Source organism: Entelurus aequoreus, linkage group LG15 (genome assembly GCF_033978785.1).
Source record: "Entelurus aequoreus isolate RoL-2023_Sb linkage group LG15, RoL_Eaeq_v1.1, whole genome shotgun sequence".
Taxonomy (NCBI): domain Eukaryota; kingdom Metazoa; phylum Chordata; class Actinopteri; order Syngnathiformes; family Syngnathidae; genus Entelurus; species Entelurus aequoreus.
In genome coordinates, this window is record NC_084745.1 from 29,775,397 (window position 1) to 30,045,396 (window position 270,000).

At 40.1% G+C, this 270,000-nt stretch overlaps 4 protein-coding genes and 1 long non-coding RNA gene across 12 annotated transcripts; 4 read left to right on the top strand and 1 right to left on the bottom strand.

Annotated features, from left to right (window-relative positions):
- The first annotated feature begins 2,757 nt into the window (after window positions 1-2,757).
- Window positions 2,758-17,947, top strand: LOC133629997 (retinol dehydrogenase 12-like). Its single transcript, XM_062021187.1, has 7 exons — window positions 2,758-2,836; window positions 7,091-7,206; window positions 7,362-7,517; window positions 7,594-7,698; window positions 13,052-13,261; window positions 17,478-17,670; window positions 17,735-17,947. Exons 1-7 carry the CDS (start codon window positions 2,823-2,825, stop codon window positions 17,835-17,837), a joined length of 897 nt encoding a protein of 298 aa, XP_061877171.1. The 5' UTR covers window positions 2,758-2,822; the 3' UTR covers window positions 17,838-17,947.
- Window positions 17,948-24,680: 6,733 nt separating this feature from the next.
- On the top strand, window positions 24,681-37,982 carry LOC133629996 (retinol dehydrogenase 12-like). Of its 2 annotated transcripts, none has more exons than XM_062021185.1 (7): window positions 24,681-24,835; window positions 25,052-25,167; window positions 32,028-32,183; window positions 32,265-32,369; window positions 33,844-34,053; window positions 36,030-36,222; window positions 36,313-37,982. In XM_062021185.1, the coding sequence occupies exons 1-7, from the start codon at window positions 24,696-24,698 to the stop codon at window positions 36,413-36,415; spliced, it is 1,023 nt and encodes a 340-aa protein (XP_061877169.1). In that variant the 5' UTR covers window positions 24,681-24,695; the 3' UTR covers window positions 36,416-37,982. The 2 variants fall into 2 exon arrangements, with proteins under 2 accessions (XP_061877169.1, XP_061877170.1); XM_062021186.1 differs by having other exon boundaries at window positions 24,818-24,834; window positions 25,043-25,167.
- Window positions 37,983-47,521: 9,539 nt separating this feature from the next.
- Window positions 47,522-52,961, top strand: sec61g (SEC61 translocon subunit gamma). Of its 3 annotated transcripts, none has more exons than XM_062022020.1 (4): window positions 47,522-47,634; window positions 51,176-51,286; window positions 52,482-52,584; window positions 52,799-52,961. In XM_062022020.1, the coding sequence occupies exons 2-4, from the start codon at window positions 51,193-51,195 to the stop codon at window positions 52,806-52,808; spliced, it is 207 nt and encodes a 68-aa protein (XP_061878004.1). In that variant the 5' UTR covers window positions 47,522-47,634; window positions 51,176-51,192; the 3' UTR covers window positions 52,809-52,961. The 3 variants fall into 3 exon arrangements, with proteins under 3 accessions (XP_061878004.1, XP_061878002.1, XP_061878003.1); XM_062022018.1 differs by having other exon boundaries at window positions 47,609-47,755; XM_062022019.1 differs by lacking the exon at window positions 47,522-47,634 and adding an exon at window positions 50,199-50,353.
- A 3,914-nt stretch (window positions 52,962-56,875) lies between these two features.
- tpk1 (thiamin pyrophosphokinase 1) lies at window positions 56,876-203,693 on the bottom strand. Of its 5 annotated transcripts, XM_062021189.1 has the most exons (10): window positions 203,645-203,673; window positions 203,091-203,148; window positions 202,804-202,887; window positions 180,995-181,069; window positions 156,342-156,411; window positions 125,677-125,749; window positions 118,332-118,427; window positions 111,089-111,235; window positions 101,489-101,597; window positions 56,876-57,480 (listed from the first exon to the last, which is right to left on the bottom strand). In XM_062021189.1, the coding sequence occupies exons 3-10, from the start codon at window positions 202,844-202,846 to the stop codon at window positions 57,332-57,334; spliced, it is 762 nt and encodes a 253-aa protein (XP_061877173.1). In that variant the 5' UTR covers window positions 202,847-202,887; window positions 203,091-203,148; window positions 203,645-203,673; the 3' UTR covers window positions 56,876-57,331. The 5 variants fall into 5 exon arrangements, with proteins under 5 accessions (XP_061877173.1, XP_061877172.1, XP_061877175.1 ...); XM_062021188.1 differs by lacking the exon at window positions 203,091-203,148 and having other exon boundaries at window positions 203,645-203,693; XM_062021191.1 differs by lacking the exons at window positions 203,091-203,148; window positions 203,645-203,673 and adding an exon at window positions 170,724-170,826 and having other exon boundaries at window positions 202,804-202,844.
- A 24,226-nt stretch (window positions 203,694-227,919) lies between these two features.
- LOC133630433 (uncharacterized) lies at window positions 227,920-230,033 on the top strand. Its single transcript, XR_009821254.1, has 4 exons — window positions 227,920-227,993; window positions 228,226-228,384; window positions 228,669-228,764; window positions 229,938-230,033. It is a non-coding gene; the product is annotated as an uncharacterized LOC133630433 (long non-coding RNA).
- The last annotated feature ends 39,967 nt before the right edge of the window (window positions 230,034-270,000 follow it).

A 270,000-nucleotide genomic window follows, 5' to 3' on the forward strand; every position in this document is an offset into this window, starting at 1 on the left:
TTTATATATTCTTAAATGGATGACTTGTATATAGATACATATCCCAAGATATCTATAAAATAGTTAATATGTGTATTATGAAAACATTAAGATCTTCGCTGCGATGAGGTGGCGACTTGTCCAGGGTGTACCCTGCCTTCCGCCCGTGTGCAGCGGAGATAGGCTCCAGCACCCCCACGAACCCCGTAAGGGATAAGCGGTAGCAAATGGATGGATGGATGTATTGTTGAAGAAATTAGGCAGAAACGAGGATGAGGACAAGATACATGACTTGTATATAGATACAGATGCCAAGATACTTATAAATAATAATTATTTGCATTAATATTTGCAGCCCTACATAAAAATAAAAATAAATCATAAAAAAAATCTATTGAACGAAACCTTTAACTTAAATAAAAGTCATTAGTCAGTTAAAAAAAATAGTTTTAGAAAATTAGTGAATTGTGAGTCACTGCCAAAACCTTTGTACATGATGCTGTATAAGTGCAAAATATTCCATAGGTCCGGGGTCCCCAAACTATTTGACTTGGGGGCTGCATTGGGTTAAAACAATTTGGCCGATATATTCATAAAAGAACCAAACTTCATGAATGTTTTTTGTGACCAACAAGTATGTGCTACAATCACTCTATCACAAAAAAATGAGTTGTAGTAAGTATTGGAAACTCAAGACAGCCATGACATTACGTTCTTTACAAGTGAATGTAAACTTTTGCCCACGACTGTATATATATATATATATATATATATATATATATATATATATATATATATATATATATATATATATATATATATATATATATATATATATAAATATATATATAAATATACACTACCGTTCAAAAGTAAACAATTTTGTGGAATAGCCTTCATTTCTAAGAGTTTCAGTTGAAAGTTCTCTTATAAATAAACATTGATTGATTGATTGATTGATTTATCTGGCCATTTTGAGTGTTTAATTGACCCCACAAATGTGATGCTCCAGAAACTCAATCTGCTCAAAGGAAGGTCAGTTTTGTAGCTTTTGTAACGAGCTAAACTGTTTTCAGATGTGTGAACATGATTGCACAAGGGTTTTCTAATCATCAATTAGCCTTCTGAGCCAATGAGCAAACACATTGTACCATTAGAACACTGGAGTGATAGTTGCTGGAAATGGGCCCCTATACACCTATGTAGATATTGCACCAAAAACCAGACATTTGCAGCTAGAATAGTTTTTACCACATTAGCAATGTATAGAGTGTATTTCTTTAAAGTTAAGACTAGTTTAAAGTTATCTTCATTGAAAAGTACAGTGCTTTTCCTTCAAAAATAAGGACATTTCAATGTGACCCCAAACTTTTGAACGGTAGTGTATAAACTTTCTACAACTCTTATTTTTTTGTGATAGAGTGATTGGAGCACATACTTGTTGGTCACAAAAAAACTTTCATGAAGTTTGGTTCTTTTATGAATTTATTATGGGTCTACTGAAAATGTGAGCAAATCTGCTGGGTCAGAAGTATACATACAGCAATGTTAATATTTGGTTCCATGTCCCTTGGCAAGTTTCACTGCAATAAGGCGCTTTTGGTAGCCATCCACAAGCCTCTGGCAAGCTTGTGGATGGCAAAATTGGTGCAGTTCAGCTAAATGTGTTGGTTTTCTGACATGGACTTGTTTCTTCAGCATTGTCCACACGTTTAAATCAGGACTTTGGGAAGGCCATTCTAAAACCTTAATTCCAGCCTGAATTAGCCATTCCTTTACCCCTTTTGACGTGTGTTTGGGGTCATTGTCCTGTTGGAACACCCAACTGCACCCAAGACCCAACCTCCGGGCTGATGATTTTAAGTTGTCCTGAATAATTTCGAGGTAATCCTCCTTTTTCATTGTCCCATTTAATCTCTGTAAAGCACCAGTTCCATTGGCAGCAAAACAGGCCCAAAGCATAATACTACCACAACCATGCTTGACGGTAGGAATGGTGTTCCTGGTATTAAAGGCCTCACCTTTTCTCCTCCAAACATACTGTGGCCAAACAGCAAAATTTTTGTTTCATCTGACCACAGAACTTTCCTCCAAAAGGTCTTATCTTTGTCCATGTGATGTATTTTGGACGCTGGCGGGCCGTAGCTTGGAGACGCCTGCCGTAGGTAAATACACAGTCATTGTTTTGTCAAAAAACAACCAGCAAATGTATTTGAACATACTCCTGTCAGCTGAAACATGAAGTTACTTGAGTGTTTCTAACATGAATCCTTCAATATGCACAGTATACATTTTGGCGATCTTAAACAGACATGTTACTTTAAGAATATGCAGAGACTGGCGCTGCAGTACATCAATGCAAAACAACATCAAAAGTCTCCTTCCTCACTGAGGTATCTGGCCACCATCCTGCCACAGCTTCACATGTGCCAGCGTAGACTCCCCCAACGTCCTGGAACTCCATGCATGCCTTTCTATTCTGCAGAAAGATTTATCCCACATTTTTGGAGTCTTCAAGACTGGTGGAGAAGCCCTTCCAACACTACATGGTCTGTTCTACTCATCAACATAACCTCTGCATTCATTTTGCGCTGAGGTTTCATCTCTTGCAAATTGGGGGGTTTAGGCACGTTGGACTGAAATATGAATAGTCCTCTGTTAGTTTGGCTTTTTATTAAAAGAGCAGCTCACGTCATGAGATCTTTTTCGATGCCCTTATTTGAATTGATTGGTTCCAATCACAATAGAGAGGCTGTTTGTGTCTCTGAATAAGTCTCATTTCTGTGCCTGTGTCTGCCTCATAACTCTGCAGCACATCACCGCCGTGTGTCAGGAGCGCAAAAATGCAAACCATACGGTAAGGAATATCTTATTTTGTCAAAATATGGTTCATTAAAGCATCTTTAAGGGGGGGCAAGTCCATGAATGATCCATAGTGGGTACATTAAGGTACCCGCCTTTCTCACAGTATTGTTTATTTGAACTTTATGGTTTAATTTGAAGTTCAACCTAAATTTTGTGAGAAAAATATGCCTTAACGTGAGTTCAAACAAACATAGTGCAAAATCTTATGAGACTTTAAGTCATCGGGTGTTTCGTTTTTGTTTTTTAGTGGTGTTTTTTGGTTGTTTTTTTTGCTTTGTTACGCTACTGCAGAAGCCTTCCCATAGATCATAGATAGAACCGGAATTAGAAATCCATTCTGTAAGAAAGAGTGACCAGAGAAAATTAACAACAAATTATTTTTAGACTGTATTTTAATGTAATTTAATTTAATTTATATATTTTTTTAATTATTATTTTATTGTGCTTGTCGTGTGGCGATGTCGGCTGTTGGTGTGATCCCGGGGTGCAGAAAAGGCAGGAGTCGTGCAGGCACAAGGTTGGTTAATTAGGAACCAGGCAGAAGAAAGGTAACACAGGTCTAGCAGGAATCCAGCACTGAAAGAAGGAACAAGGTGGGACTGTGACAGTTTCGTGCTGTTGTGCGGGTTCCACGGACTACCAAGGAAGGACATGTTGCGGGCAGGTTTAGACTTCTTTATTTTTCGACAAGAAAGTCTCTAACGGGTTGCTTTTCAGCCTTTCCGTTTTTCTCCTGCTCGCTTCTCAGCTGCGTGCGTCGTCGTCTTCCGTGCACTCTTTTCCGCTCTCGCTCGGCATCCGCTTCTCTCTGGCTCCTTCTCCTCACTCCGCTTCTCTCCCTGACGTTTACGGCTCCCGCCCTTTTATACAGTGCGAGAGGATAATGAAATTGTCCCCAGCTGAGCGATCCAAGCACCTTGTAATGATTGTGGCGTCGCTCCCGGCGCGCCTCGCTGCTCGCTCACCGTCCACACCTCCTCGCCGCCATCTTGGAGCGGTGTGCCCTGCCTCGCTGTCGGACTGCCGGCCCCGCCTCTCCACAGGGACTAAATAGAAATAATTAACAGTGGGAGACAGGTGTGCTGGCAGGACAAGGAACTGTAAGTAAAGGTGCTGCAAAACACAGAGACCAAACAGGAAGTACTGACAAAATAAGAGCAACAGGGCAGGGATTGAGACTAAACAAGTGCAAACTGCCTTGTGGGATCATAACAGAACCCCCTGCCTCACATATTGGAATACAGACGTTATAAGGCAGACGTAACAGAAAAAGTCCAATATTAAGGGCGGGAGGACTCGTGGAGGGTTGCCAAACTGCAGTCCAGGCGATGTATCTCCGCAGCCACCGGGGGAGAGCCAGGTGTCGGTGGCAGGTGGCAGGTGGCAGGCGAGAAGCAAATGATGAACGTCCCAGCAGCAGCGGATGTCCACGCCCTGGTCCCGGGTGTTGCTGTTAAGCATGGCGTTGCTATCTTTGGCATCTTTGCATGTTTTTGTTGCCGCTAAGATAATTCAATTTTCAATTTTACCTGCACTTTGTGTCGTGTCTCTGCATCTTGGGGTCAAATCCACTGCCGACATGCGAGTTTCTGACATTTTGCATCAGAATGTGTACCCAGTACAAATGAAAAAAGACAGAAACTCTTCATGCTATTGACTCACTGTGGCAACTCCAGATGGGGAAAAAGACTAAATCAAAATCATTTATTTTGACTGTTTGTTTTTTAAAATTCAAATCTACATTGTAAAAGTGTTGAGCCTGGAATAAAATAAGGTATTTGCAATCAGATATTTGTTTTGAAGTTTGTACATCTCAGAAGTCCGGACTGGGTTGGACTTTAGAGTTTTCACTGTATTGTATGAGGCGGGGCTTCCTTGGAAGGCGCCAACAGCGAGACAAAAACATTTTAAACATTTTTTTAATGAACTTTTGACATATACAGTCCAGAAGTACAACTAAACACATGTGAAATGTTCTTTTTCTCTCCCCTAAACAAGTAACCCACAAACATTATATATAAAATAGAATACAAATAATAAACTATTTTAAAAAATGCATCAGTCAAATAGGTGCATGAAAACAAGGACATGAACATCCCCAACACGGTGCAACAGTACACAAAAGCAGACAAAAGGCTCATCAATTATCTACCTTTCAACTACTTTTGAATCAGGATTAAATTTCAGATCATTTCTCTTTTAGATATTTTAGAAAATCACCCCATACTTTCTGAAACTGTTCAATGTCGGCCTAATTTTCTCCAGTTTGATCAAATACAGAATATCTCTAATCCGGGGTGTGTGGCAAGGAGGCGCTGTTGCCTTCCAATTTAACACAATAAGTCTTCTAGCCAACAAAGTATTGAATGCTACAAGATTATTTTTGGATTTGCTAAGGGTAGATGACTGAGGTGCTACCCCAAATAGTCCACTTAGAGGATTCGGTTTGATCTTTTAGCCAACTACCTAAGACAAAGTATTAAAAATGACAGTCCAATAACTGCACATGGATGGGCAAAGCCAAAACATATGTATTAAGTTATTAAGTTAGCTGGGGACTGTTGACACCGATCCCATAATACCGTTATTCCGTCATCTTAGCTAGTCGGACCGTGGTATAATAAGTACGTTGCATTAGCTTGCATTAAATAAGGCTGTGTCTAGCACAAATGAACTCTCCTCAGATAGGGCCACTCCTAAATCACCCTACCAAAGGGATTTCATTGAATTCAGAGACTCAGGGTGTAAATAAAATGTTTTATTGTAAATACATGTAATTGATCCTTTTAAAATCGGAGGTGGTGTCAAAAAATCATCAAAAACTGTGTCAGAGTCAGCCAGTTTACAAACCTGGGGAAAGTATTACGAACATAACTGCGGATATGTTATATCTAAAAAAAAATTTTGATTAGGGAGTGAAAATGTATCACATAAGTTGCTGGAAAGGAGCAAAAGTGTTGTCAAAATATACAAAACCCAAAACCAGTGAAGTTGGCACATTGTATAAATCGTAAATAAAAACAGAATACAATGATTTGCTAATCCTTTTCAACCTATATTCAATTGAATAGACTGCAAAGACAAAATACTTAAGATTCGAATTAAAAAACTTTATTTTTTGCAAATATTAGCTTATTTGTAATTTGATGCATGCAACATGTTTAAAAAAAGCTGGCACAAGTGGCAAAAAAGACTGAGAAGGTTTAGGAATGCTCATCAAACACATTTTTAGAACATACCACAGGTGAACAGGCTATTTGGGAACAGGCGGGTGCCATGATTGGGTATAAAAGCATATTGCATGAAATGCTCAGTCATTCACAAACCACGATGGGGCGAGGGTCACCACTTTGTGAAAAAATTCGTGAGCAAATTGTCGAACAGTTTAAGAACAACATTTCTCAACAAGCTATTGCAAGGAATTTAGGGATTTCACCATCTACGGTCCGTAATATCATCAAAAGGTTCAACGAATCTGGAGAAATCACTGCACGTAAGCGGCTAAGCGTGTTACCTTCGTTCCCTCAGGCGGTACTGCACACTGTCCCAGTGTGTAAAGGATATCACCACATGGGCTCAGGAACACTTCAGAAAACCACAGTAACTACAGTTCATCGCTAAATCTGTAAGTGCAAGTTAAAACTGTACTATGCAAAGCGAAAGCCATTTATCAACAACACCCAGAAACGGCGCCGGCTTCGCTGGGCCCGAGCTCATCTAAGATGGACTGATGCAAAGTGGAAAAGTGTTCTGTGGTCTGACGAGTCCACATTTCAAATAGTTTTTGGAAACTGTGGATGTCGTGTCCTCCGGACCAAAGAGGAAAAGAACCATCCGGATTGTCATAGGCACAAAGTTCTAAAGCCAGAATCTGTGATGGTATGGGGGTGTATTAGTGCCCAAGGCATGGGTAACTTCTATTTTTGCAATTGTATTTACAAATCATTGTATTTTGTTTTTATTTACGAATTACACCACTTGCCAACTTCACTGGTTTTGGGTTTTGTACATCTTTAATGTTATTGATCCCCAGACTTGACCATCTTAGAAAGAGACTATTAAAAGGAGAGGGAAGGAAAGTATGATTATTGGTGATGGAAGCCAGACTAGAAGTAGTCTGTAAACCAAAATAGCGCTTGAACAGAACCAAAGAAAAAACATTTCTAAACCCAGGTCAGCTAACTTAAGTTTTATTTCAAGGCAAATTAAATTAATTCTTATTCTGACACTGTTTTTTACTCGTCAGGTCATTTTTTATCCCCAACTGGTCGTCTGATGTACGCCTGGATGGGAAGACGGCTGTCATCACGGGGGCCAACACGGGAATCGGCAAAGAGACGGCTAAAGACCTCGCTGCCAGAGGCAAGCTGCACAACACTGACATTGTCATGGTGGTTTTTTTTCCAGGAATGTCTCTTATGTGACCAAACCCCACTCGTCTTCCATGGGTATCCATGTGTAACCGCCCTGATAGCATTGCAATATCGACAGAATATAATTGGGGAACTTCTCCCCAGGTGCACGAGTGATTCTGGCGTGCAGAGACATGGCCAAGGCGGAGCAGGCAGCCAAAGAAATCATGAGGGAGGTGCCGTGCCCCAAAGTCGTTGTCAGGCATCTGGATTTGTCTGACACTAAATCTATCTGCCAGTTTGCTGAGAGTATCTACAACAGTGGGTAGCACTCGTGCGCATCAACGTAGTGATAGAAGTGGGGTGACCTGTTAATGGGATACTCTGTGTTTTGCAGGCGAGAAGGCCCTGCACTACTTGATCAACAACGCCGGTGTGGCGATTTGTCCTCACGCCACCACCGTGGACGGATTTGAGATGCAGTTTGGAGTCAATCACTTGGGTAGGAGGCTTAAGGTCTTAGGGTTAAGGTTTGGGTTGTCGCTAGATTTAATAGAAATCACTTCAGGGTTTCCCTAGATCGGGGGTCGGCAACCCGCGGCTCTAGAGCCGCATGCGGCTCTTTAGCGCCGCCCTAGTGGCTCTCTGGAGATTTTTCAAAAATGTATGAAGAATGGAAAAAGATGAGGGGGGAAAAAAAATCAATTTTTTTGTTTTAGTATGGTTTCTGTAGGAGGACAAACATGACACAAACCTCCGTAATTGTTATAAATCACACTGTTTATATTAAATATGCTTCACTGATTCAAGTATTTGGCGAGCGCCGTTTTGTCCTACTTATTTTGGCGGTCTTTGAACTCACCGTATAGTCTGTTTACATGCATAACTTTCTCCGACTTTCTAGGACGTGTTTTATGCCACTTCTTTTTCTGTCTCATTTTGTCCACCACACTTTTAACGTTGTACTTGAGTGCACAAAGGTGAGTTTTGTTGATGTTATTGACTTGTGTGAAGTGTTAATCAGACATATTTGGTCACTGCATGACTGCAAGCTAATCGATGCAAACATGCTATTTAGGCTAGCTATATGTACATATTGCATCATTATGCCTAATTTGTAGCTATATTTGAGCTAATTTAGTTTCCTTTAAGTCCTCTTAATTAAATGTATATCTCATGACACATGTAATATGGCTTTTAATTTTTTGCGGCTCCATACAGATTTGTTTTTGTTTTTTTTGGTCCAATATGGCTCTTTCAACATTTTGGGTTGCCGACCCCTGCCCTAGATTGCTGAGATACTTTTGGTAGCGGCGACGTGGCTAGGGGCGTGGTCAATTTGACATTGTCATATCATTTGCATAATTTGCTAGGAATCATATAATTTTTTTAAAAGGCAAAACAAATATTTTATGCCTACATTTAATAACAATCTGTTATTATTAATAGGCAATAGCATATATATCTTTTTAATTGTCGCTAGTTATTGCACAATGTACTTTGTTGAGAACTTTTTTAAGTTTTGAGAGATTTCTCCAATATTTTCAGTGACTTTTTCTTCATTAAAACGACTAGCAACAAATCTAGCATCTTTTTCTGGTGTTATTGTAGACTGTACTCGTGTTTAGAGACTCGTCTGTCCCTCCATGTCCCCGACGAAAAGCGAGCTGCAGCGAGTCCTACTGTCCCAAAACTAACGTCACACTTGTTTCGTGCTGCTGCGAGCCTTGTTCTCCTTAAAATCCACCACTGTCCTCAAGAGATGGGATATATATATATAGTACAAGCCAAAGGTTTGGACACATCTTCTCATTCAATGCGTTTTCTTTATTTTCATGACTATTTACATTGTAGATTGTCACTGAAGGCATCAAAACTATGAATGGAGTTAATGGCTTACTGGTTGTATAATAAGGCCATGAAGAATAAGGCATTAATAAGTACTTAATAATGACTCATTAAGAGCCAATATGTTACTAATTTGCATGTTAATAAGCAACTAATTAATGGTGAATATGTTCCCCATACTAAAGTGTTACCATATATATATACACTACCGTTCAAAAGTTTGGGGTCACCCAAACAATTTTGTGGAATAGCCTTCATTTCTAAGAACAAGAATAGACTGTCGAGTTTCAGATGAAAGTTCTCTTTTTCTGGCCATTTTGAGCGTTTAATTGACCCCACAAATGTGATGCTCCAGAAACTCAATCTCCTCAAAGGAAGGTCAGTTTTGTAGCTTCTTTAACGAGCTAAACTGTTTTCAGATGTGTGAACATGATTGCACAAGGGTTTTCTAATCATCAATTAGCCTTCTGAGCCAATGAGCAAACACATTGTACCATTAGAACACTGGAGTGATAGTTGCTGGAAATGGGCCTCTATACACCTATGCAGATATTGCACCAAAAACCAGACATGTGCGCCTAGAATAGTCATTTACCACATTAGCAATGTATAGAGTGTATTTCTTTAAAGTTAAGACTAGTTTAAAGTTATCTTCATTGAAAAGTACAGTGCTTTTCCTTCAAAAATAAGGACATTTCAATGTGACCCCAAACTTTTGAACGGTAGTGTATATATATATATATATATATATATATATATATATATATATATATATATATATATATATATATATATATATATATATGTATATGTATATGTATATATATATATATATATATATATATATATATATATATATATATATATATATACAAACATGCCAGTCATGAAAATAAAGAAAACACATTGAATGAGAAGGTGTGTGCAAACTTTGGGCCTGTACTGTGTATATATATATATTTTTATTTTTTTATTTTTTAAGTACCGTATTTTTCGGACTATAAGTCGCAGTTTTTTTCATAGTTTGGCCGGGGTTGTGACTTATACTCAGGAGCGACTTATGTGTGACATTATTAACACATTACCGTAAAATATCAAATAATATTATTTAGCTCATTCACGTAAGAGACTAGACGTATAAGATTTCATCGGATTTAGCGATTAGGAGTGACAGATTGTTTGGTAAACGTATAGCATGTTCTATATGTTATAGTTATTTGAATGACTCTTACCATAATATGTTACGTTAACATACCAGGCACGTTCTCAGTTGGTTATTTATGCGTCATATAACGTACACTTACTTATTCAGCCTGTTGTTGACTATTCTTTATTTATTTTAAATTGCCTTTCAAATGTCTATTCTTGGTGTTGGGTTTTATCAAATACATTTCCCCAAAAAATGGGACTTATACTCCAGTGCGACTTATATATGTTTTTTTCCTTCTTTATTATGCATTTTCGGCCGGTGCGAATTATACTCCGGAGCGACTTATACTCCGAAAAATACGGTAACTTGTTTCTTCAAGGGAGCAATCACTCGTGGCAGTAAATAAGACAAAAGTTTGGTCAATAAATCAAAATGTATACATTACATCTATAGAAACATATAGGAGAGAATTATTTTGGCTTTTGTTTGGCATTGTTAGCATTTTTAAAGATGGTGTCATTTTTCCATTATTTGACAGTAATGTCACAAAGTATTGCTGTACCTTGCTTGTCATAACCCTCCGCGAATTGTGCAGAAGTGATTCCAAATGCTACATTTCCTTTGACTTTTGTTCATTTGGTTTTCTTTTCCAGCTGCTAACAACTCTTTCTAATTACAAATACTGCGGCCAAAAGGCTGGAGTAGGTTCAGGCGCCTATTAAACTCCTGCCCTAAGTTAACTGAGTGCGTGCGCATGACAGCTTTCATGTGAGTGTAGAGCCTTCTAGGACGTCTCCAACTCGGTGATCTCATTACTCATTCAATAAATAAAGTGGATGAAGCTGATTTTGATTTTGATTCTGAAGTTGTTTCTGAGCCGGCAGCATGCGCAATTTGCAGGAAGCACGGCTCTTTAACGAAATACAACCACGAATCAGTTCTCATCGTTGAATTCTAAGAGCCATTCGAAAGACTCGACTAGTTTGTGGAAGTCACATCTCCACTGTCCTCTTATTATCGCACATTTTGTGGATTGCTGTCCGCGAGTATATCACAGATATAATAAAGTACGTCCACATTGCAGACATGCTGCCTCAGCTCCTACATCATCGCAACTTCCAGTTTTGGCAGTGATGTTCCAATGCTCAAAGTCTTTTTTCGGCGGCCACATTTTCGGTGCATCACTAATCAATAGTGGTCAAATAATAGGCTGTATACAGTCGTGGTCAAAAGTTTACATACACTTGTGAAGGACATAATGTCATGGCTGTTTTGAGTTTCCAATACTTTCTACAACTCTTATTGATTGGAGCACATACTTGTTTGTGACAAAAAACATTCATGAAGTTTGGTTCTTTTATGAATTTATTATGGGTCTACTGAAAATGTGACCAAATCTGCCGGGTCAAAAGTATACAAACAGCAATGTTAATATTTGGTTACATGTCCCTTGGCAAGTTTCACTGCAATGAGGCGCTTTTGGTAGCTTCTGGCAAGCTTCTGGTTGAATTTTTGACCGCTCCTCTTGACAAAATTGGTGCAGTTCAGCTAAATGTGTTGGTTTTTTTACATGGACTTGTTTCTTCAGCATTGTCCACACGTTTAAGTCAGGACTCTGGGAAGGCCATTCTAAAACCTTAATTCTAGCCTGATTTAGCCATTCCTTTACCACTTTTGACGTGTGTTTGGGGTCATTGTCCTGTTGGAACACCCAACTGCGCCCAAGACCCAACCTACGGGCTGATGATTTTAGGTTGTCCGAAATAATTCGGAGGTAATCCTCCTTTTTCATTGTCCCATTTGCTCTATGTAAAGCACCAGTTCCATTGGCAGCAAAACAGGCGCAGATCATAATACTACCACCACCATGCTTGACGGTAGGTGTGGTGTTCCTTTTCTCCTCCAAACATATTGCTGGGTATTGTGGCCAAACAGCTCAATTTTTGGTTCATCTGACCACAAAACTTTCCTCCAGAAGGTCTTATCTTTGTCCATGTGATGTCAGATGAAACAAAAATTGGGTTGTTTGTTACAAACAAGTATGTGCTCCAATCACTCTTTCACAAAAAAATAAGAGTTGTAGAAATGATTGGAAACTCAAGACAGCCATGACATTATGTTATTTACCTTTTGACCACGACTGTATATCCATACATACTGTATCGACCTGTTATATTAAAGTTACGTTTGTGTATTATTAATGGTCATTGTTCCCATGATCGTGAATACACCATGTTGAGGAAGTGTTGTGTGTCTGGGAGTGAAGCACGGAGACGGACGTGTTGGAATTGGGCCCGTTAGCATAAGATTGGCATTAAAAATTAAAAAGAGCGTCAGACTTTGTATGACTTCTTCTGGAGGTTACAATACATTATATTACTTTCATTTGTTCTCACCTAAAACCCATCTTTTTAAAGTGTGAGTGCATTTATTTTGGCGTGGTGGTGCGCCACGATCAAAAACATTAAGGGATAACGCTACAGTTAGTCCATTTTTGTCACCGGGGCCGGTTACAGTTTGCAATAAATTAATTGAGTCTAGCAAGCACAAAAACCAAGACCAAAATGGAGGTCTCAGGGTTGGGGTTTGGACATTCGCATGGTTATTTAGTCATCAGAAAGTTAGTTAGATTACACAAAAAATACTACTCAAAACTATGCTCATAAAATATTTGAGTCAAAACGAAAGGTGTAGGAAAGGACCAACAATTATTCAGCCTTTGTCCCTTCAGGGTGAAACTTGTGTTTGCATGAGCTCAAATAAGTTGTTTACACTTGAAAATAAAACCGTTCCAATCCAGAATCAAACTAGCGCCACCCACCTGTCATCTTTAGTATCAGTGTCCTTTCTTTCCCAGGTCATTTTTTCCTCACCTTCCTGCTGTTGGACTTGCTTAAGTACTCAGCTCCTTCCCGGGTCATCAACCTGTCCTCCATTGCTCACACCATGGGCAGGATCCGCTTTGACGACCTGGCTGGGGAGAAAAACTACCATCCTGTGAGAGCCTACGCTCAGAGCAAGCTGGCCAACGTCTTGTTTACCAGAGAGTTGGCGAAAAGGACAGAGGGTATGATGATCTCGATAAGTCTCGTTCTGTCCACTCTTTAATGTGAGACTCTCATGTGTTAACCACAATACCTCCTGGAGACCAAGTAAGCACTATCAGGCTACATGCTCAGCTAACGGGTACGTTTGTTTTAAGTACCATGACAGGAAAGAGTGTTTGATAAAATGTTTACAGCAGGGATTCAACAACTGCTAGTATTGTAATAATAAAATGTGGTATTTTTTTCCCTAAGGAAATAGTGTGCAAAAGATGGGACATATTATATTACAAAACCTAAAACCAGTGAAGTCGGTACGTTGTGTAAATCGTAAATAAAAACAGAATACAATGATTTTCAAATCATTTTCAACTTATATTCAATTGAATGGACTGCAAATACAAGATATTTATTGTTCAAACTGAGAAACTTTTTTTTTTTTTTTGCAAAACATCATTAATTATTCATTTATTTAATGGAAGCAACACATTGTGAAAAAGTTGGCACAGGGGCATTTTTATCACTGTGTTACATGGCCTTTCCTTTTAACAACACTCAGTAAACGTTTGGGAACTGAGGAGACACATTTTTGAAGCATTTCAGGTGGAATTCTTTCCCATTCTTGCTTGATGTACAGCTTAAGTTGTACAACAGTCCCTGTTGTCGTATTTTACGCTTCATAATGCGCCACACATTTTCAATGGGAGACAGGTCTGGACTACAGGCAGGCCAGTCTAGTACCCGCACTCTTTTACTACAAAGCCACGCTGTTCTAACAAATGCAGAATGTGGCTTGGCATTGTCTTGCTGAAATAAGCAGGGGCGTCCATGAAAAAGACGTTGCTTGGATGGCAACATATGTTGCTCCAAAACCTGTATGGACCTTTCAGCATTAATGGTGCCTTCACAGATGTGTAAGTTACCCATGCCTTAGGCACTAATACACTCTCATACTTTTACAGATGCTGGCTTTTGAACTTTGCGCCTAGAACAGTCCGGATGATTCTTTTCCTCTTTGGTTAGGAGGACACGACGTCCACAGTTTCAAAAAACTATTTGAAATGTGGACTCGTCAGACCACGGAACACTTTTCCACTTTGCATCAGTCCATCTTAGATGAGCTCGGGCCTAGCAAAGCCGGCAGCGTTTCTGGGTGTTGTTGATAAATGGCTTTCGCTTTGCATAGCAGAGTTTGAACTTGCACTTACAGATGTAGCGACAAACTGTAGTTACTGACAGTGGTTTTCTGAAGTGTTCCTGAGCCCATGTGGTGATATCCTTTACACACTGATGTCGGTTTTTGATGTAGTACCGCCTGACGGATCGAAGGTCCGTAATGTCATCGCTTACATGCAGTGATTTCTCCAGATTCTCTGAACCTTTTGATGATATTACGGACCGTAGATGGTGAAATCCCTAAATTCCTTGCAATAGCTTGTTGACAAATTTTGTTTTTAAACTGCTCGACAATTTGCTCACGCATTTGTTCACAAAGTGGTGACCCTCGCCCCATCCTTGTTTGTGAATGACTGAGCATTTCATGGAAGCTGCTTTTATACCCAATCATGGCACCCACCTGTTCCTAATTAGCCTGTTCACCTGTGGGATGTTGCAAATAAGTGTTTGATGAGCATTCCTCAACTTTCTCGGTCTTTTTTGCCACTCGTGCCAGCTTTTTTTTGCAGGTATCAAATTCCAAATGAGCTAATATTTGGAAAAAATAACAAAGTTTACCAGTTCGAACGTTAAGCATCTTGTCTTTGCTGTCTATTCAATTGAATATAGGTTGAAAATGATTTGCAAATTATTGTATTCTGTTTTTATTTACCATTTACACAACGTGCCAACTTCACGGGTTTTGGGTTTTGTATATTTGGGGCCTTTTGGCATTATTATATTCATACCTAAGCCAATCAGGCCTTTTCTCCCTTCACTCATATTTTTCCTAAACTGAGGTTGAAAAATAATAAAACCAAATCACCTCATCTTATAATTATTTAGGATTGTCTTATGGTCAGGTACTTTAATGATACAATTACTGCAACTACTACCATTAGTACTGCTGCTCATGCCCTTGGATATTGTTTCTTTAAGTGCTACCATTACATATTTTTTTTACTCATTTTGTACTAATAGTTACTACTCAATCAATCAATGTTTATTTATATAGCCCTAAATCACAAGTGTCTCAAAGGGCTGTACAAGCCACAACGACATCCTCTGTACAGAGCCCAAATACGACTACAAATAATACAGTCCAACAACTACTGTTAAATCAGCTGTGACTACTAGTACTACAAAAGCTATTACTAATGGCATAATCGTGCATTACTACTTTTAGTACAGTACTGCTTATGTTATTAATTTATGACGACTACTAATAGTTTTGTTGCTACTACTACTACCATTGCTACTACAACTACTTTAATTACTACTGTTTTCACCCCTACTACACTTACTGCTTGCACTAATGCTGCTGTTACATGTGCTACTACGACTAATGACACAATCATTCATTACAACTTTTTCTAAACACAAAACAGTACTGCTTATGTTAGTATTACAGGACTACTAATACACTTCTGCTGCTATTACTACTACTACTATTTCTGTTGCTACTTAAACCATCACTTTAACCACTACTGTTAGTACCACCCCTACCACATTTACTGCTACTTTATTAATAAAGTTACTGCAATGATGTTACTACTATGACTACAAATACTGCAACTTGTGCAATATTTACTACTAATGCTGCTGTTTAGTAGTACTGCTACTGTTGTATATTTGATGGCCGTGTGATGGGTGATGAGCCAAGGAGATGCCAAGAGGAATCGTTGAACAAAAAGCTTTATTTGTTTCAGCGAGCCTCGGACTAGAGCTGCAGCTCTCGGAGAAGAAGTGTGCCAAATGTCTTCATTCTGCTGTCCTGTCGGAACACTGTCCTTTAAATACCTTTCCTGTAGACCTCCTCTCCTTGTGGGTCTAATCTTGATGCTGGACAGTCTGGCCTGTCTATCTTCAAAGTTTCAATCAATCAAAGTTTATTTATATAGTCTTAAATCACAAATCTTTCCTTGCCATTATTCCTGTGATTAGTTTAAGTCGGGTGACCTCTGACCCCTTACCCCTGTCCCTATCTGTGGACCTTCTACCAGGTCTTTAATCTTCCTCCTAAACCTGACACCTACATTTTTGTGGGATTCCCAATCTCCTGTGGACACTCTCTACAGATGGACCTTTGCACTTTGACCTTAGTAGAAGAATACTTTTAAAAGATGATGTGGCCAAATACAAACACAGGCTACTTCCAATCCTATAAGATAATTATACATGATATAATTAACCACACTACAACTAGTGACGCAACCATTTATTTCGACTTTTAAATGCAATTGACTACAACAACAAAGAGTACTACTTATGCTATTATTACATGACTACTGCTAATAGTTCTGCTACTACTACAACTACTGCTTACTTCAACTACCGTATTTTTCAGACAATAAGTCGCTTTTTTTTTTCATAGTTTGGCCGGGGGTGGGACTTATACTCAGGAGGGACTTATGTGTGAAATTATTAACACATTACCGTAAAATATCAAATAATATTATTTAGCTCATTCACGTAAGAGACTAGACGTATAAGATTTCATCGGATTTAGGGATTAGGAGTGACAGATTGTTTGGTAAACGTATAGCATGTTCTATATGTTATAGTTATTTGAATGACTCTTACCATAATATGTTACGTTAACATACCAGGCACGTTCTCAGTTGGTTATTTATGCGTCATATAACGTACACTTATTCAGCCTGTTGTTCACTATTCTTTATTTATTTTAAATTGCCTTTCAAATGTCTATTCTTGGTGTTGGGTTTTATCAAATAAATTTCCCCAAAAAATGCGACTTATACTCCAGTGAGACTTATATATGTTTTTTTCCTTCTTTATTATGCATTTTCGGCCGGTGCGACTTATACTCCGGAGCGACTTATACTCCGAAAAATACGGTACTACTGTTACCACTGCGACTACATGTACTTCTACTGCTACTATCATTCATAATTTTACTGCGCTAACGTCACGATTATGATTACAAATGCTACTACTACCAACAATGCTGCTACAAATGTACTGCTACTTTTTGTAATAATATGACTGTACAAACGTTTCTTTTCAAACTATGCACTGCTACTACTTATCTTACTAATGGGACAATGTTTAAAACTCGTTCAGCTCTAGGAGTGACTGTGTATTCGGTGGACCCTGGTGCCGTGAACACGGAGATAACGAGACACGTCACTAAGCCTCTATCGACCGTCATCGGAATGGTTGCTTCAATGATCAAGACGTCGGCAGAAGGAGCCTACACCACCATCTACTGCGTGGTCACACCTGAGAGTCAGCTGCACAACGGCGGACACTACAAGTGAGCGCGTCGTGTTTTTCTTGAAATGTCCTGTCGCGACGGTGACGCTTATATTCTCCTGCAGGGACTGTGCTTACAACAAGAGCTGCAGAGCGGGTCAAGATGACGGCACTGCTTTAAAGCTGTGGGCGGCCAGCTGCCACCTGCTTAACATCCGCTGGAGATGATCACCCAAATATTGAAACTTGTACTTTTACTGCAAACGTCACGCTGAGAGAGTTTCTGTTGTACTCCAAGGCTGACTTTGCCAGTGACCTAACATTAAAAAGTATTATTGATGAACATTCTGGTGTTTGCAGTACTTTATAAATGTTTGGGTTACTTTTACTTACAGTGTAATACTTGTATTGAAGTATTTCAGCACCACACTTGGGATCACAGGTTAAATAGACTGTAGGCTAAACACTATTGTTAATACGTCGACTGCCGCTGCTACTACTCCTATTACAGTATTATTAAATGGTAAATGGTAAATGGTTATACTTGTGTAGCGCTTTTCTACCTTTTTTTTAAGGAACTCAAAGCGCTTTGACACTATTTCCACATTCACCCATTCACATACGCATTCACACAATGATGGCGGGAGCTGCCATACAAGGCGCTAACCAGGACCCATCAGGAGCAAGGGTGAGGTGTCTTTCTCAAGGACACAACGGCCGTGATTAGAATGGTAGAAGGTGGGGATTGAACCAGGAACCCTCAACTACTAATTACAAATGTTACTTTACTGATGTTACTACTATGACTACAACTGCTGCTCCTACTAATGCATTGTTGCAACTACTACAATTACAGCTTTTATTACTACTCAATTCTCTATTCAACCTCTACTGCCACTAATATTACTGCTATACCACCACTAATTTATGACAATGACTTCAACTACCATGAAGCAGCAGATATTACTCAAGCTATTACAACTATGAATGCAACAACTACTGCAAACTCTACCACTAATACTGTTGTTATTACTTCTGTTATTACAGATGCAAATTACTGCAAAAACTACTTGTATTAATACCACCAACAACAACTACCACTAATTCTAATATTAATTGTCCTATTATGTGTACTATTGTCCCAACTACTATTGCTCCTTCTACTACAAAACCAAAAATCAGTGAAGTTGGCACATTTTGTAAATTGTAAATAAAAACAGAATTCAATGCTTTGCAAATCCTTAAACTTACATTCAATTGAAAAGACTGCAAAGACAAGATATGTAATGTTGAAACTGAGAAACTTACTTTTTTTTGTTGCAAATAATCATTAACTTAGAATTTCATGGCAGAAACACATTGCAAAAAAGATGGCACAGGGGCATTTTTACCACTGTGTTACATGGCCTTTCCTTTTAACAACATTCAGTAAACGTTTAGGAACTGACAAGACCAATTTTTGAAGCTTGTCAGGTGGAATGCCTTCCCATTCTTGCTTGATGTACAGCTTAAGTTGTTCAACAGTCCGGGGGTCTCCGTTGTCATATTTTACGCTTCATAAAGCACCACACATTTTCAATGGGAGACAGATCTGGACTACAAGCAGGCCAGTCTAGTACCCGCACTCTTTTACTATGAAGCCCCGCTGTTATAACATGTGCAGAATGTGGCTTGGTATTGTCTTGCTGAAATAAGCAGGGGTGTCCATGTAACAACAACATATGTTGCTCCAAAACCTGTATGCACCTTTCAGCATTAATGGTGCCTTCACAGATGTGTAACTTACCCATGCCTTGGGCACTAATACACCCCCATACCATCACAGATGCTGGCTTTTGAACATTGCGCCTATAACAATCAGGATGGTTCTTTTCCTCTTTGGTCTGGAGGACACGACTTCCACAGTTGCAAGAACAATTGTGGACTTGTCAGACCACAGAACACTTTTCCACTTTGCATCAGTCCATCTTAGATGAGCTCGGGCGCAGCGAAGCCGGCTGCGATTCTGGGTGTTGTTGATAAATGGATTTCGCTTAGCATAGTAGAGTTTTAACTTGCACTTACAGATGTAGAGACAAACTGTAGTTACTGACAGTGGTTTTCTGAAGTGTTTCTGAGCCCATGTTGTGATATCCTTTACACACTGATGTCGCTTTTTGATGCAGTACCGCCTGAGGGATCGAAGGTCCGTAATATTGTCGCTTACGTGCAGTGATTTCTCCAAATTTTCTGAACTTTTTGATCATATTACGGACCGTAGATGGTGAAATCCCTAAATTCCTTGCAATAGATCGTTGAGAAATGTTGTTCTTAACTGTTTGACAATTTGCTCACGCATTTGAGCATTTCATGGAAGCTGCTTTTATACCCAATCATCAATCAATCAATCAATCAATGTTTATTTATATAGCCCTAAATCACAAAAGTCTCAAAGGGCTGCACAAGCCACAACGACATCCTCGGCACAGAGCCCACACAAGGGACGTCGATGTGAATGACAATGAGAAACCTTGGGGAGGATCGCATATGTGGGTAACCCCCCCTCTAAGTACAGTCCCTAGTGGATCCAACATAACAGTGAGAGTCCAGTCCATAGTGGGGCCAGGAGGAGACCATCCCGAGCGGAGACAGGTCAGTAGCGCAGAGACGTCCCCAACCGATGCACAGGCAAACGGTCCACCCCGGGTCTCAGCTCTGGACAGCCAGCACCTCATCCATGGTCACCGGAACCGGAATAACCCAGTGAGGGGGCAGAGGAGAAAAGAAAACGGCAGATCAACTGGTCTAAAAAGGGGGTCTATTTAAAGGCTAGAGTATACAAATGAGTTTTAAGATGGGACTGAAATGCTTCTATTGAGGTAGCATCTCTAACTTTTACCGGGAGGGCATTCCATAGTACTGGAGCCCGAACCCACCTGTTCCCAAATAGCCAGATCACCTGTGGAATGTTCCAAATAAGTGTTTGATGAGCATTCCTCAACCTTCTCAGTCTTATTTGCCACTTTTGCCAGCTTTTTTGAAACATGTTGCTGGCATCAAATTCCAAATGAGCAAATATTTGCAAAAAATAACAAAGTTTACCAGTTTGAACATTAAATATCTTGTCTTTGCAGTATATTCATTTGAATATAGGTTGAAAAGGATTTGCAAATCATTGTATTCTGTTGTTATTTACGATTTACACAACTTGCCAACTGCCCCGGTTTTGGGTAATGTACATTTACTGCTATGACATAACTTATTCTATTCATACTGATTACAAATACTGAAAATACCAATATTGCTGCTGCCACTAGGACTTTTGCTACAATTGGGGCAGCTACTACGACTCTTGCTATTATTAATACAGTACTTAATAATGCATACTAATACCCACACTTATTAACATCTATACTACTAATACGGCTGCTACCATCCTACAAATCTTAGTACTATGACTACTAATGCTGTAACTGTTACCACTGATGTTGTACCTATACTGCAATAATATTCCATATCACAGCAGGCACAAGACATTAAAACAACGTTGAGAACTTGTTGAATTAGGTCTTGACATTGAACAACACAAACATAACGTTGAAACAACATGCTTTTTGACAGCATTTAATCAATGTTAGGTTCGGACGTTGATTTGACCATTTAATTTTTGGTCATTTCAGAATCAGAATCAGAAATACTTTATTAATCTCCAAGGGGAAATTAAAATTTTCAGCACAATCCCAACCAATATTTTACAACACAAACACAAAGTTGAAACAACATGCTTGACGACGTTTAATCAATGTCAGATTGTGACGTTGATTTAATCTTTGAAATTTGGTCATTTCCCAACCAACAACGTGGATCCAACGTTAGACATCAGCGTTGTCTCAATTTACAAATACAACTATTTTGCAACATTGTTTCAAAGTCAGTTTTAAAGGACACGTATGTATAATACACGTTGTATCAATGTCTTGTTTCTGCTGGGATACTACTACGATGCTACTACTGCTGTTACTACTACAACTACAAATGGTACAACTTCTGTACTACACTACTGCTATTACTAAAGGTTGCTTTTATTACTACCATACTAATATCACTTCTACCACTATCAATCTATGTCATTGTTCATATCAATATTACAGCAGTTATATACCATCTCCTAAGTGATTGATCAAAAGGCACTCACATGAATACAGGGTGACTTGTTTGTGTCAGGTTTGTCACAGACAGTTTAGTTATGTTTTGAGTTTTTCCTCTGTTTGTCTTTATTTCCTGTCTGCGCTCTTATTTTGGTTATTTCCTACTTGTCTCCCTGAGTACTGTGTCCCCTCAGCTGTGGCTGATTGGCACCTGGCCACACCTGGTGTCAATCAGCCAGCTACTATTTAGACCTGCTTTTCCCTCCAGTCAGTGCTGGAGTATTGTCAATGTCGCTAATGATTGTCGAGGTCAGTGTCATTTATACTTGTCGATGTCATTTATACTTGTCGTTGTAGCTCTGTCTACTTCTGTTCACTCTGCTCATGTCATAGTTCATCCTGCTCGTTTCTTGCCACGTGAGTTTTGTTTATTCGTGTCACAGTAAGTGTTTTTGTTTCTAGTCCATAGTTTAGCCTTTGTGCTAGTTTCTGTTCATAGCCAAGTTTGTTCTCCGCCTTGTGCGCGCCTTTTGTTTATACCCTTTTGTTTGTACCCTTTTGTTTGTTCCTTGTTATAGAGTTAAATTAAATCATGTTTTCCTGCTCAATGCCTGCCGCCATCTCTGCATCTTGGGGTTCGTCATCAACACACCCTGACACAATACTCCAGCCTCCTAACACGAATCCCACAGAGATTTCTATGGCAGAGAGACTTAACATTACTTTATCATTGATGGCCGAATCAAAGAAAAGCTTTTGCCTCTTTTTGTGATCCCTCCCACCCATCCCTGTCCTGTGTTGGCTTCTCGTGGGACGCCTGGGATCCGTCCTTTGAGGGGGGGGCTATGAGTAGCTGTGCAGCTGAGGAGGCACAGCTACCCCCCACACAAGTGGGTCTGCAACAGACGCCACCATGCAGTCCGGTGGGCCGGCAGACGCCACCATGCAGTCCGGTGGGCCGGCAGACGCCACCATGCAGTCCGGTGGGCCAGCAACCTATGGCGCCATCATCTCCGGTGGGTCTGCAACCTATGGCGCCATCATCTCCGGTGGGTCTGCAACCTACGGCGCCATCATCTCCGATGGGTCTGCAACCTATGGCGCCATCATCTCCGGTGGGTCTGCAACCTACGGCGCCATCATCTCCGGTGGGTCTGCAATCTATGGCGCCATCATCTCCGGTGGGTCTGCAACAGACGGCGCAATCTTCCTCTCCCGTGGACCAGCAGGGGTCGCCACCATCCTCTCCGGTGGACCAGCAGGGGTCGCCACCATCCTCTCCAGTGGGCCAGCAGGGGGTGCCACCATCCTCTCCGGTGGGCCAGCAGGGGGCGCCACCATCCTCTCCGGTGGGCCAGCAGGGGGAACCACCATCATCTTCTCCGGTGGGCCAGCAGAGGGCGCCACCATCCTCTCGTCGGCCACGGATGTGGTTGTTCCATGGGCGACCGCCTCGCCAATTGCGGCGGCGTTCAACTCGCCGTCGCCACCTGACTCTTCCCCGCTGGTTGCGGGAACATTTGGCCTGGCGGCCCACTGCCTTGTCCTCCCTCCACCCTCCCGTGACTTTGGACTGTTTTTTTTGGGTGGGGTGGGTTCCTAGAACGTCTGGTATCCGTTGTGGGAATGGGGGCCACTGTCAGGTTTGTCACTGACAGTTTAGTTATGTTTTGAGTTTTTCCTCTGTTTGTCTTTATTTCCTGTCGGCACTCTTATTTTGGTTATTTCCTACTTGTCTCCCTGAGTACTGTGTCCCCTCAGCTGTGGCTGATTGGCACCTGGCCACACCTGGTGTCAATCAGCCAGCTACTATTTAGACCTGCTTTTCTCTCCAGTCAGTGCTGGAGTATTGTCAATGTCGCTAATGATTGTCGAGGTCAGTGTCATTTATACTTGTCGATGTCATTTATACTTGTCGTTGTAGCTCTGTCTCCTTCTGTTCACTCTGCTCATGTCATAGTTCATACTGCTCGTTTCTTGCCACGTGAGTTTTGTTTATTCGTGTCACAGTAAGTGTTTTTGTTTCTTGTCCATAGTTTAGCCTTTGTACTAGTTTCTGTTCATAGCCAAGTTTGTTCTCCGCCTTGTGCACGCCTTTTGTTTGTACCCTTTTGTTTGTTTCTTGTTATAGAGTTAAATTAAATCATGTTTTCCTGCTCAATGCCTGCCGCCATCTCTGCATCTTGGGGTTCGTCATCAACACACCCTGACAGTTTGCTTCCAACCTTGAGCTGGTTGAAAGAGTTACGCGTACACTGCACTTCTCTTTTAATTGAAACATGCATATCCATTCACAGTTGACATACTGCGCGACCCCAAAAGGGACAAGCGGTAGAAAATGGATGGATGGATGTTTTATTGAGTTTCATTATTACAATCATACATGCAAACAGTCAATTAATTTTGAAGATGACAAAAATCAAGTACAAAAATACACACACACACACACACACACATATTTATATACACAGTTGACATACTTCACCCAAAAATCACAATTTCTCTGTAATTGTTGGTCCAAAGCTAATGAGGATTTTGGCAAAATGAGCGTAATAAGTTTTTTTTTGATGTTCTCTGTATTTTTTTTTTTACATTTATTGCACTGTTGGTCACAAAACACTGCATGGATGTAGACAGCGGAGTGCATCAAATATGGCCAGAAAATTATATTTTGAGGAAATTAAAACATTTTTATTGTAATTGTATGAGCTGGAGTATATTTAAAACTATATTTAGACTTATTATGGTTTATTTTGTCAGGAAAACTAACATCAGAACGACGTCACAGCCGCACACGTGCTTGGTAGCAAAGGTGGCGCCTGTTTAGTTGGCTATACTCTCTCTATACACGACTCTGTGTTTGTTTGCTCCAGGACGCCCTCAAGCGGCTGTAAGGAAGTACTGCAAGAGGCTGCCAATCCTTACGTCTGCTTCCCAGTCTGGAACTGGCGAGTCAATTATGCACGAGCTCGCTCCCGATTGGCCGAACGCCGAAGTTGTCGCGACAAGATGGGCGGGGCCAGCGAGGAGCTATGATGGTGTGGATTATGATGATGTTCATTTCTTCCCTGCTGCTGAAGGTGTAACGATGTTCTGCAGGTATAGTAGGACGACATGTTGTCTACATGGCTCGTTAGGAAAATGAATGTTTGTCACGTTAGCTCGGTGTGCAAATGCTGCTAATATAACAACTCTCCAGTGCAGTACAGTACTTTTTTCTGGACTTTCTTAAAATGTTGTATCATGTAACTTGAATTGTGTCAGTGTTCGTTGACTTTGTAACACGTTTATGTACACTTCCGTGTTGTTGTTGAGGGCTGTGTGCTGTAACCGCTGGTCGTGTGAGGAGAGGCTGGATGGCCAAACAGTCATCATCACTGGAGCCAACACGGGCATTGGCAAAGAGACCGCCAGAGACCTGGCAGCTAGAGGTACTACTCACTTAATACTTATCTTAGTGCAGTATTACTCTCTTAATACTTCTCTTAGTGCAGTACTACTCACTTAATACTTCTCTTAGTACAGTACTACCCTCTTAATACTTCTCTTAGTGTAGTACTACTCTCTTAATACTTCTCTTAGTGCAGTGCTACTCTCTTAATACTTCTCTTAGTGCAGTGCTACTCATTTAATACTTCTCTTAGTGCAGTGCTACTCTCTTAATACTTCTCTTAGTGCAGTACTACTCACTTAATACTTCTCTTAGTACAGTACTACCCTCTTAATACTTCTGTTAGTGCAGTACTACTCTCTTAATACTTCTCTTAGTACAGTACTACCCTCTTAATACTTCTCTTAGTGTAGTACTACTCTCTTAATACTTCTCTTAGTGCAGTGCTACTCTCTTAATACTTCTCTTAGTGTAGTACTACTCACTTAATACTTCTCTTAGTACAGTACTACCCTCTTAATACTTCTCTTAGTGTAGTACTACTCTCTTAATACTTCTCTTAGTGCAGTACTACTCACTTAATACTTCTCTTAGTACAGTACTACCCTCTTAATACTTCTCTTAGTGTAGTACTACTCTCTTAATACTTCTCTTAGTGCAGTGCTACTCTCTTAATACTTCTCTTAGTGTAGTACTACTCTCTTAATACTTCTCTTAGTGCAGTGCTACTCTCTTAATACTTCTCTTAGTGCAGGGCTACTCATTTAATACTTCTCTTAGTGCAGTGCTACTCTCTTAATACTTCTCTTAGTGCAGTACTACTCTCTTAATACTTCTCTTAATACTTCTCTTAGTGCAGTGCTACTCTCTTAATACTTCTCTTAGTGCAGTACTACTCTCTTAATACTTCTCTTAGTGCAGTACTACTCTCTTAATACTTCTCTTAGTGCAGTACTACTCTCTTAATACTTCTCTTAGTGCAGTACTACTCATTTAATACTTCTCTTAGTGCAGTACTACTCTCTTAATACTTCTCTTAGTGCAGTACTACTCTCTTAATACTTCTCTTAAGTACTACTCATTTAATACTTCTCTTCGTGCAATACTACTCTCTTAATAATTCTCTTAGTGCAGTACTACTTTCTTAATACGTCTGTTAGTGCAGTAATACTCACTTAATACTTCTCTTAGTGCAGTGCTACTCATTTAATACTTCTCTTAGTGCAGTACTACTCACTTAATACTTCTCTTAGTGCAGTACTACTCTTTTAACTCTACTCTTAATACTCTTAGTTCTACTTGTACTACTACTCACTTACTTATTAATTCTCTTAGTGCAGTACTACTCTTTTAATTCTACTCTTATTACTACTTGTAGTACTACTCACTTAACACTTCTCTTAGTGCAGTACTACTCTTTTAACTCTACTGTTAGTACTCATAGCACTACTTGTAGTACTACTCACTTATTACTTCTTAGTGCAGTACTACTCTTTTAACTCTACTCTTAATACTCTTAGTTCTACTTGTACTACTACTCACTATTACTTCTCTTAGTGCAGTACTACTTTTTTAACTCTACTCTTAGTACTCTTAGTACTACTTGTAGTACTACTTACTTAATACTTCTCTTAGTGCAGTACTACTCTTTTAATTCTACTCTTAGTACTACTTGTAGTACTACTCACTTAATACTTCTCTTAGTGCAGTACTACACTTTTAACCCTACTCTTAGTACTACTTGTAGTACTACTCACTTAATACTTCTCTTAGTGCAGTACTACTCTTTTAATTCTACTCTTAGTACTACTTGTAGTACTACTCACTTAATACTTCTCTTAGTGCAGTACTACACTTTTAACCCTACTCTTAGTACTACTTGTAGTACTACTCACCTAATACTTCTCTTAGTGCAGTACTACTCTCATACTCTTATTGATAGTACTAATATCAAAACAACTGTGCTACCATCTAACCTTTCACTTAAATGAGTCAGAGTACTATACTTATTTTACTGCTATTACTATGAATAATACTATTAAAACAACTACTACTTCTAGTACTTAAAGTATTTGCAACTTTTATTACAACTATTTGTAACTATTATTACAACTACTTGTACCGTTGCTACTGCTCCTATCAACACTAATTTACTAGTGCTGGTACATTTAGGACAATACAACTATCCTACTACTATTGTTACGTACACAGGAGGAGTAGACGGCACAGACAACAAGGGGGCGTAGTTAGCTCTATGTATTTATTATATATATTTACAATATATATATATAATAACAAACAATAATGTAAATATACTATCGAAATGAGTGTGACTAGATCCAAGAGTCTGTATGGTGCGCGACTTTGTGTGAATTAACTGTTGTGTGTTACCGGGAGTGTTGAGCGAGAGGCGAAAATCCCGGAGGGTAAAAGCAGGCTGGAATGTCAGTGAGACAGGCAGGTAGTCGGGGGATATAGCGAGGCGTCAACAGGTTCGTGTCCAGGCGAGAGGTTGAGATCCAAGAGTAGCAACCAGAGAATCAGAGGGGAACAACAAGGAAGATGAGACGCACAGCTCGTCACATAGAACGAAGGCAGACTGCAGGAAGGATGACAAGGAAGACACGAGACCAATCAAACATGACGGTTGCGAACACACATAGAGAGAGCAAGGTTGCATAGAGCTGGATGATTGCTTACGGTACTCGAACAGATGATTACGTTCTGGCCTTAACGCAGGTCTGCACTGGCTTAAGCCCAGGAAGATCCTCAACGACAGGTGTGCTGAGTGCTGATTGATTGCATCTGCTTGCTGCCGCCGGAGTGATGCGTACAGGAGATGAGCGGCCATGGGCGTGTCCCGAGGTGCGCTCGGCAGGGCTCATTGATGAGTGCGCATTGGCATGCGCCCGGGCCGTGACAACTACAGTATAACTACTACTACTGTACTACTGTGCCATTGTTACTATTACAACTACTGCTCCCCTTCCTCCTCCTCCTCCTCTTTCTTGTACTATTTATTTTAATACCACTGCTAAAACTACTATTTATACCACCACTACTAAGACCACTACTGTATGACAACTATTGGGCTAATACCGCTGCTACTACTGCTGCAAAATTATTACTTAAGTAAAATATTGTATACAACTACTACTACTACTAATGCTGCTGCCACTGTAGCTAATACAACTGCTGCTTTAACTATTACAACTATTTGTAGTAATAACATTAAGTATACTACTCATACTCGACTACCTTTACTTACTACGATTATTGCGACTACTACAACTGCTGCTTGCTTCATGAACTATTTTTAGTAGTATTCAATGTTAACAAGTACCTTTTACATACTGTACCTACTACTACTATTACAGCTGCTAATGCTACTTCAACTACTTCTGGTAGTATTCAATTATAACAAGTAGCTTTACTTACTGCAACTATTATTACTACATCTATTACAACTACTTTTAATAGTACTCAATTATAACACGTACCTTTACTACTGCTACTGCTACTACTACAGCTACAGTTGCTACTTCATCTACTTTTAGTAGTACAGTATTCTATTATAACAATCGCCTTTACTCAATGCAACTATGACTACTTACGCCTACTACAAAGGGATGTCAATCATCTTACAACAACTCACGTTTCAATTCAATTCAGATTCTTGCGGTGACGATTAGATCCAGGTTTGATTCTCAATTGAAACCGATTCTCGCAATATTTTATTCAGTGTATAAATTATACCCAAAACAGGTTACAAAAAGCTGCTCATGGCCGCTGATGTATAAGGAGATTACCTAAAAAACTAATTTAAAAAAATTGATGCCTGAAACATTTTAATTGATTCAAAATTGTTATGAATAACAATTGGGATTTCCAACACCCCTGCTACTAAAGTTGCATCTAATACTCCAAGTATTTCTACTGCTAATAAGAATATTAATCACAAATACAAACACAGCTACTACAAATTCTAACTCTACAATGCAGCTACTACTACTGAAAGGACCAATACTACTATGAGTACTTTTGTCGATCTGCAAACTTTCCATGTGTGACCTAAACATTCCATGAAATAAGGAGCTAAGGAGGAAAGTTAAGCAGATTTAAAGTGAAAAAACATGACCCCCCCAGCAAAGAATCAAGTTTAATCCCCCCGCGGTCTTTCTTTGAGAATGGTGCATTTTTGCAGCGTAAGAAGGTGATGTTAACGTGTGAATGTGCGGGCTTAACACTCCACCAGTCAAGTGATGGAAGACAGACGAGGCATCAAAAAATGGGGACAGAGGGAGCATTGTGAGGGGCTGCTCCACTCCCGAGCCAGACGTTCAACAAAAGAAAGATGGGAGAATGCACCCAACACAAACACACACAGACAGACACACATAACCACACACACAAAGCAAGGCTTATAAAAAATATCATATATAATCAAATCTGCACTCATCATTAATATCCCTCCTTAAAATGCAACAGGAAGTCTTTCAATATTGAGCCTTTACCATGTGTTGTCTGCTTTATTTTAATGAAGTTTACTTGGCCTCTGAGGCAACGTGGGAGTGACTGAGCTTTCCCACATAGGACCAGCGGGACAGAAACAAAGCTGCCACTGAGTAATCACTCTCCTCTTCCATAATTGCTGGCCACTGCAGCTATTATGTTTGTGTACGACGGGGGCCTGTTTGTGCGCGTACGTACACATGAGTGTGTGTGGAGCAACAGTACATCCTCAGAGAAGCTCATTCATGAGAGAGTGTCGTCATTAATGCAGTGCTTGAATGACAATGAGGGTTAAAAGACATTATGGGATGTTGAAAAGCATGCTGTGTCATTAGGGTCTTTTAATTGACTGCTTAATTGACTGCTATTTGTCTAGTATTGGTCAAAGTTCCAATGTCCAATGTACAAAACCGAAAACCAGTGGAGTTGGCACGTTGTGTAGATCGTAAATAAAAACAGAATGCAGTGATTTGCAAATACGTTTAAACCTATATTCAATTGAATACACTGCAAAGACAAGATATTTAATGTTCAAACTGAGAAACTAAATTTTTTTTGGAAAATAATCATTAGTATTTAGAACTTAGAATTAGTGTTCGAACTGGTAAACTTTGTTATTTTTTGCAAATATTAGCTCATTTGGAATTTGATGCCTGCAACATGTTTCAAAAAAGACTGAGAACGTTGAGGAATTCTCATCAAACACTTATTGTGAACATCCCACAGGTGAACAGGCTAATTGGGAACAGGTGGGTGCCATGATTGGGTATAAAAGCAGCTTCCATGAAATGCTCAGTCATTCACAAACAAGGATGGGGCGAGGGTCACCAATTTGTGAACCAATGTGTGAGCAATTTGTTGAAAAGTTTAAGAACAATATTTCTCAACGAGCTATTGCAAGGAATTTAGGGCAGTGGTCCCCAACCACCGGGTCGTGGCCCGGTACCGGTCCGTGGATCGATTGGTACCGGGCCGCACAAGAAATTTAAAAAAATAAATAAATAAATATTTTTTATTAAATCAACATAAAAAACACAAGATACACTTACAATTAGTGCACCAACCCAATAAACCTCCCTCCCCCATTTACACTAATTCACACTCATTCGCACAAAAGGGTTGTTTCTTTCTGTTATTAATATTTCAGGTTCCTACATTATATATCAATATAGATCAATACAGTCTGCAGGGATACAGTCCGTAAGCACACATGATTGTATTTTTTTATGACAAAAAAAATAAAAATAAAAACCTTTGTAGTAAAAGAGTGTGGGTAATAGACTGGCCTGCCTGTAGTCCAGACCTGTCTCCATTGAAAATGTGTGGCACATTATGAAGTGTCAAATACCACAACGGAGACCCCGGACTGTTGAACAACTTAAGCTGTATGTCAAGCAAGAATAGGAAAAATGTCCACCTGAAAAGCTTCAAAAATTGGTCTCGTCAGTTCCCAAACGTTTACTGAGTGTTGTTAAAAGGAAAGGCCATGTAACACAGTGGTAAAAATGCCCCTGTGCCAACTTTTTTCCAAGGAATTGCTGCCATTTAATTCTAAGTTAATGATTATTTGCACAAAAAAAACAAGTTTCTCAGTTTGAACATTAAATATCTTGTTTTTGCAGTGTATTCAATTGAATATAAGTTGAAAAGGATTTGCAAATCATTGTATTCTGTTTTTATTTACGATTTACACAACATGCCAACTTCACTAGTTTTGGGTTTTGTTCACATATAGGGTCTACTGGTCTATTATCTATTAATTATTTGCTGGATGACTTAAAGGCTTGATTTAAATGAATTAAATTGAGTCGTATGGGTATCTGATCATGTTTTATAAATGGTATTATTTTTTTTATATAGGAAAAATATATATATCAAAAAACTTCTTACAACATGCATTTGCTTGCAATTGGATCATACCAGACGCACCATCACAACACCGCAGTGTCTCCCAGAGCGCACCTTCAGCGTGCTAAAAGAAGGTTCTGTTGTCTCGATCATACTTCAATATAGCCTAGAAAAGGTGGTTCATGACAAAACGCCCCAGGTTGAAAGCATATGATGCCATAAATCAGGAGATAAACACGTTATACACGGAAAAACCTCATTTAACAGATTGTTGCACTTGTTATCAATTGTACACGCTGTCGTAGTAGATTGATGCAACATGTCAAATAGTACATGCAATATTAACACGCGTCATTTGAATCTTTGTAGATCAGACCCGATGTGTTTATATTTATTGCTGTAGTTAGTTTAGCAAGTAAAAAAAAAAGTATTTGTTTTTATCAGGCTGCTACGTCCACCCCACACATCCTGCGGTAGGAAATGCTGGAAATATGTAATTTTGACTTTTGTCATCTTCTGTTTTTCTCTTCTTTCCTTAAGGCGCCCGCATCATCATGGCATGCAGAGACCTGGAAAGGGCAGAAGAGGCGAGATTGGAGATATTGGAGGACACTGGCAATGACAACGTGGTCATTAGGAAGCTGGATCTCTCTGACAGCAGGTCCATTAGAGCCTTTGCAGAGCTCATCAACAAAGGTAGTTTATATGGAGCATCTATTTATAAAAACGATTTTTGGAGCATGTTGCACTGTAACTGAACTCTGACATTCTTTTTAGAGGAGAAACAAGTGAATATTTTGATAAACAACGCAGGCATCATGATGTGCCCGTACTCCAACACAGCTGACGGCTTTGAAATGCAGCTTGGAGTCAATCATTTGGGTGAGTCACCACGGAACATCCAGAACATTAATTTGGCCTCATTCACCTGAGGCTGTATCGCTGGAGGAAGCTGGTAAAGGAAATTTAGTTAAAGTGGTTACATAATTGAGCAATCGCAAGGATGATTATGTTTGTGTCTGTGTATCAGATATTGTACAGTGTGTCTTTACTGGGATCCTTCATAGGTGGTATTTTTAGCGGCAAGAACATGCTGTGCTGAAACAACAAGCCCACACACATATGCACACGCAAACATACATTACACTTTTGTACTACCAGGAACTTACTTCAGGGAGGAAAGCAAATCAAGAACAATAGTGCAGAGAGGAAATGAAGAAAGGCTTAATGCACACATTTCCTTGTGACTTGTCCTTCAGTATTTTGCAGTAATAATACTACAGGACATCTTGGCCACTTGCACGATCTAATGCAAACGCTTTGATTGACGCCAATGCATTTATTTCATTAATCTTTTAAATTTGTCTTTGAATGTTTACTTTTTTGATGTGTTAATTTTCTGTGACCATTTTAAAATGTCCTATTTTTATGATATTCTTTCAATTTAATTAAATATTTCTTTGTTTTTATTTAATTTCAATAGTTTGTCGTGAGCCTCCATGACAGCTTTGGACTTGTGTTTATCTGCCTGTGCTTGGTGTGATTTCTGTTCGAGTGCGCTTGTTTTTTTGTTTACTTTCCCTGTGTGTTTTCTTTTCCTGCCACTTTCATCCATGGCCTGAGCGCTGCTTTGCTCACCTGTGCCTGATTGGCAATCAGGACACACCCGTCCCTGGTTCCCAATCAGGCTGCCTCTGGACAGGGCTGAATCATTGTTTGTTGCTACCTGAACAAGTATAGACCTTTTCTCTGCATTTGCTTTCGTTAAGTATTTTTTTTACCTGTGCTACGTCTGCCGTCTCTGCATCCTGAGGTCACGCTTAACGTTTTTTATTAAACATCTCTCACGACCAACATAGTAAAGAATGTTATTTGTGTATTTATTTAAATGATAAATGGGTTGTACTTGTATAGCGCTTTTCTACCTTCAAGGTACTCAAAGCGCTTTGACACTATTTCCACATTTACCCATTCACACAAACATTCACACACTGATGGCGGGAGCTGCCATGCAAGGCGCTAACCAGCAGCCATCAGAGGCAAAGGGTGAAGTGTCTTGCCCAAGGACACAACGGACGTGACTAGGAAGGTAGAAGGTGGGAATTGAACCCCAGTAACCAGCAACACTCCGATTGCTGGCACAGCCACTCTACCAACTTCGCCACGCCGTCCACGTGTATTTATATTTGATAGTGTCAATCAAAATGGCATTATGGTTTGTGTAGTATGTCATATTAAGTGTGTAGCATTAGTTTGTGGACTACGCTAACCTAGTGAAGCTCATTTTAACAAAGGTAGCAATATTATAATGCATTTAGGACATTACAGTATGTGTGTAATGTATGTGAAATAACAGGTCACTTCCTGTTGACTTACCTGCTGCTGGATTTGATCAAGTGGTCCGCTCCTGCTCGTGTCGTAGTGGTGGCATCAGTGGCTCACACCTGGACCAGCATCAGACTGGAGGACCTCAACAGCGAGAGAAGCTACGACACCATGAAAGCCTACGGACAGAGCAAGCTGGCCAACGTCCTGTTTGCACGAGCCTTGGCCAAAAAGCTTAAAGGTTTGGATTTTTACATGAGAATTTTTGTCTGTTATAATTCAATTATTGGTCAGTAATATCATATCAATATATCAACAGTTGTGGATCAGTTTATTGGTATTTTACCTTTGCTAAACATGTATTGTGATGTTTGCGTTATATGGACAACACTTTTCTAACTATTGGTACCTATCACCTAACTTCCAAAAGTTACATTTTTAAAACTCTTTGAATAAGAAAAGGAATAGTAAACCAAAAATGTATAATATAAATAATTAAGTACAATTAAGCTATAGCAATGGAATAATAACAGGATTTAATACAAATAATATCCATCCATCCTTTTTCTACCGCTTGTCCCTCTCAGGGTCACGGGGAGATGGAGCCTATCCCAGCTGCACTTGGATTAGAAAAAAATGAACATTAAAATCCAGAAAATAAATAACAAATATACGTAATAAATTATAAAAGCCTGTTTCTAAACTGAAAAAAGTAACACCTTGGTGAGTCATAATTATGAGATAAAAAGTTGGAATTATGAGATAAAAAGTCAAAATTGTGATAAGAGTCAAAACTATGAGATAACAAATGGAAATTTTGAGATAAAATCTTGAAATGATGAGATAAAATGGTGATAATTAGGACATAAAAAGTCAGAATTATGAGATGAAAGTCGAAATTATGAGATAAAAAGTAAAAATTATAAGATAAAACGTCATAATGAAATATAAAGTCATAATTATGAGATTAAAGTTAAAAGTATGAGATGAGAAAGTCAAAATTCTGAGGTGAATTGAAATTATGACATAAAAAATTTAAATTATGATCCAGAATAATAGAAAGTCATAAATTTAGGATTAAAACTGATAAAAATGTAAATGATGAATCGAAATTATGACATAAGTCATTATTATATAAACAATCATAAAAATTAGAAAAATGGTCTCTAATTGCATAAAAAGTCACAAATATGAAATAAAAAAGTCAAAATTATGACATAAAAAGTTAAATTCATAGGTTTAAAAAGTCTATATAATAAGATAAAAAGTCGAAATTATGAAATAAAATGTCAAAAGTATGAAATAAGAAGTCAAAATTATGAGATAAAAAGTAAAAATTATAAGATAAAACGTCATAATGAAATATAAAGTCATAATTATGAGATTAAAGTTAAAAGTATGAGATGAGAAAGTCAAAATTCTGAGATGAATTGAAATTATGACATAAAAAATTGATATTATGATCCAGAATAATAGAAAGTCATAAATTTAGGATTAAAACTGATAAAAATTTAAATGATGAATCGAAATTATGACATAAGTCATTATTATATAAACAATCATAAAAATTAGAAAAATGGTCTCTAATTGCATAAAAAGTCACAAATATGAAATAAGAAAGTCAAAATTATAACATAAAAAGTTAAATTCATAGGTTTAAAAAGTCTATATAATAAGATAAAAAGTCGAAATTATGAAATAAAATGTCAAAAATATGAAATAAGAAGTCAAAATTATGAGATTAAAAGTCAAAATGATTGATATAAATAGTCAAAATTACCATAATTATTAGATAAATATGAAAAACAAAATTGAGAATGTGATAAATGAACAGTAAGTAACTTCCACTTATAAATGTCTGGCTCATTCAATTAAAAAAAAAAGAAACAATAAATGATTTGCACATTTCAAAAATGTTTTGTTGTTTTTATTGTATTTATTATTTATTTATAATTATATGTATATGCTAAAAGATTAAACAGTAGTATATATTGTGCACATAATTCCAATGCATTATTTGTATAAGTACATGTTGTGCTGAATGTCATCTTAAAATAAATACAATAGCATAGAACACAAACTGACTTTCCCTTTCTTGAGGGATTGTAATAGATCTAAAATTAAAAGAAGAATTAATGAAAACAAATCAAATATATTTACTAAAGTACAGTATATTGTCACATATGAGTATGTATAGATGCTTGATACATGTTGCAGGAACCGGGGTGAGCGTGTTCTCGCTACACCCGGGTGTGGTGCAGTCCGACCTGTGGAGGCACCAGCATCAGTGCATCCAGGTGGCTGTGAAGATCTTCAGGATTTTCACCAAGACAACTGTAGAAGGGGCTCAGACCACCATTTACTGCGCCGTGCAGCCCGGCCTAGAGAGTCAGAGTGGAGGTTACTTCAGGTACATTTGTTTTTCTTCTTTACGATCACCCTTTGAGACAGGACGTTCACTCTTACGTTGTGCGTGACCTTGGTTTCTATGTGCTTTCAGTGACTGCGCCCCTGCAAGGTGCTCCGCGGCAGCCTCTGATGATGATTTGGCCCAGAAGCTTTGGGAGAGCAGCTGCAGCATGCTTGGCATCACCTGGCAGTGAACAGTTGGGACCAAATAAAGGACTTTCTGTAATATTAATTAAAAGAAAACAGCACTACTTGGTAAGCACTTTGATGCAGGCGTTCATGTTACTTCATATCGTACTTTGTTTTGTACCGATCACACCTGTTGAAGTCTTTAATTATTCTCCTCTTCACATAATTTCTCATTGTTGAGTATTTGTTGCGGTGAACAATGAATTGAGAAGGGGAAAACTAATCTAAATCACATGCGTGATTGTTTAAGACCAGTGGAATGTGGCACTGGCAAATTGAAAGGTCACAGGCACTGCTACTTTGTTATCATTTGTTCAAAACTTGCTAACAGTTTCATCTAAAGTAAACAATGTTAATCACGCGATTAATCTGCGTTAATACATATGTTACCAGAACGAGAATCAAGTATGATTAGCACATAAGGAATTTGACTTGGTAGACTGTGCTCTCTTTGTTCAATGCAAGAAACACAGAAAAATGCTCTCTAAACTAAAGCATCATATACTAGGTTGGAATCAAAGACCAAAGAAAACATTTGAATTGGGGGCTTGGTAAGAGCTCTTTACTGGCTGGATTAAAAGACTTTCGATGAAGATTGGCTGACGATTCAGGAGGTAGCTGTCAAGCGTCAGATTTGATGTTAAAGAAAGCAGTGATCAAAACAATGGGGAAATCAAGGAAGAAGTCAACGGCGGGTTGGCACAGCTGTGTTGTGAATGGACTAGAGTGGGGAGATGAAGGTTCAAGTGGGAGTGAAGAAAGAATGGATGTAAATCATGATGAGGGTAGAGGGAAAGAGAAAAGGTAGGCCTGTGGGGTTGAAGAAGGAAGGCATGTAAAGAAGATCAAAGCTAGCGAACAACATAATACAGAAAGGGTAGTAATAAAAGAGAGGAATCAAAGTATAAAATTGCAGCAAGATTTAAAGAGCAGGGAGGCGTCTCGGCACTAAACACAGTTAGGCTCTCAACGGTGTTGAAAGGTCAGGTGGGAGATATTTCAATGGCAAAAGTGTTAAAAGATGGAAACATGTTAGTAGTATGCAAAGACAGCGAGCTTACTGACTTAAAGCAATTGAGCAGCACAAGTGAGCGCTAGCTATGTGGGGCAGAGTAACAAGTGGAGTAAAAGAGTTATCTGGCCTGTACCATTGGACATGGCAGCGGAGGAGTTTAAGGCAAATCTGGGGTAAACTGAAAGAGATTGCCGATAACCCGACATGGGGAGCGGAAAGACAAAGGACTGTTGGCGTTTGAGGATGAAACACTGCTAAATAAGGTTTTTGTTGATGTCATGAGCTACAGTGTTAGAGAATATGTAGAGGGGCCAATTAGATGCTACAACTGTCAGGGGTTTGGCCACACAGCTAACATATGCAAAGGAAAGTGCAAATGTGCAAGTTGTGGTAAGGATAATGAATATTCAGAGTGTACTGAGGTTCAACCCAGATGCTATGGTTGTAGAGGGGATCATAGTGTGGCTTATAGGGGGTGGGAGAAAATGAAAAAGCTAAATTAAGTGCAGCAGGTTAGAGTACAGCAGGAAGTTATGGAGGCAGAAGCTTTGAAAGTGGTTAACAGTAAAAAAGGGAGGGTGGGGCGGGGGGTGAGGAGGTGAATCTAAGGCCCAGTTTACATTAAGGTTATCAAGGGTAAATCAAGGAATGATGGGGGAAGAGGTAGTGAGTCCTAGGAATAGGGGAAAACCGGAAAAGGGAACTCGAGCGGTGATCGTGGTGGATGTGAAAAAGTTAGTCACCTTTATATCAGGAGTGATGAATGCTACAATGCTGATCAGGTCTAAAACCGATAGTATACAAATAATTATTACAGCTGCCGCACATCATTTGGGGTTAATTGGACTCACATGGGAAGAGATGATAAATGACTTGAGGGCTCAGGCTAGCCAAGAGTTTAAGTGTGGGATAATATTTAATGGTTTTACTGTTGCAATGGAATGCTAGAAGTTTATTGGCTAATGGCTTTGAGTTAAAAAGGTATATTGATGATTTGCACGACAAGCCGGATATACCATGTATTGTATCTAGGAGACATGTTTGAGACCAAATTTAGATTTTAGGATAAGAGGATTTGTGACTGTTAGACGTGGTTGGGTAGACGGTGTGGGAGGTGGGTGTGCAACCTTTATATGACAAGATGTGTCTTTTAGACAGGTAGGAGTAGGGAAGGACCAAGACTATGTGTTGGTTGAAATATGGACAAGGGAAGGCAAGGTGGTTATGATAAATTATTAGAATGCAGGTAAAAAGTTAGATCTTTATAAGCTTGGACAAATCGAAGGTATTGAGGGGAGTTAAGTGTGTGGGGATTTTAATGCACACAGTACTTTCTGGGTAGGTGTGAGGAATTATTTAAATTGGGAAGTAATTGAGCATATTTTCCAAGAGAAGAGAATGGTTTTCTTGAGTGATGGAAGAGGGACTCGTATTGATGTGCACACGGCGAGGACTTCAGCACAGGATCTGGAACTTGTTACCAGAAATCTGACAGACATCTGTGAGTGGGACACAGTAGAGGACACAAATAGGGGCGGTGATCATTTTCTTGTAGAATGTAGGATATTACTACAAAGAGGCATGATGCAGAGACAGGTAGCTGGGAATGGGTCTTTAGAAATATGTGTGAGACAAAAATGGAGGATATAGACTTAGAAGAGGGATGTTCATTTAATCAATAAGAAGGTACAGACAAGTGTTGTTAGAGGCAGCAATGCAGACCATTCCCAATAGTAAAGGGACAAAGAAAGAAAGGCTGTTCTGTGGTGGACAGAAGAAAGTAGTAGGGCAATCAATGAAAGAAACTCTGCAGTGGAGAAGTTGCAAAATACATTAAATTATGATAGTCTGATTGAATATAACAAGGCTCAAGCTTGGGTTAAGAAGGGGGTAAGTGGAGCAAAAATAAATAGTTGGTAACATTTTTGCAATTAAATTGGTAGGGCTACTCCAACAGGAGAGAGAGAATGATAAAGAGCATGAGCGGTATTAGGAGGGATACACAGTACACAGTGATCAAAGAGCAGAATGTGATAGCAGTGTCTAACAAGGAAAAGGCAGAAAGGATAGCAAAAGCATTAGTGAGAATACACAGCTCGGAAGATTTGACCGAAAGAAGTAAATGTGGTCAGGAGGAAAAAAAGCAGATTACCCAACTGGTCTGGGTAGTAGAGAATATATTTGAAGTATAATGGATGCTCTGTTAACATTAGACTAAATGAGAAGGGCAATATGACGAGCATCACCTTAAACTCCAGGTAAAGACAATATGTATTACAGCATGCCTAAGCACATGGGGCGTATGGCTGCCATGAAAGTTATATGATGTTACATTAACGTATGGGAGGTTGAAACTTTGCCTCAAAGTTGGAGGGAGGCAGTGATTGTATTTATTTAATATACTAACAGCATTTCATGATTATTATTATTATTCCTAATAAATGACACTAGAATAAGCACACATTTGATTGGTAAATCATAGTGTAACGACCGGGAATTACACTTTATGTGTGGTGTTGGAGTTGTCCAACTTTTTGTGTGGCTGTAAACGCATCACTGGCTAAGTGCCATATGTGCATGTGTTGTGCAAGTGAGAAAGAGCGAGCGGCTGCTGTTGATATAACAAAGTTGGTTTTAAAGATTAAGAATAAAGTACCAATGATTGTCACACACACACTTAGATGTGGTGAAATTTGCGGGAATCATTTTGGTGATTTAACCCCCAACTCCAACCCTTTGTTGCTGAGTGCCAAGCAGGGAGGTTATGGGTCCCATTTTTATAGTCTTTGGTATGACTCGGCTGGGATTTGAACTCCAACCTACCGATCTCTTGGTCTGGTTTGTACTGCAGAAAATGACCAGTTTTGCTAGATACAATTTTTTTTACTAATGTTTTGGTGATGTGTTTATGGCCGACAATAAAGAGTTTTGCTCAGTAAAGTGATCGATGTCCTCAAAGCATCTCGACAGACGTTACAATATTTGAACAATGATGACGAAAACTGTTTTCTCTGTCGTGTCCGTGTCATGTCGAAAATTGTTATGCGCTTATTTTTTTATTTGATTTTGTGAGTGGCATAGATTTGCCGTGCGCAGAGGACGCTTGAGCAGTGCGCAATTGCACAGGCGTGCACCTAAGAGGGAACATTGGTTGATGGGTATCTCGGCCTTCTCGGGTCAAACTTGGAGATGGGTTAGAGATTTTTTACTAAACAGTAGGGGTGTGGGAAAAAATCGATTGCAATTCGAATCGCGATTCTCACGTTGTGCGATTCAGAATCGATTCTCATTTTTTAAAAATCGATAATTTTTTTTTTTTTATTGTTTTTAATTTTTTTTTTTTAATTAGTCAATCCAACAAAACAATACACAGCAATACCATAACAATGCAATCCAATTCCAAAACCAAACCCGACCTGGCAACACTCAGAACTGCAATAAACAGAGCAATTGAGAGGAGACACAAACACGACACAGAACAAACCAAAAGTAGTGAATCAAAAATGAATATTATCAACAACTGTATCAATATTAGTTACAATTTCTACATAGCAGTGACTAAAAATCCCTCAATAACTTTATCATTAGACATTTATAACAAAAATTTAAAAAGAACAATAGTGTCACAGTGGCTTACACTTGCATCACATATCATAAGCTTGACAACACACTGTGTCCAATATTTTCACAAAGATAAAATACGTCATATTTTTGGTTCATTTAATAGTTAAAACAAATTTACATTATTGCAATCAGTTGATAAAACATTGTCCTTTACAATTATAAAAGCTTTTTACAAAGGTCTACTACTCTGCTTGCATGTCAGCAGACTGGGGTAGATCCTGCTGAAATCCTATGTATTGAATGAATAGAGAATCCTTTTGAATCGGGAAAAAATCGTTTTTGAATCGAGAATCGTGTTGAATTGAAAAAAAAAAATCGATTTTGAATCGAATCGTGACCCCAAGAATCGATATTGAATCGTATCGTGGGACACCCAACGATTCACAGCCCTACTAAACAGGTATATAGGGTTAGAGTTGGATCTGAGTTGTTGAGAATGTACCAAGTGGAAAATTGTACTCCCCAAGGGAGTGTGATTAGCTCAATCTCATTTTATTTTATGATCAATGATATCTTTGAACATGCTGAAGGCAGTAATGGAACGTGTTAGAAATGTTGGTCACGTCACTAATACAATTTAAAAGGCAGTAAGTGTTGTGGAAGGATGGGCTTATCGGTGGGGGTTTTAAATTGTCATTAGGGAAGACAAAAACAATAGTGTTCATGCGAAAAAATTGTCTTTGCTCCTGGTACATTGTATGGCCAAGTAAGAGAACAAGTAAATACATTTAGGTTTTGGGGTATGTGGATGGATGATAGGCTAACATGAAATGCACATGTTGCCAGGATTGTTTCCAGATGTAAAACAATATTAAATGTGGTGAGATGTCTGGCAGGAGTAGAGTGGGGCGCCAGCAGAGCAGCCATGAAAATGTTTTATATAGCTATGGTAAGGGCGATTTTAGATTTTGGATGTGTTGTATATGGGTCAGCAGCCAAAAGTGTGTTAAAGAAATTGGAAGCAGTTCAGTCACAAGCATTGAGACTGTGTTGTAGAGCTTTCAGGACAACCCTTCTTTCTGTACTACAGGCAGAGATGTGGACGATGCCATTGCAATTTAGAAATAAGCAATTGACTACATAGTACAGGGTTCAGAATCAGAATCAGAATCAAAAATACTTTATTAATCCCTGAGGGGAAATTAAGATTTTCAGCACAATCCTATTCAAGAGCAATCAAACATTACAGGGAGACAGAACAGGATCGCTGATGGGTCTGCTAACTTCCGGCGCCCCTTACAAAAAAGGTGAGAAACAGGTAATATTCAGTCCAGACTGAGGCCAAAGGAAAAAAAAATAAAAAAATAAAATTAAATAAAAACATGGGGGGGGGGAATCATAGCCATAGCACACATAAGCATGTGTGTAAGAGGGAAACATCAAAGAACACAAAGGACATTAAAGATATTAAAAGAGCATAGCTGATGCAACCAGCCATTTCTACATGCAGCTACAAAAAAAAAAAAAACATATACACTGTGGTGGCCTCTGTGGTGTTCCACGCCATCGTCTGCTGGGGTGGGGGGAGCATGGCCAGAGACAGGAGCAGACCCAACAAAGCAACCAAGAAAACCGAATCCACCCTCGGCCGCCCACTAACTCTCGGCGAGTGTCCAGTCTGCATGGATGAGCGAGGATGCGTCTAAGGAGACCGAGGTGTCCGATACCTGCTCATTTAGCCAAGACACTGTGAAGCCCGTCCGTCCCGGCGCTCAGCGGTTAGTCTCAAAGGTCACTCTAAAATGCAGCACCCCACAAGAAGGGTGATGCTACCGTGCTAGGAGAGTGAGGGAGCTAAATATGATTTTTGTGCATGGAGGAGCAGGAGAATAGCAGAAGACATGAGCTTAACACATAAGTAGTTTACTTTATCAAGACCTTTAACAGTTACTCCTCCACGGTTGTTCCCTGTGGCATCATTTGGCCTTAGCAAAAGGTTAAGGGCTGAGTGGAAGTGTAGCAGTGATGGTTGAAGACCGTTTGAATACAAAATACAGATTGTTTACGCCTATATTTACGGAGGGATCGAAAGATCCAATCACAGGAAATACAGGCTTTGCTTTTGTAGTTCCAAGACTCCGGATTATAATTAAAGACCAACAAACCATTTGGCAGTGTTTAAAGTCACGCTATTGGTAGTAACAGTAGCACTACAGCGGGTAGAAGTCACAGCTAAAAAAGGTGGTGGTCTGCTCTAACTGAAGGTCAGCGTTAATCACTATTAAAAATTTTAGATTGCAAAGCAGACAAGATATTGTTAATGACTTATATTAAAATTCTGTTCAGGCTTCAGAGGATGAATACCAGTGTAATATTTCTATGGGTTCCAGTTCTCACAGGCATAAAGGGCAACAAATTGGCAGATCAGCTGGCAAAGCAGACACTAATAGCGTAACTCTGAGAGATATATCTCAGTAATCCAAAGGCAAAATCAATAATTAAAGGAAATCTTTTGAAAGAGTGGCAATCACATTGGGACATGAGTACAACAGGAAGTAGGAGCGGAAAGAACTGTAAGGGGGAACACAAAAGAGGAAGGAATCATATCACATATTCGATTAGGACACACCAGATTGAAAAAGATATTGCACCTTACCTAACATACATTTTGGAAAATACAGTAGAGTAAGGAGAAAACTAAGAGAGGAAGTCAGAAGACATGAACAGAAAGAGGTGACTCTCTGAGCAGCTACCAATTGTTTAGCGAAATATCTAGAAGAGACATGTTGATGAAATAGAATTTAGTATGGGACAGTATACTGTATGTATGTATGCGAGGGAAGGAGAAGGTAGGGAACTCTGGTTGACACTCCAATACACTGGATGGTGGTAATGCACCTTTAACGTTGAGTGCCCCGCCATAAAACAAGAAGAGAGCGCAGTACCGTACCATCCGCTGCGCCATCTTGGTATGAAAAAGGACATAAAAGACATTTAAAAAAGCACAGAGCTGGTGCAACCAGAGGTGCACAACGACACAACGAAAAACAAAAAAATATGATCAATAAATAACATGTTACGCAAATACGCCTGCACCATGCAGATTAACAAAACAAAACAAATATACAATTTCAACACCCACATACAGTGCAGTGGCCGCTGTCGTGCACCACACCATCATCTGCTGGGGGAGAAACACGGCCAGAGACAGGGACAGACCCAACAAACCAACCAAGAGTACTTTGTCCAAGGCTGCCCATTAGCTCCCAACCAATGTTCAGTCAATTGAGAAGCTATACAGGCAGACCGAAAGTAATGTTTTGTCATTACTCGCATGAGTTAAAGCGTTACATTTCACATCCCTAAGTAAATATTACATGATTTGACCCAATGTATTTAGAAATGTATAATAATAATTTAAAATAGATGCCTTGAAGAAGCAAGATGGTGAAAAGGATCACAATATGTTGCAAATGATGAATTATTTTGATGATTATGACTAGGCTGACAACAACAAGAGCAACAGGTGGCCCACTTTCCGCAATCAAAGGGGCTGGATGTGGACGTCAAAAAACTTAAAACATGCCTTTCAATATCTGGCATGAATAACACAGCTGTCATCATCATGAAGTTCACCAACAAAAAAACAAGGTGGCAATGCTGACACAGAAAAGCAAGTTGAAAGTTACAAAAAAAGTGCGGCCGGGGGCAAGTTTTTGATTTTTTTAACAGCCTGCACTAAAAAATTGTTTTAAAACACATTCAAAGTCAAATAAAAGCGCCAACAAGTGTATGTAATTAGAAAAGATTAAATGTTGATGCTAATAACACCAAGCTGACATGCAGGCTCTTTTCTTTTTACATTTTATATTGGCTTTGAAAATGAAAAAAACCCAAATGGCCGCCACTTTCTTTGATTTTGCGGCCTTCAGTGGAAAAAGTTTGGACACCCTTGGTCTACATCAACATGCATCTGACACAACGCAAGGACTTAGCATGAGACAGGAAATGCATTGTGGGATAAATAGTAGGGGTGTGGGAAAAAATCGATTCGAATTCGTATCACGATTCTCACGTGCGATTCAGAATCGATTCTCTTTTTTTTTTTTTTATTATTTTTTCCTTTTTTTCAATTTATTTTTTTCCCTTTTTTTTATTTTTATTTTTTTTTTAAATTAATCAATCCAACAAAACAATACACAGCAATACCATAACAATGCAATCCAATTCCAAAACCAAACCCGACCCAGCAACACTCAGAACTGCAATAAACAGAGCAATTGAGAGGAGACACAAACACGACACAGAACAATCCAAAAGTAGTGAAACAAAAATGAATATTATCAACAACAGTATCAATATTAGTTACAATTTCAACATAGCAGTGATTCAAAATCCCTCATTGACATTTTTATTAGACATTTATAAAAAAATGAACAATCGTGTCACAGTGGCTTACACTTGCATCACATCTCATAAGCTTGACAACACACTGTGTCCAATATTTTCACAAAGATAAAATAAGTCATATTTTTTGTTCATTTAATATTTAAAACAAATTTACATAATTGCAATCAGTTCATAAAACATTGTCCTTTACAATTATAAAAGCTTTTTACAAAAATCTACTACTCTGCTTGCATGTCAGCAGACTGTGGTAGATCCTGCTGAAATCCAATGTATTGAATGAATAGAGAATCGTTTCGAATCGGGAAAATATCGTTTTTGAATCGAATCGTGTCCCCAAGAATCGATATTGAATCGAATCGTGGGACACCCAAAGATTCGCAGCCCTAACAAATAGTCCATCCATCCAAAGCACTCGGAGCGCCAACTGTAAAATCTACACCAAGTTAAACAGAGTTAAAGACCTACTGAAACCCACTACTACAGACCACACAGTCTGATAGTTTATATATCAATGATGCAATCTTAACATTGCAACACATGCCAATACAGCCGGGTTAACTTATAAAGTGCAATTTTAAATTTCCCGCTAAACTTCCGGTTGAAAACGTCTTTGGATGATGACGTATGTGCGTGACATAACCAGTGAAACAGAAGTATTGGTACACCTTTGAATCCAATACAAAAAAGCTCTGTTTTCATCTCAAAATTCCACAGTATTCTGGACATCTCTGTTGGTGAATCTTTTGCAATTTGTTTAATGAACAATGAAGACTGCAAAGAAGAAAGTTGTAGGTGGGATCGGTGTATTAGCGGCTGGCTGTAGCAACACAACCAGGAGGACTTTGACTTGGATAGCAGACGCGCTAGCCGACACTAGCCGCCGACCGCATGGATGATCGGGTGAAGTCCTTCGTCCTTCCGTCGATCGCTGGAACGCAGGTGAGCACGGGTGTTGATGAGCAGATGAGGGCTGGCTGGCGTAGGTGGAGCGCTAATGTTTTTATCATAGCTTTGTGAGGTCCCGTTGCTAAGTTAGCTTCAATGGCGTCGTTAGCAACAGCATTGTTAAGCTTCACCAAGCTGGAAAGCATTAACCGTGTATTTACATGTCCAGGGTTTAATAGTATTGTTGATTTTCTGTCTATCCTTCCAGTCAGGGGTTTATTTCTTTTGTTTATATCTGCATTTGAGCCCGATGCTATCACGTTAACTCCGTAGCTAAAGTGTTTCGCCGATGTATTGTCGTGGAGATAAAAGTCACTGTGAATGTCCATTTCGCGTTCTCGACTCTCATTTTCAAGAGGATATAGTATCCGAGGTGGTTTAAAATACAAATCCGTGATCCACAATAGAAAAAGGAGAAAGTGTAGAATCCAATGAACCCTTGTAACCTAAGTTACGGTCAGAGCGAGAAAAAAAGATACGTCCTGCACTGCACTCTAGTCCTTCACTCTCACTTTCCTCATCCACAAATCTTTCATCCTCGCTCAAATTAATGGGGTAATCGTCGCTTTCTCTGTCCGAATCTCTCTCGCTGCTGGTGTAAACAATAGGGAAATGTGAGCAGCACTCCAGCTTGTGACGTCACGCTACTTCCGGTAGGGGCAAGGCTTTTTTTTATCAGCGACCAAAAGTTGCGAACTTTATCGTCGCTGTTCTGTACTAAATCCTTTCAGCAAAAATATGGCAATATCGCGAAATGATCAAGTATGACACATTTAAACATTTAAACATTTAAATCCCATATAAATTGAGGGATTCAGTCAATAGTATTTCTAAATTTAACCTCAATGTTTTTTATTTACTTTTGACAAAAAGTTATACATACCTATACTTTACTTTTGCTTTTTATATTATTTCATGTTCCTAACACTCACTTTTTATTAACCGCAAACTAAAATGGACTTTCTTTTTTAGAAGTTTATTGCACAAGTGGAACACTGCTCTGTACTTCCATTATTTTTCCATTTTAATGTTCATCCCACAAGAGAACATCTGATTATGCATCCAGTCAAATGTGACAATGAAACAAAATGCATGTCAATGAAGTCCAAATAAAAACATGCGTTGGTTATGTTAATTAACAAATAATTAAAGCAAGGAGGCGGGGCTCAGTCGTCACAATCAGTTAAGAGACGTCAAAGATCGTGTATTATTTTAAGAGGGCTGCCTCGTGTCCTTTCAAACGTGCTCAGGGAACCATCGAGAAACTCCAGTGTTAGTCCGAGTTTCAAGGTGTGTGGTTTTTTTTTTGCATCTTCTTTGAGAATGAGGTGGATATTTTTTTCAGTTGAGGAACATAAACCGTCTGACCAGCAGGATACAGAAAACAAGCAGCGTCCGAAATGGTATAAAGGTAATTGGTTATAAGGGGGCGTCAAACAAAGCCTAAAAGGTTTCGGGGAGATATGAGAGTTAAATCCTGATTGAAGTGTTTTGAAGATGTGTGACCAGCATGTGTCTTTATGTGGCAATGGTCAGCTGGGGATTGTTACCGCGTCGGTTATATTATTAAGTAACACCAAGACGGCAAGACATTTTTTATTTTATTTTATAAACATTTATTTATAAATTGCAACATTTACAACAAATTGAGAAATAATAATCTAAATAAGTACAAAAACAGCACAGAACAGCACCAGGGGATTGTAAACTCAATAAAGTAACTAAAAAAGAATGCAAAAAATATATATATAACAAAAAGTGCAAATAGCCATAGGCTCGGCAAGACATATTCCACAATGCAAGGCTATTCAAAACCGACAAACGCGCACTTCCGGTCCTTTCGATCACAAGAACCTTCCCTGTCGCCGACAGTTTGACTTTCAAAATAAAAGCACGTCGGTAATATAAAACGTCACCACACCACGGTAGGCAAAGTCGAGTAAACTTAAAAAAAGGGGGGGGGGGGGAAAATTTGCCCGTTTAAGTTAGGGGATTGTAAACTCAATAAAGTAACTAAAAAAGAATGCAAAAAATATATATAACAAAAAGTGCAAATAGCCATAGGCTCGGCAAGACATATTCCACAATGCAAGGCTATTCAAAACCGACAAACGCGCACTTCCGGTCCTTTCGATCACAAGAACCTTCCCTGTCGCCCACAGTTTGACTTTCAAAATAAAAGCACGTCGGTAATATAAAACGTCACCACACCACGGTAGGCAAAGTCGAGTAAACTTAAAAAGGGGGGGGGGGGGCAAAATTTGCCCGTTTAAGTTGGATAATTTACCCAATTTCCATTTACATCAACAATATGATTTGCCTGAGCTTGTACAGGACAAAAAAAGATAATTTACCCAATTTGTGCTATTTGCTTGTTAAAACTCTTCTGGAAAATACAAATTAAAAATGTCCAACTCGTACATACATTGAAGTACTCAGAATAATGGTACGTACTATCTCAGAAACGTTTTGGACATATTTCTATTGCTACAGGAGTGAGATTTTTTTCTTTTTAGCAATAAAACAAACAAACAAAAACGCAGCCAAAACACAAATACTTTCATGCTATAATAGCATGTGGACAACATAATTAAGTTAATGTATTATATTTCATGTGAAAGTATTTTAGGAAGCAGTTATAGGCAACATTGAGCTAAATAAATTAGTTCCAAAAGTGTGTTGTACTTTAAAAAAATCAACTGAAACGGAATAATCTAGTTTTATATTGATGACGTTAAAAACATACATCAGTGTATTCAAACTAAAAATAGGGGCCCGGGGCACACATTTTTTTCAGGTTTAATACAAACATAAATCTGTTGGACAAATTATTTATTGTCTTTCACTGTCAAATATTTTGTTATATGACCTTGTTTTTTTACAGTCTCGAATTTTCAAAGATTTGGATCTAAAAAAGAAAGATCTGACACTGAAAAAATGAATTGCAAAACAAAAGCTTTAAATCGAAAATAAAAACAAGCTCAAGCATCAAATATATTATCAAATATATATATTACACATTTCAAATATATATTTTTCACTTTAATATGTATTAAAGTGAAAACTGAACATTCACAATTTTTTTTCAACAAATTGATTTAAATTTTTCCCTTTCATGTATTTTGATATTTGAGCTTTTTTCCCCCAGATTAAGATACTTTTTACATGTTCAAAGATATGAATGCGACCTGTCCAGGGTGTGTGTGCCCGAGTGCAGCTAGGATAGGCATGCCCCCCGTGACCCCCAAAGGGACACGTGGGAGAGCAATGGATGGATGGATGGGATCTAAAAAAAGATCTGGCACTGAAAACATTTGAATTGTGTGAAACAAAAGCTTTGAATTTGAAAAAACAACAACCTCAAATATCAAATATATTAAAGTGACAACTGAAAATAAATAATTAATTCAAAAGAACTATATGAGTGAATCATAAAAATATATTTTAAAAACATTACTTGAAAAAGGCGTTATTTTTACTTTAAATACAAGGTTATTTTTTAATTTAACATCAACCTTTTTTTTTAAAAAAAAGTTTTAAAGTTGTATTTTTTTCAAGTACAGAACTTTTGGCCATAATTATCTCCATAAACAAATGCAATTTTTTCAGTGTAAAATACATTAAATCCTTCAAATCGTATGTAATAAATACACGCGATTACATTGTGATGTGCAGGACACTCTCAACAACGCGAAAAAGCTAAACGTGGAAAGAAAACGTATAAAGGATGTGTAGTAATAAAGTTAATGTATATATTAATGAAATGAGTGAAAACTGACAGAGACATTGTATCATAAACAAAGAAATACCAAATATATAAATGCAGTATGTCATGCCTGATTTCTTCTTTACCGCTAGATGTCACTGTGGACCAAAGTTTGCGTTTAACGTGTGAGACGAGTAAGTATTTCCGCGCATGCGCGTATAAAGTATACGTCAGCTTTATGCCCTCTTTTAAACCCTCATCGCTACGTGGCTGTTACTCTTCCGACGCTCCTCGTTAAGCAAGGTAAGAACGACCCTGTTCTACATACATTTTAAAACTATATTGTTGTTATATTACCGCATGTACTCCCAAACAGATTCAAGTCACATTTTTTTGTTTTCTTTGTTATCAGTGTGTATTCTTTACACAGACCAGTCATTGGTTAGCATGGTCGTGAGTAACCATAGCTCTCCAGAAAACACCTCGTCATACTACTAGCATATATCGAAACAATTGTGTTGTACATTTCACACATTTATAATACGTAACGGTACGACGACGCTTTATTAATGCTACTGTCATTAGATGTTGGGGGTGTTTAAGGAATGCGACTAAAGCCACCCGTCAGCATATATATATATATATATATATATATATATATATATATATATATATATATATATATATATATATATATATATATATATATATATATATATATATCCTACCAAGTCAGTCATACACTGTTTCAATGTCCATTTCTCTGATGACGCAATTGTTGATGACTGAAGTGTTGATATCAACCAAACCTAACCCCCCCCCTCCTCATCCCACACCCCGGATTGTAAATAATGTAATTAATTCAATGTCTATACTCTGATGATTATCATGTGTGATGACTATATTATGATGATAGTATATATCTGTATCATGAATCAATTTAAGTGGACCACGACTTAAACAAGTTGAAAAACGTATCGGGTGTTACCATTTAGTGGTCAATTGTACGGAATATGTACTTCACTGTGCAATCTACTAAAAAAAAACTCAATCAATCAAAGCATAACCTCGCAGTGAGTTAGCATGTAGCTAACAGTTTGTGGTGCTACCGGGTTGTGTTTACAGGAAACATCAAGATCAACATGGACCAAGTAATGCAGTTTGTTGAGCCGAGCAGGCAGTTCGTCAAGGACTCCATCAGGCTTGTCAAGAGATGCACAAAACCCGACAGAAAAGGTATGACTCCTCAACCCAATTGGACAGGATTTATTCAACTAATCAGGCTATTATTTTATAATCTAAAATCAATGGTTACTATTGTCTACAATGACAAAGACAATAAATAAAACCACGTGACCCACTTTTTTCCAATTGGGGGGAAAGTAAATATTTATTGAAGTGCAAAAGTTGCTAACAAGTATTGAGAAACCTTTTATTTTTTATTGTTTACCCATTTGGGATAATTGAATTATAAATGTTTCAATTACAACAGTACACAATATTACAGCGATGAAAAATGTTTATTACATTTGCATTATTAGGTTATGATTAAATTAGTGCTTAATTTGGCGAGTTAATGTAAACTTGAACTATTCAACCATCCATCCATTTTCTACCGCATGTCCCTTTTTGGGGGCGCGGGGGGTGCTGGAGCCTATCTCGGCTTCATATGGGTGGTAGGCGGGGTACACCCTGGACAAGTCGCCGCCTCATCGCAGGGCCAACACAGATAGACAGACAACATTCACACACTAGGGCCAATTTAGTGTTGCCAAGCAACCCATCCCCAGGTGCATGTCTTTGGAGGTGGGAGGAAGCCGGAGTACCCGCAGGGAACCCACGCAGTCACGGGGAGAACATACCAACTCCACACAGAAAGATCCACCATACCATTGTCAAATGCTTACAATATTGTCCATACAGTACAGACAGTTGAGTCATTTTGACTGTATATAACAACGATTTAAAGCCGGACATGGGCATGACATTTGTTTTAATTCGCATTAAGAAACATTAAATTACATTTGCTGATACCTGCAGAAACCCTGTAATACTGGCACTAAATAACACTTTTTTAGTCCAAATTACTAATGTCCAATATTGATATATCTCTCCTTCTAAATAAAACTTGTACTACTTTTGAAGTATACATTTCTACACTTTTCAAAGAAGTTGGCACTGGAAAATGCATTTCCACCTATTGTTGTACTGAAAAAATGCAATTGTGGCATTTTAACACAAAACTATGAATAAGCTGAAATTTGTTTTTGGGCTAAACAAACGTCTGATCAACAAACAACAAACAAGGTTTTGGAGCATCTCTTTTTCATGTGACGTTTTTGCACTGCTTTGACTTATACTTGCGCCGTTACAGTATGTGGTATGTCGGGATTTAGTTTTTTTAACAAATATCTTGATCACTGTATACTAGAATTCCAGAAAATCGCAATGGCCACAGCAATTGGATTCGCCATCATGGGATTCATCGGTTTCTTCGTTAAACTGATCCACATCCCCATCAACAACATCATCGTGTAAGTAACTGCAAAACATTGTTTCAATTCTTGTAAGGGTACTTTAGCAGAGAGAAAAAAAGATATCGTCATATTTTAAACATTACAGTAATTGTATTAATATGCGGTTTGATTACTTTGTGGAAAAAAATATGGATGCTATTGTAGTAATGCAACATTTTCAATTAGCAAACAAATAAAAAAATGTGTAAAACATAATATTTTTGTCTTGCAGCGGTGGTTAAATTCCAACTAAGCAAGAAGACAAACGTCAGAATCCGGCTTTAGAAGACCGACATGCAACATTCTAAAGGGGGATTGAAGGGGTGACATTTTTTGACATTCTGTAATTAACATTTCTATTTTGCTGTGTAAATAAAAAGCAAAAACCAACAATAGGAACCCAACATTTTCCCTTTATTTCCAGTTTTTCTGGCAACATAAATTCAGTGCACTCAATTGGAATGGAGTTGTATTATTTTATCAATGCTTTCATTGTGATACAGTATGAAGTAGAACAGCAATATATTTGTAATAGTCTACTGTTGATGTATGCACTGCAGGGATGCGACAGTATTGCGGTTTCAAAATCCCCACAATAACGCCGTGATGGGGACTGTATCAAACAAAAACTTGGTAAGTGTAGTTTTTGGCCAGTCTGAAAATAAACTACATCTCCCCAAATCCTCGGCGCAGTGCGGGACCGGCAAGGTGGGGTGTGGAACACTAAGGGGGAGGAAATAGAGGAAGCATGCGAGAGAAGTGTGTTCATAGTAGACGAGAGGACATTTTTTGGGACAATTACTAAAAATCATATCAAATCAGTCAATAACTGAGTTATATTGTTGACAGACAAACCCTTGCAAAAACATTACCTTTTTGGTTGAGTTCATCAAGTCTCCGTACCGCAAAACGCGCCAAATTTGTCCCGAGCGTTTCCAAGGCGACAGAGCTGGCGACGGCGCACCGCGCGAAGGGAAAGCACCTGGTAGGGGTTTGGACACTGCACACCTCCAGGAATAAGTAATATGAGAAGCTACCTGATTGACCTTCAACCGGAAGATATATTTGAAACAAACAAGGGTTCCCGCACTATAGGTTGTATTCACCTGACGTCACATGCCGCTAATTAAACATGCGAGGTCGATGTGGTGGTCAAGTAAATGTCTTTTGTCAAAGTGTTCTGGGCGGCATTTTGCCTTTCTCCAAGATAAATCCCCCATGCTTGCGTTGTTTTGGCTGTGGGAAAGTTCAAATCGCAAAAAGGTTAGTTATTTCAGAGTTCCTTGAGAGGTAATCCAGAAGGGTGAAAGAGTGAAAGATTTTGAGTATCCCCAAAAGAATGTGGCACGTTATTGACATCTTATTTTTAACACTAATGGCTTTTTTCTGGCCACTCTTACATAAAACCCAGCTCTTTGTGTATAGCTTATTGTGGTCTTTTTCACTGACACTCCAGTCTTTGACATGGAACTCTGCAGCTCCTTCAGGGTTACCTTTGGTCTCTCTGTTGCCTCCGATTAATGCCGTCCTTTTTCGGTCTCTTGAGTTTTGGGTGGGCGGCCCTGTCTTGGCAGGTTTGCTGTGGTCCCATATTCTTTCAATTTGAAGGTAAAATAGATTTTATTGTGATCCCGGGGATCATCAAAGATGTGGATGTCTTTATCACCCAACCCTAACTATGTGACTTCTGGAGATAATAGATTGCACAAGAACATTTTAGCGGGCTTCATAACAAAGAGGGTGAATGCATGTGCACATGCCAATTTTAATTTTTGAAATGTAAATTAATTAAAAAATATATTTTTCTCATTTCACTTAACCAACTTAGGCTGTTTTGTGCAGATTCATCACACATTTTGGTTTAAAAACAAGTTACAGGTTGTAATTTAACAAAATAGGTAAAAAGCCAAGGGGGCTGAATACTTTTGCAAGGTGCTGTATACTTTTAGCCTTTAGTAATTCCCATTTAAGTATTATCTTGATATTATTTGTATTTTATATTGTTTCTGAGTTCTTAAAACAAATTTTTGCTATGAGTTTTGGAAAGCATCAATAAAGCAAATTTGAGCAAAACCCAAGTTAATCTTTTACTAAAGGCAGCAATCATAAATTAGCTTTCAGCACATACACAATTTTGACATCTCGGCGGGGAAAGCCATGCGTACTCGTGACGACATGTGCGACAAGGCAACATGCAGTTGCACACAGCTGTGATCACTTCTCCGTCTTCTTTCATAAGCAGCCAGGTCTTCAGTGGTGTCTTCGATTATCTTTGAGTGGTTAACATAATGTGAAAATAAAAAACAGTGAATCAAGGCCATCGAGTGCTACTTAGTTTGTTTACAAGGACGCGTCCTCCCAAGACGCAAGGTTAAATTATATTATAACTGTACCTGAGCATTAACGATGCATGATTTATCTGGGAGAATCTTAATACCAATTTTTCTTTGACCCAGCCACCAGGGATGATGCTCGAAACCGGTTTTCCCGGTTGTTTGATAAGAAAAGAACCGAGTCCTCGGACTCAAATCCCTTTTTGAGAACCGGTACCCGTTATCAAGACCACTATAGTAAAGAAAAAGAGTTGGTTCTTTATTCGAATCCCTGAGAACGAATCCCTTCCCACAGGAAATGCCCTGTGACGCAATGTTATGCCCATTTGATTGTAGACTTACTGACACCTTGTGCGATATGAAAATACTACGCGTCATTAGTTTGGACACGTCCGAGTTGGCGAGTCAGTTCAGTTCATGAGACAATTGAGAAGTAGACAAGTTTTGTTAGCTCCTACAAGCCTTGGAAAAGATAAGTCTGTAAATAAACAGTTTAACTTGTTTATATAACTCAATATTAAGGTGGAAAGTGTTTCAATTTGATAGTAAGATTTGTATTGAAAAACGATTTTTGTGCACTGTTTCAATGGATGTTTTGAGGACTTAAAATGACTGCCAGTCGTGTATTTCCACCATCGAAATAGTTTCAACACTCAGAAGTATTAGTTTGATAGTACTGTATATTTGTGTGAAGCTAATATTTACATATTGTGTATTACATTTCAGTATGTTAATTGAATCACATAGCTTATACATTTGTCATTGTGTGTATTTCAGTTAAAAAAAACAACAAAACAATAGCAGTCCAGTGCAAGACAAAAGTAAAGATAGGAAAAGACGAAGCAAGATTAACAACAATTAAGAGCCTAAATGGATTAATCTGCTTTGGAACTTCATTAGATGTGTTGGATTGTTTGTTAGCTGTCTGCCAAGCTGTATAACCTCAACACGTATAGTGAGGGCAGAACAGGCAATATGCAATTATTGCCAGGCTTCGCTCTCATGTAAGGGAAGAAGAATTGTTGATTGATGACTGTGGTGTTCTTAGTGTCATAATGTGTGTAGTTAGTATGTTCCAATAGCAGCAGAAGTGCAGTTTTTGGAGAGCTGTATTTTCAGTTTTGTGCCCAGGGGACTGATTTTATTTAACACTATATTATTATTTATACACCTATAGTGATCACAGAGACAGGTTGTTTTTGTGTTACTGTTATTTGTTTTTCTGAAAAATCCCACTTAATATAATTTGGGTAACAACAGTCAATATTTTTTTTTTTAGGGGTGTAACGGTCAATATTTATTTTATTTTATTTTTTTCTTATAAATTTAAAGTGAGCTTTTGTTAAACCAAATATTGTTTTTTTCCATATACAACAACCTATCTGGAATCGATAATAGGCTCGACCTATCGGTTCGATAAGAGGATTCGATAATGGGCTTAACCTCGATAATTTCTTATCAAACATCCCTACCAGCCACACACTAAGAAGTTGTTGGCCTCTGTGCTTTTCCAAGTTTTTATCTGTCGTGTAGAATGACGTCTGGAGTTCAATCTGTTGCGGATAATCCTTGATCACTCGACAAAAGTATAGCTAGATTCTATTGTAGTTAGATTTTTTTCTTGTATCTACAGGTACTTTAAGCGGTAAGATCTAGACCCGGGGTTTACTTAGTTATTAGCACACTGTTTGCTGCACAGTTGCCATATTGTGAATATCATATTTTTGCACTTAAAATACATGTTGGTATAGAAACAAACTAGTTATAGAGTATTTGAGTTTTGTTTGTGTCCAATTACAGCAAGTGTTTATCCTAAACATTCCTGCCACTTCATCAACAACATCGTACTGTGGCCTTATTACCGTGACAATATCTTACCATGGAGTCTTGATATTGTTACATCCCTGTTGCACTGTCCTAAAAAGTCCAGCAGTGTTTTGTGTAGCAAAATCTGTACAAGTTTCAACAGTTCAGAATCAGAATAGTTTTTATTGCCATTGTTTGAGAACGGGTTCACAAACTAGGAACTTTTCTTGGTGCAATTAATGTTCATGTGCCTGATGGCCGAGGGGAAACAACTGTTGAGGTGGTGGGAGGTGTGGGTCTGGATGGACTGTAGTTTCCTGCCTGAGGGGAGAGGAGAATAGTTTGTGTCCAGGGTGAGAAGAGTCAGCTGTGATCTGACCCACATGCCTCCTGGTCCTGGAGGAGAACAGGTCCTGGAGGGGTGGGAGCTTGCAGCCAATCACCTTCTCAGCAGCACGTACGATGCGCTGCAGTCGATGCTTATCCTGGACTGTGGCGCCGGGGAACCACACGGTGATGGAGGAGGTGAGGATGGACTCGATGATGGCTGAGTAAAACAGCTCCAGCATCTCGGTCGGCACCTTAAGTTTCCTCAACTGCCGCTGGGCCTTCTTGATGATGGTTGGTCAACATTCCAGCTCTCTGTGGATGCCCATACTCCAAAGCAAAGGCTGCTCTGTTGTCACAGTCACACACTTCCTGCCCTCTCCGGGGCACACAGGCTGGTAGGTGTTGGAGGTGCTCACCAGCTTCCCGAACTGAAGCACTTGGTTATCTGGATGGCGGGAACAGGAAAAAGTTAGCACATTTCAAACAAAGTACTATTGGGTGTGCAAATGAGAATGCAAATAACTGAAAATATTTAGATCCCTTGTCTTAAAAAGGTAAGTCACTTTTTCCAGCCACTGTGGACATTATACAATAACATTGCAAGCTTTGCATCTATTGTGGCTCTAAAATATTAGTGTCAGCTGGACATTTGCTTGTTTACATTTTATGTATGGCTACTTTAGGATTATTACTTGTAAATAAATGCAGGTGATCATAAATACTGTTTTAGTTTATTAGCAGTTGCATAAACGTGTTTATTTTTTAAATTTGTTTTGCAGGTGTTTAGCATATTAAATGTCACAGGTAATGACGCAGCAAGAAAAATTGAGTGACTGCCCTCAAGTGGCCGATAGGCAGTACTGCAGCAGATTGCCCATATTAAGATTAAAGTACCAATGATTGTCACACACACACACTAGATGTGGTGAAATTTGTCCTCTGCATTTGTCCCATCCCCTTGGGGAGCAGTGGGCAGCAGCAGCGGCGCCGCCGCGCCCGGGAATCATTTTGGTGATTTAACCCCCAACTCCAACCCTTTGTTGCTGAGTGCCAAGCAGGGAGGTTATGGGTCCCATTTTTATATGTGGCACCATACAGGCAAAGCAGCCTGGTCTTCCATCCATTTTTCTACCGCTTATTCCCTTCGGAGTCGCGGGGGGAGCTGGAGCCTATCTCAGCTACAATCGGGCGGAAGGCGGGGTACACCCTGGACAAGTCGCCACCTCATCGCAGGGCCAACACAGAGAGACAACATTCACTCACATTCACACACTAGGGCCAATTTAGTGTTGCCAATCAACCTATCCCCAGGTGCATGTATTTGGAGGTGGGAGGAAGCCGGAGCACCCGGAGGGAACCCACGCAGTCACGGGGAGAACATGCAAACTCCTGGTCTTAAAAGTTAAATCATACACACTCTTGCACTGTACATTAATCTAAAATTCTGAGTTCATATTATCACAAATGTTATTTTAGGAGGTTTAAAACAGTACGTGCGTCTGATGTCGAAAGTGAGAGTGACACAACAAAAGCTGGACAAAATGGTCAAACGGCGACCTCTTGTGGTCAAACTAGAACGCGCAGGAGTATCAAGGCGCGCCAACAGGACTAATTTAATTTATTCATCCAAAATCTAAAGACTGTTTCGAAATTTGCGTGTCACGATTCCATTTTGCATGGCTTTACAAAATTATTTCCCTCCCCGCCCCACAAAATTAGATTTGTTAAATAATGTAAATGCAATTTCCGACTCTTGCACTACGGAGTCATTTAAAAAGTTTTACACAGGCCTCCATTTGTAATTTACTGTACTATTGACTACCTGAAAACAGCTTTTAAAGCATTTCTGCATACGAGATTGTATTGTGTGTTTAAACTAATTGCATGCATTAAAAATATTACATCAAGCGGGCAATAAAAAAATTGAGTATTTGGCTTTTACCAAACCCCCAGATAACTCAAGTGGCTTTTTAAAAAAAAGTTTATTTTGCGCTTAGTTTTTGTTTTTAGCTGTAAAACCCATCATACACAAAGCGAGCACTCTAAACCACCTCTGGGACACAAGTCACATTAGAATACACAATTTAATCACAATGAAAAAGTTGCAAAGAAAAGGAAGACCAAAGAACAAAGTCAGCAGACAATGAAAACAAGCGCTTGTCCACAGGCGTAAAATGGCTACAAACAGCCTTTACCTGCTTCAAAGACTGTAAAACAATCATTGTGTTCAAGCTGGCCGATACCAAACACAATGCAGAAAAAGCTGCTTAATAATTGAGCTAGCACGGAGCCCAAAAAAGTGTAGGAAGACAAATATGAAAGAAATGTGTTGTCTGTGCAGGGAAACCTTCAGTGTTAAGTCTACTGAGACATTTAAATAGCTTCATTAGTAATCCTCTCCTCAGTTGATACCGATCAATAGCGGGGGTTCCAAATGAGCGTCACACTCCTCCAGCGATAACAATGAGGATGTTTGCTGCCTGTAATTGCATCTGGGCGACGTATTTACACAGCAAATTACCCAGAGGAGAAGAGTGTAAAGGTAGAGAAGGGGATTATGGGTATTTGGGGTCACCGTGAAGGAGCTACAGTAATCGAATGCAACAACGTTAGCAGACTAAAGTTAAGCTGTTAAATACGAAATAAGACTCAAGGTAATGCAACACCATGGAAGCAAATTGTCGTGACAGGAACATGATGATGACCATAGAGGCGTAAATACAACATAGCTGATCAGTATTCGTTACTGGAAGAGTTTTAGAAATCCTAATAAGACCCCACGAGATAACAATTCTTGAAGAACACTTTCCATAGAGTAAATCTTTTTTGATATATTTTATTTTTATTGTATAGCGATATTACCTTGTATTTAATAACACATTAACAGCAATAAACATGGGATTACTGTTTTACCAGAAGTAGATCTGGCTATGGGAGTATGTGCATGACAGACACAACCAACATAAATATAGCTCAAGTACGTAAAATTACATATAAAAAATGTATTAATATTTTACAAATGTGTAAATATTTTTATTTCGTACTATAATTACCTATGAACAATTTAAAAAGACTACAATTCAGTTCAATCCAATATGTTCAATAATCATGTGTTTATATTCCAGATAATGTCCAAATTTTATACGAAAAGGTAAATTGAAGGTGGATATGTCCATAGGGGAAAAAAAGTGTTGGATATTTCCTATTGCAGTGAAGCAATTCAAAACGGCAATGTAGTTTGAGCATTCATTGAAAAAGTAAACAAAACACAATAAATTGGCGAAAATCTATGAAAAAACAAATGTTCTTTAGACATTAAATTTTTAGGGATAATGTTTGGCTACAATAAAAAATTAAATGGCATGTTTGTTTTGAAAATACGGTCATAAATCTGCTACGATGACGGCGTTTGTCGTCGCTAAACCCCACTATAAGACTATTACAAGGGACATGTTGACTGACCGCTGAATAAAAGTTTAGCATAAACCAGGTCTGATTGTATCCATGGGGTGATTCAATCCATCAAACGTCGATTCAATCCATCGACGACCAAGTTGATGATCAGCTACAGCAGTGACTGGTCGCCATAATCATGTGGTTGTGGCCCTAAACAACCGCAAAGAGTGGCCCATGTTTAAATGTTTTTTCATGGTATCGGAAGGTCTACAACAAACATATTTTGATGTACTGCTGCATATGACACTAAATTAGTTCAGCCTTTAACAACTGGATTTAGTTATTGTATGAATAAAAAGTCTAAATTAAGAACCTCTGTGGTGAAGGAAGGAATGATAGACGTACAAAATAAACAGCAAATACGTGATAACACCTTGGCAAAAAAAGAATTCATTGGTATTAATGGGCTTTATTTTTATTAAGTTGACAAAATAAAATATGTGGACACATGTAATTTTTGACGTTAAATATCACATTTTGGCACATGTGCATGTACAAGTGATATTTCTCATAAACATGTGTCCTCCAAATGTAGCGTCTGTGCCGTCTGTATAAGTGACATCATTTGAAAGCTTATAAATCATAGAAACCAGATTTAACCTCCAAATGTTGCATTCATAAGTTTATCAAAAAATGTACCTGGAAGCTGTAATGGCAGGTAGACACAATGTTTAATTTCAGTGTATAAACCCAATCAAAGACAAGATTCATAATCATAAAAGGTTATTTTGGCTTCATATACAGGGAGTTTTTGCAAAAAAATGCTTGTGTTGGCATAAATCAAGGCAAAGTTTGTCATTATTTTGTACCATCACCAGCAAAAGTAACCTGGTTATAGCAGTGCAATTTCCCATCAGTGTCCTTACATATTTATATATAACCGTTATTTATGGGTCGTGACGTAAGTGGAAGGCTCGCATATTGCACTGTCAGCACCATCTGCTCGGCCATGATAGCCACTTCTATTAAATGTTTATGATGCCACGACTGGGTCGGTCGAAGTGCGTCAGGTGGAAAAATACTCGTTTGTGGCTTAAGTTGACAGAAGATGCAGGAAAATAAGTCTCTGGTGGGAAGGAGGCTTGTCTTTGGGTTTAGGGGACTTCTTGTGTTTGACTTGTTGCTTACAGGAGGACAAGCTAATAGGCGGCTCGAAGCAAAATATGACAACACCTTTCATACATCTCAACCATATTTCGTAGGACCATTTTAAAATCGGTTACTAAGGCTCCTAATTTAGCTGCTGACGTATGCGGTCACACAGCATTACCATATTTTCCGGGCTGATACTTATGTTGCACCCACCAAATTTTCGAAAAAAAACAAATGTTTACGTATATTTTATGACATATATATTGTTTATATATATTAAAGTGGAACCGAAGGGTGTGTTCCAACTATTGTGGGATCACACGCCTCAGCCTTCCCAGTAAGGTCTATTCAGGTGTACTGGAGAGGAGGCTACGTCGGATAGTCGAACCTCGGATTCAGGAGGAGCAGTGTGGTTTTCGTCCTAGTCGTGAAACTGTGGACCAACTCTATACTCTCGGCAGGATCCTTGAGAGTGCATGGGAGTTTGCCCAACCAGTCTACATGTGCTCTGTGGACTTGGAGAAGGCATTCGACCGTGTCCCTCAGGAAGTCCTGTGGAAACCATTCAGAGAGTATGGGGTATCAGACTGTGCTTGTGTCGGTCCGATCCCTCTATGGTCAGTGTCAGAGCTTGGACCGCATTGCCGCAGTAAGTCTGATTCATTTTCAGTGAGGGTTGGACTCCGCCAGAACTGCTCTTTATCACCGATTCTGTTTACAACTTTTATGAACAGAATTTCTAGGCGCAGTCCGGACGTTGAGTGGATCCGGTTTGGTGGCTGCAGGATTAGTTCTCTGCTTTTTGCAGATTATGTTCTGTTGGCTTCACCTGGCCAGGATCTTCAGCTCTCACTGGATCGGTTCGCAGCTGAGTGTGAAGTGACTGGAATGAAAATCAGCACTCCCAAGTCCAGTGTCCATGGTTCTCGCCCGGAAAAGGGTGGAGTGCCATTTGCGGGTTGGGGACGAGATTCTACCCCAGGTGGAGGAGTTCAATACCTCAGAGTCTTGTTCACGAGTGACTGAAGAGTGGATCGTGAGATCGACAGGCGGATCGGTGCAGCGTCTGCAGTGATGTGGACCCTCTATCGGTCTGTCGTGAAGAGCTGAGCCGAAAGACAAAGCTCTCAATTTACCGGTCGATCTACATTCCCATCCTCACCTATGGTCATGAGCTTTGGGTTATGACCGAAAGGACAAGATCACGGGTACAAGCTGCCGAAATGAATTTCCTCTGTCAGGTGGCGCAGCTCTCCCTTAAAGATAGGGTGAGACGCTCTTGTCATTCGGGGGGAGCTCAAAGTAAAGCCGCTGCTCCTCCACATCGAGAGGAGCCAGATGAGGTGGTTCGGACATCTGGTCAGAATGCCCCCCGAACGCCTGACTCTGGTAGGACACCACGGGGAAGACGCAGGACACGGTGGAGAGACTGTCAACCAGCTGGCTTGGGAACACCTTGGGAACCCCTGGGAAAAGTCGGACAAAGTAGCTGGGGAGAGGGAAGTCTGGGCTTCTGTGCTTAAGGTGCTGCCCCCGCGACCCGGATAAGGTGAAAAAGATGGATGAACGGATGGACATATTAGCTGCACCAGATTAACTGTAGATACAGTGTATATACCAGTACGAAAGATATTAGTAAATGTTTATTTACATATTATAATTGTTTCCAAACGATGCCTGTAACACGGCAGTATAACAGATGATCAAACAAAATAGAAGTCATCATCATAAACCCACTAGCCATGAAAGCTAGGTCCTGAATCAGCTAAACAGACTCAATAACTCCTAACTAACTCAGTTTTGGTGAATTTGTGACTCTGGAACAATACAAAAAGAATGCCATTGTAAGTTAATAATACTAACACAGACACTCGTAAATGTGTTAGCATATTAGCTAATGCTAATAAAGCTAACTTGATTACATTTTGATCACATGTACAAATATGCATGAAAACAGTAAGTGTGAATTGTTTTACTTATATTGTAAAACTTAAACGTTGCTTGGAGTGATGAATGAAGAATCCTTTCGTGCAGAAACGCTATGGACGAATACCTCATATTCAAGGACTGAAAGGGGAATTACATTTTCAACCCGCAGCAGTAAGCAAAATATTCAAAAAGATTGGGCCGTACCACAATCAATCACACACCTTTTCAGTGTCTGTCGGTGTAATATGAAATACAAAACATGGCCGTTAGCAAAGAAATATCCATAAATTTGCTGCACCGTTTTATAAGCCGCAGAGCTCAAACCGTGGGGAAAAATGTAGCGGCTTACAGTCCGAAAAATAAATTTTTAGTTTTTTGCCCTTAAAGCTGTCTTGTGTCCAGTGAATTATTTTCTGAGTTAAAAAACAAAAACAACCCAACAAATATTTGGTGGTGATTAAAAAACCCCCCGATCCAACCACCAGAGTATCGATACTATGCTTGGTACCGTTACTGTCGATATTTGTATTGATCCGCCCATATTCAAGAGCTCTAGCTGAGCGTTTAGCATGAATTCTTGTATCCTTCTACGGTGTGTAGCGTAGGATGTTTAGCTAGTCCTCGTTCTCCAGTGATAATGTTACTTGTAAGAAATGTAGTTTATTTGCCGCCATAGAGGCGAGGATTAGTGACTTAAAAGCGGCTTTGCACTGTGAAAGGACGTTAGCGAGGATTCTACATTGCTTTCGCATGAAATTTACAGCTAGAATGTGTCCTCATCATTCATTAATCACAATTACAGGTGAGTAACTTTCACATTTGAGCCGATACCGGTACTCAACGGTGCCAATTTGTGGTACTTTTTTGTGTTTTAGGAAATGTTAATTGTTTAATAAATCCTGACTTTTTAATGTAACATTAAAAAATTTGTGTCTTATAGTGACTGTGCTGTCCAGTTGTTATATCGTGTTTTCTTATTACATTTCTGAGTCTCATTTGCAAGTATTGTAGACTTTGCATGCAGTATATTGTTTATACCGCGCAAACCCAGGAAAATATTTATGTCCAGGCTGGATAAAAAAAAAGGCGCATGAAGAAGAGTTTTAGAAGAGGAGAACGTCAGGTGTGTTTGCATTTTTTTTTTTTTTAAAAGATCAGAAAAGTGGAGATGTCTGCCTGCGGCAGGGCTGTTGGCTAAAGACCTCACTGAGCCAAGCGTGTCACATGCGTCTAGCCGTTTGACAAGGAGATAAAACTTGCACATCACTTGCAATCATACAAAAATGCGACTGAACGTTGAACACGACGCCCCAGCTGCCGTGCTTCATCTCAGCATCAGTGGGTGTGGAGACAAGAAATTTCTAATTTATCGATCTGGAGTTGAACAAAATGCTTTTTCCTCCAGCTCGAGAAAAGGATCTGTGAACATGACTGCAGAAACACGTCAAAAAAGAGGAAATTCCCTGCTGCTTTAGGACAGAATGGTTGTGTTTACAAATCATGTGGTTGTACACTCATAGTTTGTTTCGTGAAGACAACACAAAACATCATTGAGATGCTTAATTAGCTTTGTAGGGATGTGCCGATTAATCAGCCACTGATATGTATCAGCCATTTTTTGTGAAAAAGTATGTGATCGCCATTGCAGATTAATGCCTTTTAGACTTTTCGGGTTGGCACAATTTTAGTCTCCCGACTGAGAAGCGGCTAGCAGCTAATCATATCTCTCCATACAGTGTGGAGCCAATCCCCTACTGTAAGCTAACAATAATCACCTCTATTAAAGCAAATAAACTGCCTAAAGGCCTACTGAAACCCACTACTACCGACCACACAGTCTGATCGTTTATATATCAATGATGAAATCTTAACATTGCAACACATGCCAATACGGCCGGGTTAGATAAGTAAAGTGCAATTTTAAATTTCCCGCAAAATATCCTGCTGAAAACGTCTCGGTATGATTACGTTTGCGCGTGACGTCACGGATTGTAGCGGACATTTTGGGACAGCATTGTGGCCAGCTATTAAGTCGTCTGTTTTCATCGCAAAATTCCACAGTATTCTGGACATCTGTGTTGGTGAATCTTTTGCAATTTGTTTAATGAACAATGGAGATAGCAAAGAAGAAAGCTGTAGGTGGGAAGCGGTGTATTAGCGGCCGGCTGCAGCAACACAAACACGTAGCGGCTACGTCGTAGCGGCTACGTCGTAGCTGGTGTTTCATTGTTTACATTCCCGAACGATGACAGTCAAGCTTTACCATTGGCCTGTGGAGAACTGGGACAACAGAGACTCTTACCAGGAAGACTTTGAGTTGGATACGCATGCTTGTGAAGATGGGACAACATAGACTCTTACCAGGAGGACATTGAGTTGGATATGCGCTACCGTGAGTACGCAGCTGCGGCTTCCAAACATTTGATCGCTTGCCCGTACGTGCGTGCCGCTATGTGCATGTCACGTACGTAACTTTGGGGAAATATATGTGCTGTATGAACTTTGCGGAGGTGAACGGTACTTTGGGCTGTGGGATTGAGTGTGTTGTGCGGGTGTTTGATTTGTATTGGCGGGTTATATGGACGGGAGGGGGGAGGTGTTTGTTATGCGGGATTAATTTGTGGCATATTAAATATAAGCCTGGTTGTGTTGTGGCTAATAGAGTATATATATGTCTTGTGTTTATTTACTGTTTTAGTCATTCCCAGCTGAATATCAGGTCCCACCTGCCTCTCACAGCATCTTCCCTATCTGAATCGCTTCCACTGCCCTCTAGTTCTTCACTCTCACTTTCCTCATTCACACATCTTTCATCCTCGCTCAAATTAATGGGGAAATCGTTGCTTTCTGGGTCCGAATCGCTCTCGCTGCTTGTGGCCATGATTGTAAACAATATGCAGATGTGAGGAGCTCCACAACCTGTGACGTCACGCTACTTCCGGTACAGGCAAGGCTTTTTTTATCAGCGACCAAAGTTGCGAACTTCATCGTCGATGTTCTCTACTAAATCCTTTCAGCAAAAATATGGCAATATCGCGAAATGATCAAGTATGACACATAGAATGGATCTGCTATCCCCGTTTAAATAAGAAAATCTCATTTCAGTAGGCCTCTAAGTATCTTAAGTATTATTATCAAACATTGTTCTCACCGAAGGACGAGGCTAAACATGCTGATAGCGAAGCTAAGGTAGCTTGAAACAATACCAAGAAATAAGTGCCAACAGCAATTGTGGTGTCACCATTGTCACAGTGAGTACAAAACATGTAAAAGGAGGGTGGATCAATCCATAAATTGGTGGTGTTGATACCAAGGGTAGTACCATTATAAGATCGATACAAGAGTGGTTAGGTTCATATTTTTCAAAATGTTTTTTTGTTGTTTTTGTTCATGTTTACAAACTCGGAATAATTCCCTGGACACAGGAGGACTTAAGGATTTAAATAAGTAGTGGATAATAGTTGTGCTTTTGTTTAGTTATTGTGTATTATTTACTTTGTTTTGATCCAACAATTGTACATAACAAAATAAAATCAGGAACTAGTTTCAATATTGTGTTGTTGTTAAACTGTCAGCAACACTCATCATACATACAGTACATTGGAAATGTTACAGGTCATACATGTGATCAGTATCGGAATTGATATCAGCCGATCTCAGTCCTGGATGATTGCTATCGGAATCTGCAGCATAAAACACTGACTTTGACCGAGTATGATTAATTTCAACATTGGATTTATGCCTGTCTGCCTTAAAAATGTGCTTGTTTAGTCAACAAACCATATTAACATCAACCGTACACAGATGTAATGTTTAGAGAAAAAAGTAGCCCACATTTGTTTTAAGAATAAATTATTCAATGCAACTGCACCCCCTGCTACCCCGAACGGGACAAGCGGTAGCAAAATGGATGGATGGATAGCTGGTTTTTGTGGTTTTAGATTAACAGTAGAAGTACCTCTTTTTCCTGTAATCTGTAAATCCAAATAGTCTTTCTAGACACTCAACAATATCAATACAAAACACATTATTGTAGTTTTTACATGCAGTACACAATGTGAAATACATACAATGGACATTTCATGATTACTGAAGACTCTTTTTGGCGAATGCGGCAATGAATTTCTCACCTTCTTTATCAAAGTGCTGGCACTTACAACTTTCATTGGCAAACAGGGGTACCGGTACTAGTTTGAGTGCAATGTTTGGTCGTACGGTTTATGAAAACAGGGGCCATATTTTAGCAAAATATTGAGTCAAATTTTGGCGTACGAGAACCCAGGTACCGCTGTCTAATTGTAAAATTAGTAACTTTTTTCCTTGGAATTTACTGAAAATAACATTAAAAGACCAAATTAACACCTAAAATGATTGAAAAAGTACTATTTGAACATGTTAAGTATGTCCTATGTTAAGTTTTTCATCACCCAATTTTGTATGTATTATAAACCAGTAGTACCATAAACTTAACCATAGAGCCTGGGATCATTGTTGGGCCATTCAAAAGTATGTTTCTATTTATCTGTATGGGCCACAGTGGTAGTCAGTTGTAATACACTTTTCCACCACTTGTGGCAGCAATGACAATATCAAACAAACTGAAGTCTGGTGCTAAAGTCATAGAGAAGTTTCTTAAGCACAAACATGATTAAAGTGGTGAAGCTGGATTTTCATTTGCCCTTTAATTTGATCTACAATTCAGTTTATTATTTCTTATTTATTTTAGCACAACATATATTGCTATATTTCTTGTCAGTTTTTACAAGTCCCTTCTTATGCAGGATATTTGGTTAGTACTTATTTTTCTATTCAGCCTGACATAAGCCGAAAGTTTGTGTTCAACAATAATCCTTTTTTTACACAATTTGACAAGGTTGTAAGTAGGTTAGATATAATTATTGAATATGAGCTCTCCCCGTGACTGCGTGGGTTCCCTCCGGGTGCTCCGGCTTCCTCCCACCTCCAAAGACATGCACCTGGGGATAGGTTGATTGGCAACACTAAATTGGCCCTAGTGTTTGAATGTGAGTGTGAATGTTGTCTGTCTATCTGTGTTGGCCCTGTGATGAGGTGGCGACTTGTCCATGGTGTACGACGCCTTCCGCCCGAATGCAGCTGAGATAGGCTCCAGCACCCCCCGCGACCCCGAGAGGGATAAGCGGTAGAAAATGGATGGATGGATGGATTAAAATCAACTAATTCAGTGTTAATATTTGAGTGTAGTGGAAAAAGTTGGGCCCTGAGGTCAAAAAGGTAAAGAACCCCTGCAATATACTATATAACTACTGTATATAAAATTGGAAGAATTTCAAAGTTTGATTCCCCATTCGTGATTGTCTTATAATTCACTGTGGATGTTGTTTTTGTGTACGCTGACACAATGAGCAGACATACACAACACTCTAATCATACTCATTTTTTTATTTACCTTTTTAAAAGAAACCAGATTATAATCTGAGAATATGCATAAACATCACAATCCTGTCCCTTCAAGAAACCTGTAATCCAACGTCAGTGTCCTCATGAGGATTTCACTTGTCGGAATACAAGGACTCACAATGCTTTTTTTATTTGTTTGGCAAAGGCGTTTTATTCAATTCAGCCCTCGTGAGAATAATAAATGGCTGGCATTGACGATCCTAAAATGTGCTCTTAAATTTCACCCCGGGGCCCACGCCGGCCGTTTCAACTGCAGCTGCCACGCTTTTGATTGAGCGGCACGCTGTTAGGAAGACACCAGAGACAGAACTGTGTGCACGTTAGTTTGGAATGAGTGATTGCACCTTTTTTGTCTGCCTCTCTCAAAAAGGGGCCATCAAGGATGAACGTAATCAGGAGCAGTCAGTGGTCACCTGTGGCTCCATTCTGACAACCCACGCTAACAGACACTGAAGCACATTCTTAAATAGTGCTTTCCATTTGCTATAGCACTTATTGGAAGGTAATATATTGTTCAGGTTGTAGAAGGACCTTCACAGAGATAGCTCCAGTATATTGCACTGTAACATAACCATGTTTAACATGGCAGTCTATTAAGTTATCCTATTTGACTACAACAACAGTCCATCAGCTTCTCACAGCCTCAGTTCAGTGCACACAATTAAAGCAATAAAAGCATAAACATCCCTTTCATCGCTTATAAAACTAATTTTGTCAAAAGGCGGGTGTAACAAAGCCTCTTTTTGTGTCGTTCTCGCCATTTCCGGGTCTAAATTGGTTGTCAGTGTACCAACTTGTCGGAATACATCCTCGTCTTTCTACCATTTCGGTGAGAGGCATGATTTATGATCTACAATAAACTTCTACGAGCGAGGAAGCAGCTTAGCAGTCGATGTCAACATTGGCACACATGCTATTAATCACGGCGCCACTATAAATAGTTTGTCTGCGTAAGTGCTTATAATAATATCACTAATACTTCAATCTACACTTCACAAACTTTACTAAGCACTTATTTCTTAGGGTTGCTTAAAGCTAGCTTAGCAGGCTTTATTATTATTATTATTAACTCTCCGTGTGTAACATGTTTAGCCTCCTCCTCCAGTGATACTATTACTTAAGATTAGAGATGTCCGATAATGGCTTTTTTACCGATATCCGATATTCCCCAACTCTTAATTACCGATACCGATATATACAGTCGTGGAATTAACACATTATTATGCCTAATTTTGTTGTGATGCCCCGCTGGATGCATTAAACAATGTAACAAGGTTTTCCAAAATAAATCAACTCAAGTTATGGGAAAAAATGCCAACATGGCACTGCCATATTTATTATTGAAGTCACAAAGTGCATTTTTTTTTTAACATGCCTCAAAACAATAACAGTACAATACTTTTTCACAACATGGTCACTACTGCCTAGTTTCTCTTGTTATATTCTTATTTTACTGTTATATTTTTATTCTCATTGTTGCTTTTTATTTTTATTCTTATTGTAATATTTTTCTATTCTGTTTCCATTTATACCCCCATTATTTACTTTTTAAATTCGATCTCAATTCTGTACACTGCTGCTGGAATTTAAATTTTCCTGAAGGAATCAATAAAGTACTATCCATCTATCTATTCAAACAGCAGCTTGGAATTTGGGACATGCTCTCCCTGAGAGAGACTATGAGGAGGTTGAGGTGGGCGGGGTTGGGGTGGGGAGAAGCGGGGGGTTTATATTGTAGCGTCCCGGAAGAGTTAGTACTGCAAGGGATTCTGGGTATTTGTTCTGTTGTGTTACGGTGCGGATGTTCTCCCGAAATGTGTTTGTCATTCTTGTTTGGTGTGGGTTCACAGTGTGGCACATATTTGTAACAGTGTTAAACTTGTTTATATGGCCACCCTCAGTGTGACCTGTATGGCTGTTGATCATGTATGCCTTGCATTAATTCATAATGAGAACAGCTGGTAGATATTATGTGACTCGGACGTAACGCACGCAAAGGAAATGCCTTTAAGGTTTATTGGCACTCTGTACCTCTCCCTACGTCCGTGTACACAGTGGCGTTTTAAAACGTCATACATTTTTCTTTTAGAAACTGATACCGATAATTATGAAACCGATACCGATAATTTCCGATATTAGATTTTAAAGCATTTATCGGCCGATAATATCGGCAGCCCGATATTATCGGGCATCCCTACTTAAGATACTCTGTTTATTTACAGTAATAGAGGTGAAGTGAATGATAATTATATAGCCCCTTTTCTCTAGCGACTCAAAGTGCTTAACATACTGAAAAGTGCTTGTGATTGTTATTAACTTAGGGGAGCTGCTCCTTACTGTGTATGGAGATACGCAATTAGCTGCCAGCTTGTCAGCCAGGGGACTAAAAATAAAAACAATATTGGCCAGAGGGGATCGGCATGGAAATGCAATAATCGGCAGTGGGGGTAACATACTTTACACCGTCCTTCATTTTTCACATGTTGATTTTATCCTTATCTTTTAATTATTTTATGTGTAGACTGTGAAGTGTCATTGGTTTTTTGAAAGGTACTTATAAATTAAATGTATGTTTTTTTTTTTTTCAAGAAAATCAACCGATACTGATCGGCGACCGCTCGTTCGGCACACCGCAATAATTTCCACTGCAGTAACGTTACCACAGAAATACATGAGATACATCCAGCAATATATTTTATACAGCTGATTTAGTGCAACAACTGTTAGTCCAAAGTGATAAAAACAGATATTATAGGAGCTTCTCTAATTATTTACACCCCTAGCAGCCATCGTTGAAAGCCAACTCGGGGGGGTAACAACAATTCAACTTTGCGCTTAGGAAATCCGAGGCATTCCATTTGAAACTTCCGACAAGAAACTCGAAAATTCCGATTTTCCAGTGCAAAGGGAACATAGCATAATGATATCTGCTTTCCTTCTTGGGGTTTTTGTGCGTCTCAGGGGGTCTGGCCCAGGTGATCATTAAAGCTAAAACTGTCACTAAATCTAGTTAGGTGTTTTACATCAACCAAAGTCATGTTTTGTTCAAAGTCATGTCAGTTTCTTAGTGCTGTAAATGTGATGTATTAGTCCAACTTAGCAAAAAATGGCAAAGAGGCAGAGGTGGGTAGTAACGCGCTACATTTAATCCGTTACATCTACTTGAGTAACTTTTGGGATAAATTGTACTTCTAAGATTAGTTTTAATGCAACATACTTTTACTTTTACTTGAGTATATTTATAGAGAAGAAACGCTACTTTTACTCCGCTCCATTTATCTACATTCAGCTCGCTACTAGCTACTGATTTTTATCGATCTGTTAATGCACGCTTTGTTTGTTTTGGTTTGTCAGACAGACCTTCAAAGTAGGATCTATGCATGCCTGCGTTTCACCAATCAGATGCAGTCACTGGTGACGTTGGACCAATCAAACAGAGCCAGGCGGTCACATGACCGTCACACGTGGACCCCGACTTAAACAAGTTGAAAAACGTATTCGGGTGTTACCATTTAGTGGTCAATTGTACGGAATATGTACTGTACTGTGCAATCTATTAATAAAAGTTTCAATCAATCAATCAAAAGTGTGAAGAAAAAAAGACACTTTTTTATTTCAACTGTACCTCCCGTCAAAAGCCTAAAGACTGACCGCACAGTTCCTGTCTTCACAATAAAAGTGCTGCTCCATCGCGCCTGCGCTAACAAAATAAGAGTCCGAAAGCCAGCGCAAACAAGCTAGCAAGCTATTGAGTTTGCCGCCAATGTATTTCTTGTAAAGTGTATAAAAACGAATATGGAAGCTGGACAAATAAGATGCCAAAAACCAACCACTTTCATGTGGTATTAGACAGAAAGGAGGAACTTTTTTTCTCCTCCATTTGAAAACGTGGACGTTATCAGCACTACTGTCTGATTCCAATCCATGCAAGTCATCAGAATCAGGTAATACACCAACTTATATTCCTGTCTTCATGAAAGAAAGGAATCTATATGTTAAACATGCATGTATATTCATTAAAACACCTTTAACATGTGAACAAAAACGACAAAATAAATAATATAAATGATATACTGTATATATAAATGCATATATATTAATGCATATATATATATATATGATATGTGTGTGTGTATGTATATGTATATATGAGGTAGATCACCTCGACTTGGTCATTTATTAAGTAATTGATTAACATATTGAGGTGTTACCATTTTGTGGTCAATTGTAAGGAATATGTACTGTACTGTGCAATCTACTAATACAAGTTTGAATCAATCAATGAATACCTACTGAGCCTATGGTGCCGTTAAGTTATTGTGGCTTAATTTGCCACAATAATTTTTTTTATTTTAATGTCCATCCATCCATCCATTTTCTATCGCTTATTCCCTTCGGGGTCGCGGGGGGCGCTGGAGCCTATCTCAGCTACAATCGGGCGGAAGGCGGCGTACACCCTGGACAAGTCGCCACCTCATCGCAGGGCCAACACAGATAGACAACATTCACACTCACATTCACACACTAGGGCCAATTTAGTGTTGCCAATCAACCTATCCCCAGGTGCATGTCTTTGGAGGTGGGAGGAAGCCGGAGTACCCGGAGGGAACCCACGCAGTCACGGGGAGAACATGCAAACTCCACACAGAAAGATCCAGAGGCCGGGATTGAACTCACGACTACTCAGGACCTTCGTATTGTGAGGCAGACGCACTAACCCCTCTGCCAATGTATTATTATTTAATATATATTATTGTTTCAGTTGCTTAAGAGATATTCCTGGCTCTGAATTTGCTCATTGCTATTTTTATGTATTTGTGCATTATTTGTTGCCGTCATCATTAAACAAACAGGTTACTCATCAGTTACTCAGTACTTGAGTAGTTTTTTCACAACATACTTTTTACTTTTACTCAAGTAAATATTTGGGTGACTACCTCCTTACTTTTACTTGAGTAATAAATCTCTAAAGTAACAGTACTCTTACTTGAGTACAATTTCTGGCTACTCTACCCACCTCTGCATATAATAACTTCAGATACAATCCTAAAGCCCAATTACTGTTGGTTTGTTGTTGGTCATTCGGATACTCTATGACGTGTTCTGTAGGGTACGGCAAGGGCAATGCAATTCAAAACAGGAATCTAAATGAGGCAGGGAAGGGCTCGTATTGCAAATAAATTGGCAGGGGTCTAAATGTGTTACTGTAGGCAGTGGCAATTAAACAACCACATGAGAGTGGCCTGCAAGAAGCTCGGTGTGGGTTCATGCGCACGGCTAATCAAGAGCAGAGAAAACTTTGCATAATCATTGGGATTTGCATCTTCAAAGTCATTGAATTAAGTCAGAGTCAGCTATTAAGTAAGACCTGCAGTACTGGTGTACGATACATTTGAGTCTTTTAACCCTTTTTCACAAACTACTCTAGTACATTACAAAGGAGAGTGAGGGCCATACTGAAAAGAAAGAAAAATAATACAATAATCCTACAATAATAAACTCTTAATGTTATGATTGTGAATGTATATCTGTGTTAGAACTGTTAAGTATTTGTGGAGGTTTCCCTCTTGTGTGGGTTCTCATGACCGACAGGTCTTCGGGAGCCCGGTATACAGTGTGAATAATGTATTTTTATTTGCATGCACGCCTCGAGCGATTGCTTTCCAGCAATATATGTTTTTACTTTTCAGTCCCGCGTGTCTCTCCCTGGCTCCAACTCCAACAACTTGTCTCGGTCCGGCTGCTGCTAATAAAGGCCACAGGTGATTAGATAACAAGGCCCAGCTAGGCAATCTACTCCTGTCGCTGTCTTCGAGGCCGGTCCTTGCACACACCGCTATGCGGCAGGCGCGCAAGCCACGCCCCCTCCACAGTATTTTATCAAGTTTAGTCACTTTTCTGTGATAATAAATAATGAATCACAAAGAAATATTTACAACTTTATAATTTCTTTCTTTTTTCCTAAAAAAAACGTTCCAATGTTTGCCTCGAAAAAAATAATTTTAGATAACAAAAACTAAAAATTAACTACTGTAAGAAAGTATTGCTTGCACCCCAATGTTTTTCCCATAAAAATGAAAATTAGTTTTTTCTGGAAAAAAACAATGTTAAAAATACGATTAGTTTTTCCTAAAAGAAAAATTATGATTTTGTTTTTCTTTCATTCTGACTTTTTCTCAGGAAAATAAATATTTTCCCCAAACCTTTTTGCCAAAATAAAAGTTTTTTCTTATAATTCATTCAAGGTCATTAAGTATGCATGCATGAAATCCCAACGGATTTATACAAATCTTTGAGAAGCGGAATAGCAATCCTTTTGACGCAAGATAAGGGATAGGCGATCTAAAATCTATATCAGGCCTGCGATAACGATATATAACGATATATTATTTGATATATCAGAATCCTTTTATTGTCAGTGAAGGTTCACAAACTAGGTTGTTTTTTGGCGCAATGGTGCTTCATGAAAGATTTCGAGCAAAACTGAGAACCAAAAAAAAAAATAGAATTAAAAAATACAAAATAAAGAAAATACGAATACTGTAGGATAACCTTATCTGGTCTCTGTGTATATTAGGGTTGCACAGTATATCGGTACTATCAAAGTAGCGCAGTGCTAATGAATTACAAAAGGTACTATACTGTGTTTAAAAAATACCGCATGCTGCGCTAACGTTGCAGAGCCGAGGCACGTGTTGAGTGTGTCAACGCGTACACACAAAGCACATGCAAGCAGAAACAGTGTGAAGAGGAAGCATGGCAAAAACGGCAATTCGACTGGCTAATGAAGAAGGTGCAAGAAGCGCAATAAGGAGGTATTTGGGCTTCAAAACTAACAATAAAGGTGACGTTTTAAACACGGAATAGCTGCCCTGCAACTCCTTTCTTTAAAACATGACTTGCCAATGGTTGCAATACTGTATTGCACTTAAACTTAGGTACACATTTAAATAACAAGCATCCAGATCTGCACAAGGAGTTTAAGGACTGACAGGTTAAGAATGTTGTTAACTAGCACTCCTGTTGAGCCTCGAGAGATATGTTTCAAAGTTTAATTATTTAAAATGGGGACTATACATATTAACGGATGTATACAAATGCAAATATGCAAAATGATAGCTAACGGCTAATTTCCATATTTAGTCCCTTCGGCAGGTTGATGTTTACATAGGATTAAAAAGACAACATTGACAAGTAGAACAATTAGTCTTAAAAGGTAAAAGTAGTAAAAGGTGCCCCAACAGTTGGCTAATATTAAACAAATATACACGTTAGGCAGGATTGTGGCAGCAGTGTTGTTCTTCCAATGGCCAAGCTTTGAGATGTTTGGTGATAGAGGTCAGGGTCGGGAGTTCATGTCTTGTATTTGGTTTTGAATTCCATGTGTGAGATGCACGGACGGACAAAGTGGCTTGACCAAAGGCACTCTCTCTACTGCTCGCTAGTGTTACCCTATCTGAGTTATTGTGTAGAAATATGGGGAAAAAACTACAAAAGTACACTTCATTCATTAAAGGCCTACTGAAATGAAATTGTTTTATTTAAACGGGGATAGCAGATCCTTTCTATGTGTCATACTTGATCATTTCGCGATATTGCCATATTTTTGCTGAAAGGATTTAGTAGAGAACATCAACGATAAAGTTCGCAACTTTTGGTCGCTGATAAAAAAAGCCTTGCCTGTACCGGAAGTAGCGTGACGTCGCAGGTTGAAGGGCTCCTCACATTTCCCCATTGTTTACACCAGTCGCGAGAGCGATTCGGACCGAGAAAGCGACGATTACCCCATTAATTTGAGCGAGGATGAAAGATTCGTGGATGAGTAACGTGCGAGTGAAGGACTAGAGTGCAGTGCAGGACGTATCTTTTTTCGCTCTGACCGTAACTTAGGTACAAGGGCTCATTGGATTCCACACTTTCTCCTTTTTCTATTGTGGATCACGGATTTGTATTTTAAACCACCTCGGATACTATATCCTCTTGAAAATGAGAGTCGAGAATGCAAAATGGACATTCACAGTGACTTTTATCTCCACGACAATACATCGGCGAAGCACTTTAGCTACGGAGCTAACGTGATAGCATCGGGCTTAACTGCAGATAGAAACAAAATAAATAAACCCCTGACTGGAAGGATAGACAGAAAATCAACAATACTATTAAACCATGGACCTGTAACTACACGGTTAATGCTTTCCAGCCTGGCGAAGCTTAACAATGCTGTTGCTAACGACGCCATTGAAGCTAACTTAGCTACGGGACCTCACAGAGCTATGCTAAAAACATTAGCTATCCACCTATGCCAGCCAGCCCTCATCTGCTCATCAACACCCGTGCTCACCTGCGTTCCAGCGATCGACGGAGCGACGAAGGACTTCCCCCGATCATCGATGCGGTTGGCGGCCAGCGGCGGCTAGCGTCGGATAGCGCGTCTGCTATCCAAGTCAAAGTCCTCCTGGTTGTGTTGCTGCAGCCAGCCGCTAATACACAGATCCCACCTACAGCTTTCTTCTTTGCAGTCTCCATTGTTCATTAAACAAATTGCAAAAGATTCACCAACACAGATGTCCAGAATACTGTGGAATTTTGCGATGAAAACAGAGGTTTTTGTATTGGATACAATGGTGTCCGAATACTTCAGTTTCAACCATTGACGTCACGCGCATACGTCATCATACATAGACGTTTTCAACCGGAAGTTTTGCGGGAAATTTAAAATTGCACTTTATCAGTTAACCCGGCCGTATTGGCATGTGTTGCAATGTTAAGATTTCATCATTGATATATAAACTCTCAGACTGCGTGGTCGGTAGTAGTGGGTTTCAGTAGGCCTTTAATGGTGTTACAAAAAAGATCAGTTAGAATTATACATAATGTTGGATATAGAGAACATACAAACCCCTTATTTATTGAATCAAACATACTGAAATTCCACGACATAGTTAATTTGCAAACAGCTAAAATTATACACAAAGCAAACTATAACCTGCTACCCAAGAATATACAACAATCCATCTAAAAAAAAGAGGAGAAATATAATCTTGGAGAAAAAGGTAATTTAAAACATTTGTATGCATGTACAACACTTAATACCTTCAGTATATCAGTATGTGGAATTAAATTATGGAATGGATTAACCAAAGCAATCAAACAATGTACTAATATGATCCACTTCAAGAAACTCTTCAAACTTAAAGTGTTTACAAAGTACAAAGAAGAAGAACCATGATAAACATTCTGAATTTATTTCATCCATCCATTCATTTTCAAAATAATCTTACTCATCTCACCATATGAAATGTAACTTACTTCACCGAGTATTATTTATTTATTTTTAGTGTGATTACTTATGGGGTATATTGTGAATACATTGAGAACAGGAAGTGAACAAAAGTTCTGTTATGTAAAAGAAAAGGGGTAGGATTAAATAAGCTCTGCTTCTTCCCACTCTTTTTCAAACATGTTGAAAAGAGAAACTGGAAATTGTGATGTATCAAGTTGTGTGCTTGCATGTTCTAAATAAACTCAAACTCAGACTCAAACTCTAAAGGGAACTACACAGTCAGGTCTAGTACCAGCTCTTGTTGATGTTTGTGTTTTTTTAACAAATTCAGCAGTGGGTACTTTGTTACGACAGATTTTGTAAATCAAGTGTCGATATTTTTAAGTGTTGTCCCAGTTTAAGCGCTTTCGTTTTTTTAACATCTGACGATGATACGTTTTTTCTTTTTTTATGTAAAACTTTCAGAGCTTGTTTATAAACTGTTTCAAACGGCTTCAATGTTGTCTTACAAGCTGATGCCCTACTTGTTACACAGTAGGACATGTGACATGATCATATCAAAATACAATTTTGCTGACTCAAGAGGTAAATTGTTTTGTAATAAACCTAAAGTTGGACAATTTAAACTTAATACTGTTCAGTATTTTTTATCTGTCGTTTAAAAATAAGTTGTGAATCCAAAGTAATTCAACGCGTGTACCACTTCAATTGTTTTACCTTGCACAGAAACATTTGGATTGCTGTCAGTATTTGCTCTTTATTAAAAGTATACACACACAGTTTTGGATATGTTTAGGTATAGCTGGGATTTCTCAAGCCATTCATACACATTTGTCGTAGCATCTGTCAGTTTTTGTGCAGTAGACGCGCACACTGGCTTGTTGCCAGTTAGCACAGTCAAAACTGTCCACGTAGCATAAACTAACTCAAGTGAAAATTTAATTGAATGAATTTTGTAACAAATTCCCATAATTTCATTTGTGTTTAACTTTTTAACTATGTGTGTTTACCTGCTGAATGTCTTATCTGTATCGTTTTAGCCATGGTATTGATTTTAGTCCATCCATCCATCCATCCATTTTCTACCGCTTATTCCCTTCGGGGTCGCGGGGGGTGCTGGAGCCTATCTCAGCTACAATTGGGCGGAAGGCGGGGTACACCCTGGACAAGTCGCCACCTCATCGCAGGGCCAACACAGATAGACAGACAACATTCACACACTAGGGCCAATTTAGCGTTGCCAATCAGCCTATCCCCAGGTGCATGTCTTTGGAGGTGGGAGGAAGCCGGAGTACCCGGAGGGAACCCACGCAGTCACGGGGAGAACATGCAAACTCCACACAGAAAGATCCCGAGGCCGGGATTGAACTCACGACTACTCAGGACCTTCGTATTGTGAGGCAGACGCACTAACCCCTCTACCACCGTGCTGTATTGATTTTAGTATTCCCTAATTATTGTATTTGTCCCAACGCACAGACAGAGTGGCAACCATAAATCATGAAGAATTTAATACAGCGTTAATAAAGCTTTCTGTTCTATTTTAATTCTATATCATGAAAGGATATATAAATATATAAATTGTTCTTTGAGTGCAATAAGAAAAGCTCAGTTTGTTTAATAACTTGTTGATTTGTATTTTAATCTTCTAAAATAGTTGTTTGAGTGCAATAAGAAACATATGTTTAATGTATCCTACGAGTTTCTGTTAAAATTAAGCCAATAATTAAATGTTTTGAGGTCCCCTTTATTTTGTAAAGGCTCAAAGTATCGATATACATTTTGGTACCGGCAGCAAAACATTGGTATCTGGACAACCCTAGTGCATACATATGCATGAGTGAAGTGGACAGTGAGCAATAGGTGAAAGTGAATTCAGTACAGAATGTAACAGTTCGAGTGATAGATCAGTTTGTGTTTATGAGCCTGATCGCAGAGGGAAAAAACTGTTCTTGTCCGAATTGACTTTAGTATCCTGCCTGACGGGAGAGGGTCAAATGGTTTGTGGCCAGGGTAAGAAGGGTCTGCTGCGATCCGGCCTGCACGTCCTGGAAGCATACAGGTCTTGGAGAGATGGGAGGTTGCAGTCGATTATCTTCTCATTATGATAAATGATAATACAGTAAAACCATTCCTAATTTGGCTGTGGACGTATGTGCAATGTGGACATTATGTGTAATTTCCAGTTGTATTTTCTCAAAACGTTTATTAATCTACTTACTATTTTACATTTACAAACCCCGTTTCCATATGAGTTGGGAAATTGTGTTAGATGTAAATATAAACGGAATACAATGATTTGCAAATCATTTTCAACCCATATTCAGTTGAATATGCTACAAAGACAACATATTTGATGTTCAAACTGATAAACATTTTTTTTTTTGTGCAAATAATCATTAACTTTAGAATTTGATGACAGCAACACGTGACAAAGAAGTTGGGAAAGGTGGCAATAAATACTGATAAAGTTGAGGAATGCTCATCAAACACTTATGAAGATGGCGGCGCTTCAGTGCAGCGGCTTCTTGCGAGCGCTCCTGGAAGTGTAGACCGATTTGGCAAAAATACCCCTCAATTCAGTCAATTTCATGGCTGGCTCACAGCGTGTTCACTCCGTGATCACTTACGACCGACTTACGATTCTGGATGTGGAGAGATCGGGCCATTTTGGGCTGAAAGATGCGTGTACGGTGGACCTACTCGCTAGCTTGGGAATTCTTCGCGAGCTACATCCAGCAGTGGCCTTTGAAGCAGCGGCGTCGACTACCAGCGGAGACCGTCAGCGAAAGAAACGTAAGCGATGCGCTCGGAAGCAGAAGCGGGGGTGTCGGGCGGGGCTAACAACAAAGCTAAATGCGTTGTTGTTAGCGGGGCTAACGAAAAAGCTAAATGCTAATCCACAAAGAAGCGCTAATAAGGAGTCTGTTAAGCTAGAACTAGCCAGCGCCAGGCTGGATAATCCCTGCACACATAGCAATTCTCTTAGAATAATATACAACTCACATAATGTTTTTTCTGCGTCAGAGGTGGACATGCATTTTACTGAGGTGGCAAACAATCTAAAAATTCCTGTCATATCAATTCCTAGATATGGTCGAAATTATTTAAAGTGCACTACGCATAATAAACGTAACATTATTAATATTGCTACTACGGATACTTTCAACAAAAACTCCTCAAAACAGCCCACTACCTATAATATGGGCTTTTTAAACATAAGGTCATTGTCTTCCAAAACGTTATTAGTTAATGAAGTCATCAGAGACAACAATCTTGATGTCGTTGGTCTAGCCGAGACCTGGCTCAAACCACACGAATTTTTTGCGCTGGGTGAGGCGTCTCCTCCTGGCTATACGGGAACGCATATTGCCCGCCCCATTAAAAGGGGTGGGGGTGTTGCACTAATATACAACAAAAACTTTAGCCTTACCTCGGACCTAAATAATAAATATAACTCGTTTGAGGTGCTTACTGTGAGGTTTGTCACACCGCTGCCTCTGCACCTGGCTGTCATCTACCGCCCCCCAGGGCCCTATTCGGACTTTATCAATGAATTTTCAGAGTTCATTGCTGATCTAGTGACGCACGCCGACAATATAATCATAATGGGAGACTTTAACATCCATATGAATACCCCATCGGACCCTCCATGCGTGGCGCTCCAGACTATAATTGATAGCTGTGGTCTTACACAAATAATAAATGAACCCACGCATCGCAACGGTAATACGATAGATCTAGTGCTTGTCAGGGGTGTCACCACCTCTAAGGTTACGATACTCCCGTACACTAAAGTAATGTCCGATCATTACCTTATAAAATTCGAAGTTCTGACTCATTGTCAACAAACTAATAATAATAATAATAACTACTATAGCAGCCGCAACATTAATACTGCCACAACGACGACTCTTACTGACCTACTGCCTTCGGTAATTGCACCATTCCCAAATTATGTGGGCTCTATTGATAACCTCACTAACAGCTTTAACGACGCCCTGCGCGACACCATTGATAGTGTAGCACCGCTAAAGCTAAAAAGGGCCCCTAAAAGGCGTACCCCATGGTTTACAGAAGAAACTAAAGCCCAGAAATTATCATGTAGAAAGCTGGAACGCAAATGGCGTGCGACTAAACTTGAGGTTTTCCATCAAGCATGGAGTGATAGTTTAATAACTTATAAACGCATGCTTACCTCAGCTAAAGCTAAATATTACTCAAATCTCATCCACCTCAACAAAAATGATCCTAAATTTTTGTTTAGTACAGTAGCATCGCTAACCCAACAAGGGACTCCTCCCAGTAGCTTCACCCACTCAGCAGATGACTTTATGAATTTCTTTAATAAGAAAATTGAACTCATTAGAAAAGAGATTAAAGACAATGCATCTCAGCTACAACTGGGTTCTATTAACACAAATACGACTGTATATACGACGGACACTGCCCTCCAAAATAGTTTCTCTCTCTTTGATGAAATAACATTGGAGGAATTGTTCAAATGTGTAAATGGGACAAAACAAACAACATGTTTACTTGACCCAATTCCTGGGAAACTTATCAAGGAGCTTTTTGTTTTATTAGGTCCATCAGTGTTAAATATTATAAACTTATCACTTTCCTCTGGTACTGTTCCCCTAGCATTCAAAAAAGCGGTTATTCATCCTCTACTCAAAAGACCTAACCTCGATCCTGACCTCATGGTGAACTACCGGCCGGTGTCCCACCTTCCGTTTATCTCGAAAATTCTGGAAAAAATTGTCGCACAGCAGCTAAATGAACACTTAGCGTCTAACAATCTCTGTGAACCTTTTCAATCCGGTTTCAGGGCAAATCACTCTACGGAGACAGCCCTCGCAAAAATGACTAATGATCTATTGCTAACGATGGATTCTGATGCGTCATCTATGTTGCTGCTTCTTGATCTTAGCGCCGCTTTCGATACTGTTGATCATAATATTTTATTAGAGCGTATCAAAACGCGTATTGGGATGTCAGACTTAGCCTTGTCTTGGTTTAACTCTTATCTTACTGACAGGATGCAGTGTGTCTCCCATAACAATGTGACCTCGGACTATGTTAAGGTAACGTGCGGAGTTCCCCAGGGTTCGGTTCTTGGCCCTGCACTCTTTAGTATTTACATGCTGCCGCTAGGTGACATCATACGCAAATACGGTGTTAGCTTTCACTGTTATGCTGATGACACCCAACTCTACATGCCCCTAAAGCTGACCAACACGCCGGATTGTAGTCAGCTGGAGGCGTGTCTTAATGAAATTAAACAATGGATGTCCGCTAACTTTTTGCAACTCAACGCTAAGAAAACGGAAATGCTGATTATCGGTCCTGCTCAACACTGACATCTATTTAATAATACCACCTTAACATTTGACAACCAAACAATTAAACAAGGCGACTCGGTAAAGAATCTGGGTATTATCTTTGACCCAACTCTCTCGTTTGAGTCAAACATTAAGAGTGTTACTAAAACGGCCTTCTTTCATCTCCGTAATATCGCTAAAATTCGTTCCATTTTGTCCACAAGCGACGCTGAGATCATTATCCATGCGTTCGTTACATCTCGTCTCGATTACTGTAACGTTTTATTTTCGGGTCTCCCTATGTCTAGCATTAAAAGATTACAGATGGTACAAAATGCGGCTGCTAGACTTTTGACAAAAACAAGAAAGTTTGATCATATTACGCCTATACTGGCTCACTAGCACTGGCTTCCTGTGCACCTAAGATGCGACTTTAAGGTTTTACTACTTACGTATAAAATACTACACGGTCAAGCTCCTGCCTATCTTGCCGATTGTATTGTACCATATGTCCCGGCAAGAAATCTGCGTTCAAAGAACTCCGGCTTATTAGTGATTCCCAGAGCCCAAAAAAAGTCTGCGGGCTATAGAGCGTTTTCTATTCGGGCTCCAATACTATGGAATGCCCTCCCGGTAAAAGTTAGAGATGCTACCTCAGTAGAAGCATTTAAGTCTCATCTTAAAACTAATTTGTATAATCTAGCCTTTAAATAGACTCCCTTTTTAGACCAGTTGATCTGCCGTTTCTTTTCTTTTCTTTTCTTTTCTACTCTGCTCCGGGGTGGACCGCTAGCCTGTTCATCGGATGGGGACATCTCTACGCTGCTGACCCGTCTCCGCTCGGGATGGTTCCTGCTGGCCCCACTATGGACTGGACTTTCGCTGATGTGTTGGACTTTCACAATATTATGTCAGACCCACTCGACATCCATTGCTTTCGGTCTCCCCTAGAGGGGGGGGGGGGGGGGGGGGGGTTACCCACATATGCGGTCCTCTCCAAGGTTTCTCATAGTCATTCACATTGACGTCCCACTGGGGTGAGTTTTCCTTGCCCGTATGTGGGCTCTGTACCGAGGATGTCGTTGTGGCTTGTACAGCCCTTTGAGACACTTGTGATTTAGGGCTATATAAATAAACATTGATTGATTGATTGATTGATTTGGAACATCCCACAGGTGAACAGGCAAATTGGGAACAGGTGGGTGCCATGATTGGGTATAAAAGTAGATTCCATGAAAAGCTCAGTCATTCACAAACAAGGATGGGGCGAGGGTCACCACTTTGTCAACAAATGCCTGAGCAAATTGTTGAACAGTTTAAGAAAAACCTTTCTCAACCAGCTATTGCAAGGAATTTAGGGATTTCACCATCTACGGTCCGTAATATCATGACAGGATTCAGAGAATCTGGAGAAATCACTGCACGTAAGCAGCTAAGCCCGTGACCTTCGATCCCTCAGGCTGTACTGCATCAACAAGCGACATAAGTGTGTAAAGGATATCACCACATGGGCTCAGGAACACTTCAGAAACCCACTGTCAGTAACTACAGTTGGTCGCTACATCTGTAAGTGCAAGTTAAAACTCTCCTATGCAAGGCGAAAACCGTTTATCAACAACACACAGAAACGCCGTCGACTTCGCTGGGCCTGAGCTCATCTAAGATGGACTGATACAAAGTGGAAAAGTGTTCTGTGGTCTGACGAGTCCACATTTCAAATTGTTTTTGGAAACTGTGGACGTCGTGTCCTCCGGACCAAAGAGGAAAATAACCATCCGGATTGTTATAGGCGCAAAGTTGAAAAGCCAGCATCTGTGATGGTATGGGGGTGTATTAGTGCCCAAGACATGGGTAACTTACACATCTGTGAAGGCGCCATTAATGCTGAAAGGTACATACAGGTTTTGGAGCAACATATGTTGCCATCCAAGCAACGTTACCATGGACGCCCCTGCTTATTTCAGCAAGACAATGCCAAGCCGCGTGTTACATCAACGTGGCTTCATAGTAAAAGAGTACGGGTACTAGACTGGCCTGCCTGTAGTCCAGACCTGTCTACCATTGAAAATGTGTGGCGCATTATGAAGCCTAAAATACCACAACGGAGACCCCCGGACTGTTGAACAACTTAAGCTGTACATCAAGCAAGAATGGGAAAGAATTCCACCTGAGAAGCTTAAAAAATGTGTCTCCTCAGTTCCCAAACGTTTACTGAGTGTTGTTAAAAGGAAAGGCCATGTAACACAGTGGTGAACATGCCCTTTCCCAACTACTTTGGCACATGTTGCAGCCATGAAATTCTAAGTTAATTATTATTTGCAAAAAAAAATAAAGTTTATGAGTTTGAACATACAATATCTTGTCCTTGTAGTGCATTCAATTGAATATGGGTTGAAAAGGATTTGCAAATCATTGTATTCCGTTTATATTTACATCTAACACTATTCCCAACTCATATGGAAACGGGGTTTGTAACAGCTGGTTACTTTCTGTTGTAACATGGTTCTATCTACACTCCTGTTAAATAATATTAGGCACTTATCCTTCTGTTGACTGGATACTTTACATTAGTTTTGGGTGATACTACAAATGTGGGTATCGATCCAATATCCAGTAGTTACAGGAGGTCATACCAATGCTGCTACTGATACATTTGCAATATCATTGAACAGGGCTACCAAGTATCAAAAAAAGAGAAGAGTGAGAATTTAGAGGCATGATCCATCCATCCATTTTCTACCGATTGTCTCTTTTGGAGTCGCGGGGGGCGCTGGAGCCTATCCCAGCTGCATTCGGGCGGAAGGCGGGGTACACCCTGGACAAGTCGCCAACTCATCACAGGGCCAACACAGTAGACAGACAACATTCACACTCACATTCACACACTAGGGCCAATTTAGTGTTGACAATCAACCTATCCCCAGGTGCATGTCTTTAGAGGTGGGAGGAAGCCGGAGTACCCGGAGGGATGCGTTTGAAAAAAATTGGGCCTTTTTCAACGTCGATTTACACCTTAAAACTGATGTCCTCCCCTCCAGCAGGTCTCCCGGAACAATGGCCTGCTAATGCTAATGCTAGTCTTAGTTAACCAGAAATTAAAAATGAAAATCAACTACACTGTTTTCTCTGCTGCCTCTTCTTTCTCATCCTCTGCATCTGTGTTCTCAATTTGTATCTCTTCTACATCTCCATCCTCACTGTCCTCAATATCTTCTGATCTTTCTTCATCTTCCAGTGTTGCCAACTCCTAGGAGTAAGGAAAAGTAGCTATTGACTGTAATAGAAGTTGCTACAAGTTGATAGATGACATCATTGCCTCATTTACATAATTGATTACAATGAACGCTGTAGGAGAGAAGAATAACTAAGTGGGGATGGATGGATGGAGACTTACAAAATGGGTTAAAAAATGCAAATTATGATTAAAACTGAAAATGTTTTTTTCTTCTGTTGATACTTAGTTTAATTGTACTTTTATTTTTTCTACATCGTTAAAATGATCAAATTTGATCAAAAGACTGAAGGGTTGTGATATTCATGACCAATCTATTGACTGTCTCATTAACATTAAAGATTGGTTTATTTGTATTTTTAGCATGAGAGTGATGAAACATTTACATCACTCTGTAAACCAATTAAGGCAGAAACAGCCGCAGCTTTGCTCAGAGTGGGTGTGTGTCTCCTCTCTGCTCTGACTGGAATAGAATGGGCTTTATTGTCATTGCACTTTAAAGTACAAATATTTTGTTTTACTACAAGCTGTCTAAGAGCAGACCTTCAGTAGACAGGGGGGCACCTGCGAGGAAAGGCTCACGGCAGCACCGTGTATACGTTGAGGACATTAGAGTGATACGCGCTTTCATGTCTCCAAAACGTGGCTAGATTTGTCCCAAGTAGCTTTTGAGAAAGAAAGTCACTAAGAGGAGGAGAAAATATTCTAGACTAAGCAACACAGTTGCCTTTTGGTTTGGTTCTGGGATTGGGTATTTCGTTCAGTCAATCAGAACTACTCGAACTACTGCAAGCCGCGAGGAAAAAAGTTTATTATTATGAAAAAAATAGAGTATTGTTTGGGAAAATATAAAGTGTGAGAAATGTCAAGTGTTTCGTGAGAATGGGTTAAATTGCGTGACTCACGCTCAAAGCGTGAGACTTGCCAGCTCTGCATTGAATGATGCAATTTTTTATCACAATTATAATCATACAAAAAGACATAATTAGTTTTGTAACAATATCAAATACATATTTAAATTACTTCCCACTATAAGCTCCAAAGACATGCACCTGGGGATAGGTTGATTGGCAACACTAAATGGTCCCTAGAGTGTGAATGTTGTCTGTCTATCTGTGTTGGCCCTGTGATGAGGTGGCGACTTGTCCAGGGTGTACCCCGCCTTCTGCCCGAATGCAGCTGAGATAGGCTCCAGCACCACCCGCTACCCCAAAAGGGACAAGCGGTAGAAAATGGATGGATGGATATAAGCTCTGATTTAAATCGTTTGGTTTTTGCCCTTCAAGCCATTCTGTGTCCAGGGACTTATTGGTCTGTTAACAATAACAAAAACGACAATATATTTTTTTGACAATAAAACATTTTTATGAAACCACTGTTGTGTCCTTCTGTTACCAGACCTGATACTATACTTGGTATTGTTACTGTCGATATATGTATCAAGAGCTCTAGCTTAGCGGTTAGCATATTTTCCTAGGGTGTGTAGTGTAGCATATTTCACTATTACTCGTCCTGCAGTGATGTACTTGTGAAAAAAAAACTGTTATTTGCTGCAATGGAGGCGAAGATGCAACACGCAGAGGGTGAGCACTGCCAAACCATCTCATAATGAGATAAAAAAGTATAGTGAGGATGACAATGATGGAAAATAAGAAAGCGAGGAAGAGTTCAGACTAAAAGACTAAATGATGAATCAGTCGAGCAGCACATCAGACCTTGAGCTACACTGCGGTGCAGTCACTTCATTATAAACTTGTAGTTGGCCTCCTACAATTGTTACCTTTGCCACACTGCAGTCGCTTCATTATTTAGTAGTACACTCTACCTCCTTTAGTATCATTACCGCAGTGCAGTCCTTTTATTAGACAGCGCTCTCGACAAAGACCCCTTTGAGCCGCGGTCATCCACAGGCTCTTTAAACGCCCGCTCTGCTTGGCAACACACTTGACTTGATGAAACAAGCCAGACATATTCTCCTATTCGTGGGAGGCGGGCCTTAGAGGCGCAGATATATTCGCTCTTTGTAACTGAACATGACAAACGCGCTGTCACGTCGTCTTTATGTTTGTCACATTTCTCGCCAGTGAGCAAGCAACAGGGGGGCAGACATTGCATGATAAGTCTTTTTTCAGAATCTCTCTGGTCTCCATACTCCATTATGTTATGAAGAACACATCTGGGACGTGACATGAACTGAAATGGGATGAGCTCTTTTGTTCTAAAAATAAATTTCCACAAGAAACGAGGGACTTGGCTTGCTGTACAGTACACTCGTTTGAGGATTGATCACTGCGCTGCTGTGCAACACAAAACAAAATAGTAAACAAAAGTGTTTAGATTAAGTCTGTCCGCATTGGTTTTTAAATTAGCACTAGAATGGAAAAACAAGTTGCCTCTCTATTGTGGCTATACATCTAATTTATAACATTAAAAAACTTGCAAAGTTTGCAAGTAAATAGATCAAAATAGTATCAATCTCGCAGAGGTTCCCTGAACCATTTTGAGAGATAATGAGCAAGCCAGTGACATAGAGATGGGAACCATAGATCCCTTCACTACCAACAACAATCCTAATCATGCAGACTTTGTGAGCACCAACAACGATTACTTTAGAAAAATTATTATCCAGAACCTTATATTTTTGATCCTGAATATAAGGAGGGTGAGCAACAAGTTTTAGAATCTGTGTAATAAACAGATCCAGCTTTAGTGAAACACTAAGCATCATGTAGCAGTATTTCTAAGTGCTAAACAGGAAATACAAATAAATAAATAAAACAATCACTTACTGTACAATGTCTGCTTTCACTGCGATGACCACTGATGGAATGTTCTTATCTTCCCGTTTAGATGAAGAATTAATCATAATCCACAAAAAAGGTTAAAAAGAAAAGTGGCTTTGGTTGTCGTGTCTTTGACATTCAATTTATACCCGGAGATTGAGACAGAGATGAACAACTTCTAGATTATGGCTGAATCCTCCTAAAATCCAGATGAGCGGCATGATCTATAATCTACAATAATTTGGACGAGCCAAGACGCGAGGCAGATTCTGCAGTAGCAAAAGGACAACGGCCGGCTCACAGTACAGCAGCAGATGGCTAGTAAGCTGTCTGTTAATGGTAGTAAACAATTAGATCATACTTGCCAACCTTGAGACCTCCGATATCGGGAGGTGGGGGGCAGGGGGCGGCGTGGTGGGGGGGGGGGAGTGTTTGGAGGCGGGGGCGTGGCTATGGGCGTGGTTAAGAGGAGAGTATATTTACAGCTAGAATTCACCAAATCAAGTATTTTATATATATACAGGTATATAATATACATATATATATATTATATATATGTATAAAATAGTTGACTTTCAGTGAATTCTAGCTATATATATATATATTTTTTTATTTTATTATACAGAGATATAAAGAAATACTTGAATTTCAGTGTTCTGCAGGCTATCCAGTAGATGGCAGTATTGTCCTGTTTAAGAGTGTCACAACATTGCTGTTTACGGCAGACAAACTGCTTTACGGTAGACTAAACGTGACTGCTGTTGTTGTCAATGTTGTGTGTTGTTACCGCGCTGGGAGGACGTTAATGAAACTGCCTAACAATAAACCCACATAAGAAACCAAGAACTCTCTCTCCTTGTTGTGCACTCTACTCTCTAAAAGCCGTATATGTTATAACGTGATTGGGCAGGCAAGCTGTTTATATTGTGGGAAAGCGGACGTGAGAACGGCTGTCCCCACTCAGGTCCGCATTGAGCTGGAGGGGGCGTGGCCTCCAGCTCCGGCTGAATACCGGGAGTTTGTCGGGAGAAAATCTCTGCCGGGAGGTTGTCGGGAGAGGCGCTGAATACCGGGATTCTCCCGCTAAAAACGGGAGGGTTGGCAAGTATGAATTAGATAGTAAAACGTTTGTCAGCGTTAGCGCTTATAATAACAACATCGCTAATATTTGGTTAAAATTAAGGTCACAATATGTAAATAGAGTATTGTTGGCGGGTTTTGGATAGTTATTTTGAAGGTTTTGTCGTGGGTGGAATAGACTACATTGTTTGCTGACTTTTTTTAAATTTACAACTTATGTTGCATTAAAAAAAAGAAAACATATGTGTTCATGTCTCACAGAAGGATTGTGAATGACAAACAGCACATCTCTTTGTAATTTGTGCATATTTCCAGTGTTACTAATCTGCTGATACGGAGTGTAGAAGCGTTCCCATCATGACGTCATTCCACTCCGAATCTACGGAAATTGCCAAAGACATTCGGAGTGGAATGAAATTGTGGCATTTTGTGATGTTTAGACAATATTTTCACATACTTTGCGGATTGTAAATACAATTGGATATTGTTTAATGGATAAAATGAAACACAATTCAGCATATCAAGGCAACTTGTTTTTCCATTCTACTGGTACTTTGAAGGAACACTTATTCTTTCGGCATCTCACAAACATATGTGTGTGTGGCTTCACAATTGCATGCTGGTATTTATGGAGGACAAATTCTACAGCAACTTTGATAACTACCAGATCCGACAAATGTTCCTCCCCCCATCTGCAAACACATCTTAGCTGTGTCATCATATATGCGTGCGGCGTCGAATCTAACGCTACAACAATATGAATTATTAAACCAACACATAAAATAGTGAATACACAATATGATCACTCTGGGCTAAAAGTATTTCAGCTCTTTCTGAACTTTACCCCGGAGGGTAATCTCTCTCGATAACTGACGACTCATCTCAAAACCCACTCAACACGACGTGATCTGATGCAGAACTTTTGCATCGCATATAAAGCAAACATTTTAATAAGCTCCTGATGCAAGCCGGCAAAACGTCTCCTCGGGCCTAGCGAGGCTGTGATGAGCAACCCAAAACTCTTTCTTTGTAAAAGAGCATGTATTTTTAATCATAGTTGCACTTTGAACACAAGTGAGGGAACATTTCAATGGACTTTTAAAGGCGGTGTGTCACGCGAAAGTGGCATAGAGCCTGACCGTGTCTCCTCTACCAAAAACTTTCATTCTAACCAATTGATTGATCGATCGTCTGGAATGGCTAAATGGGTCTTGCACTACTTTCTATCAGCCACCAGAGGCACAAGTTATACTAGCAAAACATGACCAACAGACATGGGAAATTGAGCTATATCTTGCTGAGAATCAGTGTCCACTGCAGTGGACATTTGTTTTTGGTCTTTTGTCAGTTTCCCATATGGGGAAAAAAAAGTAACGCTGTTAATGCAAAACACAAATGTCCACTGCAGAGTATGCTGGTTCTCAGGAAGATATACGTTTATGTATTAGTGTACCCTCGATTACCGTGGAGGTTTATGTTCCAGAACTCTCTGCGATAGGTGAATTTTTGTGAAGTAAGGATGCTATCATTTAGTTTTTTATGAATATTATATGCATTTTAAAGTTTTACAAGCTCTACAAAAACATAAAAACCCTTCATCAGGCTGCAACGATTCACTGATCAAATCACTTTCGAAAAGACAATTAAATTTGTATTTGTTTCGTCAAATACGCGGACGTTGTTTACGCAAGACTGCTCCAATAGAGCATACATGACAGCGGTGCACCTACGATGATGTAGATCGCGCTGCGGGTGATGTGGCCGTGCGTGCGTTTCAACAAAAGGAGAGTGCGGAGAGAAATAGCTCAAAGAAAAGGGAAAAAGAGAGCAAAGGGCTCAAAGAAGACGAGATAAGCTGTCAAAAGTTTTTGCAATAATTTAAAACTGAGAAAGACAGAAGTGGTGGTGAAATGTTTGGACAGGCATTTCACAATAGCACTGCATTGATGATGCAGCACATTACTAAAAAGCCTTCTACAAATTTAAGAAACCGAAAATAGGTAAACATGTTTTTTGATAGCTAACGGCATCTTACGTTTGACTTTTAGTCAAACACATGTTTGAATGAGGACATGTTACCATATGTTAATGCTAACAAGTTGTTTGTCCAAAAATCAAACACTACTCCTCCAATTAATACATTTTCAAATGTGCAGGGTTTCCCCTTAATGTAATTAAATGTGGTGCGCTGCCACGGCATTTTCGTTACCGCCACACCTTAAAAAGCCTGACGCTATTTTTAACTTATATTACCAATACTATGATAAGAAACGGCACAATTCCAACAGGTTTTACCTCCCGTGCAAACACTTCCGTCTCCATAAGTCCGCGCATCCCCGGAGACACAACAATCCTTCCTCATTCTCCGCCAATCACCTTTCAGGTGTGTTGGCAAATATGGGAAAAACTGACACTCAAATCCAAACCACACAAACATAAAACATTAACACCAGCTGGTCATTACAGTATGAAATAATATATATAGCCTATTATTTGCACACTATTGACAAGTGACTTACTGAAAACCCGACCACCAATAAGCAAGTTTGATTACCGAAAACCGGATGTAAAGAAAATGCACGCCATTGTCTGGAGCGTTCGTCAGCATGTCCACAATGTTGACGTAATTTTAATATATCGCAGATATATCCGTGGACAACTACAGATATTTGCGACTTATTTACATTTTTTTCGGGGTCGATAGTGCCATTTTTGGTTTGAATGAGTAGTCATCTTCTACTCAACCCACTGCTGCTTCATTGTGACAAATATGCCTCGCTGTTGCCCACTGCGGGGTGGCAGGAGTACTGCATACTTGAACAACCCTCGTTTGGTTTCATCATGCCTATTTTGGGGCATGTTCGGCGGGCCAAATAAAAAACTTGGGTGGGCCGGACGTGGACGTGGATATGTGCATATGACGTCATGTCCATTTTTCTTCTTCGCGGCTTCATTCACACGAAGGTCAGCCAGCTTGAGCGTAGCATTAAAGCAAGTGAAAGTGAGTGTAGAGTTTGATCAGAAAATGCCGTATTGCTGTTCTGTTATTCGTTCATGGAGTTCTGAAAGAAGTGGCTCGTAAAAGTAGTAAAGTCAGGGAAAAAAACAAACGCGTGTGGAAAGAAATGGCTCTTAAAAATATTGCTTTCATCATCTTGCGGAATACAATTGGACTGCTTGTGTCTGCAGTGATCACTTTGTAACATGTTTGTTTGAACATTTGATTTGTTTGAGAAACTTTCTGTGATGCAATCGAATTTATTCTCTACTATATTAGTAGTTTTTGATAGCAGAACTAAATGTAAGGAAAGGACAAGAGATCAAATTAGTTTGTGTTCTTTTGTGGTTGCTATGCCTAAATATAACTACGAAGACCTGGTTGTGCATTGTCAATTTTCAGAACTAACTAAAAGTTTTGTTGTTGTTGTGCAGGAAAGCCAAGTGCTTTAATCAACACGGACGACCGCATAGTGTCTTTGGTTATATTTGTTAGCATTAATAAAATATCCTTAATAGTATTAATAAACTAGATGTATAAATCTCTCGTAGGGTCACCAGCATGTACTGAATCTTGATATTGCTAGCAAACATTGCTGAACAACAGGGACATCTATAGCTAATGAGTCAAAACATGAACTTCACACTATGAAAACAACCACAGGCATGAATTGTAGATGAGACCAATATTTTTTGTAGGAAATAAATGCAAACCAAATTATCCTTTTTTTTATAACGATCACAGCAGCACGGCACTCGTTATGTCAATCAAATATGTTACTTAGCGCTGCACGAATGCTTAGTTTGTGGACCCCTCAGATGTAAAGACATGACGTGCCTCCAATCTTTTATTCTCTAAATCCGTGTGAGTTTCAAAGGACATGGGGTCGATGCGAGCAGTAACCTCTTGGTGATGATGAATGGTTTAAATCTTTCAAAATGTATTTTTTTTAATAGTGTATAAATTCACTCCATGCCATTTTAAATATTTTTTCATGAATGCTCATATATTTGCCTCTAAACCTTTCAAAATACGCCCGAATCTGCACTGATGCAGGTAAATAAAAAGCACCCTAATGGGATTCCAGACCATCGCCTGAAACCCAGAAGTGCATCTTGGTCACATGATTGCAACCCGGCAAAAGGCCTGCTCTAAAGTCTCCAACATGAGAACTTAAATGGGTACTCAAATCACAAAGTCGTCAATGATACTTTAAAATCTGTGATGCACTGAGACGGCAGTAAATGAACAGCGAAGTGGTGAAGGCACGCTGTATTATATTGTATATTGATGTTGTATTGTATTGCACCAACGTCTAATGTGAGGTACGTGTCTTCAGATCTTTTGTGTTTTCATACACAATTTTGACCTGTGTGAAGCTGGCCCCCCTTTGTCCTTGCAAATATTAAAATATCACTGCTTTTTTTGTGCTGTTTAGGTTTTCAAGTCATTGTAAAATATATTTTTTGACCAGTCACCAGCACTTAATTCGATCCAAAGATTTACAAAGTTGAATTCCTAATTGTGATGAATTACACATTTATGTCTTAATATCTTTTGTTAACTTACTAACATAAGCTAGTGAGTGGTGGTGTTATTTCTTTTAGTTTGCAACTTTCAAACAACCCTTGTAAAGTTAGTAACGTTTTATTATTCACACACAGTGATGGCAATATACCTAATAAGGCCTGACAGGAATTGACATGACAGTGTCATCCTAAGGTAAAATTGTAATTATTCAAAGACAATGCTTGACTGGTATAGACGGAACGTTTTGAGAGGTTTTAACTGTTTTGGTAGGTTTGGTGGTGTGTGATACCTCTGATTACCTTTTCGGTACAATACGAGGATCTCTTCTGTCCACCTGAAAAATGCCTCATTCTGTGTTTAATGTACAGTATTTGTTGCAGAAACACTGCATATTGATAAACATTTCTGTCAATGTGCCTGAGTTACCGAAATGGCTATTTTTCACCTGTAGTCCAGAGACTGATAACTGGCCCTAAAAGGATAAAAGTGCATATTTACATACACAATATAGCAATGAGAATACATTACTAAAAGTACAATACAAATAAAAATGAACCTTTCAGACAAAACAACTCAACAATCTGAACAAACTTCACATCTACAGTTTACAAAGACATACACAAGGCAAGCAGCAAGAGCAGTTCAAGTTGTAAGTTAATGATGACAGCTCTGGTGTAATTATCAATGAGCCATCTCTTTAACTGGATCTTAGACATATTACATGTGTTTACATTTCTGATGTCTTGAATGTTGAGGTTCCATGGAGTAGGAGCTTGAGTGAAAAATGTAGTTTGGCCCAATACTCAGTTTACCATCAGTCATCAGAGTACTTACGCATTTACGCATCACGCACTTGCGCGTTACGCACTTAACCGGGTGCAAGAAAAGTAGTTGCCACCAACCGTGTATCATTTAGACAAGCTCTCAATAATTTAGTTACTTTCCACAGTGTTCGTGTTATATTGATATACATGACCCCAAATGACTGTAGTATCAGAGGTATCGATATTTCAGTATCGATCCGCACATCAATACTCGTGACATGGGTGTCTGATGCTAATAATATTAAGATGATAAAATAATTAGTGTTCCCTCGCTCCATTGTAGTTTGACATTTTCCAATTCACTCTATCCCAGATTTTTTAAAGCATATACATATTTTTGGCCTAAATTAATAATTTTTTATTTCATTTATGGGTAAATGAACTAAAAATATCAACATTACAGTAAAGTATTAAAGCAAAAAAGTAAATTTGCTTAAAAGGTCTGTCAGGAAACAATGACTCGAGCACTTGCTTGGGGCACATCATTCATACTTTGATGTCCAGTCGTTGTTAAAAGTCCGATTTTTGCGATTTATCTAGATTGTTTTTCAGTTTGAATGAGTAGTCTACTTCCACTCACCCTACTGCTGCTTCATTGAGACACATGCCTCGCTGTTGACCCTGCGAGGTGGTCGTAGTACTGCATACATGAGCAACCCTTTTCAATGGTTTCATCAAACCTATTTTGGTGATGTTCGGCAGGCCAAACGGAAAGCTTTGGCGCGCCGCCAGTTGAATGGGTCTGCACTAAACCAATCCGAGTGCACTGTTCAGTATCGTGGCCACTGACTGGCTCAGCCTCAGACAGCATTACTACATTACTATTTAGGATTCAAAAAGTGTAAAGGTGACAAAGATGGCTCTCATTGTGTTAAAAAACACATTCAGAAAGTCAGGTGTTTTTTTAATGCTCTTAACTATTAAAATATAAGATTTATACTACAAGCAAGTGGTAACATAATAGGGATGAATGAAGCACGAGCATTATTTTTGCCCTCACAGTTGATCAAGGTAAAGTAGTCAAAATGTACCTACATTTTTACAGTGTATATTTTAAAGAAGGTCCTTTTTTATATTCTTTAACGTCCTCCACCTCCTGAAGAGACATTAGTAAATACACCATCATTAATTATGCATCTTTTCACCAGTACATCTACAGTGCATGCAACTTCAGAAGGCCAATCAATACACACGCGATGAGTAAATAGACAACAACTGGCTGATCAAACTACAAATATTAATAAACAAAATTAGAAGACTCCCCCGACACACACGCTCCAACTCAAACACAAACAAGCAAGAACACTCCAGTGTGCTTGCTCAAGTGTGCAGACTCTTCACAAACGTACACACAAGACTGAATGGATGGCCGAAAAAAATAAAAAAATAAGCAAACATGCAATCCCCCCTGACAGACGGTCCAGGTTTCCCTCGTGTGGGAGGAAGTTTAGTCGCTGCCAACTCATTAAGAACCCAGCTGGTTACAAAGCTTGGTTGGGGGATAAGACCTCCGCCGATTAACGCCTGATTGGATTTTTTTGTGTTCTAGAATATGTGGCAACCTGTTGTTGGTTTTGACTTTATCTCTCTTTGCATGCAGATGGAGCCAATTTACTTTTGTTAGGATCGACATGGTAGCTTATGGTTATGGGAGCAAGCTGGAGGACTGTATTACACATTCTCATGTTTGACAGCTGATGAAGTAAAATACTTGCACGCTCATGCACATCTGCCAAAACGAAGGCCCAAAAAAAGGTGGAACACAGTCATGATAACTTTACGGATATAATAATAGCCTGCAACTAGGTTCCGTGTTTTTGTTGAGAACTAGCCTAAAATGCCCTTTAACCTAACCAGAGTACAATATATTATTATTTTTGGCAATATAAAAGATAAATGATGCTTTTGTTAAAAGTGCAAGCATAAAAAGTGTTTGTGTAACTTCTGTATTACTTGCAGGACAGGCAGGGTCTGTCTTGCTTAGGGCTTTGTGTGGCCCTAAGCAAGATTATTTTGGTTGCTCCATTTTGGTGTTTAATATTACATATTTATTATTATTATTAGACTCCTAAAGGGCCCACACCCCACCATAAACCAAATGTCTCCGCCCCACATACACACACTCAGTTTGTTTAAATGGACAAATTAATGACTTAATTTGGTTAAAACTTATTTTTCTCCATACAGCTTGTAATGTCTCCAATAGATTTGGGGCGGGCGGGGGTGTTGTCTTTTTAGTTTTTTTTACAAAATGGTACATTACATTTAATATAAAATAGCCTAAATATGAGTTTTAATAATCATACAATATGTCATTATCAGTGTTGGGTTAGTTACTGAAAACCAGTAACTAGTTACAATTACTAGTTACTTAATTTCAAAAGTAACTCAGTTACTAACTCAGTTACTTACATCAAAAAGTAATGTGTTACTCTGAAAAGTAACTATTTAGTTACTTATTTTTTTCTTCTTTTTTTAAAAGCTCCCATTAATGCCCTTTTAGCCTTCATTTCAGTACTGTTATTGCACTGGAGAATAATACAATCTGTTGATCAACTTGACATGCATTTTTATTTTCATTTTAACATAATTAATGAAAAACAGTGCAACATAAAAAGGCATTTCTCCTTTCTTTAAACTTGGACCAATGACCATTAATAAAAAACAACTTAAAGTGCAACATAAGAAGGCACATCATCTTCCTTTAAACATAGGTAGTGAAATAAAGCCTGACATCTCGAGTGATGCTGCTGTCTTCCACACTTGGAGTCATGGATTGTAGAATCCTTGTTTTCAGTGGCAGGATCATTGACACAGATGGTGAAGTTTCAGTGCTCAGTGGGGATGTAACACTTTTAAGCACCTGGAGGACCTCCTCTGCCACTCTCACATCATCATCAGACAGGTTGATGATGTCTTTGACATTTTTCTTCAGGGTCTTGTGGGTCAATGCAGAGTATATAGCTGCCTGCTGCTCCAACATATCATAAGTGGAGTTCCACTTCGTTGGGACATCATGTATGAGTTTTATGAGTAGGCAGCTTTAGCATTTCTTGCTTTGTCTTAAGTACATGAGCAGCTGTTGTGCTAGGAAACCTCCTTCCTGATCCATCCTATTGACTGAGATTCCCTTCTGTGATGCCAAATTCACTACATGTGCAAAGCACCTATCTGTGGTCCCAGTCCTGCCTCATTCACTGCAATTATTTGATTTTTGGCATTATCACTTGTGACTGGGATATCTTTATCTTCCATTCCTCCACTGCTTGTGTCAGTACCTGCGCAATGTGACTCTCGTAGAGGGGGCGTGTCTTCTCATCTGCCAGTCTGCTGTGATGAAGTGAGCGCTTATCGTCACATAGTTTCCCTAGACGTCCACCAGTCTGTCGTGAGCGCAACAGATGATGCTCGGGATAGTTCATCCACAACTTTTTTCTTCTCCTGCTCATAAAGATCTGGCACAATCTTATCGCTGAAGTGGGTGCGCGACGGGATGTCGTAACGTGGCTCAAGCACGTTCAGCATGTGTTTAAAACCCTCGTTTTGCACAACCGAGTCTGCACCTATAAACACACCGATTAAATGGCGCGGGGCGTTGAAGCTCCTCCGTTACTCCGCTCGCCATGACCACGCTGTGTGTGGACTGAACGTGCATGCGAACAACCTTTTTGTTTTGTTTTATATATCAAACCGCGGATCACGTGTGTGCCTCCCCTTCCCATACCCACACCCAGACACACACACACGGCTCTTTTCTTCTCTCCACCTTGTGACAGGGGAAGATTTAGAAGAATGACACCGCAGCGCATCTGTTTCTAGCCGATACTACATAAAAAATAACGTAAAATAACGCAGTAACGCATCATGTAGTAACGGTAACTGAGTTACTGAATATACAAAAATAACACGTTAGATTACTAGTTACCGCCGAAACTAACGGCGTTACAGTAACGCGTTACAAAGTGGCTAATGTATGGATTTTTCTTCGCTGGCAGCCTTATTGCAAATAATGTAAAAAAAACACACGAAAAGACACTGACAAGGTGTGTTGTTTGTGGCATGGCGTCAACTTTTAAACTAGTTTGCTCACTGCAGGTACTGCAGAGTTTCAACTGGAAGTACAAGTGCTGTTCCGTCTTCAAGTCGTCCATAGCGTTGCTACTCGTATCGATTCTTTATCATTTCAAGCAACGTTAGTAAGTTTTACAATATAACTAAAACGATTCATACTAAACTAAATCCTCCATGTGTGATGTCTGTAGGAATGTTTTCATGCACATTTGTATGCGCTATCGTAATGAAGCTAGCGTTGTTAGCATTACTTAAGATGCTAACACATTTATGAGTGTCAGTGTTAGAATTAACTTACAATGCCATTCTTTTTGTAATGTTTCGGTTTCATAAAATCACCAAAATGTCACCGTAGACTTATTGAGTCTGTTTAGCTGATTGGAGAGCTAGCTTCTGCAGCTAGTAGGTCCATGACAATGACCTCTGTTTTGCTCAGCCACTTTACTGCTGTGTTACAGACGTTTGAAAACAATTAAGGGATGTAAATAATTAATTTCACAACGTATATATCTGCGGCTAATTAATGGAAAAATCTGTTTTTACACTGGTGCGCTCTATAGTCTGAAAAATACTGTATTGTGACTATAAATCTCTCGAATTTCTCTTTACTTCATTCATAGTGTAAGGTAGACATTAGCTGAGCCATGTCGAATTATCCATCCATCCATTTACTACCGCTTGTCCCTTTTGGGGTCATTGCTGGATAATAAATATTCATTATTATGACGATCATAAGTATGATTAGTATTATTAGTGCACTTACTAGGAGTTAAGCCTCCCCTTTCTTTAAAAACTAGTGACAACTTTGTTTTTGTAACTTAAATCAACGCACCATAGTTATATGCTATGAGATACAAAAGTGAAACTTAAACATAACTTTGTCCAGTGCTGCCGCAAATAGATGTATTTATGTATATGTTTTTCTTCCTTCTATCACTTCATCTTTGTTCCCAAATGTTGGCAGTGTGTGTCAATGCATAAAAGTGAGCTTCGATGACGTTATAATGTCTGTGTTGAGTGAGCAGTGAAGTGTTCTATGCTGGGTGTCGTGCTGCAAAAGGAATGAACCGTTTTGTAACTTTCAAAAGGGAGTGTAGGTACATCCATCCATCCATTTAGTGTTACATATTCTAATGTGATTTAAACAACTTTATTATTGAACTTTGACAGCAAAAGGTATATTAAAGCGATAGATTTCAATGAAAAAAAAAAAAATCTTCAAACCTTAACAAAAGCCAAGGCTATAATCTTGTGGGGCCCATAATGGTCGTGGCCCAAAACTACTGTTTATGTGACAGGCCGGCCCTAAGGACGTGTCACCTACCGTCAATTGGAAAAGTGTGTAAGGATTGGCATTGAGTATTTTAGCCCACTATATGTCACTAAAAAGGGAGGAGTTAAAGGTGACTCACCGAGGTTCCATTTGAGACCACTGGTGGTGGTTAAGCATGGTCCCCCCACAGGAATAAGGCTGCACCAGTCCCCCTCCAGGCCTGTGTTTACCGCCAGTCTGTGGCTGCCCTGTAGACAAACAGCATACACTGTACTGTATATTATTATGCAGATTTGTCGACAGACTATAAAGAGGATGGGATAGTCAGTGGAACTGGTGGAAAGCAGAATACATACAAATAATCCTAGGGGTGTCAAAAATAAGTTAACTCATGTGATGAATCATAAAATGTTATCGCATTAATCATGTTTATATACAGATTAACCAATTAATTAATTTGTGGAACTGAAACAATACAAAAAGAATGCCGTTGTAAGTTATTAATAATTAGCATATTAGCTAATGCTAACGACCCTCGCGTCATTACATTACGATAGCACATACAAATATGCATGAAAACACGCCTGCAGACATCACACATGAGACGGTTAATCAATCAATCAAAGTTTACTTATATAGCCCTAAATCACAAGTGTCTCAAAGGGCTGCACAAGCCACAACGACATCCTCGGCTCAGATCCCACATCTGGGGAAAAAAAAACCTCAACCCAAAGGGATGACAATGAGAAACCTTGAGTTGAGTTGAGTTGAGTTAGAGTTTATTTCGAACATGCAAGCATACACACATGATACATCACAATTTCCAGTTTCATTTTTCAACATGTTCGAAAAGGAGTAGGAAGAAGCAGAGCTTATTTAATCCTACCCCTTTTCTTTTACATGACAGTTGCTAAAACTTTTGTTCACTTCCTGTTCTCAATTTATTCACAATATACTCCATAAGTAATCACAATAAAAATAAACAAATAAATAGTAATTGGTTAAGTAAGTCATATTACATATAATGAGATAAGTAAGATTATTTTGAGAATGAAAGAATGGATGGATGGAATAAATCCAGAATGTTTATCATGGTTCTTCTTCTTTGTACTTTGTAAACACTTTAAGTTTGAAGAGTTTCTTGAAGTGGATCATATTAGTACATTGTTTGATTGCTTTATTTAATCCATTTCATAATTTAATTCCACATACTGATATACTGAAGGTCTTAAGTGTTGTGCGTGCATACAGCTGTTTTAAATTAAATTTTTCTCTGAGATTATATTTCTCCTCTTTTTTTGAGAATTGTTGTATATTCTTAGGTAGTAGGTTATAGTTTGCTTTATGTATGATTTTAGCTGTTTGCAAATTCACTATGTCGTGGAATTTCAGTATTTTTGATTCAATAAATAAAGGATTTGTATGTTCTCTATATCCAACATTATGTATTATTCTAACCTTAGTAACCTTATTTTAACCTTAGTAAGGATAAGCAGTTTTGGGTATACTGTAAAACTTACAAACATTGCTTGGAGTAATGAATGAAGTATCCACACAAGTAGAAACACTATGGATGGCTAAAAGACTGAACGACACTTCTACTTCCGGTTGTTGAAAGCACTAAATGGAAGGACACTGCAGCACGTGCAGTGAGTGAATTTGTCTAAAAGATGGCACCATAACAAAAACAGTTGAACACCCTCTGTGTTTTTGCTTGGTTTGTCTATAGAATTATTTTTATTATGGCCGTCAGCAAAGAAAAATCCAGAAATTAGCCGCACCGCAAGGTTCGAAGTGTAGGAAAAAAGTAGCTGCATATAGTCCAGAATTTACGGTCATTTAAATTATGCAAGCAAGTGATAGCAAGCAAATAGTTCGTTTTTTTGAATTTTCACACTTACCTGTGAAGTCCATGTGTCCATGCACACTCACTAATGAGAGTATCGGTCATATGCCATATGCCTCCCGTACACTAGGGGGCACTTATTTCATTTTAGCGCGGATAAATGATCCTGACAACTTTTTTTCAGTGATGTCTGGTGTAATATTGGCACAGATTACAAATATTACATCTCTCATAGCTATGCTGATGTTAAATAGCAGACAGCGCCAAGAAATTATCTTGGACTGCGCTACAAACATGATGCTACTACCAAGAATGTATCGAGGTGGATGCAGGTCCGAAGCACAGGAAAGACCACTGGCAAAGTTTTTTCAAAGGAATTTCCGGTCGAAAAATCATGGAAACAAAGATTTTGAATGTCTCGGAGTTCATTCAAAAGCCTCTGTGGATTGATGGAAGGAGTTTTAAATCCAAAGGAATGATGAAGGCCAGTTGTGTGGAATACAAAGTTATTGTTAATAAGTTTGGAGTGCACAAATGCAGAGTGAGGAGGTTTGTGTACACTTTATTATATAGTTTATTTTATTATTTATTATAATTTACCTATTTTTTTATCTGTCATCTCATTTGTATTTTGTTCGGGAATCCAAATTAAGCCAACATTTCTTTGAGTTAAAGTTAGAGTTTATTTCGAACATGCAAGCATACAACATGATACATCACAATTTCCAGTTTCTCTTTTCAACATGTTCGAAAAGGAGTAGGAAGAAGCAGAGCTTATTTAATCCTATCCCTTTTCTTTTACTTAACAGTTGCTAAAACTTTTGTTCACTTCCTGTTCTCAACTTATTCACAATATACTCCATAAGTAATCACAATAAAAATAAATAAATAAATAAATAATACTCTGTGAAGTAAGTTACATTTCATATGGTGAGATGAGTAAGATTATTTTGAAAATGAACGGATGGATGGATGAAATAAATTCAGAATGTTTATCATGGTTCTTCTTCTTTGTACTTTGTAAAGACTTTAAGTTTGAAGAGTTTCTTGAATTGGATTATATTAGTACATTGTTTGATTGCTTTGCTTAATCCATTCCATAGTGTAATTCCACATACAGATATACTGAAGGTCTTAAGTGTTGTACATGCATACAAATGTTTTAAATTACATTTTTCTCCAAGATTATATTTTTCCTCTTTTTTTTTGAGAAGAATTGTTGTATATTCTTGGGTAGCAGGTTATAGTTTGCTTTGTGTATAATTTTAGCTGTTTGCAAATTAACTATGTCGTGGAATTTCAGTATGTTTTATTCAATAAATAAAGGGTTTGTATGTTCTCTATATCCAACATTATGTATTATTCTAACTGATCTTTTTTGTAACACTGTTAATGAATGAAGTGTACTTTTGTAATTATTTCCCCATATTTCTACACAATAACTCAGATATGGTAACACTAGTGAGCAGTAGAGAATATGAAGTGATTTTTGGTCTAGAACATGTTTTGCTTTATTCATTATTTACGTGTTTCTTACTACTTTATGTTGTATATTTTTTACATGAGATTTCCAGTTCAATTTATCATCAATCATTATACCTCGAAATTTGGTTTTATTTACTCTTTCAATTGCTATTCCGTCTATTTGTATTTGTGTTTGACTTTCTCTTTTACTGTTACCAAATAGCATTCTTTAGCTACCTTCTTAATTAAAGTTAAAGTTAAAGTACCACTGATAGTCACACACACACACTAGGTGTGGTGAAATTACCCTCTGCATTTGACCCATCCCCTTGTTCCACCTCCTGGGAGGTGAGGGGAGCAGTGAGCAGCAGCAGTGGCCGCGCTCGGGAATCATTTTGGTGATTTAATCCCCAATTCCAACCCTTGATGCTGAGTGCCAAGCAGGGAGGTAATGGGTTCAAAGCAAATAAAAAGTTTCCTTTTCATAACAATTGTTGCTATGTTTTTATTGAATGGTATCTGCTTCCGGATTGTATCCCACGCGTTAAGACTGGCGGATGCGCGATACAAAGGGTCCTCTCCGGCCGCACACACCCCTCCAAGAAATCTGGTTTCCAATCGCATAATCCAGTGTGTTAAATCCGATTTGATAAAAACCGAACACCATTGGATTAAGGTGTTTCAATGGGCTGTAAGGGGGTTTATTTAGAGCCAAACTATTTGAGAAACCTGACTAATTTAGTGCATGGACATGTACTAGTGGTGTGCGTGCAGTGATATGAACAAGTAGAAACACATTTGTCTGTAACTTCTCCTTTCCTCTCTCTATAGTCACCACTAGTTGGCACCTAGCACCCACTTATGTTCAGCGTGTCACTGTTGAAGCCACAACATTTTGTGCCCATTCCACTCTTAATTGCGACGATAAATTGTATAATTTGTTTATAAAATTGTTTTAAGAACACCTCTGCATATTATATGTAGCCTTTTTAACATTAAAGAAAACAAAAAAGGAATATAGATCAAATATAGGTTGCTTGCTTCCTGTTGTGTCTGTTTGATCCTGCTTGCTTGCTGCTTTATTCACTTTTAAATAATTCTACAAGTTTTGGATTAAGTTTATTTCTTTCCTTTTAAGTGGACCAAGATGCTATGAATCATTTGTGTGGTTTTTATTTAAGTTGTATGCATTTTACAAACCATCTGACAAGTCAGGGACAACAACTCTCTCAACATTAACTGAAGGAGTAACTCAAACAATCATTCCCTTTGACAATTACTAAGAGTGCTTTTTCAAATGTGAATGATATCAATGCTGCTTTATCAGATCATTTCTGTGTTTTCTTTGACTTGTCTGTTAGACCCAAACCAGCAGTTGGGTCTGCAGTTGTTTGGAGAAGACTCATAAATGATAGCATACAGACATAGTTTGTGGAAATGATTAGGTTTGAAAACACCCCATATGCTAATGTTGATCTGTTGAACTAATATACATCAAGTTTTGTAAATGTTTTGGACACCATTGCTCCTGTCAAGCGTAGAATGGTTAAAAGCAGGCAAAAGGCGACATGAGGAAATGAAGACTCGTCTGGATGCAGAAAAGGGAGTGCCACAGGGCCAAACAAAAATGGCGCAAATCAAAGCTCCAAGCTCATTATGTGATTTACAAAGAAAAGCTAAATGTGTTCAACCAGACTTTGCGTCAAAAAAGGAAAACAATATTTTTCTGAAATCATCACAAACTGTACTATCAACTCTTGTCCTGTTTGTAAACAGATTAACAAACCCTACAATTTCACTTCAAGTAGAACTCATTTCCACACCAAAGTGCACTGAGTTTGCAATGTTCTTTCATGATAAACTTCAAGGCAATAAAGTCTACAGACTAAATAGCTACTGTGCAGCCAGCTATTCAACTCGAGCTGGCACATTTCCCTCCTGTCACTGACAAAACAGTTGAAGAAATAATTTACAGTCTGAGTCCATCCACATGCTGCCTTGATGACCCATTAGATTTCTAAAGTCTGTGCTGAGCAGTTTGTTATATAAATCGCTCCTCTAGTTAACATCTCACTTCATACAGCAACATTTCCAAAGGCCTTAAACACTGCTGTCTCTAAGCCCCTTCTAAAGGGGAGTCGTCTTGATGCCACAGTACTGAAGAAATATTGGCCCATATCAAACTTGCCATTTTTTTGGCAAAGTCCTGGAAAAAATGGTATACTAACAGCTTAGTGACTTAGTGTGTTTGATGCTTTCCAGTTAGGCTTTAGGCCCAACCACAGCACTGAAACCACTCTGATCAAGGTGACAAATGATATTCGCCTGAACACAGATGCAGGAAAAGTCTGAGCCTTGGTTCTGCTGGACCTGAGCGCTGCCTTTGACACAGTTGACCATACTATCTTAATACAGAGGTTAGAAAACTGGGTGGAAATATCCGGATCTGTTCTTAACTGGTTCAAGGCCTATCTCGATCACAATACATACTTTGTTGAAATTGGTAACTGTGTCTCTGAACAAATGGTTATGGTAAATAAATGATAAATGGGTTATACTTGTATAGCGCTTTTCTACCTTCAAGGTACTCAAAGCGCTTTGACAGTATTTCCACATTCACCCATTGACACACACATTCACACACTGATGGAGGGAGCTGCCATGCAAGGTGCTAACCAGCAGCCATCAGGAGCAAGGGTGAAGTGTCTTGCCCAAGGACACAACGGACGTGACTAGGATGGTAGAAGGTGGGGATTGAACCCCAGTAACCAGCAACCCTCCGATTGCTGGCCCGGCCACTCTACCAACTTCGCCACGCCGTCCCTCTGTGGGGTTCCTCAGGGCTCGATTTTGGGACCCGCCCCAGTATTTGAGAAGAACTGCATTAGTGTAGCAAATGTCACGTGTAAAACGACAACCAATTAAGGAGAATTCCTGCTTCACACAAATTCGAACACAGACAAATATATGTATATTTTTTTACATGCACACGGTTCGAAATACAGACAGACAGACATTTCGTACATGTACAAAAAATCTAAATACAAACACACATTTGCAAATTGTTTTGAGACAAAAATACTTTCATAAAAATGGTGTAATAAGAATCTGAACAATCCCAATCTCCAAACCCCCTCCCAGCGATTTAGTCGAACAATGTTGTCCAAACAAGGTTTGCCATAGTGTATCTCAACACTATGCTGTTCTTTAGACTAACTCAAGCCTCTTGGTGACAGCCAATTAGTGCAGCCCATTTTGCCTCAATTGCTTAAAGATGCAATTACTCAGTTTCACACAATAGATCCATTTCTTAACGATTGATTAATCGATATGGCCCTTGTAACCACATCAATTACATTTCTACTGTAACTTTAACAACTAGTGTTGAGCTTTTCAAAGGTCGCGCTCACCTTCATGTACAGGCGTTTGCGTTCATCAGTCGCCGGCGAATTGGCAGCGCGTTGACAAATGAGCTTAATTTACCCACACTGAAGTAAGATTAATTGGAGGTGTCGAGGTATGAAGCAGCAAATGACAACGCGCCTTTGGAATAATGACAAGCGCTAGGGAGGGAGTGCAACAGAGAGAGAGAGAGAGAGGTAGGATTACACAGGTTCATCAGGAAGTGTGGCAGTCTACCGTGAAGATCTTGGAAGTAAACAACATAAGAGAAAAGGGGGAAATAGGATTGAGGCAAACAAAAAAGGGGAGAGTGGGCCCGCTAATGGGTGACTGCTAGGCCCACTTGTAAAGTCAATCAACCGGGGGATGTGAGGACGTGTCTGGCATAGAGGAAGCGTCAAACAAGGCTCACTTCATCTCACACAGAACAGCAAAGTGGGCCACCATAAGAGCACACAAGTGTGAATGCTCTTGATTATTTAACAGAGCGAGGGGAAGGAAGAAGCTGAACAAAGAAAGTGAAGATTTCTGAGGCTAGGCAGTCAACTTTCACGTTGGTTGGTTGCAGTTGTCAACAGTCTACTCTTTGTGCAAAATCATCACTAATTGGTCAGTATGGGTCGACATGCTTATTTTTGTGCCCAAGTTTATTCATTCTTGAGTAACGTAATCAATTTGTGCCACGTTTAACTTTACTTTGTAAAGCTGATTTAGTTTCAATCATGTTTTACTGTATGTGTTAATTTTTATGTTTTGGCAGTTTGAACTGCTAAAATGAGAGCAGTGGTGTGTGAGTGCTGTAATATGTGTGGCGATTCGTGGGGAGTGAAATTTTTTTTTTTAAATTGACACACTTGTTAAAATTGCAACTTCAGTAATGATGATACAGATTTATAAATAAAAATAGTGACGGTTATGACAAGCAAAAAATCCTTGTTTATTTGAACTTTTTTCCATAAAAAACACATTGAGGCTTTACAGTGTGTTTTATCCAATTACTCGATTATTCAACAAACTAATAGACTTTGTTAGCAGATGCCTAATTAAATTGAAAATAAATCCAAAAGTCAAATGGGGAAACTATTAAAAGTCAGTTAGTAGTGCTGGAAGGAATACTACTGAATTGAATAAATCATTTTATTTAAGTCTAAGGTTATGTTTTCATAGTATGTTTTGTTTTATAATAACAGTTAGAGAACACAATTGTACTTTTTTGTCTTTTCTGTAAATGTTTGCTATATTTTTGATGTAACTCCATTATGAGTTTTCCTTAGAGGTAATTTTTCATGTTAAATTTTAATTTTAAAATTTAAAATTTCTACAACTCTTATTTTTTTGTGACAGAGTGATAGGAGCACATACTTCACAAAAAACATTCATGAAGTTTGGTTCTTTTATGAATTTATTATGGGTCTACTGAAAATGTGACCAAATCTGCCGTGTCAAAAGTATACATACAGCAATGTTAATATTTGGTTACATGTCCCTTGGCAAGTTTCACTGCAATAAGGCGCTTTTGGTAGCCATCCACAAGCTTCTGGTTGAATTTTTGACCACTCCTCTTGACACAATTGGTGCAGTTCAGCTAAATGTGTTGGTTTTCTGACATGGATTTGTTTCTTCAGCATTGTCCACATGTTAAGGTCAGGGCTTTGGGAAGGCCATTCTAAAACCTTAATTCTAGCCTGATTTAGCCATTCCTTTACCACTTTTGACGTGTGTTTGGGGTCATTGTCCTAATGGAACACCCAACTGCGCCCAAGACCCAACCTCCGGGCTGAGGATTTTAGGTTGTCCTGAAGAATTTGGAGGTAATCCTCCTTTTTTATTGTTCCATTCACTCTCTATAGAGCACCAGTTCTATTGGCAGCAAAACAGGCCCAGAGCATAATACTACCACCACCATGCTTGACGGTAGGCTTGGTGTTCCTGGGATTAAAGGCCTCACCTTTTCTCCTCCACACATATTGCTGGGTATTGTGGCCATCCCTGGGATTAAAGGCCTCACATTTTCTCCTCCACACATATTGCTGGGTATTGGGGCCAAACAGCTCAATTTTTGTTTCATCTGACCACAGAACTTCCTCCAGAAGGTCTTATCTTTGTCCATGTGATGTCAGATGAAATAAAAATGTAGCTGTTTGGCCACAATACCCAGCAATATGTTTGGAGGAGAAAAGGTGAGGTCTTTAATCCCAGGAACACCATTCCTACTGTCAATCATGGTGGTGGTAGTATTATGTTCTGGGCCTGTTTTGCTGCTAATGGAACTGGTGCTTTACAGAGAGTGAATGGGAGAATGAAAAAGGAGGAAAACCTCCAAATTCTTCAGGACAGCCTAAAATCGTTAGCCCGTAGGTTGGGTCTTGGGCGCAATTGGGTGTTCCAAGAGGACAACGACCCCAAACACACGTCAAAAGTGGTAAAGGAATGGCTAAATCAGGCCAAAATTAAGGTTTTAGAATGGCTTTTCCAAAGTCCTGACTTAAACATGTGGACAATGCTGAAAAAACAAATCCATGTCAGAAAACCAACACATTTAGCTGAACTGCACCAATTTTGTCAAGAGGAGTAGTCAAAAATTCAGCCAGAAGCTTGCCAGAAGCTTGTGGATGGCTACCAAAAGTACCGTATTACAGTGAAACTTGCCAAGGGACAAGTAACCAAATATTAACATTGCTGTATGTATACTTTTGACACAGCAGATTTGGTCACATTTTCAGTAGACCCATAATAAATTCATAAAAGAACCAAAATTCATGAATGTTTTTTGTGACCAACAAGACAGCAAACTGCTAAACCAGCATTAATACCGTAGATGAGTTCATTGTAAACAATACAGTAAGTGTAACACACATTAGTCAATGCAGATATTGCCATCTTGTTGTCACATTCATTATTCCCTGAATAAATCTGGGGTTTATCTACAGCCACAGTTATTTTGACTTTGGAGACCGCATGCACCCAGTGACTAAAGGAGACTCAACCTACTGGAGGATAATTTAGCACTTGTAGTACTATACTCACAGGTCTAAGTAGATAGGCCAGGTTTGTCTCCTGGATGACCAACAATGGGAGCTGTGTCATGGACAGAGCATGATGGAGGGTCTCAACAGTAGCCATCGTCTGGTCAAATCTGCCCCCCAGCCCGCCCAGTGTCACGATGGCGTCCACCTGCACACATAGAACATGTATGTAAAATAGGACATTTATTGACATTCCATCTCTCAAAGTTTCAGAAAAGGCTATATGTTGCTGAAAGGGACTGTAAAAAGTGCAGCCTGTATGATCAAAGAAGTGCGACGACACAGGCGTTCGCAAAACGGAGATTTAGGGCTGAATTTAGGTCATCACCATAAAAGTTCTATAATTGAATTGCAAGCTAAAAAAAAAACTTAAGCCATTTTCTGCAGCAAAGTGCAACTCTTTCACATCTCAGCAATTACATGCCTAAACAAAGTCCCCTGCGCGGTTAAGTCACACCAGTGCTGACAGCCTTTAAAACCCAACAGAGTTAAGAGTGCAGAGGCGCTGTCAGATGCTGACAGGCTGCAGCAAATCTCCTCAAATACCACAAGGATGCTACACGTAATTTATTGAGCCTCCAACCACTGATCACTAACAATACAGAGCGATAAATACATTCTGTAACATATAAATTAGTGTGCAGTTATACATTGTTCATATACTTTACTTTAGCTGTCGACCTGGAAAAATAAGCACACATGAGGGTTGGGTGATCAAATACCTAATAATTTGAATTTGTGTCACAAAATGTATACATCCTCCTGAAAACCGATGTTCTTTAAAAATAGACATGCATGTTTTGCATAACAGGGCTATTTTTCCCTGTAATGTGTAACTCTGACAAAAGAAATACACCAAAAACAAATGTCCACTGCAGACGATGATGATTCCCTGGAGCGCATTGCCCTCTAATGACCAGGGACCTCATTTATAAAGGTTGCTGCGCACAATCAAGTTGAGTCAAACAGGGTGGTCCTATGCACTCTGGCTGGTGGATGGTGTCGCCACCAAATAAAGACCGTACTCACATATGAAAAAAACACATATGCACAATAAGAAATACATAAAAAACATTTGATGATGTATCCCTCTAATTGTAGATGTATTAGTTAAAGCCTAAATATTAAAATATAGAGCTGCATTAACATAGTTATGTGGTAGGTAATTGAAGTGTTGTTTATTTTGATCATTTTTAATTGAATGATAAAAATGTGTAAATACTGTAGGTCGGGAGGTGCGTCTTTGACTTGTGTGAGGCCAAACAGTGGAAAGTATATTCTTAGAACTAAAGACACGTACATGGATTGCAGCACAATATTTTGTTGGATAAAATCATGTTATTAATTTAGGAATGATTACATTTAACTTTAAAAAAAATAATTTACACTTTTGGAGTTTATAACACAGTGCAGTGCAAAATGTTTGGCTTTAATGCAGCATACACACAGCCTCTATATAATCTATATTATTACTACTTGAATATTTTAACTGCACAAAAACATATGTATTGTACCAATAATATATAGAATTTTGCCCACAAAAACTTTACATACTGTTAGTAATGACTACTTGTGTCATGCATTACAATGTCTGCTTTGCATTACTTAACAAAATAAACATCAAATTTGTACAAAAACAAACAGGATACTAAATGTTTGTCTTCATTTCAGCAACAGTTCTCACTCAATGGAGCTAACACCATATTGGTCAAATATTGGCATTCAAATTGCAATTATTATCATTATTTTTTTTAGATGTGATGTTACTAAGCCCTCTAAAATAATTGTGTTACAATGCACCAATCTGAAAATATCACCTTTTTTTTTGGAGTCACTGACACTGTTTGTCATTGACGGTCAAACTCTTAAACTCATTACCATATTCATGAGCTAACTAGCATGACCATTTATGGCTGATTGTGGGAGGACTAGTGGGAGGGCACCGGGCAGGAACTCTTCCGCGAACAATTCACTGCAGGTGTGATTTATAATGAGAAAAGTGCGTCAAAGTATGCTCATTATAAATTCAGATTTGTTTGTGTGTATGTATATTCTAAGGTTTTCTTTTACGTTGAGTTCCACGGACCGTTTTACAAATGAGGCCCCCGATCTTTAAATCACTGTGGTTTAACGGAATGTTATGAAAGGTAAATGGCGACCTCCGCACCATTGAGATGTATATAACAGGGTCAATGAGATGTAATAAGTATGATGAATAATAAGATGGGCTAAATTGCTATGCATTTAGCCACCTTTATTGCTGCTTTCCAGCACAAGGCATTTTAAGGAAAGTAACCTGTTAAGGATTTACATAGAAAAGCATGTAAACAAAGATATTTGTATTCACTAAAATGGTCTACCTGATAAAAAAAAAACTACACAGACAAGCACCAACCTTTCATAATCCCCCGATGGCATTTTTTTTAAAGAATTAAATCCAACACATTATGGGATACATTCTCAAAATCCGGCACAAAGCTGTAAGGAGGAAAACATTCCAGCGCTAATATGATGAATCTTTCAGCAGCCCAAACATGAGCACAATACTATGCAACCTGCAAATCACCCTATTCTGATTACATCTTTGCATTTAATCCATTTTAACCAGCCGGGGGATGGAAATGTGCATGGCTGCGCATGAGGAAAAATTTTGTTTTTTATGTGGGCTATTCAAAAAGAGTTGAACGAGGACACAAGTTCATTGAGGATGAAGAAAAGCATAACATTCCAAAAGAGCTTGACATGAGCGACTCTCACAAGAGATTCAACAACTAATTGTTTGGCTCCTATCGCTCCAAAACAGACAGACACACAAACACAGACGATTCAAAAGCAGGGTAAATATTAGCTAGGAACAAAGTCTATGGAAGGAAGGGCACAAGTGTATCTTCCGTTCAAGCCTGTAAAACGCAGAAAGTGGCAATATGAATGCATAAGATGACTGTTGCGAGAGTCTTTTATCATCTTTGAGACAGGGAGTGATTGTGGCACTCAAGGCTGATTGGTGCAACACTTGCACACAACACAGCGCTTTAAAATATACATATTTGATAAAACAAAGAGTGAGGCAAGAAGTAGAGACTACAGGGGACATAACGCTACTAGTCAAGACGTTTCACACTAGGTTTTTTGTGTCAAAAAAAGCATTGGCAACTGATGAATTTTCCAACAATTATATCAGATTTACACATTTTTGAGTAGGTGTCGAGGCAAGTCATATACTAAATATTCCAGTTATATTGTTTCGACCCTGCAGTTTTCATAGAGCATATATTTATATTTTCATACAGACACAGCTGAGATGTTTGTTGTCAACCACGGTCAAAACACGGCTGACCTCTCAGCTACTTACCCTGAAGGCGGGTCTGAATGTTTTCTTAAGGACAACAAACTCCCACGCTGGCAAGACACAATGAAAACCTTTTATGAAGTCATTTAAAAGCAACTGCAGAATAAACAGTATCACAAATAGTATATGACTTGTGTCCTTTAGTTTCAAGTTGCTGCCAGGAGAGGTTAGCTCGGTTTAGCATTAAGAGGAGGCAAAGAAAACGCTTGAAGTCAGTTCAAATACAGGGCAAAAGGCAAAACGTAATGTTTTTGCACGGCTTATAAATGCTGGTAACATATTTGCTTAGGGATAGATTTATAGTGGGCTGCATCATCCATCCCCAATTCCCTGTGAACCAAATTCACACTGCTCTACAGTATTTAGGCTTCAGCCTATTTATATGTGCCATCACATCATAATACACTATGCAAATCCACTGCATTCTTGACATTGTGGTTTATTTTATTTCTATTGTGTAAAATGGCAGTTAACATTAAAGAGCCCCTAAGATGATTCCAATCTGCATTTAAAACACTCCCTTGTAGTCCAAATATTATGTATTGGATATCCTTTGGCGTAATTTTGCAATTACTGAAACCTGTTTTTTGAGTCTGTCTACAAGATGTTTGTTTTATGGAAGCGTTTCCAGACTGCAAATGAAACCACACCCCACCCTCTCTAAAATTATTAAAATGCATCTTCTCAAATTAATGTAAATGTACATTGTTAAATATTTCTTGAAAACAAATGTCCCTGCAAATTTTTTCCAAACACGGTAAAAAATAATCTTTATGAACATTGTATACATTTACCTGGTCACAACATTAAAGGCCTACTGAAACCCACTACTACCGACCACGCAGTCTGATAGTTTATATATCAATGATGAAATCTTAACATTGCAACACATGCCAATACAGCCGGGTTAATTTATAAAGTGCAATTTTAAATTTCCCGCGAAACTTCCAGTTGAAAACGTCTATGTATGATGACGTATGCGCGTGACGTCAATCGTTGAAACGGAAGTATTCGGACACCATTGTATCCAATACAAAAAGCTCTGTTTTCATCGCAAAATTCCACAGTATTCTGGACATCTGTGTTGGTGAATCTTTTGCAATTTGTTTAATGAACAATGAAGACTGCAAAGAAGAAAGCTGTAGGTGAGATCGGTGTATTAGCGGCTGGCTGCAGCAACACAACCAGGAGGACTTTGACTTGGATAGCAGACGCGCTATCCGACGCTAACCACCGACCGCATCGATGATCGGGTGAAGTCCTTCGTCGATCGCTGGAACGCAGGTGAGCATGGGTGTTGATGAGCAGATGAGGACTGGCTGGCGTAGGTGGAAAGCTAATGTTTTTAGCATAGCTCTGTCAGCTCCCGTAGCTAAGTTAGCTTCAATGGTGTCGTTAGCAACAGCATTGTTAAGCTTCGCCAGGCTGGAAAGCATTAACCGTGTAGTTACAGGTCCATGGTTTAATAGTATTGTTGATTTTCTGTCTATCCTTCCAGTCAGGGGTTTATTTATTTTGTTTCTATCTGCAGTTAAGCCCGATGCTATCACGTTAGCTCCGTAGCTAAAGTGCTTCGCCGATGTATTGTCGTGGAGATAAAAGTCACTGTGAATGTCCATTTTGCGTTTTCGACTCTCATTTTCAAGAGGATATAGTATCCGAGGTGGTTTAAAATACAAATCCGTGAGCCACAATAGAAAAAGGAGAAAGTGTGGAATCCAATGAGCCCTTGTACCTAAGTTACGGTCAGAGCAAAAAAAGATATGTCCTGCACTGCACTCTAGTCCTTCACTCTCACATACCTCATCCACAAATATTTCATCCTCGCTCAAATTAATGGGGTAATCGTCGCTTTCTCGGTCCGAATCGCTCTCGCTGTTGGTGTAAACAATGGGGAAATGTGAGGAGCCCTTCAACCTGTGACGTCACGCTACTTCCGGTACAGGCAAGGCTTTTTTTTTATCAGCGACCAAAAGTTGCAAACTTTATCGTTGATGTTCTCTACTAAATTCTTTCAGCAAAAATATGTCAATATCGCGAAATGATCAAGTATGACACATAGAATGGATCAACTATCCCCGTTTAAATAAAAAACATTAATTTCAGTAGGCCTTTAAGTGCACCTGCACACTCCAATCGAATCAGAGCTGCATACAAAAAACAGCTTTTAGCAGCATTTGTGACACTGCACATCTCATGTCGGTGTCATAATGCGCATGACACGATTAGATTAAAATAATACTTTATCCTACATTGTATTTTTGCCTTATACAGATAATAGCTTTACCTAATGTCCAAATAAATACATTCACCTCACTGTGACATCACAATTTAGCCAGATTGCAAAACCCAGCTGGCAGAGGCATCCAAAACTCCATGCAAGCTCACGCCCAACTGCATGAACCTTATGATTTAATGCTTGTTTAACACAAGTATCCAACATTGTAACATCTATAACGGGGCAGTATAACTCGGTTGGTGGAGTGGCTGTGCCAGCAACTTGAGGGTTCCAGGTTCGATCCCCGCTTCCACCATCCTAGTCACTATCGTTGTGTCCTTGGGCAAGACACTTTACCCACCTGCTCTCAGTGCCACCCACATTGGTTTAAATGTAACTTAGATATTGGGTTGCACTATGTAAAAGCGCTGTGAGTCAATAGAGAAAAGCGCTATATAAATATAATTCACTTCACACTTCGCTTCACTATAAGTCAGAAAAAACATCATTGGTCTCCTTGAATATCTGGCAGGAGAAATTATCACATGAATGTGCCTGTGAACGAGCAGGTGCCTCTGACTCTGTGGACTATTTCTAGTCCACGTAACTCTTCAAGCAAGGTGGGTATTATAACCAGTGGGAGGAGCTATCAATCAATCAATCAATCAAATTTTGTTTGTATAGCCCTTAATCACAAATCCCTCGAAGGGCTTCACAAACCACAAAGACATCCTCAGCTCTAATCCCACATCCGGGCAAAAAAAAAAAAAAGGGAACAATTAAAAACCTTGGACGGGACCGCAGGAGTGGGACCCCCCCCCCCAAAAAAAAGGTCTATTTAAAGGCTAGAGTATACAAATGAGTTTTAAGATGGGACTTAAATGCTTCTACTGAGGTAGCATCTCTAACTGTTAGCGGTAGGGCATTCCAGAGGACTGAAGCCCAAATAAAAAAACGCTATAAAGCCAGCAGACTTGTTTGGGCTTAGGAATGTTCTAATAAGTCGGAGTTCTTAAAGATATTGAAGAACATGTTAAGTACCACCAATAGCATTTGTATGACCAATACTACCACTGTAAATACTTTGTATTGGATTGATACTACAAATTTGCAGCACCACTCAGAATGAATGTAAAGTATCCAAACAACAGAAGAATAAGTGCTTAGTACAGTACATTTTAACAAAGTGTAGATAGAACCATGTTACAACATAAAGTAACAACATAGTAAAAGTAAATCAGCAAGTAGATTAATATTAGTTTTGAGGTAATAATACAACCGTAAATGACAATAATTTACTGCATATGCCAGCAGCCAAAGTAGGAGCCTTTGTGACCCGTTTTATGATGTATGTGCCAAATAATGTATCATGATGAATGTGAGTGTGAATGTTGTCTGTCTATCTGTGTTGGCCTTGTGATAAGGTGGCGACTTGTCCAGGGTGTACCCCGCCTTCCGCCCGATTGTAGCTGAGATAGGCTCCAGCGCCCCCCCGCGACCCCGAAGGGAATAAGCGGTAGAAAATGGATGGATGGATATAAATCGTTATCGCAGGAGGCTGCAATATAAAAATTGCAATATAGGCTTTGAGCCACATTGCCCGTCCCTAGTGTGCATATAAATATGACATAATAAAATGACGTATAATTATAAACAATGTAGTAGTTAGACTGTCACCTGCAACTTCCGTTTTTGGATCTCCTCCACCATGATGACAAGACACTTTGTGTAGTCTGTATGATCCTGGTCACTTGTTTCTATCAGCCGGCACCCCTATGTATGAACAAAAGGTAGAACATACAACAAACATCAAAACCCGGGCACCAACAAGGAAGGTGGGCTAACAGAGCAAGAGATGAAGAGATGGCTGTAGGTACATGAGTGTTTTGGTCTGTGGGCTCTTCTGCTGAATAATGTATAAGGTTCAGTGCCCCTTAAGTACAACTACACTGTTCCTTTTTCTGTACATGTCTCTCCATATGCTGCCATTCTCCTAAAACACACACAGTTCCCACATAAAGACACATGCACACAATTATGCCCGCTGGCATCACAGCCTTCTCTTGTCTCTCGCCTTCCCTTGTGGATGCCACTGTGTTGTCTCTCTTCCATTTATGCTGAATCATTCTTCTTTCCCAACCTTTTCTTTGAAGGAATACCTCAAAACTTCCCATTGTTTCCATCCATAACCCTTCCCTTTCCTTTTGTGCCGTGTGATATTTTCTGTATGACAAAAAAGGATGACTATCACAAGTGTCGCAGTGGGAGACGCAGGCAATAAGTGTGTTAAGGGCTTTTTGGGAACAAGCATAGTGCTTTGCATAGAAACTGTGAACAGGCACAAAGATCACACAAGTACAGTATTTTGGCTTCACAAATTTGAGTGTTCGTTTTTCTGTTTACATTGCATCTTATGCATGTGTTGGTAAATTGATGGAACAAATCCAATTTTATTCACAGTTTGGTTTGTTACTAGAAAAGGTACTGGAAATTGTCACTGTATATAGCTCATAGCCTTTGGGCAACAGGGGAAGCACAAAACCATGAACGAGTGATGGTAATAAGCCAGAGAGAATCTGAGGAAGATTGAGCAACATGATTTGTGGAATAAAGTTGTGAGGAACATCTTAAGAATCAGGGTCTAGCCTAAACCCTTGTTTATGTTATTAACAGGGCTGTCAAACATTATTTCATCAGATTAATCACATTTAAAATTAATTATTCATGATTAATCACCTTTTGCAACAATTTCTGAAATATGTCCATTTCATTGTATTGCACTAACAGTAAGATAAATGACATGCCACATCTATATACATTTTAACAAACTGATTTAGTAAAGTTTGTGTGTACTAAAACACGTGCAAACTTGATAGAACACGCATTGCTGATCAACTAAACGTGTTAGGGGGTGGCAGGGTTGAGGTGCAGGCAGCATACCCCTTCCCCTTCGAGCTGTCCTGGATGAAATGAAATTCTTTTTCCCAATCATTTTGGAACTTGCAAGCGTATTTCTTCTTCTTACTCGTTATCGCCATGTCTCTTCTTCGTTCTTCTGCTTCGTCTCATTCTTGTTGTGTGTGCAGTTGTGCACTGAGCTCCAAAAGCCGTAGATGTTATTGTAGCGTCCCGGAAGAGTTAGTGCTGCAAGGGGTTCTAGGTATTTGTTGTGTTGTGTTTATGTTGTGTTACGGTGCGGATGTTCTCCCGAAATGTGTTTGTCATTCTTGTTTGGTGTGGGTTCACAGTGTGGCGCATATTTGTAACAGTGTTAAAGTTGTTTATACATCCACCGTCAGTGGGACATGTATGGCTGTTGACCAAGTATGCTTGCATTCACATGTGTGTGGGGGTGCTTGAAATTAATGTTATCATTACTCCAGTTAAAAGTTCATACAATTTGTCAGCATTTCTTGACATCTTCGAGTAAAGACCATTGTTAAACCCGTCCAACCCTACATTATCATGTGACTGGGCCGGCACGCTGTTTATATGATAAATAATAAATAAATGGATTGTACTTGTATAGCGCTTTTCTACCTTCAAGGTACTCAAAGCGCTTTGACAGTATTTCCACATTTACCCATTCTCACACCCATTCACACACTGATGGCGGGAGCTGTCATGCAAGGCGCTAACCCGCAGCCATCAGAGGCAAAGGGTGAAGTGTCTTGCCCAAGGACACAACGGACGTGACTAGGAAGGTAGAAGGTGGGAATTGAACCCCAGTAACCAGCAACACTCCGATTGCTGGCACAGCCACTCAAAGCGGATGCCTGGATAGCATGCGGCTGTTAAGGGGTGAAGGTTTCAGGTGAGAGACGACGCTAAAGGCAGTGCCTTTAAGGCACGCCCCCAATATTGTTGTCCAGGTGGAAATCGGGAGAAATTCGGGAGAATGGTTGCCCCGGGAGATTTTCGGGAGGGGCACTGAAATTCGGGAGTCTCCCGGGAAAATCGGGAGGGTTGGCAAGTATGTTTTGCACATGTCAGAAGGACGTGCAAACTGACGATTCCACACACGGCTGCATGATCAGTGCTTGCGCTGCAAAGACAGACGATGGTCAAACGAGAATCCTCCGTCATGTGTGTGTCAACATTTTGGACGATCATGAAGAAAAAATATTAGACATAATGTCTATTCAGCAACATCATTTTATAATCTTATAGCTGCTACAGGACTTCAGGGGCTGATTAAAACAAATTCAATTGATGCGTTTTGGTGTCCTTTAGTATTTTTTTAATGACATTAATTTTTTTCACATAGAATAACGTATGTGTTATTCAAATATTTTTTGTATGATTTTTTTTTTGTATGCATTTTCTTTGTGTCTTGATTAGAATAAGTGCAGCCTCTCTCCAGTGAGTGCACATTTGGTGTTAAAAAAAAGAAATAAAAAGTGGTTTCATTGTAGATGCACTGCAGGACTGCTCCTAAAATGCCCATAAAAAGTGGTAGATGTTTCCTGCATTTTTGAAAACATAACAAACAGCCACAGGTAGGAGCATGATAACATGAATGTGCAGTAAATGAGTGTCTCTGTGGTGATGCCCCGTATAGTACACGCAAAATCCTCATTTAAATAAGGTGGTCTACAGCACTTTTAAATTTCACACAGTCATTGTAAATTGGACGCAACACGCCCACTAATAGTACACACTATTTTATAGACACACGCTGTTTACAACGTGGTGTTAAGATTTTAGTAAATCAGACACTAAGGAATATACAACGATTAACCGGTTTTACTATTACCGTGATTAAAAATGTAAAAAAAAGATTTATTTGCAAAGGCTCCACTACACGATATGTTTCAATCCTCCTCACTCGCTATAAACAGACATTATGCTTGTACATTATTTTCTGCACAACCTAGACGGAACGAAAACGTATATGCACCTATCCAGAGACATGCTGGATAGGTGCCTCTGTCTTGCACATTTGCAAAACCTGCAAACAAGGCTAAAGGTTGTAATACAGAGGTTATTAACCTTTAAGAACCTTGGGGCCCAACTTTTCCATAATAGAGGGGCTCCGGGTCCACTAAAATATTAAGACTGATTTAGTAATCTTACACTTGATATATCTAACTAACTAACTAACAGTTTACCAGGATAAACCTTTTCAAATTATATGAAACCATGTGTTAATCATAAAGATTATTATTAAGGCTTAGGTTAAGATAATTACAAAAATAAACAACTAATCGAATATACTGCAAAATGAGAGACTCATAAAAACTGATGAAAAAATAAATGTATATACAATTATGCAGTGCTAAAATATATATATACACTACCGTTTAAAAGTTTGGGGTCACCCAAACAATTTTGTGGAATAGCCTTCATTTCTAAGAACAAGAATAGACTGTCGAGTTTCAGATGAAAGTTCTCTTTTTCTGGCCATTTTGATCGTTTAATTGACCCCACAAATGTGATGCTCCAGAAACTCAATCTGCTCAAAGGAAGGTCAGTTTTGTAGCTTCTGTAACGAGCTAAACTGTTTTCAGATGTGTGAACATGATTGCACAAGGGTTTTCTAATCATCAATTAGCCTTCTGGGCCAATGAGCAAACACATTGTACCATTAGAACACTGGAGTGATAGTTGCTGGAAATGGGCCTCTCCTATGTAGATATTGCACCAAAAACCAGACATTTGCCGCTAGAATAGTCATTTACCACATTAGCAATGTATAGAGTGTATTTCTTTAAAGTTAAGACTAGTTTAAAGTTATCTTCATTGAAAAGTACAGTGCTTTTCCTTCAAAAATAAGGACATTTCACTGTGACCCCAAACTTTTGAACGGTAGTGTGTATATATATATATATATATATATATATATATATATATATATATATATATATATATATATATATACACGGCTTCACCACTTAAGTCATAAACTTTTTTATGACTTTCGCGCCAGACTTTTTTTGTTTGTTTGATATTGTCATTACTGCCACAAGTTGTGGGAAAGTGCATTACAACTGAGTACTGCTGCAGCCCATATGGACCACAGTTGACAAACTGGGGACAGAACACTGGTCTAATACAGTACGTCCAGTATGGTGCAGCTTTACACACCAAAGTAAAGGTAAGACATAACTGAGTTAAATGTTGTACCATATTTTCCGGAACCATAGGGTGCACCGGATTATAAGGCGCACTGACGAGGAGCGGGTCTAGTCAGGTCTATTTTCATACAAAAGGCGCACCGGATTATAGGGCGCATTAAAGGGGTCATATTTTTTATTTTTATTTTTTTAATTGAAAACACTTTCTTGTGGTCTACATAACATGTAATGGTGGTTCTTTGGTCAAAATGTTGCATTGATTGTTTTACAGATTATTTTAAAGCCGCTTTCTGACAGTCGCTTCAGGATGCGCCGTTTTGTGGGCGGTCTTATTTACGTGGGTCACCTTCGGCAGCGTCTTCTCCCCGTCATCGTTGTTGTAGCGTGCAAGGACGGGAGTGGAAGAAGTGTCAAAAGATGGAGCTAACTGTTTTAATGACATTCAGACTTTACTTAAATCAATAACGGAGCAGCATCTCCTCATCCGTGGCTCACTAGTGCAATAACAACACGGGAAATGTGTCCCGTGAGAAACTTTCCGACCGGAACTCTCTAATAACTAAAGTTCCTTGGGTGACTAATGTAAACTCACTACACTGGTATGTTTTAGCGCTTTCATGGCGAGTTTACTGACAGATATAAGTAAGAACTTTACACTACTTTATATTAGAAATGGCAACAGCGGAGGATGAATGTCCCATAACAAGAAGATAGAGAAAAAGAAGAGGCTTATCGACTATGGCGCCGGCACAGACGACAAAGGCAGACGCGCGGAAATTTTCAGGATTTATGCAGAGGTGCGGTGCGGCTTCAGAGCTTCCCAAAGTCGTACTAAAACATTTTGATAGATTTTTGAGCGCCGTGTGTAATGTTCTATATTTTCAATGGAACATATAACATTTTGGGGTTGTTTACTTGAGTCATATTGCAGTCTACATGTATCTCTTATGTGTGACTGCCATCATATTTAAGTCTACACATATCTCTTATGTGTGACTGCCATCTACTAGTCACACTTATCATTTCACCATGTACCAAATAAAATAGCTTTGAGGTCGGTAAGCACAACCAAAATGATTCCGTACATTAGGCGCACCGGGTTATAAGGCGCACTGTTGAGTTTTGAGAAAATAAAAGGATTGTAAGTGTGCATTATAGTCAGAAAAATACGGTAATGGGCAATTTACTTCATAAAGAATTGAGATGGCAGGATGTTAAATATAAATGTGTCACTGACAATCAGTTGCTTAGAGTTGAGTCAGTTTAGTGTTAAAAGCAACAGGTACTCCTGGCAAGGGCTTCATTCAGTGACCATTTAACGTTATAGCTTGCTTCTTCGCTCTGTGTTGAATAAAATGTAGGCTTTGAAAGTTCATATAGCAAGTGTAAAAGACTAACATAACACCAAGAGTTTGTAGAATAACTAATTAAATCCATACTTGTTATACAGCATAAAATAGATAATTAAAAATGAATAAATAGGCATGGATGACCGTTGACAATAATACTTGACATTATTACCCCCATGAGTCACATGTGGGGAATAATGGGTGAAGTTAACTTTAGTTTTGTATGAACAATACAATTATTAGTTAATTTATTATTAATTATACTGTTAAATGTAGTATTTTGTACTGTTATTTTGTTATATGATTACTGTTATTTCCGAGAGTAATAACACATCAAAATCTTTAAGGAATGTTTACAGGATTTTATAAATGTTTTTGTAGTGAAATGAATCAATGCATAATAGTGATAATTGTGAATCCATGATTATTATTCAGACTATATTAGTACAGTCAAAATCTATAATTGTTTCATCCCTAACTCTGTTTAACAGCGCCAAACTAAATGAAAATTCAAATCAATCTAAAACACATTTTGATTTTAATGTTTTGGAATTTTTTAAAAGCATTTTCTAAAATTGTTGAATCCTAAATTAAGCATTTTAAGCATAAAAATGGGTAGATAAACTAAAAATATCAATACTACAGTAGTATTGGCCACTAGGGGAGACCGAACCAATCAGAGCACATTGTTCAGTACCGTGGCTCACGATTGGCTCAGCCTCAGGCAGCATTACTGTATTGGATTAAAAAACTGTAAAGGTGACTCAAATGTGTTATTGTATGTCTAAATAGCTCTCATAATGTTGAAAAATGTATTCGGAAGGTAATAAACAGTTTTTTTATGCTGTAGCTAAGTAAACTATTTGATTTATTTTCAAAATTCATACTTTGCGGAAATTCATTTATCGCCGTTATTTTCAGAACCACTAAACGAAAGACCACTGTACTGTACGCCTTTCTATGATTTATTTAGGCTGGCAGTCTTGTATTTCACTGTTGTATATTATCCCTCAGGAACCCATTTTGTATTTTTTATTTTCCACAGTTTGCTTTGCACTTGTGGCGCAGAAGTGTGAAATTGTGGCTCGGACAACATTCTTATTGTTATTATGGATTGTTTGGAGTCCAACATGTGCTGGATGCTTCCTGTTGCATCCTCACAATTGTTTTCCCCTTGCTTTGCACGTTGGTGTGCACGTTCCTTTGGCGAGTTTCCACGGGGCGCCAGTCATGCTTCTTAGCCAGTCTGCCTTCTTGTTTTTGTGCATACTTTCATTTTTGTGGCGTGCTGCTCCAAGTGAGCTTCTCTTTTGTTGCAATAAAAACTATTTTGGACTGCACCTGCATGCATGTCATCGCATTCTGGGGCAACGCCACAAGCTCCATCTTGCCTGTCTTCTGTGCTGTCGTCAGACATAGAGGTGTGGCTTGTCATGATGCACATCAAACATTTTTACCTTGCAAATAAATAAATTAGCTACTGGCATGAACACAGATTTTTATTACACCCAAGTATGAATCAATAGGTGTGACCTATGCTTCATGTCCATATAATTTATTACAGGTCTTAGTGTGTTTGTTGTTGTTTCCACTCACCTTGCCTGCATAAAAATCCCGTACTTCTGAAGTAATGGAATCAAAATCACCACTAATATAGTCGGGGAGGAAGCTGGATAGAAGGATAGAGGCAGAGTGTGAATGACAGAAGAAGAAAGGTTGTGATTGCAGGAAAGGTCCAAATAAATAAATAAATACAAGATAGAAGAGCAGAGGAGAGAGGAAAGGGGACATCAGGGCATGTGTCAGTACTTTGATATGCGCAGCAAGGGAGACGGGTGATGGTGGCACGGGAAGACGGACAGACACGGATACTGACTGCTCTGTGGTGCTGCTTCGAGTTAAGTCACACACACACACACACACACACACACACACACACACACACACACACACACACACACACACACACACACACACACACACACACACACACACACACACACACACACACACACACACACACACACACACACACACACACACACACACACACACACCAAACTTTAGAGTACATGCAAGATAATGAAACCTTGATCATCAATAGAGGAAGACAATGCTGTACTCATCTGTGCCTGTAGGTGGTGGTAATGCACTTAAAAGAATTGTCACCTGCGACTGATTTACAAAATCTCGTGGGTCACTGCCCTACTGCAAGTGGACTGTAACAATTATAAGGATTTGGACCCCCCTCAGTGTTCTTCGTTGGCCCACAGGTTCATGGAAGTAGATTAATAATTGGCATGCGCAAGCACGAGTGTAACCGCTCAATATGTAATGCGATCCCTTCTCGACGATTCTTGGTAAAAACAAACCATTTCATGACAGAAATTAAGACTTAAAATAATCCAAAAAGTCAAAACCAATGGCATGCTATCTTATCTGCATTTGCATGTGTCATTTAGTTAATGCGATTATTCCTGCTGACAAATATAATTTCTATAAACACTCAGAGTGACTTTAAATATAGCAGAAAGTCAGGTAAATTGCAGGATAGAAGTGATTGCGCAAGCGAACAGGCCAACATTAACTCAACTAATGCTAAACATAACTTATCTTGTACAGTTTGTGTTGGTAAAAATGGAGAAACATTTGGCGTATGGCATAGTTGTTTCAATGCGGTTTAATGGGGTATATTACAAAGTTGACATGCGAATGTGGTTCCTGGATGCAAATTGAAAATGGAGAGCTGCTTCTGATTTAGTTTGAGCTTGATGCGTGCTTCCGTAAGACTATTGGGATATGCAAATCGCGAGGTATTTGTTTCCAAGATTTGTATTAGTTGTAACAATCAAACGACTATTTCTGACAATTGAAATTAATTCACCTTGCCATGATTTTCCCAATTTTTTTGTATCTCAGACAATCCATACCTACCTCTCCAACAGTGGTTAGAAAATGAAGTAATATATGTTTACGACATAAACATCTCCTTGTTAGTACATACAATAAAAGAGGATTACAACTGCAAATTAAACTGGGCAGGAGGCTTAGGAGTAGACGTGTTGTGCTATGAATATTAATTTAATTCATCCGAATGCAACAGTGTTTTGGGACAGCTCAGTGTTAGAATTACCAAGGTCTTTTGCAGATATCAGTCAAAACAGACAGCCGGTGACCAGCCAGTTCTGATTAGAACGTTTTTGTCAGACAGACACACAATGTGTCTGTGTTCATTATTTTTACGTGTGTGTTTATTTGGGGAACAGTGGGCCCACCCGGAGAGGTGATTGGTGCTATCTAGAGGTGTGCTCAGATGACACGATTTCATGGCTGGTGGGATAGTTGGACCTCCTCCCTAGCAATGGGAATACTTCGCCGGCTACATCCAGCGGCCTTTGACGCACCGTAGTCAAGTACCAGCGGGGACCGTCAAAGGAAGACACGTAAGCGGTGTGATCGGAAGCAGAAGCGGGGATGTCGAGCGGGGCTAACAACAAAGCTAAAGGCTAATCCCCACAGAACGCCGCTTCCTTCCATCCTGCTTTCAAACGTCCGCTCCCTGGAGAACAAACTGGACTACTTGAAACTGGATTTATATGCAAGACACGAGATGAGAGACTGTTGCACCATATTTCTAACAGAAACGTGGTTGAAACCAACCGTTCCGGACGAGGCAGTTAGCATCGAGGGGCTAACTATGTTTCGGTCGGACAGGAGCAAATCTCACTGGTAAATCCAGAGGCGGTGGTGTTTGCATATACGTCAACAATAACTGGTGCAATAATGGGAAGATAGTCTCACGTCACTGCTCTCCTGATGTTGAACTATTAACTATAAAATGCAGGCCATTTTATTCACTCAGGGAATTCAGTGCTGTGATCTTCACAGCAGTGTACATTCCCCCCAGTGCTAACACCAAAGAAGCTTTGAATGCTTTGTACTGCTCCATCAATGAACTGCAAACTACACATCCAGAGGGAGTTTTCATCGTGGCAGGGGATTTTAATCAAGCTAACATGAAAACAGTTTCCCCTCATTTCCATCAATATGTGAATTTTGCAACCAGGGGTGGAAGCAGATTGGACTTGGTGTATAGTAATATTAAACAGGCGTATAAAGCTGCACCACGCCCCCACCTCGGCTCCTCAGACCATCTATCTGTGATGCTAATTCCTGCATACAAGCCCCTGCTGATCAGGAAGCAAGCTACAGTGAAACAGGTGAGGACCTGGCCACAGGGAGCAATGTCAGCATTACAAGACTGCTTCGAAACCACAGACTGGGACATGTTCAAAGCAGCCGCCACCGAAAATCACCACACATGTGTGGAGGAGTATGCAGAGTCAGTGTCCGCATACATTCAGAAGTGCATGGAGGATGTCAGTGTGATCAAGAACATCCCCACACGGGCCAACGAGAAACCCTGGATGAACAGTGAGGTACGTGCAATGCTGAAGGCTCGGAACAAGGCTTTCAAGTCTGGCGACATGGTGGCATTAAAATCAGCCAGAGCTAACCTGAACTGTGCCATTAAGATTAAAGTTTTTTTAAGATTAAAGTACCAATGATTGTCACACACACACTTAGATGTGGTGAAATTTTTCCTCTGCATTTGTCCCATCCCCTTGGGGAGCAGTGGGCAGCAGCAGCGCCGCGCCCGGGAATCATTTTGGTGATTTAACCCCCCTTTGTTGCTGAGTGCCAAGCAGGGAGGTTATGGGGCTGCAAAGCGTGCTCACAGTCAGAAAGTGCAGGACTTTTTCGAGAACCCTACAAACACTAGACGAATGTGGCAGGGCATACAGGTCATCACGGACTATAAAGCTGCCCCCTGTCCCTGTGACAACAGTATCAGCTTCCTAGATGACCTTAACAACTACTTTGCAAGGTTTGAGGCACTTAACACCACTCCGGCGAGAAAATCCATCCCTCGCCCTGATGAGCAGCCGCTCAACCTGGATATAGCGGATGTCCGGAAAACCCTGAGGAGAGTGAACCCCCGAAAAGCAGCGGGACCTGATGACATTCCGGGTAGGGTGCTTAAGGGATGTGCAGACCAGCTGGCTGGGGTTCTCACAGACATCTTTAACACCTCGCTGACCCAGGCTGTGGTACCATCATGTTTTAAGACGGCCACAATCATTCCAGTGCCAAAAAAAACCACAATCTCCTCCCTCAATGATTACCGCCCCGTTGCACTCACCCCCATCATAATGAAGTGCTTCGAGAGGCTGGTAAAGGAATATATTGTCTCCAGACTTCCCCCCACATTCAACCCATACCAGTTTGCTTACCGCCATAACCGCTCCACAGAGGACGCCATCTCCTCTGCACTCCACCTGAGCTTAGAACATCTGGAAGGAAAGGACACACACGTGCGGATGTTGTTCCTGGACTTCAGCTCAGCATTCAACACCATGCATCATCCCGCAGCACTTGGTGAGCAAACTGCCCCCCCTTGGATTCAGTACCCCCCTATGCAACCGGCTGCTTTACTTCCTCACAGACAGACCCCAATCTGTGAGAGTGGGCAACAACACCTCCAGTGCCATCTCCCTGAGCACCGGCTCCCCCCAGAGCTGTGTCCTGAGTCCGCTGCTATTCACGCTGATGACTCATGACTGCTGCGCCAGGTCCACTACTAACCACATTGTGAAGTATACGGACGACACGACAGTAGTGGGCCTAATCCGTGACAACAATGACATGGACTACAGGGAGGAGGTGAAATATCTGGTTGACTGGTGCAGAACCAACAACCTGGTCCTGAATGTCAACAAGACCAAGGAGATCATCGTTGACTTCAGGAAGCACCAGTCCAGCCACGCTCCACTCTACATCAACGGCACAGCGGTGGAGATGGTAAGCCACACCAAGTTCCTGGGGGTGCAGATAACTGACAATATAACCTCGTCCCTACACACCCGAGCTCTTCTAAAAAGAGCTCAGCAGCGCATGCACTTTTTGCGTCGGATGAAAAGAGCACAGCTCCCTCCCCCCATTCTCACCACATTCAACAGAGGCACTATAGAGAGCCTGCTGACTAACAGCATCTCTGTCTGGACTGGAGCCTGCAATGCCTCAGACTGGAAGTCTCTCCAGAGAGTGGTGAGGACGGCGGAAAAGATCATCAAGACTCCTCTTCCTCCTATCCAGGAAATCGCAAAAAGCCGCTGCCTGACCAGGGCTCAGAAAATCTGCAAAGGCTCCTCCCACCCCCACCAAGGACTGTTTTCACTGCTGGACTCTAGAAAGAGGTTCCGCAGCCTCCGAAGTAGAACCTGCAGGTTCTGAAACAGCTTCTTCCCTCAAGCCATAAGACTCTTGAACGCATCTTAATTAAATTATCCCCTCAACTCCCCCCAAAATGGATTAACTCGCTGGAATAAAAAAGACAATATAACATACATCCATAAACGTGGACGCATGTGGAAAAGTGCAATATATTTATCTGTACAGTAATCTATTTATTTATTTATATATTTTTATTTAGTTTATATATATATTTATATATTATTTATATATATATATTTATTTATATATGCACCTTATTGCTTTTTTATCCTGCACTACCATGAGTTTATGTAACGAAATTTCGTTCTCATCTGTGCTGTAAAGTTCAAATTTGAATGACAATAAAAAGGAAGTCTAAGTCTAAGTTTGGTGTGTGGGTGTTTGAACACATGCTCATTGTTTCTTCTGGGGACCACTTTCACATCTTGAAACTCATCCACTAAAAGGTAGAGTATACACTCCATCCTCAGGTCAAAGATTAGATAGAGATTCACCCAGTTAGGCAGTAGTTAGGTGAAGTGATAGTGAGCTCATCATGGCAGTCAATGTCCTCACAAGGACAGAGGTACACAGAGGGATGTGTGTTTGCTGCCTTGCCAGCGAGCGACACGAACGATGTTCCAGTTGGCTGAAAGCGCGATACAGAAGGATTATTTCCTTCCTTTCCTCCCTCCTCAGCCTTTGCTTATACACCGATGAAATCTAGCAAGACATGTGTAAAATCTGTTGCTCGACGTGCACACGTACATCAAAATAATATGGCACCTCTAAGGTAGACAACAAGCATTACTAATGCAAATTATTTGACTTTTGTTCAAACTATTGTGCTACGCCAAATACCACAAGGACAAACGTATGACAATAGCTTGATAACCTTCATCTGACAGTTTGGATGAGACGAGATACTGAGACTGATCACGCGCACACACGCACGCACGCACGCACGCACGCACGCACGCACGCACGCACGCACGCACGCACGCACACACACACACACACACACACACACTCACACACACACACACACACACACACACACACACACACACACACACACACACACACACACACACACACACACACACACACACACACACACACACACACACACACACACACACACACACACACACACACACACACACACAGTGACCCATGGGGATGACTCCATCGGCTGATCGTAATTGACCAGGCGAGGCTCTAAATTCTGCATTTGAGTCTGTGTGCGGAAGCATAAATGTTGTTTGTGTGAACGTCCAACAGGCCTCACTTCCACATTAATATTAACTGACACTTTAATTTGGATGGGAAATAGAGCATTTTACCGCCAGTTTGTCCTAGAGTGCTGGGCGGCGAGGGCGGCTGCGTGACCTCTGTCTGGGTTTGAACAGGCGTCTCTCAGCCAGCTTTAGCATTCCTCCACATCCCTCCTCGTCACGGTATGCACTTTCCTCTGTCGTTACCCACATAGCTCAGCCCCACTTCATTGGGATGTTTTCTTAAACAAAACAAGTCCAATTGTATAGCATTGCGCCATTTCTTGCAGTTACCTGATGGACTTTTACGAAAGGAGTAGCTCTCAACCACACTTGTTAGTGTGTTATTTACAAAGATTAGGCATTTCCCTCATGAGCAAGCACTCGACAAGCACAAAACCAGTAATAAAAAAAAAAGCACAATACAAACAGAAAGTAATATAGAGCCTAGTCCCATGGGGATATACCATGATAGGATTCTGTGCAACAAGAAATGTCTTGTAACTTTTTTTGGTTAGTGTAAAGATTTTGTTTTATTTAATGAATTTTATAATAGCATCATGCCGCTGACATTTACCACTCTGTAATTATGACGACATATTGTGTTTTAATGGCAAAATAAATAGTGCACAATGCTCATATTTCAGGAAATTAGTTCGTTTTTTTGTGGAATGTAGTGTTACATTTTTAATGTATATAGTTCTTGCGAGAATACATTTCGTAATATAGTAGAAACGGATCAAGGGAGCTGTACATAAGCTTCAAATGTCCTCATAAGCCCCTTTCATAGCGCATGTAAAAGCTGGTATTTTTCCACTGTTCCGTACAAAAAGACACCAACACGAAACAGGGTTGAGTGTAAAGTTGACCCAGCACCCTTCAGAGCAGTGGCGTGCAGTCACTAGAGGCAGGGGAGGCACGGCCTCACCTGCCATCATGGAAAGAAAAAAAAAAGTTAAATTGTTATATGTATCCAGTGATTATACTAAAGTTATTTTCCATTTAACTTCACCAGTTTTAGATTATTTTTATTTTTACATTTGCCGTTCAAATACTGAGAAGAGACGGTGCGGTGATCAGCAGCCAGTTGAGGCACGTCACTGCGTTGTGCCTCAACATGGATTGTGCGCAATGACTCGACTAACTGCTGGCCTGCTGTGCAGTGAGACCGTATTGCTATATGAATTATATTATACATTTCCATAGTTTAGTTAGCTGAGGTATATAATGTACAGTGTATTTTGTCAACAACTGTATGTGTGTAACGTATTTCTTGTGCTGAGCGATCATACAACTGGAGGCTCGTCTCATAACCCCGCCTCCTGGTGCCAAGCACCTCCGCCGCAGAATGCACCGCCTGGCGGGAGCGCCACACCAACCAAAGCCCACACCCAAACCCTCCACGTGCAAGACCGAATCCACCCAAAAAAAAGTCATTTAACAAGAAGCCAAAAAGTGCAAAAACAACAATGCTCACGCGGCGCGCCGGAGGAGCCGTGAACAGGGACACAACATTAGGTACACCTGCAGACTGCTGCACGGATTTCATATTTCATTCATTCACGACTCTTCCAACACGAACACCACTGCTCCCGCACTTATAAGTAAAGGTAAGACCATAATAACGTTTTTTTTTATTAAATGTGCTTTTTTGTGTGCTACAGTTTGTAAGTGTAAAGTTAAAGTTAGGTTAAAGTACCAATGATTGTCACACACACACTAGGTGTGGTGAAATGTGTCCTCTGCATTTGACCCATCCCCTTGATCACCCCCTGGGAGGTGAGGGGAGCAGTGGGCAGCAGCGGCGCCGTGCCTGGGAATCATTTTTGGTGATTCAACCCCCAATTCCAACCCTTGATGCTGAGTGCCAAGCAGGGAAGAATGCTGGTATGAGCTTTTAAACATAACCCGTTAACTGCTGCCAATCAAATGGTGAATAAGATACTCTTTAGGGTTCATATGTTTGTAAATCTGACTGTGATGAAGTCAGTGCCTCACCAGCCATGAACCTCACCGCACGCCACTGCTTCAGAGATAGCATTAGAACAGTATCAGGACCTTACCTGTGTGTACAGTTGAGTTTGAGTTTATTTCGAACATGCAAGCATACAACATGATACATCACAATTTCCAGTTTCTCTTTTCAACATGTTCGAAAAGGAGTAGGAAGAAGCAGAGCTTATTTAATCCTACCCCTTTTCTTTACATAACAGTTGCAAAACTTTTTGTTCACTTCCTGTTCACAATTTTTTCACAATAAACTCCATAAGTAATCACAATAAAAATAAATAAATAAGTAATAGTAAGAATTTAATAATAATAATTGGTGAAGTAAGTCATATTTCATATGATGAGATAAGTAAGATTACTTTAAGAATGAATGAATGGATGGATGAAATAAATTGAGAATGTTTGTCATGGTTCTTCTTCTTTGTACTTTGTAAACACTTTAAGTTTGAAGAGTTTCTTGAAGTGTATCATATTAGTACATTGTTTGATTGCTTTGCTTAATCCATTCCATAATTTAATTCCACATACTGATATACTGAAAGTCTTAAGTGTTGTACGTGCAAACAAATGTTTTAAATTACGTTTTTCTGTAAGATTATATTTGTCCTCTTTTGTTGAGAAGAATTGTTGTATATTTTTGGGTAGCAGGTTATAGTTTGCTTTGTGTATAATTTTAGCTGTTTGCAAATTCACTATGTCGTGGAATTTCTGTATTTTTGATTCAATAAATAAAGGGTTTGTATGTTCTCTATATCCAACATTATGTATTATTCTAACTGATCTTTTTTGTAACACCGTTAATGAATGAAGTGTACTTTTGTAATTATTTCCCCATATTTCTACACAGTAGCTCAGATATGGTAACACTAGTGAGCAGTAGAGAATACGAAGGGATTTTTGGTCTAGAACATGTTTTGCTTTATTCATTATTGACGTGTTTCTTGCAACTTTATGTTGTATATTTTTTACGTGAGAATTCCAGTTCAATTTATCATCAATCATTTTACCTAGACATTTGGTTTCATTTACTCTTTCAATTTCTATTCCGTCTATTTGTATTTGTGTTTGACTTTCTCTTCTACTGTTACCAAATAGCATTATTTTAGTTTTACTAAGATTCAACGATAGTCTGTTTTTGTCAAACCATCTTTTTAATTTGTTAATTTCTTCTGTTATTATTTGTATTATCTCCTGTGTGTTTTCTCCTGAACAAAACGCTGTTGTATCATCCGCAAATAATACTAACTTTAAATCTTTTGTAACTTTACAAATGTCATTTATATAGAGATTGAATAATTTAGGTCCTAGTATTGATCCCTGAGGTACACCACAGGATATATTTAGCGTTGTAGACGTGTGTTCGCCTAACTTCACGTATTGTTTCCTGTTCGTTAGATTACTTCTTATCCAGTTTAAGACTAACCCTCTGATGCCATATCGTTCTAGTTTTTTGATTAAAATATTGTGATTAATTGTGTCAAATGCTTTAGTTAGATCTATAAAAACCGCTGCCGCACATTTTTTTACTATCTATTGCATTAGTAATTTCTTCTGTAATGTCAATTAAAGCCATTGAAGTTGAAACATTAGCTCTGTATCCATATTGGTTCTCTTCGAGTATTCTATTTTTATTTATGAAACTTTCTAATCTGTTATTGAACAGTTTTTCAATGATTTTAGAAAATTGTGGAAGTAGAGAAACAGGTCTATAATTTGTAAATTGATGTTTGTCTCCAGTCTTATAAATTGGTGCAACTTTAGCTATTTTCATTTTGTTTGGAAATGTACCTGTTTGAAATGATAGGTTACTAATATACATTAATGGTCCTGAGATCTCTTCAATAACCTTTTTTATCGTTTCCATATCAATTCCGTTACAATCAGTTGAAGTCTTAGATTTACATTTTTTTGCGATTTCAACTATTTCCTCCTGTGTCACATTACTGAGGAACATGGAGTTGGGATTTCGCTCTATGGTATCATTATAGTCCTCAATTGGAACTGGGTCTGGAATCCTTTCTTCCAATTTTGGTCCAATATTTACAAAATAATTATTGAAGCTTTCAACTACTTCCTTTATGTTGTCATTGTTTTTATTTTCATCTAAGAAGTATTGAGGGTAGTCCCTCTTAGTTCCATTTTTAATAATGCTATTGAGGATGCCCCATGTTGCTCTCATATTATTTTTGTTCCTGTCCAATAATTCACTGTAACATTCTTTTCTACATGATCGTAGTATGTCTGTTAACTTGTTTTTATACTTTTTGTACTTAATTTCTGCCTCTATAGTTCTTTGTGCTATACATTTTCTATATAGTGTATTCTTCTTCTTACAAGCATTGTTTAATCCTTTTGTCATCCATGGTTGATTATTCTTTCTCTGCTTGTTACTGAGTTGTATCCATGGACAATGTTTGTCATAAAGTATTATGAACTTGTTTAAGAAATGTTCATATGCTTCATCAACCTCTTTTTCATTATACACATTGTCCCAATCTTGCTTTTGTAGCTCAATTTTGAAGGCAGTCATCCTCTTCTCTGTGCATAGTCTTCGAAATGTCCTTTTGTCTTTCATGTTCTTCTTGTAGTTTCCATCATATATTGTAAAAACTGGCAGATGATCACTAACGTCGGTTATAAGTAGACCACTTGTAGTGTTATTATCAAAATCATTGGTAAAAATATTACCAATAAGCGTTGCACAGTGTCCCGTGATTCTGCTTGGCTTTGTGATTTTAGGATATAGACTGATGCTGTACATTGTATCAATGAAGTCATCAATAGACTTTTGCTTGTTGGGGTTCAATAAGTCAATATTAAAGTCACCACATAAGAACATTATTCTTTGACCATTGTCCATGTAAGTTGCCCTGATCCATTCTTCAAATGTTTCTATACTTGACTTAGGTGATCTATATATACAACTGATGAATATGTTTTTGCTTTTTTCCGGACATATTTCAATGGTTATACATTCTAAGATATTATCTATAGCAAATGACATGTTTTTTACCACTTTGTAGTTCAGGTTCTTCGTCACGTACACAGCTACTCCTCCTCCATTTTTGTTGGTTCTGTTGATGTAGCTTAGCTCATATCCCTCCAGATCAAAATCTATTCCTTTTTTTTATCACCAATCCATGTTTCTGTGACAGCAATCACTTTGAAGGGTTCGTTGATGTGTTCCAAAAAGTTCTTAATGTTGTTGTAATTTGCATACAAGCTTCTACTATTAAAATGAATAATTGACAATTTGTTATCACATTCAATGTTGCTATTATATTGATCATCTGTATAATAAAAACAACTATTACTGATGTAGGAGAAAAAAATTGTATCTGGATCTATATCATTTTCCAAATCCTGATTTTTGTGATCTTTGTTGCAGAAATGTTTTAGTTCCATATTTTCTAGTTCAACAATCTTTGATGTTGTTTCAATAATCTCTAGAAGTGTAGGTGGATGCAATCCTGAATCTAGGTCCTCTTGTTTAGTCGTCCCTTGGAACATAGTAGTGCCGATGCTGAATTTAGGTGCTTGTTTTCTGTCAGAGTCCATTATCATCGTTGTTGTGGTAGCTGTGTAAACTTTAAAAATTGTCCAGGTCCTTGATGTCATGGACAACAATTACTCTTGCTTCTGGACTTCCATTCAGCTTGATGTAGATTTTACAGTTGGCGCTCCAAGTTCCCTGGATTTTTCCCTGCCTTCTCAAGTCGCGTGCTTTCTTGGCGATTCCAGCATTACGTTTTGTGAGATGCTCATTCATGTACACATTTGTTCCCTTCAGCTTCTTTCCCTGTCTCAGCAATGCCATTTTAGATGTTCTGTTTACGAGTTTCACGAGCACGACTGGAGTGGCGTTGTTGTTTCTTCCGTTCAGTGGGATGCATGTTTCGATGGTATTAATGTCAATTTCAATTTCTTTTGATTGCAGAAAGTTGACCACTTGCTGTTCTGCTGAGACCATATCCATTTCATCTGGTTCACCTTCATTATTCACAGCTTTCGCATAGGATCTTGGTTTAATTCGGTGCCCTATCACAATGATATCATTCATTCGTTTATCCTGATCCATTTCATCTATGATGTTCCTCAGCATGTTGTTGTCTTCTTGAAGGATCTTCATTTGTTTGCTCATTTCAGTGGCTTCTTTATTTCTGGAGTTGTTCTCTTTTTTCATTTCTTTAATTTCTTCTTTCATTTCTTTCATATCCTCTTTCCATCCATCCATCAATTCTTCCCATTTTTCTATCATTTCTTCTTTAAATTCCTGGAGTATTTTTTGTAGTATCCCTTCTTGAATCCCATCATGTCCTGTGCCCAGCTTCAAATCAGTCTTTCCAGTCAATCCTTTAACTTTTGGCATCGCGGCAGTCACTGACGTCAGCGCCTCTTATGTCTTAAGGACAGTTACTTCTTTAGCGACTTGCAGCACTTTTAACTTGTTTTTTCAACAATTTCGTACCTTGCGCTGTTCAGAGATCAATTTGAGGTGTCAGCCTGTCAACTTATATCACTATGCGACGTCGGGATCACTTTAAAACAGCTGTAAACTCGCCGTAGCTTTTGGTTGCTAGGCAACCGCTTTGAACTGCGGGAGGCGCCTTTGGCTTGAGGCTAACGGCTCTTCCACTCGCCTTATTTCAGCATATCAGTGCCTCTCAACTGACCAAAATCAGATCGAAGATGCCAGGTGACTCTCCTGTGGCTGTGATCGCAAATCAGTGGTCAAATCAGTGGTCAAAATCTTCAGACTTAACAAAAACTCCGGTAGCAGAAGCGGAGCTTTTTTCTTTGCGTCCTTTCTCATTGACAGGAAGTGACAGTGGTACCTCAACTGACAAACCAAACCAAACAATTACACAAGGCGACTCTGTAAAGAATCTGGGTATTATCTTCGACCCAACTCTCTCGTTTGAGTCACACATTAAGAGTGTTACTAAAACGGCCTTCTTTCATCTCCGTAATATCGCAAATATTTGTTCCATTTTGTCCACTAGCAACGCTGAGATCGTTATTCATGCGTTCGTTACGTCTCGTCTCGATTACTGTAACGTATTATTTTCGGGTCTCCCTATGTCTAGCATTAAAAGATTACAGTTGGTACAAAATGCGGCTGCTAGACTATTGACAAGAACAAGAAAGTTTGATCATATTACGCCTGTACTGGCTCACCTGCACTGGCTTCCTGTGCACTTAAGATGTGACTTTAAGGTTTTACTACTTACGTATAAAATACTACACGGTCTAGCTCCAGCCTATCTTGCCGATTGTATTGTACCATATGTCCCGGCAAGAAATGTGCGTTCAAAGAACTCCGGCTTATTAGTGATTCCCAGAGCCCAAAAAAAGTCTGCGGGTTATAGAGCGTTTTCTATTCGGGCTCCAGTACTCTGGAATGCCCTCCCGGTAACAGTTAGAGATGCTACCTCAGTAGAAGCATTTAAGTCCCATCTTAAAACTCATTTGTATACTCTAGCCTTTAAATAGACCCTCTTTTTAGACCAGTTGATCTGCCGTTTCTTTTCTCCTCTGCCCCCCTCTCCCTTGTGGAGGGGGGGAGGGGGGGGGGGGCACACAGGTCCAGTGGCCATGGATGAAGTGCTGGCTGTCCAGAGTCGGGACCCGGGGTGGATCGCTCGCTTGTGCATCGGTTGGGGACATCTCTGCGCCGCTTACCCGTCTCCGCTTGGGATGGTCTCCTACTGGCCCCCCTATGGACTGGACTCACTATTATGTTAGATACACTATGGACTGGACTTTCACAACATTATGTCAGACCCACTCGACGTCCATTGCACCCGGTCTCCCTTAGAGGGGGCGGTCCTCTCCAAGGTTTCTCATAGTCATTCTCTTCGACGTCCCACTGGGTTGTGAGTTTTTCCTTGCCCTTATGTGGGCGCTGAAGCGCGGATGTCGTTGTGGTTTGTGCAGCCCTTTGAGACACTTGTGATTTAGGGCTATATAAATAAACATTGATTGATTGATTGATTGAAATACCTTAACTTACGAGTTGCTTTAAGTTCCGAAAATACTTTTGAGTTAACTTCATTTTCACCATCAGTTGAAGTAAAATATAACAGGCTTGTGCTGTTAAGAGAATAAAGGGTTAATATATTGTTACACAACGTCGTTCCTGCTTTGTTTACACAAGAAACAAACCTATGTTCCATTTCAACAGTTAATGTGCACCCTCAAGCGCCACTCATAGATAGACACAATCCTGCCCTTCAACCATCGGAACTAAAAAAATTAGTGCAAAGGAGTGAAAGCAGAAGACCAAATCAGAGGGAAAAAAAATATGTCCAATATGTCCTACCTACAGTCTGCATGCCACAAGCTGCAGCCAGCCTCCGCGACATACAGTCAGGAACATCCAAACAACAAACATTTATCCATAGAAATATTGAGAAGCTGCAGATGCTGTGTTTGACGTGTTTTAATTTGTTCTGTTTAGTCCTAACTCAAACTGAATTTTCGAGCATTACCTTTGGTATACAGACATACATGAAGTGGCAACTTGTCTAGGGTGTACCCCACCTTCCGCCCGAATGCAGCTGAGATAGGCTCCAGCACCCCCGCGACCCCGAACGGGACACGCTGTAGAAAATGGATGTACACAGACTTACACTATATTGCCAAAAGTATTTGGCTACCTGCCTTGACTCACATATGAACTTGAAGTGCCATCCCATTCCTAACCCATAGGGTTCAATATGATGTCGGTCCACCTTTTGCAGCTAATACAGCTTCAACTTTTCTGGGAAGGCTGTCCAAAAGGTTGCAGAGTGTGTTTATAGGAATTTTCGACCATTCTTCCAAAAGCGCATTGGTGAGGTCACACTGATGTTGGTCAAGAAGGCCTGACTCTCAGTCTCCGTTCTAATTCATCCCAAAGGTGTTCAGGTCAGGACTCTGTGCAGGCCAGTCAAGTTCATCCACACCAGACTCTGTCATCCATGTCTTTATGGACCTTGCTTTGTGCACTGGTGCACGGTCACGTTGGAAGAGGAAGGGGCCCGCTCCAAACTGTCCCCACAAGGTTGGGAGCATGAAATTGTCCAACATGTTTTGGTATCCTGGAGCATTCAAAGTTCCTTTCACTGGAACTGAGGGGCCAAGCCAAACTCCTGAAAAACAACCCCACACCATAATTCTTCCTACACCAAATTTCACACTACGCACAATGCAGTCCGAAATGTAGTGTTTTCCTGGCAACCTCCAAACCCAGACTCGTCCATCAGATTGCCAGATGGAAAAGGGGGATTCATCAATCCAGACAAGGCGTCTCCACTGCTCTAGAGTCCAGTGGTGACGTGCTTTACACCACTGCATCCGACACTTTGCCTTGGTGATGTATGGCTTAGATGCAGCTGCTCGGCCATGGAAACCCATTCCATGTAGCTCTCTGCGTACTGCACGTGGGCTAATTGGAAGGTCACATGAAGTTTGGAGCTCTGTAGCAACTGACTGTGCAGAAAGTCTTTTCACTATACCCTTCAGCATCCACGTAAACTGACAGTTTACGTGGCCTACCACTTCTATTTTCTTATAAAAAAGCAGACAGTTGACTTTGGAATATTTAGGAGCGAGGACATTTCACGACTGGATTTGTTGCACAGGTGGCATCCTATGACAGTTCCACGCTGGAAATCACTGAGCTCCTGAGAGTGGCCCATTATTTCACAAATGTTTGTAGAAACAGTCTCCATACCTAAGTGCTTGATTTTATACACCTGTGGCCGGGCCAAGTGATTAGGACACCTGATTCTGATCATTTGGATGGGTGGCCAAATACTTTTTGCAATTTAGTGTATATTGTCATCGCTCGTTGTCAACTCTGACTTCTGCGGTCCGCCACTCAAATAAGTCTTTCTGGAACATAAACAGTGATTCCCTTGTTCCTACTGTGTTACATGACAGAGACAGTGTTGCCAGATGTCACGAGAGAAACAAACATAGCTCTATGAAAAATGGTTGCTTATAATAAGCGGATTATAAGCATACTTGGCAACACTGGACGGAGAAGCAGCCCAAAGGAGACACCACAGTCTGATCCCCAAAATAAATGCTTAACAATATTATTACATTACTTCATAAAATGACTGTAGTTGTTTGTAGTACATGCTATTGTAATGTTTTTCAAGCAATTTACCCTGTCAAAAAGTGTTTTGTTTTTTTTAAAGGCATGTTACATTTTAAAATTGTGTTTTTTGGACGGCCAATGCCAGAATAAATTGATTTCAATTAATTCAAATGTTTTGATTTATGAACTCGATCATGGAACGCAAAGTGCTCGCAAGTTAAAGTTAAAGTACCAATGATTGTCACACACACAATAGGTGTTCAGGTCAGGACTCTGTGCAGGCCAGTCAAGTTCATCCACACCAGACTCTGTCATCCATGTCTTTATGGACCTTGCTTTGTGCACTGGTGCACGGTCACGTTGGAAGAGGAAGGGGCCCGCTCCAAACTGTCCCCACAAGGTTGGGAGCATGAAATTGTCCAACATGTTTTGGTATCCTGGAGCATTCAAAGTTCCTTTCACTGGAACTGAGGGGCCAAGCCAAACTCCTGAAAAACAACCCCACACCATAATTCTTCCTACACCAAATTTCACACTACGCACAATGCAGTCCGAAATGTAGTGTTTTCCTGGCAACCTCCAAACCCAGACTCGTCCATCAGATTGCCAGATGGAAAAGGGGGATTCATCAATCCAGACAAGGCGTCTCCACTGCTCTAGAGTCCAGTGGTGACGTGCTTTACACCACTGCATCCGACACTTTGCCTTGGTGATGTATGGCTTAGATGCAGCTGCTCGGCCATGGAAACCCATTCCATGTAGCTCTCTGCGTACTGCACGTGGGCTAATTGGAAGGTCACATGAAGTTTGGAGCTCTGTAGCAACTGACTGTGCAGAAAGTCTTTTCACTATACCCTTCAGCATCCACGTAAACTGACAGTTTACGTGGCCTACCACTTCTATTTTCTTATAAAAAAGCAGACAGTTGACTTTGGAATATTTAGGAGCGAGGACATTTCACGACTGGATTTGTTGCACAGGTGGCATCCTATGACAGTTCCACGCTGGAAATCACTGAGCTCCTGAGAGCGGCCCATTATTTCACAAATGTTTGTAGAAACAGTCTCCATACCTAAGTGCTTGATTTTATACACCTGTGGCCGGGCCAAGTGATTAGGACACCTGATTCTGATCATTTGGATGGGTGGCCAAATACTTTTTGCAATTTAGTGTATATTGTCATCGCTCGTTGTCAACTCTGACTTCTGCGGTCCGCCACTCAAATAAGTCTTTCTGGAACATAAACAGTGATTCCCTTGTTCCTACTGTGTTACATGACAGAGACAGTGTTGCCAGATGTCACGAGAGAAACAAACATAGCTCTATGAAAAATGGTTGCTTATAATAAGCGGATTATAAGCATACTTGGCAACACTGGACGGAGAAGCAGCCCAAAGGAGACACCACAGTCTGATCCCCAAAATAAATGCTTAACAATATTATTACATTACTTCATAAAATGACTGTAGTTGTTTGTAGTACATTCTATTGTAATGTTTTTCAAGCAATTTACCCTGTCAAAAAGTGTTTTGTTTTTTTTAAAGGCATGTTACATTTTAAAATTGTGTTTTTTGGACGGCCAATGCCAGAATAAATTGATTTCAATTAATTCAAATGTTTTGATTTATGAACTCGATCATGGAACGCAAAGTGCTCGCAAGTTAAAGTTAAAGTACCAATGATTGTCACACACACACTAGGTGTGGTAAAATTTTTCCTCTGCATTTGACCCATCCCCTTGATCACCCCCTGGGAGGTGAGGGGAGCAGTGGGCAGCAGCGGTGCCCACCGGGAATCATTTTTGGTGATTTAACCCCCAATTCCAACCCTTGATGCTGAGTGCCAAGCAGGGAGGTAATGGGTTCCATTTTTATAGTCGTTGGTATGACTCGGCCGGGGTTTGAACTCACAACCTACCGATTTCAGTTGAGGTACCACTGTAATGGTATTCCACAATGCCAGGACCTTGGTGTGAAGTTTTGTATCAGTATAAAATACTGTACATCACATCTCATAAGGTTTTATAAGAGTGCACAGAGTTGTGGTAATGTCCTATATTTCTGCGGGTTCTATGTAAAAGGCAAAGGCGGATACAATGACAGCTGTAATGTTACGGCTTTGATGCAGTTATTTTCTTTTCTTTTATCCAACTATGCAAGAAAAGAGCATCCTTCCACAGGACTTAATTACAACCACATTTGAGTAATTACATGTAACTCAGTTGTGTTTCTAACCACCCGGACCCTTTTTCTTTTCACAACCCGAGAAGACGTGGCACTGGCAGAAAATGAACCAGTGGTTGCACGTAAACGCGCCAAAAGTTGACGAGTGTGGTTCTCAGATGAACATGGCACAAGCGTCATTGTCTGTAGGGTCAATTCAACAGACAACGTAGATGTTCCGCTGTCTGCTCGCGCTTAGAGTATGGCGGTCCAAACGTATTCATTACAGTAATGAAAGTTAATTATCTGAACAAGCTTTGACAATTTCTACAATGTTGGTACAAGATCATGTACGTTAAAAACTTTGTACTTGAAATGCTGATGATGGGATGACAAAGGCAAAGAGTCCGGTTCGGGGCACACTGTACTTGAAAACCTTGCTTATCTGCCAGGGCTGTAAAAGACATCAGTGATGATCTGGTAGATGATGCCAGCTGTCCCTCTTTGCAGCCAAAGTCACTCGGGTTTTTGCAACAAGCAATCCTATAATTTTACAACAGTATGTAAACTTTAGTTAATTTAGTCATCTAACTAGCCCGATGTTTTATTTGATCTGGAATAAAGTAGCTTTTACTAATTTTTTATATACACAATGTGTTGCATAGCAATTTGGAAAGTATGTGCAGTGAATGGCCTGCAAGTGCCCAGCTTAATTTGTTATAAAAGCCTTTTAATTGCAGGGCCATGATTCTGTTGTTATAGCGCGCCCCAATTCTCGATAGTCAGACAATTTAAGTGCGCAAGCTATGCCAATAACAAGTGTATTAGAATGAAGAAGCAATGGTATAAAATCTGACCCATAGTACTGAAAGTCGTAGTGTAAGACAGGGCTATTCAACAGTTGGCCCGGGGGTGAGTTCAACTCAAAACTTGGGAGACAAACATTTTTGCAGTGCTCCTGTTGTGTAAAGAAACTCAGACTACTGTAAACACCCTGGCAGATCCTTGTCATTCAACCTTGCTAGCAAACAGAACGCCGGGGTCCAAACTTAAGATTTACATAACTTAGGGGTTCCTCGAGGCACACCTTTAAGTCCTCTCCTTTTTGGCAGTTAGAAACATGTTTTTGTAATGTGCTTTATCTAACTAAGGTGTTGCATGTTAATTTCAGATGCAGTCAGTAGTCTTTTGTTCAACTTCTTTATTTATTCTAGTAGTGTTCCTCAATGTGTCATTTTAGGTCCCCTCTTTTTCATCCTTTCGACTATTCCACTAATAGCCCGTGAGTTAAGTTAAAAAAATAAAAATAAAAATTGTGAGAGAAATTCTTGCAACAGATTCCTAAAAACACGAGTGCATTCATAGAGATGATCTTTGACTGGCATTTTTTTTTTGTTTTTGCAAAAGGTCCTTAAAACAGATGAGCGCTTCTGTAACGCTGACAAAAAATTGACCAAAATTTAAATGTCTACAGTAAAGGATGCTGATTCTCCGGAATATACAAAATAAATAAATTTGGCCCTCGGTTCTTAGCTTTTTAGAAATATAGCCCTCAAAACAATTTAGTTTAATATCCCTGGTGTTAGATGTGAATAGCATTTTAAATCCGCAATGAAAGAGTTTGGCTATTGACAACGTCACTTACTGGGACCACCAAATCAGATGCTAACCTAACCGTGCACATCCATGTTCACATACACACACACACGTACACAACTGTGCAATTACATCCAGCCTTAATCCTCTACCTCTTCACTCATCTCTTGACATTATATCTTTCCCGTCGAGGATTTGATTAGATGCACTAATTAGACATACTGTAATGTCATTTTCCAATTAGAAACGGAGCAGATACATGCTTCGAGTTAGAAGATCGCCAGGGGCTGCTGTGCCACAGACACCTGAAGCCCCATGAAAACTGCTTTTATTACTGAGATATAACAATTAGCCAGTTGATGATGCTGAGGAAAATGGTTTACTGTGTATTTCCATAGTTTATTGCATCTCTTGTTGTCAACCCTAAACTGTTCAAGGGCATTTATTTGAATGATGGGTGCACTTTTCCAATAAAGTCTAACTATAGAGCAGCTTTATGATAATAGACCTTGTGTTTGTCCTTGCGTGAGTTTGATGATGAGGAGCGAGGAAGTTGAAACAACATCATACTCTTTTATGGTTCTTTTCAGCTCTAAATAGCAACATTTCAATCACAGGTGGCAGATTTAGTACAGCTTGAGCTAATGGCATAAACAGCCATATATCTACAGTATGCGCCACGCATCGGTGAGATGTAGCTTCTGAATAGCAAGATCTGAGAGTCAAGGCAAAAGGTGAATCCGAAGTATAGTGAATGAGCCAACATGCATAGGCACAATTATGGTAGGATGAATTATTTCAGCAGTAAGAGTACTTGAGATCCAACTGGGAGAGGAACAAATGGTGTTGTGGGTGGTAGTCACAATAAAAGTCATGGTATGTAGAGTACCATCACCACTAACAAATAAGTAGGCATATTTGTTGTATTTCCAGGTAAAAGAGCTGGCTTTAAAACATTTCCCACTTTGTGTAAGAATATTGCTTTAACATTTTAAGGCCAACGAACCAAGTTTAAAGGCCTACTGAAATGAGATTTTCTTATTTAAACGGGGATAGCAGATCCATTCTATGTGTCATACTTGATCATTTCGCGATATTGCCATATTTTTGCTGAAAGGATTTAGTAGAGAACATCGACGATAAAGTTCGCAACTTTTGGTCGCTGATAAAAAAGCCTTGCCTGTACCGGAAGTAGCGTGACGTCACAGGTTGAAGAGCTCCTCACATCTGCACATTGTTTACACCAGCAGCGAGAGCGATTCGGACCGAGGAAGCGACGATTACCTCATTAATTTGAACGAGGATGAAAGATTTGTGGGTGAGGAAAGTGACAGTGAAGGATTAGAGGGCAGTGCAGGACGCCAGGGTGTATCTTTTTTCGCTCTGACCGTAACTTAGGTACAAGGGCTCATTGGATTCCACACTTTCTCCTTTTTCTATTGTGGATCACGGATTTGTATTTTAAACCACCTCGGATACTATATCCTCTTGAAAATGAGAGTCGAGAACGCGAAATGGACATTCACAGTGACTTTTATCTCCACGACAATACATCGGTGAAGCACTTTAGCTTCGGAGCTAACGTGATAGCATCGTGCTTAACTGCGGATAGAAACAGAAGAAATAAGCCCCTGACTGGAAGGATAGACAGAAGATCAACAATACTATTATTACTTCTACTATCAGGAGACACCGAACCAAACCCTGGACCTGTAACCGCACGGTTAATGCTGTCCAGCCTGGCGAAGCCTAGCAATGCTGTTGCTAACGACGCCATTGAAGCTAACTTAGCTACGGGACCTCGACAGAGCTATGCTAAAAACATTAGCTCTCCACCTACGCCAGCCCTCATCTGCTCATCACCACCCGTGCTCACCTGCGTTCCAGCGATCGACGGCGCGACGAAGGACTTAACCCGATCATCGGTGCGGTCGGCGGCTAGCGTCGGATAGCGCGTCTGCTATCCAACTTAAAGTCCTCCTGGTTGTGTTGCTGTAGCCAGCCGCTAATACACCGATCCCACCTACATATTTCTTCTTTGCTGTCTTCATTGTCCATTAAACAAATTGCAAAAGATTCACCAACACAGATGTCCAGAATACTGTGGAATTATGTGGTGAAAACAGACGACTTAAGCTGGCCACCGTGCTATTCCAAAATGTCTGCTTCAACCCGTGACGTCACGCGCAAACGTCATCATACCGAGACGTTTTCAGCCGGATATTTCGCGGGAAATTTAAAATTGCACTTTATAAGTTAACCCGGCCGTATTGGCATGTGTTGCAATGTTAAGATTTCATCATTGATATATAAACTATCAGACTGCGTGGTCGGTAGTAGTGGGTTTCAGTAGGCCTTTAAAGGCTCTCAAAACGTTATGAGACACTACATGCAGGCAGGCTGGTAGAAATAAATGATAGCTCCATTCTCTATGAGGTCATTGCTTTTATAGAATGAGTTACCATCATTTGCATTTCACAGAAATTCCCCATTTATGTTTGTCCTTCAAAACGCAATCTTGCAGGTGCAGCGTCTCTCAGTGGGGAATCGGAATGCAATGATTGCAACAACAAATGTGACAAAACGTTCATCCTCCTCAGCACGGCAGCACTACTTCTTCCTATCGCTGCCTGTCCCTTCATTTAGGAAGAGCCAATTTGTCAGCCATTTACTTGCTATGGCTTCAGCACGCATTCGACAAACATAGTGACACAACAGTTATAATACTTTAAAGCAGGGGTCTCAAATTCAATTTACCTGGGGGCTACTGGAGGCTGAGTTTGGGTGGGCCTGGGCCGCATCAGGTATTCGACAAGAAAAACTTTGTTGAAAAAATTCCAACCTTCTCTAATGTCTTTATATTTATTTTTTTAAACTAAATAAGATAAAAAATAAATAAACTAAATAAAAGTTGTCTGTCTGTGTTGGCCCTGCGATGAGGTAGCGACATGTCCAGGTGTACACCGCCTTCGGCCCAAGTGCAGCTTGGATAGGTTCCAGCACCCGCCGCAACCTCGAGAGGGACAAGCGGTAGAAAATAGATGGATGGATGGAATAATTAATAAGTAAATATATGATAGGCTCCAGCACCCCCCGCGACCCCAAAAGGGATAAGCGGTAGAAAATGGATGGATGGATGTTTGGAGATGTGGAATACATTCAAATTCCACTTGGTGTCACTGTCGTGTTTAGCTAACGCACAAAAAATGTCATTTCCGCAATGTGCATCATTTCCGCTTTTTTCTGTTCAGCACAGTAACAGTCTCCTTTGTTTTTGTGCTTGATGTTGATGTCTTTCATGATAACATGAACACCATGGTATTTGTAGATGGTACAACGTACTGGGATAGCGAGGGCAAAAATGCGACTGCTCCCGGAGTGTTAGCCACCGTGCTGTTACTAGAAGCGGAAATTAAGTGATGTGAATTATATTTATATAGCGCTTTTCTCTAGTGACTCAAAGCGCTTTACATAGTGAAACCCAATTTGTAAATTACAATGAGGTACAGGTGGCACTGGGAGCAGGTGGGTAAAGTGTCTTGCCCAAGGACACAACGGCAGTGACCAGTTAAAGTTAAAGTTAAGTTAAAGTACCAATGATTGTCACACACACACTAGGTGTGGTGAAATTTGTCCTTTGCATTTGACCCATCCCCTTGATCACCCCCTGGAAGGTGAGGGGAGCAGTGGGCAGCAGGATGGCAGAAGCGGGGATCGAGCCTGGAACCCTCAAGTTGCTGGCACAGCCACTCTACCAACCAAGCTATACCGCCCCTGTAATGACACTGTGCTGTTGTTGTATACGTCGTAATAAAAGAAAAATTTAATCAAATAGGAATATATTGTATGTAGTGTTCATCGTGTGAGGCAACGCAAATACAATGCAAATAGCGCAATGTAAATACAAAATAATGAACCAAAAATGTTGTGACTAGGGTTGGGGATTAAGATTTTTCCTGTTCCGATTCTACTTTTGATTCTGCTTAACAATTTGGTTCCTTAACGGTTCTCTTATCGATTCTTATTTAGAAAAAAAAAGAGAAAAAACGGTGCATTGCCATTAATTGTGTTTTGTTTAGAGGTAACATGACCTTAACAAGCCTACAGTGAGGTCTCAAGAGGCAAATACGTAGCATAGAAGAAAAAACAAGCTTTTGGGAAAAAATGATATTAACTTGCATGGAAAATGAGATATGTCAAGCCTTCATTTGTTATAATTTTGATGATTATTGCTTTAGGGCTGCAACTAACAACTAATTTGATAATCGATTAATCTGTCGATTATTACTTCGATTAATCAATAATCGGATAAAAGAGACAAACTACATTTCTATCCTTTCCAGTATTTTATTGGGGAAAAAAACAGCATACTGGTACCATGTTCTTTCAACTTGCCAAATAAAACAAGGAAAATGTTACAACAATTTTTTTTTTTAAATAAAGTGCACCATTGTCTTGCACAATAGCAATGATTTTGTTTGGGGGAATTTTAAACCTGGCTACTACCTAGTCCAGGGGTCGGCAACCTTTACCACTCAAAGAGCCTTTTTGACCCGTTTCACAAATTAAAGAAAACAATGGGAGCCACAAAACTCTTTTCAATCAATCAATCAATGTTTATTTATATAGCCCTAAATCACAAGTGTCTCAAAAATGAAATAACACTGCATATACATTTTTTTTTTTGCTTTGTGCTATGTATAAACAAACTATTATGGGTTACATTTATGAAATCAATGAACGACTGCAGAGAAAATTAAATAAAATTTCTGCATGCAACAAAACGTTCTTAACTCCGAAAAAGATGTCTGGTTGAAGGTTAAGTCAATCAATCAATCAATCAATGTTTATTTATATAGCCCTAAATCACAAGTGTCTCAAAGGGCTGTACAAGCCACAACGACATCCTCGGTACAGAGCCCACATACGGGCAAGGAAAACTCACCCCAGTGGGACGTCAATGTGAATGACTATGAGAAACCTTGGAGAGGACCGCATATGTGGGTAACCCCCCCCCGCCGAACTTAAATTATCCACTGGCAGACAACCAAAAAGGCCGTCCTCTCTCTCTGTGCCGTCATCATTTTACTGGCGCCGTGCAGTCAGCTGCCAACCTGAATAATAAAATGTCTATTTCACTGACCAATTAAAAAATGTGAATATATGCAAAATTATAGGAAATTAAAATATTTATCATACTTGGTCAATGTGATTTCTGCTCCTGAACCGCAGCGCACAGCGTCTCCACATCAGGGCTGTATGACGTCACTTTTATCTTCACACAGGATTGTAAACTCTCACCTGTGAGGCGTGTGCGATGTTGGTGGGCGGGGTTTGGTGGTAGCGGAGGGGGCGGGGGGTATTTTGTAGCCCGGAAGAGTTTGGGACTCTGGGTATTTGTTCTGTTGTGTTTATGTTGTGTTACGGTGCGGATGTTCTCCCGAAATGTGTTTGTCATTCTTGTTTGGTGTGGGTTCACAGTGTGGCGCATTTTCGTAACTGTGTTAAAAATGTTTATATCGCCACCCTCAGTGTAACCCAGTGGTTCTCAAACTTTTTTTGTCATCCCCCACTTTGGACAAGGGGGAGTTTTCAAGCCCCACCTGCCCCCATCACCCCAACAGAACGCTAATGCCAAGCTTAACATTTTCAAATGTATTGAACATCAAGTAACATCAAGTTGTATACATTCAAACTCAATAACATAAAAATACATCAAGTTCAATAATAACTAAAATAACTGCAGCTGTGGTATAACTTGCATCAAGTTCAATAATAAATAAAATAACTTGCATCAAGTTCAATAATAAATAAAACAAAAGTGTTATAACTTGCATCAAGTTAAAAAATAAATCAAATACAAGTGTTATAACTTTCATCAAGTTCAATAATAAATCAAATAAAAGTGTTATAACTTGCATCAACTTCAATAATAAATCAAATAAAAGTGTAATAACTTGCATCAAGTTCAATAATAAATCAAATAAAAGTGTTATAAGTTGCATCAAGTTAAATAATAAATCAAATAAAATTGTTATAACTTGCATCAAGTTCAATAATAAATCAAATAAAAGTGTTATAACTTGCATCAAGTTCAATAATAAATCAAATAACTTGCATCAAGTTCAATAATAAATCAAATAAAAGTGCCACTTTTCAAAAAAAAAAAAAAGGAGGAGTTACGCATTTGGCAAGACAGGGGAAGTGAACATGAGTTTTACAGTACTCCAGCATTAGTGGCTGCAATGAGCCTGTTTTGCACTGCACAGCTTTTCAAATCGGGGTTGCAGGCTTGACACTGTCACTCTTAAGTCATGCTCAATGTTCAGCTGAGACCTGTACTTCGTTTTGAGTGAAGCAACAGCTGAAAAGGGAAAAGGGCAAAGGGGAGAAGAATGGACACAGCTCTCTGCCCGATGAGTGGATGATTAGCGCGGATGGGTAGCAACCCATCCGTGCGAAAGTTTGTTCCGCTTAGCCCCGCCCCCAGTAGTTACTGTTGCTATGTCTGTCAAACTTTCGCTCCTACCTAGAAATTTAAAGCCTACAGGAAAAATAAGTAATTTACATTTTTTTATATAGCGGATTTCACAGACAGAATCACAGTGATTTACAGTGTGTATAGAAAATGAAAGAATAGTAAAAAAAAAAATCTAAGAATATAATAAAAAAAAAAAAAATTCCTCCCGTTCCTCGCGCCCCACCTGTCATGTCTCTATTCCCCACCAGTGGGGCGCGCCCCACACTTTGAGAAACGCTGGTGTAACCTGTATGGCTGTTGACCAAGTATGCCTTGCAGTCACTTACGTGTGTATGCAGTAGCCGCATACAACATGTGACTGGCCGCCGCGCAGTTAGTATGGTGTAAAAGCGGACGCGACGACAGGTAGTAGAATACGCTTAAGGCAGTGCCATCACGGCACGCCCTCAATATTGTTGTCCGGGTGAAAATCGGAGAATGGTTGCCCCGGGAGATTTTCGGGAGGGGCACTGAAATTCGGGAGTCTCCCGAAAAAATCGTGAGGGTTGGCAAGTATGCAGCTGAGCCGCATCAGAGTGATCAAAGAGCCGCATGCGGCTCCGGAGCCGCGGGTTACCGACCCCTGACCTAGTCTGACCATTCTGCAATGTTGGATGCTGAATGTCTTTCCTCTAGTGGCATGGTCGTAAGGCAGATTGACTTCATGTTCCATTCGTCTCCAATGTAATGGCATGTATTGCCAAGGTAGGCTTCCGTGGCTACACTTGTCCACACATCAGTAGTGAGAGTAATTTTGCTCTGGGTGGCTTTTATGTCAGTCTATACTGCTTGGAATGTCTGCTCGTACTTCCTCTCCATCACTTTGGTAAAATGGGTCCTCAAGGGAAGAGTGTAACCAGGGTTGAGGACGTGAATCATTTGTCTAAAACCTTCATCCTCCACCATTGATAGTGGCCTCATGTCAGTTAGCAACATATTCAGGATAGCATCAGTCAATGCAGCCGCTTGCTGTGGTGTGCAGACCTTCCTTTGTACCAAGTCACTAATGCTGGGTTGTTTCTTTCTGAAATGAGAGAAACCATATAGTGAACATACATAGTAGCATCATTTACATGTAACTCAATACATATATAGTTGATTTAATTAATAATTTCTGATGTAAAAGGCAAATACGGCACCACATTAAAAAAAAAGCTAAATTAAATAAATGGACATTGGGGATGCAGCATACACCAATAATAACACAGAAATGTAACTCATCAGATCAGAACTGGATCAGATATTGTACACGTTTCTGTTGTGAATAATAAAGGATTCATTTTAGGCTGCCTCTAAATAATAGCATGACATATTCCAGTACCTTCATAACGTTTAGTTATACTAAAGCGTCACTCAAATCTAAATATATTTATATAGCTTTTATAGTTTAACTTTATCAGGCCCGGCTACATTGATCCATTATGAAACGAACCTGAGATATTTCTGTCTGTTACGTTTATTTCGAAATTGGTAACAGTGCGTTTTCTCTCTCAAAACGGAGTCAAATGTGCCGGAGACACATTATCAGCCCCGCGTTGCAACAAAGGCATAACGTTAACGTTACTCACAAAAAAGCTGAACTCATGAATGCCTGTTGCCACTCAAAACAACACAGAAAATGCACTCTCCAAGAAGTTCCTAACACTCTGAAAGTTAACACACAACAGTTGCTGCTTCGCTTCCTTAAAAAAATCTCCTCGTTAACAAAATATTAAAAAACACACACAGACGAACACAACAGATCAATGTACCCGGACTATGGACTTAAAAAGTTACGTACCGTGAGTTCTTCCCTTCATCCATGGCTCCAACATGTTTCGTCTACAGGTGCTCCTGAAGCAATGTTGTACTTCCGTGCCATGTTGCAGAAAACGGTCTTCTTTGAAGTCTTTAAAGTAAAGTGTTCCCACACTTTTGACGACTTAGGTCGTACACTTTTCTCCATAGAAGCAATAACCTCAAGATGTTTCTCCGCTAAAATATCCGTACTGTTTTCGTCCGCCATTTTTCGAATGTTTCCAGGCAAAGGAGACTGCGTCGTCACGTGAGCTGCACATGACACATCTTTGGCTGGCTTACTGCCACCTCATGAGACGTAGCCTCAGCGCCCCCCTGGCGCTGTTTTGTACTGTTTTTGTACTTATTTTGATTATAGTTTCTCAGCTGTTTGTAAATGTTGCAGTTTATAAATAAAGGTTTGTAAAAAAAAAAAAAAAAAAAAAAACTAGCCTCAGCGCATGCGCATAGCATAGATCCAACGAATCGATGACTAAATTAATCGCCAACTATTTTTGTAATCGATTTTAATCTATTTAATCGATTAGTTGTTGCAGCCCTACATTGCTTACAGTTTATGAAAACTTACAATTGAACATCTAAAAAAATTTAAGGTTTCAAAAACTGTAAGCCATAACGATCAAAATTACAACAAAGGCTTGCCATATCTCACTTTGTACGTAATGAGTTTATATCACAGATTAGTTACACATTTGAAGTTAAATGCTGACACGAATTGATTTTTACACCATATTAAAATGTTTTGAGTTTCACCTGTATAGTATGACTGAAAGAAAATCTGTTTGCAGGAAAACAAGAAACTTTTCTCCTACTACAATTAAGTTAAAGTTAAAGTACCAATGATTGTCACACACACACTAGGTGTGGCGAAATTATTCTCTGTATTTGACCCATCACCCTTGATCACCCCCTGGGAGGTGAGGAGAGCAGTGAGCAGCAGCGGTGGCCGCGCCCGGGAATCATTTTTGGTGATTTAACCCCCAATTCCAACCCTTGATGCTGAGTGCCAAGCAGGGAGGTAATGGGTCCCATTTTTATAGTCTTTGGTATGACTCGGCCGGGGTTTGAACTCACAACCTACCGATCGAACATTCACCTAACAAAAATACAAACTTTTGACCACAAACTTAGTCGCTGCTCTGTGACATTCGTCTAGCGGCAGTCAGAATATGTCTCTCAGAAGGCATTTATTTCAATTTAACAAATCGTGCTAACATGATAGACGGTGAGTAAGTATCGCGTTACTGCTGCTGGGATTGAGATCGGAACGGTTGAAAAACACGACTTTCATTTATAATTATTGCATGCTGTGTGTTCAAATGTATATTGCTCTTATGTCCTCCTCTTTTATTACAAGTAGCGCTACTGTTCCGCCCGGGCACCGCCATTTTGCGATCTGAAGTCACTCTGCACATTGCGTAAGGACGTCATCCCCACCCGGAAGAATTGTTAAGGGAACCGTTTGAAAAATGGCAAGCAAATTGATATACTGGGAACCTTACTTGTTGTTTTGCTGCTAACGGACCGATATCGCATATCAATATCAGATTGGAACACCCTTACTAGATACTAACTACAATAAGAGTGCAAACACCAAAAAATACACCACAACAAACATGAAATGGGCAAAACAAAGAGCAACTCCTTGTAAGCAAGCTACCATCTACTGGGTAACCGTGTCAAAACGTTGCATTCATAATAACTTAAGGCCTACCATGGCTAGGAGTCACTATGGCTGCTAGTAGACGTACTTAGCAAATTTGGTCATGTGATTCTGAAGTATGTACTTAGTGCGGCCCGGACTCACCCAAATTCTACATCCAGCGGTCAATAGAGAAATTTAGTTTGAGACCGCTGACGTAGATGATTGAATAAAGTTAAAGTACCAATGATTGTCACACACACACACTAGGTGTGGTGAAATGTGTCCTCTGCATTTGACCCATCCCCTTGTTCACCCCCTGGGAGGTGAGGGGAGCAGTGGTGATTTAACCCCCAATTCCAGCCCTTGATGCTGAGTGCCTAGCAGGGAGGTAATGGGTCCCATTTTTATAGTCTTTGGTATAACTCGGCTGGGGTTTGAACTCACGACCTACCGATATCAGGGCGGACACACTAACCACTAGGCGGATGGCATCTTGTGGCATCTCATCTCCCCTAACGGAGAGGTCAAACCCCATTTTCATTGACAGCCTTCAAAGAACACACACTCATGTTCACACTCTGCGTGTTAACGTGAACGTCTGGACACTTCAGGGACCTGAAAAGGCCCCAGATCCATCTCCGAGTCTTCCATTAGCTGGGTACAATATAGCATTTGGGTGCAAAATGTGCAAAAACAGCATTTTTTGGCGCTACACACACACTGTGCTAAAAATGGTTGTATTTTGGTAACTTTATGCACATAATCAACCAATCAATACACGGCAGAGGGTAGAAAAGTCTTCTATGGTGTATTTATTCTGAAACTGTACAAAAGTAGCATTTCTTTCCTTCTTCATAAACACGCAAATATATTGCAAAACTGACAGACTCACCTGTCAGTTTCTCCAGCAGTGATGTGATATAGGCGATTGGCAGCACCATCAGCACATGCCGTCAGGAGAGCTACAAAGAGACAGCAAGACAAAGACAGACATGAGGGAAATAAAACGCTGATAAATTATTGTGCGAGTGGGTCGCACCCAGGAGGATGGATGATAAAACACACTGGATGATAGGGATAAGACATGGGGTTAGTTAAACAATAGTTAATTTGGTCAGTGTTACACTTTGGTGGCTTTGAATGATGAGACTGCTGTGGATATAATTAATGAGATCGGACATTTATGAGTGCAAGTAAGCTATACTGATACGGGCGGCTAGGGTTTAGTTTTAGAGCAGTTATGGGTGACTGGTGGGTGGCATCTTTCAGGTATGTTCCCTGGTAATTACTCTGAATGAGCTTTTAGTGAGACATTGTTTAAACGACAGTCCAAGGATTATGCAATTTAAGTATTGCCAGTCATGATACTGCTATAATCTCCATGTTTTGGATAAAAACATATCAGTAATAATTGTATTTTATTCGTTCCAAAGCTCCTTCTACAGTATAATTTTTACCCCCCTCAGACCAACTTTGAAAACGATTAGGTTGTCTCATATTTGGGGTGTTTATATATTCAGACCAACAGGTGGCACAAAAGACTTAAGTTTTTCTTAAGGACACAAACACACTGTTGACCTTAAAGGCCTACTGAAACCCACTACTACCGACCACGCAGTCTGATAGTTTATATATCAATGATGAAATCTTAACATTGCAACACATGCCAATAAGGCCAGATTAACTTATAAAGTGCAATTTTTTAATTTCCCGGGAAACTTCCGGCTGAAAACGTCTCGGTATGATGACGTTTGCGCGTGACGTCACAGGTTGAACAGACATTTTGGAATAACACGGTGGCCAGCTTAAGTCGTCTGTTTTCACCACATAATTTTACAGTATTTTGGACATCTGTGTTGGTGAATCTTTTGCAATTTGTTCAATTAACAATGGAGACTGCAAAGCTGTAGGTGGGATCGGTGTATTAGCGGCTGGCTACAGCAACACAACCAGGAAGACTTTGAGTTGGATAGCAGACGCGCTACCGTGAGTACAGCTTTGGCTTCCAAACATTTGATCGCTTGCCCGTACGTGCGTGCCGCTACGTGCATGTCACGTACGTAACTTTGGGGAAATATATGTTTCTTGCCGACTCTGATGGCGGCCGGGGTGTCGTCGAAAGCTACAACGCCGTCCGCCGCCGCGCCACTGTCCTCACCTGTCTGGCCTGTCTGACTTCCGCCGTCTCCGGGCCGCCAACCGCACCGATCATCGTGGAGAAGTCCTCTGTCGCGCCGTCGATCGCTGGAACGCAGGTGAGCATGGGTGTTGATGAGCAGATGAGGGCTGGCGTAGGTGGAGAGCTAATGTTTTTAGCATAGCTCTGTCGAGGTCCCGTAGCTAAGTTAGCTTCAATGGCGTCATTAGCAACAGCATTGCTATGCTTTGCCAGGCTGGACAGCATTAACCGTGTGGTTACAGGTCCAGGGTTTGGTTTGGTGTCTCCTGATAGTAGAAGTAATAATAGTATTGTTGATCTTCTGTCTATCCTTGATGCTATCACGTTAGCTCTGTAGCTAAAGTGCTTCGCCGATGTATTGTCGTGGAGATAAAAGTCACTGTAAATGTCCATTTTGCGTTCTCGACTCTCATTTTCAAGAGGATATAGTATCTGAGGTGGTTTAAAATACAAATCCGTGATCCACAATAGAAAAAGGAGTGAGTGTGGAATCCAATGAGCCCTTGTACCTAAGTTACGGTCAGAGCGAAAAAAGATACGTCCTGCACTGCACTCTAATCCTTCACTCTCACTTTCCTCATCCACAAATCTTTCATCCTGGCTCAAATTAATGGGGTAATCGTCGCTTTCTCGGTCCGAATCGCTCTTGCTGCTGGTGTAAACAATGTGCAAATGTGAGGAGCCCTTCAACCTGTGACGTCACGCTACTTCCGGTAAAGGCAAGGCTTTTTTATCACCGACCAAAAGTTGCGAACTTTATCGTCGATGTTCTCTACTAAATCCTTTAAGCAAAAATATGGCAATATCGCAAATTGATCAAGTATGACACATAGAATGGATCTGCTATCCCCGTTTAAATAAGAAAAATTCATTTCAGTAGGCCTTTAAGAGATGCAGCTGAGAGACAGACACCAGCTTGAAAATGGGTTTTAAAGGTTCGCAAACAACAAATGAGGAGTTATGACGCTGATTTTAAGATTGTGCTGATCAATTAGGCAGTTAAGAAATGTTTATAGTTAATAATTATTTTACTGACATTTTTCTTTGCTTGATTTTTTTTGATCAAGTACCAGTAAAACAGAAAAACAAGTTAACGTTATATGCATAATTGTGTTTCATTGTGTCCATTAAACCATATACAATTGTATTTCCAATCCCCAAAGAATGTGAAAAAACAATTTAAACATCACAAACCGCCACAATTTCAGACGGCCATTTTGAATATTCCGCTCTGAATGTCTTTGGAAACTTCTGTATAGATTCGGGGGAATGCTTCTACTCTGACCATATGAGCAGATCAGTAATACCGGAGATATTCAAAAATTAGAAAAACATGGGCTGTCTATGATTTACTTATTTTTTCTATGCCGTAAATAAATAACAAGTCTGCTAACAATTGAGTCAATGGGGGCTCTTTATTCCGACCAAAAATGTTTTTATTTTTATTTTTTTTTCCCATAAAGAAATACAATCATGTGTGCTTATGGACTGTATACCTGCAGACTGTATTGATCTATATTAAAATATAATGTATATATTATGTTTATGTTGATTTAATAAAAAAAATTATTATCCCACCTTCTACCATCCAAGTCACGTCCGTTGTGTCCTTGGGCAAGACACTTCACCCTTGCTCCTGATGGCTGCTGGTTAGCGCCTTGCATGGCAGCTCCCTCCATCAGTGTGTGAATGTGTGTGTGAATGGGTGAATGTGGAAATAGTGTCAAAGCGCTTTGAGTACCTTGAAGGTAGAAAAGTGCTATACAAGTATAACCCATTTATCATTTATCATTTATTATTTATTTATTTTTTTAATTTCTTGTGCGGCCCGGTACCAATCGGGCCGCGGCCCGGTACCGGTCCGCGGCCCGGTGGTTGGGGACCACTGCTTTAACCCGTCGTGTGGATTATGATACATTTTTCATCAAAACGGAAAAGATATCGACATCCTATTAGTGGTCATGGCAATGAGAGCAGACATTGTAGAGTAAGCGATCGTTTTATTATGTTTTTAGTTTGTATATCTTGTTTAGCACTTAGCAATACTGCTACAGATTCCAGAAAACACAGAGTGAGATGTTCTACCTCTTGTGCGAAACACAAATGCATAAAATGACTTAACACATTAAAATGAACAGTGAACGTGAATGGAAGACCTGACGGATAAAATTTACGGGTGCGCATCATCAGTAGTGTTCCTCTGGGTCATTGGATGTTTCGGCCTTTAACACTATACACCCTCTCCAGAGGCGGCCAGCTACAGGATGATCAGACCTTAGCTTGCGACCCAAGCCCAATTAGCCATAAAAGTCACCTTGTTGGCAGACCTATCAGGGAACTATGCATGGCAGGGGCGTCCGGTTCCCTGAGTCAGCTTTGTCTGACCGCATACCTCCTGCTGCACTAGTTGGGGGCCCAATTGGGGTCATTCCTCTTCAGCCAGAGCCACCGGCTGCTCTTTTCGGCTGCTTCAGATGCGGCTTTGATGGCTGTACGCAGGCACTGACCCCTGACTCCCAAGTCCCTCAGCAGTTTTGCGGTAGAGGTTCCCACAAAGCCTCTGCACCCAACCTCCACAGGGCGGACTTCAGTATTCCAGCCGCGATTTTGAGCTTCCGCGGCCAGCTCGGAATACCGCAAATATTTCCTCTCATATGCCTCCTCCATGGATTCCTCCCAGGGTACAGTGAGCTCAACAATGAAGGCCTTTTTGTGGGAAGTGGACCAGAGCACTAAGTCAGGCCTCAAAGTGGTAGTGGCAATCTCGCTGGGGAAAATCAGCTGTTTGCCAACATCTGCCAGCATCTTCCAGTCGCGTGCTGGACACAGCTGACTTCTCTCTGACGGGTTAACGTTGCGCCCGGCAACTGTGACCCCTTCACGGACAAAGGTAGTTCTCCATGAGGTTTTAGATGGTGGTGGTAGTGCATTGATGTTGGATCGTTTTACCTCCAGTGTGGAAGCAAGACTCTTCAAAACTTGGTTGTGGCGCCAAGTATATCGCCCCTGAGTGAGGCTGGTTTTGCAACCTGTGAGTATGTGTCGGAGGGAGGCTGGCTTAGTACAAAGGGCGCATGATGGATCTTCGCCAAACCACTGCTGGAGATTGGTTGGGGTCGGAAGGACATCGTAGGTAGCTCTGATGGCAAAGCTTAAGCTCCTTGCATCCATGGCCCATACATCCCTCCAGCTCAACTTCTTTCTTTCAACGCCTTCCCACCGAGTCCACCGACCCTGTTTGCCAAGGGTGACTGCCTTGGCCCATCTCAGGGCCTCCTCTTGACGCCGTACTTCCTCCACCACCATCTTCCTCCGTGTTGGCACATTGGCACTTCTCCAGGCAGGGCGACTAGACATAAGACCAAGGCCTCCTCTACCTTGCTGAACATTCCCCACAATGTCAGCATGTCTGAGAGCTGCTGTTGCCTCTTCAACTGCTCTTGCTGGTGTCCACTTGCGCCCTGAAACCAATGTTGGTGCATTTTCCCTAACCGCTGGATCTTTGGATTCATTCAAGATCAACTGCAGTCGTGTTTTGGCACACTTGAACTCCTCTGTAAGACTGGTAAGGGGCAACTTGAGGATACTGTCACCGTAAAGGCCTATGGTGGTGAGACAGCGTGGAACTCCAAGCCACTTTTTTATGTAGCCGGTGACTCTTCTCTCCAGCTTCTGCACCGTTGAGATGGGCACCTCATAGACTGCCAGGGGCCACATCACCCGGGGTAGTAAGCCGAACTGAAGGCACCAGGACTTGAGCTTCCCAGGCAGTTGGGTATTGTCAATCACCAGTAGGCCTCTTTTGATGTCATTGCACAACTGCTTCACCTGGTCTTTATCTCGTAGACTTGCATCATATCGCCTTCCTAGACTTTTGACTGGCTGCTCGGATATAGTGGGGATTGGCTCATCTCCAATGAAGAACTGCAAATCAGCGAGCACTCCCTTCACCACTGAGATGCTGCGTGACTTGGATGGGTTAATCTTCATCTGAGCCCAACTGATGTTCTCCTCGAGTTTTCTGAGTAATCTCTTGGTGCAAGGGATGGTGGTAGTCAGAGTGGTGATGTCATCCATGTAGGCTCTGAGGGGAGGGAGGCGCCTGCAAGAGCCCAGTTTTTGTCCACCTACGACCCATTTTGAGGCTCGAATGATGATCTCCATGGCCATGGTAAATGCCAAGGGAGATACAGTACATCCGGCCATGATGCCTATTTCCAGGTGCTGCCATGAGGTGGTAAATTCTGGTGTTGAAAAGCAGAACTGCAGGTCATGAAAGTAGACTTTCACCAAGGTTGTGATGGTGTCCGGGATGTTAAAGAATTTGAAGGCAGTCCAGAGGAGCTCATGGGGCACAGAGCCAAAGGCATTTGCGAGATCCAAGAAGACTGCGTGTAGGTCCCTTTTCTCCCGCTTTGCCATTTGGATCTGGTGCCAGATCATACTGGCATGTTCTAGGCACCCAGAGAAGCCTGGTACTCCTGCCTTCTGAACAGATGTATCTATATAGTTATTTCTGTGCAGGTACTCGGCCATCCTTTGTGCAATAACACTGAAGAAGATCTTACCCTCCACGTTTAGCAAGGCAATTGGGCGGAACTGACTGATGTTTGCGGCGTCTTTCTCCTTTGGAATAAGGATCCCACCTGCCCGACGCCATGCTTTAGGAATGGTTTTCTTCTGCCATACCGTTCTCATGAGTCTCCAAAGAATCCTGCAGACATCTGGTGCGTTCTTGTAAACCTTGTACGGGACTCCGTTTGGCCCAGGAGCTGAAGCTGTTCTTGCCCGATGGACAATCCTCTCGACCTCCTTCCATGTTGGAGGACCGGTCTCAAATTGATGCTTTGGGGGGTCGATTGGTGGAATGTCTGGCGGAACGGCCATGTGTTCATGACGCCTTGGATCAGAGTGGGTTGCTCTCAGGTGGTCCTCTAAATCATACTTTGTTGTTTTTAGGACCCCACTTTTCTCCTTGGTAAAGAGATTCTTCAGGAATTTAAAAGGATCTTTGTAGAACCGTGTTCTTGTTTGTTCTTTCGTCCTTCTTCGTTTGCATAGACTCTCTGCTCTGCGGAGGGATGCCAGGCGTGTTTTAATGTCAGCTTGGAGAGCACATATGCCCTCCTTTTCCAATTCTGGGGCCCTCTTCCACAGTTTCCTGAGTCGTCTCAGTTCTTTGACAAGGCGCTTGATTTCCTGTTGCCTCCTGGAGATGGGTGGAGTGGGAGGTGTTTTAGCAGCTTTTCTAAAAATCCAAATCGTTCTGCACCGTATTGATAGATGATGTTTCCCATTTTCTCCAGCTTCTTCTCTGCTGTGCCTTTGAGTTGTTCAATGGACTGCATTAGGTCACTATTCACTGTTTCCCAGAGCTTCTTTTCCACAGCACTGGGCCACTTCACTCGCAGTCTGCGGCCTGGGAGTCTCTGCTCGACTGCAGGTTGGGGAGTTAGGGTAGGATCCACCTCTGGTGTTTCTTCCACTACTAGTTCAGTGCTTGAGTATACCTCTTCCGCTACAGGGGTGCTGATGCTCTCCAATCTATGGTTTTCATCCAGTTGGTGAACTTCTATCGACTGATTTGACTCCTTCTGCAAGAAGAGGTCAATGCGAGGCCCCTGATTCTTTTCACTTAAGCACTTTTTCTTTCCCTGGTGAATCCTTAAGCCCCGAAAAGATGTTATTTTCCTCCACCCACAGCTACAAATCTGCAGTTTGTGGTCCACTGCTGTGACAAGGCTTGTGCTGGTTGCTGTGGTGTTATCTTGCGCTGTGCTTTCTTTACTCGTAGTCGTTTCCGGTCCAGTCGTTACCATTTTGTCATCCGATGAGTCATCTTCCGCCCCCGCTCTCGCAGACTCTAGGGGTATTCTCTTTGTTTGCTTCTTCGTAGCTGAGAGGGGTGTCTCCTACACACTGCAAGGTGTGAGAGACCACAATCGCGGGTAGCTAACCCTCAACTGTCCCGTTGGGGTCTATTCCCTCCTGCCAGCTGTCTCTCCATGCCGTCACAAGGACTTTCCCCTGTTGTCAGCTGATCTTTTCTCAGCAGTCACTGGACAAGTCCAGATAATCAGATTCCAGAAAACACAGAGTGAGATGTTCTACCTCTTGTGCGAAACACAAATGCATAAAATGACTTAACACATTAAAATGAACAGTGAACGTGAATGGAAGACCTGACGGATAAAATTTACGGGTGCGCATCATCAGTAGTGTTCCTCTGGGTCATTGGATGTTTCGGCCTTTAACACTATACACCCTCTCCAGAGGCGGCCAGCTACAGGATGATCAGACCTTAGCTTGCGACCCAAGCCCAATTAGCCATAAAAGTCACCTTGTTGGCAGACCTATCAGGGAACTATGCATGGCAGGGGCGTCCGGTTCCCTGAGTCAGCTTTGTCTGACCGCATACCTCCTGCTGCACTAGTTGGGGGCCCAATTGGGGTCATTCCTCTTCAGCCAGAGCCACCGGCTGCTCTTTTCGGCTGCTTCAGATGCGGCTTTGATGGCTGTACGCAGGCACTGACCCCTGACTCCCAAGTCCCTCAGCAGTTTTGCGGTAGAGGTTCCCACAAAGCCTCTGCACCCAACCTCCACAGGGCGGACTTCAGTATTCCAGCCGCGATTTTGAGCTTCCGCGGCCAGCTCGGAATACCGCAAATATTTCCTCTCATATGCCTCCTCCATGGATTCCTCCCAGGGTACAGTGAGCTCAACAATGAAGGCCTTTTTGTGGGAAGTGGACCAGAGCACTAAGTCAGGCCTCAAAGTGGTAGTGGCAATCTCGCTGGGGAAAATCAGCTGTTTGCCAACATCTGCCAGCATCTTCCAGTCGCGTGCTGGACACAGCTGACTTCTCTCTGACGGGTTAACGTTGCGCCCGGCAACTGTGACCCCTTCACGGACAGAGGTAGTTCTCCATGAGGTTTCACTAAAGCTGGATCTGTTTAGCACACAGCTTCTAAAACGTATAGCTAATTCTCCTTATATTCAGGATCAAAAATATAAGGTTTTGGATCATAATTTGTCCCAAAGTAGTCGTTGTTGGCTTTCACAAAGTCTGAATGATTTGCATTGTTGTTTATGGGGAAGAATGTCTACGTCACGGATCACGTGACTGGCTAGCTCATTATCTCTCAAAATGTCTCGGGAATTTCTGCGAGATTGTTACCATTTGAAAATATATTTTTACTCGCAAACTTTGTAAGTCTTTCGGTGTTAGAAATCAGATACAGTATATGATGATCGCTTCAATACATACTTGCCAACCTTGAGACCTCCGATTCCGGGGGGTGGGGCGGGGGCGTGGTTGGGGCGTGGTTAAGAGGGGAGGAGTATATTTACAGCTAGAATTTACCAACTCGAGTATTTCATATATATATATATATATATATATATATATATATATATATATATATATATATATATATATATATATATATATATATTTTATTTTTTATTTTTTATATTATACATACAAATAAAATAAATACTTGAATTTCAGTGTGCCGGAGGCTATCCAGTAGATGGCAGTATTGTCCTGTTTAAGAGTGTCACAACATTGCTGTTTACGGCAGACGAACTGCTTTACGGTAGACGAAAACGTGACTGCTGTTGTGTGTGTTGTTACCGTGCTGGGAGGACGTTAATGAAACTGCCTAACAATAAACCCACATAAGAAACCAAGAACTCGCCCTCGATCATTCTACAGTTATAACGTGATGTGTAGACGAGGACCTGGAGAAATACACATCAGGAGAACTGGGCTACATAAAACACTGCACAGACTCTGTTACTGTGGATAAGCGCGTCCGAGTCTATTCCAACACAAAGCCATGGATGACGAGAGAGGTGCAGAGGCTGCTGAGGGAGAGGGACACCGCGTTCAGATCTGGCGACGGGGAGCTCTACAGCACTGCCAGAGCCAGCCTGAAGCGTGGTATCAGGGAGGCTAAGGAGGACTACAAAACAAAGATTGAGGACTGCTTCCAAAGCAACGACTCCAGGAGGGTATGGCAGGGGGTCCAGCACATGACCAACTACAGGCCCAGCAACCTCCCGGCCAGCAGGGGAGACCCCCGGCTGGCAGAGGAGCTGAACTCCTTCTACGCCCGCTTTGAGGTAACACCATCGGAAGCAGTCACACTTCACTCAGTAGTAACACCTCACCCAACAGCCACACCTCAATCAGCAGTCACACCTCACTCGGCAGACCACAGCAGCCTCACCCTTTCAGTGACGGAGCACGAGGTCAGACGCACACTGAAAGCCGTGAACCCGAGGAAGGCTGCGGGACCGGACGGCGTCTCCGGACGGGTGCTGAGAGACTGCGCTGATCAGCTGGCTGGTGTCCTCACCGACATCTTCAACCGGTCCCTGTCCCAGGCCACCGTCCCATCCTGCCTGAAAACCTCCACCATCATCCCGGTCCCCTAAAAGAAAAACACTGTCAGCTGTCTGAACGACTACCGGCCAGTGGCACTCACTTCCATCACAATGAAGTGTTTCGAGAAACTGGTCCGGACCCACATCCTCTCATCCCTACCGCCCGCATTGGATCCCCATCAGTTTGCCTACCGAGCCAACAGGTCTACGGAGGACGTCATCGCTACGGCTCTCCACTCCGCCATGTCCCACATGGAGGGGGGGGGGGGGGGGGGGGAGACTATGTACGGCTGCTCTTTGTAGACTTCAGCTCTGCATTTAATACCATCTTACCTGACAGACTGGTGACCAAGCTAGCAGACCTCGGAATATCCAACCCCACCTGTCTCTGGATTAAAGACTTCCTGACTGACCGCCATCAGAGGGTGAGGATGGGTACCCACACCTCCACAGCCCTCAGCCTCAGCACCGGCTCACCTCAGGGATGCGTGCTGAGCCCCCTGCTCTACTCACTCTACACCCACGACTTCACAGCCACCCACCCCGGCAACCACATCATAAAGTTTGCCGATGACACAACGGTGGTGGGCTGCATCTCTGGGGTCGACGAGACGGCATACCGGGACGAGGTGGAGCAGCTGGCAGTGTTGAGCAGGGTGAACAACCTGAAGCTGAACCAGCTCAAGACCCAGGAAGTGATCTTGGACAGCAGGAGGAGAAAAACTACCATACAGCCCCTGTACATCGACGGGGGCTGTGTGGAAAGAGTCTCATCCCTACGCTTCCTGGGAGTTCACCTGGATGAGGACCTGTCCTGGAGGACCAACACCACGGCCATCGTCAAGAGGGCACAGCAGAGGCTCTACTTCTTGAGAGTACTCAGGAATCTCCACCTGAGACAGGATCTGCTGGTGTCCTTCTACCGCTGTTCTGTGGAGAGCGTCCTCACATACTGCATCTGCGTATGGTTCTGCAGCTGCACAGCAGCAGAGAGGAAAGCTCTCCAGAGGGTTGTCAACTCGGCCCAAAAAATCATCGGGTGCCCCCTCCCCTCCCTGGAAGAACTTTATAACTCCCGCTCTGAAGAAGGCAGCCAACATACTCAAGGACCCAACAGCCACTTCGATCGGCTGCCTTCCGGCAGACGTTTCAGAACCATGCGAACCCGCACAAATAGACTCAGGAACAGTTTCCACCCCCGGGCCATAACTGCACTAAACGCAGCTAAATTGTAAAAAAAAAACAAAAAAAAAAAACTCCCTCACGTGCAACATGAGGAAGCCACCGGTTATTCACGATCCGGGACTGTGCAATCAGCGATTACATGCCAACTGGACAATATTTATCATATTTATTCACACAATTAATCCACAATAAAAAGCCTGCACAGCATAGGAGGTAGGACTCCCACCCCCTTAGCACACTGGGATTCAGCATTACTCCTCTCTAGTCACTTTATACTTTTTACTGTCTCGTTTTCTTTTACATTGCCTCTTAGAGTGGTCTTAGGCCACATTGTATATTGCATATTGTGTATATTGTGTTGTTTTTGTATAATGTGTGGTTTCTTCTTTTAAAAAAAAATGCAAAGCACCTCAGGGAAGCAATCTAAATTTCGTTGGACCTGTACCTGTACATGCACAATGACAATAAAGATCATTCATTCATTCATTCATTGGGCAGGCATGCTGTTTATATCGTGGGAAAGCGGACGTGAAAACAGACTGTCGCCGCTGTCCCCACTCAGGTCCGCATTGAGCTGGAGGGGGCGTGGCCTCCAGCTCCGGCTGAATTCCGGGAGTTTATCGGGAGAAAATTTCTTCCGGGAGGTTATCGGGAGAGGCGCTGAATTCCGGGAGTCTCCCGGTAAAACCGGGAGGGTTGGCAAGTATGCTTCAATATAGAGGCAATGTGTTTTTCCATTTTACTGGTACTTGAAGGGGGTGGTAAAACTGCCGTAACAGCTTGCGAAAGCCTTTAAAATGCCAGTGAAGTCGACATTTTCCCATTTAGGACGTGCCGCAACCCGTGTTTAGGCTGATCCCAGATCTTCCGTTACAGTTTCAATGCTGCAATTTTTAAGGATCTCTGTGTAAAAGAGGCTTAGAAATTAATAAAATCTGTATTGTTTAACACCTACTTATAGCGGTGTCTGTGTGTTTGACAATCATTGGCACTTTAACTCGAACTTAATACAACTTTTTCACTTCCGATACGATAGATTAGAGCTTTGAGTATTGGCCGATACTAAAACTGAGTCTATATTAGATCAGCGTGAATCATACATACTTGTATTATTTTGTATAGTGAAATACTAGATATACCTTGATCAAGTGAAATTACTCAGAGAACAATGGTAAGTATTAAAAACGCTAACCTATTTATTAGTAACCGTCTGAAATGGGTGTATGCTGTCTTTAAGTTAAAGTGGAGTGGTAATTGTTTTTGGTGAAAACTAGTACCAATAATGAATCATTAAATTAGGCTCATGACACAGTAAGGTGAATGATGCGGACACATTTGCTACTGGATACGTTTAATATGCTTCAACCATGGATATTTTGTTGATAAGTAATATGCAACTATAGATATTTGATACTTATTTATATTGGGGAATGTCATCACTTACTGTGTATCTCTAGCTTGTATGTGTTTGTGTGCTTAGCTGTTGTGTAGCTTCTAAAACACAATAAAATACAAAACATCTGTATGCGCATGCAACACTTAAAACATTTAGCATATCTATGTGGAATTAAATTATGGAATGGATTAAGCAAATAAATCAAACAATGTACTAATATGATCTTAGGGAGGATGTTCAAACTACAAGTGTTTACAAACTTCAAAGAAGAATCATGACAAATGTCATGAATTTATTGAAAATGAAATATCCATCTCATTAAGCTAATCATAACTGATTTAACTACTTATGAGAAGAACTGATGTATTTAGAAAACATTGATGTAAATTGTGTACAAATTGAGAACAGGATGTATGTGTTAGTAATTGCAATGAAGTAAAAAAGGGGGAGGATTAGATAAGCTTTGCTTCTTCCTCCTCCTTTTTGGACGTGTTGTAAAGAAAAATTTAAAATATGTGATGTATCATATTGATAATGTATACATGTTGAAAATCAATTTCAACCAACCAACCTTGTGTGCTTATTGGAGGACATTTAGATGTTAACTGGATGTCGAGTTTAGCACAAGTAAATACACTGTCTTGTATTGGAGATTTAAGATGCAATCCGATATATTTGTTTGTTGGGGATATCTGACTGATATCCGTCATCTATATCGGATCGGCACACCCCTACCGACTTTAAATTTAAATTGTTGAACTTTTCAGGTTAAACTATTATCTGACAATTGTATACAATGAGAAGAAAGGGTCCTCACATTAATGGTTTGACTTCTACTGAATGCAGACACTTGTTAAGACTCACCTGCTACTGTAAACTAAAAAAAAGTACATTAATAAGGGAAATATTATGTAACACCACTATTTTTTTTTCAGAGCTCCGAGTGCATAAGAAAAATTCACAAAACATTACTTAGAATTCTATTATTGCTTAAGTGTTTTATTGGGTTGGGAATGTATTTATTCCTAAAAAAAAGTCAACAGTAGTGTTCAATTTATCTAGACGTTCGCCTGCAGTATTAAAGTTTATGAAATGTGTTTGACGTTTAACAGTGAGGGAGCTCCTACCTGTTAATATTTTTTTTCATAAGCAGACAAATGATGAGGTTACTTGCTGTTTTTATGATACGCCGCTGCTCAAAATGAGATGCAAAATATTTGCAAATGTATTCTCTTTCATGGCCTCTATTCTATTCAAATTGAACCGGCAGACGATTTTTAAGAGCCCTTTTATGTTCAGGGCTGTTTGGATGCACACAGGGGTAAGACTTCAAAGATTTAGTTATGTTTTTTTTCTACTTGCACCTTATGCAAAAGAAGCTTTAGACTGCACCAAAGAGACAGCCAACCCTTGTACATAGATGCTTTATTTGATACTTTTCTTTGAATGCCTCCATTCTTTTCTCAGTCTTTAAGTAGGAGTAGGAGAATGGCTTTGATTAGAAAAAAAGAAACCTCCATCCATCCATTTTCTACCGCTTAGTCCCTTTGGGGTCGCGGGGGGCGCTGGAGCCTATCTCAGCTACAATCGGGCGGAAGGCAGGGTACACCCTGGACAAGTCGCTACCTCATCGCAGGGCCAACACAGATAGACAGACAACATTCACACTCACATTCACACACTAGGGCCAATTTAGTGTTGCCAATCAACCTATCCCCAGGTGCATGTCTTTGGAGGTGGGAGGAAGCCGGAGTACCGAGCTCCGAGTGCATAAGAAAAGTCACGGGGAGAACATGCAAACTCCACACAGAAAGATCCCGAGCCTGGGATTTCTTTTTAGACTTAATCAATTGCGCCCCTACTGGTTTTAGCCATAATTCTTAAAAGGTCTCTATCCTACATTTCCCACTGTTCAGACGTAGGCTGCTTCTACACTATAAAATGGTGGTCCTTGGTCTATCAGAATCAGAAATACATTTTTAATCCCCGAGGGGAAACATGTTCTATCCCTGTAAATTGAGGCTTTTGGATTTCAGAATTGTGTATTTCATCCTGGGCAGCATTGGGGATATTTTTTTGTTTTCAGGGAGTCTTTTTGAATACGTGCCACAAGCTTCGCACACCTATCTTTGGGCAGTTTAGCCCATTCCTCTTTGCCCATTTTGCTGTGCAGCACCTCTCAAGCGTCATCAGATTGGATGGCATTGGTTTTCATCCAGGATGTCTCTGCATCAACAAAATAATGAGCAAAGGCTGTGAACACTTATGCACATGTATTTTTTTTGTTTTTAGTAAATTTGCAAACATCTTAAAAAAAAAAAAAAAAAAATTCATTATGGGATATTGTCTGGAGAATTTTGAGGATAAAAATGTTTTTATTCCATTTTGGAATAAGGTTGTAACATAACGTGGAAAAAGGGAAGCCCTGTGAATACTTTCCGGTTGCACTGTAGTTTCAACTTACATCTGTCAGTAGACTCGATATAGAAGCGCTAAAAACTACAACATGTCTGATGAGGGTATGACGCGATCAAAGGGGGCTTAGCTTGGAGGAGGGCTTCGGCACGTAATTTAAGACCGCCCATTCAGACCGACATTCAAAACGTTGCTTGAAGATAGTCTGTAAAACAAAATCTATGCACAATTTTGACTAAAGAGCCATCATTACATGCTATGTAGACCAAAAGGATGTGTTTAAAATGTATAAATTAAATCATAATATACATCCTTTAACATTTTTTTTTCTATTGAGTAATGTAATTTAAAAAAAATGGAAACAAAATATGAATTGAGATAGGTCTATTTTTGTAAGCTACCCTACTTTAGCGTTTTTCTAGACAACACAGTTTTTTGTACACCACTCAGCCTTGATTGCAAAGCGGATGCTTGACTGGCTAATGTGCGACGCTCCCCAACATCAGCCAGCTGCTTCACATCAACAAAATGATGAAATAAGGCACTTGGGGGTAAACACATGCACAATTTTGATTTAATACAGAGCGTCACCTTCCTTGATTGCCTTACTGAATTGTGTCTTGAGTGCAGGATCTGTAAGTAAGTCGCTGTGAGTGAAGCGGTTAAAGGAGAAAGTGGGTGACTGATCGACGAGATGTGGGGTTGAGAGGGTGCGTGACTGAGATAAGCAGCTTGTTCCTACTTCACAACATCACACCTCGCACCTGTTTGAGGTCCTCTTTGATCACTACTCCGCTCTCTACCCTCCCACAGCTTCTTGGCTCCCTGCTGCTCTACCTCTCCCAGGGGTGACGAAGGGGCCTAGGGGCAGCACATCATAAGCTGAGGTGTTCTCTTTTTGTGTGTGGGGGGGTCAGTGAGAGAGTGGAGACCTGGCTGGTGAATCACAACTTATAGACACACACATCCTGACATCTGCTTAGCTTATCAACATTATTAAAAATACAAAAAATATCATCTTAATGGGGGTTCAAGCAGTGAGATAGCTATGCTCCGCCATCACGGTTGTCTCATCAGAATCTTCTCCTACGGGTCCCATGGGCAAGCATGAGCCAGGAGCAAATCTGATAAAGAAAGAATCTTCTTCGGCATTGCTTGTGGCACTTCACAAACCCACCCAAACATTCCTCTCAAACTTTATTTGAAAAGCGGTTTCATCTGAGCGAGAGAAAATGCCCAGATCTGTCACATCCCAACATTTAGCTGCATCACATATTTGATAAGTCTCATCTGTCTCACAGCAGTCCTGGGAATCTAGCACCGGGTCGGTTTGATGATTTTATACAACGTGTGTCCCTATATGACTGGCATATTTATTTATCTATAACAACGGTGGTTGTGCTCACATTTTGACTTCCAGCTCAATTTGCAATGCTGAAAATCAGCTGCATGAGTAAAATATTATGCAATATTATGAGACTAATGAATCCCCATTTTGGTAATCAACAGACAATTTAAGCACCGTAATAAGAAACTGTTTTTCAGACCATTGTAATGAGATATTTGGTGTTATTATGCAGTCATTTAAAAGCAAACCTGCCAATGCACAATATTTTCACATGTTTTGTTTTTCTTTTTGAAATATTTTAAATCCCCTTCATCCTTCATATAGCCCCATCAACCAACACTATCTTGAGCAAGCAGACTACTTGTGCAAAAAACAGATAAGAAAATTGCATTCTCCCATGTCATTAAAATGTTTCAGCCTAACACAAAGAGCGGTGTCTGTACTAATGTGTGACTGTTAACGCACAAACATTGGAAAGAGCCCAGGTGCCTCGCCAGTTGATAAAAATATCAACGCTACTTAGAATTCACACAGATCCAGTTTCATGCAAAATTTACTTCACAAGTATTCATAAAACAAGAAGTTCAGAAATATGTTTGGTATCTATTGTACAAATGTTATCCTGTGCATTTACCTTTTACAGTAAACAAAAAAATCCTATATGGCAAGAGCAAAGCAAATGATTTTGTGTATTGCGCTCATGTAAAATGTGACAAATCTTCCACACAACTTAGACAATAAGACAACAATGAACATAAGACGGCCACTTTACTTTAAGAGACACAAAAAAAGAAAAATAAGACAAATGCGAAAAAAAAAAAAAGGGTTATTTTCTTTTCTTATTTGGTTAACAGTTGATGACTTTACTATTATCTTAAATTTAGCATCGTAACTCCTCCTTTGTTCCGATTCCACTTTTGATTCTGCTTAACAATTCGGTTCTTTATCGGTTCTTTTATTGATTCCTATTTGAGAAAAAAAGAGAACAAACAGGTTGATGAGCATCAAATTTGTTTCGTTTAGTTTAGAGGTAAGATGACCTTACAAAGCCAACAGCGAGGTTTTAAGAGGCACGTATGCTGCATAGAAAGAAATTTTATTTTTTATTTTTTTTAATACAAATTAATATTCTTCTGTAGAATTTAACAAAATAAATAAACATGTGGAAATTACACAAAAATGTAACATTTTCAAAACTTCAAAGAATCTTTGTAATCTCCCGAGAAAATATACTGGTCCATGTAACAAGTTTATATCACATATTAGTTTCACATTTGAAGTTGAATTGCTGACAAGAATAGACTTCAAATATCCATTTTTTAGTTCCACCTGTATGACTGAATGAAAATGTGGTTGGAGGAAACCAGGAACCCATTTTCTGACAACATTTGAACATTCACCTACTGAAAATCAGGAGCACTGTGGCAAATAGTTGCTGGCTTTTGACCACAAACTTAGTCACTGCTCTGTGATATTCGTCTATCCAGCCCTGAGTCATTGTAGTCTTCCCTGCCGAGGTGAAAGGAGAAGCTGACGGCACATGTGAACTAGTGTTACTATTGCCAGCCTCCAAACTAGTAAGAACCTGTCTCTCGTCATGCTCATCTAAATGAGAATGCATTCATCTCAATTTAAGACGTAATCGTGCTAACATTAGAGGTGGTGTTAGTTAGTACCTGTTGTACCGGTATTTAGGCCACATGACTGCTGCTGGGATGACACCGCAGCGGTTAAAAAATGTGACATTCATTTATAGTTATTGTGTGCTGTGTGTTCAATCGTTTCAGCATGATGTATGTCCTCTTGATGAAATAGCTACCTCACAGTTATTACAATTGCTGTTACAATCTTTCCTTGTAAAATGTAGCCAAAATTTTGAGCGCTTCTCCTGCTCGAGCGTCTTGTTGCTGTCTGATGTCATCCCTGCCTGCAAAAATTGTTACGGAATCGTTTGAAAAATTGGCAATTGAGGAATTCATACACCGATAACTGGTTCCTGTTTAGAAGTGGTTTCCAATTTCCCATCCCTCATCTCGGCCGTCTCCTTGAGTCATTAGTGTGTGTGTGAATGACAGGAAGTCATTTACCGTTAAACCATATTTTTAAAGACAAATTTAAAGACAAAATTAACCTTTAACAGAAAAAGGAATGTTTTAATTTTTTGTGAAATCCTATTTAATCATATTTTGTTAATCATAATTTATAACTGCACTTTTTTCAAGTGGGTCTTGTATTGCAGCTGCACTTCTCCAAGTAGTGTGTGTGTGTGTGTGTGTGCGTGCGTGTGTGACAGGAAGAAAAGCCATGCCTCACTTGGGTAAAAGTCGTTTGGCACCATCTGTTGATTTGCATGAATAAATCCCTTTACACAGACACTATAGGCCCATTTCCACCAAAAGTTCAGAAACGTTTAATTCCTGGAACTATGACTTATAAATAAATACATCCACACTACAAAATAGTTCCACTAATCAGCGTTGTTCAGCACACAGATGCCCCAGAAAAGTTCCTGCAACATGAAAGTTTATTTTGTTTTACTTTCATTCCATCAAGTAGCTTACAATACAAAGTTTTAGGAACACCCCAACTATGTTCAACCAATCAGTGTTAGACAGCACAGCCCGCCCCTCAAAAGTTACTGCAGGAACTTTTCAAAGTCTCACCTACCTACTAAGAACTAAGATTGATCAATTACCCGGGTAGTTTTTAGTGGAATCGCAGGGGGTATTTCATTTACGAGGGTAAAAGGGAAAGTTCCTGTAAAAGTTCCTGCAGTGGAAAAGGGCCTTATGAGACAAACCATCTTTTTAAAAATACATTCAAAGACAAACTTCCATCATTTCATCCATTTTCTACCGCTTGTCCCGTTCGGGGTCGCGGGGGGTGCTGGAGCCAATCTCAGCTGCATTCGGACGGAAGGCGGTGTACACCCTGGACAAGTCGCCACCTCATCACAGGGCCAACACAGATAGACAGACAACATTCACACTCACATTCACACACTAGGGCCAATTTAGTGATGCCAATCAACCTATCCCCAGGTGCATGTTTTTTGGAAGTGGGAGGAAGCCGGAGTACCCGGAGGGAACCCACGCAGTCACGGGGAGAACATACAAACTCCACACAGAAAGATCCCGAGCCTAGGATCGAACCCAAGACCTTTTTAAAAAATATATATATAAAAAAATATTATATGATTATTTTAAAATCCAATTTCATATTTCTGAACTGCACTTTTTTCACAGGGGTCTTGTCTTGTATTGCAGCTGGACCTCTCCAAGTCATTGTTGTGTATGAGTGACAGGAAGAAAAGCTCTGGGTTATTTGGGAAGTAGTCATTTGGCTTTTGCACGTTCGAATCTCAAGACGGTTTGCTAGTCTTGTCATCGTGTCAACGTAGCAGTCATTCAGCCAAAAAGCGCTAATGTATTCAAAAGTTGAATAAGCGGTAGAAAATGGATGGATGGATGGATAATTACTTTATTTGACATTAAGAGCTAATGCTTGTGGCAAGTTAAGTTTACAGATTTTAACAAAGTCACAGTCAATCTACGTCTCAGGGCAAGAGACTCATGCTGCATATACAGCCAGCATATGGCAGTGCAGGGGAACTTTCTGTAGTGGATGTCCCTTATGGGCATCCGTAGTTGTGTATGTATGTTCAGGGCATGCGCAGTTGGTTCAGTAAAGTCTACAGCACTAAAGTGGACAGCCATGTGTGTGTCACTGATTTCTACATGGTGTCAGAAACGTCAAAACAACCGCGCCAAGTTATTAAATGTGTCAGAGAGGACACAAAAAGACATATGCCGACGGCGAAAGGTAGTGTTTTTTGCTTTATTAGTATGAGTTAATTAGTTAGTTCCCAAGTTAGCTATCACAATGAGTGAAGGCAATGCACCGGCGCTTCCCGCCAAAGGAGACAACTTTCAAGTTAGCCCGCTAGAAAAGTTCGACTGCGGAGACGGGAAGAAATGGCCGAGATGGAACAAAAGATTTGAGAGGTATCGAGTGGCGTCAGGACTGGACAAGAAAGGGGACGCTTTCCAGGTCAACTCGCTGATGTACTTCATGGGAGAGGATGCGGAGGACATTTTGGATGCTTCTCCATTGACATCGGATCAGAAACAGAATTATGCTGCTGTGATAAAAAGTTTCAGTGATTATTTTGTTGGGAGACACAATGTCATATTCGAGCGCGCACAGTTTAATGTACGGAAACAGGAGCCTGGTGAGTCGGCAGATAGCTTTATAACAGCAATACATAAACTGTCTGAACACTGTAAATTTGGAGTGCTTCGGGAGGAGTTAATACGTGACCGCATAGTAGTAGGGATAAGGAATATCGCTCTGTCAGAAAAGTTACAAATTGATGCTGATTTAACCTTACAAAAAGCTATAAGCCAGGTTAAACAGTCCGAGGTGGTTAAACAGCAACAGAATGTGATGCGGGGTGAGTCTCCACAGGCAGAGGAGAGGAGAGAGGTTGATGCTATCTCACGTCCATTTAGAAGACAGGAAATGCAGGGACACAAACAACACGGCCAGACGAGATCAAGACAAACGGAGACTGTAAGTAGTTCAGAGAGATGTCAGAAATGTGGAAGGGGCCCCCATAACTGGAAGGAGTGCCCAGCTAACAATGCGGAATGCAGGAAGTGCCGCAAACGAGGACATTTTGCCACTGTGTGTCGTTCCATGCAGCCTGTGCATGAAGTACAGGACGAACTACAACAGGATTCCCTCTTTATGGCAAAACTCAGGCTGGCACACAGACATTGGACTTAATGGAGATGTAATCTCCTTCAAAATTGACACAGGTGCAGTGGTCACCGCGATCCCCACCAATCTGTATAAATACAGCAGAGATGGCCCATTGATGCAAACAACCAAGAGACTATATGGCCCCAATAACATTGTACTACAAGTCGCTGGGCAGGTAAAATATCAGCTTAAGAGTAAAAATGGAACAGTCACCCAGCCCATGTTCGTGGTGGACTCATTGGTCAGACCCCTACTAGGCCTTCCAGCTGTAGAGGCCCTGCGGTTGGTGGAGCGAGTAGATGAAGTAAAGGATCCAGGGGAAACATTTAAAAACAGTTTTCCCACGGTGTTTGCTGGTCTAGGTAGGCTCTACGGGGACTACAGCATTCGATTGAAGGAGTATGCGAGGCCCTATGCATTCACGACACCGCGCAGGGTGCCGATTCCTCTGACAGAGAAAGTAAAGGAGGAGTTAGAGAGGATGGAAAAGATGGGGGTCATTTCGAGGGTGGAAAGGCCAACAGCGTGGTGTGCACGCATGGTGCCTGTAGTTAAACCTAATTGGAAAATCAGAATTTGTGTGGATCTGACCAGACTTAATGAGGCAGTATGTAGGGAGAGGCACATGTTGCCATCAGTAGAGCAGTCACTGGCACAGTTAGACGGAGCAAAGGTATTCACCAAGCTGGATGCCCGGTCTGGTTTTTGGCAGATTCCCTTGGCAGAAGAAAGCAGAGAACTTACAACATTTGTAACCCCCTGTGGCCGCTTTTGTTTCAATGTCCTACCATTTGGAATCAGCTTAGGGCCAGAACACTTTCAACGCCGCATGTCGCAGCTCTTAGAAGGACTAACAGGGGTTGTTTGTCATGCTAACGACATATTGGTGTGTGGAGTGGACCGGGAACAGCATGATGAGAGGCTGACAGCGGTGCTCTCCAGACTTCAGGATGCTGGGCTCACCCTAAATGAAAAATGTGCATTTGCACAGCCAGAGTTAGTGTTTGTGGGACACAAAATCAGTGGCGAGGGCATAGCACCAGACCCTGAAAAAGTCAGAGCAATCACAGACATGTCTACTCCACAAAATGTAGCAGATGTGAGAAGGTTTCTAGGCATGGCAACATACGTGGGTACATGTTTGCCCTTTTTCACAGACATAACCAAACCGTTACGGGACTTGTTAGCAAAGGAGAGTGAGCGGGTATGGGGAGAAGTGCAACAGGCTGCATTTGAAAAAGTGAAAAGGGAGCTGGCGTCAGACAGGGTGCTGGCACAGTACAGGCCAGGTGCCAAAACGAGAGTGTCCGCAGACGCTTCTTCTTTTGGGCTCGGGGCGGTTCTCACACAGATGCAAGAGAACAAAGAGTGGCGACCAATAGCATAAATATCACGCAGTCTCTCTGATGCTGAAGAGAGATATGCACAGGTAGAGAAGGAGGCGCTTGCAGTTACATGGGCATGCGAAAGGCTCAGCTCATACCTAATAGGCCTGCAGTTCACCCTAGAAACAGACCACAAGCCACTGTTAGCTCTGTTAGGAACAAAGGCACTGGATGACCTACCCCCGAGAATCCAGCGCTTTCGCCTCAGGCTCCTCAGGTACTCATATCAAATAGTGCATGTCCCAGGGAAAGCATTGGCAACGGCAGCTGCGTTATCACGTGCACCCATTGTGCGCACACTCACAGAAGATGAAAGGGAGCTAGAAGGGGAGGTGAAGGTGTTTGTGGAATCAGTGCAACAGTGCCTACCAGCATCTAAGGCAAAACTACAACAGATTAGAGATGCACAAGAGCAGGACTCCATATGCAGACGGCTTAGAGAGCTATGCAAGAGGGGGTGGCCCAGACAGGAAGAGCTGCCAGAGCAGCTAAAGCCCTACTGGACGTACCAGGGCAAACTATACTGTGCAGGAGGACTTTTAATGAAAGGTCAGAGGATTGTGATTCCTGAGACTATGCAAGCAGAAATGCTGGCCTGTCTGCATGAAGGTCATATGGGTATATCTAAATGCAAAGCAAGAGCAGAGCAGTCAGTGTGGTGGGTGGGCATAACGAGTCAAATCACTAAAATGGTGGCACAGTGTGTAACATGCATTAAGAGCCAATCACAGCATCCTGAGCCCATGATCCCATCAGCACTACCCCAGCGCCCCTGGCAAAAGGTGGGGGTGGATATGTTTTACCTGAAAGGCAGCTCCTCCCTGTTAGCAGTGGACTATTATTCGAGATACATTGACATTGAGAAAACCCCAATTACCACATCTAAGGGGATTATCAATTCACTTAAAGGCATGTTCTGCAGGCACGGAGTCCCGGAGGAGCTACGGAGTGACAATGGTCCACAGTTCTCATCAGCAGAGTTCACAGCGTTCGCCAGAGATTATGACTTTTCGCATGTGACTAGTAGCCCTTACTTCAGCCAAAGTAACGGAGAGGCGGAGAGGGCCGTCAAGACGGTGAAGTTGTTGTTACTTAAGAATGAAGAGGACCCATACAGGGCAATGTTAGCATATAGAGTCACACCATTGCACCATGGACTGTCACCAAGCGAGCTCCTGATGGGAATGCGTCTCCGCTCGCCGCTGCCACAAGCACCATCCAACCTCAAACCCAGAACAAAGGCCTTCGAGAAAAAGGACTATCAGCTGAAATGCACACAGGCTCAGAACTTTGATAGCAGACACCGGGCCACACAAAAGCCCGAGCTGAGGCCTGGACAGTCAGTATGGATATCTCCCTCAAAACAAACAGCTACAGTGATCAGGAAAGCCGACACGCCACGCTCCTATGTGGTCGACACTGGAACAGAGGAGGTGAGGAGAAACAGGGCTCACCTTCAGGCTCTTCCTGAGCCACAGCTCCAGCCACAGTTGGCTCCACAAGAGCCACCAACCCCACAAAAGGAACACAGAACAGAGAGGGAAGCAACACCAGATACACCAATCAGAGAGCAGGTAACCCAGACACCGAAAGCAAGAGATGCTCCAAGACGGCAGGTAAAGCCACCGGGGTGGCTTAAAGACTATGTCTCGTGAAAGGACAGGACATAACAAAAACATCTTGTGTAATGTTGAAGCCTAAAAAAAACGAAGAAAAAAAAGGTAATTACAGTTTGACTGTAAGTTGGCAACACTGTTGATGTTTTGTTTTGTTGTTGTTTTTTTGTTTTTTTCTTTCTCAGGGAGAAATGAGGATGGTAAGGAATTTGTTATGCAATTCTCATGCATAATGCCTTTATAGGGTGTTAGGTTGATTCATTATAAATGGTGATGCTTATATATAAATACATTGCAATGATTGTTCATTCCTTGTTGTACATTGGAGAAGGGGAGATGTAGTGGATGTCCCTTATGGGCATCCGTAGTTGTGTATGTATGTTCGGGGCATGCGCAGTTGGTTCAGTAAAGTCTACACCACTGAAGTGGACAGCCGTGTGTGTGTCACTGATTTCTACACTTTCTATCGTATTGAATTGGCTTGTTTTGAATATGCTCATTTTTAGGTTGCAATCGAGGAGACACATGATTATTAAAGTTGTGGAAAGGAAGGTTATTTATGATGAATATATAATTTAGAAAGGTTCTCACAGGGAATGTGATCAGAGAGCAAAGAGAGAGGTCATGTTCAGTGACAATGTAGCACATGTGGTGCAGCAGAGGCTATAAAGGCTGCATAGCATTTTGGAGCAAAAGCAACGGTGGAGCGCTAATGAATGTAGAGAGGCAAATAAAGTTAATGACTTTGTTGCTGACCATTGTTTTATGACCACAGTATGTGACCACATGCCAATCCATAACAAAACCTCTCAAAAAGTTCACCAGCCTCTTCTGTCATGAAAATTATGGCAGTTCCAAGCTTGTACCTTTACTCCATAGCACGTGAAGGTAGTCCTTATCCAAAGACTGATTCAGGATGATCAAACCAATCCTCTGTTTGCCTGTTGAATCAAATAAAGACAATATCAGTGATGTTGCTGGGCACACACGTCCTGCGTCTCTGATGCATTCAAATATAAAAGATCGCAGTAAACCCCCGATCCGTGCGTCCCAAAGACGCACTTAATTTTTACCAACAAATTTTGTCAGCAGACCAGACAAGTACTGTTTCAACCCTCGCGCATCTTTGCTTAGGGAAAACGTGATTGTCTGTATATAGTCTCGCCGCTGTCGCAACATGATAGTTTAGCTGGTACCAAAATAACGCAAAATGCTACAGAAGAATAAGATCAAACCTATTGCTGGTCAGCAGACTACTGCAGCTGTATTTTCTGCTTCCAGTTCCACTGATCAGACAAGTGATAGTAACTCAACATTGCCTGTATTGTTTCCTCTACTGCGCCTGATACAAAGTAGGTTGCTCTACTTTCTGCATCTTCCTCCCCCAAAAAGTAAACTTTTCTCAAGCTTTGGCTTGATATCACATAAAAAAGGCTGCACTTTTCAGACAACATTGGTTCTGTTTACACTGGACAGCAAATCTGATTTGTTTACCCTCAAGTGACACAGATTGGATATTTTTTGCCAGTCTAAACGCTACAAAGCGCTTCAAATCTGATATTTTCCCATCCGTTTTGGGCCAAATCAGGAGTTAGTCTGAATCCATTTGGACAACAATCTGATCTTTTCAAATGTGACTGCAGTTTTAACGACACTGCGGCATGTTTGCGACTTTTACGTCATCTTTGGTCCAGCTACGTCTTTCATGTGCACAGCATGATCACTTTCCTTTTTGCAAGTCTCTTCTTCCTCCTGCAGTTATTTTCCATCATCTACCTACTTCATCTACACAACAGCCACGGCACAAACCCATTTACACACTGATTCGTGGTTTCCATGTTTTCTCGTGTAGTAGCAACTTCCTTGTTCATTTACGAAATTCAGTCAACTTCCTTTGTTTTCACATTATCGAACTGTGCATGTAAGTCAGTGGTCCCCAACCTTTTTGTAGCTGTGGACCGGTCAACGCTTGAAAATTTGTCCCACGGACCGGGGGGGGGGGGGGGTTATTTTTATTTTTTGTTTTTTATTTTTTTCATAAAGAAATACAATCATGTGTGCTTACGGACTGTATCCCTGCAGACTGTATTGATCTAGTATATTGATATATAATGTATACATTGTGTTTTTATGTTGATTTAATTAATTGATTTTTTTTATTTATTGTGCGGCCCGGTACCAATCGGTCCGCAGACCGGTACTGGGCCGCGGCCCGGTGGTTGGGGACCACTGATGTAAGTGACAGAGACCACATTGGGGCCACATTTGGGCCTGTGTGCATTTATACTGGAGTTTGATAAAGATCATATTTTACTAAACAGTCAGTTGGAAAAAAATCTAATTTCGAAAAACTGAGATTTGGTCCACTCAGGCCTACAGTGTAAACGTAGTCTTAACATTTGCACTACTCACAACAAAACAGGCACAACTCGTCCAACCAAATCAAACTATATTATAAAGCGCTTTTTCATACATGAAAAAAATGCAACACAGATTGCTTTAAAAAATTTAAAAACAATACCCCGATGACCCACCTGCCCCCATCATCAGTCAGACACACGAAGGCACACACACAAAAATGAATGCATGACTGAGCACAGAGGAGCCAGGTGAAGAAACATTATCACAGGAGCCGTTTGCACCAGCATGTCACCAGACCACGGCCACAAAGCACCCCCAAAGCCGTGGCCGATATATTGTAATTCTGATACACTGTAATTCTGATACAGGTTGCTCTCTCCGACCAATGCTGGGAATTAAAAATAATTGTTTTGTTTTGTTTGTCTTAAAATCAGCACGTTTATTAAAAAATGTTGGTACTAGTTTTTATTTAAATTTTAGTCATTTATTTTGGTGCTACAAAAGGATTTTTCATTTTATTTTGTATGTCATGACAGTTTGGATAAGTTTGGATTTTCGTTTGAATTCAGATCCTTAAACATAAAATTAATCCTTCTGTTAATTATAAGTATACCATACCACCACCAAATGAGTTTAATGCTACATTTTTCAAAAAATAATAATTCATGAAATAGAAAGGAGCGATTTGGAACTTACAATATGTTACCATTAGCAGTTTACAGAATATTAGATGTTTTTAAAGCCTCTTAATTTTTCTAAATTATTATTTATCTTGAATAAAAATTGCTTGTCTGTCAGAGGAATGTGTTTGCTGTTCAGGCTCAGATGTGTTGATGTTGTTATAGAATATACAATCAATGATTGGTAACATTAGCTGACAACACACAAAGCTAATGCACGCGCACATGTTACGTACAGGTGTCGTTACGTCATTACATGCTGAAAGTCATAAGAAGGCCGGATATTTTGCTTAAAGGAGACCTCTTATGCAAAACTGACTTTCCTTACCTATTGGTACCTGTTTTTGTGCATTTAGGATCTGCATAAGTCCCGAAAATTTGAAATGGAGGCATGGTAGAGATATTTATAAAACAATCTTGCCTTCCTTTATAATTCCTCCAAACAAGCCGCTTAAAATTTTCCCCATTGTGATGTTTTTCCCATTTGTGACATCAGCCGACATCTCCATAGTAGTCAAGGAGGCCGATAACTGATAGTTGGAGCCGATATTCATTTGCAATAAAAGTTAGCTAAACATAAATAGGATATGTCGGTAAACAGCTTGACAAGGCTTTAAGTTGTTTTTTTAACATTTTTTTCTGCTAATGTTGTGCTTAATTTAGTACAAAAAAACATTAGGGGATTTCACCAACATCTTTATTATGTGTGCCTAAGAGAAGTATATACATTTGCATTTCAAAATATTTGGAAATGGTAAAAATATGGAATTTCTGTACATCACAATAACTCGCCATCTACTCAATTTTATACAATTCTATAGCAGATTGTGAATGTCATACTTTGTAAGGTTTCCTTGTGAGCAACCCTGAAATATTGTGAACATTTAAATAAAAATAAATCTGTGCTTCGTCACATAGCTTATAGTTGAGACATTTTTCAAGCTGGCTGATATTTCGTCCTTCATGTTACAGAAAGTATGGGAATGTGAGAGCTGCTGCCTGCTCTTATTTACTTTTACAACAAGTATCCTATTTGTCAATTTAGACACAGTTAAGATTTTTGGCAGAGATATATTTTCTGTTGTTCTTATGTTCATCTATCCATCCATCTTCTACCGCTCTGTTGAATCATGGATTTATTAAACACGCCGCGCTCCTTTAATGAGCCCACGCGCCGAGTGTTGCAGACAAAGACTGTCATGCAACTCCATCGCTGCAGTAGCGACAAACAGAAGGAAGATGTCAGAAAACAAAAACAAAATCTGGAATTCCCGGCAAGTTCATGTCAGCATAGGAGCTGTACTGTAGACTATCAGCACTGCATTAAAAAGAGAGAGAGGGGGGACGTGGCCGCATGAGCAGCAGCTAAGCAGACCGGGAAAGACTTCTCACAAGAACTCAAATAAATGCCCTGTCAGATATCATATTTGGTGAGAATTATCGACAAAGAGAGTAATTTGAATTCTTAAATGAACTAGTTGGCGCTTGATCAAGGGTTATTACTAAATATACTTAAATAATATATATATATATTTTTTTTAAGTACAACTTGTATCTGATGATATCGTTATGTTGTCGTAAAAAAAAAAAAAAAAGATTGATATTCGTCAAAATTCCAAATATCTGCGCTGATAATCGGTCCATCCCTAGTGGAGACCCACGGAAATTTCCAGGGACCCCCTCAAATCACTAACTGTCGTTCCCGGGGACTCACTCCTTTGGAAACCTATAGACATCACCACAATATCAAACATTTAAATGTGTCTAAACATACTTTTACGAACAATTAAAACTGTCAAAAACTAACAAAACAGATATTGAAAATCCAGTATTGTGGGATGTAGTTCTTAATGTGTTTAAAAATTGCAGCACAGTAATGTGAATAACCCTGCCAGGCTAAAAGCAAGACAGTGGAATACGATGACCTTGGTAACACACCAGCTGCGGCGACATGACAACACAGCCCTTTAAAAGCAGCACAAGCAACAACAAAAAACATGTCAACCTGTCGTCTCCCCATCTAAGAACCTCCATGCTTCATTGTCAAAGTATCTGTCCTGGGATGAATCGTTTCACAAATCTATTTCGCCTCCTCCCTCAACCTCCCATCCATCTTGTCTGGACTTGTTATTTTTTCCCCTCCTTCCTCCTCTTGCTCCGCTGCTAATGCAGATCCCCAGACTGCTTCTTTTCCAATTGCCATTTTTCTATCTGCAGGGGAGGAGAAAAAATATAGGAAACGCTGCATCCTTTGACAAAGTAAAAACTAGAGCTGCCCGAATAGCCTTAATGGGCGGAAGATTACAGCAGCACCTCTCTCCCAACACTCCTTGACGCTATTCCATTTATCGTCCACTCTGCCTTTATGAATCATTTTTCATGCATTTTTAATGTGTAACAAAAAGTGCAAGCTTTAAAAACAATCACTGAGGTGGGGTGGCTGGAGCCTATCCCAGCTGCAATCGGGCGGAAGGCAGATACACACCATGGATAGAAATGGAAAAGTGATTTATGTGGCTAGGTGGTACGATATACGATATAAATTATATCAATTTGGACCACGATGGAGCTTTTACCCTGGTAATGCATTTCGATGACGCATTTTAGCTGTGTACATTTGACAACGACAAGCAAACAAAACCATTGTAGCGTCCTCGCTAGCGGCTAATGTCCGTCCATAGTGCAGCTTCTAAATCACTGATAAACAAACATGCTACACTAAATGTTGTAGGAGGATACAAAAAAATAGCTAACCACTAAGCTGGAGCTCTTGTATGTAAGCACAGGTGGGAAGCTTGCCAACAAACTGAAAGTGTATTTATTATTATTGCATGTGTAGTTTTAATTTAGTTTTATTATACAAACATACTTAAATCACAGTAGTAGTTTATCAATATAAAGGTTATAAGAAATGATAATTTGCTTTTAAAAGTGAATAACAAGGAAGTCAACCAGCGTCATGGAGTTATTTGAACGTTCCGCTGTCATATTCCTGCTACATTATGAATGCAAGAAGAGTCTGGGAAGAAAATAAAGCAACATCGAGGAAAAGAGATGAATATTAAATTGTGGAGTTTGAGCAGTGCATTTTACATTGCCTGAAAAAGTTTATAAGGAGAAAACTGTCCTCTGGGTTTCGGGACTGTATTGCTGCGTCAGCCTTGATGTTGTTCACTATACTGGAAGGTCATTTCCAAATAAGAAGAGTTTTTGACCCTTTGGAGAAAAGGGAAGAGAAATGACACAAACAGAAGGAGGTGAAGAGGAGAAAGGAGGAGGAGTGGATTTTGTCAGCTTCGTCTCTTAATTGGCAAGTGGTCCGTCGAGAACAAAAAAAAAACACAAACTCAACCAGCCGTGACTTTTCAGATAACCTCTCATGCACGCACACACACAAGGAGGAGCTCAGCCTTTTCTTGCACTCTCTTTACAAAGAAATGTCACCTTGGGATTCTTTTGAAAAGTGCTTGACAGCATAAATACCACACATGCACAACCTCATAAATTCCAGAAATATGCCATTTATGACTAAATTTTAGGGTTTTAAAATTCTAACGCTGCACACAGGGGATTTTAACATGCATCCAGGGGCTTCGTTTATATTTTCTGCCAAGAGTTGCAAGACGCTTTTCCTGTGAGAGATTTAGCTAAGAAAGCAACAACAGTGTGTTCTAAACATATCTAATTAGAGCAGGAATGTCTCAATATAGAGAACCGTTGGGAAAGCAAAAGTTTAATGCGTCACACATCTTTATCAGGCGGGATACCACGCAACAAACTTAGTGCGACTTCATGTTGATGGCATGGTTTAATCTGCTATCTGCTGAGGGATTATTTGTATACGAAGTGAATCAACACTTAGATTTATAGATCCTACTAAGCATATCTAATATTTGAGAATAACATTTGTTTTAGTAAAGGCTGCAGAGATTTCTAAACTGATGGGAACAATCAATGGATGAATCGACTATTATGTCTATCCCTTATGCCTTTATAGCAAAGATATTCAACTAAAATGTTTTTGGGGCTACAATTCTAGAAAGTTAAGCATCAGGGGGCCGGACTTTTCACTTCACTATTATTCTTATTTTGTATATTCTGAAGAAGCAGCGTCCTGTGCAGTAGACATTTGATTTTGTTCTATTTATTTTGTCAGCGTTACTGGAAGGCTCTGTTTTTTTTACCTTCTTCAAAAAAAAAAGAAGCCAGTTAAAGATAATCTCTATGACGGAACTCTAGTGTTTTCAAGAATCAGCTGTAAAAATGTGAGCCTCTAACAAGTTTTCTATTTGTATATATACATATCTATATATATATATATATATATATATATATATATATATATATATATATATATATATATATATATATATATATATATATATATATATATATATATATATATATATATATATATATATCTAAACCGTATTTTCCGCACTATAAGGCACACCTAAAAACCTCAAATTTTCTCAAAAGCTGACAGTGCGCCTTATAATCCGGTGCGCCTTATATATGGACCAATATTGAGGCCTAACAAACCTAAACTTCATTTTCATAAAGTTTAGGTCTCGCAACTACGGTAAGCAGCCGCCAACTTAATTTTCCCCCGTAGAAGAAGAAGTTCTTCTTCTATGGTAAAGCAGCCGCCCCCGTAGAAGAAGAAGAAGCGCGCGGTGCATGCTGGGATATATGACGTTTAATTTCCATTTGTGTGTTTATGTAAAGACCCCAAAATGGCTCCTATTAAGAGACACGCTTACGACGCAGAGTTTAAACTCAAGGCGATCAGTCACGCAGTAGAACACGGATGACAGAAGGCGAACACACGTTCACCAAGACAGGGAGACAGCACCGGACGACATACGCCACTTTCTGCCAGTGGATCGCAAATGCCTGGGCTGATATTCAGTCTCAACTGTGGTCCGAGCTTTCAGGAAGGCAGGAATTGTCACTGAACTGCTAGACAACAGCAGCGACACTGACTCGATTAATGACGACTTCGACGAGACGGAGCCGAGCATTTTGGATGCCGTATTCGCCCAACTGTTTAATTCGGACACTGAAGAAGAAGAATTCGAGGGATTCGTGGATGAGGAATAACTTCATAAAGTGAGCTTTACATGTTTATTTTGTGTGTTGTGTTGTGTGACATTAACGTTTGAGCAACGTTGAGTTATTGATAAATTGTAATTGCTCTGCACTATTTTGAGTGTTACTATATTGTGATTGCACTAACGTTTTATTTACCGTAACACGAGTAAATCAGCTGTTTATTCATTTTGGGAGTGAACAGAGTTGTCAGAACTCTGGTTTGTAATCTATTAATAAAGTTTGACTGACCTATCTGACTGTTTTGTTGACATTCCCTTTAGCGCAGCTCCATCTAATGGATGCATAGGTGCTCCTTCTAATTCGGTGCGCCTTATATATGAACAAAGTTTTGAAATATGCCATTCATTGAAGGTGCGCCTTATAATCCGGTGAGCCTTATAGTGCGGAAAATACGGTATATATATATATATAGATTGATATATATATATATATATATATATATATATATATATATATATATATATATATATATATATACAGTATATCTATATATATATATCTACAGTATATATATATATATATATATATATATATATATATGCATATATATGCATACATACACATATTAAGATTAACATTAAAGTACCAATGATTGTCACACACACACTAGATGTGGTGAAATTTGTCCTCTGCATTTGTCCCATCCCCTTGGGGAGCAGTGGGCAGCAGCGGCGCCGCGCCCGGGAATCATTTTGGTGATTTAACCCCCAACTCCAACCCTTTGTTGCTGAGTGCCAAGCAGGGAGGTTATGGGTCCCATTTTTATAGTCTTTGGTATGACTCGGCTGGGATTTGAACTCCAACCTACCGATCTCAGGGCGGACACTCTAACCATATATATATATATATATATATATATATATATATATATATATATATATATATATATATATATATATATATATATATATATATATATATATATGTGTGTGTGTGTGTATATATATATATATGTGTGTATATATGTTTATATATATATATTATATGTGTATATATATATATATATTATGGTATATGTATGTATATATATATATTATATGTTTTATATATGTTATATATATATGTTGTATATTATTATATGTTATTATATATATAGTATATGAGTATATATATATATAGATATGATATATTAGTATATAATATATATTATATATATATATAGTATATATATATATAGTATTATATATATATGTATATATATATATAGTATATATATGTATATATATATATATGATATAGTATATATATGTATATATAGTTTATATGTAGTATATACTATATATATATATATATATAAGTAGTATATATATTATATATATATACTATAATATATATACATGTATATATATATATATATAGTCATATATATATATGTATATGTATATATGTATATATATAGTATATAGTATATATATGTATATATATATATATAGTATATATATATATATAGTATATATATATATAGTATATATATATGTGTATGTGTATATATATATATATATATATATATATATATAGTATGTGTATATATAATATATATATATATATATATATATATATATGATATATATATATATATATATATATATATATATATATATATGTATATGTATATATATATATATATATATATATATATATATATATATATATATATATATATATATATATATATATATATATATATATATATATATATATATATATAAGTATACATATATACATATACATACACACACACTGTGCTAAAGGGAATGTCAACACATTCATTTCAAAACCAAACCCGACCCAGCAACATTCAGAATACCAATAAACAGAGCAATTGAGAGCAATTGAGGACACACAAACATGACACGGAACAATCTAAAAGTAGTGAGACAAAAATGAATATTATCAACAACAGTATCAAAATTAGTAACAATTTCAGTATAGCAGTGATTAAAAATTCCTCTTTGATATAATCATTACAAACATTAATAAAAATAAAAAATAAAAAAAATGAACAAAAGTGTCACAGTGGCTTACACTTGCATCGCATCTCATAAACTTGACAACACATTGTGTCCAATATTTTCACAATGATATAATAAGTCATATTTTGGTTAATTTAATAGTTAAAACAAATTTAAATAATGGATCCCATATTCCAATATATGATTCATTATTATCTAAACTAGATGCAGTTTTTTTCTACTGATATCATCTCCATAGCTTGTGTGTACCAGTCAGTATGAGTTGGACTATCAACATCTATCCATTTTTTTAATATTACCCTTTTTGTTATTATGCATATTGAAAGAAATGCATTTTTACTCTTTGATGACACATTACTAAGTTGATGGAGATCCCCAAAAATACAAGTTTGCAGTGTCATTGGGATATTTATATTAAGGACTGTGATTGCTTCTTTTGTTATTTTCAACCATAACTCTTTTATTCTCTGACATTCCCACAACAAATGAACAAGAGTTGCCTCGGCTGCCTGACACTTCATACATAACTTGCTATCTACTACACCAATTTTAAACAGCTGAGAAGATTTAAAATACAATCTATTCAATATCTTGAATTGAGTCAGTTCATCTTTAGGATTTTATCAACTGATTGCAATAATGTAAATTTGTTTTAACTATTAAATGAACCAAAAATATGACTTATTTTATCTTTGTGAAAATATTGGACACAGTGTGTTGTCAAGCTTATGAGATGCGATGCGAGTATAAGCCACTGTGACACTATTGTTCTTTTTTTAATTTTTTTATTATAAATGTCTAAAGATAATGTCAATGAGGGATTTTTAATCACTGCTATGTTGAAATTGTAACTAATATTGATACTGTTGTTGATAATATTCATTTTTGTTTCACTACTTTTGGTTTGTTCTGTGTCGTGTTTGTGTCTCCTCTCAATTGCTCTGTTTATTGCAGTTCTGAGTGTTGCTGGGTCGGGTTTGGTTTTGGAATTGGATTGCATTGTTATGGTATTGCTGTGTATTGTTTTGTTGGATTGAATAATTAAAAAAAATAAATACATTTAAAAAAAAAATAATAATAATGAATTTTTTTTTTTAAATAAAATTAAAAAATCGATTTTTTAAAAATGAGAATCGATTCTGAATCGCACAACATGAGAATCGCGATTCGAATTCGAATCAATTTTTTACTACACCCCTAATATATATATATATATATATATATATATATATATATATATATATATATATATATATATATATATATATATATATATATATATATATATATATATATATATATATATATATATATATATGTGTGTGTGTGTATGTGTATTGTGGATAATGCATATGTTTAAGAGTTATTTCTTTATTCATAATCATGTTTGAATCAGCTCATATTTTTCCATGTATACTCTGTATACCAGTTTCTCTTTGTCTTCAGATTGCCTGTTTAGACAGGGTCGTAAACCATCAGGAATGTGAACACAACCCCGAAGTCTCTCTTCTTATCAGTGTTGAGAGGAGGAGGGGGGGGGGGGGGGGGGGGGGGGGGCTTTCTTTGTGTGAAAAGAGTTGCTTTTTCCTTTGGAATGCCAGATCAACTTGGGCTGCGCATTCGTATGTGTTGTTCGAGGCTGGTCTCTATTCTCAAATATTTGACAATAAATTACAAAATACCTATTCTGTGCTTGGTGGTACCTTTGAGTCAGTTTATATGTCATCTAAGGAACTTGGGACTGACCAGCGTTTTACATCCCACTTGGAGGAACATCTGGTCAAACGCAACAATTTGGGGGCTTCGTCCGAGATGACACGCTGACAATTGGACCTTCTCTTGCAATCTTCTGGACAGACTCACATGGCCAAAACATAATTCAAGGTAAGCAGAACCTTTCTTTTTAGATACAATCTGCATTATGAGTCTGTCCTGAGGTCTGTAAGTCAAACACAGAATTGTACCCCAGACACAGAGTGGTGATTTTGATTGATTGATTGCATTTTGATAGATTGGTTGCATTTTGCCGTAGCCACCATTGCAAAAAAGTTGTGAATACCACTCATGTCATTGTGTCAAGATTACCGTGACGGGCTGCTTCACTGACGAGTAAGCAAATAGTAACGGGTTAGAGTTAGAGGCTCTAGCTGCGTATTGTACAATAAATTGCACGGGTTAGAGTTAGAGGCTCTAGCTGCGTATTGTACAATAAATTGCACGGGTTAGAGTTAGAGGCTCTAGCTGCGTATTGTACGATAAATTGCACGGGTTAGAGTTAGAGGCTCTAGCTGCGTATTGTACGATAAATTGCACGGGTTAGAGTTAGAGGCTCTAGCTGCGTATTGTACGATAAATTGCACGGGTTAGAGTTAGAGGCTCTAGCTGCGTATTGTACGATAAATTGCACGGGTTAGAGTTAGAGGCTCTAGCTGCGTATTGTACGATAAATTGCACGGGTTAGAGTTAGAGGCTCTAGCTGCGTATTGTATGATAAAAGTACGGGGTTAAAGGCCGCCGTATGGTTCAGGGGTTTGAGGCCCCTGAAAAAAAAAAAATGGACACAATGGCCAAGGAGTGTGACAGACAGGAATGTGATGGCGGCTGGGGACAATGTGATTAGTCATTACTTTGTAATGATCAATTGAATGGACGGTTGTCGAAAAGAGAACGTTCCTTGAAAGGGTTAAGAGGGAGTTTACAATACTCGAAAAGTTGTGAACTCAAACGTCTGGTAAAATAAAAAAGTAACTGGAAGTTTTATGGTAAAGTGAAACGCAGAGAGAGAGTGCTTACGTGTGCGTGTGCGTAGGGCAGTAGGCACTTGCTTGTGTGTGCGTGAGTGCTTACACGTGCATGTGTGTGTGTGTGAGCTGGATGCGCGTGATCGTGTGTGTGTGTGTGTGTGCGCTGGTGAAAATGGAACAGGCAGGTCAAGAGAAAAAAGAGCAGGGTTGGTGCTCAAGAATTTAAGAGTTTGGCGTATGATAAAAGTAAACGGGGATTACGTGGAAAAACGAAATGCAGCAAAAGAACAGATGATTAATGAGACAAATATGACAGATGGATTGATTGGTCTTTTGCCTGCCGCGCATGCGTAAGACAATTCAAACGACCCGCCCAGACTTTGACTAAGCCACCGCCCTATGACGTAAAGCCGGAGGCGTCTTTATACCCACTTTTGACAGTCACAGGAGGAGCCCTGGTGGTCGAAACAGAAACAAAGCTCTCTGGTTCACCCCCTACTCCTGTGACAAATGAGGGCGGTGCTCACACAGCCTCTCTAAGATTGAACCCTCCTCCAAAACTAACGCTGTCTCCTGAGTGTAAATCACCTCTGGTGCCAAAGCCCCAAAATAACAGCTACCTAGCGGAAAACCTCCCGAATATGCCTAATCTTACTAGACAGCAGATAATGCATGAGTCAACGCAAAACTCCTCACTTTACACGCCAGACCATTTTGTTGCCATAAACAAATGCCCTCCCCCAGTAGATGACAGCCTCTCACGTGCACATCAGACATTCTTGAGCAACACACAACAGAGCCAGACTTTGTGGTCTCCTGTAACTGTTAATGGCTCAATGGAAGGCTACATTGACCAACACCCACATGAACCACATGCATACAACATACGCTCAAAAAAGCTGGAGGGACACGCATATCCACTTTTTCCTGATAAAAGCGGCAGATTTCAATATAAGCCTTTTGCTGTGGCAGACATGCAAGCCATTGTTGACAAACTTCCACCTGTGTCTGAAGGTGGGAGTCTTTGGCTCAACACATTAGACACGCTAACAGCAGGATACACTCTCTCCGTAGCAGACTTTAGAAGCATTTTGTATCGTTGTGTTTCCACACAAGATGGCAAAAATACAGAACAACAAACAGGATTAAAGGCTGAATCTTCGACCTCACCGATAACACCATACATTACAAACATAGCTACTGCTATGCGCAGTCTCTTTCCTCAAGATGAGGATGATAAGGCTAATGACAGAGCAGCAAGGAAGCAACTCCTTAATTTACAGATCGCTGAAGATAAAAGGTCAAAAGAACTAATTAGTAAAAAATCAGCTAGGGTATATTCAGCACTGGGTGACCTTGCTTCTGAGTTCCAACAGGTGGAGGAAAGAATCCTCAACAGACGTGCGTCCAGACGGTTGGACTCGGGTGGTGGACAACACTGTGCTTCAAAGCCAGTCCGGGGTGGAAACTGTTTCGGCTGTGACCAGCCTGGTCACTGGAGTCGTGACTGTCCGAACATTTCCGAACAGGAAAGGTTCCGTAGTGCCAACAAACGAACACAAAAGCGTGGCAAAGGACGCCCACCGCAGGAGCCCCAGCAGGAGATACAGACTGGCCCCCTGCTGGACATGAGTTTCAACGGACAATGTTATCAGTTTGTGATTGACACTGGCGCCACCCATTCGATTCTGAATGCAGAGGTACCAAAGAAACTGTGTGCTTCCTCTTTAAAGGTCGAAGGCTTCGCTGGGGTCACAAGAAGGTTACCTGTCACCAAACCACTTCCGGTTCAGATTGCGGGACACACACTAAAGCACCCCTTCGTGATTGACCTGCACACGCCCTGCCAGATTGGTACTGACCTCCTTTACAGACTGTACCCTGACATTCAATATCGCACAGAAGGAACCTTCCTGGTGTTACCTGACGGCTCAACCACCCAGCTGCGACACCACTACCAAGGCTCTTCCATGAGCTCATACCACAGCCTGAAACAACAGGAATGGCTGACATCCAGCTGCTCTAACAGTGAAAACCCTGACTGACTGAGATGCTTCCGTGTGTTCTGCCACCCAACTCGCCATTTGTTATGATTATTTATATATGTTGGAACTCAAGGTGTGGCTGCTCATGTTGACCTATCTTTGCAACAGCTAGCATGGTATAAGATGGACACAATAGTGTCCCACATTGTTCCCTTGCTGTCTGTCTCGCCTACAAAACCAAAGAACTTAGGTGCAATGATAAGACACGGCGTAGCTGCCAAACATTACACCGACACCCAAATACCACATTTTCAATTGTTTAGGTTTAGCACATAGTTGTGTTAAACACATAACTATGGGCTGCACTTTAGACACCTGTAGGCTACGAGGAGCTAGCAGCTACACAACAGCTGAGCTAAAACGACACATTACACATTTAAGCATATCAAATAATTATAGTTGCTCATTACATACACAAAGTTGCCATGGCAGAAGTCTGATAGAAAGTATTCAGTAACAAACGTGTCCGCATCATTCGACTTTCTACAACATGAGCTTGACTTAATCAATTATTGGGGCCACCAGGTGTGGTAAAATTTCAAAATACTATTGATAAAGCATCCGCCATACAGGTAGTATTTTTCTAGTATTTGTGACACTATAAAATATAAGCATATTTAGTGGAGTTTGAGTTATTTGTGATATTGCTAAGGGGTCCCCTACCCTAACAACACCCCCCAGTGGACCACAGAGGCTAAAGAGACTATCATTGACCTCAAACATGACTTGTCCTCCGCTACTTGACTATTAGCTGACCTTTTTCTTAGATGTTTCGGAAAGTGATAGTATGACTAACACAGTCCTTTTTCAGAAACAGAAGGGGGTGAGTGAGGGTGGATACAGACTCCTTGGAACAAAATCGACAACAATCCGACTCTGACACATTCCATAGTTTAAACATTTTTCCCGTGGGTAAGAAGTTATAACTACATTTTAATTTGAAAATAACAATTTTACACATCGATATTAGTTAAGTAGATCAAATTTAGAATAGGGAGGAGGTGAGGGTGAACCATGTATAGTCTTTGATTTCACTGATATGATCAATACGGTACAAGGGAAAAGGTACGTACTGACTTGTGTTGACAATCACAGTGGTTGGCCGGAAGCAACAACAACCTCAAAAGAGGATGCAATATCAGTAATTAAATGACTTGTGAATGACCTAGTATCCCGACATGGTTTCCCCAAAAAGATTAGGTCAGACAACGGCAACCATTTAAAAAAAAAAAAAAAAACTCACTTAGCCTTGGTCGAAAAGGCTTTCGGACTAGAACACAGGTTTGGGCTACCATCCTGAGTCCCAAGGTAAGGTTGAAAGGATGGACCAGAACATTAAAAACTAATTGGCTAAAATCTGTGCACAGACCAAATTTAATTGGATTGACATGTTGCAATTAGCGTTAATGTTCATTCGAAGGTCCGTGAATAAAACTGTTTCACCGCTCTTTGAGTTTTTCACCCTATGAGCTGCATACAGGTCAGCCATTCACAGGACCAGCAGCCGCCATGGAAGGAGGACTCAGCGTAAAACCAAAATGGTATTTTACACAAAAAATTGCAGAATTTGTGTGCCAGTTCTTCTATACAGATACGAGGATGACAGCCCGCCACTCCAGATTCCCTTCCGCCCGCTGAGAGGGTCAAGATCTAGGTCATCAAACGCAAGTGGACGGAGCCCAGGTGGACTGGTCCCTTCAAGGTCGTGGAACGGACGTCCCACGCCCTTCGACTGGCTGGTGGAGGGGACACCTGGTACCACCTCTCCCTCTGCACTACAGCTGAAGAACCTGACAGATCACCAGGGGATATCATTGCTGACATCGCCACTACATCTGCCCCACTCGACCCCCCAGCAGCGCCTTTTGAGCCTGAGGCATTTGAAGAAGAACGGGAGCAGAAAACGACTCATTTTTAGTGTGTGTTACCAAGGTAACACACATAAGGGGTGATTGTGCTAGTAACCTCTCCCCCTCTAGGTCATAGAAGAGCGAGGCTTTAATTACACACACATAATCCTACAGCCCAGAAGACGACGCTGAGAGAGAGATTTTCTACCTATATTACTCTTTTTAACTTCTATATTGTATATCCTTATTTGAGACCAGCCTTTATACTCGAAGTTATCCAATTTCTCTTGCTTGTTTTCAGCATAACTACATGTGTCTTTACATTAAGTGAAAAGTTTGATGTTTATCCCCGTTCTGTTACCTAAATTACTCTGATATTGATAGACGAAAGGCAGGATGTTACACCCGGTAGTGTTCCCTGACGGACTGGTGCTTGGGCGTGTTCTACTGTTTTTGTGTCTCAGTTCATCCTTCCTGACGACAGTGACTGACAAGTGTCTAAGAACATACAGCGGACTTTAAATAGACTGGGTCAAAGGGGATAGCAAGACTTATTTTTTGACCTGTGCAGTGTGATTAATTACGGGGGACACAATAGCTATTACCGTGGTAATAACCTCTATATTTGTTACGACTCAACCCTGAACCATTGGTGTCGGATGCAGACAACATACTATGGTAAGTGGTGCCCATCGTCCCTTTTATGTTGTTTTGGGGGTTGACCTGACTGATACAGACTCTAAAGGAATTATTAAAATTAATGTCCTTGAGAGGGCGTTAACTACCTCTACACCCTCTGTAGCACCTAAAGTACCACCCCACCTTGGTGGTGTTTCAAAGGCTCTCACATCTGTGCGTGCTAATGACATCACCACCGAAGGCCTGGTAACTTTGACCTTAGGAGCGGGTACAGGTAAACCTGTGGCTCAGGTGGATGCCAAAACCTGGGTGACTGTGTTGCTTGTTCCGCTGGACGTCCTTTTCCCCCACACTTACCCCGCCCCTTTTAAGTTGACTGACATAAATGGCTCAAACTGTCTTATTTCCTTGTGCTCTGAACCCACGCCACCAGGGTGCGATTTGTTGGCTAGTGTGTACCCTCCTGTTGACAATTCCACCCGACTTCTTCCATTTGTGGCCCAAAAGCTGAATTACACGTGTTTTCAATTCAAAGGACCCTCTTCGTCCCCCAACAAATTGGGTGACATTAACCCTTCCTGGTGCACCACACTGATAGATGGCTCAAGGATAGGCCCTTGGGCACGAGCTGACTTATTCTGGTATTGTGGGGAGCACAGATTGTACATTAGAATCCCAACGTTATCCGTAGGGCTTTGTGCTATGGTTAGACTGGTGACCCCACTCACCCTAGTGGGTACCAAATTAACTCCCCTTGTAACTCCTGTCTCAGCGGCCTCTCTAACTTCTCGCCGACGCCGCCATGTTTTATCTCGAAGGAGTGTAAAGGGCTCCTTTGATCTGATGAGAAACCCTGATGGTGTTTACTTTGATGCAATTGGACAACCAAGAGGGGTCCCCTCACAACACAAATTGTGGTGTGAATCCTGTGCAGGTTTCGAGAACCTTCCTATCATTGGTGCTATTTTCCCTGTGACTGCTACTAAAAATGTAGAACGCATTAACTATGTTATATATATATATATATATAATCTGTTGAGACTGACCAACCTGACTCGTGACGCCGTTGAGGGACTTGCTGAACAACTTGCCCCGACCTCCCTCATGGCCATCCAGAACCGCATAGCCCTTGACCGCATCCTAGCCAAGGAAGAAGGTGTGTGTGCAATGTTTGGTGACCAATGTTGTACCTTCATTCCTAACAATGCTGCCCCCGATGGCTCGGTCCAGAGCGCCTTAGAAGGCCTCAGAGCCTAAGAACTTACTGAAGTTTCCGGTGTCTCTGACCCCTTTAAAGATTGGCTTCATAACACCTTTGGCAGGTGGTCTGACCTAATTAAGTCGGCCCTGGTCTCCATTGGAGTTTTCTTGGCCGTCATAACCTCATGCGGATGCTTTATTGCCCCTTGTGCTAGGTCTCTATGCACCCGCATCATTGTTAGAGCTGTCAAAGGTCAACCCCACCCTGGTTCTGGGCTTGCTATGTCACTGAAGGGGGTCAAGCATAGTGGTGACTTTCAGGGACTGTTAGTTTCCTTCCCTGACAATGAAGACATTGACGTTGACTCCCTCCTTCTCTCTCCCATGTAACTATGGTTTGATTGTTTATCGATAGCTTGCTCGAAAACCAAAACAGCACCTACTTTAATGTAGGGCGTGCTTTAGAGGTGTTGCTCTCGTAGGAGAGATCTTTTGGATAAGATCTGAAGGGGGATTGTGGATAATGCATATGTTTAAGAGTTATTTCTTTATTCATAATCATGTTTGAATCAGCTCATATTTTTCCATGTATACTCTGTATACCAGTTTCTCTTTGTCTTCAGATTGCCTGTTTAGACAGGGTCGTAAACCATCAGGAATGTGAACACAACCCCCAAGTCTCTCTTCTTATCAGTGTTGAGAGGAGGGGGGGGGGAGAGAGATGGGGGCTTTCTTTGTGTGAAAAGAGTTGCTTTTTCCTTTGGAATGCCAGATCAACTTGGGCTGCGCATTCGTATGTGTTGTTCGAGGCTGGTCTCTATTCTCAAATATTTGACAATAAATGACAAAATACCTATTCTGTGCTTGGTGGTACCTTTCAATCAATCAATCAATGTTTATTTATATAGCCCTAAATCACAAGTGTCTCAAAGGGCTGTACAAGCCACAACGACATCCTCGGTACAGATATAAACTTTGAGTCAGTTTATATGTCATCTAAGGAACTTGGGACTGACCAGCGTTTTACATCCCACTTGGAGGAACATCTGGTCAAACGCAACGGTATACATATACATATATGTATATATATATATATATATATATATATATATATATATATATATATATATATATATATATATATATATATATATATATATATATATATATATATATATATATATATATATATATATATATGTATATATATATATATATATATATATATATATATATATATATATATATATATATATATATGTATATGTATATATATATATATATATATATATATATATGCATATATGTATATGTATATATATATATATATATATATATATATATATATATATATGCATATATATACAAACCCCGTTTCCATATGAGTTGGGAAATTGTGTTAGATGTAAATATAAACGGAATACAATGATTTGCAAATCATTTTCAACCCATATTCAGTTGAATATGCTACAAAGACAACATATTTGAATTTCAAACTGATAAACATTTTTTTTTTTGCAAATAATCATTAAGTTTAGAATTTGATCCCAGCAACACGTGACAAAGAAGTTGGGAAAGGTGGCAATAAATACTGATATGTCAAAACAGCACTGTTTTAACATCCAACATGAAAAACAAACTTTTGGGTTAGAAATATTGTATAAACAATATAATAGAATGTAATTCTAACAACAAAAGTACTTATATGAAGTAATGTAATAATTATGTACAGCATTGACCATGGAGAGTGGAATTCTCTGGTATCTGCTTCCAGCTCCTTCTCCGTCAAACACACCAGCAGCAGCTTCTCCATATTTTCATGGATAAATGTCCACCATTCAGATATTTAACATTATTGGCTGGCGTTGGACTCAATTTTGCTTCATTGTGGTGCAGGCTAGCAGTGATGGACTAATTGCTTCGCCAAGTTGGCGACAAGCTCCATCATGTTTTGGATACATTTTTTTAATTCCATAAATAACATCCGTTTTTTCTTGCCAGCACTATCCTTCACACTCGATCTCATGCTATACGCTAATGCTAGCGAGTAAGACCAGTGTTTTGGGCGGATCTTATTGGGTTCACTGTGGCATTTGCTACACCAACTAATGGCAGGGATGCTTGTAAGCCAAAATGTTGCTTACAACTTAAAGCATGACAATTCGCAGAGAGACAGCTCTTGTATTAAAACGCTCTTAAGTTGAGGTAGCATTGTATTTATAAATGAATGTATAAGAAACACTACTAAGGCTGGGTGTCATTACTACAACCTCCGCCATTAGTCACATAAAACCTGTCCTGAAGCAACTCCATTGGCTCCCGATTAAATATCGCATCCACTACAAGATCATTCTCCTCACAATTAAGGCCACCAACAATCTTGCCCCTCTGTATCTAACCGATCTCCTTCATATCAAGACACCCTCCTGTTCTCTCAGGTCTTCTTCCTCCATCCAGGTCATCCTCCCACCTACACGCCTGGTTACCGTGGGGTCAAGAGCGTTTAGTCCAGGGGTGTCCAAAGTGCGGCCCGGGGGCCATTTGCGGCCCGCAGCTAATTGTTTACCGGCCCGCCACACATTCTGGAAATACTATTGTAAAAATAAAAAAGAACATTAAAAAAAGTGGAATGAGGTGAAAAACGAGAAAAAGTTGCAATGTTGACACAAAAGCTGCCATGCAGGCTGTTTTTTTTTCTTTTGTCTTTCTTCATTTTTTTTTTTTTGCCATTGCTCAAAAAAAAAAAAAAAAGACAAAAAATCCATGTTATAATAAATTCTTTTCAGGGCTCCAATTACTTCAAACATTTCATTTTGAAATGTTTTATGTGGTAAATATTGCATATATTGTGTAGTAACCATGTAAAAACATCAAAGTTTTCTTTGACAAAAGTGCATAAAACAAACAAAAGCAATAAATCGACAGATATATCTGAAGTTGATCTCGTAACTTAAGTGTTGAAAGTAAAAGAACAACCTAATAAAAATGTATCACTTCATGAGTGGGGCACCTTTTGGATCCCAAATATATTTAGTGATTTTTTTATTTATCTTTTCACTGTGATTACTCAAAAATATGAAATAATTAAAATCAATGGTGTCCTGCATTATTGATCTTTTAGGGCTCTAATTACTAAATACTGCATATTTCAATTTTACTATAAAAAAACTAAGTTGTTTTTGACAGAAAAGCCATAAAACATTTGTATTACTTTATATCAACTTGAGGTTGATATAGAGATTTACTGTAAGCGCTAAATAATTTAAAAAAAATAAATAATCTGACTTATTTTGAACATTTTAATGACTGAGACCCTTTATGGTCCCCGGGACCCCTAAAGGTAAAAAAAATAAAAAATGCATATATTTTGTTATGGTTTGAAAATGAAAAATATCAAAATGGCCCCCACATGCTTTAATTTTTCCGTGTGCGGCCCTCATTGGAAAAAGTTTGGACACCCCTGGTTTAGTCACTCAGCCCCCCACCTCTGGAACTCTCTGCTCCTGGACATTTGACACTCCGCTTACATTGCCACCTTCAAATTTTGCTTGAAAACATATATTTTTAAACTAGCTTACTCATGTTAATCAGTAGCCTCCATGTCACTTCTCATTTGCACTGTATTTATTATGTATATATATTTGTGTTTGTTTATTTTCATTGTTTGTCACATGACTGATTGATATTTTATTTGTTGTAATGTGACCTCGAGTGCTGAGAAAGGCGCCCATAAATAAAATTAATAATAATTATTATTATTATTATTATGATACTGGAGGATAATGGCATTGTAACACAATAACAAACATCCTATTACAAAAATAGCAATTATTTGTGTTTGGAGTTGCACTTCCCCTCAGGACAACACATGCCAGCCCGACTGGGAGAAAGACAAGTGTCACAGCGGTGTGAGTAAGTAAGTGTTTTGATCAGTTGCTCACATCACACACATGCCAATTTGTGCTGGATTTGCTGTGGATGCAGTGCACAAAGGCAGTATGTGTTGATTCAATTGTGTGCAGGTGTTTCCATTGATGAGAGGATGGAGGTTTGAAAGGCAGTCAGTACCTGAAGGCAGCAGGCAGTCCAAAGGAGACAACTCTTCATTCATGGTCACTGGAGGCTGGTTTTAATGAAGCAACTCACCAGGAACTGGGGAGAGAAGATGTTTTTCGTTGTTTTTTTCATATCAACAAATGGTAAACAGTAATTTTTAAATGCCTGTTATTTGAATTGCAAATACATCAAGTGAAAGCAACATAACACACTCTAAATCATCCAGCAACAAGATGCAACAAATAATCTACCCAACCTTACAACCATTATATACTCACAAATAGTCAAAATACACTCACATTTTCGGAGGAGAGCGTGTGTCCCCAATGCTTTCACTCTTAAGTAGTTTTCCATTTTCTTAAGACATTCAACAGCAGCATGTTAATTATTAAAACAAAAATAAATAATTAATCAGATCAGTTACTTATCTCCCACACTGAAGTGCTCTAAACGCCCATAAAATAAAATATTATCAACCTACAGCCTGTTGTATGTTGATGACAGCAACTTCCAGAAGGAAACTAATTGAATATGAATTTTAACAAAAAAAAATATATACTTTATTTTTTCTCGTGGATCCAACACTTGTGGACAGGCAATACTAATTGTTATTTTAACTGTTTGGTTTAACCAGACGAATTGTTTTTATGTAAACCTAAAATGTGGACTCTGCTGAACACTAAGTAAAGGCGGCGTTTATGAATGTAGACGGACGGCGCGTCGCCACGTTACTGAACAATAATAACCCCCTTTCCGTTCCAAATTCAACCACAGCTGAGTAAGATATGTGATCATGAATTAAAAAAACCTGAGTTAAAATGCAAATATAATTAATAAATGCCAAAAAACTCACAGAAAACAGCGACTTCCGCTATTGAGGACGTAAACAGTCAACGAGTCGCAGCAGCAAGGAGGATTCAGCAGAGAGAGACAGTGGGGAAATCATGCTATGGGGACATCTAGAGGCCGGTAAAGGAAGTACTTTATTTGTGTCTATAGCTGAAAGACAGTTAGTCCGTCTTCTAAGTATAATTATTTGATTATAACTATTTTCAATAAATAATAATTGACAAAACAAACTAATTCATCGAATGTGAGGCGACACAATAAACATCAGACTCTATAGTAAGACCCAAACTTCAAGAAGCCCTCCTAAACACAATTATGCCAACTGATTGATTGATTGAGACTTTTATTAGTAGGTTGCACAGTGAAGTACATATTCCGTACAATTGACCACTAAATGGTAACACCCGAATAAGTTTTTCAACTTGTTTAAGTCGGGGTCCACTTAAATTGATCCATGATACAGATATATACTATCATATATACTATCATCATAATACAGTCATCACACAAGATAATCACATTGAATTATTTACATTATTTACAATCAGGGGTGTGGAGGGGAGGTAGGATATCGACAGCAAGTAGTGGACATAGAGAGAGAGAGAGAGAGAGAGAGAGAGAGAGAAGGCATAAGAAAAAGTATCTGCATTTGATTGTTTACATTTGATTATTAGCAATCAGGGGAGGGTATTAGTTTAGGGTTGTAGCTGCCTGGAGGTGAACTTTTATTGCGGTTTTGAAGGAGGATAGAGATGCCCTTTCTTTTATACCTGTTGGGAGCGCATTCCACATTGATGTGGCATAGAAAGAGAATGAGTTAAGACCTTTGTTAGTTCGGAATCTGGGTTTAACGTGGTTAGCGGAGCTCCCCCTGGTGTTGTGGTTATGGTGGTCATTTACGTTAAGGAAGTAGTTTGACATGTACTTCGGTATCAGGGAGGTGTAGTGGATTTTATAGACTAGGCTCAGTGCAAGTTGTTAACTCTGTCCTCCACCTTGAGCCAGCCCACTTTAGAGAAGTGGGTAGGAGTGAGGTGGGATCTGGGGTGGAGGTCTAGAAGTAACCTGACTAGCTTGTTCTGAGATGTTTGTAGTTTAGATTTGAGGGTTTTGGAGGTGCTAGGGTACCAGGAGGTGCATGTGTAATCGAAAAAGGGTTGAACGAGAGTTCCCGCCAGAATCCTCAAGGTGCTTTTGTTGACCAGAGAGGAGATTCTGTAGAGAAATCTCGCTCGTTGGTTAACCTTGGTTGCCATTTTATCACAGGAAAGGTTAGCCTCTAGAATGGAACCTAGGTAGGTGACCTCATCTTTCCTGGTGATAACAATGTCACCGACTTTTATGGTGAAGTCATTGACTTTCTTAAGGTTGATGTGGGACCCAAACAGGATGGATTCTGTTTTACCCAAGTGTATGGATAGCTTGTTGTCAGCAAGCCAGGTGCAAGTTCTACAGAGCTCAGCACTGAGGATTTTCTCCACCTGTGACTTGTCCTTGCCGGATACCAGCAGGGCAGAGTCATCCGCAAACAAAAACAATTCACAGTCGTATGCCGATGACATGTCGTTTATGTATATTAGGAACAGTAAATGTCCCAATATACTGCCTTGGGGGACTCCACAGCTCACCGAGAGGGGGGGACACACACACACACACACGGTGCCGTTCACCGCTACCACCTGCTCCCTCCTCTCCAAGTAAGATTGCATCCAGCTCCATGAGGTTTTGTTAAATCCGATTGCTCTGAGCTTATCCAGCAGTATAGCGTGGTTAACTGTGTCAAAGGCCTTCTGAAGGTCCAGCATGACCATGCCGCAGTCTTTGCCCACGTCCACCTCATGTTTGATGTGGTCGGTCAGATAGAGAAGGCATGTGTCAGTGGAGTGGTTAGTTCTGAAGCCGGATTGGAATTTCTACATGAGTTTATTAGTGGCAAGGTAACTATCGACCTGTTCATAAACTATTTTCTCCATTACTTTCGAAATGGAACTGAGAATAGAAACAGGTCGGTAGTTGCCAGGTTCCAATTTGCTTCCTTTTTTAAAGAGGGGAGTTACTCTTGCTATCTTAAAATCTTTTGGTACTTGGCCTTGTGTAATTGATAGGTTTATTATGTGCCTGATGATCGGGGCAATGATGGAGGCAGAGTCCCTGAGGAATCTGGAGGGAATATTATCAAGGCCGGTGGCCTTGTTAGGGTGGGACGCGCTCAATTTTTTAAACACCTCATCAGCTGTGACCATTTCTAATTTGAAACCATCGTTGGATACTCCTAGCTTTCTGTAGAGTGGTGGGACAGCTTGTTGACAAGAGTTGTGGCTATGCTGGTGAAAAAGATGTTAAGTCTGCTAGCTACCTCCATTTTGTCTGTAATGAGGGAGTCACCCTCCTTGATGCTGATGTTGGTGAGTCTTGTTTTAAGTTTCTGGCTGCAACCAGGAAGCTGGTTGTTGAGAATTTTCCAGAGCTCACGTGGCTTATTTGTGTTTTCCTCTATTTTGTCGTTAATGTAATTTTTTTTTAAGGATTTAGTCAGGTTGGTTGACTTATTTCTTAATTTATTGCATTGCTTTTTTGAAAGGAGTAATTTGAGGTTGATATTATTGGGTTGTTTATCTACTTCTGTTTTACATTTTTGGTATTCAGAGTATTTTCTGTCTCTGTCTTTTATGGCAGCTAATAGGTCCGGATTCATCCATGGTTCCGAGCGGGCTTTGATCCTGACTGTTTTCACGGGAGCCATGTCATTTAGTATCTTTAGGAACGCCGTTTTGAAGCGATCCCAAGCAACATCGACCAGGTTGCTCGCGAGCACAGGGGACCAGTCCCACTCATCTAATTTTAAATTTAAATTGTCATTGGAGTATTTTTTGAGGGATCTGGATTGGGCTGTTATGTGGCCGTTGGCTTTGGGATTAGCTATTTTGTGGGTCCAGAAGGTTAGATAGTGATCGCTAAGACCAGAGATCATGACCCCACTATTTTTTATTTTAGGCCGGTCTGAAGTGAGAATGAGATCTATGGTTGATTGGGTGGAATCACACACCCTTGTAGGTAGCGCTATTAGCTGGGAAAGACCGTGCAGATTACAAAACTTGCTGAAGGATCTGAAGACAGGCACATCTTTGCATTGAATATCTGTGTTCAGATCCCCAGTTATAATTTTCTCCACGTTGTCTGTCCCTGCCAACTACCATGCACATGTCTGTACACACACACACACACACACACACACACACACACACACACACACACACACACACACACACACACACACACACACACACACACACACACACACACACACACACACACACACACACACACACGCATTGAGGGGATATGCCTCAGATATGTTGCGATAGAAGGCGTGTCAAGTGTGGAAGCAAATCACTCTCAAGGTGAATCCACAGTGGAGGCTCATTAAAACAAACTCTCCCTCATCAATCAACACTTGTCGAGGCTTCCTGACTTGGGGAGATAAAATACACACACACACACACACACACACACACACACACACACACACACACACACACACACACACACACACACACACACACACACACACACACACACACACACACACACACACACACACACACACACACACACACACACACACACAAGCTACAGTATGTGAAGAAGATGCATGGATTCATTCATCCTTTGTTATGAATAGATATACAAATAACATTTAGTTTGAGTGGATTTGTCATTGGAGAGATGTCTTTTTCTCCTCCCTAGCATTTTTTGTCCATTATGTATTAATTTCTATTTTGTGTATTTTTTCCTCACATTTTTTCTTGCCTTCTTTACTTTCATTTTATATTCAAAGAAAAAAAACAACAATTTGCTTCAGTTCTTCCTCCTCCTATCAAAATGTTCACTTGTTGCCAGGCAGAATATGTTGGGCACAAGCTAGGAGCGAGGGTTGCGCCACACCAAAAGCAGAGAAATGATAGGGAGAAACGGCAAGAACACAGTGTATTGTATACACACACAGGAGATCGGCATCGTCCCAAAATACAGCACTGTAAGTATTCTGAAACCTGATTATTTATGATGCAAACGTTGAATTACACCATCGTCAAATACTGAATTACTAAATGGTTGGATTGCAGTTTGTTAGCCAATCATCCAATTTCCCCGATCATTCATAATCCGAAAAAGAGACAAGAGCACTCATTTTCCTTTTTTTTTTGCGTTCTAGATAGCAAAAAACTGCTAGCACGAGGTTGCTGACAATGCATGTAATTGGGCTTTTACTATTTCGCCAATAAAGCGCACTTAAAAAAAACATTCAAATACAACAACACTCCTTTTTCATGCCTTGACCTGCATATCACCAAGGTATAACAACATTGTTATTGTTGGAGCTACTAACACTAAGGAACTACTTTTCTGGCATGGTATTTGCTCATAGCCCCTATCGAGAACTGAGAGATAATGCTAACAGTTGTTACTGCTGCTTAACTGCCTTTGAGTTTGGAAAAGTTTGAAACTTTAAAAATGCCACAAGCTACCTGCTAAAACTCGGCACTGAGTGAACCAGTGAACTGAACTTAGACCCGATGACACCGCAAGGAAGATGGGACAAGAAGATCGTTTGCTGGCAGCATTTTTTACCTGAGGAGTAAGGATTGTGCTGAATTTATCAGCTGAATGGGGACCACAAGTCTTGTGGTGAATGATACAAACATCCCCAGTAAAAGTGGACATTGTAAGTGACTGTTCTGTTATATTATTATTTTGTTGAGGAAATACTTAGCACTAGTGGTGCATGATGACTTAGTGCTTCACTATAAATGGATATGCTTCGCACCGAGATTCTAAAACTTGTAGCTTGTCCTTAGTATATTCAGGCTCAAAAAGATGCGGTCCTTGATCGTTGTTGGCTTTTATTCTACTTCCTGCTAGCCTCCATTTGCCACCAGTCCTCTTGTCTGAGCGCTGGCTCCCTCACCTGTCCTTGATTGGCAATTTGGATACACCTGTCTCTAGTTGCCAATCAGGATGTTTCTGTCCTAGACAGTGTTGGATCATTTTCTTTGCACCTAAACTTCCATAGCTTTCCATACGCTTCCTGTGCAGTTCCCTGCTGCACTCTTTCATAATTTTTGTCATTAAATACAAGTGTTGCGCTACAAATGTCGTCCTGTCGTCTAGCCGTCCATAGTATTTGTACTTGTATTGATTCTTCATTCATCAAACCAAGCAAAGATTTCAAGTTTTACAATATAACTGAAACAATACTTACTTATTAAACCGTTCCATGCATGATGTCTGTAGGAGTGTTTTCATGAAAATTTTCATGTGCAATGATGAAGTAATGAAACTAGCGCTGTTAGCATTAGCTAATATGCTAAGACGTTTACAAGTGTCTTGGTTAGTATTATTAACCTACAATGGCATTATTTTTGTATTATTCCGATTTCGTAAATTCACCAAACTTTACCGTGGACTTATTGAGTGTGTTTAGCTGATTGGAGAGATAGCATCCGCAGCTAGTGGGTCCATGACGATTACTTTTTGTTTTGCTTGTTCTGCTGTCTTACGTTTGGAAACAATTAAAGGCCTACTGAAATGATTTTTTTTAATTTAAATGGGGATAGCAGATCCATTCTATGTGTCATACTTGATCATTTTGCGATATTGCCATATTTTTGCTGAAAGGATTTAGCAGAGAACATCGACGATAAAGTTAGCAACTTTTGTTCGCTGATAAAAAAAGCCTTGCCTGTACCGGAAGTAGCGTGACGTCGCAGGTTGAAAGGCTCCTCACATTTCCCCATTTTTTACACCAGCAGCGAGAGCGATACGGACCGAGAAAGCGACGATTACCCCATTAATTTGAGCCAGGATGAAAGATTCGTGGATGAGGTACGTGAGAGTGAAGGACTAGAGTGCAGTGCAGGACGCATCTTTTTTCGCTCTGACCGTAACTTAGGTGCAAGGGCTCATTGGATTCCACACTCTCTCCTTTTTCTATTGTGGATCACGGATTTGTATTTTAAACCACCTCAGATACTATATCCTCTTGAAAATGAGAGTCGAGAACGCGAAATGGACATTCACAGTGCCTTTTATCTCCACGACAATACATCGGCGAAGCACTTTAGCTACGGAGCTAACGTGATAGCATCGGATTTAACTGCAGATAGAAACAAAATAAATAAACCCCTGACTGGAAGGATAGACAGAAAATCAACAATACTATTAAACCATGGACCTGTAAATACACGGTTAATGCTTTCCAGCCTGGCAAAGCTTAACAATGCTGTTGCTAACGACGCCATTGAAGCTAACTTAGCAACGGGACCTCGACAGAGCTATGCTAAAAACATTAGCTATCCACCTACGCCAGCCAGCCCTCATCTGCTCATCAACACCCGTGCTCACCTGCGTTCCAGCGATCGACGGAAGGACAAAGGACTTCACCCGATCATCCGTGCGGTCGGCGGCTAGCGTCGGATAGTGCGTCTGCTATCCAAGTCAAAGTCCTCCTGGTTGTGTTGCTGTAGCCAGCCGCTAATACACCGATCCCACCTACAACTTTCTTTTCTGCAGTCTTCATTGTTCATTGAACAAATTGCAAAAGATTCACCAACACAGATGTCCAGAATACTGTGGAATTTTGCGATGAAAACCGAGCTTTTTGTATTGGATACAATGATGTACCAATACTTCTGTTTCAACGATTGACGTCACGCACATACGTCATCATACATAGACGTTTTAACCGGAAGTTTAGCGGGAAATTTAAAATTGCACTTTATAAATTAACCTGGCCGTATTGGCATGTGTTGCAATGTTAAGATTTCATCATTGATATATAAACTATCAGACTGTGTGGTCGGTAGTAGTGGGTTTCAGTAGGCCTTTAAGGTATATAAATAAACATTTAAAACATCTTTCTGTGTAAATGGGTCATTTCACAACGTATGTATCTACAGCTTATAGTCTGGTGTGGCTAATACATGGAAAACTATTTTTTTCTTCTAAAATTTAGTGGGTGTTGCTTGTACACCTGTGCGCTCTACAGTCCAGAAAAATATGGTATATAAGACGTTGGTGGTGGTTTTCAGAGGGCTTTAATGGCGGAATACGTGAATCCTAATTACCTATATTGTTAGCTGCCTCGTACTCAGTGTTGGTATGACGGCGTTATTATTTTCAGTTATGCATAATCTGATTTATTACTGTTCCCAACGCCGTTGCTGTTACTGAGAAAGTGAAGTGGCTCGTTACTCCAGTTTGGTTGAATGAAGCGCAAAGGGTCTGGTTTCATGCGGAGAGAAGGGGTGAGGGTGATGTTGCCGTTGTAAATGCAATAATGATGATTGGCTAGGTGGGCGGATCATGCCCTGCATGCTCACACTGTCTCACTGCACACTCTGACTGACACAACAAGACCGCTCCGTTCCAGCTGCCGATGACAGGGAAATTCAGAAGTGGTGTTTTCAAACTGAACATGCACGCTATGTCCAGTAAAATAGCGATGACCCACGTCTGAGTCAATCAACTCGAATCAATTGCATAATTAAGAATGGCTGTATTTTGGTATACAGGTGCAGAGAATTGCACTACTTAAAGGCCAAATGTTAATTTGAGTCCTTTTACCTTAGTCTACATTTTTGGTACCGTATTGGGTTTTGTACTTTCAATATTTAATGTTGTTACTTTACTGTTTTTTTTATTTATACATTTTATTTCTATGCATATCATTTGGCACACAGCAATCTATTGAGTTCAGATGAATGCCAAATGTTCTAAAATACTATATAGTTTTTTAAATTATTTAATCAATTAATATAAACATCTTTGATTTTAAAGATGTTATCGAACGTAATAGTGTATGAAATAACCCAAAAAAAATAACGCCACACTTACTTTGCTGTGTAACTAATTACTCTTACAATGAGTACACTGAGTTACTAACTCAATTACCTTTTGGGAGAAGTAATTCATAACTGTAACCAATTACTTTAAGGTAAGATGACCAACACTGCTGTTTTTTAAAGAAAAATAAAATATGTGTGTTTTTGTCTCACGAAGAAATGGATTGGATGATGGGCAAAATATAATTTAAAAAGAGTGTATTTTCCTGACTCAAAAACAACCCTAAGGATTATGAAACATACACTATATTGCCAAAAGTATTTGGCCACCCATCCAAATGATTAGAATCAGGTGTCCTAATCACTTGGCCCGTCCACAGGTGTATAAAATCAAGCACTTAGGCATGGAGACTGTTTCCACAAACATTTGTGAAATAATGGGCCGCTCTCAGGGGTTCAGTGATTTCCAGCGTGGAACTGTCATAGGATGCCACCTGTGCAACAAATCCAGTCGTGAAATTTCCTCGCTCCTAAATATTCCAAAGTCAACTGTCGGCTTTATTATAAGAAAATGGAAGAGTTTGGGAATAACAGCAACTCAGCCACAAAGTGGTAGGCTATGTAAACTGACAGAGAGGGGTCAGTGGATGCTGAAGTGCATAATGCAAAGAGGTCGCCGACTTCACCAAGACCAATGCAAAGCGTCGGATGCAGTGGTGTAAAGCATTTCGCCACTGGACTCTAGAGCAGTGGAGACGCCTTCTCTGGAGTGATGGATCGAGCTTTTCCATCTGGCAATCTGAAGGACGAGTCTAGGTTTGGAGGTTGCCAGGAGAACGGTACATTTCGGACTTCCTTGTGCCGAGTGTGAAATTTGGTGGAGGAGGAATTATGGTTGGGCTTGACCTAGGGCTGGGCGATATGGCCTTTATTTAATATCTCGATATTTTTAGGCCATATCGTGATACACGATATATATCTCAATATTTTGCCTTAGCCTTGAATGAACACTTGATACATATAATCACAGCAGTATGATGATTCTATGTGTCTACATTAAAACTTGTTCATACTGCATTAATATATGCTCATTTTAAACTTTCACGCAGAGAGGGAAATCACAACTAAGTCAATTGACCAACACTGTATTTATTAAACAGTTATTAAGCAGTGGCACAAACATTCATGTCATTTCCAAAACAGAAAGTGCAAAATTGTCAGTCATTTTAAAACAAGCTATTGGTGCACTTTTGTGCATGATGTCTCTAAGATGACAAATCAAAACAACACTAAATTAAAGTGCACTTTTTGTACAGAACGCCACTACAATAGTTTAAAACAAATAAAGTGCACTTTTGTACATGATGTCACACAAGATATTTTAATAAGTGTCAAATAAAAATTAGCTGCTTAATAGGAAATCAAATTGTGTATGTCCTTCGCTATGTGGTAGGTTCCTGCGGACGTTATCTCTTTTAATGTTGACTATTTTTTTCATACGGTGTTGATCTGGAAATGTTTGCCTCGGCATTTTGATGGTGTGGGCGTGTGGCACCAAATGGAGATGTTGACATGCGGAGTAAGCACACTACATTCTCTAGCAGGTGACTTTTCAAATGATGCTACATATTAGCAGTAATGCTACTTTTTGTAGCAATGCTTTTTCCCCACACTTGACAAATTACGGTTGTCTGTTCGACATATTCCCACCTGAAGCCACACCACCGCCAGACGATGGGAATTAATTCTTCCATCATTTGTTACCAGATTCGCACCTTCTTTCTCTTGTATTACCACTCGCACCACAGCTAACTTTAGCCATGCTGCTACCTCTCTGCTGCGCGAGGGCATACACGTATGTGACGTATGACGTGACAGTATGTGACGTGTGTAAGAAGGTGCGCTCGCTGCAGTGTAATGTCCGCAGCTAAAAGCAACTGCGTGAGAAAGTATACTCGAATATCACGATATAGTAATTTTCTATATCGCACAGAGACAAACCCGCGATATATCGCGTACATCGATATATCGCCCAGCCCTACATTGACCCCTAAGTTCCAGTGAAAGGATCCTTGAATGCTTCAGGATACCAAAACATTTTGGACAATTCTATGCTCCCAACCTTGTGGGAACAGTTTGGAGCGGGCCCCTTCCTCTTCCAACAAAGCAAGATCCATAAAGACATGGATGACAGAGTCTGGTGTGGATGGACTTGACTGGTCTTCACAGAGTCCTGACCTGAACCGGATAGAACACCTTTGGGATGAATTAGAACAGAGACCATACTTGCCAACCCTCCCGAATTTTCCGGGAGACTCCCGAATTTCAGTGCCTCTCCCGAAAATCTCCCGGACCAACCATTCTTCCGAATTTCTCCCGATTTCCAGCCGGACTTAAGGCACGCCCCCTCCAGGTCCGTGCAGACCCGAGTGAGGACAGCCTCTCGTCACGTCCGCTCTTTACTTCATACTTCAGAACCGACTCCCACACTTGCCGTCAGGGTGCGCAATACAACGTAAACCGTTGGCTAGGGATGATGCTCGAAACCGGTTTTCCCGGTTGTTCGATAAGAAAAGAACGGAGTCCTCGAACTCGAATCCCTTTTTGAGAACCGGTACCCGTTATCGAGATCACTATAGTAAAGAAAAATAGTTGGTTCTTTATTCGAATCCCTGGGAACGAATCCCGTCCCGACAAGAAATGCCCCGTGGGACATCACAAGAAATGACGTCACGTAGCTCGGTCATTAGGCGCAGATGGGGAAAGCAGGAAAAAAATGGACCGGAAAAAGCGCTCCAAGGCATGGCTTCATTTCACACAAAAAAACGAGGAAGCGGCAATATGCAATTATTGCCAGGCTTCGCTCTCGTGTAAGGGGGGGGGGGGAGCACAACAAGCGTATCGTGTCTTCGACACGTGTTGAAGCAGTAGCAGAGACGACAAAGAACGCCCCTCTTCTTCTGCCAGCTGCCCCTGTCCCAGCTACAGTGGCGGTGACGCCAGTGAGTAACTAACGTTAACTGTTGCCGGTTAATTTCCATATCTGCTCACTTGTAGTAAGTTACCTCTTATGTCAACCAGGACTGCAGTAATGTTAGCTAGACTAACGTTACCTAAGCATAGTCAGTGGCTAACGGTAATGTTAACGTGAGCCTTTTTGTATGTGTCTTATAACCTTAACGTTATCTTGTAATCTACACCACGACAGAGTTTGCAAGTCTGTCTAATAAACTAGTGCTTTCTTTATTTCTTTAGTTTATTTGGAACATGAACACACTTACAGTATAATACATCACAGTTTCATATCATTTCACTTTACAGGAGTAAGAAGAAGTAAAGCTTATTTAATCCTACCCCTTTCCCACTTCATAGCGTTTACAAATATATACATTATATACAGACCTTTTTATAATAACATATCTGTGAGTTAGTATATACAACAGTTTTGTAATATTTAATTAATTAATTCAGTCATTATTAATATACTGAGATGAAGAATATCTTATTTTCAATAAGGTTGAAAGTATTTCTCATAATTCTTCTTCTTTGTACTTTGTGAGCACTATTCATTTGAACAACCTCTTAAACTGGATCATATCAGTACAATGTTTAACTTCTTTACTTAATCCATTCCATCATTTAATTCCACATAATTTTAGCTGTTTGCAATTTTACCAAATCATCGAACTTTAATATTTTTGACTCAATAAATAAAGTGTTTGTATGTTCTCTATATCCAACATTATGTATCAGTCTACATAACTTTTTTTGTAATACGGTTAACGAATGTAGCGCACATTTGTAGTTATTTCCCCACATTTCTACACAATAACTCAGATATGGTAATACTATAGTAGCGAGCAGTAGAAAATGTGAAGTGATTTGTTAAACCAAATATTGTGTGTTTTTTTCCATATACAACAACCTATCTGGACTTGATAATAGAATCGATAAGGAATCGGTTCGATAAGAGGATTCGATAATAGGATTCGATAATAGGCTCGAACTCGATAATTTCTTATCAAACATCATCCCTACCGTTGGCCAACCAAAAAGTTACTTTTTGGTTGGCCAACAGTTTAAAAAGTAACCACAGAACACTGTAGTGTTCTGTGGTTACTTTTTGGTTGGCCAACAGTTTACGTTGTATTGCGCATCCTGACGGCAAGTGTGGGAGTCCGTTCTTAAGTATGAAGTAAAGAGACGTAACTTCATCACCTCGCCTGGTTATTGACTCCAACCCAGAATATTACACTGCACATACCTATGCTCCTTCAAAGGCTGTGCTACTGGCTGCAAAGCATTGCACTTTCAAATACAACAATGAGTACAGAGGAGTGTTATGTGTGTATATGTGTAAATAAATGAACACTGAAATTCAAGTATTTATTTTATTTATATGTATATATATATAGTAAAATACATATTTATATAAAGCTAGAATTCACTGAAAGTCAAGTATTTGTTTTATATATATATATATATATATATATATATACAGTATATATATATATATATATATATATATATATATATATATATATATATATATATATATATATATATATATATATATATATATATATATATATATATATATATATATATATATATATATATATATATATACATACACTACCGTTCAAAAGTTTGGGGTCACAGTGAAATGTCCTTATTTTTGAAGGAAAAGCACTGTACTTTTCAATGAAGATAACTTTAAACTAGTCTTAACTTTAAAGAAATACACTCTATACATTGCTAATGTGGTAAATGACTATTCTAGCTGCAAATGTCTGGTTTTTGGTGCAATATCTACATAGGTGTATAGAGGCCCATTTCCAGCAATTATCACTCCAGTGTTCTACTGGTACAATGTGTTTGCTCATTGGCTCAGAAGGGTAATTGATGATTAGAAAACCCTTGTGCAATCATGTTCACACATCTGAAAACAGTTTAGCTTGTTACAGAAGCTACAAAACTGACCTTCCTTTGAGCAGATTGAGTTTCTGGAGCATCACATTTGTGGGGTCACTTAAACGCTCAAAATGGCCAGAAAAAGAGAACTTTCATCTGAAACTCGACAGTCTATTCTTGTTCTTAGAAATGAAGGTTATTCCACAAAATTGTTTGGGTGACCCCAAACTTTTGAACGGTAGTGTATATACAAACCCCGTTTCCATATGAGTTGGGAAATTGTGTTAGATGTAATTATAAACGGAATACAATGTTTTGCAAATCCTTTTCAACCCATATTCAATTGAATGCACTACAAAGACAAGATATTTGATGTTCAAACTCATAAACCTTTTATTTTTTTGCAAATAATAATTAACTTAGAATTTCATGGCTGCAACACGTGCCAAAGTAGTTGGGAAAGGGCATGTTCACCACTGTGTTACATGGCCTTTCCTTTTAACAACACTCAGTAAACGTTTGGGAACTGAGGAGACACATTGTTTAAGCTTCTCAGGTGGAATTCTTTCCCATTCTTGCTTGATGTACAGCTTAAGTTGTTCAACAGTCCGGGGGTCTCCGTTGTGGTATTTTAGGCTTCATAATGCGGCACACATTTTCAATGGGAGACAGGTCTGGACTACAGGCAGGCCAGTCTAGTACCCGCACTCTTTTACTACGAAGCCACGTTGATGTAACACGTGGCTTGGCATTGTCTTGCTGAAATAAGCAGGGGCGTCCATGGTAACGTTGCTTGGATGGCAACATATGTTGCTCCAAAACCTGTATGTACCTTTCAGCATTAATGGCGCCTTCACAGATGTGTAAGTTACCCATGTCTTGGGCACTAATACACCCCCATACCATCACAGGTGCTGGCTTTTCAACTTTGCACCTATAACAATCCGGATGGTTCTTTTCCTCTTTGGTCCTGGGGACACGACGTCCACAGTTTCCAAAAACAATTTGTAATGTGGACTCGTCAGACCCCAGAACACTTTTCCACTTTGTATCAGTCCATCTTAGACGGCGTTTCTGGGTGTTGTTGATAAACGGTTTTTGCCTTGCATAGGAGAGTTTTAACTTGCACTTACAGATGTAGCGACCAACTGTAGTTACTGACAGTGGGTTTCTGAAGTGTTCTGAGCCCATGTGGTGATATCCTTTACACACTGATGTCGCTTGTTGATGCAGTACAGCCTGAGGGATCGAAGGTCATAGGCTTAGCTGCTTACGGGCAGTGATTTCTCCAGATTCTCTGAACCCTTTGATGATATTATGGACCGTAGATGGTAAAATCCCTAAATTCCTTGCAATAGCTGGTTGAGAAAGGTTTTTCTTAAACTCTTCAACAATTTGCTCACACATTTGTTGACAAAGTGGTGACCCTCGCCCCATCCTTGTTTGTGAATGACTGAGCATTTCATGGAATGTACTTTTATACCCAATCATGGCACCCACCTGTTCCCAATTTGCCTGTTCACCTGTGGGATGTTCCAAATAAGTGTTTGATGAGCATTCCTCAACTTTATCAGTATTTATTGCCACATTTCCCAACTTCTTTGTCACGTGTTGCTGGCATCAAATTCTAAAGTTAATGATTATTTGCAAAAAAAAAAAAGTTTATCAGTTTGAACATCAAATATGTTGTCTTTGTAGCATATTCAACTGAATATGGGTTGAAAATGATTTGCAAATCATTGTATTCCGTTTATATTTACATCTAACACAATTTCCCAACTCATATGGAAACGGGGTTTGTATAGAAGAAATACTTGAATTTAAGTGAATTCTAGCTATGAATATACTCCTCCCCCTTAACCCCGCCCCCTCCCCCCGCCCACCTCACCCCGACCCCCCCACATATCTCCCGAATTTGGAGGTCTCAAGGTTGGCAAGTATGACAGAGACTGAGAGCCAGGCCTTCTTGACCAACATCAGTGTGTGACCTCACCAATGCACTTTTGAAAGAATATTGGAAAATTCCTATAAACACACTCCGCAACCTTGTGGACAGCCTTCCCAGAAGAGTTGAAGCTGTAATAGCTGCGAAAGGTGGACCGACATCATATTGTACCCTATGGGTTAGGAGTGGGATGGCACTTCAAGTTCATATGTGAGTCAAGGCAGGTGGGCAAATACTTTTGGTAATATAGTGTATATTCTAATTTAAATGACATCAGCCGAATTAATACTCTGCATTATGCCATCATTATATATCCTTCTGAAACCCACCATCCTCTGCAGCAGGCACTTGTTTTTGTCCATTTCTTTTGCCTGAGTTACAAAAAATATCCCTGTTGAGCAAAACCCAAATTTCCACTGCAGAGGACACTGACTTGCAGGAGTATATGCATCAACTAGCCCACTTTCTTAATGTGAAATCCCCATTTGGTTGATCAATTTCTTAGCCGGGCATCCATTTTCTTGCTTTAACTGTACAAGATGAGAAACATTTTGAAAAATACACCAACTGTTTTATGCTTCTAAGAAAAAGATTTTTTTTAATTTATTACTTCCATTATTTACCATATCAGATCTACTAAGGCACTTGCCAATTTGACAGTGATAAAAAAAAACCCCAAAAAACCAATGTAAAGGTCAAGAGCAGCAATGAGAGAGTAAAGTAGTTATTTTTTCCGAATGCCGCCTCCTTAAATACTGGCAAAGGAAGATTTTTACCCTCACGAAGGTCACAGTGGAGTCTTTCAATTTAATGTCCTCTATCAGTGAACAAAAGAGCCGCACTATTACCCTGCTGAGCAGAATACTTGCTATTGAATGTGTGACGGAACAAGAAATCACCTCATGTATTTCTCCAATTCTTCACTTGTTCTTTTCTTTTTCTGTCTGTCATCATTTTAAAACTCATATCACTGCAGTTTGCCTTGTATCGCTGTAACATTACTTTATTCCAGATCGTTTTGTCAACGCATCACGCGCCACGTGCATGAATCAGGGGGGCTTAAGTAGGCCATTTTTCATTTCTATTTGCCACTCGTGATGACCCATTTGAGACGGAGGCCGAATGGAGGAGTTGTTTCCTGCTCATCATGCCGTTCCGAGTGCAATTTCTGCCTCACACCTAACAAATGGTCCGCCGTGGCAAAAGAGTAGACAGAGGCAAAATGAGTCTGGGTGTACCTGAGGTCTGTGAAAGTGGTGGCCAAGAACAAGGAGAGGATATTACAGGTGACCGGATACAGGAAGTGGACCAGCGATTTTCGGTCTATTCCCCCTGTAACCGCCCCCTACGATTTCTCTCATCTATTCAGGAGATTTATACGCCATCACTAAAAATTATCTAGCTGCATGGTGTCCGTCATTTGTCCAGCAGCGGGGGTGGAGAGTGACCTTGAGACGGCCAAGAAATGTGTCACCAGTGCATTGAGCCTGTCATATGACTGCTGGACTCTAATCTCAGGGTATGATATATGGTTTATTAATCGTCCAAGCTTGCAGCGTTGTACCAAGGGCCTGGCACCAACTAAGGTGCACATTAACAAATGATGTAATATCAGCCAAGGTGAGGCAAGAGTAGGTAATGCAGAAAGTGAATAGTTCTTGTTGTGAGTATGTGTTACAACCTGAGGGGTACTGGACTGATGTGGAGATGATTGCCCTCCAAGAATCTGCTGTGAGGTATTTTTTGGGGAGACATAGTAGGCCAGGTCAGATGCAATGAGGGCAGATGGTGTCTCAGCTTCTTGAGTTAACTTTTTCAGTGCAGTATTATGCTGATAAATTGTAAGACGTTTATATGGGAATAGTGGATTGTCTGGAATTAACTGTTGATTTATTATGTTTAGAAGCAATTGCAAGCAATAGACAACTATTTTGGGAGAACTGTATTAAACAACTTTATAGCACCTATTCAGCAGGCTTGGTTGGTAGAGTGGCTGTGCCAGCATCTTGAGGGTTCCTGGTTCAATTCCCAGCTTCCGCCATCCTGGTCACGTCCGTTGTCCTTGAGCAAGACACTTCACCCTTCCTCCTGATGGGTCGTGGTTAGGGCCTTACATGGCAGCTCCCGCCAGCAGTGTGTGAATGTGAAAAATAGTGTCAAAGCCAGACCTGGGCATTCTGCGGCCCGCGGGCCACATCCGGCCCTTTGTGCGTCCCTGTCCGGCCCGCGTGAGGCCAATCATAAATTACAAAATACATTTAAAAAAGTATCTATTTCGAGTGTGCAATACAACGGTGCTGCTTTTGTTTTGAAAAGCGTTATTTGTATTACTTCCGTGTAGACGTATGCTAGCGTGAGTGAATGTGAACAGCTGCAGTCACAAATTACAAAATAAAGTTGAAAAAACATCTATGTTGTGCGCGCAATACAACTGTGCTGCTTTTATTTTGAAAAGTGTTATTTATGGGCGTATGTCCGTGTGTAACCTGTGAGTGAAGGTGCACAGCGACAAGTGACGTGCGGGTTCTCAGGATCATCCAGGGAAGACATTGTCGTGCGACGGTTTAGACTTCTTTATTATTTCAATAACAGAGTCTTTTGCGTGCTTTTCAGCAGCTGCCTTTTCTTACGTGAGCACAAGAATGGTTTCCTTTCGTCCGCCGTCTGCTTTTCAGCAGCACGTCGCCGTCGTTCGCGTGGTAGCAGAGGATGGTTTCCTCCCGTCCGCCGTCTTTCTTCGTGTCTCTCTCTTGATGTTCACATCTCTCGCCCTCTTATACGGTCCGAGAGGGTGATTGCACTGTCCACAGCTGCGCGCTCCACGCACCTTATGCTGATTGCGGCGTCGCTCCCAGTGCGTCCCCCCTTGCCGCTCCCTCGTCCACGCCTCCTCGCCGCCATCTTGGAGCGGGCGCCTCCCCACACACGGTTACCCCCGAGACGCTAAAAAGAGAAAAGTTGATGACGAATGCCGTGTTTTAAACAAGACATGGACTGCCAAGTATTTCTTTACAGAAATTAAAGGTAAAGCCTTGTGCTTAATTTGTGGTACACAGCTTGCTGTGTTTAAAGAATATAATTTGAATCGCCACTACATGACGAAGCACGAGGAAAAATACCGGAATCTGTCCGATGAAGAGCACGCAAGGGAGGCTGATGCGTTGATGGTAAAACTGCAAACCCAACAAGGACTTTTTGCCATATTTCACACCCCCAGAATGTAGCCGTCAGGACAAGTTTCGTCATTTCTCACAAAATCGCCAGAAAAAGTAAGGCGTTTTCTGACGGAGAGTTTATTAAGGAGTGCTTATTGGACTCTGTTGCGCTGATATGCCCGGAAACTTGGAGCTTCAGCTGAAGAACAGAACGGCCGACTTTGACTGTTTTTCGCTGGCTTTGGATGAGAGCTGCGATGTACGTGACACCGCCCAGCTGCTCATCTTCTTACGTGGGATAACTGCTGACTTTCAAATCACGGAGTAGCTGGCAGTCAATTAAAGAGACAACCACAGGTAATGACTTGTTCACATAGGTAAATTAATGACTTGTTCACATAGGTAAATGCGTGTTTGGACATGTTAGGACTGAAATGGGACAAGCTGGCAGGTGTGACAACAGATGGTTGTCCAAATCTGACGGGGAAAAATGTTGGAGTTTTAAAGAGGATGCAGGATAAACTTTAAATTAACCCTGTGCAGAAATTGACATTTTTGCATTGTATTATACATCAGGAAGTGTTGTGTAAGACAGTGTTAAAAATAAAACCATCAAAAGCAATATGCTTTTGTATAAAGTTAAGGTTAAATGAAAGCATTATTATTATTATTAATTATTATTATTATTATTATTTATCTTACGGTATATCAAAAATAATATTGAGCAACATTTAATTGAAATATTGTCGATGTGGCCCTCCAGCAGTGCTCGGGTTGCTCATGCGGCCCCTGGTAAAAATTAATTGCCCACCCCTGGTCAAAGCGCTTTATGTACATTAAAGGTGGAAACGCGCTATACAAGTATAACCCATTTCGTAAATGACCGCCATAACCACAACACCAGGGGGAGCTCAACAAACCACGTTAAACCCAGATTCCGATCCAACAATGGTCTTAACTCATTCTCCTTTTATGCCACATCAATATGGAATGCACTCCCAACAGGTGTAAAAGAAAGTGCATCTTTATCCTCCTTCAAAACCACACTAAAACTTCAACCCTTGACTAACACCCTCCCCCCTCCGCATCCCACCTCCCCGGATTGTAAATAACCAAATGTAAATAATCAAATGTATTTCTAATGTATATACTTTTTCTTATGCTATCTGAACTCACTATGTTCTCTGCTCGCTGTACATATCCTACTAAGTGTTTCAATGTCCATTTCTCTGATGATGCAATTGTTGATGACTGAAGTGCTGATATCAACCAAACCCTCCTCATCCCACCCACCGGATTGTAAATAACGTAAATAATTCAATGTATATACTCTGATGATTAACTTGTGTGATAAATATATGATGATAGTATATATTTGTACCAAGAATTTTTAAACAAGTTGAAAAACTTATTTGGGTGTTACCATTTAGTGGTCAATTGTACGGAATATGTACTGTACTGTGCAATCTACTAATAAAAGTTTCAATCAATCAATCAATTCGACAACTATTTATAGGGAACTGTATTTAACAATACAAACAGGTCTTAGGTGAGGGATCAAACAAAGAGCAGCTCGAATACCTCTATGGAAATGCAAAAACCGAGACTCCGATTTCCCTCGCCCGGGCGCGGGTCACCAGGCCCCCCCTCTGGAGCCAGGCCCGGAGTTGGGGCACGATGGCGAGCGCCTGGTGGCCGGGCCTGTCCCCATGGGCCCGGCCGGGCACAGCCTGAAGAGGCTACGTGGGTCTCCCCTCCAATGGGCTCAACACTCATGGGAAGGGCCATAGAGGTCGGGTGCGTTGTGAGCTGGGCGGCAGCTGAAGGCAGGGCACTTGGCAGTCTGATCCTCGGCTACATAAGCTAGTTCTTGGGACGTGGAATGTGAACCTCGCTGGGGGGAAGGAGCCTGAGCTACTGCGCGAGGTGGAGAAGTTCCGGCTGGATATAGAGCAAGGGCTCTGGAACCAGTTCTCCCGAGAGGGGCTGGACTCTCTTCCACACTGGCGTTACACGCAGTGAGAGGTGACGGGCTGGGGTAGAAATTCTTGTTGCCCCTCGGCTCAAAGCTTGCACGTTGGAGTTCAACCCAGTGGACGAGAGGGTAGCTTCCCTCCGCCTTTTGGTGGGGGGACGGGTCCTGACTGTTGTTTGTGCTTACGCACCAAACAGCAGTTCAGAGTACCCACCCTTTTTGGATACACTCGAGGGAGTACTGGAAAGTGCTCGCCCGTGTGATTCCCTTGCCGTTGCCAACGCTCATGTTGGCAACGACAGTGAAACCTGGAGAGGCGTGATTGGGAAGAATAGCCGCCCGGATCTGAACCCGAGTGGTGTTTTGTTATTGGATTTTTGTGCCAGTCCCAGATTGTCCATAACAAACACCATGTTCAAACATAAGGGTGTCCATATGTGCACTTGGCACCAGGACACCCTAGGCCGCAGTTCCATGATCGACTTTGTAGTTGTGTCATTAGATTTGCGGCCTCATGTTTTGGACACTCGGGTGAAGAGAGGGGTAGAGCTTTCTACCGATCACCACCTGGTGGTGAGTTGGCTGCGATGGTGGGGGAGGATGCCGGACAGACCTGGCAGGCCCAAACACAATGTGAGGGTCTGCTGGGAACGTCTAGCAGAGTCTCCTGTCAGAGAGAGTTTCAATTCCCACCTCCAGAAGAACTTTGAACATGTCACGAGGGAGGTGCTCGACATTGAGTCCGAGTGGACCATGTTCCGCACCTCTATTGTTGAGGCGGATGATTGGAGCTGTGGCCGCAAGGTAGTTGGTGCCTCTCGTGGAGGTAATCCTAGAACCCGTTGGTGGACACCGGCGGTGAGGGATGCCGTCAAGCTGAAGAAAGAGTCTTATTGAGTTATTTTGGCTCATAGGACTCCGGAGGCAGCAGACAGGTACCGACAGGCCTAGCGGTGTGTGGCTTCAGCGGTCGCGGAGGCAAAAACTCGGACATGGGAGGAGTTCGGGGAAGCCATGGAAAACGACTTCAAGACGACTTCGAAGCGATTCTGGACCGCCTCAGGAAGTGAAAGCAGTGCACTGTCAACACCGTGTATGGTGAGGATGGTGTTCTGCTGACCTCGACTGCAAATGTTGTGGATCGGTGGAGGGAATACTTCAAAGACCTCCTCAATCCCACATACACGTCTTCTTATGGGAAGCAGTGATTGGGGAATCTGTGGTGGGCTCTCCTATTTCTGGGGCTGAGGTAGTTAAAAAAAGCTCCTCGGTGGCAAGGCCCCGGGGGTGGATGAGATCCGTCTGGAGTCCTTAAGGCTCTGGATGCTCTGGGGCTGTCTTGGTTGACAAGACTCTGCAGCATCGCATGGACATCGGGGGCGGTACCTCTGGATTGGCAGACCGGGGTGGTGGTTCCTCTCTTTAAGAAGGGGAACCGGAGGATGAGCTCCAACTATCGTGGGATCACACTCCTCAGCCTTCCCGGTAAGGTCTATTCAGGTGTACTGGAGAGGAGGCTACGCCGGATAGTCAAACCTCGGATTCAGGAGGAACAGTGTGGTTTTCGTCCTGGTCGTGGAACTGTGGACCACCTCCATACTCTCGGCAGGGTCCTTGAGGGTGCATGGGAGTTTGCCCAACCAGTCTACATGTGTTTTGTGGACTTGGAGAAGGCATTCAACCATGTCCCTCGGGAAGTCCTGTGGGGAGTGCTCAGAGAGTATGGGGTATCGGACTGTCTGATTGTGGCGGTCCGCTCCCTGTATGATCAGTGCCAGAGTTTGGTCCGCATTGCCGGCAGTAAGTCGGACACGTTTCCAGTGAGGGTTGTTCTCCGCCAAGGCTGCCCTTTTTCACCAATTCTGTTCATAACTTTTATGGACAGAATATCTACACTGTAAAAAAAATAATTTGCAATTGTCGGACTAATTAAAGTTTTCAAGTTAGTCAGACTCAGAAATAAAGTTTCACTATGTTTAACTACCAAAACAGTGTCTGGCCAGCAAACTTCTCTCTATCGTTGCATCAAAAGGTATTTTCAAATCACTACAACAAGGATTTTTGGGTTGCAGTTAGGCAAAGGTCTTTTTGTTGGAAACCCCGTAGATTCCGTTTCAGGGGCACGAGTGAGTGGGTGTTAATATCGACCTTGTGGCCATGCAGAGCTGGATAAGGATCAAGTTTTGACGATTTGTCGAGTATTTATTTGGCTAAAAAGGTAAGTGTTTTTCTTTTCTTTTGTTTTTTAGACAAGGGATGTTAATGGAAAAGTGCACTGTACTACTTAAATTGAAAGATGGAAAAAATGCTTTGCTAGCTAGACTACTGATGGCCCCAAAATAATATGTTTCATGAACGGGAATAAATAGTCTAGCACTAAGGACATTTAGTAGGACAACGGTGATTTTGTGTAATTATGGCATAATGTATTTAGCAGAGAAAAGGTTCCACTCGTGCGCGGAAAAAAGACGGGGTGGGGGTGGGGGGGCGTGCGAAGGGTCAGTCAAACAAGAAGCTTAGCTCAGGGAGTGCGTGTTTGACGGTGAGGCTCGCCACCGGAGCAGAGACTGTGAACAACAGGTACCCTGGTTATAATCGACACCCGTGTAATATACATCAGTTGTGTTTTTATTCGAGTTTTAGTTTGCCACTGACATGAAGTCATGACCGTGGTTAAGCGTGTGTCGTGTGCGTGGCCTCGTCAATGCCCAAGATGGCGGTCCCCGATAGCAATGACTGCTAAATGTAAAGCTGGTCACTTTCTGCGTGGGCCGAAACGAGGGTAATACATGTTTATAGCTATGTATGGTTAAGACATTGTGGTGATAACAAACTGTGTGAATGATGAACCGGGTAAATATTTTCGGATACTGAATGAGCAGTGTATTGACGGAAGAGCTAAGCTAATTATTACCCCGCCAGAATGCGCTAGCCCAGGGGTTCCCAAACTACGGCCCGTGGGCCGGATCCGGCCCCCCAGCATCCAAAATCCGGCCCAAGGGAAGTCCCAAGTTAAAAAAAAGTTTTTAATTTAATTTTAAATTATTATTATACATTTTTTTCCTAATTCATTATTCTCGGTGTCTCCTAGCCGCTCAGGAAAATCATATTGTCTAAAAATAAATTTTCCCATCAATAATGTGACAATGTTAAATGTTGATGAACATCAATGTTAATTGATGTTAAATGACAAAACGGATGAACTCGCTGCAATATAAAGACAATATATATATATATATATATATATATATATATATATATATATATATATATATATATTATATATATATATATATATATATATATATATATATATATATATATATATATATATATATATATATATATATATACACAGCCCGGCCCCGGGCCAAAATGTTTTTAACCCAATGCGGCCCCCGAGTCAAAAAGTTTGGGGACCCCTGCTCTAGCCGTAGGCCGGGGATACCCCCCCCCCCCCCCCAGTTCAAAATGTGTTGTGGGTACTAGTGCTGCCGTGATTAGTCGACTGGGAATACACACGGCGGGCGAGAGACAGACGTGAGCGTAATGTAGGCGTATCAATTAACACCGCCGCCGTTTATTTCACTATATTTTCAAGATAGTCGAACATGAAAAGGCCATTTTTTTTAGCCGATGAGTTGTCCTACTATTGACCGCCTATTTATTTTTGTTCTCCCGTCTCAAACGGCTCACTGTAATTCACTTCCACAAGTCTGTGCGCTGTGCGTGCCCTGCTGGAAAAGCAGATAAACTGAGAATAATAGAGTATTAAGACACGTTAATACAATTATTCAGTCTGGAGTAATGGTCTATTACTGAACTGTCATTTTCACGTTTTATGTAATTCATGTTTATGCATACCTGCACTTATGTTCAAGGGGGTGACACTACACTAAACACAGTATTTCCATAGCTAATATTACTTGCTAATACTTACCTGTAGGACCTGTTGAGTAAAGTTAACATGTATTTGAGTATTTACTATGAATATGTAGACAAAGTAACTGATATAATACTGAGTATGGTAAGAGTAGCATGTCTGTGTGGTGTAGCCTATACTATTTATGTGTAATATAAGGTGTATGAAGTATCTGTTTAAGATAGGGGTGGTGGGGAAAAACAATTTATTATTGTCTGTAGCTAAATGCTTTTAGTGAAACTAAATATTTCCATTTTATGTCTCTTGTGTTTCAGGGAAGGATGGAATGCAGTGCAAATATTGCAAATTTGAAAGCTTCAATAAAGAGGCTCTCCTGAAGCACTTTCGACTTCGTCACGGTACAGGTGCAAACTGGCCCTGTATTCACACAGACTGTGTGTGTGTATTTAAAACACCTGGTGCATTACGGTCACACTTCTCAAGATCACACACAACTGTGAGATTACAGGAAAACTCAACATTTCAATGTGACTTGTGTAATTTTAAAGAATTTTCCGTTAGGCGGAGAGAGGTAGTAGAGGGGCAGCCTATGGTATCCGAAGTCCAGCAGAGATGGCCTGCACTGTTTTCCTGTGAAGAGGTATGGCTGTCATTTATTTATTAACTGTCGTACTTATATGTTCATTGCACTGTGTTTAATAGGTGTAGGAGTGTATTACATTGACACACTCCACTATACCTGCCCTACCACTCCACTACATGCTCCTCCAACATAAAGCACCCCACTATACCATTAGCCCTGAAATTTGAAGTCAAAAGCTCACATTGTGATTAAAGTTAAATGCCATTTTTTCGCTGATTGGGTTTTTCAGATATCTGAAGAATTTCATCGCATCACCAGCAAAGACCTCCTGAAGACTTTCAATGAGTCCCTTGAGAATGATGTGCCTCGCCTGCTCAGACTGTACCGGGCTAAAAAGGGAGCTTTTGGTCAGTAAATAGAAGACTTCCTGGATAAGCTTGATGAACAGGTAAGTGATGGACATGTGTCAGTAAAATGGATCTTATCAGTCATTGCTATATGTTCTTAGTATGTGCCATTTGATAATTATAACAGTTTTTAATTTGCAAAAGTAGAAAATGCACTAGTTCGAAGGCTTGAAGTGTTTGTTTCCCTTTTCTTGAGCATGCTACTGGTCAGACTTGCGGTCTACTGGTCATTACTAAAAACAACTTTTGATTTTGCCATTTGTATGAATCCACTATGGTGCTTCACTAATGTATATGCTTATGTTTTCCACTGTATACTCTATAGACATCAGACATTGTGTCTCACCGAAAGATGACAGCACTGAGATGCCTCCCCGTTTTTGTCCGGGACGACACAACTAAGTTTTTCCTGCAGCATTTGGTAAGTAATAATAACAATAGGAAATTTACTTGAAAATTACAAGTAATTTGGCCTAATGTAGCTTTAATGGAATAGTTCAACATTTTCATATTCTAGCTTGTTGCCCTGCTCTCTGGTTTAAGATTCGTCGATAGAAACCATTCCTTTAACTGTGCATGTATTTTTGAAGAAAAATCAGGCAATGGTTCCTCATCGCTTGTTAGATTAGCTCAAATACTGGTAGTCTATTGGTAGCCTGCCTTCGCCAACAGTCAGAAGATAAACTTTACAACTCTATTTGGGGTGGCGTGGCGAAGTTGGTAGAGTGGCCGTGCCAGCAATCGGAGGGTTGCTGGTTACTGGGGTTCAATCCCCACCTTCTACCATCCTAGTCACGTCCGTTGTGTCCTTGGGCAAGACACTTCACCCTTGCTCCTGATGGGTGCTGGTTAGCGCCTTGCATGGCAGCTCCCGCCATCAGTGTGTGAATGTGTGTGTGAATGGGTGAATGTGGAAATACTGTCAAAGCGCTTTGAGTATCTAGAAGGTAGAAAAGCGCTATACAAGTATAACCCATTTATCATTTATTTATTCCGACTACATGGTGTTAGTTTTAAGTTGCAGAAGAGAAGACGACGTTGCTGATGAATGTCTGTTGAATATAAACTAAATTCACCCTGGCTCACAGCTAGCACTTCCAATTGACTGCTAGTTTTTGAGCTAAGCTTACTTGCGATGAACAACCTCCGCCTATTCCTTCAAAAATGCACGAACAGTTAAAATTAATGATTTCTGTTTCCTTGTCTTGAACCGGAGAGTGGGGCAACAAGCTAAAAAAACTATTACTATTTTGACATTTTGAATAGGATCTCATAGCTGATGACAAAAATTTTATGCATAATACACTTTGTGTAGATTTCATTTTGTGCCCAGAGATGTTTTTTAATGCCCAAATGTCATATTCTTTAGCCAATGCATATAACCATAAAGAAAAGTTCCTGCCCCATTTTTTAAAAAATATTTAATGGTTAATGTTCTGCCTTCAATTAATTTGAAAGTAATTTAATTTTTTTTCCCATTTTTTTGAACAGTGTAAAATTGTAATCGTTCCCAGAAGATCCATACCAGTCGGGCCCTAATTAGATCCTTTTGTTCGACCTAACACTCAATCATGCATCTGTTACTATTCCTCAGAAAACTGGCCTGAAGAAAGAGTGCTCAGAGGCGTGTCTGTTGGCATCCTTACAATCCTTGAAGAAGATGATCCTGCTGTATCACCCAACGTACGGGACTGGACTGTTGTGTTGGAAGGTTCCATCGTGCTACATGACCTGCCAGACCTCGGTACCACCTTTGCATACCTGTTTGGCCTACTGTATGTGTCAGAGGCCTTGACACTTTCCCAGGTATTTTCTTTAAAATGAATAAAACACTTCCCTAACAGTAAAATTGGATCCCTGTAACACTGAAGTTAAAAGCTAAGAAATACATTTTTTTACAGCAGCCAGGCAATATAATTGTGTAATGATTTGATGATAGAATTATCATCATAGATAGAGAAAATGTGTTTTGTAAATTAGAACAGTTGACAAACTTGATCAGTTGACAGTGAATATGCACCTCTTGTAAACCTCACTTAAATGTAAAGAAAACTATATTTCTCCATTTAAGTGAGATTCACAAAATACCATCATGCTACATAACCCGCCAGACCTCGGTACTGCCTTTGCATACCTCTTTGGCCTACTGTATGCCATGAACATTGATTATCCGAAGGAGATGAAGTACACATATGAAGCCATTCAGATTATCTTTTTCAAGCTCGGCTCTGTGCTCAAGTCTCCTCTGCCTCTGAAATAGAGATTCTTTAAAAAAAAGAAAATAAAGAATCATTAATCTATTTCAGAGGCAGAGGGGACTTGGGCACAGAGCCAAGCTTGAAAAAGATAATCTGAATGGCTTCATATGTGTACTTCATCTCCTTCGGATAATCAATGTTCATGGCATACAGTAGGCCAAAGAGGTATGCAAAGGCAGTACCGAGGTCTGGCGGGTTATGTAGCATGATGGTATTTTGTGAATCTCACTTAAATGTAGATATATATTTTTCTTTACATTTAAGTGAGGTTTACAAGAGGTGCATATTCACTGTCAACTGATCAAGTTTGTCAACTGTTCTAATTTACAAAACACATTTTCTCTATGATGATAATTCTATCATCAAATCATTACACAATTATATTGCCTGGCTGCTGTAAAAACATTTATTTCTTAGCTTTTAACTTCAGTGTTACAGGGATCCAATTTTACTGTTAGGGAAGTGTTTTATTCACTTTAAAGAAAATACCTGGGAAAGTGTCAAGGTCTCTGACACACCCAATTTAACCCTTATGTTAAATATGTTTGAATGACAAATAAACAAGGTTTTAGATATATTTTGATGTGTGCTCTTTATTTTATTTATTCATTCAGCATTTCTTAAAAACATTTACAGCAACATAAATGTTACTTGACTTGTAAAGGAAGTTTTCTAACTGAAGTAACAAGAATTTCCGAGTTTGCTGAAGGTAAAAATACATGCAATTGAAGCATGAACTTTATTGTTGGTCCGATGTTAATATCATAATTAGGTGAACAAGATCGAGTTGGCATAACTCTTATCTAAACTTGGAAATCTTAGTTAAGTCAACAACAGTAGTCAAAGTTCAACAAGAATATATGAGTTTGCTGAAGGTAAAAATACATGGAATTGAAGCATGAATTTTATTGTTGGTCCCACAAAAATATCATAATTAGGTGAACAAGAAGATCCGAGTTGACATAACTCTTATCTCAACTTGTAAATCTTAGTTAAGTCAACAATAGTAGTCAAAAGTTGAGAAAACGCAAAAATCTGGTTGCATCATGTTGCCTTGAAAATTTGCGTTTTCTCAACTTTTTTTTTTTTTTACAGTGTAGGCACAGTCAGGGCATTGAGGGGATCCGGTTTGGTGGCTGCAGGATTAGGTCTCTGGTTTTTGCAGATGATGTGGTCCTGATGACTTCATCTGGCCAGGATCTTCAGCTCTCACTGGATCGGTTCGCTGCCGAGTGTAAAGCGACTGGGATGAGAATCAGCACATCCAAGTCCGAGTCCCTGGTTCTCGCCCGGAAAAGTGTGGAGTGCCATCTCCGGGATGGGGAGGAGATCTAGCCCCAAGTGGAGTAGTTCAAGTACCTCGGAGTCTTGTTCACGAGTTAGGGAAGAGTGGATCGTGAGATCGACAGGCGGATCGGTAATGCGGACGCTGCATCGATCCGTTGTGGTGAAGAAGGAGCTGAGCCGGAAGGCAAAGCTCTCAATTTACCGGTCAATCTACGTTCCCATCCTCACCTATGGTCATGAGCTTTGGGTTATGACCGAAAGGACAAAACCACGGGTACAAGCGGCCGAAATGAGTTTCCTGCGCCGGGTGGCGGGGCTCTCCCTTAGAGATAGGGTGAGAAGCTCTGCCATCCTGGGGGAGCTCAAAGTAAAGCCGCTGCTCCTCCACATCGATAGGAGCCAGATGAGGTGGTTCGGGCATCTGGTCAGGATGCCACCTGAACTGTCACGACGCGGAGTCGAACCCACGTTTCCTCTGCAACTGGAGCTGCCGGCACCTCCGCTGACAGCGCTGAGCGCAGCACGCCCATGCAGCAACAAGCCTGCAGACAATCTGTAATTAACATACCTGGACTTGATGAGAGGGAGCTGCATAAAGACCAGCGAACCCGAGGAACCTTTGCCAGAACATCGCTAACCTTCCAGTAAGTATCACGTCTGGCATTCCCTCCCCAGTGCTTTGCTCGCCTTTTCTTTGCTATATCTCTCCGTGTTTCCCTCGTTCATGTCCCTTGTGTTTTCCACAGTGACTCCCCTGTCTTCCGTGATCGTGACTTGCCATTTGACATCCATCCGGATTCCTGACTGCCTTCCTCGATCCACGACCTCCCTGCTCGGACCCAGACCACGCTGCCTCGCTCCTGCCCTCGACCTCTTGCCTGTCCACGAACTGCCTCTTCGCCTTGCCCCTCTTGATTCGACGAAGGATGCAACCAACACTCACAGACAACAACGCCTGGTAACATTTACATTATTAATATTACACATAGTCTACACTCATTCACTTAGAGTAGCATACACACACCATGTAATCATCAAAGGTTTAAATAAACCTTGTGAAACCGCAGTTCTGCCCTGGTTGTTGCCTCCTTCCCTCCTCAGTACACAACACGAAAGCCTCCCTAGGGAGGTGTTTAGGGCACGTCCGACCGGTAGGAGGCCACGGGGAAGACCCAGGACACGTTGGGAAGACTATGTCTCCCGGCTGGCCTGGGAACGCCTCGGGATCCCCCGGGAAGAGCTGGACGAAGTGGCTGGGGAGAGGAAAGTCTGGGCTTTCCTGCTTAGGCTACTTCCCCCGCGACCCGACCTCGGATAAGCGAAAGAAGATGGATGGATGGATGTATTCAACAACTTCATAGCATCCATCCAGCCGACAACTATCTTTGGATAGCATCTATCCAGAGGACAATTATTTTTGGGGAACTGTACTAGACCATTTTACAGTGTTTATCCAGCAGATAACTATAGGGCTCAAGGTGTGATGACAAAAGTATTTTGTTTTTTTCGCTCTCTAACATAAAAATCGGCTCGTTCTAGGTGGATAGCAATGAAACATATCGGCGTGCTTTGCTGTAAAAGCTAACTACGGAAAGAGCAAAACTAGCTTCTACAACAACACAAAACGCGTTTGGGTTTGTTATGCACAATACTGCGATAGAACACAAATTTGTACTGACTGAAAAACATGAACAATCATATTGCAGAATCTGTAAAGTATTAGCCCACATTTCATGTTTTGTTTGTACACAGATAGCCAGACAGCGTATGTACTGTAGTTTGACTTATACACATGGCGTACTACGTGTATCATGATCGATATTAAAGTGACTCGTTAGATGCAAAGTTGTTCGTCTAGTCTAGGTAAGCAATCCATTTATGTCGAAGAAGCATTTCTCCAAATTCCATGTTTATATGGAAGTTGACAACCAGTATCCTCTGCAGTGGGTTTTTTTTTTTTGTCTATTTCTTTTATCAAAGTGTTTAAGTAAAAGTTACACATTTCTTTGAAAAAAAATTGCGTTTATGCAAAACACAAACATCTAGAAGATGCTGGTTTTATGGAGGATATGCAACAACTCATAGAATTACAACAATATACATTTATGATCTCAATGTTGTAATTATAAAGTGTGTCCCAAAAACCTGTTTATGACCTTAGAAAATAAAAAAAATCTATCATCACAAATGGTCCGGATTTTCATGACGTTATGAAGAGAAAAATGTCCTTTCTCAGGAATATGATACCACATATGACCCGCCTCTAGATTAATAAACTCGCCCCATGTACACACTTAATGAAAATCCGCATTGTAAAGAAAAATCAGCCTACACATTTTAAAATACACCTTTGAGCTTTGCCAACTGTCAAAATTCCAACACCAAGACTAGAGTATTAAAATTGTTAGGAAATAGTATAATATGTAAGCATCAATATAAGATATGATTTGTTGTTGTTCGTTCTGTCTAGAGTTTAAACCCTGATTCTCTGTGTGAAGGTGGAGATTGGTCATCCCCAAAAATAATCAGATGTGTATCCGTAAATGTACTTTGTGGACATACAGATAAAAGACAATTTGATTAAAATTGAAAAAAAAAAAAAAAACTGGGTAAGAAAAAAAGACCCACTAATGTTTGTTTTGACACCCCAAACCAGCAGGGGGTGGTAATGCAATTTTATCTCAGAAAAAAGCGGCACTGTTAGATGGAATACAGTTAAAGCGAAACAGGATATGATCAAACAATACGGAAAGCTAGATACATTAGAATGAATACAACTATAGAGGGGAAGAAAAGGGGCACCAGGCTCTATATTTTATTCTCTTTGGAAATACAAACCATTATTAAATTTCCTGCTGGGTGGCGAAATTGATCACTGGGTGATACAAGGGATGAAAAAGTAATGAAAAGGTGAAAGTCCTGCACAGTGCAGAATGCTACCCCCTCATCTTCCTTGAGGTGAAGAAATAGTTCCGTCTTGAAATAATATTGTCACGGAGCAATATCTTGGAGACTGTGAAATGGTATAACTATATATTGTAAAAATGTATATTAGGTATCAAATAGGTTACCAATGCGGAGTGGGGCTTACTCTTTTGCTAACAATGTGAATGATTTTCTTTGTGTGTCAATCCAATCTAATAAAGCACAATTTAGATTCAATGCACATATGTTGCTATTTGTGTTGCCCAAAACCTAACCTAGATGCTGGGTTTGAGGCAGTTTAAACATTCTTAGGCAGTGGTGTGCCATCAGGGCCAGCAAAGCCTTTTCTGCTAGCCTAACATAACCAGAAATCATGGTCATAATTAAAGATAAAAGTAATATACTTTCCCTAAATATTTATAAGTATTCATATTCTCTTCATGTCATATTATGCTCCTTCCAGTGCAGTTGTTTTTACGTTTGCGTTTGTATCCAATCAGAATTCAGCTAGCTTATGTTGCCATGCTGTACAAAATCTGCTAGAGGCCTTCAGAATCAACAATAAGGGCGTCTGTGCACTATAAGTGAAGAGGGACATACAGTTGATAGACAGTTGCGACAGCCAATCAGATCACAAGTTGTTGACAGTAGCCTATCTAAGGCCCCGTTTACACTAAGTCGGATAAGGTTATCCAGAATAAATCACACCTAACCTTATCTGTGTCCACGCACAACAATGCTACCGTTTTAGACCCCCGCCGGCGCAATGCGACCTAGTACGCATGCGCAAAAAAAAGCACGAAAAAAAAACAAAAACGTCTAAACTCTCCGTAGTTGACTTTACTTCACTGTGTAGTTGTATAAAAGAGCTATATTGTAAATAGTTTGGTGTGCATTTTACATTTGTTTGCTGTGTTTTGTGTGCAAGTTTTTAAATTAAAATGTATCTCCTTTGAACAATATCCAGTGTTGTGGTATTTCAATGAACTAGAATCCAGTGTGCTGTGGGGCCCTATTGTAGGGAATCACACCTGAGACATCATAAATTAATCAAATCTTTAATAAACACATGAGAAAGTAGACAATGCGATAAACAGTTTGGGACACCAGGGCATGATTCCATCTTTCAGCTGCGCGATAATGGCGGAGTTAGCGAAGATGCGGGCATCATGCACACTGCCTGGCCATTTCACAGTCACGTCCATAAAGCAATATTTGTAGTCACACTGCCTGTATCACATACACGGAAGGAAGGGACCAAGTTTTTCGCTAAGTAGAATCACAGCTGACCCGGACATTTGAAAGTTCTCTTGCCGTCTGAGAAGTATCCCAAATAGCTGCAATCGCCCGTTGCCTTCTCTTAAGGTATTGATGTGTGATTTCCAAAAGCGCCTGTAACTGTAGAAGAAGGAGAAACACAGGCATGTCTGCATGATCCGCCTCCATCTTTGTTATGTCCGCGCCTGTGTGGGGCGCGGCCTTTCTGGCGTCACTTCCTCTCCGAACTCACTTTGTAAACGATCAATGAGTCCATACAAAGCTAAGTGCCGGAGATTCAAGAATTACACGGCTGACTTACCCGTGTAAAAATTTGTCCGAGGAGGGGGACCTTAAACGATGGTTTAATGTGGCTGAAACGGGGCTTAAAGGCCTACTGAAACCCACTACTACCGACCACGCAGTCTGATAGTTTATATATCAATGATGAAATCTTAACATTGCAACACATGCCAATACGGCCGGGTTAACTTATAAAGTGCAATTTTAAATTTCCCGCTAAACTTCCGGTTGAAAACATCTATGTATGATGACGTATGCGCGTGACGTTAACGGTTGATACGGAAGTATTCGGACCCATTGAATCCAATACAAAAAAGCTCTGTTTTCATTTCATAATTCCACAGTATTCTGGACATCTGTGTTGGTGAATCTTTTGCAATTTGTTTAATGAAGACTGCAAAGAAAAAAGTAGGTGGGATCGGTGTATTAGCAGCGGACTACAGCAACACAACCAGGAAGACAGAGATGGATAGCAGACGCGTTAGCCGGCGAACTCACCTTAACTTCCTCCGTCTCGCCGACCGCATCTGTGATCGGGTGAAGTCCTTCGTCGCACCGTCGATCGCTGGAACGCAGGTGAGCACGGGTGTTGATGAGCAGATGAGGGCTGGCTGGCGTAGGTGGAGCGCTCATGTTTCATCATAGCTCTGTGAGGTCCGGTTGCTAAGTTGCTAAGTTAGCTTCAGCGTCGTTAGCAACAACATTGTTAAGCTTTGCCAGGCTGAGAATTATTAACCGTGTAGTTACATGTCCATGGTTTAATAGTATTGTTGATCTTCTGTCTATCCTTCCAGTCAGGGATTTATTTATTTAGTTTCTATCTGCATTTGAGCCAGATGTTATCACGTTAGCTCAGTAGCTAAAGAGCTTCGCCGATGTATTGTCGTGGAGATAAAAGTCACTGTGAATGTCCATTTCGCGTTCTCGACTCTCATTTTCAAGAGGATATAGTATCCGAGGTGGTTTGAAATACAAATCCGTGAGCCACAATAGAAAAAGGAGAGAGTGTGGAATCCAATGAGCCAGCTTGTACCTAAGTTACGGTCAGAGCCAAAAAAGATATTGTAGCGTTGAACGGGTTTGACAAATGTCTTTGCTTGAAGATGTCAAGAAATGCTGACTCAATGTCCCCAACCGATGCACAGGCTAGCGGTCCACCCCGGGTCCCGACTCTGGACAACCAGCACTTCATCCGTGGCCACCGGACCTGTGCAACTCCCCCTCCATAAGGGAGAGGGGAGCAGAGGAGAAAAGAAAAGAAAAGAAACAGCAGATCAACTGGTCTAAAAAGGGAGTCTATTTAAAGGCCAGATTATACAAATGAGTTTTGAGATGGGACTTAAATGCTTCTACTGAGGTAGCATCTCTAACTTTTACCGGGAGGGCATTCCATAGTATTGGAGCCCGAATAGAAAACGCTCTATAGCCCGCAGACTTTTTTTGGGTTCTGGGAATCACTAATAAGCCAGAGTTCTTTGAACGCAGATTTCTTGTCGGGACATATGGTACAATACAATCGGCAAGATAGGCAGGAGCTTGACCGTGTAGTATTTTATACGTAAGTAGTAAAACCTTAAAGTCGCATCTTAAGTGCACAGGAAGCCAGTGCAAGTGAGCCAGTATAGGCGTAATATGATCAAACTTTCTTGTTTTTGTCAAAAGTCTAGCAGCCGCATTTTGTACCAACTGTAATCTTTTAATGCTAGACATAGGGAGGCCCGAAAATAAAACGTTGCAGTAATCGAGACGAGATGTAACGAACGCATGGATAATGATCTCAGCGTCGCTTGTGGACAAAATGGAACGAATTTTAGCGATATTACGGAGATGAAAGAAGGCCGTTTTAGTAACACTCTTAATGTGTGACTCAAACGAGAGAGTTGGGTCCAAGATAATACCCAGATTCTTTACCGAGTCGCCTTGTGTAATTGTTTGGTTGTCAAATGTTAAGGTGGTATTATTAAATACATGTCGGTGTTGAGCAGGACCGATAATCAGCATTTCCGTTTTCTTAGCGTTGAGTTGCAAAAAGTTAGTGGACATCCATTGTTTAATTTCATTAAGACACGCCTCCAGCTGACGACAATCCGGCGTCTTGGTCAGCTTTAGGGGCATGTAGAGTTGGGTGTCATCAGCATAACAGTGAAAGCTAACACCGTATTTGCGTATGATGTCACCTAGCGGCAGCATGTAAATATTAAAGAGTGCAGGGCCAAGAACCGAACCCTGGGGAACTCCGCACGTTACCTTAACATAGTCCGAGGTCACATTGTTATGGGAGACACACTGCATCCTGTCAGTAAGATAAGAGTTAAACCAAGACAAGGCTAAGTCTGACATCCCAATACGCGTTTTGATACGCTCTAATAAAATATTATGATCAACAGTATCGAAAGCGGCGCTACAAGAAGCAGCAACATAGATGATGCATCAGAATCCATCGTTAGCAATAGATCATTAGTCATTTTTGCGAGGGCTGTCTCCATAGAGTGATTTGCCCTGAAACCGGATTGAAAAGGTTCACAGAGATTGTTAGACGCTAAATGTTCATTTAGCTGCTGTGCAACAATTTTTTCGAGGATTTTCGAGATAAACGGAAGGTGGGACACCGGCCAAGAGATCAGGATCGAGGTTAGGTCTTTAGAGTAGAGGATGAATAACCGCTTTTTTGAATGCTAGGGGAACAGTGCCAGAGAAAAGTTTATAATATTTAACACTGATGGACCTAATAATACAAAAAGCTCCTTGATAAGTTTCCCAGGAATTGGGTCAAGTAAACATGTTGTTTGTTTTGTCCCATTTACACATTTGAACAATTCCTCCAATGTTATTTCATCAAAGAGAGAGAAACTATTTTGGAGGGCAGTGTCCGTCGTATATACAGTCGTATCTGTGTTAATAGAACCCAGTTGTAGCTTGGATGCATTGTCTTTAATCTCTTTTCTAATGAGTTCAATTTTCTTATTAAAGAAATTCATAAAGTCATCTGCTGAGTGGGTGGAGCTACTGGGAGGAGTCCCTTGTTGGGTTAGTGATGCTACTGTACTAAACAAAAATTTAGGATCATTTTTGTTGAGGTGGATGAGATTTGAGTAATATTTAGCTTTAGCTGAGGTAAGCATGCGTTTATAAGTTATTAAACTATCACTCCATGCTTGATGGAAAACCTCAAGTTTAGTCGCACGCCATTTGCGTTCCAGCTTTCTAGATGATAATTTATGGGCTTTAGTTTCCTCTGTAAACCATGGGGTACGCCTTTTAGGGGCCCTTTTTAGCTTTAGCGGTGCTACACTATCAATGGTGTCGCGCAGGGCGTCGTTAAAGTTGTTAGTGAGGTTATCAATAGAGCCCACATAATTTGGGAATGGTGCCATTACCGAAGGCAGTAGGTCAGCAAGAGTCATCGTTGTGGCAGCATTAATGTTGCGGCTGCTATAGTAGTTATTATTATTATTATTAGTTTGTTGACAATGAGTCAGAACTTCGAATTTTATAAGGTAATGATCGGACATTACTTTAGTGTACGGGAGCATCGTAACTTTAGAGGTGGTGACACCCCTGACAAGCACTAGATCTATCGTATTACCGTTGCGATGCGTGGGTTCATTTATTATTTGTGTAAGACCACAGCTATCAATTATAGTCTGGAGTGCCACGCACGGAGGGTCAGATGGGGTATTCATATGGATATTAAAGTCCCCCATTGTGATTATATTGTCGGCGTGCGTCACTAGATCAGCAACAAACTCTGAGAATTCACTGATAAAGTCCGAGTAGGGCCCAGGGGGGCGGTAGATAACAGCCAGGTGGAGAGGCAGCGGTGTGACAAACCACATAGTGAGCACCTCAAATGAGTTATATTTATTATTTAGGTTAGGTGTAAGATTATAGTTTTCATTGTATATTAGTGCGACACCCCCTCCCCTTTTAAGAGGATGGGCAACATGTGCATTCGTATAGTTAGGAGGAGATGCCTCATTTAGCGCAAAAAATCGTCTGGTTTGAGCCAGGTCTCGGCGAGACCAACGACGTCAAGTTTGTTGTCTCTAATGACCTCATTAACTAATAATGTTTTGGAAGATAATGATCTTATGTTTAAAAAGCCCATATTATAGGTAGTGGGCTGTTTTGAGGATTGTTTGTTGAAATTATCCGAAGTAGCAATATTAATAATGTTGCGTTTATTATGCGTAGTGCACTTTAAATAGTTTCGACCATATCTAGGAATTGATACGACGGGAATTTTCAGATTGTTTGCTTGGTGCTGCGATAAACTGAACGCATCATAGTTAGCCACCTCAGTAGATTGCATGTCTGCCTCTGACACAGTCACAAAAGAAAAAACATTATGTGAGTTGTGTTTTATTCTAAGAGAATTGCTATGTGTGCAGGGATTATCCAGCCTGGCGCCGGCTAGTTCTAGTTTAAATGACTTCTTACCCGGACACTCCACGCTTCTTTGAGGATTAGCCTTTCGCTTTGTTGTTAGCCCCGCTCGGCATCCCCGCTTCTGCTTCCGCTCACACCGCTTACGTCTCCTCCATTGACGGTCCCCGCTAGTACTTGACTCCGCTGATTCAAAGGCCGCTCGATATAGCCCGCGAAGTATTCCCATGCTAGCGAGGAGGTCCACCGTACATGCATCTTTCAGTCTATAATGACCCGTTCTATCCACATCCAAAATTGTCTGTCGGTCGTATGTGATCACAGAGTGTCCACGCTTTGAGCCAGCCATGAAATTGACAGAATTGACGGGTATTTTTGCCAAATCGCTCTACACTCCCAAGAGCGTCTGCAAGCCGCTGCCTTCAGGGCGCCGCCATTTTGTGTTTTTTTTGTCAAGTTGTGGCAACGTTCACTACACATCTCCTGCTGTATGTTTTCTTCAGTCATTAACTCTCAGTCACAGCAGCTGATGGACGCTGTATTGAAAAAATCAATAAATAGTTTTCTCCTTCGCTGTATACTTTTAGTGGGAGACAAATGAGTCTGTCTCCAATATTGTCCACACCTGTCGCCATCTAAAATCAGCAGTGTGCTCTTAAACGCACGTCGAGACTCCATGAAGCGAGGGAAAATTAATATAAACCAAGCGCTCGGCTTTCGTTTACTCCGGGGGAAATCTCCGTAGCAAAGTCAGTGTAGTTGTGTTCCGCCATGTTTTTTCTATTGCGCATGTGACTGCGTTTCCAGGAAGTAAGCAGTGTTGCCTAAAATGCATTAACGAATGACGGTTTTTATTTAATTGAAAATGTAAATGGTATTGCTAACTGTTGTGAATTACACCGCGGTTTATCAATATACCGTTTACGGTTGCAACCCTAGCACAGATTCTGTTTGTGCTCGCGATGTCTTTCTCCGTGCGAGCAAAGTTCAAACCTTTTGGCACTTAGAGACGGGCATTGAATAAACGATTCATTAAGTCACCTTCTTTCTGACTGCAGAACTGTGTCCCTTCAGAAGAAAATAAGTCTTTAGAGTCTAAACTTTGGACAAAGTAGCCCATTATATAACTCTTCGTGAAGTAAAGTGCTTAAAATAAGAACAATACAATAACACACATTTGATCACATTGTGGGGGCATTTAACTCGTGATCATTAAATTAGCTACTTTTTTTTATCATATAAAACAGCTTTAAAACTGTTGGGTTTCTTCCTTCTTCATTCATCTTCAATGAATACTCCAGTTGTATATATATGAAAGATGATGGTTTATTTTAAGAATGGTTCAGTACAATGCCTCACAGCACCGGGAAACAAAACATCGGTAACTGTGGGAAAAAGAACACAACTCCATCGAACTTTTCTGTGTGTGTGACGTCATTTCCTGGCGCGCCGTGAACCGGAAGAGATCACCTGACGATAGCGCGGATGAGCCGGCACTACCGTATATAACTTATTGGAGGCGCATAACAACAACGGCAAGCCTCTCTTCTCATAATACACAGAAACAGCATTAATAACAATGAGATCACATTTACTCAACACCCCCCCTTGATCTCATGACCATGAAACAGTGAAACACATTAGTTTCCAAAAAAGAAAAATTTGAATTTGTCAATCTTGGCTCTTGTAGTAGGTTTTGTTAAAATGTCTGCAACCATGTCTTCTGTAGGACAGTAGACTAATGAAATTTTCCCTTCAGTGAGTGCCTCACGAATGAAATGATATTTAACATCAATATGTTTGGACCTCTGTCTATTAACTGGATTTTTGCTCAACAAAAGAGCCCCTTGATTGTCTCCATGAATTGTTGTACAATCATACAAACATTTGTCCATGCCACTCAACAGTTGGGTGATATAAATACTTTCTCGTGTAGTGGTGGATAAGCCAATATATTCAGCTTCACAAGTTGACAATGCAACTGTTGGTTGTTTCTTTGATTTCCAGGATATAGCTGGACCTTGTTTTGTTAGACCGAAACAATATCCACTAGAGCTGCGTCGGTCTTCCACTGATGATGCCCACTCTGAATCGCTAAATGCAATCAGGTTGAGGCCTTCCTCACTTTTCTTGAAACTTAGTTCAAAGTCTTGTGTACCCTTGAGATACCTTAGTACACGTTTGGCAGCAACTAGATCCTGTGCTGTTGGCTTTGCCAATGTTTGTGATAACCTACCAACAATCCAGCTGATATCTGGTCTGGTGCAGGTCATGGCATAGATCAAACTACCAATGATTTCACGGTATTCTTTGGGGTTTACCACTTCGGTAGTGTCACACTCATTTTCATTTGTAGTGCTCAGTTCTACTTTCTGTTCAGAAGGAGTGCTTCTAGGTTTACATTCTGACATGCCAAATCTTTCAAGCATCTTTTGTATGTACATCTTTTGATCCATTTTGATTTCATTCTGTTTCTGTTCAAAATGAATACCCAGGAAATAAGATATCTTACCTAGGTCTTTCATGTTGAATTTGGCTTTCATTGTGTCTTTGAATTGCTCAAGTGCTTCTTTGCTACTTGCAGCAATGATCAGGTCGTCCACCCAGATGATAACAATGACTGTTTCATTTTCTGTTTGTTTTCGGTAGACACAATGATCAGACAGGTTTCTTTTGAAATTGTTTTGCTCTAAATGATCATTTAGAAGTTTGTACCAATTTCTTCCTGATTGTTTTAGGCCATAGATTGATTTCTTCAACCTAAATACTAGATTTTCACCCGTGTCCGATGTTTTCTGAAAACCTTCTGGTTGTTCTAGGTATATCTCTTCATCAATGGGGGCATGTAAATATGCCGTTTTCACATCCATCTGGTGGATGGTGAGGTCATTTTGGACAGCTATTTGCATCAATGCACGCACAGAAGTAATGTCTGCGGTTGGTGCAAATGTTTCTTGATAATTTATACCTTCAGTTTGACTGTATCCTTTGGCAACATATCTAGCTTTGAAAAGCTGTCCTTTCTCTGTGTTTTCTTTGAGAGCATAAACCCACTTTCCGCCTACTGTATTTTTCCCTTTTGGTAATGTTGTTAGTTCAAATGTGTCATTTTCTTTGAGAGATGCCAACTCGTCTTTCATGGCTTTTTCCCAGCTGGCTGCCTCTGATGACATCAGGGTGTCTTTATACGTCTGTGGGACTCCACACACTGCCCTGCAACAGTGATCAATAACGTCATGGCTTTCATTGATATCATCAATGTTTGTTACATATTCCTCTAAGTATTTTGGAGGAACAATTCTCTCTCTCTTTGGGTAACGACCTCTTTGTTCTGTTCTAGTCTCTATGTTAGTTGTGGCATCATCTGACACCACATCTTCCTCTACTTCCAGAGTTTGTGTTTGGTTATCAACATCATTTTGAGCTACAGTTTGATTTTTGATGCTCACTGATTTTTCTGACACAGTGTCAGGTAGTTTGGTTGCATTGCTTTCACAATCTGGGATTTCCTAGTCATACGCATTTGTTTGTGTCTCTTTTTCTGCAGTGTTCTTTTTGGTGAATTTTACCAGTCTGTGTTTTGACACCTTCCTTGACTGTGGATCATAGACCAAGTATGCTGGACTATTTTTACTATAGCCCACAAATACTCCTTTCTCACACCTTGGTTCAAGTTTCTTGTGACTGTGAGTGTATGCGTAACACTCCGAACCAAACACCCACATTTTTGAAATGTTGGGCTTCTTTCCAGTTAGCATGAAATATGGTGTGTTCTTTGTTCTGTCATTGTAACATCTGTTCCGAATGTGGGCGGCACTTTGAACAGCATAAGGCCATAATGTTTTTGGTAACTCTTTTTCTAGTAGCATACACCTTGCCATTTCAAACAGTGTTCGCCACTGTCTTTCAGCTGTACCGTTTTGATGAGGAGAATAAGGTGATGAGGTTTCATGTCTGATACCTTTCTCTCTCAAAAGTGTTTGAAAAACGTTTCCAGTGAACTCAGTTCCATTATCTGAGCGCATACATTTTACGTTGCCATATGGGGAAACGTCTGCAATTAACTTCTCTGTCGCAAGGGTAGTTTCACTCTTATTTTTCAAGAAGTAAACAAATACTGCCCCTGAATAATCATCAGTAAATGAGACTGAATATTTATGCCCATCTAATCCAATGGGGTCAATGGGACCGGCCAGGTCAGTGTGCACCAGCCCCAGGGGGTGCACTAGCTTTGACATCAGGTAATTTGTTCCTAGTGTTAGTGAATTTTCCTTGTGTACAAATGTCACATTCTATTTTTGCATCTCCTGTAACTGTCATGCCTGTCACAACATTTTGTAGCTTCAACACATCATTCACATTGCAGTGCCCCAAGATCTCGTGCCATGTTTTCACATCACAACATAGATTCACTTTGTCTTTTGACATCATGTCATGCACAGAATCATCATACAGTTTTTGATGGTTTACCGTTTTGAGGTAGTACAGTCTCTCGTGTACTTCTATCTTGAAGGTGTTTCCTTCTTTCGTGATGAGCCGGTTTTGTCCTTCTCCGAAGATCATTTGAGCTCCATTAGTCGTGGCTGCTTTCACCGACATGAAGTCTTGTGGGTAGGTTGGGATGAACAAGGCGTTCTTCAGTGTGACGGGGACGCTTCTCCCCTCTGTGTTGCGTAGAAGAACCACTGCATCGCCTCTCTTCAGCGCCACGTTGTTCTTCCTTGTTCCATCGGCCAACTCCAGGTAGTGTTTGATTGGGTTAAAAGTCTCATCAAATCGTGTGAATTTGCTCTTCTCAGTGATTATGTGTGACGTCGCCCCACAGTCCACCATCAGTCCATTTTGTTTGATGCCGTCTGGAAGCACCAAATGACTGGCTTGGAACACAAAGAAGGTGCCAATTTCCTTTGAATCTTCTTCTTTCTCCATAGTTTGTTTAGCAGAGTCAGGTTTGGTTTTTCTTCTGCACGTCGCGTCTGTATGTGTGGTGCTTCGGTGGTAGTTGCACCACTTTGGTGTTGTTTTGTGGGGACAATTTTTCGCAAAATGTCCACGATTCCCACATCCATAACAGGTCGCTGACGCTATGTCCACTTTCATTACATTGTCTGATTTTGGTTTGTGTTCAAATTTCTCTGTCTCTTCGTAGCTTCGTAGTTTGCTCTTGAACTCCACAAAAGTCACTTCATCGTTGCTCTGTGTCATGTGAATGACGAATGGTTTGTATGGTTCCGGTAGGCCCCGCAGAACCATAGCAATGCTCAACTCATCGCATATTACTTGCTTTGTATTTCTTAAAGCAGTCACTATCTTTTCAGCTCTAATGATGTAGTCTGTAATAGTTTCTTCTGAGTCTTTCTTCAGGGAACACAATTCGTTGTACAGGGAAATAATTTTTGGCTTACCATCACTGGCATAATGGCGTCGTAAAATTTGTAGTGCTTTGCGACCATCGTCAGCAGCGTCTCTCATCACCAACGACAGACTTTTGTCGTCTAGGAATTGGATTAGCTCTGCAAAGCATTCTGCATTCTTCTCTGGGTCCACCTCACCAGAGGAAAGTATTGTGTCCGTTAAACGTTCAAGTCTCATGTGACCAAGAAATTTTACTTCCCAAAGTTCGTAGTTGTCCTCGTCTCCATCGAAGATCAGGCGCTGCCATCTTCCTCCCGTTGCACGTCTGGGCCCATAACCTGTTGGGTTTCTTCCTTCTTCATTCATCTTCAATGAATACTCCAGTTGTATATATATGAAAGATGATGGTTTATTTTAAGAATGGTTCAGTACAATGCCTCACAGCACCGGGAAACAAAACATCGGTAACTGTGGGAAAAAGAACACAACTCCATCGAACTTTTCTGTGTGTGTGACGTCATTTCCTGGCGCGCCGTGAACCGGAAGAGATCACCTGACGATAGCGCGGATGAGCCGGCACTACCGTATATAACCTATTGGAGGCGCATAACAACAACGGCAAGCCTCTCTTCTCATAATACACAGAAACAGCATTAATAACAATGAGATCACATTTACTCAACAAAAACATTGCATATATCCATAAAAAAACAGTCAGTTAAAGTAAGCTACCTTTAATGACATCAAGTTGGTAAAGGTTGTTGTTAAAGATCCCCATTTTTGACATGTTCACACGACATCATAATAAATAGTAATGTCATTATTTAATAGGTTGTTGCAAAAAACATGTGTATTAAATGACAAAATACACTAATATTGGCTTTATTTTGTCGAAATATTCAAAATTTTTTTAGACGGGGCACACAACAGGCCACCTCGGATTGATCTGACCAGGAGACCGTGGGCATTTAAAATGACCAACGAATAAGGAGGTGAGTTTCTGGGTCATGCCAAAGGGGAGGATTGAAAAAGAGACTCATCGCGAGTGCAGAGTCCGCGCGCTAGCGCACAGTGTTTTTTTTCTCGCAAGGATTTTAGCACTATTTTGACACCGTGCATATATTACTGTTATTTAAAAGTCATTGGGGACTTTTAAAGTGGTCTTTGATTAACTTTTTGTTGTTATATGAGGCTTACATCATGCTATCAAGTAGTCTCTTGTGTTATTTATTTGGCGGCACACACGATGCTGTGATTGTGCGGCACTGTTGTGTTAACTGATTTAATTACCGTTCATGTTACTACAATTTCTTCCCTCGTCATTTGGATGCATGACTGAGTCGACTGCGCCTGTATAAGCAAGCCAAATCTCTCTATGGCAACATTGTGCTGTCTGTGGTTATTTTGATGTTTGAACACATTTTAATCCCCATGGAGTCAGTGTTACATGCTACAAGAAATACGGCCACCGGGAATTTGTTATGAGGAAAACATATGTTTGTTGTGCATCAATATCCAAAGGTGATGCCCCTGACATTCTAATATTGTGTTTGTCCACTAAAGCAAACTGATTTATATTTCCATGATTCTACTATCAGGATTTCAAGTCCAAATCCGCAGTTGCACCGCGCTCCGGGAAGCCTATTTTGGAGGTAATTGAACAATTTTTGAATGCCTTCAGCTGTGGAATGTATTTTAGATTATGTCTAAGGACAAGTGTCAATACTGTAAGTCTCTTAGCTGAAACGCACAACTTGATGCTTTTATGCACTGCTGGGAAATCTGTCGCATTTTTCTCTTCACACTGTTTTGTCAGTGGTGCAAATGCCTGTGAATATTCTCATTCATCCATGTCATAAACTTCATCTAAGATCCAAATAATACATGCTAAATATTGTTTGCAAACTATACAATTGTGTGTACTATTTCTGGGTGTACAATTGATAACAAGTGCAGAACGCCCTATTTCAATTAGGTTTTTGTGTGTATACCGGCTGTCACCATGGGGGGATGGTATTGTTTTTTTTTTTTGTTTGTTTTTTTTTGGGTTTTTTTGTCATAAAAAAATACAATCATTTGTGCTTACGGACTGTATCCCTGCAGACTGTATTGATCTATATTGATATATAATGTAGGAACCAGAAATATTAATAACAGAAAGGAACAACCTTTTTGTGCGAATTAATGTGAATGAGTCTAAATGAGGGAGGGAGGTTTTTTGGGTTGGTGCACTAATTGTAAGTATCTTGTGTTTTTTATGTTGATTTAATAATAAAAAAAAAAAAAAAAAATCTTTATTTTTTTTATTTCTTGTGCGGCCCGGTACCAATCGATCCACAGACCGGTACCGGTCCGCGGCTCGGTGGTTGGGGACCACTGCCCTATATGAAACACCATTTAAAAAAAAACAAACCAATCAATCAAAGTTTACTTATATAGCCCTAAATCACGAGTGTCTCAAAGGGCTGCACAAGCCACAACGACATCCTCGGCTCAGATCCCACATCAGGGCAAGAAAAAACTCAACCCAATGGGATGACAATGAGAAACCTTGGAAGGGCGGGCGACCGGTGCAATGGACGTCGAGTGGATCTAGCATAATATTGTGAGAGTCCAGTCCATAGTGAATCTAGTTAATAGTGTGAGAGTCCAGTCCATAGTGGATCTAACATAATAGTGTGAGAGTCCAGTCCATAGTGGATCTAACATAATAGTGTGAGAGCCCAGTCCATAGTGGGGCCAGCAGGAGATCATATTGAGTGGAGACAGGACAGCAGCGCAGAGACGTCCCCAACTGATGCACAGATGAGTGGTCCACTCTAGGTCCCGATTTTGGACAGCTAGCGCGTCAGTCTGTGGTCACTGAATCTGTGCCCCCCTCTTACGAAGGAGAGGGGGGGGGGGGGCACTGTAGATCAACTGGTCTAAAAGGGGGGTCTATTTAAAGGCTAGAGTATACAAATTAGTTTTAAGATGGGACTTCAGTGCTTCTACTGAGGTAGATCCCTAACTGTTACCGGTAGGGCATTCCCGAGTACTGGAGCCCGAATAGAAAACGCTCTATAGCCCGCAGACTTTTTTGGGGCTCTGGGAATCACTGATAAGCCGGAGTTCTTTGAACACAGATTTCTTGCCAGGACATACGGTCAGAGGTGGGTAGAGTAGCCAGAAATTGTACTCAAGTAAAAGTAAGGAGTAGTCACCCAAATATTTACTTAAGTAAAAGTAAAAAGTATTTTGTGAAAAAACTATTCAAGTACTGAGTAACTGAGGAGTAACATGTTCGTTTAATGACTGCAACAAATAATGCACAAAAACATAAAAATAGCAATGAGCAAATTCAGAGCCAGGAATGTCTCTTAAGCAACAAACAATAATATATATTAAATAATAATACATTAAAATAAAAAAACATTTTGGAAAATTGAGCCACAATAACTTAACAGCACCATAGGCTCAGTAGGCATTCATTGATTGATTGATTGAAACTTGTATTAGTAGATTGCACAGTACAGTACATATTCTGTACAATTGACCACTAAATGGTAACACCCCAATAAGTTTTTCAATGTTAATCAATTCATGATAAACACACTGTGCACTTCTGATTGGTGTTTCTATGCATGCGTGTGTGTGTCTGTGAGTCTGCAGTGCGTTAAATGTCCCCACTCGATGTACATTTGACAGGGATTCCAAGCTGGGAAGCTAACATCAGCCTACAGTGACAGCCAAAATATCTACTAACGTTACTTACCGCGATGTGCTTCCTCAAATTTGACGTTGAGTTCATGTAAGCCAGGGGTGCCCACACTTTTTCAGCAGGCGAGCTACTTTTTAAATGACCAAGTCGAGGGGATCTACCTCATATATACATATACATACACACACATATCATATAAATATAAATATTTATTTATTTTGCCGTTTTTGTTCACATGTTAAAGGTGTTTTAATGAATATACATGCATGTTTAACATATAGAATCCTTTCTGTCATGAAGACAGGAATATAAGTTGGTGTATTACCTGATTCTGATGACTTGCATTGATTGGAATCAGACAGTAGTGCTGATAACGTCCACGTTTTCAAATGGAGGAGAAAAAAAGTTCTTCTTTCTGTCTAATACCACATGAAAGTGGTTGGTTTTTAGCATCTTATTTGTCCGGCTTCCATATTCGTTTTTATACACTTGAAGAAGAAATACATTGGCGGCAAACTCCGTAGCTTGCTAGCTTGTTTGCGCTGGCTTTCAGAGACTCTTATTTTGTTAGCGCAGGCGCGATGGAGCAGCACTTTTATTGTGAAGACAGGAACTGTGCGGTCAGTCTTTAGGCTTTTGAGAGAGGTACGGTTGAAATAAAAAAGTGTCTTTTTTCCTTCACACTTTTGATTGATTGATTAAAACTTATATTAGTAGATTGCACAGTACAGTACATATTCTGTACAACTGAACACTAAATGTTAACACCCGAATAAGTTTTTCAACTTGTTTAAGTCGGGGTCAAAGTTTGACGGTCATGTGACCGCCTGGCTCTGTTTGATTGGTGAAACGGAGTCAAACGTCACCAGTAACTGCATCTGATTGGTGAAACGCAGGCATGCATAGATCCTACTTTGAAAGTCTGTCTGACAAACCAAACCAAAACAAACAAAGCGTGCATTAACAGATCGATAAAAATCAGTAGCGAGCTGAATGTAAATAAATGGAGCGGAGTAAAAGTAGCGTTTCTTCTCTATAAATATACTCAAGTAAAAGTAAAAGTATGTTGCATTAAAACTAATCTTAGAAGTACAATTTATCCCAAAAGTTACTCAAGTAGATGTAACAGAGTAAATGTAGCGCGTTACTACCCACTTCTGCATACGATACAATACAATCAGCAAGATAGGATGGAGCTAGACCGTGTAGTATTTTTTACGTAAGTAGTAAAACCTTAAAGTCACATCTTAAGTGCACAGGAAGCCAGTGCAGGTGAGCCAGTATAGGCGTAATATGATCAAACTTTGTTGTTCTTGTCAAAAGTCTAGCAGCCGCATTTTGTACCAACTGTAATCTTTTAATGCTAGACTTAGGGAGACCCGAAAATAATACGTTACAGTAATCGAGACAAGACGTAGCGAACGCATGAATAATGATCTCAACGTCGCTAGTGGACAAAATGTAACGAATTTTAGCGATATTACGGAGATGAAAGAAGGTCGTTTTAGTAACACTCTTAATGTGTGACTCAAACGAGAGAGTTGGGTCGAAGATAATACCCAGATTCTTTACCGAGTCACCTTGTGTAATTGTTTGGTTGTCAAATGTTAAGGTCCCCCCCCCCCCCCCCCCCACACCCCCCTCCACACCCCTGATTGTAAATAATGTAAATAATTCAATGTGATTATCTTGTGTGATGACTGTATTATGATGATAGTATATATGATAGTATATATCTGTATCATGAATCAATTTAAGTGGACCCCGACTTAAACAAGTTGAAAAACTTATTCGGGTGTTACCATTTAGTGGTCAATTGTACGGAATATGTACTTCACTGTGCAACCTACTAATAAAAGTCTCAATCAATCAATCAAAGGTGGTATTATTAAATAGGTGTCGGTGTCTAGCAGGACCGATAATCAGCATTTCCGTTTTCTTAGCGTTGAGTTGCAAAAAGTTAGCAGACATCCATTGTTTAATTTCATTAAGACACGCCTCCAGCTGACTACAATCCGGCGTGTTGGGTGACATCAGCATAACAGTGAAAACTAACACCGTAGTAAGGGGCCCTTTTTTAGCTTTAGCGGTGCTATACTATCAATGGTGTCGCGCAGGGCGTCGTTAAAGTTGTTAGTGAGGTTATCAATAGAGCCCACATAATTTGGGAATGGTGCCATTACCGAAGGCAGTAGGCCAAACGAAAAAAAAACAAAAAACGCCATCAATTGAATGTTTTATTTTTGATCAGCTCCTGTTTTAGTCATCCAGCAGCTATAGAATCATGATAAAGTAATGTGACGATATCGAAATCTTACGGTACAATATTATGACGGTAATAAGACCACGGTATGATACTATTGTAGTATATCTCCCAAGAAGAAAAAAAAAAGACTTGCCATCGTGTATAAAATTAAGTGGCAGGAATGTTAATGATAAACACACTTACTGTCATTGAACACAAACATAATGCTAAAATGTTTTAATTATCATTATTACTACAAACAAGTATTTTTAAGTGCAAATATCCACTGTCTCTCTCAACTTTTACTTTCGGAGGAGGGGTGTCACGTACAGTGGACATTGCTATATCAGTTTGAAAAATGCAGTTTCTCAGAAAAGTTCATTCATATTTTAACTTTTAATAATGTAAATGCCTCACAAATTTAGCTTGGTTGGCTTTATTTTTTCCGTGTGGTGGAAGCTTATCAAGTAGTTTGGCGTGCAACAGGTGCTTTCCCACGGCACGGTGCGCCTCGACCGAGTCTGTTTTCGCTTGGAACGCTCAAGACGAACGTGATGTGTTTATTACCTCTGCCAGGTTAAGTTTTTGCCAAGGTTTGTTCGTCTGTTTCTTAGCAACATAACTCAAAAAGTTAAGGACGGATTTTAAATAAAACACTTCTTATCTATTATGAAGTGGAACACATTTCACTTCCTTCTTCCTCTTTCTCTCTCCTTTGCGGCGCTCCATGTCCCCACATTGTGCAGAGGATTCTGGGAGATTTAGTTTCTTGAATGGCTTAAGTGCCAGAAAAAACTACACTCCCCAAGTTTTCGTTTGATATCGTCATGCGTCACGGCATTATTGTGAAGATATTGAAACCTTAATACCGCAGTATCGCCAATACCGTTACATCCTTAATATTGCCGAGTAGACCAAATATCAAATATTCTTATTTCTGACATTTCAAGCATGTTGACATGCACGCAGACAGATAGCAGCATGGCACAGGTGGTAGAGTGGTTGTCTCCCAACCTGAAGGTTGCGGTGCGGGTTCTGTCCTCAGTCCCTCTGTGACCATGTCCAACTATCCTTGAGCAAAATACCGGACCCCCAGTTGCTCCTAAAGATGGTCTCATCAGTAGGTGAATGGGGTAATAGTGTTAAAGCTCTTTGAGTACCTTGAAGGTAGAAAAGCGCTATACAATTAAAATCCCTTTACCGTTTACCATTCTCTCTCTCAAATGACTTCACAGTATGATCACCTACTTTCCCTACAAATATAATTCACTTCACTTCGGGTAGGACGGTGGAGCAGGGGTTTGTGCGTCTGCCTCACAATAAGAAGGTCCTGGGTTCAATCCCTGGGCTCGGGGTCTTTCTGTGTGGAGTTTGCAGACTGCGTGACTGCGTGGGTTCCCTCCGGGTACTCCGTTGTCCTCCAAAGACATGCACCTGGGGATAGGTTGATTGGCAACAGTAAATTGGCCCTAGTGTGTGAATGTGAGTGTGAATGTTGTCTATCTTTGTTCTGGTCAAGTCATCCTTACAAAATGATTAGCAGGCTGAATATTACATTTTATTAATTAATAAAGAAGGTTAAAACATTGTCATGCAGCAATATGAAGACCATTAACTTGTACAACATGTAATGTACAGAGTATCAGAATCATTTATTCAGGTAGAAATATCACAGATTACAGCTGGGATAGGCTCCAGCCCCCCGTGACCCCAAAAGGGACAAGCGGTAGAAAATAGATGGATGGATATTACCAAACATCTTTGACAATCAAAGCATGATCAAAACAATCAACATTTTGTGTTATCAATGCGTGAAGCTGGTATTTAAACATGAAAGTGTAGCTCCTCCTCTGAATGCAAGTGGTCCTAAAGCAGGAATAGAAATTCTGTATTTCTGCAAAGTACAAAATCTGGCAAGACACCAACACACAGCTGTCATTTTTTTAAAATTTTAATTAAATTGTGTTTGTCCTCTTTGTGTTGAGCTGTTTAAAAAAAAAAAGCATGAGGTTTGAAATACATTTCATAAAGCAAATTAATTGTTCATTCATGGTGTTAAAACTCGAAAATTATCTGTCTAGGGTAAACTTATTAATGATGAAAAATGATATATATCTGCGATTAATAACGATGAATTTTGAGTTACCTATGAACAAAATGCAATTAATTGCAATACATATTTTAATTGCCAACAAAAATGTGCTCTATAGATCGCTCTCAACAGTTCAAAATGCTCTTAACTTGTGAGGATAAATGTTTTGGAACATAAATTAATGGACACTTTTCAAGCGTAAAACATACAAAGAAAATGTCTGCAACTCGTGGACGACAGAGCAGATAGCGGACAAAAAGGAAGCCTTTGGTGGTGTTTCTTTTTACAATTATAATTAACTATTGCTATTCGTTATAATAAATTAAAACAGTACAGTAATGTATGCTTTTACTGCCTATGTTCTTTTGTAGTATGAAATAAGGTTGGCTTTGTTACATACTATATACAAACGTCACACAACCAGGCATGTGATTTTTCCGTCTAAAGTCGGGATTCCGTCTTTTTTAATCTCGGGAAAAAAAAAAAAAAAATCTCCCGTTTTTCAGTTTTTTTTGCCGACCCTAAATCAAGATTCGAGACATAGTTTATATTACGCCGTAGTTGATTGGTCGATATGTTCCTTGTGACCAATCAGGACATCTGTTATGAATGATGACGTTAATAACGTCATCATTCATAATGGTTATTAGCGCCATTGTCCATATGTAAACGATGTCGGTTCTCGAGAGATAGGACGCTTTACGAGTAAAAGAAATTGATAAACATGTCAAAAATAAGTTTCGATGGGACTGGATGGAAAGGGAAATCACTGATACTGTTGGGAAGAAGGAAGTTACGACTTTGTTCGGTGATTTTATTCGGAAAATCGATCGTCCCAGAAAGGTTTTGTGCACGTGGTGTCATGATAATATTGACTATGGATCACGAGGTTTCAAGGCTTTGGAAGTACATGCGAAACGCCAAAAACATATGAAACAACTTGAAGCAAGGAAAACAAACTTTTCACTAGCTGGTACTTTTGGATGTCAACCGAAAGTGACATCGAGAGGAAAGATCCACCCACAACCCACTTCAGTTGCAGACAGGGTTGTTAATAATGAGGTAAGCTAAAAAATATTTGCTTGCGAAATACGCATGTTTGTTTTAAATATTAACCAATTATTGCTTTGTGAAATATAAATGGGTTTTTCTAAAAATAAAAAGCCATGTGAAAATATATTATGACATTACAGAAATTCAAAGAGTCGCATTATTGATTCCAGTTAACAATTTATTTGAAATAAATTTGCATATAATACTATTTTGTAGTCTCTTGAAACTATTGTCAGTGGTGTAATAATCTTTAAGGTAAATATTTTCACACTTGTTTCATGCAATATGTCAGTGTCCTCACATTATTATTATTTCCTATTTTCAAATATGAGTTAACAATACTAAACATGTTTAATTTTTTTCATAAATGTATATCCTATTTTGGCGAAAAGAATGAAATGTTTACATTTGGTATTTTGTTATATTTATCCAAAAATCCAAAAAAGAAGCTACAAAAGCAGAGACCAAAAGGAAAATGCAGGCTGCTCAGAAATTTGCAAGGAAAGCTCATGTTAGGGCTCTCCGAGAAAGCTAATGTGTGAAGTGAACTGAAGTAATGTGGTAATACTGTAAATAAACTGTAGATAATAACACTGATTAATGTGACACCTGTGGATGTGAAATGAACACAAGATGTAAATATTAGTGACTAAATACTGTTGGGACTGAACCATATACAGTGATTCATTAGGATAATTGGATTATGTATGTTCTATTAATGATGTTTTCATGTCTTTAAACACTATAATATTTTCTTCAAATGGTGCTGTCTTTGTTAATTTTAGCATGTTAAATTGGTGAAAAACCAGGAGCTTCGGGGGGCGTTGCTCCCCCTTGTCCCCCCATCTGGAACTGGCTGGGGGCCTTCGTCCCCCAGACCCCCGGAAATTTTTTCAGTCTTTTTCATTGTGGTCAAATCACATGCCTGCACAACTCTATGGACAAAGTAACCTTCTTTTCCTGAAGTCAGCTTAGCAATCTTATGTTTGACGCTACTTAATTGTATGATTTAATTATATAAGGTGAACGTATTAGGCTAAATGTTGTAAAAGCCTTCTTTCCTCAGCAGCAGAAATGACTTGTAATTGACTTTCAATACAATAACTTCTCAAAAAATGTGTCCTGAGGCCAGAACTTTCTTCACACGCATTTATCGTGTTAAAGAGTAACAATAAAAAAGATGTAAATGTGCCTTGCATTTGAATGGAGTCCCATCTTTCATGTTTAATTCCGAAACCGTGGTACTTATTTCCTCTGTCTTTATCCGAAAGAGGGGATGAAAACCTGACAAGTGGCTACTAAATGTTTTAGTACATTGCAATGACTTACCTCCAGATGTTCAATAACAGTTGTGTACTGATTTTGGCCTGAAGGTGTTTCGACATCACAAACATACCACAGCGTTGGAAAAAAAACAAACTACTCCATTTTCTCTGCGGTGCTGGTACACCAGATGCTTTTTGTTTATGCATTTTGATATATGATACTAATTAGGGAGACACTGATGCAAGGACATATTTAGGGGTGATTAGCTGAGGTGGAAAGTAACTATTTTAAAGTACTGTGCTGACTGTGTAGGACTGAGTTGTAACTTTTTTTTAGTTGTTTTTTTTGCAATAATATCCTTTGTAAAGATGCAGCCTATTGCATTATTCATCTGAAGGATGTAAACATTGAACAAGGAGATCAAGACACATTTTGGATACTATTTTTTCGCATCCATTATGTTGCATTATTTTATATTATATTCTCAAGTAAAGACGACCTTCACATTTTAAGTAGAGTGTATTGTATCTTCTCAAGGGAAATTACTATTTCGAGTAGTTGGTGTACAGCTTGCATAGTGGTATAACTTTTAGCATTAGCATCCATTGAAAATTACTTAACAGTCATTATCTAAATACTGATGCTGTCAATGGATCCGTTAATCACACATTTGAATTATGAATAATTGTGATTAATCACAGAACATTGCTGGATTATATGCCTGCTGCACTCGAGTGCAAAGCATTGTAAACCCTGGACAAGTCGCCACCTCATCGCAGGGCCAACACTAGACTTCACACCCACTTCCACACACTTGCTTCCATTACCTAAATTATCTTTAAGGAAGATCAATATTTTGACACAAATGCAATTTTATCGTCATAATGTCATTCACACATTCTTTTTACGTTTTACTGGCATGCACGTCATTTATTTGCTCAAAACCTGGTAAAGGTTTTGTCTAAAGTCCCATCGGTGTGTATTTTGAAGCGAAAGTTGGAGTTTTGTGTGGAATAAAAAAAGTGGAATATAAGAGCATACAAGTGAAAAGTAACAGGGAAAAGTTGCAATGTTGACTATAATAACACAAAGCTGTGATGCAGGCACAATTTTTTCTCTAAAGCTGTCATTGCTCAAAAATAATAATAAAACAAAATCAATATGGTTATGAAATAATGATCAATTGGCCTAAAGCGTCAATTACTTCACATCAAAAATTCCACTTTGAAATATTTTGTGAGGAAAATATGGCATATTTTGTGTTTTTTGACGTAATAAAAAGCAACATTTTCTTTGACAAACAGGACATAAAAACAAATAAAATTAGAACAATTATAAAAACAATTATTAAAAACAAAACATTTATAAAAAGGTATAATCAATGGTTAATGATCTAGACTACAGACTTAAACATTAAAAGTTAGAAAAAAAGTGACTTATTTTTATTACTTTTATAAGTGGGGCCCTTTTGAATCCCCCTTTTATTCAAACTGTCATGCTCCAAAAATGTAATTAATAGAAATCGATGTTATGAATTATTGACCTATTTAAGACTCCAATTACTTCACATCAAATAATGGGCATTGTTAGACCCATTTTATATTATATATATATATATATATATATATATATATATATATATATATATATACACTACCGTTCAAAAGTTTGGGGTCACATTGAAATGTCCTTATTTTTGAAGGAAAAGCACTGTACTTTTCAATGAAGATAACTTTAAACTAGTCTTAACTTTAAAGAAATACACTCTATACATTGCTAATGTGGTAAATGACTATTCTAGCTGCAAATGTCTGATTTTTGGTGCAATATCTACATAGGTGTATGGAGGCCCATTTCCAGCAACTATCACTCCAGTGTTCTAATGGTACAATGTGTTTGCTCATTGGCTCAGAAGGCTAATTGATGATTAGAAAACCCTTGTGCAATCATGTTCACACATCTGAAAACAGTTTAGCTCGTTAGAGAAGCTACAAAACTGACCTTCCTTTGAGCAGATTGAGTTTCTGGAGCATTACATTTGTGGGGTCGATTAAACGCTCAAAATGGAGTGATAGTTGCTGGAAATGGGCCTCTATACACCTATGTAGATATTGCACCAAAAACCAGACATTTTCAGCTAGAATAGTCATTTACCACATTAGCAATGTATAGAGTGTATTTCTTTAAAGTTAAGACTAGTTTAAAGTTATCTTCATTGAAAAGTACAGTGCTTTTCCTTCAAAAATAAAGACATTTCAATGTGACCCCAAACTTTTGAACGGTAGTGTGTATATGTATACACAAACCCCATTTCCATATGAGTTGGGAAATTGTGTTAGATGTAAATATAAACAGAATACAATGATTTGCAAATCATTTTCAACCTATATCCAGTTGAATATGCTACAAAGACAACATATTTGATGTTGAACTGATAAAAAATGTTTTTTTGCAAATCATTATCTTTAGAATTTGATGCCAGCAACACGTGACAAAGAAGTTGGGAAAGGTGGCAATAAATACTGATAAAGTTGAGGAATGCTCGTCTTATTTGGAACATCCCACAGGTGTGCAGGCTTATTGGGAACAGGTGGGTGCCGTGATTGGGTATAAAAACAGCTTCCCAAAAAATGCTCAGTCTTTCACAAGAAAGGATGGGCGAGGTACACCCATTTGTCCACAACTGCGTGAGCAAATAGTCAAACAGTTTAAGAGCAACGTTTCTCAAAGTGCAATTGCAAGAAATTTAGGGATTTCAACATCTACGGTCCATAATGTCATCAAAAGGTTCAGAGAATCTGGAGAAATCACTCCACGTAAGCGGCATGGCCGGAAACCAACATTAAATGACCGTGATCTTCGATCCCTCAGACGGCACTGTATCAAAAACCGACATCAATCTCTAAAGGATATCACCACATGGGCTCAGGGACACTTCAGAAAACCACTGTCACTAAATACAGTTCGTCGCTACATCTGTAAGTGCAAGTTAAAGCTCTACTATGCAAAGCGAAAGCCATTTATCAACAACATCCAGAAACGCCGCCGGCTTCTCTGGGCCCGAGATCATCTAAGATGGACTCATGCAAAGTGGAAAAGTGTTTTGTGGTCTGACGAGTCCACATTTCAAATTGTTTTTGGAAATATTCGACATCGTGTCATCCGGACCAAAGGGGAAGTGAACCATCCAGACTGTTATCGACGCAAAGTTGAAAAGCCAGCATCTGTGATGGTATGGGGGTGCATTAGTGCCCAAGGCATGGGTAACTTACACATCTGTGAAGGCACCATTAATGCTGAAAGTACATACAGGTTTTGGAACAACATATGCTGCCATCTAAGCGCCGTCTTTTTCATGGACGCCCCTGCTTATTTCAGCAAGACAATGCCAAGCCACATTCAGCACGTGTTCCAACAGCGTGGCTTTGTAAAAAAAGAGTGCGGGTACTTTCCTGGCCCGCCTGCAGTCCAGACCTGTCTCCCATCGAAAATGTGTGGCGCATTATGAAGCGTAAAATACGACAGCGGAGACCCCCGGACTGTTGAACGACTGAAGCTCTACATAAAACAAGAATGGGAAAGAATTCAACTTTCAAAGTTTCAACAATTAGTTTTCTCAGTTCCCAATCGTTTGAGTGTTGCTAAAAGAAAAGGGGATGTAACACTGTGGTGAACATGCCCTTTCCCAACTACTTTGGCACGTGTTGCAACCATGAAATTCTAAGTTAATTATTTGCAAAAAAAAAAATCAAGTTTATGAGTTTGAACATCAAATATCTTGTCTTTGTAGTGCATTCAATTGAATATGGGTTGAAAAGGATTTGCAAATCATTGTATTCCGTTTATATTTACATCTAACACATTCTTATGTGCCCCTAAATAATTTTTTTTTTTTTTTTTACAAATAATTGCATAATATAAAATATTAATATGAATTCATGCGTTTTGCGTGAAGAAGCACATGTCAAATGTAAATTATTGGATGACAAAGCGCTAAAATTTGACCCCAAACATACTCCTGGACACATCACGCTCTGTCACTGATAGTAAAATGGGACATATTCCCCCCTTGGACCTCCAGTGGCCTTCGTGGCGCACGCCATTGGTACTTGTGTTGCAAAGCAGAAGGTCTTGCGTTCAAATCCCTTTTGAAACTGTAGGAAGTTTTTTTTTAGTTTGTTTTATTGATGGTAAAATTGTTTAATACGTTAAACTTCATCATATTTATAAAAAAAAGTGGACTGTTGTAAAATCATGCTGATTGTCAAAGACGTTAGATAATATAACATGCAGTTGATAGTTGTACATCAACGAAAGTATTTGTTATTCTGAAAATTATTTGTGTTGCTCAAGGTAATATTATCTATAAGGTGCTGGGATAACTTCAGCCTTTCAAAGCTCCTCTAAGACCAACTTTTGACCAAGGTATTTGTCAAATCCTAGTTACAGCCCTGCTACAGTGTGCACGCGGCACACAGCCAGACTCAGACAGAGTCTACAAGATGGACATATGGAAGTTTTTCAAGAAAGAAGGTTTTTACAACTGCCGTAAGTAACAATTAGCTTCAGCTAAGAGCTAATAGCAAGCAAACCAAATCAAATTGTTAGCATAATGGTGATTCATTTCTGTCACTTGTTTGAGCGCTGACAAGAAGAGAGCTGAGCTCGTTCACATGTGATTATCATCAGAAATTATGTAACACTAATAATCACTCCATCGCCTCTTGTGTGCGAAAAGATCTTGCAAATCCAGTGCAAACATGTCATCATATGAATTTTCTAGGGGCTAAGCCCCCCCCCTCCCATTCTTAAAACCTAGTGATGTCCCTGCATCAAATAAAATCATTTACACAATATTGCAGCCAGCCAGAAAAATGCCCCCAACCCCACCCGCCCTCATATTCCTAAACTGATGTACGGGCATTTCTTTAGGTGGAAATATCACATAATAACATTACAAAACATCTCTGAGAAAGCATGATAGTAATGTAAGACATTTTTATTTTGTTAATGTCAGGGTTTCCTCCAAACTGCCAAAATACCTGTGACGGTGGGGGCGTGGTCTTTATGACGTTCGCATGATTTGCTATGATGCATATATCCTTTTAAAAAGGTGACTATACATATAAAACCTGCTCAGTGGCCTTGTGGTTAGAGTGTTCGCCCTGAGATCGGTAGGTCGTGAGTTCATACCAAAGACTATAAAAATGTGACCCATTACCTCCCTGCTTGACACTCCGCATCAAGGGTTGGAATTGGGGGTTAAATCACCAAAAATGATTCCCGGGTGCGGCCACCGCTGCTGCTCACTGCTCCCCTCACCTCCCAGGGGGTGATCAAGGGTGATGGGTCAAATGCAGAGAATAATTTTGCCACACCTAGTGTGTGTGTGTGTGTGACAATCATTGGTACTTTAAAACAAATCTGCAATTATTAAGTATAGTATTAACATATATATTTTTTCCTACATAATAATGTTTTGTTCTATTTCTAAATTGTTACTGCTTATTGTAGAATGGACTTTGATAGTTTTTAAGATTTCTCCACTCTTTTTAGTTAATATTTATTTAATAAAAAAGACTGGCAAATTTTTTTGCATCTATTTCTGGTGTTATTGGCGACTACTTGTGTTTAAAGAAAAGCGAGCCTGACGTCACACTGGCTTCACGTTGCTGGGAGCCTTTTTCCCATTAAAAGCCGCCAATGTTAAATTGTGAAGATCGCTGTCCGGGGGAACATTTTGAATATATTAAAGTACGTCCACAGCATGGAAACGCTGCCTCCGCTACAGACAACCCCGTGCGTATGGTTTTCGTCATCATAACATTGGTTTTGGGAGCACTATTCCAGTGATTTAAAGTACGTCTTTTTAGACCAAATTTTAGGTGCGTCATTAGTCAATAGTGTACAAATAATAAACTATGTATAGCCATTCATACTGTAACTACCTGCTGGTGTTAATGTGTCTGTTAAGTGTGTTTTGGTGGCGCGGAGAATGAACAAGTGTTGTGGGTTTAGTTGTGAAACACAAAGGCAGACGTGTGTGCACGGAGGAAATACTTGTTGGAATTGGGCCCGTTGTTAGCATAAAATTGGCCATAAAAACTAAAGAAAGTCAGAATTTGTTTTCTTCTGGGCGCTACAATACATTATATTACTTTATTTTGTTAGGTGTGGCGGCTAATACAGTTTGTATGAAGCCCTTACATTAAGGAGAAACCCTAAATGTATTTAAACCAGATGTATAATGTAGCGCTTTTATTTTGAAGCCAGAAAAGTGTGTGATTGTTTTGAGAAAGTGTCTCGACATGTTTTGATGTCGGCCCGACTGTTTGCCATAAAAAAGTCTCCTTTTGACATCCTGCCGACGGTCTTTCATTTATGTTGAGCTTTTATGTCATCTTACTTACTAAATTAGTCACAGTAGCATTCTTAATGTTATGTTATCACTGCACCTTAACTGTAATCTCAACACTGTAGTGGAGCACCACCCACCTCTGAACAATAAGCGCAGCAGGTGTTTGCTCCAGGGATGTCGCCTCTTCTAACGGCGAAAAATTGTCCTTTCTTGTTGGGAGAACATCTTGCCATGGCTTTGAACCTGATTTTTCCATAAGGTAGACTTTGTTTTTGTCCATTTCTGCTCGCTTGTGGCTCATCAGTAGCAAGTGAACTGCAGCCAAGTTACCCCGCTACGGCATGGCCCAAGTGTCAAAAAGGAAGTGTTCGCGTTAATCGTCCATTAAACAAATCAGTGGTGTTGTTGTTTAGTTACCCGTAGGAAGAACCATGCTGCGCTGCATGAATAACTTGGCTTTAATTAATACTTCAGGACGACAGCAATTGTACATACACTGCATGAGAGAGTGGTAATAACTGATTTCCAATTGGGCATACCCTGGTGGTGTGTTGGAAAACTACAACAACAAAACAGTAATTTTACCAAATGATCTACATCCTTCCCTTTTAGTTAAGAGTCCTTAAAAAAACAAAAGAAGAAAAGTGAAATATGTAACTGAGATCAAATCTCTTAACTGAGTAGGGTGAGTACAAACAATTTACTATCTGTATGAAATATCTAAACACATCACAGAAAAGCTAGAAAAAATACTATCTTTCTCAAAATAAATTACACATGCATTTTTCTTTTCTTACTGCACATACTTTGGATTGGGTCTACAAACTCGACCTGCACGTGTTGTGTAAGCTGTGTCAGTCTGCGTCGTGAATCTGGGTCGAATTGGTGATGCACTTTCCGTTTGCCTAATCACTGTCTCTTCTCTCAGTGGTGTGGGAGGGACTAAGTCCACCATGTTCTACCATCCTGAGAGTCTGCTTCGACGTTCTGGAACCGTGTTGGGGGTCGTTCTTGAACCAGGAGGATGTGGTGACGATTCCTCCTGTATCTTCTCCCATCGGACTGGATGATGTAGGAACGTGGCTCTTCACACGACTTTTCCACTATTCCAAGTCGGTCATGTCCAACAGGAGTCTGCATACGGATCACTTACCCTTCTCCCAAGGGACTCAGTGGGCGACTTGACTTGTCGTAGTGACGTTTCCCCATAGTTCTCTTGTCGACTAGTCGAGCGTGTACTTGGCTGTAGAGGTCTGGTACACACTGGGATAGCTGCACGCGTTTGTCTTGACATTAAATGTTCGGCAGGGGAACCAAGGTCTGCACATCGGGGAATGTTTCTGAGGTTAAGGAGGTTTAGGAAGACATCAGTTTTGTCCCGGTGGGATTTTTCCATCAGTTGTTTGGCACTCCTGATAGCTCTTTCCGCGAGTCCATTCGACTGGGGAAACTCTGGGCTGCTGGTTGTGTGGATGAACTCCCACTCCTCAGCAAACTTCCTGAATTGCTCACACTTGTACTGTCTTGCATTGTCAGATAGCAGTGTGTGTGGTGTACCATGCACTGAAAAATGTGTTTTTCAGTGCAGCTGTGATGTTTCGTAGAAGGTCAATTTCAAACCATCCAGAATAGGAATCCACTAGCACCTGGTAGTGTTGTCCACGCCATTCAAAAATGTCTGTAGCAACTGTGGACCACGGAAGGTCTGGAACTGGATGGAGATGGAGCGGTTCTTTCTGCTGATGTTGTTTTGTGCTGTTGCACACTGTGCAAGAAAGTAGTTCTTCAGTGATGTCTCGTGACAATGTCGGACAAAAGATGATACCTCTTGCTCTGCGTTTGGTCGCTTCAATGCCTTGGTGACCTTTGTGTACAATCTTAATGTACTATTTTTGTAGTGACCGGGGAATGACTGCTTTCTGCCCTTTCAAAACAGTAATTTTACCAAATGATCTACAAGTGGTGTTATTGAAATTTATAGTTAACGCATTATCGGCACAAATATTGTACAATTTAGAAGTTTGATAACAAACAGTTGATGTAATATCTTTTTGTGTGACTTTTTAGTGTATAAAAAAGGTGCAATCAGCCTTTTTTCTTTGACCTGTCCTTTTTGGCGTGACACTTGGTTAGAAGTATAGAAGCAGTAAAGGACTCGATGACTACTTTAGTACAATACAATCGATTTACTGTGTTCCAGAGAAAAAAAACACATCCCATCCTGACAAAGGCTATCTTATTGTTCAACACAGATCAGCTATGTGTCAGCAAGAAAAGTCTTTCTACAAGGCAATTCAGTCAAAAAGCAGATGATGTTCATGGAATAATTCGTATCCTTTTTAGTGATGACAAAATTACAAATTCACAAGATGTTCCTTTCGGTTCTTTGTCTGCAGCAGAGACAATTACCGTTCATTGTTTGCATCGTCTGTGGCGCAGCAGCGTCTTTGCGACTGGCTTTACTCTGAGTGGCTTGGATCCGTCTGCTGGCAGATGGTCTTTTAGCTGTTTGGAAATACAAACCCCGTTTCCATATAAGTTGGGAAATTGTGTTAGATGTAAATATAAACAAAATATAATGATTTGCAAATCCTTTTCAACCCATATTCAATTGAATGCACTACAAAGACAATATATTTGATGTTCAAACTCAAAATTAATTTATTTTTTGCAAATAATAATTAACTTAGAAATTCATGGCTGCAACACGAGCCAAAGTAGTTGGGAAAGGGCATGTTCACCACTGTGTTACATGGCCTTTCCTTTTAACAACACTCAGTAAACGTTTGGGAACTGAGGAGACACATTTTTTAAGCTTGTCAGGTGGAATTATTTCCCATTCTTGCTTGATGTACAGCTTAAGTTGTTCAACAGTCCGGGGTCTCCGTTGTGGCATTTTAGGCTTCATAATGCGCCACACATTTTTAATGGGAGACAGGTCTGGACTACAGGCAGGCCAGTCTAGTACCCGCACTCTTTTACTATGAAGCCACGTTGATGTAACACGTGGCTTGGCATTGTCTTGCTGAAATAAGCAGGGGCGTCCATGGTAACGTTGCTTGGATGGCAACATATGTTGCTCTAAAACCTGTATGTACCTTTCAGAATTAATGGCGCCTTCACAGATGTGTAAGTTACCCATGTCTTGGGCACTAATACACCCCCATACCATCACAGATGCTGGCTTTTCAACTTTGCGCCTATAACAATCCGGATGGTTCTTGTCCTCTTTGGTCCGGAGGACACGACGTCCAGTTTCCAAAAACAATTTGAAATGTGGACTCGTCAGACCACAGAACACCTTTCCACTTTGTATCAGTCCATCTTAGATGAGCTCAGGCCCAGCGAAGCCGACGGCGTTTCTGGGTGTTGTTGATAAACGGTTTTCGCCTTGCATAGGAGAGTTTTAACTTGCACTTACAGATGTAGCGACCAACTGTAGTTACTGACAGTGGGTTTCTGAAGTGTTCCTGAGCCCATGTGGTGATATCCTTTACACACTGATGTCACTTGTTGATGCAGTACAGCCTGAGGGATCGAAGGTCACAAGCTTAGCTGCTTACGTGCAGTGATTTCTCCAGATTCTCTGAACCCTTTGATGATATTACGGACCGTAGATGGTGAAATCCCTAAATTCCTTGCAATAGCTGGTTGAGAAAGGTTTGTCTTAAACTGTTCAACAATTTGTTCACGCATTTGTTGACAAAGTGGTGACCCTCGCCCCATCCTTGTTTGTGAATGACTGAGCATTTCATGGAATCTACTTTTATACCCAATCATGGCACCCACCTGTTCCCAATTTGCCTGTTCACCTGTGGGATGTTCCAAATAAGTATTTGATGAGCATTCCTCAACTTTATCAGTACTTATTGCCACCTTTCCCAACTTCTTTGTCACGTGTTGCTGGCATCAAATTCTAAAGTTAATGATTATTTGCAAACAATAAATGTTTATCAGTTTGAACATCAAATATGTTGTCTTTGTAGCATATTCGTTGATGAATATGGGTTGAAAATGATTTGCAAATCATTGTATTCCGTTTATATTTACATCTAACCCAATTTCCCAACTCATATGGAAACGGGGTTTGTATTAAGAGATTCAACTGATTAATTTAGTCCCTGTTATTAGGTGGCATATGCTGGAGTCAATCTAAAAATTGCTTGTGCAATGTTAGACCGATCGATCGACATGGTGATGTCTTGCTCCAGTGTTCAGTCGAGTGCACTAAACTTGCCCAAGTAGAACAATCCAAATCACCCAAAGATATTCCTTAAATTAGTCAGTCTGCCAGCTACAAGTATTGATTGTTTCCAAATAAAGAGCAGAGCAGCAGCATAGACTAACACGATAAAGTGGGAAAAAAAGCCACAGTCTCTTTCTGACAGGCAGAAACAGAATTTGGGTTTCCTGATAGATATCAATTTGTAGGGAAATATAATGAACATATTAATAGAAACACTCCAGTTGTTGGTACAGCACTTTTTTTGTACTGGCCTGTCTCTGGGTATCTCATGCATGCCCTAGACACCTGAAAACACAATTTTGACCCAAAATTGAAGACAACCTTAACATTTTCGGGATAAATATTTTGAAAAACAAAAAAATAAATGAATCAATTGAATTAAGTATAAAATAATACAGACATATTTAATCAGTGAGAGTTGTTGGACAATCCTGCTTGGTTGATCACTCTTTGCTTAAAATTAACATCACAACCCTCCAAGAGCCTCGTGTATTAAGCTTGATTATGCACAAAAACCTGGCTTACGCCCCTTTTCAGGGCAAGGTTGGGATGTATCAAGAGTCAACTTGACGTGGAACTGTGCGCTGCTTCACAGCAACTTCATGCTTCACATACGCTACATTTCTAGAAATGTAGCGTATGTGAAGCGGCGACACACAAATGTTGTCTTTTGGGCTTTGCCAACATTTGATTTTAACAATGTAAAAGAGGTCGAGGCAAGGACACAAATTTCACTTTTTCACTAATGCATTTAATGTTTCATACTTATATTAATATTTGTGAGGACGTCTATTCATTTATATAGGCAATCATTTCAATATGTTCCCGTGTAGCACCAGATTAGCCAGTCGGACGGACTGCAGCAGCTGGTGGTTGCAGCACAATGGCACCGGAGCAATGACCTCCTTCGTGTCCTGTATGGCTGCTACCGCAAGAAGCTCTCACGTGTTGTAATAATAAAGTGAGTAAGTAAACATGAGTCAAAGTCTTTCATATCTTTTTGATATGCTGGCAGGTTTAAAAAAAAAAAAAATGCAAGCCAAATATTACATACTTTTTACATACAACTCTAATCTGGCTGTGAGCAGGCTGTATGAACACATTTTGTCTTAAATTACACAAATTATAGGTAATCAGAGTCACACACCTCTTCTGAAGTGTTACGTATCATGGCAGCGACTATCTTTTCAAACGGGGTGCAGCACAATTTTTTCTCCGGTCTGCTTTAGCCACATCCATCTTCCTGTTCACCTTCTTCCTGACCTGACCGTTTTTAATTTTTTTTTATTTCTACTTGTTTTCATTTCTCGGAGACCACAAAGCAATGACAGTTCGCTGGAATCAAAAGAAAAAATGCACCATCTGCTAAACTGTGATTGAGAAGTGGGTGTACATCTTAGGCACATGGCTACTTTTAATATGATATAGGTATTCATAAGGGGGCGTGGTGTGAGTGTGGTCCGGACTGTGCCTCGGCACGCAAACGTGAAGTGAATTGTGAAGTGAATTACATTTATATAGCGCTTTTTCTCAAGTGACTCAAAGCGCTTTACATAGTGAAACCCAGTATCTAAGTTACATTCAAACCAGTGTGGGTGGCACTGGGAGCAGGTGGGTAAAGTGTCTTGCCCAAGGACACAACGGCAGTTACTAGGATGGCGGAAGCGGGGATCGAACCTGCAACCCTCAAGTTGCTGGCACGGCCACTCTACCAACCGAGCTATACCGCCCCAACGTCTGTGGTGAATTGCTTTTATTCTGTCCCGTGACTTCCCAGAAAAAAGCACTGGTCAACCAAGCCAAGATGACTGTTGTGCAGTATGCAAACTGAGTACGCAAGGGGCCTAAATCTTCCTGCAAAAAGCAGATACGTGCAAAAAAATCTAACTATGCAATGAATTAGATCCTTATACTTGATCAAAAAAAGGTTTGTCGAGTGATATCAAGGATTTTAACTTCGCTTCTACAGCCATGTTTGTTGCTTTGTCCGTTTTTATCAAAATACAACTATAGATTTCAACGTTGTGTGTGTGTGCTGACAGCTTAATTTATGATTACTACATTTGGTTAAAGCTCTTTTAGTTTTTGCTCACATTTGATTTATTTTATTTAGACGTGTTGAGTTTGTGATTTACGAAACACTCGTAGCAAAAATGTATTTTAAGAAATACAAATAATATAAATACAATACCAAAATAGGAAACACTAAACGTTAAAAATATATAACAAACAAACCTTGACCGAAGTGACCGCTGCAAACTTGTGCATTCTTCGACTCTTCTTCCTTGGACTGGAGTGCTGGCCACTTTTCTCATAAAATCTTGCATTCTTCTACCCTTCTTAATTACCTCCCGAGGAACTCTGGAAAATGATTTATCCTTTTTTGTGACTTAACAGAAAAAATAAAACTCAAGCATTGGGCATTTTTCTTCAAGAAAGGCTAAATGGCGCCTAGTACCCATTGAGAACAGACACTGGCTTGACCATTACGCATATTTAATAAGCCTCACGTCATTTAAATCCAAGCAATTTCATGATGATTGGAATGTAACAAGAAGTTGGAGGTAATCCCCCTTTTTCACTGTCCCATTTACTCTCTGTGAAGCACCAGTTCCATTGGCAGCAAAACAGGCCCAGATCATAATACTACCACCACCATGCTTGACGGTAGTTAAAGTTAAGTTAAAGTACCAATGATTGTCACACACACTAGGTGTGGTGACATTTGTCCTCTGCATTTGACCCATCCCCTTGTTAATCCCCTGGGAGGTGAGGGGAGCAGTGGGCAGCAGCGGTGGCCGCGCCAGGGAATCAGTTTTGGTGATTTAACCCCCAATTCCAACCCTTGATGCTGAGTGCCAAGCAGGGAGGTAATGGGTCCCATTTTTATAGTCTTTGGTATGACTCGCCCGGGGTTTGAACTCAC

What these genes read in the sequence shown, in the direction of transcription:
- LOC133629997 (XM_062021187.1), top strand. An exon ending in TGCTGAGAGTATCTACAACA is followed by an intron (nt 7,518 to 7,593) that starts GTGGGTAGCACT and finishes TGTGTTTTGCAG; the next exon opens with GCGAGAAGGCCCTGCACTAC. An exon ending in CACAACGGCGGACACTACAA is followed by an intron (nt 17,671 to 17,734) that starts GTGAGCGCGTCG and finishes ATTCTCCTGCAG; the next exon opens with GGACTGTGCTTACAACAAGA.
- LOC133629996 (XM_062021185.1), top strand. Translation starts at nt 24,696, where the DNA reads ATGCACGAGCTCGCTCCCGATTGGCCGAACGCCGAAGTTGTCGCGACA. An exon ending in TGCAGAGCTCATCAACAAAG is followed by an intron (nt 32,184 to 32,264) that starts GTAGTTTATATG and finishes CATTCTTTTTAG; the next exon opens with AGGAGAAACAAGTGAATATT. An exon ending in CTTGGCCAAAAAGCTTAAAG is followed by an intron (nt 34,054 to 36,029) that starts GTTTGGATTTTT and finishes TACATGTTGCAG; the next exon opens with GAACCGGGGTGAGCGTGTTC.
- sec61g (XM_062022018.1), top strand. Translation starts at nt 47,668, where the DNA reads ATGAGGTGGATATTTTTTTCAGTTGAGGAACATAAACCGTCTGACCAG. An exon ending in GCGTCCGAAATGGTATAAAG is followed by an intron (nt 47,756 to 51,175) that starts GTAATTGGTTAT and finishes TTGTGTTTACAG; the next exon opens with GAAACATCAAGATCAACATG. An exon ending in CACAAAACCCGACAGAAAAG is followed by an intron (nt 51,287 to 52,481) that starts GTATGACTCCTC and finishes ACTGTATACTAG; the next exon opens with AATTCCAGAAAATCGCAATG.
- tpk1 (XM_062021188.1), bottom strand. Translation starts at nt 202,846, where the DNA reads ATGAATGAAGAGTTGTCTCCTTTGGACTGCCTGCTGCCTTCAG. An exon ending in TCACGTGCTATGGAGTAAAG is followed by an intron (nt 156,412 to 180,994) that starts GTACAAGCTTGG and finishes GTCTCTTTGTAG; the next exon opens with CTCTCCTGACGGCATGTGCT. An exon ending in TGGCCTATCTACTTAGACCT is followed by an intron (nt 101,598 to 111,088) that starts GTGAGTATAGTA and finishes GTTTGTCTACAG; the next exon opens with GGCAGCCACAGACTGGCGGT.